The 288,358-nt window shown below is 37.9% G+C and overlaps 1 protein-coding gene and 2 long non-coding RNA genes across 6 annotated transcripts; 2 read left to right on the top strand and 1 right to left on the bottom strand.

The window, feature by feature from the left end:
• The first annotated feature begins 139,299 nt into the window (after positions 1-139,299).
• Positions 139,300-237,785, top strand: LOC140501630 (uncharacterized). 3 transcript variants are annotated; one of them, XR_011966274.1, is made up of 8 exons: positions 139,300-139,437; positions 196,455-196,616; positions 198,304-198,383; positions 201,690-201,788; positions 207,470-207,521; positions 210,445-210,583; positions 212,522-212,606; positions 237,637-237,785. It is a non-coding gene; the product is annotated as an uncharacterized lncRNA (long non-coding RNA). The 3 variants fall into 3 exon arrangements; XR_011966273.1 differs by lacking the exon at positions 237,637-237,785 and having other exon boundaries at positions 139,301-139,437; positions 212,522-214,985; XR_011966275.1 differs by lacking the exons at positions 207,470-207,521; positions 237,637-237,785 and having other exon boundaries at positions 139,303-139,437; positions 212,522-214,985.
• Positions 198,900-260,274, bottom strand: LOC140501631 (uncharacterized). Its single transcript, XR_011966276.1, has 3 exons — positions 254,415-260,274; positions 252,923-253,060; positions 198,900-199,382 (listed from the first exon to the last, which is right to left on the bottom strand). It is a non-coding gene; the product is annotated as an uncharacterized lncRNA (long non-coding RNA).
• A 3,439-nt stretch (positions 260,275-263,713) lies between these two features.
• LOC140501629 (uncharacterized) lies at positions 263,714-277,345 on the top strand. 2 transcript variants are annotated; one of them, XR_011966272.1, is made up of 3 exons: positions 263,714-263,785; positions 264,059-264,653; positions 274,763-277,345. XR_011966272.1 is itself a non-coding variant. In XM_072605452.1 (2 exons), exon 2 carries the CDS (start codon positions 265,026-265,028, stop codon positions 266,076-266,078), a length of 1,053 nt encoding a protein of 350 aa, XP_072461553.1. In that variant the 5' UTR covers positions 263,714-263,785; positions 264,059-265,025; the 3' UTR covers positions 266,079-267,222. The 2 variants fall into 2 exon arrangements, 1 of the variants encoding a protein (XP_072461553.1); XM_072605452.1 differs by lacking the exon at positions 274,763-277,345 and having other exon boundaries at positions 264,059-267,222.
• The last annotated feature ends 11,013 nt before the right edge of the window (positions 277,346-288,358 follow it).

Here is a 288,358-nt window from a genome sequence, read left to right as displayed (position 1 = left end):
CCTGGGATGCCGTGGTTGACCTCAGCATCTTGGACGTCTGACCAAGCTCTAAGCACTCTCTGTGGTGCCTGCTTCTTCCATCTTCATGGCCATTGGAACAAATTGTTTTCATTTGGTTGGGGAGAGTCTTCACATGCTTGGGGTAAACCTCCCCCTAAACTCATCAACAGGTTGGAGTTACCCTCAACCTGGTTTAGCCATCCTGCTGAAAAGGTTTTACTCAGCTATGGCCACCATGCATGCATTAAGATGGTCTTTGTCTTTACATGTCCACCCAGTGTCTTCTCTGAACCAAACATTACCAGTTCCTACAAACCACAGTGATGGAGGACTTAACAGGGCAGTGACTGGCACATTGACTGAAAAAGTATTTATTTTCTTTATAGGAGCAGTAACTTTGGAAGCAACTCCTTTTGTCTCCTTCCTCCATCAGTGTTTAAAAAATTAGACACAATTACCCCATCCCATCTTTTGAATTTTGAATCTGAAAGTGCTTCCAATACTGTATCTATATTTTTATAATTTTAATGAAACTGGATTTCTCTCAAGCTATAAAATTTCACACCTGGCCTCTTTTTCAGGTATAACTTTTTTTTCCTGTGGCTTATTCATAATGCTCAGAATATACTATTTGATAGAACCACAGAAGATAAATGATGAGAACTGGCTCAGATGAGTTCTCTGTTCTTATTAATACTTCCTGAAATGTCATTTCTCCTCTCAGTTTGTAAATATTATGGCATGGCATTTAGTTCTGTTACGGTACAATTTTATTTGAATTAATATAGCAAATAGTACAACCTAATTTTATTTAAATGCATGAGAGTATTTATGAAGCTCTCTGGGGTGAAAAGACAACATAACAAATGTAAGATTAATTTCACGCATTTTGAGATTTGAGACAAAACTTTCTCCCTCAAAAGTTCTATTTCTTTAAAAATTACACACAATTAAGTATTAAAATCCCAACCGCCCTTACACACTCCTAATGCAATTATGTGGAAAAGTATTTTGATCAAATTCCAGAGGCTGTCTAGACATACTGGGGGGATCTCCAATTCTGGAATTTAATTAAGAAGAGGGAATTTCTTTGGCTTTCAAAGGGGGAAAATGTTGTTTGTCTTTAATGTCTTGTTATTAAAGATGTGGTTTGGAAAGGGTGTGCATGTTGGACAGGGGGCAGGGAAAGCCTGTTATTGAAATTAGATACTGGGGAAAGGAGAAGGATGAAAAATATCTCTAGAGTAATGGAGCACTCATGCAACCACTTTTTAGGTATTATCATGTTACTCAAACCGGGAACTGGAGTCTGATTAAATTTCTTATTTTTGGTGATTAATTACATGGATATTTTGAAAAATAGATTTTGCTTTTCCTGTTCTCTTTATAATATTCCTCATTCCACTGTTGTCTCTTTTCCTACCCTTCTCAATAGGGCAATTGTGCTGTTCTGATCTTTATTTTTCCTTTTTCCTAAGAAAAATAAAGAGAGCTTAATAAAATGTATCTTTAAGAGAAATCTCCTGAATTCCCCTGTAGTCTGAAATACAGAAACAATAAAATTAAAAATTTCAACTTCAGAATTGAATCTGACCATTTCATTCCCTTGCTCTAAAACCTTCTATAACTCCATATACTGCCTTGAAATACAAACTGCTCAGAATGGCATTGAAGATTCATATCTACCTGTGTAAATCATTAACCAAGAAGCCTCCCTTTAATTCATAGACTTCAAAAGGTGTCACCCTCCTCAAATTTTAAGAATCCTATATCTGAACCTTTCCTTTATCCTTTGTTACATTCATTTTTTCTATATTGATGTCACATCTACCCATTATATTGTCATTTTCTTAAATGGTAGTGGCGAACTCAAATAGAAATGAGGCCACTAATCTGGGAGACAAGGATCCGTGCAAGCAACATATTGACTTAGTTTTGAAATGCAATCTTATCTATGTTTTACTGCTTTTATTTTTTGTTGTTGTTGTTAAACAATTGCATTTTTATCTGGATCATCTACACTTGAGGAGCGTTTTGCTGGCCATGTGTTTGACATCTGCAGAATGTTGAGTGCAGGAACTCATGATTCCCTCTTCCTATCCTGAGTGTCTGGCACAGGAGGAATTTAAATGTTTTGTGGAATCTGAATTTGAAGGCTGGGATCAAGACAGTAACCTTGAGGAGAAGCCAGAGTGAGAGCTTAAAGCAGTGATCATGTCAGAAGAAATAAATAGATTCCGGAGTAGAATGGATTATGATCAAATGATCCTGGCTCCCAGGACTCTTCCACTCAGGGATTTGTTTGTTTTAATATTCCCAAGTTTAACTTCTATTTTAGATCTGTAAAAAAAAAAAAAAAAAAAAAAAACCCATAAGTAACAGCTATTTGCAGATAAGACACAAAGGCAACTTTATCAATCAAGAGCTGGAAAGCATCTGAGAGGTCATTGAATACAACCCCCTCAATTTACACATGAGGAAATTTAGGCTGAGAAGACATGTTGTTTGTTTGTTGCATTCCCCATACCTTCCTTGAGGGCAAGGATTGTATTCCTCCTTTTTGTATCTCCAGCATTTAGCACAGTGCCTGGCATAGAGTAGGTGCTTAATAAATGCTAATTGATTGACTGATGTCCCAAAATCACACAGATAGTCAATAATATACCACAGAACAGTCGCCATGGTGTTTGCTGCCCAATAAGTCCAGGAGAAATGCCAGGAGCAGAACAGAAGTCTGTATACAGTGTTTTTTGACCTGACCAATGTCTTCAACACTGTCAGTTGTGAGGGCCTGTGGAAGATCATGGTGAAGGTGGGTTACCTGGAGAAGACTGTCAGCATTGTATGCCAGTTTCACGATGGCATACTACTCACTTGTGTTCTGGATGAAGGGCAATGCTCTTAGGTTTTCCTAGTCACCAACAGAGTGAAGCAGGGCTGTAGGCTTTGTCCCACAGGCTTCAGCATGATGTTTTCCCTGCTGTTGTCAGATACTTTCCATGAGGACAAAAATGGAATCAAGATTAGCTTCTGAACTGATGGTAATTGGTTGTTGTCCTTTGTCTTCAAAAAGGGCCAAAATGACATCACCATTGTAAAGTGAAATTTCAGTGTGTCCGACTGTGGCTGATCAAACCAATACAAGCTCAGAATGTTCTACCACAGGTTGGGCATAGATAGTCCATTTGAATATTTGGGGTGGATATCCCAAATTTGTGCATCCTGTGTTTACTTTGTGCTGTCTCAATTCTGCTTTGCTCAAAGAGCACAGGACATTTTCTTATGGACCACACCATGCCAAGTGGTCCTGTGCCAGCATCTCCAATGTTGTACAGTCAAATCCAAATTTCTTGAGAGAGACCTTAAGAGTGTCCTTGTATCTTTTCTTCTGGCCACCATGTGATCGCCTACCCCATGCAAGTTCTCCATAAAATAGACTTTTTGGCAAGCATACAATTTGCATTCGAACAATGTGGTCAGCCCATCAGAGCTGCACTCTCTGAAGAATAGTTTGAATACTTGGCAGTTCAGTTTGAGCAAGAACTTCAGTGTCTGATACCTTATCATGCCAGGTGATCCTCAGAATCTTCATAAGACACTTCAAGTGGAAGTGATTCCGTTTCCTGGCATGGCACTGGTGGACTATCAGTGTTTCACAAGCATGTAACAATGAAGTCAACACAACGGCTCTGCAGACCTTCAGTATGGTAGTCAGTCTAATATCTCTTCTCTCCCAAACTTTTCTTCAGAGCCTCCCAAACACTGAGCTAGCTCTGGCAATGTGTGCATTAACCTCATTGTCATTGTGTACATCCCTGAGAAGTACACTACCAAGATAAGTGAACTTATCCACAGCATTCAAAACTTCTCCATTTGTTGTAACCAATGGTTCCACATATGGATGGTGTGGTGGTAGCTGATGGAGTACTTGTGGGTTTTGTTGGTGTTAATTATTAGGCCAAAATGAGCACATGCAGTGCAGAATTGATCCATACTTTGTTGACTCTCATCTTCAGAGGCTACATTGAGTGCACAGTCATCTGCAAACAGAAGATCATACACCAACACTCCCTCTACTTTGGTCTTGGCTTGTAACCTTTTCAAATTGAAGAACTTACCATCAGTATGGTAGTTGACTTTGATACCATGTTCAACCTCATTGAAAGCTGCGGCAGTAATGTTCATTTTTGTAGCCCTTGGCCTAAACACCCTGAAGGAATTGAGCAGCTGATCTGGGTCTCCACCTTGAGTGGCAGTCCTGGGATGAGGAGGAACGCTGGTGTGCTGGAGCTGGAGGATGTTGTTGTGAAGAGGGAATCATACTTGCAGAACCTGGGGAGAAAAACTTGCCCTAGCTCCCACACCAGAGCACAGGCCAGGAGAGGAGTAAATTCCTCTCCCTTGATTGAGCCACCTTGGAGGAACTGAGAAATTACAGTATACCTTCCTCTTGAAAAAGGACTCAAAAGTCAAATAACTGACTGGGGAAATGCCCAAAGAAGGGGAAAAAATAAGACAATAGAATGGTTACTTTCTTGATAAACAAATATTTTCTTCCATCCTTTCAGATGGGGAAGAACAATGCTTACCACCAGAGGAAGACATAAAAGTCAAGGTTTCTGCATCCAAAACCTCCAAAATACATATGCAAAAGCTGTAGAAAAACTCAAAAAGAATTTTGAAAATCAGGTAAGACAGGTAGAGGAAAAATTGGGAAGAGAAATGAGAGCAATGCAAGAAAATCATGAAAAGCAAGTCAACAGCTTGCTGAAGAAATTAACACCTTTAAAACTAGACTAACTCAAATAGTAAAAGAGGCCCAAAAAGCCAGTGAGGAAAAGAATGCTTTAAAAAGCAGAATTAGCCAAATGGAAAAGGAGGTTCAAAAGCTCACTGAAGAAAATAGTTCTTTAAAAATTAGAATGCAGCAGATGGAAGCTAATGACTTTATGAGAAACCAAGAAATTACAAATCAAAACCAAAGGAATGAAAAAATAGAAGACAATGTGAAATATATCATAGAAAAAACAACTGATCTGGAAAATAGATCCAGGAGAGACAATGTAAAAATTTGGGGACTACCTGAAAGCCATGATCAAAAGAAGAGCCTAGACATCACCTTTCATGAAATTATCAAGGAACACTGCCCTGATATTCTAGAACCAGAAGGTAAAACAAATATTAAAAGAATCCACCAATCACCTCCTGAAAGAGATCCAAAGAGAAAAACTCCCAGGTATATTGTAGCCAAATTCCAGAGTTCCCAGGTCAAGGAGAAAATATTTCAAGTAGCCAGAAAGAAACAATTTGAGCATTGTGGAAATATATTCAGGATAGCACAGGATCTAGCAACTTCCACACTAAGGGATCAAAGGGCTTGGAATATGGTGTTCTAGAAGTCAAAGGAACAAGGATTAAAACCAAGAATCACCTACCCAGCAAAACTGAGTATAATACTTCAGGGGAAAAAATGGTCATGCAATGAAATAGAGGACTGTCAAGCATTGTTGATGAAAGACCAGAGCTGAATAGAAAATTTGACTTTAAAACAAGAATCAAGAGAAGCATGAAAAGGTAAACAGGAAATAGAAATCATAAGGAACTTATTACAGTTTAACTGTTTACATTCCTACATGGAAAGATAATGTTTGTAATTCTTGAAAATTTTCTCAGTATTTGGGTAGTTAGAGGGATTATATGCACATATATACGTATAGACAGAGGGCACAGGGTGAGTAGAATATGAAGGGATGATATCTAAGAAGATAAAATTAAGGGATGAGAGAGGAATATAGTGGGAGGAGAACTGGAGAAAAGAATGAGACAAATTATCTCTCGTACAGGAGGTAAGGAAAAGCTTTTTCAATGAAGGGGAAAAGAAGGCAGGTGACAAGGGAAAAGTAAAGCTTAGTCTCGTCACCTTTGGCTTAAGGAGGGAATAACAGGCACACTTGATTTGGTATGAAAATCTATCTTAGACTACAGGAAAGTAGGGGAGAAGGGGATAAGTGAGGTGGGGGGATGATAGAAGGAAGGGCAAATGAGAGGAGGGAGTAATTAGAAGTAAACACTGTTGGGGAGGGACAAGGTCTAAAGAGAGAATAGAATAAATGGGGGCAGGATAGAATGGAGGGAATTATAATTAGTCTTTCACAACATGGCTATTATGTAAGTCTTCAGCAAAACTACACATATATAGCCTATACTGAATTGCTTGCCTTCTCAGTAAGAATGGGTGGGGAGGCAGGGATGGAAAGAAGTTGGAACTCAAAGTTTAAGGAATGACTGTTGAGAATTGTTTTTGCATGCAACTGGGAAATAAGAAATACAGGTAATGGGGCATAGAAATCAATATTGCCCTACAAGAAAAGAGAGAAGATGGGGATAAAAGAAGGGAGGAGTGTGATAGAGGGGAGGGCAGATTGGGGGAAGGGGCAATCAGAATGCATAGAGTTTTGGGAAGGGGGAGGGAAGAGATGGGAAGAAAATTTGGAACTCAAAATCTTGTGAAAATGAATGTTGAAAACTGAAAATAAATAAATTTAATTTAAAAAAAAAGCAAAGAAAAGAGGGTCTTTGAAGTACTTTTTTTTATTCCTAGAAGGGAACTGAAGAAAGTCTAGAAAAAATCCCCAACAAGCAAGATAGCTTTAAAAATTAAACTGAATTTATTATACATTTAAAAACAAAAGCAAATTCGATATAACAGAGATTCACTATTGCATGTATGATCTACTTCTTCTGTTCTACTGTGCATATGGAAGTGCTCATTTTAGTTGCTTGTTACCAGAAAAAAAAATTTTAATAATTAATTTATTTTTAGTTTTCAACATTTCCTTCCATAAGATTTTGAGTTTTAAATTTTTTCCCCTTCCCTCTGCCCTCCCTTCCCCAAGACAGCATGCAATTTGATACAAGTTATACTTACACATTCATATTACATGTATTTTCACATTAGTCATGATGTAAAGGAGAATTAGAATTAATGGCAGAAACTAGGAAAAGAAGAAACAGAACAAAACAACAAAAGAAAAGGAGAGCAAATATTATGCTTCCATCTACATTCAGATTCCAAAGGTTTTTCTCTGGTTGTGGATAGCATTTTCCATTATGAGTATTTTGGAGTAATCGTATATCTTTGCATTGCTAAGAAGAGCTAAGTCTATCAAAGTTGGTCATTGCACAATGTGTCTGTTACTGTGTACAATGCTCTCCTGATTCTGCTCATTTCACTCAGCATCAATTCATATAAGTCTTTCCAGATTTTCCTGAAGTCCTGCAGCTCATCATTTCTTATAACAGTGCAACAGTATTCCATTACATTCATATACCACAACTTGTTCAACAATCCCCAGTTGATGGACATCCTCTCAATTTCCAATTCTTTGTCACCACAAAAAAGAAAATATAAATATTTTTGTACATGTGGGTCCTTTTCCTGCTTTTATGATCTCTTTGAGATACAGACCTAGAAGTATTGCTGAGTCAAAGGGCATACACATTTTTATAACCCTTTGACCTCCTTCCAAATTACTCTTTGGAATGGTTGGATCATTTCACAACTCCACCAACAATGCATTAGTGTTCGAATTTTCCCACATCTTCTCCAACATTTATCATTTTCCTGTTTTGTCATGTTAGCCAATCGTGTAGGTGTGATGTGGTATCTCAGACTTGTTTTGATTTGCATCTCTCTAATCAATAGTAATTTTTTTATGCTTAATAAATGTTTATTTGAATTTTATATTTTTACTGTTTATTTTTAGTTTTTAACATTCATTTCCTCAAAATTTTGAGTTCCAAATTTTCTCCCCATCTCTCCCCTTCCCCCACCCCATAATATCTTGCATTCTGATTACCTCCTTCCCTCAATATGCTCTCCCTTCTATCACATCCTTCCCTTCCCTTATCCTCATATTTTCTCTTTTCTTATAGGGTAAGATTGATTTCTATACCACATTACCTGTATTTCTTATTTCCCAGTTTTATTTGAAAACAATTCTCAACATACGTTCCTAAAACTTTGAGTTCCAACTTATCTCCCTTCCTCCCTCCCCACCCATCCCCATTGAGAAGGCAAGTAACTCAATATAGGCTATATATGTGTAGTTTTGCAAATGACTTCCATAATAGTCATGTTGTATAAGACTACTTATATTTCCCTCCATCTTATCCTGCCCCCCATTTATTCTATTCTCTCTTTTGATCTTGTCCCTCCCCAAAAGTGTTTACTTGCAATTACTCCCTCCTCTCATTTGCCCTCCCTTCTATCATGCACCCCACCCCACTCGTCCCCTTCTCTCCTACTTTCCTGTAGTGTAAGATAGATTTTCATACCAAATTGAGTGAGCATGTTATTCCCTCCTTAAGTCAAATGAGATAAGAGTAAGCTTCACTTTTTCCCTCTCACCTCCTCCCTTTTCTCCTCCATTGAAAAAGCTTTTTCTTGCCTCTTTTATGAGACACAATTTGCCCCATTCCATTTATCCCTTTCTCCTCCCACTATATTCCTCTCTCACCCCTTAATTTTATTTTTTTTCAGATAATACCCTTTCTTATTCAGTTCGCCCTATGCTCTCTGTCTCTGTGTGTGTGTGTGTGTGTGTGTGTGTATGTGTGTGTATAATCCCTCCAACTACCCAAATAATGAGAGAAGTCTCAAGAGTTACAAATATTATCTTTCTGTGTAGGAATGGAAGCAGTTCAACTTTAGAAAGTCCCTTATGATTTCTCTTTCGTTTACTTTTTCATGCTTCTCTTGATTTTTGTGTTTGAAAGTCAAATTTTCTATGCAGTTCTGGTCTTTTCATCAAGAATGCTTGAAAATCCTCTATTTCATTGAATGACCATTTTTTCCCCTGAAGTATTATACTCAGTTTTGCTGGGTACGTGTTCAATAGTGATTTAGAGCATTTTTTTCACATGACTATAGATAGCCTTAATTTCTTTCTGTGAAAATTGCCTGTCCATAGCCTTTTACCATTTATCCAATGGGGGAAAGTGTTTTAAAATATTGAATACAAAGCCAAAAAGTAAACTATCACCCAACAGGCTACCCACCTCCCTCTTCCCCATGTTTTTCTTTTGTCCTTTTCAGAGGTTTTTTGGGGGATCAAAAAAAATGAATTGCACTTATTACATCAAGTAAACTTCATGCATGTCCAGTCAAAAATAAAATAAAATAAGAAGGAGAGAGTATTGAATTTGGAACCAGAGCTTCTTTCAAATCCTTCTTTAGTTAATTACTACTGTATGTCTTTGAGTAAAACCTTCATTTCTCTAAACCTCAAATTTCTCATTACAAAATGCAAGAGATGGACTAAAGGTTCTCTGGGGTCCCTCAAATCTAAATCTACTCTCTTGTGATATAGATAACTGCTAGAATTTTCTCTTTATGAAAAAAGTGCAGCAGCTAACAATTTCTTAGTTTACCATAATAATTTTATTCTTCAAAAGGAAGATAATTGTGAGGAAAATTGGGGTTCATATTCTCAACAAAATGAAACTAGCTGCTGACAATAAAAAGAATGTGAACCTTAAATGGAGGAAATTATGAAGTAAAAAAATGGAAGAAAAGCTGGGAATTACCTGATATCAAGTCTAGATTTGGGAAGAATATAGTTTAAAAGCTTCAGAGAAGGGATTGGTAGGACCATAGATGTTAAAGTTCTGTAGAGAAAGTTAGACCAAAAAGGATGGAACACACAAGAAGGAAATTATGAAGATACAAAGAGAAAGAATTCCAACAAAGTAGAACAGAGGGAGCTGTCAGATGAGATCACTGTAAATACTCAGGGATTTACCAACCAATTTAGATTTTTAAAATCCACCATCAAAAGACAGAAAAAAAATGGAATTTAAAAAGAGTAAATATGATAGCATGGCACAGTCCTATAAGAAAAACATAGAAAGAGTTAAAGCTCAAAATAAGCTGAGGCTGCAAGGAAAGCAAAGAATAGAAAAGAATATTTTTTTTTATCATATTAGAGAAAAGAAAATTGAATTAGACCCTGCAGGTCCAATTCCATCTTGTAGTCCCTTGTGGATACCACTTATGCTCTGATAATTTTTATTATTTAGCAATCATAAACAACGCCCAACCGTGACTGCCAAAAAAAAAGAGAACATTTCAATCATACCTCAGTTGACACTTAAGGATCCATTTAACTGATTTTTAAAAACTAAATTAGCCAGATATTTTGGTATCATAGAGACAATTGTCTGCTAGGAAGAAGTATTTATTAAGTAACTATTATTAATCACAATGCTCTAGGCAGGGATTTTTTGGGGGAAGGGAAGGCACCTCCCTCTTCACAGTAAGGGACCTATTTAAGTTTGTAGATAAGGTCTTATGAAGGCAGCTGATGCATAGATTCTTGGACTTGGAATCAGGAAGACCTGTGTTCAAATGCCACCCTGTTCAAATGTTAGCTGCAAAGCTCCTGGAGAATTATTTAACTTTTCTTAGCCTTAGTTGCCTTAACTGTAAAATGAGAATAATAATAGCAAAGCTTTAAAATGCTGTAAAGAACCTTAAAATGCTATAAACAGTATCCCCAAAATTTGGTATAGACTTTTGCAAAACCCTGGATAAAAAAAAAGTAGCTAGCATTAGTAACAGTTCAACCATACTCAAAAATAGACAACTTAAGAAGGAGAGAGAGAGAGAGAGAGAGAGAGAGAGAGAGAGAGAGAGAGAGAGAGAGAGAGAATTTATTATGACTATCACTTTTGTGGAACTTTCTGGATCAATACAAACATGACAATGTCAAAAATGCACTTGTAAGGAATATTGCAGAGGCAATTCCTCCTGTTCAGATATCTTCTTTTACCTGGGATATTGTCGGATTCTGTGACACCTATAAATTGAGAATACAAAATTTTATCGGTGACCTTAAAGATACTGACACCCAGGCATTCCTGCAGGTAAGATAGAGTCATGTAGCACGGCAGCTCTGAGAACTATATAGACCCTGAAAGGCTTGGAGGGAGATTTCCTAGAGCCTGTAATGTGAATGCGATTGCCTCTAGCAAGTGACTATGGAACAGCAGAGTCCCCCTCCGACCTTCCTTTTTCTGAGCCCTGGGTATGTGTTCTTGGCAGGTTTTCCCATTTGCATAAGAGAAGAAGTAGGTATGAAAGAGAGAAAGATTGTTTGTAATGGTTGTCTCTACATAGGTGGAGGTGAGTTTCTCCTGTTTGGGATTCATTTTACTTCCATGTACAATAAAACTGTCAGGGTCACCTACTGAGTAAGTAAAACTAATGGCTCAGAGGATAAACTACATCAAGGAGTGGGGGCTAGGCCAAAATGGTCATTTTCTTTATGTAATATTTCATCCCCTGGATTGGGACCCCAATATAAGGGAACAGTGTCATGAGTGAGACCATTTGGCAGGGAAAGAGGCTTGTTCAGGCTGAGGGTTTATTAGGCTGTGAGACTGACTGAGGCTTTGAATGCTCTGTGGCAGACAGAGAAGAACCGCAGCTGATGAGTAACTGAGATGTTCTCTGAGTTCAGCCAGACTCTTTGGTTGCTTTTCGCTAATGTTTTTCCATATGAGTCGAGACCCCACAAAGCACTGAGACTTTGGGTACACCCCATGAGGCAGCTAGATGACACAATGAATAGAGTGGTGGATCTGGAGTCAGAAAGACCTCAGTTCCAATCTGGCCTTCAACACTAACTAGCTGTGTGACTCTGGGCAAATATCTTAACCTCTTTTTGCCTCAGTTTCTTCAATTGTAAAACTGGGTTAATGATAGCACTTACCTCACATCAAATGAGAAAACACTTATAAAGCACTTAGGACAGTGCTTTAACATATAGGAGGTACTTAATAAAAGTTCATTCCCTCCCTCACATGTGTTAAGTCATTGAATAGACAGAGGAATCTATAGCCTCATTCTCCCAGGCCTAGTCGCTGTTGCTCAGTGCTGGTCAGCTTGAGGTTTAACCACACTCAATTCTAGGTTACAACTGGCTGTTCAAACTATTCCACAAGTTTGTTGATATGTCTGTAATTCCAACTTCCTTATCCCCAGGACTTCTCTGTTCCTTTCTTCATGGCCCAGTTAGAATATGCTTCCTGGTTCCTTATTAGGTGATTTTCAGAGAACTCCTGTTCCTTGTCCCCAAGGCTCTTCCAGCAAAATGGAAGCCACTACATCAATCCTTTTTCTAAAACTGTGTATATGCTGGATTCCCAGGATACCTGAGATTTCACCAGAAGTGTATGCTCTGCTTCAGGTCTGGGGCACCACATTGGACCTTATCAAATGACAGACCCAGGAAGACACTTCTGTCTCCTACTACCATGGGCTGCTCATTACTCTTCCTAATCTTATTTTGGAAATATAAAGTATCTGGCTCTAGAAGTAAGGGGTGAAGACTTACATATATGTGGCCCTGACTAAAGCTCTTGTTAATTTCCAATACTATTATTGGCTGTGTTGAGGCTTAGGGGTACTGGGACCCCAAAATAGCAACACAGGTCTATAAACGCAAGGACCCTGATATACAGAGGAGGTCTTGCTGTACAGGTTCTTTGATCTGCTTTTCTAAAAGGAAAGCAAATTTTGAGGGGTCAATAATCACTTTAATCAAGCACGTGTATCATTCACTTAGTTCAGGGGAAAAACTTCAGAGAAAATACAGAGAAATAAAGATCAACAGACAGTGCTTCTAGATGCCTGACATAAGCAATATATGCACCACAGATCATCAGACAGATACAACTGTCTGACCATTGCATATATTCATAGTTACCAGAGAGAGAGAAGCAACAACACCTGGCTTTTCGAAGCTGGAGGATTGCTTAGCAGCTTCTCAGAGTCTCATCTTACACATAAACCTTCTTCTAAAAATTAAGGCCCAAAGTAAAAACTCACCTCAGAGTATTTATACATTTTTAGAGTCAGAGGGCATCACAACCCTTGAGAACCAGTGCCTCATTAACAAAAGATATGGGCCTTCCTACAAATCTTCCCTAATTAAATTCCTCTTAATGGACAGGCCTATTCATGGGTGGTGAAAATCTTTAATCTCATTAAGAAGCAAAATTGTATTAACAATAAGCAAAAATGCATCATCAATTCAAGGTCTTGCCTTGAATGAATTTGACCCAAGTTTTCTTTCAGCCAAAGACAAGGTTTATTAGAACACTGGTCGGGGGACATGATTCTAAAAATCCCCCATACAGGCCAGACTCTTAAGGAATCTGAGCATCTTATTGGAGACAAAACGGATCTTATATATAGAAAGACTGTGGGAAGGATCTAGGAGTGGCCAAATAGTCTAGGGTAACTGGGCTGAAACAGACAAGAGTCAGAATACCAGGGACCTAGACTACTTGACCAAGGGAGAATGGGGTCTACATAGGAAAAAGAGTGGGAAGTAGTGGAGGGGGGAAATCTGGAGGTAACAGATTATGAAGGGCTGGGTTAAGTTCAGAGTAACAGAGAATTGTGAGATTGGGGGAATGAATACTTTAATGAAAGGTCTGTTGACTGGAATGGGTTGATACCTCAGGCCAATGCCAGAGATTTGATCAAGTGGGAAAATTCAAGGCCAGTTCAGGGGAAAGTTCAAAGGAGGGTTTTCAGGACCAGTAAACAAATGAGACTCAAATTCTTTTGGGGTAAGGGGTGAAGTTCTTGGATTGGGTCCACACTCCATCAGTTGTATATCAATAAATACTCTTGAACCCATTCTAAGTGTCACTCACCTAGACTTCATTCCACTTATGTACAAAAGCTATAAATCTGATTATAGATTAATACTTAACCCAGGCACAGCTACGCATATTTTGATGTGAGGCCACTTAGCCAGACATAGGGAAAGAGGGAAGAATTGACATTTGCTTCCTCTTTTATAGCCATCAGAACACTCACCAGAACGAAGCACTGGCCTCTGACTTAGAGCCCCAGGGAGAGAAACAATATAGCCTGTCACTTGGATGAAAAAGTAAAAGAGCTAGACACCAGCAACTGCATGTTCTGCCTACTAGAGGAAGTGTTTCTTCTAAGACAATTCTTAACCCTTTTTTTTTCCTTTTTTTTATAGCAGCTGGGTGATACAGTAGATAGAGTACCCAGTCTGGAGTCAGGAAGACTCATCTTCCTGAGTTCAAATCTGGACTCAGACATTGCTAGCTGTATAACATTAGACAAGTCACTTAACCCTATTTAACTCAGTATCCACATCTGTAAAATGAACTGGAGAAGGCAATGGTAAATCACTCCATTATTTTTGACAAGAAAACTAAAATGGGGTCAGACACAGCTGAACAATAAAACCTTTTTGGCATCACTGATCCCTTTGTCAGTCTGCTTAAGCCAATGGACCCTTTTGAGAATAATAAATATCTTTTTTAATTCATAATATAAAATAGAGTTGATAACAAAGGAAACACATTGTATTGAGATAGCAAAATTTAAAAAAAAAATTGTGGACGGCTAGTTAAGATCCCCTGTAAAGTGACCACTAGAGAAGAAAGAGACAAGATAAGGTGAGAAGAGGCAGAGTGCTGACCTTGATTCCTCCCCCTCTTAAGAAAGAATGGTTGGTAGTTGTTGTCCTTTGTTCTCGAAGAGGACCAAAATGACATCACCATGATAAAGTGAAGTTTCAGTGTGTCTGACTGTGGCTGATCAGACCAATGCAAGATTGGAATGCTCTACCACAGGTTGAATACAGATGTTACATGTGAATATTTGGGATGAATAGTCCAAATTTGTACATCCTACTTCGTGCTGTCTCAATTCTGCTTTGCTCACAGAGCACAGTACCCTTTCTGATGTGGACATACCATGTTGAGCAGTCCTATGCCAGTGTCTCCCACATTACACAGTCAAATTCAAAGTTCTTGAGAGAGACCTTGAGAGTGTCCTTGTATCGCTTCTTCTGACCACCATGTGATTGCCTGTCCCATGTGAGTTCTCCATAAAGTAGTCCTTTTGGCAAGTGTACATTTTGCATTCGTACAACGTGGTCAGCCCATCAGAATTGTACGCTCTGAAGCATAGTTTGAATACTTGGCAGTTTGGGTCAAGCAAGGACTTCAGTGTCTGGTACCTTATCCTGTCAGGTAATCCTCAGAATCTTCCTAAGACAGTTCAAATGGAAGCAATTCAGTTTCCTGGCATGAAGTTGGTAAACTGTCCATGTTTCACAGGCATACAACAATGAGGTCAGCACAATGGCTCTGTAGACCTTCAGTTTGGTAGTCAGTCTAACACCTCTTCTGTCCCAAACCTTTCTTCAGAGCCTCCCAAACACTGAACTAGCTCTGGCAATGCGTACATCGTCAATGTGCACATCCCTGGAAATTACACTACCAAAGTAAGTGAACTTAACCACAACATTCAAAATTTCTCCGTTTGTTGTAACGATGGTTCCACATATGAATGATGTGGTGGTGACTGATGGAGCACCTGTGTTTTCTTGGTGTTTATTGCTGGGCCAAAATTAGCACAGGAAGCAGAGAAGTGATCCATACTTTGTTACATCTCAACTTCAAAGGCTGCATTGAGTGCACAACCATCTGCAAACAGAAAATCATGTACTAACACTCCTTCCACTTTGATCTTGGCTTGTAGCCTTTTCAAATTGAAGAATTTACCATCACTATGATAGTTGACCTTGATGCCGTGTTCATTCTCATTGAAAGCATTTGACAACATGGCTGAAAACATCATGTTAAAAAGCATGGGAGCAAGCACACAGCCCTGTTTCACTCCACCGGTGACTGGAAAGGTACAAAAGCATTGTCCACTATCCAGAATTTGGGCCAACATGCCATCATGAAATTGAGGTACAATATTGATGAATTTCTCTGGGCAACCAAATTTTGACACAATTTTCCATAAGCCCTCACAACTAACAGTGTCAAAGACCTTGGTCAGATCTACAAATGTTGTGTATAGACCTTTGTTCTGCTCCTGGCATTTCTCCTGGAATTGTCAGGCAGCAAACACCATATTGACTGTTCCTCAGCCCTTTCTGAAGCCACACTGGCTCTCAGGTATATGACTGTTTTCCAGGTGAAGGATCAACCTATTAAGGAGGACTCTAGCAAGAATTTTGCCAGAAATAGCTGAGAGATCCCCTTGCGATTATCACAGGACAATCTATTCCCTTTACCTTTATAGAGATGGACAATAGAGACATCCTTGAATTCCTGGGGATAACCTCCTCTTGCTATATGACCTGGAAAATTTCAGTCAGTTTTTGTGTGACCAATGGTCCCCCTACCTTGTGAATCTCAGGCGTAATAGAACCAGCACCAGGTGCTTTGCCATATGAAAGGAGCCTAATGGCCCTCAAAACCTCTTCTTCAGTTGCATGTTCAGCTAAGGCAGGATTGACTTCAACCCAAGGTAAATGGTCAATGGCCTCAGCATTGATTGATGATGGTCTGTTGAAAACACTATGGAGCTGTTCAGCTCATCTCTCTAGGATCATGTCCTTATCACTGATCAATGTGGCTCCATCAGCATTGAGTAGTTGTTGTGCACCATAGGTTTTTGGTCCTTAAATAGCTTTCAGGGAATCATAAAGGCATTTTGAATTGTTACTATCCACTTAAAACTGAATTTCATCTGCCTTCTTACTGAGCCAGGAATCCTATATCTCTTTAAGCTTTGCTTATACTTTGCTTTTGATGAAATTAAATACTGCCTTCTTAGTGGATGAACTATCCTGCTGATATATTCTGTGGAGTTCTCATCTTTCATTTAGCAGCTTCTGAATTTCTCCATCATTTTTATCAAACCAGTATTGGTGTTTGCTAGTGTTCTGCCCCAGACAAGCAAATGCAGTGCTGTGCACCAAATCTCTGAAAGCTGCCCACTCCTTTTCTGCTCCACTTTTGCCAACTATGTGTTGGCTCAATTTTCCCTCCAAGTTAGCAACAAACTGTTCAGGCTCAGAGAAGAGCTCTAATTTGTTGACATTAATTCTTCTGGTAGTCATTTTGCTTTGGGGGTGGCACTTTTGATGAATGACAATATTTAGCTTGGAAAGGATAAGTCTATGATCAGTCCAGCACTCTGCATCACACAGTACCTTCGTCACTTTCACATCTTGTCTGTCTCTTCTCCTTACAATCACATAGTCTATTAGATGCTAATGTTTGCTGTGAGGGTACATCCATGAGGTTGTATTGCATTTTCAGGACTCCTTTGGTGTCCATCTGTTCCACCTAACTTTCATCTGTGGTTCCAAGAAGCTGCAGCATGTGCAGCAGCCACACCCCAATAAACTGTTTCAGCAGACAGACCAAAGCAGCTTGAGGGTAACCAAAGTGTCTCAAACCCATCGGTGAATTACTCCAAGTGTGTCTACTCCAAGCATGTGAAGACTTCCTCCAGTGGAATGGGCAGATGAGAACAATTTGTTCCAATGGCCATAAAGGCAGCTGAAGCAGGCAATGAGGAGTGCTTAGAGCTTGGTTAGACACTGAAGATGCTAAGGTCATCCACTGCATCCTGAGCCATCGCCAGCCATCTTGACTCTGTCCTTTCACTGGGCTATGATGACTCTGGAGGAGAGAGTGAGGCTGATGATTTTGTGCAACTCTGCCTCACTTAAATCCAATTTATGCACAAATCAAAAGACATCACCCATATCATTTTACTATTATACCTCAAAGTCCTGTGGCAACAAGCAAGCAATGAAGCAACAGGTGTGGGTACACTGGGAAAAGTAATCACAAGCCTGCGTATAGGCCATAGCATTGGTCTTTTCTCACTGGGAGTAGCAGTGGGACTCAGCAACCCCCTGGGTGTCTGAGCAGCCTTTTAAGGATCTTACTGCTCACTCCTGGCATGAGTAAGGGGGAAGAAAAAGGTGCCTTAAACATTGTCTGCTTACTCCTCCTGGACTTATTACCTTGGCAGGCAGGGAATCCCACTATGTGGTTGGAATACAAAAAAAAAAAAATGTACAAAAACATCTGCAAAGATGATTCCATTCACCATCGGCACATGGAATGTGCACACACTAAAAATAACACAAAATCCAGTAGACCTGAGAGACAAACTGCTCTTGTTGAAAGAGAACTCAACAGGTATAGCATCCAAATAGCAGCCCTGAGTGAAACAAAATTGGCAAATGAAGGCCATCTTACTGAAGCTGGAGCTGGATACACTTTTTTTCTGGAGTGAGCACAGTGAAGGGGAGTGCAGGGAAGCTGATGTGGGTTTTGAAATCAAAACTAATCTAATCAGCAAGCTGGTATACCTGCCAAAAGAAGTGAATGACAGGTTCATGACAATGCAATTGCTAGTAGCAGCAAAACATCATGCAACCACCATCAGTACCTATGCTCCCACCATGACAAACCCTGATGAAGTCAACGAAAAATTTTATGAAGACCTAGAGACCCTTATCATCAGTGTGCCAAAAGAGGACAAGCTTATCATTCTGGGTAACTTTATGCTAGAGAAACCTCAGATTATCAGACTTGGCAGGGAGTGCTAGGGAAGAATGGAGTTGGAAACAGCAACAGCAAAGGCCATTTAAGAAAGGATAGCCACAGGATGGAAAACAGTAGAAGTCCTGAGCATCCTTCCACTTAAGAGTTTTCCTTCTACTTATATTTTAATTGAGGTACATTATTTGTAAAGAGGTAAATATAGACTTAGTGGAAGGGAAAATATTCGAACAATTAGAGTTCTTGCAAAGTGAAGTGGGCTCCAAGCTTATGGGTTCTCTTTCACAGGAGGTCATCATGTGAAGTCTGGATAAGTACTTATTGGAGATACTATAGAGGGATACTTTTGAAGATATGAGTTGAACTCAGTAGCCCCTAAAGTCCTTGCTAATTTTTATATTCTTGTTAGAGTCTCTTATCAGCTCTGAGAGTTGAAGACAAATTTTCAAATTTTTAAATAGAAATGGAAAAATCTGAGGGTCACATGAGTCTTTTCGACTCCTTTTCAGAGGTTTACTACTCTAAGGATGAGTTGATCAATTACATATGATTACCCCCTTCAGTTCATTAAAAGGTAACACATGGTGTACTAGAAGGGAGAGTGGTTCTGGAGCTAGAGAACCCAGCTTCAAATTCTGGCTTTGGTGTGAGGCCGGTCAAGCCACTTAAGCCTTTACTTTCTTATCTATAAAAGAACAGCCTTGTGCTAGGTAATCTCTCAGGTTCCTTCCAGTTCTAAACCTATGATTCTCTGATTTTTACATAGCATTCATGTCACTTTCTATGTCAGCTATTTGAATTGATATCTTCATATCTACCTAAGTTAGCCAAAGTTCCATAAATGCTGGTGAAAGAAAATATGGAAATTCTAACAATAACAATAGCTAAGAATTATACAGCACTTTCTGTGTGCCAGGCACTGTACTTTATAATTTCTTCATTTGATCCTCACAACCTTAGGAGGTAGGTGCTATTATTATCCCCATTTTACAGTTGAGGAAACTGAGATAAACAGATGTTAAATGACTTGATTAAGAATACATAGCTAGTAAACATCTGAGGCCAGTTTTGAAATCAGGTCTTCCTGACTCCAGACTCAATACTCTATGCCACTTAGCTATTTCTTGGCTAATTACTCAGTGACTCTCATAGTTATGCGACTCTGGATATACATTTGCAAATGCTATGAACACAAAAACATCCATGGCTACTTGGACACTACTTGTGCCCCACTTGTAACACATACAATAATGTCAAGCATATACTTCAAAATGTCTATCACATATATTTCCTATAGCACCAAAACAAATTCAAGTGATGTATTTATTGCATGGGTTGATCACATGATGAGATCAAGGGGTAATTGCTGATTTGCTCCCCTTGTAATTTCATAGTCTCAAGAAAAATTGAGAATGGTCCCTGGAATATCAAATGAATCCCTATGGTGAAATTCTGGGGAAAAAAATGACAAGAGAACCACAAGGTAATGAGGCATAATGGCTTGCAATGCTTGGAGAGAACATCCATATTTATAAAATCACAGATCCACTTGAGTATTTACTATTTATTGAATGCACTTAATTATTTGGCTGTCTGTTTGATGTATGGCTCTACCTGTGAGACTCAAGCTCTGTAAAGTTGTGTTCTCTGCCTGAAATGGACCTTTGAAAGTTTCCTTGTGTGAGCTGAAGAGAAAGATGATTATGTCATCTGATACTTTCAGTCTTTCAAAACTAAAGAAAAACAAAATTAAAAAAGAAACAAATCTATAAGAAGTCACATCTTAGAGTACAACGGATAGAGCCCTGAGCCTGGAGACAAGAAGACGAGTTAAACTTTTATTTACTAGCTGTGTGACCCTGGACAAGGCACTTAACTTCTTTCTGCCTCAGTTTCCTCAATTTTAAAACGGTGACAAAAGTGACATTACCTCCCAAGGTTGTTGGGAGTATCAGATGAGATAATATTTATAAAGCACTTAGCATAGTGCCTGACATACAAATGGAGCCTCCTAAATGCCTGCTTCTTTATTTACATACAATCCAGATAATGTAGAGATTTGGGGAATATGCTTTTATTGACTTCTAGATAATTCTACCACTGTAGTATGATAGTGCCAATTCACTAAACCAAATTAATTCCACAGAATCCATCAAATAATCTGCATGTCTGAGTCATAATCTACTTTCAGAAATCTCAGTGAGAATGGCTACACTTAGAAATGTATGCTGTTGTTCTCAAAGAGACTGAATCTAACGCTACCACTCTTGTTCTGGTCCTCAAAAACCTTACAGCGTGACTTTTCAGACAAAGGAGCAATGATCTAAGTATTGGGGTTTTATGAAAGCATTTTCTAGGCACTTGAAATGTAGTCACCTTTGCTGTAGTAAGTGTAATCTGGCAGCCATGGGCTATTCATTAACAATCTTTGTTCTTGCTCCAATCTTCATTGTTGATTTACTTGCATGTTGCCTAATACCACCCAGAAAAGCAAGAGGGAGGAATTCTCCTAAACTGGCAAAGATCAAACATAGATGAGTTACCAGGCCCATCCGTGAAAAATGGTTTAAAAGCACCCCAAATGAGCTAGTATATGCCCATTCAAAATCCAGTTTTCTCACGTTGCAAGATCAATCCCTGCAGAAAGTATCAAATTTTTCACACACACACACACAAAGCTGAACTTGCTGGTTCCTAGGTCATACTTGACATCACCACCACCACCACCATCATCATCATCATCATCACCTTTATATAAGGCTTTAAGATTTGCAAAGCACTTCACAAATATTATCTCACACAATCATTCAATGATGCATACCCTAAGGAAATATAGGGATCAGAACCCTGCCAATAATTCTTACTAATGAGATCCTGTGATATATCCATCCTCATCTGCTTCTGGTACTTGCTTTAGTGAAGCTACAGACACATCAGTTGTCAGTGATGCAATTTCTTTCTGTTTGTATGTGGAACCTTTTCAAGGTTTCGAGGATGATCATTTTAATTTCCTTTAAAATTGTTCATTTTTTTTCCTGAGAAGTCAAGTCTAATAATTCTTGTCACACTGACATCAACAGATGTAGCTGTGACAAGTAGCAGTTAAATTTAGTCTGCCACTGAAATCCAGATTTTCATTCACAGTGAAACTAAGAAACCCAGAAGAAAATATGCTGTCCTTGAATGTATTTCTGATATTTTCCGAGATATCTGATGTTCACGACACCATTAAATCAAAGAAGTATCATTTTCTTCACCTCATTTCCAAGTTTACTTTTTATTAAGAAATGAAGTTGGGCAGAGTTTTCTCTTCTAACATTCTCAAAATGAATTTGATTAATTTGATTTTATGTGTGTGATTTTGTGATATAAGTGACTTTTTGGCTTTTTACATGCATGAATAAATTGAAATGAATGAGTTACAAAGCATGTATTACACATGTACTATGGGCCAGACATTGTGTTATACAAATAAAAAAGCTCGACAGTCCTATTCTCAAGAAAATCCTGTGTTTAGAGTAGATAAGAAATTAAGGCAGATTCAGCCGCCATGCAAAGATTCAGGTGGTTTTCTCTCCTTTGTCTAGCTTGATTTCTCCTGTGTTTTATTAAATAGCTTCATGTTACTTTGTTGTATTTCATCTTGTATATTTTGCGTCTTCTTGTTCCCTAGACTCCATATTTCACAGTTGCCCATTTTTGTTCATCTTGCGCCTCAAAGTCAGTGTGATTCATGGGTCTCAATTTGCCCTTGATAAAATGGTCACGGACTGGCTCTGAAAAGTTCAGTGTCTAAAATTGCAGCTACCACAAGGACTGAATGGTTGCCTAGGCCAACATGTGACCTGTGGAAGAAGGAGAAGTCTAGGGACAGGAGTTCTATGGCATTTCCAAGAAGGATAGGCTGGTGAATTGGTCTTTAGCTATTTTTTCTGTAAAAATTACTTGTGACATATCCATTTACTTATTTTCTTCTTGTAATTGCTGAGCTTTGAAGCAATGCCTACCCATAGCATCTCTCTTACTCTAAGACCTTCCTAGGACTCTCTTTTTCCCTTCCTATTCATTCTCACTACCACCACCAGAATCCAAGGCAGCATGACATCAACTCTGGACTAACAGTTTCCTGATGCCCTATCTTCTTTGTAATTTCTCTCCTCTCTAATCTAATCTCTTAGGGGGCAGGTGGTGCAGTGGATAGAGCATCAGTGCAGGAGTCAGGAGGACCCGAGTTCAAATCTCACAAATCTCACCTCAGACACTTGATACTCACTAGCTGTGTGACCTTGGGCAAGTCACTTAACCCCAGTTGCCTCATCCTGGGTCATCTCCAGTCATCCTGATGAATATCTGGTCACTGGATTCAGATGGCTCTGGAGGAGAAGTGAGGCTGGTGACCGGCACAGCCCTCCTTCACTCAAAACAAAGTCAAGTGCAAGTCACATCATTATTTCTCTGATGTCTTCTTCGGCAACAAAGGACAAATGCAATCCACTATGCACATCAATTTCATAAATTTTTTGTGACTATCTAAACCCCAGAATGTTATTTGTCTCTTAGCATTTGTTTCCTCCTATCCTTGGTTGTCTTCTGTAATACATAAAAGGTTCAGGAGAAATAATTTTTGGGTAAATTAATCATTTTATTAATCATGCTAGCATATAATTAATAAAATGATCAGTAGCATTCTTGAATGACAAGTATGGAATCATATATTCCATATGGAATCAAGTCAATCCATCAATATGGAATCAAGTCAATACTTATCTGCCCTTGAAAGAGTAGGTGTTCCTGAGGGTAGCAATCAACTCTGATTGGTTAAAAATTAATTAGAAGAATGAATATTATCATGAGGGGGCTGAGGGATGTGACTCTGATAACTCAGTCTTGGATAAAGAGACTATCTCTAATCCAGACTACTCAGTCCCCACCTAGGGCAATCTAGACAAAAAAGCGTCCACCTCTGCTCAGAACTTGTTGAGTGGAACACAATGGGCTGGATTTCATCTAAGATCAAATTCTTCGTAAATTTCTCTAGTTGGGTAGGATAACAATTCCAAGATTTCATCTCTTCATCTGTCCTGCCCTTCAGAGAACTAAGCTTTGATCTAACCTCCAAATGAGGAAGAGAAAAAATCCTGGATTTCACCAATGTTTGATGATTTAATAATCATTTCTCTAACTTCCTAAGGACATGTAGTATTTCCTCAGCTAGACAAAAAGCTCCTTCCCCCCAAATCCTACCAGGAGGCATAATATAATTAGTTTTTATATAATGTGATGTTCTAATTAAAAAATTAGTGGACTCAAAGAGCCACCAATTGCTTACAAAAGAACCCAAGTATTGGGGGAGGAGCCAAGATGGCTGAGTAGAAAGATACACATATGCTAGCTCCAAACCCACAGCCTATAAAATACCAGTAAAGAAGAACTCCCAACAAATTCAGGAGCAGCAGAAGCCACAGAACAATGGAGCGGAAGAGATTTCTGTTCCAGAGAGCCCTGAAAAACCAATGCAAAAGGTCCACCACACACCGAACCCAGAGCAGAGCCCTGACCTGCCTTGGCTGCCCGGCACCAAGAGGAGCAGATCCAAGCAGGCTTCAGGGACAGAATCTCCAGCAGGCCACACAGGTCCCTCCACCCACAGGTGTGGAAGGTCAGTGAGAGGGTCTCTTTGGCTGGCCGAGAGGGGAGTGGGGTATCCCCATAACTCAGGCCCCCTCGGGAGGCAGCAGCAGAGGCAGCAGGGGACAAGGGCTCCCAAAGCAGGATCCATTGTTGAAGGTCTCAGCATAAACACCCTGAGGGAACTGAGCCCCATGTGGCAGCCCTGCCCCAACCTGAACACCTGAACTTACTCTCACACTGAATAGCAGCCCCGCCCCCACCAAAAGCCCTGAGGCTGGGAAGCAGCATTTGAATCTCAGCTTCCAACCCCTGCCTGGGCAAATCTGGAGGTGGGGTGGGTGTGGAGAGGACTCTCAGAAGTCAAGTCACTGGCTGGGAAAATGCCCAGAAAAGGGAAAAAAAAATAAGACCATAGAAGGCTACCTTCTTGGTGAACAGATATCTCCTCCTTTCCTTTCTGATGAGGAAGAACAATGCTTACCATCAGGGAAAGACACAGAAGTCAAGGCTTCTGTATCGCACACATCCAAAATAAATATTCAATGGAGTCAGGCCATGGAAGACCTCAAAAAGGAATTTGAAAATCAAGTTAGAGAGGTGAGAGGAAAACTGGGAAGAGAAATGAGAGAGATGCAAGAAGAGCATAAAAAGCAGGTCAACACTCTGCTAAAGGAGACCCAAAAAAATGCTGAAGAAAAACACCTTGAAAACTAGCCTAACTCAATTGGCAAAAGAGGTTCAAAAGGCCAATGAGGAGAAGAATGCTTTCAAAAGCAGAATTAGCCAAATGGAAAAGGAGGTTGAAAAGCTCACTGAAGAAAATAGTTCCTTCAAAATTAGAATGGAACAGATGGAGGCTAATGACTTTATGAGAAACCAAGAAATCACAAAACAAAACCAAAAGAATGAAAAAATGGAAGATAATGTGAAATATCTCATTGGAAAAACAACTGACCTGGAAAATAGATCCAGGAAAGACAATTTAAAAATTATTGGACTACCTGAAAGCTAGGATCAAAAAAGGAGCCTAGACATCATCTTTCATGAAATTATCAAGGAGATGCCCTGAGATTCTAGAACCAGAGGGCAAAATCAGTATTCAAGGAATCCACTGATCATCGCCTGAAAGAGATCCAAAAAGAGAAACTCCTAGGAACATTGTGGTCAATCCAGAGTTCCCTGGTCAAGGAGAAAATATTGCAAGCAGCTAGAAAGAAACAATTCAAGTATTGTGGAAATACAATCAGGATAACACAAGATCTAGCAGCTTCTACATTAAGGGATAGAAGGTCATAGAATATGATATTCCAGAAGTCAAAGGAGATAGGATTAAAACCAAGAATCACCTACCCAGCAAAACTGAGTATAATACTTCAGGGGAAAAATTGGTCTTTCAATGAAATCAAGGACTTTCAAGCATTCTTGATGAAAAGACCAGAGCTGAAAAGAAAATTTGACTTTCAAACACAAAAATGAAGAGAAGCATGAAAAGGTAAACAGCAAAGAGAGTTCATAAGGGACTTACTAAAGTTGAACTGTTTACAATCCTACATGGAAAGACAATATTTGTAACTCTTGAAACTTTTCAGTATCTGGGTAGTTGGTGGGATTACACACACACACACGCACACACACACACACACACACACAGCACAGAGTGAATTGAATAGGATGGGATCATATCCTAAAAAAATGTAATTAAGGGGTGAGAGAGAAATATATTGGGAGGAGAAAGGGAGAAATGGAATGGGGCAAATTATCTCTCATAAAAGAGGCAAGCAAAAGACTTGTTAGTGGAGGGAAAAAGAGGGGAGGTGAGAGAAAAACATGAAGTTTACTCTCATCACATTCGACTAAAGGAAGGAATAAAATGTACACTCATTTTGGTATGAAAACTTATCTTACAATACAGGAAAGTGGGGAAGAAGGGGATAAGCAGGGTGTGGGGGATGATGGAAGGGAGGGCAATGGGAGGAGGGAGCAATTTGAAGTCAGCACTCCTGGGGAGGGACAGGATCAAAAGAGAGAATAGAAGCAGTGGGGGGCAGGATAGGATGGAGGGAAATATAGTTAGTCTTACATAACACGGCTATTATGGAAGTCATTTGCAAAACTACACAGATATGGCCTGTATTGAATTGCCTGCCTTCCCAAAGGGAATGGGTGGGGAGGGAGGGATGAAGAGAAGTTGGAACTCAAAGTTATAGGAACAACTGTCGAGTACTGTTCTTGCTACTAGGAAATAAGAAATACAGGTAATGGGGTATAGAAAGTGATCTGGCCCTGCAGGACAAAGAAGAAGATGGGGACAAGGGAAGAGAGGGATGAGAAGAGAGAGCAGATTGGTGATAGGGGCAATCAGAATGCTCGGTGTTTTGGGGTGGGGGGAGGGGACAAATGGGGAGAAAATTTGGAACCCAAAATTTTGTGAAAATGAATGTTAAAAGTTAAATAAATAAATTTTTAAAAATTTAAAAAAAAAAAGAAAAAAAGAACCCAAGTATTAATGTCATTGGCAATAACAGAGGACAATAAATCATGCTTTAAAAATAACAAAATTTATCTTCTTGAAATGTACTGAAATCTCTGCTTAAAAAAAAAAAATCTGCATTCTAGTATTCAAGGTAAAGAAGACATTTGTGATGTGTAAATGTATAGAGGCCTCCAGGGCTAGAAAAGGGGGAGGAAATCAGCAGGTAACTTTTTCTTAAAGTTATCTGTCTTGAATTGAAAGGATGCAAGAACAAGGAGATTTCTTGGAGGTATTACATATTTCTACATATTATGGCAGGGTTCCATCTTTTCCCAGGGACCAGTACATCATTCCCATGAGTATATGCTCAAAGTAACAAAGCTGGATTTTTTTTAATTGTTCAATAATTTAGAATATTCTGCCAGTCAACAAGTACTTATTAAGTACCTACTATGTGCCAGGCAAAGCACCAGAGACACAAAGAAAGGAGAAAGACAGAACTTGCTCTCAAGGAGCTTATTGTCTAATCAAGGAAACAAGATGCAAACAAATATGTACAAACAAGGTGCATACAAGATAAATTGATGATGACCTACAGAGGGAAGATATTAGCATTAAGAATGATGGGAAAAACTTCTTACAAAAGGAGAGATCCTGTAACTTGAAGGAAGTAAGAGGAGATGAGAAGTAAAAGCATTCCAAGAATGAAAGATGGGAAATGGTGTGCCTTATTCTAGAAAACAGCAAAGAGGCCAGCGTCACTGAATCAGAGAGTATAGAGAGGAGGGAGACACAAGAAGATTGAAGTAGGGCTGTAGTTATAAAGGGCTTTAAAATCCAAAAAGAGTTTAAATTTAATTCTGAAGGTGATAGGGAGCCACTAGAGTTAATTGAGTAGGGGAGTGACATACAACTAGAATTATAAAATAAAGAATTCATTCTTGAAAGGGAGGTGAATCCTTCATTTCATAGATAAGGAAATTAAGACCCTAGAACTTAAATAACATGGGCCCAGGTCACTTAAGTAACCTCATTAAGTAATCACATATTTAAGCAAGTAAATATCTGAGACAGGATTTAAACCTAGGTTTTTCTGGCTTTACATTTGATGCCCATCCACACTGTTGAACAGAACAAGACAAAAGACAAAAAAAAAGTTGGGTCTTGAGACCTCCTTGAAGATTGACATGAACGTTAATGACTTCTTTATTTCAGGTTATTCATCCAGTTCCAAGTCTACTGGAAATCATCTAGTCCGCTCCTGTCCATCTTATCTCCTAGTATGTTATCAAAGATTTTGTCAAAATGCCTTGCTGAAGTCTATATACTATGTCTGTGATATTCCCTTTGTCTAGCAATAAAATGATCTTGTCAAAAAAGGGGGGGGGCAATTAGTTTAGTCTGGCACAATCTCCTTGAGATAATAATAATATAGTTGAATCTCCTCATTCTATAGTTGAGGAAACTGAGGGCAGAAAGGTTAACCAACTTGTCCAAAGTCACACAGATAGTAGTCATGGTAAAATTTGAACCCAGTTTCTCTGATTCCAAAGTAAGCATTCTTCCCACTGTATCAAGTTGTCTAAGAACTCTGGATTTCTAATTTAAGACCTTACTCTTCCAATAATGACTCAATTCATTATAAAAAAAAATCAAGATATAGAATACTCTTTTAAAAAATTTATCATGCATTATCTTGTTGATTTGCCAGCCTTCTAAGAACATAAATACTGTTTTATCCTCAAAGAGCTTATAGGCTAATGGGGGAAGAAAATGAATGAATGAAAAAGGATTTATTAAGCACTTACTTTATGCCAGCCATTAAGTACTAGGGACACAATTACAAAAACAAAACTAGTCCCTGCTCCCCAAAATAGCCCCTTGAATGATAACAGAAGAACAACATACAACCATGGAAAGGAAGCATCCTTTCTCCACCACCACGGGAAAAGCATGTTCTCTTCTTTCCAGAAGTCAGAATTTGAATCAAACCGCATTAGCCCCACCATAGTGCCTTCCCTGTTTTGAATCATATTATTTTGTTCTCAAGATGTCTAATACATTACAGTTTAACCCACATTTCTTAGTTGTTAGGAGTTTTTATCTATGTATACTCCAGTATTTTAAGCTCCTAATATAAAAGCTTGTTTAAATTTCTCCAAAAAGTACCCTAGGTTATTCAGATTCTACACTAAACAAATGTAGTATGATCTTTTCAATAACATCACTGTGAAGTTCTTAGAGTCCTAACTTCACCACAAACATGAGACTGCAGTCTAAGTGCATGACCATGATATCATGTCAGTAACCAACGTCAGACCAAAATCCACCTTCAGTACCATCACCACCATCTCCAAGAGAAATCAAACAGGGCTAACCTTAAGTTCAGAAGAATATGAAAATTTCCACACGTGGAAACAAAACTCTAAATCCCTCGATTGAAATAATATAACTGACTGCTATAAAATACTCCATTCTTTCACTTTCTAAGTCCATTAGAGTTTATCTACTGTGATATAACTTTCATAATGTGATTTATTGAGACAACACTGATAAAATGCTCTGCCTTCAGCTTTAGTTACATTTAAGTGCTGAATTCATCTCTATACTGAGCTATTTGATTGTTATTTTCTAAATGAGAAAGAAGGTAAACCTCCACTGGGTAACAATTGCCACTTAGAGACATAAATAGCTAGCTGAAGCTTAATAGCTCTATTTTGAAATAGGATTTCTTTGCATCATTTTCTTTTTGTCTCCTTTCTTATTCTTTCCTGTCTGTGAATTTCATGCTCCCTAATCTTTTAAAATTGCTCATGCAACTAGCATCTTCAAGCATCTCAAAGCACTTTACCAACTAATTTTCCACAGATTGTTTGAATATCATAACACATTTGAAATTTGCTTTGGTAGCTATGAAAAATGGAAATAAAAACCTGGCTTTCTGGATGAAAATTATAAAAAAAAAAAAGAAATGAATATTCTGTGCTGATGCCTAGGTAGTAGCTGGATTTCAAAGAGATCCCACTCTAGGAGAAGTCAGTTTTTGTAGAGAAAGATGAGCTATAAAGAGAGCCCAGGACAAACCTAGAAGTCAGGGAATACCTAGTCTGATACCTCATTAAAAAAAACTGACATCATTAAAAATAAGAGAAGGGAAAGGCCAAGACTTCATCTGTTAACAAAATATCTAGAGTAGCCAGGGAATGTTGTTGTCAGAATGACCAAAGTTACCACATAGCAGTCAAACACCCTGAAAGCAGGGTAGAGAGATTTGAGAATACAAGTTAATGAGAGAAATATGTGTGTGTGTGTGTGTGTGTGTATATGCACGTATATGTATATATCATGGGACTCTGAAACATCATCCTTATGAACAGATCTTTCCTCTAGAGAATCTGTGTAATGCTGGAAAAACCCTCAGGATAAGAAATTGTAAAAGGGAAGCTATAAGATTCCAAGTGGTTCTGGATATATAATATAGGAGTCATGCTGAACTGTATTATTTTTATTTTTTAAAAATGTCTTTCAGAAACAATGTGGCCAGTGCACCTACAAATGGTGATTTACATATAGAGTTGTCAGGAAAAAAAAGTGTGCAAATGTGGTGATGAAATCTGGAGCCAAAAGAAGTAAAACCTTACCCTACTCCTTCCTTGAAAGGTAACCTAGTATAGTCTCATGATAAAGCGTCTTTAGAAATCACTGATTTTGAAATCTTAAAGATAACATACCTTTTATGTCCTGAGATTATTCCTCATGCTTCTCTCCCCCTCTCCCTACAATTATTTCTTAGCCAGAGATTTCCATAATCTTCAAAGCAAGTTTCCCTCCTTGCCAAAGCATTTTCGGCATTCCATGCTTTGATTTTTGGAATCCTTCACCCCTCCCCCGTTACTGCCAGCTTTGATAAATTAACAGAAGTATCTTCAAATATCTCTTTTTATTATCCAAAATCTTGGTCCACAGAAAGAAAATATTTTTCAAACATTTGGTTCAAAAGTTGCCGCTCCCCACCTCCCACAGCCCCATCATTCCCCAGCATTTTATATACTTAGCCACCAGGTGGCCCAAATAGCTAGTACTGGAGAATCCTATAGGCACCCAGTGGGGGCTGATGTGCATCTAGATCTAGTTCAGCCTCTTTCTACACAGCCTTACCATTCGTTGTGTAGGAGTGTGTGCATTTCTGGATTTGCTGACCAGAGCTTAACTCTGAGTCCCCATCCACCAGCTTACTGCTCACTCTTTTTGAACACACTGCTTTGGGGGGTTTTTTTGTCTTTTTTTTTTTTAATTTTCATGACATGACTCAGTGTCTTATGAAAGTAAAGTGAAGAATATCTGAGTTGATCTTAGAAAATTTTACCTCTCATGAATAAGGGAAGAGTTTATAACCAAAAAAGAGGCAAAACGGATCATGGGAAGTAGAATGGATCATTTTGATTACATGCAATTAAAAAGGTTTTACACAAAACCAATGCAGTCAAAATTAGAAAGAAACAAGAAATTAGGTAAGAATTTTTTTACAGTAAGTTTCTCTGATAATATTTATCAGATATTTATCAAATATTTAGGGAACTGAGTCAAATTTATAAAAAAAATCATCTCTGAACTGATAAATGATCAAAGGATATGGCAGTATTCAAAAGAAGAAATCAAAGCTATCAATGATCACATTGATATATGATCATTATTTGGAGCATATAACTGCTCCAAATAACTACTGGTAGAGAAGTGCACATCAAAACATCTCTGAGACAGGACATAAAAGGTACGTTATCTACCTCACACACATCAGATTGGCTAACATGATAGAAAAGGAAAATGACAGATGCTGGAGGAGATGTGGAAAAGCAGGGAAACTAATATACTGTTGGGGAAGTTGTGAATTGGTACAACCATTCTGGAGAGCAATTTGGATATAGCCAAAAGACCTATAAAAACGTGCATGCCCTTTGACCCAACAATACTACTACTAGGTCTGTACACTAAAGAGATCAAAGAAAAGGGAAATAGACCTATGTGTACATAAATATTTATAGCAGCTCTCTTTGTGGTGATGAAGAATTAGACATTGAGGAGATGCTAATCAATTGCAGAATGGCTGGACAAGCTGTGGTATATGATTGCAATGGAATTATTGTGCTATGAGACACAATAAGCAAGATAAACCTGGGAAGACTTAACATGAAGTGATGCAGAGTGAGTTGATTGGAACCAGGAGAAAAGTATATGCAATAATAGCAATATTGCAATGATAATCAAGTGTGAATGATTTCTATCCACTTCCAGAGGAACACTGATGATCTCAGTATAGACAAAATATATTTTTTTCACTTCTTTTATTTTTCTTGCTGGTGTGTGTATGTATGTGTGTGTGTGTGTGTGTGTGTGTGTGTGTGTGTGTGCAAAACATGGCTAATGTGAAAATGTTTTACATAACTTCACGTGCATAATTGATATTATGTTGCTTGCCTTCTCAATGGAAAGGGATAGATAGAATGGAAGAAGAGAATCTGGAATTCAAATTTTCTAATAAAAAATGAATATTAAAAATAAACAATTTTTTAAAGGAATCAAGAATGCCAAGAGGTGAAAGTGAAGGAGAGCATTTGGAGCATAAGAAACCATTAATGGAAAAGTATAGAGATGGAGTGGTATGTGTAAGGAATAGCTAGAAGGCAACAAGAAAATATGGCAGCAATGTAGAATGTGTAAGAGTGTGATAATATATAATAAAACTTCAAATGTAGGTTGAGTTGAGGTTGCAAGGAGCTTTAACTAAAAAACAGAGTAGTTTATATTTTATCCTAGAGTTAATATGGAGCCACTAGGGTAGATTAAGGTGACATGGTCTGATTTTCACTTTAGGAAAATCTCATTGGTTGTTTGTAAAAGATCAGTTATAGATAGCTGGCATAGTGGTTTCTTAAACTGTGGGTCACGAGTAGAAAAAGTTTAAGAAACCCTGGGAGCACTAGGTCTATAATCGGAAAGATCTTAATTCAAATCCAGCCTTAGACATACTAACTGTGTGTTGCTGGGCAAGTCATTTTACTTCTGTCTGACTCCATTTTCCTTATCTATCAAGTTGGTTATAGCACCTACTTCTGAGGGTGATCATGATGGTCAAATGAGACAATATTTATTAAGTGCTTAGCACAGTGTTTGGTACATAGTAAAGTGCTTAATAATTAATTGTTCACCTTCTAAGTGGAGTAAGTCATGAGACAGGAAGGCCAATAGCAATAGTCCAAGAGAGAGGCAATAAGGGACTAAACTAGAGTGGTGGTTGTGTGAATAAAAAGAAGATAACACGCAAAAGATTCTATAGAGATAAAAATTACAAGATATGGTGTCTGTTTTGATATCTGGATTATGTGGGAGTGAGGAGTTAAAGAAAGATGATCCAGGTTTCAAATCTGAGTGATTGAAAAAATGGTGGTAGTTTCTATAGAAGTAGAGGAGTTTGGAAGTGGAGTGAGTTCAGGAGGAATAATAATTATTGACATAAGTCTAGTATATTTATATGTCATCAAATTCAAAATGTCTAAAGGCAATTGGTGATTCAACACTAGAACTTAAGTGACAGACTAGGGTTGGAATTACAGATTTGGAAGACATCTGCATCAAGATGATAACTGAACTCATGGGAACTGATGACATCACCAAGTGTAAGCATCTGGAGAGAAAAGAAATGAATGCCTCTGACACAGATAAGAGTTACATGCATAGTTAGGTCCTATGATATACATGATAATCTAACAAAGAAGATTGACAAGTAGGTTGAAGGAGAACAAAGAGAGCACAACTTCTGAAAACCCAGATAGGAGACTCTTGAGGAGGTGAAAGTGGTTAACAGCATCAAATGCTCTAAAGAGTTCAAAAGGGATGGGAATTGAGAAAAGGTCATTCATCATAGTTGACAATTAAGAGATCAGTGGTAACTTTGGAGTGAACAGATTCAGTTGAGCTAGGATACTGAAAGCCAGACTACTGAGTGTAGAACAGCAAAAGAGGAGAGGAAGCTAAAGAATGTGTATAAACAGTTTTATTAAGAAAAACAAAGGATTGAGGTAGAAGGTGATGCTTCATCAGATCTTGGTTTTTACTTTCCCCATTTCCATTTTATTTGCATAAAACACAAAATGATTTTTGTGAAGGCTGAAAAAAAAAGTGCTCGAGTCCCAGAACCGGAGAACCCTTGGCAGCATTTTGAAATGCATCTTCCTGTTTTTCTTCCCTTTCAAAGAGGATCAATGATGACACATGTGATTTCTTGACTTGCACATAAATTGGATTTAAATGTGGCAGAGTTGCATGAAGTCATTAGCCTCAGTCTCTCTTATAGAGTCATAAAAGACTAGTGGCAAGACAAATCAAGACACCTAGCAATGGCCCAGGTGAGAGGATGACTGCATTTTTGATGTCTGACCAAACTCTAAGTGCTCCACAGCATGTCTTTCAGCCACCTTCATGACCATTGGAACACATTGTTCTCATCCACTCATTCTACCAAAAGAAGTCTTCACATGAGTGGGGTAGACATTTCTCTAACTCACCAATAGATTTGGGGTCTGTCAATAGTGTAGCCATATGGTCATTATGCATGCTACAGCTTCTTGGAAGCATAGATGAGAACTAGTTGAAAGGTGGACACCAAAAGTGAATGAGCAGCCCTGAAAAGCAGACCCTCACATCAGAAGTGCTAGTCCTCCTGGAATATCCCACATAATAGCCTGATTGTGAAAGCATGTAGATTGGCAATGCAGAATTTATGAAAGCTAAAGAGAATTTTCCATCCTCGAATTGGTAGATGTTTGGGACACAGGCATTTCTATTGGTAAGCACGAGATAGTTAATACAAGGAAAAATTAAATGCCTTATAAGTTTTACTTATCTGGCTGACCAGTGTGTGCCAGAAAAGTTTGATCTCTAGATAGAAGACAAGATAAGTAACACACAACTAAGACTCTTGGAACTGATATATTCCTCTTCTCAATCTGATGACTTTACATGAAAAGGATTTCCTTTCTCACAGAAAGAGCTGACGTTTAAGCCTCTGGGCAAAGTGAAAGAGACATCAGAGAATTCCTTTTGTGGGAGAGTCAGCACCATTCTAATGGAGAAAGATAACAAAAAGGAGTTGAAAAGTAAGAGGAGGAAGGAAAACATAGGAGAAGAGTCAGAGAGAAGGCATTTACCAAGAGCATGATGGAGAAAGTCTATAGAGAAGCATGGAGAAGAAAAAAGATATGGCTGGCCAGGGCACCTTACTTAAAAAATGAAAGTTCTGGGAGAAAGTGATTAATCAGAAGAAAGTGCATAAATAAGGTATGAAAAGGCCAAAGACAGAGTGAACTTCCTGAGAGAGGAGGCTGCTGTGGCAAGGTGGAAAAAGTCTGGAGAATTGAATGGACCCTGAAGAGAAGCAAGAAAAGATCTACAAGAATGCTACAAAATGAAATAAGTAGAACTAGCAAAATGGCATCATGAATGATTTCAACAATGGAAATAGAGTAACATAAAATAAACACATGGAATACCATGTAATTACAATGACCAAGCTTGGTACCAAAGAAGAAATGAGATAATGTATCTTCCTTTCTTTGTAGAATATGGCATTAAGTGCCTACTATGTGCCAAACACTGCGCTAAACACTGAGGTTACAAAGAAAGGCAAAAGGTTTTCAAATCTAGCCTCAGACACTTACTATAACTGTGCAACCTTGGGCAAGTAAGTCACTTAACTTCTGTTTTCTTTGGTTTCCTCATCTATAAAAGAAGCAATAAAAGCACTTTTATAGCATTAGCTATATAATGGTTTCAATAATAGCTATTAACAATAACTATAAATAACAGCATTTATAGAAGAAATAATAATAGCACCTTCTTCCCAGGATTGTTGTGGGGATCAAAGGAGACATTTATAAAATACTTAGCATAAGCACATGGTAGAAACATGGTAGGAGCTATAGAAATGCTAGTCACGATGATGATGATGATGATGATGATGATGATGATGATGGTTGACAATATCTGCTTTTAAGGAACTCACAGTCTGAAGAGGGAGACAAAATGCAAGGAATTATATATAAAAGATAGATGATAGATAGATAGATATGTGATGGATGATTAATTGGACCCCTATTTTACTGAACTCCTATTTTATTCCAATCAGTATTATTCAGTTTGATACAATTCCATAAGGGTGGTGATTACAAATTCTGCATATTAGACCCTAGAACTGTGAATTACCTCTTGTAATTTCACTTGCTTAATCATAGGAAGGTAACTAGAGGACCTCCACCTTTATTTTTCTTTGTTATGGTGACCAAGCCCATCATGGCAGAGATGACTCAATTACATGAAAAGTCACCCAGCTATTTTTTTTTGCCCCTCTATTCCTTGTCATTCCTCTACTGCCCTGCATGGGGAAATGATCATGAGCACATCACCAATGAGTGACCCTGGTTGCCAGTCCGCATTCTGCCTAACAGTCCATAGGTATGTTCATTCCCTTGGTAGGACCTCCTAGAAGGTCAAGATAGGTCTGTTAAGGTCTGCTCACTAGCCTATTTGTCAACCAATGGGAATCTATATTTTGTGTAGGCCCTCCTGCTACCTGTATTATCCAGGTTTCAAGCACTGTAAAACTAAGGCTCTGGAGGAAGGGGGCATCTCACTTCATTAGCAGGGACTAGGAACCCTTTAATAAAGTGCCACTGACTCAGTGCCCTGCCTCAGTGGGTTTCTTACTGATTGGACAATTTGGAAAATCCCCACATTAGATAGATAGATAGATAGATAGATAGATAGATAGATAGATAGATAGATAGATAGATAGATAGACAGACAGACCAATAGACAGAGATATTTACAAGATAAATTTGAGGGGAGTAACTTTTAGGAAGACTAGAAAGTAAGGAAAGGGCCAGGTTGTGAATAAGTGGGTTTTAACCATTTTTGTGTGTCAAAGATACTTTTTGGCAATCCAATGAAGCCTGTAGGCCTCTCAAAATAACATTTTTTGATAAATGAAGAAAATCATAGTTTTCATCTAGAGCTTACTGAAAATAAACTTAGTGAAAAAAATTTCCCCTCACTCAAATTCACAGACCCTCTAAAATCTATCTGCAGATTCTTTGACCCATGGACTCCCCAATTAAGAGTCCCCACTGTAAATGAAGTCAGAAGTTGTTAGCAGGAAGAAGCCCCCAAACCATGAGACTAGTACAATAACACCTAGCAATGACCATTAAGACCACCAGGCTGCTTCCTGGCAGAATTGGTATGAGAACAGCAGGGAGTAGGCCCAGCAAGGGCACACTAATAAAGAAGACTTTGACAGTCCAGAAACCTTGGAGGTAGGAGTTGCTCCTCCATTGTTGGCCACATGCATTCACTACATATGGGCTCCTCCACATGTGTTTCTTGGGTGTGGCCACTCTTCCCTCCAACTGTATACATATTTTGTTATAGATTTGCTTGCATTTTATGAGGGAAAACGTTCTACTGTTACTTTTTATTTCTGTGCCATTTCATTAAATTCCTTTCCTTTGAACTAAGCATTGTCTTATAGCTAACTAATAAAAGAAAACATATAGCTGGAAGCTCATGAACTATGGGTATAGAGTAAATGTGCATGTGCAGAGTGCTTTGAAAATGGAAATTTTCTTTTCTGGAGACCCCACAAGAAAGAGGTTAATACTCTAGATACTACATTTGAAACATTAAAATGATTTTGAGGGGAAGCTTTGTATGGTAAAGAGTGCTGAATTTGTAAGATGAGTTCAAAGTCTGCCTTCACATGACTTTGCAACACAGACAATATAATTCCCAAAAAAAGCACCGACCCCATTCCCAGAGTCATCTTCATTAATTACTCAGGCAGTTGCAATCACAAGTGGAAATTTTGAGGCTGTAAGTGGTCTCACAGCAGCTGTTTCTAGAATGCTGGACCCAGTAGAAGTCAGTTGTGTATGTGTGTGACCCACGTCTTTATTCTTCTACTTCAGTGTTTCTGCGTATGTACTTTTCTTCTATACTGACAGTGACCCAATCCAAACACAAACACCCAAGCGGATGTGTGATGACATCATAGATCTTTTTCCCAATGATGCATGTCATGACTCAAGTGTACCTGCCTATCCCACATACCTCTTGTATGTATCCTCCTGTCAATCCACCACAAGGGACCACTCAACATGCAAAGGATCTTTCTTGTTTCTCTTGACATCATAAGGATACTAGGGAATGTCACAGGTCATCACTAGCTCTCATCACATAAACAGCCTTTCTTCTTTTTCAATCTCACGATTCTTTTATGTAGTAACTTTTTGTTATATATTGTAGATTGCTTACACTCACTGTGTACTTCTCTAGTGCCCTCTAAATGCTACTAAATGTAAATTCTTCAAAGACAAAAATGTTTCATGACTCATTTTCATGTAAAAAATAGTTAGGATATCTATATGAAAGAAACAAAAGACTGTTATTTCAAGATCAGGAAGGAAATTGCACAAGTATTTATTAAGGATTTGCTTTGTACAATGAACTATGCTATGCACTTAAAATTTAAAAAAATAGAACACAATATATAGTCCCTGCCTTCAGAGTGCTTACAGTCTTGTAAGGGACATATGACAAATATGCAAACAGTCATAATACAAATTAGAAATATGATGAGTACACTGCAAAGGTCCAAACAAAGAACTGAGTGGGTAGGAATTATTTATACCTCAGAAGATCAGGAAGGACTTCATGGGGACAGGAGTACAAGACCTAGACTTGAAAACGTAATTACTAAGATATGGTCAGTAACTTTGAGTGTGCATAGAGAATGAAGAGATTCCACAGAAATATGAGTCCAGTGACTGGTCATGACCATTTAGCTTCTGACATTAGCAGTTGGTTTTCTCAAAGACTTCACCATCACCAGGTTATCCCAACCTAATCTGATTTCCATTTTTGACAGTTGCTAAACTGAAGAATGTTTTAAATTTTGTTAACCTAAATTTTAGCAAATATTTGCTAAAGCTTCTCATGCTATTGTTGTAGAGAAGATACAAAGATGTGGGTCAGACAGTATGCTCAGTTCTAGGATCCATATTTTTGGAAGAACAGTGATAAAGCATAAGGTAACAAGAGTATGATTATGAGGATGGTGAATGACCTAGAAATCACAGGACCACATATTTGGATGTCCCTCATAAAGACTTTGAAGGGACCTTAGAGGACATTTAACCCACTACTCTTTATTATGAAGAAATCAGGTAGCTGATGAAATGATGTTCCCAATGTCACATGAGTAGAAGGATTTTAATCCAGGTCCTCTGAAAAGGAAAGCCAGCACTCCAATGGAAATCAGTTGAAAGAACTGGGGAAACTTTGCTTGAAAGAAGAAGTTAATGATAACTTTCCAAGTATTTGAAAGATTGCCAAGTGCAAAACTTATTCCAATTATTGCCAGAGGCCACAACTAGGAACAAAGGATAAAAAATTGCAAAGAGATAGATTTAGATTCAATGTAAAGATAAACTTACTAAAATTAGAGCTGCCCTAATGTGGAAGGGGAGCCTCTTTGTAACAGTAATAGCTAGTAGAATATAGTGTATACACACTAGAGTATATATTCCATATAAATAGTAATAGCTAGAATGTATATAGCATTTTAAGATTGAAAATTGCTTTATAAATATTATCTGATCCTCATAACAAATCCTAGAAGGTAGGTGCTATTATTAAACCCATTTTACATGTAAGGAAACTGAGAAAAAAATAGAGGTTAAGTAACTTGTTCAGGATCAAGCACATCAAATGTCTGAAAATGAATTAGAACTCAGGTTTTCTGATTCAAGGTTCAGTGCTCTATCCTCTGCATCACCTTGCAACGTTCCTTATCTTCCATGTTGTACAAAGGATTCTAGTTCAACCATGGGATAAACTGTCAGGCATCCTTCAATATGCATTCTGAATCCACCAGTTCTTTATCTGGATGTGGACAGCATTTTCCTTCATGAGTCCTTTGTACTTGTCTTGGATCATTGTGCTGCTGAGAAGAGCTGGATCATTTATAGTTCGTCATCATACAGTATTGCTGAAACTGTGTACAACTGGTTTTTTTTGGTTCTGCTCATTTCACTTTGCATCAGTTCTTACAAGTCTTTACAGATTTGTCTGAAATCTACTCATCATTTCTTGTGGTACATTGGTACTCCATTACATTCGTATATCACAGCTTGTTCAGTCATATCACAATTGATGGGCATCCCCTCAATTTCCAATATTTTCCTACCATTCAAAGGGCTGCTATAAATACTTTTGTTTTCTTCAATGAATTTTTGTATTTCCTTTTTCATTTATTTAATTTTACTTTTTAAGCAATTGGATTTTTTTTCCATAATGAATCTTTTTCATAATTCTCTTGTATCACTCTCATTTCTTTTCCCAATGTCTCTTCCATCTCTCTTATATGATTTTTAAGTTGCTATTTTTGTTGTTGTTACTGTTGTTGTTTTGAGCTGTTCTATGAGATTTTTCTGGACTTCAGACCACTTCTTATTTTTCATTGGGGCTTTGCCATTGCTCAGATTATTCTAATAGCCTCCTAATAGAGCTTCCTGCCTTGTGGTTCTCTCTACTCCAATCTATCTTTCAGCCACCAAAGTTATTGTCCCACCATGCAGATCTGATCATGCCATCCCATTTTTCAATAAACATTACTGGATCCCTATTACTTTTGGAGTCAAATATAAACTTGTTTTTCACATTTTAAGTTTTCATAAGGATTCACAGCAATAGAAAACATAAGGATCATAAACCTCAAAGAACATGTCAAAACAAAACTTGAATGCCATGCCAGAGGAAATAATAAGAAATTTCTATAGAATTCCTGCATACAAACAAGAAACAATTTGTCAAATATATAGATTACTGCTGTTGTTAAATCATTTCAGTCAAATTATTCTTCATGACCCCATTAGGGATTTTCATGGCAAAGATACTTGAATGGCTTGCCATTTCCTTTTCCAGTTCATTTTATACATAAGGAAGCCGAGCAAAACGGGGTTAAGGGATTTGCCCAGGGTGAGACAGCTATTAAGTATCTAAGGACAGATTCAAACTCAGGAAGATGACTCTCCTGATTCTAATCCCAATGCTTTATCCACTGTACCACTACCAGAACAGGTACCCCTATTTCAAATTCAAAGATATGTGGTGATTAAATTTCACAATTTCAATAATAATGAATTTTAAAAGCATTCAGGAGAAAGATCTCATAGTGTGATGGAATGGCAATTCAAGTACCATGGTATTATTTTCTATTTATAAGAAATCAAATAAAAGAATAAAATAGCATATTCCAAAAAGCAAAGGAGCTCAAGATAAAACCCAAAATAATATAAACTGAAAGTTTAATCTCATCATTAATAAAAATATGGATATTCAAGAAAATTATTATTTGTTTCTTAAAAAAGAAAAACAATAACAAAAGCTTAGCAGATTATCTTACTTGCAAACACTCTGAAAAACAGAAATACAAGAAAACAAATCAGTACAAATATAAAAGACCAAGTAATAAATCCTATTCTCTTGAATTTTTTGTTGCTTTTTAGAGGGATTGATCTGCGGTATAAAAGAAAGAAAAGATGATGAAGGAATAAAAAAGTAAATAAGCTGAAAGACGGACTTCCACAATACAGGAACGTTAAGGAATATGCCTATTTTTCAGCATTACATAGTATCTTTACAAAAATGGATCACTGCTAGTCCACTGAGAAATTGGAGATATATATATGCATGTATATATGCATGTATGTGTATGTGTATGCACATGTAAACACATACATGTACGTATGTTTGTATGAATGCGTGTAAGTGTATAAAAGTAGAAATTATCAGAGTTTTTAATTCAACAAAAATAATAATGAAAGGAAAGCAAGGAAAAATATTCAGACCTAAGTGGAAAATTAATTATGACATTTTAAAGAATTTGAAGGTCAAAGAAGGTCCCCTAATATTAGATGCTACATCAACAATTATTGTGTGAAACAATTACTATGCAAAAAAAGAATGATAATATTAAGATTACGTACCAAAATCTTTGAAACGTAACTAAAAACAGTTCTCAGACAAAAAACTAATTCTAAAAATGCTCAAAAAAGTTTTTTTGAAGAGTTGACTAATGAAATGACTATGAAATTTAAAAGAATAAGGAAGTTGATATATAAATGGTCTTAGGAGGACTTCTGGCAGTTGTCTAACCTAGGTATCAGAATGCTGTAAAATTCAGATGCACACAATCAAGTCATATAAAAGTTTAATTAACTTATAAGAATATAGTTTTCAAACACAGAGTAAGGATATACAATGCAAAATTGTAGCTGGTAACAACTGTAACCTCTAGTTAGTCCAGAGAGTCTAGACACCCTGTGACTCTCACTATCCTTCACAAGTAAGACTCGTCCCAGTTCCCAATGACAGCAGTCACAACAGTCAACCTGGGAGTCTCACAAGGTTAAAGGAGCAGAACCCTTGTCACTTTCATTTTGTTCTTAATATTGAAAGTTACATCAACTCCAAAGCTGTTTAGACAATTCCAAAACATATTACATGTGTACTGGGGCACATGTTACTCTTTCTTTCTGTTAATAAAATTTTGTTTCTGGACTTTTCTCCTTTTTGATTTCACTTCTCTCTTCCCATCTTATTAAATTCTCACCACATTCACTGCCTTAGGATGCCTTTTCATCCTAGATTCTATGTACAATTCAGTGACGGTTATGGCAGGAACTGAAAAAAGTCTGCTACATAAACAAAATTAAAATAATCACTAAAGGGAAAATTTGGAAAAAACATAAAATGCAAAGCAAAAGACTGAAGTTTGTTGATAAAAGTAAGTCTGGTCCTTTGGTTAAAAACATGATAAAATTTTAGTGAACTAGATGAAAAAGAGGTAAGAAAATTCCATTACCAAAACATCAACAAAAAAACATTACAATAGAGAATCAAAAGAAATATCAAAACATATTGTATATAATAATGGGCTATTAAAATTAAAAGTTTTAAAGAAATAGAGGGTTATATAAAAAATATAAAATAATCAAATTAACAGAACATGAGAGAACTTAAGTATTCAAATCTCAGAAAATTAAATTTTAAAAATTGTAAAGAAACTAAAAATGGGGGGACCCAGTACAAATGCTACCTAAAAGCTATTCAAAGTGTTCACACATACTAAGAAAAAATAACTCTGTCAAACCCCTTTTTCTGGGTCATATATTGTCATGATATCTAAACCATAAAAAGACAAAAAGAATCATCTTTTGAAAAATCATTAATAAATACTAATGCAAAAAAAAAATTAGTCCTAGAAAAAAATCTACAGCAATATATACAAAAATATGATTACTGTGACTAAGTTGAATTCATACCAGGGATGTGAGCATTTTTCAGCATAAATACCAAAATTAATTAAGCATATTAAAAAATAACATAAACTACATTGTTATATAAATAGATGAAGGAAAAGGAACTTTTTTAAGGACATTTATTTATACTGAGAAACTTGCAAATTATTGATATGGAAGAATAATTTTAAAATTAAAAGCTATCATTCTCTGTAATGAAAGAACACTAAACACCTTTCCAATAAATGTAGGAATAAATTAAGAATGCCTTTTTTTCCTACTCTTATTTGACATGGTTCTAGAAATGCCTAAGAATAAGACAACAAAGACAAGAGAATGAAATTTAAAAGTAACTGAAAAAAATGGGACAAAGTTATCACAATTTTCTGATGGTAAGAAATTTTTATTTAGAAAACCACAAAGAATCAGCAAAGAAACTACTTGATACAATTTACAGCTTCTATATATTAGGAGGATACAAAATATAAGCAGAAAACAATAACATTTCTGTATAGCAATAACAAAATTCAGGAAGAAATAGTAGAAAGAGGATAGATATCATTCAAAATAAATAGAAAAATGTGCAAAATATCTGGAAATCAACCTACCAACGCATATTCAAGACATATTTGTAGTTTTCACATATATTAGCTTTCTTTATTCTAATATTATCCTGAAAGATGAAGGAAAGTCAACTTTTTTTCTTCCTATTTCTCTCCAGATAGACAGATAGATAATATGTATGCATGTGTGTTTGTATACACATACACACATACACACATACAAACAGACTACAGGAAAACAAGTGTAAAAGAGATTAACTTACCTGATAGATACAAACACACACACAAACACACACACACATGCACACATTCCATGGCAACGTTAAAACCAAAACTTAGGTTGACAATGTTGTTAAAAACATAGTATCACAAATCACAGTCAAGAAATTCCTTCATATTAACATTAAAATGCAGATTTCCCATTATATGTATACATATATGTGTGCATAGTTATATAGATAAATATGAAGACTATCCCCTTCACCTATAGCCGCCCCCCCCACCTTACACTTACCACAGTGTAAATAGGAGATTTTTCATTTGTGATATCATTAATATATAAGTTTGAAAACAGACAAATGAGGAGATGGCCAAGGTATAGCATAGTGTTCAAAACTGGGAATCAAGAGTCCTAGGTTCTGGTCACATTTCTGCCACTAGCTAGCTGTATGGCCTTGGACAAATCTCTTAATCTCCTTGATCCTTAGTTTCCTCACCTAAGAAAGCCAGGAATTGGAGGACTTCCAACATTGCTTCTAGCTTTGACAACTTCTGAGACTTTGACTCAAGGTAATCTTTAAGGCGTTTTCTATCTCAATTTCATTGATTCTATATCTCATTTTGACACTATTTGCTATTGAGTAACCAGGTCATGTTTTATATTTTGATCTCAAAGGGTAGATATTATAGAGGAAAGTGGATCTTTGCAACTATGGGTGCTGAAGGTGAGAGACAAATCATGCTTGGTGTACTGAAAAATATTACAACACACAGACATGTAAGGCCTTGCTCCTTCCAGTAGCTCAGACTTCAAATTTGCCTCACTAATGTTCCTAATTGAAAAAAAAAAAAGAGACAAACAATATGAAGTATTTAGAAGTCTACCTGCCAAGACAAACCCAGGAACTAAATGAACACAATTCCAAAACACTTTTCACACAAATAAAGTAAAATCTTAATAATTAGAAAAATATCAATTGCTCATGGATAGGTCAAGCTAACATAATAAAAATGACAATTCTACCTAAATTAATTACTTATTCAGTGCCATACCAATCAAACTATCAAGCTATAAAGCTAGAAAAAATAATAACGAAAGTCATTTAGAAGAACAAAATGTCAAGAATATTAAGGGAATTAGTGGGGAAAAATGCAAAGGTTGGTGGCCTAGCTGTACCTGATCTAAAATTATATTATAAAGTGACAATCATTGGAACTATGTGGTACCGACTAAGAAACAGAGTGACAGATCAGTGAAACAGGCCAAGTTCATAAGACACAGTAGTAAATGACTATAGTATTCTACTGTTTGATAAACCCAAAGATTCCAATTTCTGGGATGAGAACTCAGTATTTGACAAAAACTGTGGGAAAAATGTAAAATAGTAAGGCAGAAAGTAGCCATAGACCAGGGGGTGGGGAACCTGTGGCTTCAAGGCTACATGTGGCCTTCTAGGTCCTTGAGTATAGCCTTTTGACTGAGTCCAGACTTTTTATTAAGGAGATTTTTTTCTGTGAAGTTTGGATTCAGTCAAAGGAACACACTTGAGGACTTAGAGGGCTACATGTGGTCTTGAGGTCACATGATCCCCACCTCTGGCATAGACCAACATCTTACACCCTATACCAAGATAAGCTCAAAATGTGTCCATGATTTAGACATAAGGGATGATACCAGCAGCAAATTAGGAGAGTAAGAAATAGAGAACATTATGAAATTCAGAATGGATAATTTTGATTAAATTAAAACAAACAAAACCAGCACAACCAAGATCAGAAGGAAAGCAGCAAGCTGGTATACATTTTTTTACAGCCAGTGTTTCTAATAAAGACCTCATTCCTAAAATATAGAGAAAACAGAGTCAAATTTAGAAGAGTACAAGACATCCCCTAATTCTCTAATGATAAATGGTCAAAGTATATGAACAGGCAGTTTTCAGAAGAAGAAATCAAAGCTATCTATAATCACATGAAAAAATGCTCTAAATCACTATTGATTAGAGCAACACAAATGAAAACAACTTTGAGGTACCACCTCACACCTATCAGATTAATTAATATGACAGAAAGGAAAATGATAAATGTTGAAGAAGATGTGGGAAAATTGGAAAACAAATTCATTGTTGGTGGTATTGTGAACTGCTCCAACCATTCTGGAAAGCAATATGGAACTATGTCCAAAGGCTATCCTTTGATCCAACAATACCACTACTAGGTCTGTATCCCAAAGTGATCACAAAACAGGGGAAAGGATTTACATGTACAAAAATATTTACAGCAGCTCTTTTTGTGGTGGCAAAGAATTGGAAATTGAGGGAATGCCCATCAATTGAAAAATGGCTGAACAAGTTGTGATAATATGAATTGGATGGAATGCTATTGTGCTATAAGAAATGATGAGCAGGTAGATTTCAGAAAAACCGGGAAAGACTTATATGAGCTGATGCTGAATGAAATAAACAGAATCAGCAGAACATTGTATACAGTAACAGCCACATTGTGCTGTGATCAACTTTGATGGACTTAGCTCTTCTTATCAAGGATAAGAAGGATATAAGATTACTCCAAAAGACTCATGATGGAAAATGCTATCCATATCCAGAGAAAAAACTTTGGAGTCTGAATGCAGATGAAAGCATACTATTTTCACTTTTATGTGTTTTGTTTTTTCTTCCTTGTAGTTTTTCCTCTTTTTTTCTGACTTTTCTTTCACATGACCAATGTGGAAATACGTTTAACATGCTTGCACATGTATAATCTATATCACATTGCTTGCTGTCTTGTGGGTTAGGGAGAAGAATGAGTGAGGGAGAAAAATTTGGAACTCAAAATTTTACAAAAAAGAATGTTGAAAACTATATTTACAAGTAGTTGATAAAATAAAATACTATAAAGGTGGGAAAAAGGTAAAAAGAAATAAAAAGACACAAAAAGTATTTTTAACTTAAATATGTAGTCAGATATTCAAATGAACTATTTAATATATTAGCCATAAGAAAGCCAGGAAAAAAATGTAACTCTATTTAATTCTTTGGCAATGACTGTCCAATGATATATATTTAATAAAAATATTTATTACCTACAGGCTGAAACCAAGAGGAACTTATTTTGGCACTATTTTACCTAGTAAAGTTTGCTAAGCTATGACTTCAGTTTAGAATACACCATGGATTTTGCTGTTAAACTGCTACAGATTTTCAATGGATAACCAAGGGATATTTTAGTCAAAGGATGAAAGGATTATAGATTTCGAACTGGAAAGGACCTGAGAAGTCTTATAGTCACACTCCCTCATTTTAAAGATGTAGAAAATGAGGTCCAGAGAGGTTGTGACTTTGCCATGGACGCACAGGTGATATATTATAGAGCTGAGATTTTCATTTAATTCCAGAAGTCTATTCCCTACACAAAAAGCATTATTGGAAGTTTCTCCAAGGCAACTATGGTAAAATCAACAAATATTTATTAACTGACTACTTTGTGTTAAGATTGAGATAGTGAAATTCAGTATTTGATGTAGTTTGGAGGCAGACAATTTGAGTTAAAATTCCAAATCCATAACCTATTGCCTGACTAACTTAAACCACTTAACCTTACTGTATCTCATATCTGCAAAATGAGGAAGTTAGGCTAGATAATTCTCTGTCTCTTTTTCTCACTGTCTTGTTATCTCTCTCTCTCTTTGTATCTGTCTCTGTCTGTCTCTCAATTTCTTACTCTGTCTCTCAATCTCTTTCTCTGTCAGTCTGTGTCTGTCTCTCTCTGTCTGTCAGTCTGTCTGGCCCCCACCTCTTTTTTCTCTCAAGTCTGACAGAATACTTGGAATAATGGTGAATTAGGACCTGGTGGTGATAATACCAATCCTTGTAATACATTCATTCAAGGAGTCAAATAAGTAGATAGAGTGGTGTAGAATTATGGATTGATTGATATCATCATGAGAGAAGAAAGGACAGGCAGGCCAGTGGAACACCATCATGTTCTTACAACATAAAAAGACATAAATGCCAGAATGTATCAGAAATACCAATACCTCAATGGCTGGAACTGACTTAATGTACCCACTAAGTAAATATTAAATTCCCTGAATATAGGAGTGCTGCCATTCTGCTGCTAGTCCTTTAACAACAATAATGGCCAGCATTTATGTAGTGATTATCGTGAGCCAGGTACTATGCTAAGTGCCTTGCAATTATTATATTCTTTGATCCTTACAATAACTCTTGGATGCAGCTGTCTTCTTATAGAAATTAAAGTCAACAGAGATTAAGCTACTTGCCAGGACTCATGCAGCCAGTGAGTATCAGGCCACATTTGAATTTAGATCCTCCTTACTCTTTCACTCTATCCACTGCATCGCCTAGATGCTGGGTAAGGACTAACTAGCTTCATACACACATTGTGTTGGAGATCAATGAAAGTCAATTATAAGAAAAAATTGTATCCCTAAACCCAAAGAAGATTAAATAAGACCTAAAGTAAAAGAACTAATAAATTTTAAAAAGAAAAAGTTGAAGAACCTTAAATCACTAAAAGTATTTACTTAAAGCAAAATCTAAACAGACTACCTAATGACAAGACAGATAGTAACATGATAATCATGCCTCAAATGATGTTGGAGAGGAGATGGGGATACTTGGATTGAAATTTTTATAAGTCTTTTCTGAGTTTGATAACACAAGTCCAAGCAGTAGACCAACTGTACCAAAAGAGAGTCATTTTTTAAAAGCTTGCAGTGGTTATAACCAATATGAATGGATATTTTTCCACAATGTTTGACAGAAAATATAAAAAAACACCAAAGAACTTGCACACAACAGTATATACAGCAGCTGGTGTTGATGGAATGAACCACAGAAAGAATCACAATCACAGAAAGAAGGTAGTTCTATCAAGAAATTCTCCTGGGGGTGGAGCCAAGATGGCGGAGTAGAAAGATGCACATACACATAGCTCCAAACCCACAACACATAGAACAACTACAAAGAAGTAACTCACGGCGAATTCTGCACCCAGAGGCCACAGAACATTGGAGCGAGGGAGATTTCTGTTCCAGAGAGACCTGCAAACCTCTCGCAAAAGGTCCATCGCGCTGCGGGCTGGGCGCTGGGACTGGGAGCTGAGTACAGTCCTGCCGCGGCCGCGGCACCGAGAGGAAAAGATCCGAGCGGGCTTCAGGGATGGGATCTCCAGCGGCCACGTGGGTTCCTCCACCCACAGAGGGACCTGCAAACCTCTCGCAAAAGGTCCATCACGCTGCGGGCTGGGCGCTGGGACTGGGAGCTGAGTACAGTCCTGCCGCGGCCGCGGCACCGAGAGGAAAAGATCCAGGCGGGCTTCAGGGACAGGATCTCCAGTGGCCGCACAAGTCCCTCCACCCACAGGTGACGGGGGTCAGTGAGAGAGTCTCTTTGGCGGGTCGAGGGGGGAGTGGGGTGCCCCCATGGCTTGGGACCCCTCGGGAGACAGAAGCTGAGGGGCGGCGGCAGACCAGGGCTCCCCAAGCAGGCAGGAGCCTGGATCCACTGTTGAAAGTCTGTGCATAAACTCCCTGAGGGAACTGAGCCTGAGAGGCGGCCCTGCCCCGACCTGAGCATCTGATCTTAATCTCACACTGAATAGCAGCCCTGCCCCTGCCCAAAGTCCTGAGGCTGGAAGCGGCATTTGAATCTCAGACCCCAAATGCTGGCTGGGAGGATCAGGAGGTGAGGTGGGTGTGAGGAAAATATTCAGAGGTCAAGTCACTGGCTGGGAAAATGCCCAGAAAAGGGAAAAGAAATAAGACTATAGAAGGTTACTTTCTTGGTGAACAGGCATTTCCTCCCTTCCTTTCTGATGAGGAAGAACAATGCTTACCATCAGGCAAAGACACAGAAATCAAGGCTTCTGTGTCCCAGCCCACCCAATGGGCTCAGGCCATGGAAGAGCTCAAAAAGAATTTTGAAAATCAAGTTAGAGAGGTGGAGGAAAAACTGGGAAGAGAAATGAGAGAGATGAAAGAAAAGCATGAAAAGCAGATCAGCTCCCTGCTAAAGGAGACCCAAAAAAATGTTGAAGAAAATAACACCTTGAAAACTAGCCTAACTCAATTGGCAAAAGAGGTTCAAAAAGCCAATGAGGAGAAGAATGCTTTCAAAAGCAAAATTAGCCAAATGGAAAAGGAGATTCAAAAGCTCACTGAAGAAAATAGTTCTTTCAAAATTAGAATGGCACAGATGCAGGCTAAGGACTTTATGAGAAAGCAAGAAATCACAGAACAAAGCAAGAAGAATGGAAAAATGGAAGATAATGTGAAATATCTCATTGGAAAAACAACTGACCTGGAAAATAGATCCAGGAGAGACAATTTAAAAATTATCGGACTACCTGAAAGCCATGATCAAAAGAAGAGCCTAGACATCATCTTTCATGAAATTATCAAGGAAAACTGCCCTGAGATTCTAGAACCAGATGGCAAAATAAATATTCAAGGAATCCACAGAACACAGCATGAAAGAGATCCAAAAAGAGAAACTCCTAGGAACATTGTGGCCAAATTTCAGAGTTCCCAGGTCAAGGAGAAAATATTGCAAGCAGCTAGAAAGAAACAATTCAAGTATTGTGGAAATACAATCAGGATAACACAAGATCTAGCAGCCTCTACATTAAGGGATCAAAGGGCATGGAATAGGATATTCCAGAAGTCAAAGGAACTAGGACTAAAACCAAGAATCACCTACCCAGCAAAACTGAGTATAATACTTCAGGGGAAAAATTGGTCTTTCAATGAAAAAGAGGATTTTCAAGTATTCTTGATGAAAAGGCCAGAGCTGAAAAGAAAATTTGACTTCCAAACACAAGAATGAAGAGAACCATGAAGAGGTAAACAGCAAGGAGAAGTCATAAGGGACTTACCAAAGTTGAACTGTTTACATTCCTACATGGAAAGACAATATTTGTAACTCTTGAAACATTTCAGTATCTGGGTACTGGGTGGGATTACACACACACACATGCACACATACACACATACATAGAGACAGAGTGCACAGAGTGAATTGAAGAGGATGGGATCATATCTTTAAAAAAAATGAAATCAAGCAGTGAGAGAGAAATATTGGGAGGAGAAAGGGAGAAATTGAATGGGGCAAATTATCTCTCATAAAAGAGGCAATCAAAAGACTCATTAGTGGAGGGATAAAGAGGGGAGGTGAGAGAAAAATATGAAGTCTACTCTCATCACATTCCACTAAAGGAAAGAATAAAATGCACACTCATTTTGGTATGAAAACCTATCTTACAATACAGGAAAGTGGGGGATAAGGGGATAAGCAGGGGTGGGGGGGATGATAGAAGGGAGGGCATGGGGAGGAGTGTGCAATTTGAGGTCAACACTCATGGGGAGGGGTAGGATCAAAAGAGAATAGAAGTAATGGGGGACAGGATAGGATGGAGGGAAATATAGTTAGTCCTATACAACACAACTATTGTGGAGGTCATTTGCAAAACTGCACAGATTTGGCCTATGTTGAGTTGCTTGCCTTCCAGGGGGAAGGGGTGGAGAGGGAGGGAGGGGGGGAGGTTGGAACTCAAAGTGTTAGGATCAACTGTCGAGTAATGTTCTTGCCACTAGGAAATAAGAAATACAGGTAAAGGGGTATAGAAAGCTATCTGGCCCTATAGGACAAAAGAGAAGACGGAGACAAGGGCAGAGAGGGATGATAGAAGAGAGAGCAGATTGGTCATAGGGGCAATTAGAATGCTTGGTGTTTGGGGGGGGAGGGGATAAAAGGGGAGAAAATTTGTAACCCAAAATTTTGTGAAAATGAATGTTAAAAGTTAAATTAAAAAAAAAAAAAAATTCTCCTAAGGTCAGAAGTCAAATACCACCATGATAAACAATTTGCAAAAGTCATCAAAAACCAGAGGAAAAGTATTGCAAAGTTATGCCAATATCTAGTTGGTATAAACAAAAGAAAACTTAAATGCTTTACCACCCAATTATAGACATCCGAAAAAAACCCATGCAATGGAATCTAGAAAACAAAAATATAGAATTCTCATAATCAGTAATTGAAAGCAAAAGTACAAAGGTTAAATCAATACAACAAATCAAATCAGTGCAAAGAATAAAATAATTCAACATCAAGGAAAAAACTACTATGTAAGCTTGAGAAGGAAAAAAAGTGAAAACAGTTAATAAAAGAAAATATTACAATTGTCTAGTTGTCTCTACCAGAATCCTGCAAATTTGGAGGTCATGCCCTTTACAGGGGCATGGCCCCAAGGGACGTATGCTCAATCAGAGGGTAAGAAGATGGTTTCATCCTTACAACAGCTAATTACAGAGCTTTTCTCCAATAGAATCTTTCACAGCTTTCAGTCATTCCCCATTCTATGAACTAATACAAGCTCAGTGAATGCAGTACAGTGGGAAGCAAGAACATTTTTGGGATAGCATGTCTGGAGGCCCTAACTGTGGCTTAGAGGAGGAGAGAGTACTTAGGGCTTAACCCCCCCAAGAGAATTTAGAAAATAACAGTAAGAAGGACCCGAAACCTAGGGTGACATTACCCACAACTCAGGATTAAAACTTGATTATGATAAATTGCTTGATTATGATAAGCTAAAACAAAAATGATTAAGCTAAGGTAAAAGAACCTGACCATCTGAGTTCATGTTCAAAGGAAGATAGGTTAAAAAAAAACACTCCGATCCCAAAGAGTAACATCAAATGATCAAAAGCCCAAAAAGAGTTTTTGAAAGAACTTTTTAAAAGTTCAAAAATCAAATAAAAGAGATCAAGTTAAAAATCAGAGGTGGAGGTGGGAATGAACCTAAAAAATTATGAAAAGATAATTAATCAATTGGAAAAAGAGGTCCAAAATCTTAAGGAAGAAAATGACTCCTTGAAAATTAGAATTGAGTAAGAGGAATCAAATGACGTTATAAGACACCAAGAAATAATAAAACTAGAAAAAATAGAAGAGAATATGAGCTAATGTGCAAAGTTTTTACCTCCCTCATTGCCTGGGTTTTGGCCCTTCAGAGAAGTTATAAACTAATCTCAGCAGTTACACAGGTGTCAATGGGAAAATTTTCCCCTCTTCCCAAGTGTCCAAAATCACACTTGGACTGCTGCAGGTGTCTCTAAGAGAGCAGTCTCTGAGGTCTGGGGAAGTAGTGATGTGTAAGAGCCCCTACCTTTCCTTTTTACTGGCACAACATGAGCAGCACAGAATAAGTAGGCATGGGTGGGTTTTCATCTGCATTGCATATCTCTTATATTATCTTTTCTCCAAAATCAACTCCCTTCTAAACTCCCTTATGGGTGTTAAGAGTACCACCATTCACAGTAAAACAGCATATTATATGAGAAGCCAAAAGAGGTTACCAAAGTGTTCCAGTAGTATAAATAGTAATTTATTATTAATCCTGTTGTTATTAAGAGGCAGTGAGGTGGTGCAGTGGATAGAGCACCAGTTCAAGAGTCAAGAGGACCTGAGTTCAAATCTCACTTCAGACACTTGACACTCACTAGCTGTGTGACCTTGGGCAAGTCACTTAACTCCAGTTGCCTCATCCTGGGTCATCTCCAGTCATACTGATGAATATCTGGTCACTGGATTCAGATGGCTCTGGAGGAGAAGTAGAAGTTGGTGACCTGCACAGCCCTCCCTCACTCAAAACAAAGTCAAGTGCAAGTCATGTCACCATTTCTCTGATGGCATGGTCTTCTTCGTCAATGAAGGACAAACACACACACACACACACACACACACGTTGTTATTAACCAAGCCACCTGAAAGCACAAGACTAAATATACTGCTACATACTCATAGCTTATTCAATAAATGCAAATATGTACAACAGACCTGAGTAGAGTGAGAATACTAGAATTTTTTACGTCTACATTGAAATCTGGTCTCTATTTTAAAACGTCACTCAATGCAGTAAAAATACACAATCTTTCAGAGAGACAATGGAAACCCACTATGATTCAGAGCAGTCTCAAATCTATTGTCATCTCTGCTAAGTAGTCCTAAGTATGGCTTTCAAGTTAAAGAAATTCTTGTAGCAAAATATCCTGTTAATCATTTAGTGCAGAGATGTCAAATATGCTGCCTGACCTTCCTAAGTGCTGCTGAACTAATAGAGTAATTGGAAAATATTTATCAAAATAAATAAAATACAATAATATACAGATAGTGTTAATATGTGGTTTTCTAAGTCAATATACACATACAAGAATACTTTAGTTGTTTAATGACAGTTTAGTGGTACCCATTTCTATTTGAGTTCGCCACCACTGACTTTATATATGTAGATGACTTCAAGTTTTATGGCTACACTGAGAAACACATTCAAAAGCTTTTCTACCTAATAGAAATTCTTTCCAATGTCATTCAAATTCAATAAATGTAAAATTCTCAATGTATATCAAAGAAAGATAAGTAGAGCCTTTGAATTTGAATTCAGAGGTCAAATTGAACCAAAGAACAAAGGTGACACTTAGAAATACCCAGGCTTCTGCCAGGAAAGATATATCAGGAATAAAGCGATCAAAGAGAAAGCTGTGACTATGAATGTCATGAGATTTATTGTCACCCTGAAATGAAATCTCAATGGGAAGAATAAGTTGAAAGCAATTAACAGCCATGCAGTACAAGTCTTAACACACACTGCTGGAACAATAAAATGGACCATAACATATCTAGAAAGTATCCTCATAAAAATCCATATAACAAACCCCATCACAAAGACAGCTAGAGAAAGATTAAGATGTCCTCATCAAATATGGAGGAATAGGGTGAATGGATATTCCCAGAGAGCGTCATTATGAGGTTAAAAACTTACAGAAATGCTTTTGAATTAGTATGCATCACTTCACCAAAGAAAAGGTATATGTTATTAAATTTGCCAAGTATATCTAAAAGTGATTTACTCTGAAGACCTGATAAATTCTGAGCACTACAATTCATTCAGTAACAGCTATTTTATGATTGATATGGCCTTTCTCATAACGTGCTATGCTTGCTATGTAAATTTTTGAAATTTCAAACGCTCTCCTTTTCCTATTGATACTGTCACTTGGTACACTTGTAAACACGTACGTAGATGTGGTCCTAGCAATACCAACCTCTGTTCTTTGCTGTCTTGGTGTTTGTTCTTTCATTTAAGTCAAGGAGGTGAATCTTAAAGCTTGTGAATTTAGGAAAGTCTGGGGCAAGGGTGGGGAACCTGCAGCCTGGAGGCCACATGTGGCCTTCTAGGTCTTTGGGTAAAGTCTTTGGACTGAGTCCAAGATCTACAGAACAAATCCTTTTATTAAGAGGATTTATTCTGTGAAGTTTGGATTCAGTCAAAGGGCTACACTTGAGGACCTTGAGGGTCACATGTGGCCTCGAGGCCACAGAATTCCCCACCTCTGGGAGAATAGGCCATCAGACTGTCCAGGTGGGTGGGGAGTCCAGGGAGTAGCCTAGTACATGCCTGATTTTACATCTGTCCTGCATTGATGCTTTGTTGAATGACCTGGGAACTCAGGTCAATGGTACCAGAATCACATCTAGATACAAAAATGATGGGAACAATGCTGTGTTAAAACTATGCTAAGTCTGATTCCACTCTCCCCAGAGGCTGTGGTGGTATAGACTCAGAAGTGCTTCCTAAACTGTGGGTCATAACTGCATAAGGGGCAATAGTAAAAGGTTTCTGAATGCACAAGGAACAAAAATTAATTCAAAATCAAGAACCCAAGGTTTTTCCGGCAATACTTGCCTGTGTGGAACTGCTCAACTTCACTGCAGCCTAGGTTCTGAATATAAGGCATGCACACTTTGCACTATGCATGCCCTCAAGCCAAAGAGTGCTGCCCAAACATGCAAAGGAGTCATGAGTGGAAAAAGTTTAATTGGCCTGGTATAGAGGAAAGTTTTAGGGAGAAAATATTTAAATTTCTGTTATTGATGTATCTTAGAAGTAAACATCCCTTTGTGAAAGCTTTAAAAACACAATTTCATAAGCTGACTGCATAAATAAAATCACAGGAGAAAGAGGAGGAGGAAGAGAAGGATTTGCATCCAAATATTTCACCTACAACAGTGGAGTTCTTAAACTGGCTATGAATGAGGTTACAACTAAAGCCAAAAGCTAAAATTAAAGCTACAACTAAAAGCCACAATCGGAGCCAATCCATGGCCCAAAGAATATGGTATGATGACATGATTTAATATTGACTCCAGAAAAGAGACCATTTAAATTCTATGGAATTTTCCTCATTAGAAAAATAAAAGGATAGCACTGGATGCTTAGAAAGTCCCATCTTCCTCCCAAAGAACAACGTGATTTTGCTTAATTAGAGGAACAAATGATCTATCAAGCTTGGTGAGTCTGGCCAATAACAAAACCATGAAAGCACAAAAAGGGTAGATAAGTAAAATTCAGAAGAGAAGGATGTTGAATTTAACCTTCTGTTCCTTTTGAGTCACTCTTGCTTTGTCATTTAACCCCAGAGCTCAGGGCAGGAATTTAGCAGGACTCCTTTGAGCTCTGAACAAGCTGTTTGGATGGATGTCTGCTCCTCAGATGAGGTTCATGTAAAGCCATGCATAATTACAGGATGTGTCTCTAGACAGTCAACAGAATAAAAAAAGGGAAATCTTCCATTGGCACAAGATGAAACATGAGCCAAAGCCTCACATGACTAATATATTTTGACTCTTGCTTCCATGGAATGGTGATTTACTGAAGCAGACTCCAGCAGCTGAGGGACACAGGCCAGCCCAGAGAGGCAAAGGCAAACACCACCAGATCCATCCTCATGTCTTGCTGGTGAATCACCCTTTGCAGAATTCTCTCTAATAATAAAAGTGAACATCAATCAAGCATTAGGGTCTGTGAACCAAAGCCAACGAGCCAGTCCTTGGCCCTCATTTTTCACTATGAATATCCCCCCTCTGCTACTTCCCCTCATCTAGAAGGAAAGGGCAGCAAAGGTGGCAGCTGTTTGCATTTCCTTCAGACATGGACCTCAGAGGCAGTGAGTCACACTCTTATAGAAGCAGTGTCTAGAAACCCTAGACAGCTGTGGGCCTGCATACAACTGATCTGGTGGACAGGGATTTGGAACAATGACTGTTCTTGATGTTTCACAGAAAATAAAATTGGAACTCAGTTCCATTCCTACTTAAGTCACTAGGAGGTTGAAATGTTTGGTTTTTCTTATTGATAATATCAGTGATTTATGATATCCTCTAAACCCTCTGTTCAAAAGAAAAGAGAGGAAGGTTTCTTTCCATTCAGGTCATCTTTCATATTTGTAGGTCATTGGAAAGGTTTTTCTCTCCCTCTCACCTTCTTCTCTACTCCAGTTGCTTTTTGGTTTTCTTTTCCCCTCTATCTCAGGCTCAGGTACTATTTATAAACCACAAGGATTACTACCTCTATGACTAACTGGTATTGAGTCTACAACAGTTAGGGTCATAGAAAGGGAGACAGTGAGATGAGTTTTGCTGGACACACAACTGGGGAAGCAGTCCCTATGTCAGAACATAAGGAAATTAAATCTACACAAGGGAAGTTTCCTATATAAATAATCCAAAGATATTGTGTCCCTGGATATATCACTTAACCCTCTAAGCTTTAATTTTCCCATCTGTAAAATGAACAAGTTGGACCGACTGGCCTGTGACGTCCCTTTCAGCTCTAAATCTATGATCTTATGAAATTATAAGAATAGTTGATACAACATTTAAGTGCAACAAGAGTATGAACTATTCTTATTCCATGTCTTAGAATTTGTTTAATGTCATTTGACCTACAGCTTAATAAGGATCACATTGTCCTCTTAACAGAAATTTCTATCATCCTTTCCATAACTGTTTCAAAAGAAATCTTTAATTGTCTTACAAATTCTGGGAATGCTAACCAGAACAAGACAAACAACAAAGAATTCCATATCAAGCAACTTTCATTTTTTCATTCACCTATTCAACTAAACACTTATTAACCATCTAATACATCCAAAGTATTGTTCTTACACCTTCAGGAGACACAAAGCAACATAAAAAAGTCTATTCTCAGGGAATGTAAAGCATATTAGGGATACAAAACAGGTAACACATAGGAACTTAAAAATTAAAAGGGATATTCTAATATAATCAGTATGGCATAGTGGGTAGGGAGCTGACCTTGAAGGAAGGATGGACTGATGCTCAAGTCTCTTCTTTGACATATATTGCTGTGTGCCCTTGGGCAAGCATGTGACTTTCACTCTCAATGCTCTATGATTATCAGTTAAGAGAAGGTTCCAACCTGCATCCGTAAAAGGAGTTTCTTCACCTGAGCAGTCCCTGTACCAATGAAATCATAGGTTCAGTTCCTATTTTTTCCCTTTGCAGTCAGTTGAGAAAGAGGTTATGTCTAATAGAGGGATCAAAGAAGGCATCAGAGAGGAAATAGAATTTGAATATGACCTTGAAGGATGAATAAAGGAAGGCATCCTGGCAGCAGAGAATAGTCATTACTAAAGGCACAGAGATAGAAAAAAACGCATTTATGAAATAGTGAAAGTTTTACATAGCATAGAATACAGGGGTTAAAAGGCAACTAGGTGGTGTAGTGGATAGAGCGCTAGACATGGAGTCAAGAAGATCTGAGTTAAAATCCATCCTCAGACACTTACTAGCTTTGCGACCTTGGACAAGCCACTTAACTCTGTTTGCCTCAGTCTCCTTATCTGAAAAAATGATCTGGAGAAGGAAACAGCAAACCATTCTGGTACCTTTGCCAACAAAACCCCAGATGGGTTCATGAAAAGTTGGATGTGATCACAATGATTGAACAACAGTCACATGGGTTGGAGTGGGGGTAAATCATGAAAGAAAACTAGAAAGCTAGTTTGAAGACAGATTAAGGAGGGTCTCAAATATCAGGCTTCTTAATGATGAATTGAATGATTATATCTACACACCAAGAAGATCCATCATCTAACACTGACGTGTTGGGATAGATTATTGTTCTTGATGTTTGTCCTTTGTTCTTGAAGAGGACCAGGTCATCAAGATGATGACATGATTTTCAGTAGAGTTAGATATAATAGTTTATCCTGTTAGGTAGTGAGTGCACCTCCCTCTAGTGGTATCTAAGTAAAGCCCAAATGACTACTTGTCTGGTATATATAAAGGAAATTCATTCTTCAATTAAAGGTCAGACCAGAAGACCCCCACGCTGCCTTCAGGCTTTATGAATTCTAAGATTCTTGCACTCCACAGGTTATTCTATACAATATACATAATACTATGAGGTATGTTTTGACTCCATTTTTAGAACAGGGGCAGCATAAAATTGTTCATGAGGAAAGAGGTATGTGAAAAAAAAGACTTGGTCATATTGTGAAACTACTGGTTTCTCTTGTTGGAAAGATGCCTTTTATTCCTTTGAAATGAGTCACCTCATTTGAGGGGTAGGGCTGCCAGAAATATATGGTGGTAGAAAAGGTCCCATATTAGCTCTGTGCTCAGCATTTCAAACAGCAGCTTAGGCTCCAGTCATTTCTGAGCATGCTACCATTTTCTTTTCATTTACACCATTGGCCAGAAGTGCTGACAAGGTTTCGTGTTATGGGCATTCATCTGAAATTCATCAAAAAAGCGAACAGGGTTGACTGACTAAAAGGATGCTAAACACCAGCCTGTGCACAGGGTGTTGACTTCATGTCATATGGAGCCAACGAAGTAATTTTATATTTTTATATTAATTCTGTTTCAACTGAATTTATTTTGTCTAAGATTAATCATGTCAAAAGAAAATTAAGGGGAAAAAAGTGTCCTCTGACTTCACCCTTCCCCATCTCCATTTGTGCACACAGCTGCCAAGAAACCAGATGATTACAAGATTCTGTACCTGAGCAGCCATGAGAATGTCCATACAAATGAATGGCATTACTAAGTTGCTTGATGATGTGTGAAACCAATGGTCTTTGACGTTGTTCACCTTGTCTTCAAGTCCTATTATTCTGGTTTCTATTTTTAGGTTTGATTTCAAGCCTGAAAAACCTATCCTGCCCACAGGGAAAGGGAGGAATCTATATTGGAGATGTCAGAGTGGGGAATGGGGCATAATTTATCCTAAGAGACACACCAAGGACGTTGCTTCAAAAGGTTTGGCTCTTGGGTCTCTCTTTGCTTCTCTCCAAGCTATTCTCACATGAAGTATTTCCCACCTAGAAAACTCCAACTATGATAAGAATGCTAACGAAAGCTTAATGCCTTAGAAAGCCAATGGTATGAGAGTGTATTGCAGAATGTAATTCTTTAGCAGTAGGTTTTGTTTTTCTTTTTAACATTGTATCCCTAATGACTAACACAAGTACCTTGCATATGGTGGGGCTTTAGAAATACTTTTTGGATTGCATTATTGAATTCTCAGATGATGGAAGGACTGTACAATAGGCGTTTTCACTTAATGAAGTAATACTTTACATGCACAAGACTTTTTATCTAAAAGGTGTATTCCTCAAGAATCTAGTGTGGTTGTTATTACATTAAATCTTTCTCCTAAATTTCTCCTGAACATCACTGCTATTCTTTCAAAACAAAATCTGTCTCTTCTTTACAAAGGTAAAAATTATGCCATAAAAGATCTCAGTCCATTGCAGATCTGATATTCAATTTCAGGTCTCTTAACACGGTTAGTCTTCCTTCCATTGAATTAGGAATGCCTCTTTGTCATTAAGATTTCAAAAATGCAATTTTTCATACCAGATCTACAATTTCATCATTACTGGCAACTCTCAGTGAGAAAGCTCCCTCTACCAAAGCAGATCTTCACCTTCTCTGCAACTTGTAATCAGGATATTTTATCCAGGGGACTGAGCAGTACAGAGTCCTTTGCCATCAAAAGCAAGATTTGAACCAATGTTTTCCAACTCTCAGGTCAGTGCTATAATATTAGGTCATGCTGCCTCTATTATACCACAATCTAGGGAGGGAAACTGTATAAAGCTGAAGGCAAAATAAAGGGAATGGATGTGGATTTAACAACTCTGAACTACATTTTGTACTGTCTAGTAATTGGACCAAACACATGTCCTTAGTTAAAGAGCATCATGTAATTTTGATTACATTACATTGAAAAGTTTTTGCACAAACAAACCCAATGCAACCAAGATTAGGAGAGAAGCAGAAAACTGGGAAAGAATTTTTGCAACTAGTGTCTGTGATAAAGGCCTAGTTTCTAAAATATATAGAGAACCGAGTCAAATTTACAAGAATACAAGTTACTCCCCAATTGATAAATGGTTAAAAGATATGAACAGGCATTTTTCAGAGGAAGAAATTAAAGATACCTATAGTCACATGAAAAGTGCTCTAAATCACTATTGATTAGAGAGATGCAAATCAAAACCACACTGAGGTACCACATCACACCTATCAGACTGGCTAACATGACAAAACAGGAAGATGATAAATGTTGAAGAAGATGTGGGAGAGTTGGAACACTAATTCATTGTTGGTGGAGCTGTGAACTGATCCAACCCTTCTGGAGGGCAATTTGGAACTATGCCCAAAAAGCTACAAAAATGTGCATACCTTTTGATCCAGCAATATTGCTTCTAGGGCTGTATCCCAAAAAGATCATAAAAATGAGAAAGGGTCCCAAATATACAAAAATATTTAAAGCAGCTCTCTTTGTGGTGGCCAAAAACTGGAAATCAAGAGGATGCCCATTAATTGGGGAATAACTGAACAAATTGTGGTATATGAATGTAATGGAATACTATTGCGCTATAAGAAATGATGAACAGGAAGACTTCAGAGAGGCCTGGAAAGACTTATATGAACTGATGCTGAGTGAAAGGAGCAGAATCAGGAGAACTTTGTACACAGCAACAACCGCAGTGTGCAAGGAATTTTTTTGGTAGACTTAGTCCTTCACAGCAATACAAGGAGCTAAACAATTCCCAGTGGACTCCATGCAAAATACCTTCCATATCCAGAGAAAGAACTATGGAACTGGATTGCAGAATGAAGCAGACCATTTTCTTTTGTATTGTGTTTTGCTTTGTTTTGTTTTATGGTTTCTCCCATTCATTTTAATTCTTCTATGCAACATGACTAAGGTGAAAACGTATTTAATAGGAATGTATGTGTAGAACCTATATAAGATTGCACACCATCTTGGCAAGGGAGTGGGGAGGAAGGGGGGAAGTAGGGAAAGAGAGGGGAAAAAAATCTAAGATATATGAAAGTGATTGTAGAACACTGAAAACAAATAAAATAATTTTTAAAAAGAAAAAAATTTTAAAAAATAAAGGGCATCATGGTACCATGAAAGGCACTTGAAGCTTAGCACAATGTTATCATTAAAGTGTTATAATTTCTATTTATTTAACAAAAAGCAGCATTAACTGCAAGATTAAGACTAGAGAAAATAAAGAGCAAAGATGATCCGAATTTACAGCACATCTGAAAGATCTGGTTTCCAGGGGGAAGTTTTGTGTTGCATTAGAAACAGCGTAGAGGCATGAATGTGTAGGTGCAATCAAGAGTGAAATATAGAGTGAATCACTAAGTAGAGCCTAAGGGGAAAATTTATCTCCAGCAGAATGTCAGCCATTGTGAGTAACTCTGAAAGCAGCCACTGAATAAAGAGAGATTTAATTTCATTCCTTTTAATCCATCCATGAGAAACAACACACAGATTGTTACAAACATATATTTTTCAACGGTTTTTATATTCATGTTTGTTTTTAACATTCTTTTCTTTTTAAAGTTTGAGTTCCAGATTTTTCCCTCCCTTACATCCCTCCCCCACTCACTGAGAAATAAACAATATGATATCAATTATACACATGAAATCACGCAAAACATATTCCATATTAGCCAAATCATACAACAATGCAAAAAAGAAAGAAAGAAAGAAAGAAAGAAAGAAAGAAAATTCTATCTCAATTTGCACTCAGGCTTCACTAGCTCTCTCTCTGGAGGTGGATAAAATTCATCTTGGATCATTGTATTGATTAGAGCAGCCAAGCCTTTCACAGTTGATCACCATTACAACACTGCAGTTACTATGCACAGTGATGTCCTGGTCCCTCTCACAGTCACTTTGCATCAGTTCATTTAGGTCTTGTAATGTTTTTCTTTTTTCTGAAACCACCCCCTCATCATTTCTTTTAGCACAATAGCTTTCCATCACAATCATATGTCACAACTTGTTCATCTATTCCCCAGTTGATGAGTTCTCAATTTCCAATTCTTTGCCACCACGAAAAGTTACTATAAAATCTTTGTACATATAGGTCCTTTTCCTTTTTCTTTGATTTCTTGGGGATATAGATCTCCATAAACCAAAGTAAATGACCTTGAAGACTGAGCTTGATGAGACATTGTGAGAATCATTCATTGGTTTCTGAGAAAAGCATGATGAAACAAAAATCCTGAATACCAAATTTCAGTAAATCATATAAGAACATTACCCAGAAATGGGGTGGGGATGGAGACAGCAGGGGAGAAAAAGTACAGAAAACTTTCTTTTGCATATTCCAATCCCCAGGGTCCTAAATTAAAAAGGATGGGGAGAGAAGATGATAATACAAACAGAGATGCAAATTCTTTTCAAAAAGCCAATTGAAACAAGGTCAAGGAGGAAGTTAGAGAAAATAAGACATTTCTGAAAACCTCAAGTTGCAACTTGGAAAATATAAACTGAGTGATTCAGCAACATGGTTTGGAAAAATGTATACAAATCCCTTTTGGAGACACAAGGGAGATTGCAAATAAAAGTGAAATGTCAAAACTGGAGATAGATTTATTTCATATCTCCTTTGCTTTATAAAATAAGCTAAGTCTCTGGGCACTAGAATGCAATACTACACATTTTAAATAATAATGGTGATTCCTCCTCCGCTTTCTCAGCCAAGTCCCACAATAGTTTTTTAATGGTATAGATGAATAAGTTGTCCCTTACCCTCAGTTTGAAGAATAAATCAAAGGTTCAAGGCCAAGGGACAAGTTCAAAAATGCATTTTGAGGGGGGAATATTCCCATTTTCCTCAGCAAAATAGGATTTGGAAAGCAAGCTGAAGAAGTTGAGAATATACAGAGAGAACACAGAGAAAATATGCAGAGTCCATGTCTGCTTTCTAATGATGATTGACCAACACTTAGAAAATCATTTTCAGATTCCACCTAGACACTGAGAAAAGATAAATTTATGATGAAAGTAAATGCATTCTGAGGAGAAAATGGGAAGCCTAGTGATAAAATGTGAAGTATAAGATGAATTTCTGGAAGATGGTATACTACATCTTGATAGATAAGGATTTTCTACATAATACTCAAATACAATCTTGCTAGTTGACTATGTATTTTAAAAGCTAATCTAAAATTCAGTGTTGGGTTGGGTTTTTTTTAAGGAATTTAAGGAATTATCAGAATTTTGAATTCATTGTCTTAAAATTTAGCTCATTCCATTGACTTATTGGAAAATTTCCACAATTGGTCATGTCTATTTACAGGACACTTCAATGAGGCCTTTTGAAAGCGATATAGCACTTAGTAATCCAGATCCCACTTTAATGTAAGTGCCACATTTTGTAGCATCAGTGTACAACATGGGATTGAAAGCTGAAGGATCAAGTACCAGCCCTATTACTTACTACTTGCATGACATTAGACAAGTTACTTTCACCTTCTTGGCCTCAGTTTCCTCATCTGTAAAATGAGGGAGTTAAATCAGATGATCTCTGAAGTATCTTCCAGAAAATATTTCTGACCTTGCCTGATTGGAGCTATATATTGCCTAAAGATGACCAAAACTGGTTGAAAGAATACTCTCAACACCACCCCTAGCCTTCTCTATGGATTTTCCTTTGTTAATCCAAAACAATTTATGTAACAGTATTTTGAGGCTTTACTTCCCATAAGAACCATTGAAATGGATTTAATCCTGCCCCTCACCCTATTCATCTTGGGCACGCAATACTTTGGTGCTAGGTGGTAACCCCAAATTGCAATTCCTTTGCCTCAGTTAAAGATCCTAGTTTTTGCTACTTTGGCAGTCTTTATTTCAGACTGACATTATAAATGCTATAAACCTATGTTTAAGGCACAAAATCTTTACTGTGAACCTTGACTACATATATCCTTTTGGTTTTATTGATTCAGTCACCTACTAAAAATGGCCAATGAGTGGGTAAAGGAAAATAGATGGTTAGTTGGTGTTTTTCACTCTTGAAAAGAGTCAAAATGACATCACTGTGTTGGGGCCAAAGTATAGGATGTCCAACTGTGACTGACCAGACTCAAAAATGAGCTCAAAAGGCTCTGCCACAGGTCAGGCGCAAATAGTCCATAAGAACATTTAGAGTGAAGATGTCTCTAAATGCGTGCATCTCACGTTTCTTTTGAGCTACTGCAATTCTGCTTTGCTTATAGAGTACAGAACCTTCTTTGATGCAGGTATACCATTATGGATGGTCCTGTGTTCCATGGTGTCCCATGTCACATAATCAATACCAAAGTTCTTAAGAGAGACGTTAAGAGTGTCCTTGTGTCTCTTCTTCTGACTATTACATAAGTACTTGCCTTGTGTGAGTTCTCCATAAAAATAGTCTTTTAAGCAAACATACTTTTAGTATTCTAACAACATGACCAGCCCATCAGAGTTGCATTCTCTACAATAGAGTTTGAATACTTGACAGTTCAGCTCGGGGAGGAAAAAAACCTCATTGTCCAGTAACTTATCTTGCCAAGTGATCTTCAGAACCTTCCTAATACAATTCAAATGGAAGCAATTCAGTTTCTTTGCATGGCACTGATAGACTGTCTAGGTTTCACAGGCAAGCAACAATGAGTTCAGCACAATGGATTTGTAGACCTTCAGTCTGGTAGTCAGTCTAATATCTCATCTCTTTCACACTTGTGCATCTACTTCATTATCAAAAGTATACTGCCAACAAAAGTCACATACCAGTTCTCCCTCCACTTTAGTCTTGGCTGTAGCCTTTTCAAGTTAAATAATTTACTGTCAGTGCCGTAGATGACCTTAATGTAGTTTTCATCTTCAAACAAGGTGTCCAACAACATCACAGAAAACATCATGTAAAATGTATGGGAGCAAACACACAGCCTTGCTTCACTTCACTGATGACTGGAAAAGCTCAAGAGCATTGTCCATTTTCCAGAACTTGGGCAAGCATGCCATCATGAATTGACATCAACACTGATGAACTTCTCTGAATAACCAGATTTTGCCATAATTTTCCACAAGCTCTCAAAGTTCACAGTACCAAAGGAGAATAAGAAAGAATAAGGTAGAGCTCAGAGAGGCTGCAACTGAAATGCAATTAGTTGTACCAGGATGAGTATAACTGGATTAGAAAAGGAAGTCCAGGAAAGAAAGAAGAAGACAGGCAGAGATCCTTGGGGGAAGAAGACATATAATAGATGTACAAAAAAAAAGTGGTTGAGGAGGGAAGACACATATCACTGAAATAATATTTAAAGAATTCAACAAGTATACATATATGGATAATATTGTCAAAATCTTGATTATTAACTTTCTGAGGATGACTCTGAAGACATTTTGGGAGTAATATAAGTTAATCAACTAAAATATACCAGGATATAAGGAGAAAGTTGTCAAAAGTTATATTTATATAATGCCAAAACAGCCAAGTCAAAATTTTTAAAGGTTGTTTAATCCAAACTAGTTCTGCTCTTACACAAGGGACCTCCATAATTTTTCAAAGAAGAATATAGTTCTAATTTCTCCAGAGTAGTAGAGGAAAAAGAGAAAAGAAAGTGAACTAATCATATATCAATAGAATAACAAAAAGGCAATGTTTGCAAACTGCCTGAGTACTATATTATACTAAGTTAGAGGAACAACAATGAATAAATGAATGAATAGCCTCTATTAAGCACTTCCTGTATGCCAAACACTGTACTGCTGGAGATACAAATACAAAAACAAAATAGTTTTTACCCTCAAAAAGCTTACATTCTAATGGGGGAGATAGCACATATAGGGAAATGGTAACTAGGGGAAAGAGTTATGGTCAGGGATGTCACAGAGATAAAAAGTGAAACAATATTCCTTGACACCCAAACCCACACCCACCCTGGTCCAGAGAAAGGTCAATAGTCACACAATTACAGTTCTCAGATCAAAAAGTTGGAAGAGGAAAGGACCGACTAAGTTCCCTTCCAACCATCACCAATTCCGTTACTCAGATTCTGTGATTTATGGGAGGACATGCACAAGACAAGATAATGTGTAGAAATTATAATCAATATCGGTAGAGGTTGCACCCACACTGGTGAAATCACTGGGGCATGGGATCATTGGGGAGAAAAGAGGAATGCTGACAATTCAAGTCTCTGAATGGGATAGAGGATGGGGGAAAGGGTGTGTGCTGGGAATAGTGGCTATTAGCAATGCTACATTTCATGCTACCAAGAGGGAGTGTGGCAAATGGCAACGATTTCAAGTTATTCCCCTCTACTTGCTGAAAATAGCAAAAAGCCCCAAGGAGATGTTGTCATAGCAACTGCTTGAGTGATTAGGGGCTTGGATATCAACTGGTCCATCATAATCCACCTATTGGAGATGTCTGCTTTGTGTAATACCCAATAATCACTAATGTATTTGTGTCCTACTAAATTGACTGAACTAGTAGTTTTGAACATTGTATCACCGTACAGCTAGTGTTTGGAGATTTTTATTTGTTTCCTTTTTTGCTTCAAACGCGGTACCATCAGTTTGGGAAACTCTACTCCTAGCCAGATTGCTAATTCATCTGTAATTTATAGCCTTAGCAAGTTTCCAGGGACATTGAGTAGCCCATAGCACATAAGTAGTATGTGTCAGGGGGAAGACTTGAACCTACACCACATTGTCTCTCCATCTGTAGTGTTGGGGAATGAAAAATGAGTAGCAAAAACCCTCTAAACTTGGATGCAGAAACGACATTAAGCAATGAATTGATTGGGTCCTGAGTTATTGAGGCAGTCATGTCTGACTTGGGCCCTTTCTCCAGAGGATAAAGAGACACATAAAATGAAATAGCTAGAGTGAATGATGAATTTATAGGTTCAACCACCAAGCAGAAAAGGAATTGTGCCATCCATCCCCTCTGTGCAGCCTTGTCTGCCTTACTCATGATTAGTGTATTCAAAGATTCCTGGAGAATTTTTTACTCAGTATTTATTCATTCATAAAGGGCTCTAGTTCCCTTTGTTTACTCTAGAATAAAAATCAATGCAAATCCTATTGCTTGGAGGTCACTCATGGTCAATCTGAAGTCAAGAAAAACCTGATTCTGTCTCCACCTTATAAACTATAGTATATTAGGAATCAAGGCAAAACAATCCCAGGTGGTTATTTCACAGGCTAATCTGTGTCCTTTTTTTTTTTCCAATCAGTACATTAAAACTAGATAAGTTCCCTGTTCAAAAAAATGTTTTTCCCTTTTCCTTAAATACAAAATAAAGTAGTAGAGATATTTAAAAGCAACAATAGCTGCTTGAGAGCCAGGGAACAAAATAAAGCTCATGGGAAAAGTTCTTCATAACAGATGGGCTCAGCTCTGAATTTTATAAATAATACTGCAACTACGTATAAGCCTTTGGCAGAGCTTTTAATGAAATTCAGCAGAAAAAAGAAAATGTCCAGGAAACATGACTTTGTTTAAGATAAGGGAGGAGGCAAGAGCTTTTTAGCAGGTGGTGAGACAGAGGGGAAAACCTTTACAGAACTTAGCTTGGAGACAAAAGTTAAATGGATGCTCTTGAGCCAAATAGACTCCAAAGTCAAAAGATATCCTCTTATCTTATGCTGTTGACTTTCCAATCATTGATTAGTAACCTCTAATTAGGAAGCCCCTGCCTCCTCATCATGGTGAGAAGGTGCCTTTGTGTTCTTGAAGGTTCCATCAGCATGGCACAATCTCTGGCATCTTCTCCCAAGCTAGAACAAGTCTGCCCATGGACCTGATGCATAAACCTAGCTAAGGATGGAGAAACATCTCACCAAAAGGTCAACCTCTAGCTGATGACATTTTTTTTTTTGCCACAACAGCTTATGAAGACAGCTTACTAAAAAAAGTAAAGAAAGATATAGAAAGGAAGAAAAAGAGTTATAATCTGTACTAGTAGAGGATAGTAATACAAAGGGTAATGGGAAAACACATGGTATGTAAAAGGAGGACACAGCAAGTTGACAGTCTATTAAGTACCTCAAGGGCAGAGATTCTCATTTTTGTATTTGTCATAGTGCCAAGCTCAGTACCTTTCATGTATTAGGCACTTAAGTCCTTATTGATTAACCATTTGAAGGTGAGAAGCTATGCCATATGCATTGAGGATATGCATGACTAAAATGGGTGGTGGATTGCTCATCCATCAAAAATGAGAGAAAACAGATGGATGACCACAATAGTACATTTGCACTACCAAGATATGAAAAAGAGCAAGCAGGTGATCTCTAAGCCAGTGAAATAGCATTCCTAGGGAGAATTTATGAGAAACCATGCACAAGAATCCTATGACTGGAGAGATCTGGAGGCACTGCAATCTAAACTAGGGGAGCGGGTACCCACCTTGATGAAGTCCTGGAGGCACTGAAATACCAAAGTCAAATTTGTTTCGTAGAGTTGCAGCTAAGTGCCTTTACATGCCACCCCAAAAGCATTCATCTGTTTTAATCCTGTAGAGGCCCTGGCAAACACATGGCTTCCACAGAGAACTAGAGGCAAGATTCAGCTTTAAGCCACAAGCAGCTAATCAGATTAGCCTAAGCTATCTCTCTCTTTTCTTTCTTGCATGCTAGCATACTTCCAATTTGGTTGCATTCATATTGATCCTAGTCTGCAAAGAAGAGGCATACAATATTTCTAAATGCATTTAACCTCTTCACAATTTCCCCAAGGACAACATTCAAGTGAATTATTCCAGAGGAAAGTTTATTTAATCACAATTTAAGGAAGACTAGAATAAAGGGGGGAAATACCCAGTCTTTAAAATGATTGAATTTCCATTGCTCTCCAGTAAGTGAAAATGTTTATTGAATATATATGCAAAACACAAAAGACATTTGTTTTGGCAGGGTTTTTTTTTAATAAAACCAAACTTTAAACTATATATTTTTGATAAAAGACAATTTCATTCACCACATTTCATTCTTAACTACTATGAGTACTTACTGTAGATTATTTTTAAAAGAATTTTAGGAAGAAAAAAGTCCTTGAAGGGTCCCTGCTTAGAGGGTTTGGCAAATGTCCAATCAAATCACTTCATGGCATGTGGACATTTGTCACATTCAGAATATCCTGAATGACTATTTTGAAAATGTTGTTAGGATTCACTAAAAGAGGAGACTATCATAGTATTTTGAAACACTTCATAACTTTCAGACTCAAGATTCATGATATTTGTTGAACAACGAACAACCCTAACAGTGGCTATTTTATTTACAGTCTTAAATGAAGGGGGGAAATCACTAATTTCTAAGTGCGATATGTTGACGAGAATAGAAGACTTAGTTAAAGTCAAAAGATTTGGGTACCCACTCAACCACTCACCAGCCATGTGACTGTATCCATGTCATCCCCTCTCTGTTTTCATCTGTAAAATGGTGACAGCATAACATTTGGTTAAGGGTATGCCTCAAAACCTGAGACATGAAGGTAACTCTATCTACATATTGAAAAAGCCAGAAATGCAGTTAGATCAAAGGAACAATGACCTTACTCTTTAGGCCTATTTTGTCTCTATGCCTTCTCCTCACCCCACTCATCCATTCAAGAGAAGGAAAAGTACTTTGGATTGAAAACTGTAGAACCAAGGGCAGAGCCAAGATGGCAGAGTAGAAAGACACTATATACTCTAGCGCTTCCCCCACAGCCCACAAAATACTTGTAAGAAAAAATGACCCTCAACAACTTCTACAGCAGCAGAAGCCACAGAGTGAAAGAGATTTCCAGCCAAAGGGATCCTGAAAGGCCAACAGGAAAGGTCTATCCCACAGGATGCTGAGCAGAGCAGGGCTCTGGGAAGGTCAGTGTAGGAGGGCTTTCCCAGCTGGGTGAGAGGGGAGTGGGATCCCTCCAGCACTGGTACCAGGCAGCAGCAGAGGCAGCGGCAGCAGCAGTGAGCAGCAGGTGGCTATGGTGGCTGTGGAAGTAGCCTGGGTCCATTGCTCCCTCAGCTCAGTTTAAAGCCACTTGGGGGAACTGAACAACTGACCTGAATCTCAGCCCTGAGAAGGGTCCTGGGGGAAGGAGGAATACTAGAACCCCCCTCTTAATAAAGGATTCAGAAGTCAAATAACTGGCTGGGAAAATGCCCCCCAAAAAGGAAAAAGACGGTAGAAGGTTACTTTCTTGGTGAACAGGTATCTCCTTCCATCCTTCCAGATGAGGAAGAACAAGGCATACTATCGGAGGAAATCAAGGCTTCTGCCTCCAGTACCTCCAAAATGAATATGAAATGGGCTCAGGCCATAGAAGAGCTTGAAAAGTGAGTCAGCAGCTTGCTAAAGGAGAACCAAAAAATGCTGAGTAAAATAACACCTTTAAAAACAGATTAACTCAATTGGGAAAAGAGGTCCAAAAAGCTAATGAGGAGAAGGCTTTAAAAAGCAGAATTAGCCAAATTGAAAAGGAAGTTCAAAAGCTCACTGAAGAAAATAGCTCTTTAAAAATGAGAGTGGAGTTCAGGGAAGCTAATGACTATGAGATAAACCAAGCAATTAGAAAACAAAACCAAAAGATTGAAAAAATAGAAGATAATGTGAAACATCTCATTGGAAAAACAACTGACCTGGAAAATAGATCCAGGAGAGACAATTTTAAAATTATGGGACTACTTAAAAGTCATGATCAAAAAAATTGCCTAGACATTACCTTTCATGAAATTATCAAGGAAAACTGCCCTGATATTCTAGAACCAGAGGGCAAAATAAATATTGAAAGAATGCACTGATTGATTACCTCTTGAAAAAGACCCAAAAAGAGAAACTCCTAGGAATATTGTGGTAAAATTTCAGAGTTCCCAGATCAAGGAGAAAATATTGCAAGCAGCTAGAAAGAAACAATTCCAGTATTGTGTAAATACAATCAGGATAGCACAGGGTCTGGCAGCTTCTACATTAAGGGATCGAAGGGCTTGGAATAGGATATTCCAGAAGTCAAAGGAACTGGAATTTAAAACCAAGAATCACCTACCCAGAAAAACTGTGTATAATACTTCAAGGGAAAAAAATTGTCATTCAATGATATAGAAGACTTTCAAGCATTCATGATGAAAAGAACAGAACTGAATACAAAATTTGACTTTCAAACACAAAAATCAAGAGAAGCATGAAAAGGTAAACAGGAAAGAGAAATCATAAAGGACTTTCTAAAGCTGAACTGTTTACATTCCTACATGGAAAGATAGTATTTATAACTCTTGAGACTGTTCTCAGTATTCGGGTAGGTGAAGGGATTATACATACACACACACACACACACACACACACACACACACACATGCATACACACATATAAAGACAGAGAGTACAGGTTGAGTTGAATCAGAAGAAATGATATCCATAAAAAAATCAAATTAAATGAAGGGATGAGACAGGAAAATATTGGGAGGAGAAAGGGAGAAAATGGGATGGGGCAGACTATCACCCATAAAAGATATAAGAAAAATCTTGATCAATGGAAGAGAAAAGGGAGGGATGAGAGGGGAAAAGTGAAGTTTACTCTCTTCACATATGACTTAAGGAGGGAATAACATGCTCACTCAATTTGATATGAAAATCTATCTTACACTACAGGAAAGTAGGGGAGAAGGGGACAAGTGGAGTGAGGGGGATGATAGAAGGTAGGGCAAATGGAAGAAGGGAGTAACTAGAAGTAAACATTTTTGAGAACGGACAAGGTCAAATGAGAGAAAAAAATTAAGGGGAGTAAGATAGAGGGAAATATACAACATGACTATTATGGAAGTCTTTTGCAAAATGACACATATATAGCCTGTATTGAATGGCTTGCCTTCTCAGTGGGAATGGAGGGAGGGAGAGAAGTTAGAATTCAAAGTATTAGAAATGAATGTTGAGACTTATTATTGCACATAACTGGAAAATAAGAAATACAGGTAACAGGGTATAGAAATTTATCTTTCCCTACAAGAAAAGAGAGAAGATGAGGATAAGGGAAGGGTGGGGTGTGATAGAAGGGAAGGCACATTGAGGGTAATCAGAATGCAAGGGGCAGGGAGAGATGGGGAGAAAAAATTGAAACTCAAAATTTTATGGAAATGAATGTTGAAATCTAAAAATAAATACATAAAACTATTTTAAAAAAAAGAAAAGAAAACTGTAGAACCCTCAATTACGGAGAGGTTTGAGAATTACCTTTATCTTTATGATAGTCTACCCTTCAGTGATTAAAATGGGAAAGCAGATGAAATGCTCACCATAAACTATGGTGAGATTCCTGACAGCTGAATCCAAGGTCCTTGACCAAGAAGAGGTACCCAAAGAAAAGACTAAACCTAGGAACATTAACTAACTTGCTGAATGAAGGACATTGCTTTTTGCTCTAAGGACTTGGTGTTTAAGACTGAGAGGTGAGAGACTTCAGTACCCAAGATTCTGTGAGGACAAGACAGGATAAACCAAAGAAAGGCTTTATGTTATGTTCCAGATAAAAGTTTCTGCTTTTTCTAGAACAGTGAAGTGCTTAATGAGCTTTAAAATCGAAACAAAACAAAATGGAAGAATGTGTTCTTTCCTTAGGAAGAGATAGTCAAGAACTTCATCTGATCTAGAAACTGGAATTGGCAGGACACTAGCTGTGCAGCATTCAACAAAGCTGTGTTAGGTAGGTCAGCGTCCAGAGGAGTCTTCAGTAAAGCATCATTTGACTGAACAATATCCAATAGAGTCTCTGAAATCCACGTAGTGGGTTTCATCAGATAAAATGACTGAAGTAACAAAGGTTTGGGCTTCTGAGCACATCAATTTATTAAGCAATACATGACAATTGCTCAACAAACCTGGACCATGCCTCCTCAGCTTTGGCACTGACTCCCAAATACAGATGGAGACAGATTTTTATGCATTAAAAGCAATTAGTCAAATGAATCCAATTAATTAAAAGAAAATAATTAACTAGGATACAAAATTGGGTAATCTGATTTCTAATTGGATGAAAGATTGGGGACTTTCTGAGTTAGAAGTAGGGGGGGAGAGCAAACAGGTGCAATTCCCCAAAATAAAAAAAGAAAAGCATCTCACTGCTCCCAAGTGTCTGTATACAAACAAGGAAACATGGTAAAAATAAGTGATTTACCAGTATGGGGTCAATTTTCATCTAAGGCATGTAGATTGCTTGAGATGTATAATTGTGAGAAAACTCCTTGGATTAATCTTAGTGGGTTACTGGTCAGCATAATCACTGGTGTGAGAAGTGAGGGAACCACACTGATTCTATCTGGTGACTCAATTCTGAATTTAACTCAGTTCTATGGATCTAGTCCAATTTCTGTCTTATGAAAAAACGTTATTCAGTTGTGGGAATTGTTTGAACCTAGCTGGGAAGCTAGGCCACTTCTACCTGCTGTTTAGAGATCCTTAACTAAGACTTACTAAAACATTCAATGAGAAATTTTTTGGTAATTTTTTTTAAATTTTAAACTTAAATATAAATTAGGAAAAGAAAAAAGAAACAAACAAATTCTAAAATGTAAATACAAAATAAGAAAAGAAAAAATTACCATGTATACAACAGAACATAAAAGGATTCAAAATATAAAGCAATAAATTTCCATTTCAAAAAGCCTATATAATAAATGCTCCACATTGTGTTCAGAGCTATCAATCTTTTCTTTACTTCCTTGTAGGTTTTATTTTGTCCTCTGCTATACACTTTTTACTTTGTTCCTTTTATCTCCCCTTCCTCCTTTCCCTCCCCCAATAAGGTTACAATTAAGCACAGATATATTTATACATATACATACATACATACACATACACACAAACATATATAGACATTACACATACATATGCATAGATATCTATAATCACACACATATGCATTTATATGAATCTATGTAAGAGACTGTACTATATTTGTTTGGGCTCTGTTTCTCTGAAGATGAATAGTATCTTCCTTCATAAGTCCAAATCTTTCCCTATTTTTCTAAGTCTACCAACTCATCATTTCCTATACCATAGCAATATTCCAACCTTATTTTGTCTAGTTATTTCAAATAGTCTAGAACAATATTGATTAATGTGGCTGACATATAATGTACTTTCCTGTTTTTCTCTTTTGATAAAATCTATTTTAGCTTTAACTTTGTCTGAGGTTATGATTACTACCCCTACTTTTTTTCCCTAATAAATTCTACTCCTGATCTTTGTTTTTTGTATGTGTGTATCTCTTATATCATTTCCCTCCTGACTCCTCTACTTTCCTTCTACGTGCTACTTTGTCCTCTTATTACTAAACCTACCTCCCCCATGCTGTCCATCCCCTGCCAAAGATCCCTCTCTTGTCTTCTCCCCTTCCACACCTTTTCCCCTTGACCCCTTGTTTCTGAAGTTAGACTTTAATAGCCTTTCAAATATATATATGTATATGCTGCTCCCTCTTTATCCCATTTCCATTAATCTAGACACCCTTCTATATACCCCTCATCCTATTCCCTCATCCTCTTATTTCTTTATAAATTCAAAAGACTTTTTATTCCCTTCTAAGTATATATATTGTTCTCTCTTTAACCCAGTTCTTACATAAGTTTCTCTCTAAAAATCCCTCCTCTCTCCTTATCCCCTTAGCCTTTTATTTCTTTTTGAATTTAGAAGATTTTTATACTCTTCTAGTCAATGAGAATTCCTTGTATTATGTGTAAGACATTATGAGCTACAGATGAATGAATCTTTTAACCTAGCTAGATTATAAAAGGGGTACACAGATAACTTTGAAACATCAGTTGTAAAATTTGATGGCTGCCTAGGGACAAAAGCTCTCACACTCTGAACCACCTTATCATTGAACTATTTCATCAAGTTCAGAATCAGCTTGTTTTCTTAAGTACAGTTATAGTTAAATGATGTATGCATATATATATATGTATATATATATACATATATAATATGTTCAGAATGGTGCTCTTGACCCACAAATTAACAACTACTATTGTTCCTTTCACAAATGACAGAAAAAAACAAGAAAATACAATTAAAAAATAGAAATGATTTTCACTTAATTGGGACGATATCTCATATCTATGACAGCATTTTTTAGAAATATGGGACTGGTAGCAATAGTTTCATGCATGTTTTAATATTTGCAATGTACACTTACATCTTTCATCTCAAAGGAAATCATAGTACATACAATGAACAAATCCTTCCAATACAGCATTTGTTTGTTTTTTTTAAAGGAACCATCAGCTTATTCCTAGATTGTACATTTTTAATAGCTTATATGACATTGTGAATTTACATATTTTAAGTTAAATATTACATAGTTTTTTGCCTAGATAGATAGATAGATAAATTGATACAGGTAGAAAGATAGATAGATACTAGATAATTCCTCAGTGGGAATTCTTTTCTTAAGCAACAAGAGTCATGTATGTGAGATTGAAATTGACAACCCACAGCAATGAGAAATACTAAGCAAGCCATCACTGGAGTCAGAGCTGGTTGCTGTATTTGAACTTGATTTTAAATCCAGATCTAAGACCTTCCTTTAACTATGGGAAGAGGTCCTATTTTACCCTTTTCTGCCAGCGAAAACACAGAATCTTCATTAACAGTTTCAAAGACAAACAGAAAATATGGGTCATGTTTTCTCTCTTATGGAAAAGGAAACCCCTCCAACATCAGATTCTCCTGTAGGCCAAGAGAAAGAAGATAAACGTGCCTTCCAACTTAGGACATGTCCTGCCTCTTCCCAGGCCTTCACAGAATGAAGCACAGGGAACGAAGTTCCAACACTAGAGGGCAACATTGCCACTCAAATGAGTGAGTGTTAAGAGACCCTGGGGATGTAAAAAATTCCTCAAGACTGTCTCTCTGTTAGGAAAAATGACACATGCTGTGGGGAAATATTAACATTTTCCGTCAGTTTTCCAATGCCTTGAGAAAACGGTCCAAGTACATGAAAATATAAACATCTATGACATTATGTCCTCATCTTGTGACCCATCCTTTGCTGCACTAAAAAAAAAAAAAAACAAAAAAAAACCTTAATAATAACAAAATTAAAAAAGGTATCATTTCAAAACTAGGTAAAATTTTAAGGCAATTGTAGTGAAAAACTGGAACTCACCATCTGAATTCTCAAACATTTTACTAGGATGAAGTATTGCTGTGATTTTTTGGCATGGTTGACAATTGGACTCATTTTCTAATTTTTTTTTTTTTTTTTTTGGCTGTGAAGTAGCAGGGGCATAGTTACCACCAGGACTTAGAAGCCTGGTAAATACTGTGATCTCTTCCAAGGAAATTTCCACCAGATAGCCCCAAAAAAAGAAGTCACCTAAGGTCGCATGTCACAGTGGAAAGAGCTCTAGATTGGGAGTTACAAAATTTTGGTCATATTCTTTCCTCTGCCTCTAGACAACTAGCTGTAAAACTTTGAGTGAGTTACAAATACTCTCCTCAGCTCTCGAGTCTGAAAAATAAGGGAAATTAAACCAGATGATCTTCTAACTCAAATTCTATGATTTTTCCAAATACTTATTTTTTTCTTGGAATTTGGAGGAACAAGCAGGGAAGTCCATGAAGTATATAAGGTGAAGAGTATTCAATGAATTTCTGTGGATTTTAAGTGAATAAATTTTCTTCATGTTCCAATTGTACAGGCTGATCTAAAAGCCATAGAGTAATTTTTAATTTACTAAAGTTTAAAAGCACACTAAAACTTTGGAAATACCAAGAGCTGGTACTGATTACTTTGTTTATTATAAGTGAGATTTAGATAGTTTTCCTAACCTGTGGATTCCCCAAAAAACTAAAAATTATCTTCAAGCAGAAATATATGGTGATTTTCTGGCCTCTTATTTTGTTTTAACCTTTCTAAGTATGTGTGTGTGTGTGTGTGTGTGTGTGTGTGTGTGTGTGTGTATGTGTGTGTGTATACTTGAGAAATAATAAATCCCCTTTACTAAGAGGTAATAATAAATTTTTCAAATGTTGCTTTTCCCCTTTCTTACATCCTTCAATTATAAATGAACCAAAATATGAATTTCAGGTGAAGATAAAGGCTTGTGAACCCTGCTATTTACTCATACACTCAACAAATATTTATTTAAAATCAATTTAAAATCCAGTTGACTTAGGATAACTACATGGAGGATGTTCCATTTGATCTGGGCCTTAATTGATGGAAAAGATTTCAGAAGTCAAAAATGGAAAGTATTCTAATGATAGAGTAATGTAAGCAAAGGAAGAGACAAGAAGGTTGAGTTGGGCATATGAATAAAAATAATGTGAAATAATATTGGAAAGGTAGATGGGGTGGATTGAGAAGTCGTATTGAATATATGGGGCTTTGTTCCATAGATAATGAATAGTCACTGGCATTAGAACTAGAAGGTGTGCATTAGAAAGATTAGTCTGGCAGTGTTGGGAAGGGTGAATTAGAAAATGAAGAGAAGAGATTTGAGGAACTCTGCTACAAATTTGTTGTAATAGCCTAGAAAAGAAGTAACAAGGATCTAGACTCATGGCAAGGAAAATGGAAAGAAAAGAACTGGTGGAAGAGACATCATGGAAAGCAAATAAACAGAATTTGGCAACTGATTGAATAAAGGGGATGAAGGACGCAAAAGATTCAAAGGTGGCAGATTTCAAGCCTAGATGAGCTGCGAATGGTAGTGCTGCTGATGGCAATGAAGGGAAATAAGGTAGTATGCAGCATGTTAGGTGACACAGTGAACAGAACACCAGCCTGGAGTCAGGAAGACCTGAGTTCAAGTCTGCTCTCAGACACTTATTTGCTGTGTGACCTTTGACAAGTCACTTGGCCTTGTTAGCCTCAGTTTCCTTTTCTGTAAAATGGGCTTGAGAAGGAAATGGCAGACCATTACAGTATCTTTGCCAAGAAAACCCCAAACAGAGACACAACTGAAGATCAACTAAACAAGTAGACAGTATAGCAGAGAAAGCTGGCCTTGGAATCAGAAAGATTTGTGTTCAGGTCCCCACTCTGACACACACTGGCTGTGTGACTTTGGGCCAGGCACTTAAACTCTCAGTGCAACTGTTCTAAACATAATTTGCAGAGGAGGTACCAATCTGCATTGACAAAGTTTCTTCATTGGGAGTTCTTTATACCAAGGAAATCACTTATAAAACCAAAAAGTTTCAAAAGAATGATGTACGATGAAGTGCAGGTGACAGGGAGGGGTAAAGATCATTCCATTTCAGACATGCTGAGTTTGAGTTATCTAGAGTCACCTCAAGCTCTCATTTTGATTTAAAACAAGTTTTGAGCATAAAGAATTAAGAGAAAAATTAAATTCATGGATCATAGAGTATTAAATAGGGAAAGGGTCTTAGATATCAACTAATCTATAGTAACCCTTTCATTTTGAAGAATGCTTTTGTCAAGAAATTTGGGATAATGGGGTCATAAATACCAGTGAAAATGGTGGGTGGGAATTTCAAATAGCACCATCTAGGCCACCCTTTGCTTTCACCAAAAAATAGGAAGTTTGACTACCAACAATGAGTGATTCAATAAAACTTACCATGATCATGGCTTATTTTTTAAATTTTTATTTTTTATTTTATTTTATTCTGACATTAAGAAATAAAACAAGCATTTCCATAGCATAGTAGAATAGAAAAAAAAAGATAATTGTACATGAAACAGCAAATCTATTATGTACAACTTGCTATTTCTTTTAAATATATAATAAAGTTAGTATGCATTTTTTTCCCTTTTTCTCTTCCCTCCACCCTACCCTGCCCTGGAGGTGGATACCATTAGACACAAATATGTATGTGTGCATGTATGTATATATACATACACACATACATACATATGTAAAACCATTCTATATATTCTATACCATGTTTTTTTATGGTCTCAAAATCAGTGGTAAACTAGAATAAAAGATAAAACTACATTTAACAAGCATTTATTGAGCACCTACTATGTGCTCAACAAGGTCAAAATGGGTACTGAAAGTATTATTAATCTAATTTTATAGATAAGGAAACAGAGTCTCAGAGAGGTCATGACTTGCCTAAGTTTTCACAGTGTCTGAGATTGGACTCAAATCAGTTCTTCTGACTCTCAGAGGTTTTTCTTCTATACCCTGCTGCTTCTGATGGAATTATCTGGAATAATCTGTAATTTCTTTGTTATAAAGAATACCCAGGATGAAACTCCCTTTACCAATGTAGATCATCATTTGTTCTGCAATATATACAGTAACCGTAGAGAGTTGCCTGGGTATTGAGCTGCTAAGTGAAGCTGTCCAGGATCACACAGCCAAATTGTCTCAAAGGCAATGTCTTCCACAGGCCAGTTCTCCATCCACTATCCAGTGGTATCCGACTCAGAGAGAAATGGTTACCTGATATCTATATAGTGACTTAGAAAACCACAAATTAACATTAATGCTTTATTGTATATTTATTTATTTTGTTAAACACTTCCCAACTACATCTTAATCTGGTTCCCACAGTACTAGGGAGTTGGCATGCTGGCCCAGCTGTCTTCATGGAGAATCCTTTGTCAAGAAAATGGAAAATGCAAGATACTAGATCTTTAGAGGTGTCCCTTGTTTGCATATCAGGAATACAAATCCTGGTGGACAGAAGTATATGACTTATTAGAACAAATCTTCTGCTCCCTAGGGAAGCATAGAAATAGCAGTAATAGTGAGTAGATGACTTAAACAAAGCAAAGATTCCTTTTCTTATATATTCATATATGTTAGCAAATCAATAGACCCAAATAACTGTATCTATCACACCCATACATCAAGCAACTCTTGGGAAAAATATTAACCAGGAAAAATTAATACCCAAAGAGACTTAAGGCCTACAAAGAGCATATTATCAGATCTTAGCATTTTTCTAGAGATCCTTCCAGCCAGGGGTTCTTATTAAGGGACCATATATTTCAGAGGGTCAGTGAACTTGAATGGGAAAATATTTACAGATTTAATATAATTGGTTTCTTTTGCAGTTCTAGGTTATTTTTAATGTTATATACTTAAAAACATTGTTCTGAGAAGATGTTCCTAGGTTTTATCTGGTTGCTAAAGGGATCCGTGATACAAAAAAAAGCAAATAAAACTGTTTTAGTTATCAAACGAGTATGAGTACTTGGTTACTGGCAACATCTCTACTGTCCTGCCATCAAACCATCAAGAATGGTTTATAGAAATGCCTAATGGGCATTTATAAAAGATCTTATTTGTTCTCCCTAGCTGATCTCCCTGGTCTTAAGAGAAATGTGGACCTATCTTCCAAAGGGTAATTATAAATCTGTCTTGGGGGGAATATTTCAGTTCATGAGAAGAATCCTGGGGCTGGTCAACAGAGGCTATAAACATTGCCATGCTACATAGCCTAAGGGCAGATAAGAAGACCAGTTATGGAAAGCAGGAACTACACCAAGATAACTGCTTACAAGAAATATTTAGCTTTCTTTCCTGGTTTTGTTTTGTTGTTACTGTTTTAAAGCAACTCTTAAAAGCTAAGTCAAGAGAAGAAACATTATGTAATGGATGAAGAACCAGCTTTGGAATCTGGAAAGTCTTCACTTAAGTCCTGATCTTGATATATGCAAATTGTGTGACTCTGGGCAACTCTTATAACTCTTCACTGCCTCCAGGACACTTTCTTTTTTTTCCTTTTTTTAAAATTTATTTTAGACTCAAACACCAGAACACAAATCCAGAATAAAGAAAAGAAACAAAAACATATTATTAACTTAAATATTGGAACTTAAATACAAAGAAGGGGGGAAGTATGTCGTGTGCTTAACAGGCATAAAAGAGGATTCAAAACTCATTAACAATAAATTTTCATTTCAAGAAAGCCTGTTGATAACTACTGTACATTGTGTTGAGAGCTGTCCATCTTTTCTTTGTTTCCTTGTCAGTTTTCTTTTGTTCTCTGCTGTGCTCTTACTACTTCATTCTTTTTTCCCTTCTCTTCTCCCCCCAGAAAGCTACAATTAAGTGTGAAGAGTTGCTGATTTGCATTAATAAAGGGAGTTTCCTCCCTGGGATTTCCCGAAACTGATGAAATCCCAGGTCTTGATTAAAAAAAAAAAAGTCCAATTACTTCATTATCTTATTGTGTGTATCACCAGAAACCAAGAACACACAGACATGGGCAAAGCTATTCAACTCATTTTTCCTGGGTTTTTTTTTCCTCTACCAAGAATAATGATCTGGTTTTTTTTTTTTCTAGGTTTTTTTTTCTCTACCAAGAATAATGATCTGGAAAGGACAGAACAAAAATCTACTAAGAAACTTGATGGCCAAGATAAGTAGAGAGATTATAAGAGGTCACTGAGCTGTCTTTGATGAGTGCAAGTGCCTGACCCAGAAAAACTACAGCCTATTGTGCCCAAAGGACTGACAGATATGATTGCTTAGCTACTTCTTGTCAGTTGTATACAGTGGTTCATGCTAGTCTTGGAATCAAGAAGATGATTTTAAATCTTGCCTCAGACAAGTAATGTGACCCTGGGCAAGTCACCTAATCTCTCTCAGTCTCGCTTTCCTCATCTATAAAATGAAGATGATTATAGTACTTAATTCATGGGAATTGTTATGAGGATCAAATGTAAAAAAAAATGTATGTAAAGTATTTTGCAAACCTTATATAAATACTAGCTATTATTATTATTATTATAGGGAAAAGGTAATACTGACAATTTCCATAAAAAGAAAGAGAATGAAGTCTGAAGCTAGTGTAAGTCAAACAGTATAGGTCAGTGAGATTGACTTTAATTCCTGGTAAAATTCTTGAATATATTACTTCCCTAAGGATGCACTCCTATGGGGTAGCTATGTGGTGAAGTAAATAGAACACTGGCCTGGAGTCAGGAAGATATGATTTCCAATTCAGCCTCGGATACTAGGTATGTGACCCTGGGCTTAATTTAACTCTGTTTGTCACAGTTTCCCATCTGTAAAATGACTTAGAGAATGGAATGGCAAACCATTCCAGTATGTTTGCTGAGAAAACCTCAAAGGGGGTCACAAAGAGTCAGACATGACTGAAACACCTGACAACAACAAAAGATACTCTTAGTAAGGAAGGCAACCAAAAAAGAAAGCAATGATCCCCAAAAGTCAGAATAGTTACATCAAAAACAGGTCATGACAGACTAACCGGGTTTTTTGACAGGGTGATCAGACTGGTGGATAAGCAGAGAACTATAAATATACATTTGTAGAATAGAAAAGAAGTTTAGGATTGCAGCAAGTTATTCAACAAATACTCTCTTTTAAAAAAAAAAAACATATGGAGTGATGGAGCTAGATGATGCTAATACAATAGCATATTCAGGTCTAAAGAACAGTTTGGAGGAGAATACCTCTGGAGTAGCCCAGGGGTCTGGACTTCACCCTTTGCTGCTTCTCATTATCAAACAGCTACTACAGACAACCAAAAGCTAGGAGGAATAGCTAACACACTGGAAGGCAGAGTTAGGATCAAAGCACATCTGAAAGTTTAATAGAGCTAATTATAAAGATTATATTGAGGTTAAGAAATAATCTACTTCAGAAGTACAAGATGAGTTATGGCCTAATTAGATAGTAGTTGATCTGATAAAAACAAAATCCAGAGATTTTCATGGACTAAAAGCTCAAGATGAGTCAACAATATGACACGGATTAAAAAAAGGCAATTTGATCTTGGGCTTCATTAAGAAACCATGTCTATGGAAGTGACACTTCTGGTACATTCTATTCTGATCACATCACATTTTAATTCAGTTGTAAGCATCATATATCAGGAAGGTCACTGGTAACCTGGAGAGCATTCAGAGGTGGGCAACCAAGATGGTAAAACACAGAAAAGAAAGAAGGAAAGAAGGAAGGAAGGAAGGAAGGAAGGAAGGAAGGAAGGAAGGAAGGAAGGAAGGAAGGAAGGAAGGAAGGAAGGAAGGAAGGAAGGAAAAAAGAAAAGAAGGAAGAAAGAAAGGAAGGAAAAATGGAACTTATTAAGCACCTATATGTTCCAGGCATTGTGCTACTAAACACTTTACAAATATTATCTTATTTGATCCTTACAACAACCCTAGAAGGTAAGTGCTATTGTTATCACCATTTTACAGTCGAGGAAACTGAGACAGACAGAGGTTAAGGGCTTCCCCAGGGTCACATTGATAATAAGTGTCTTAAGACAGTTTTTATCTCAAGTCCTCCTGACTCAAGGCCCACATCTCTATCCATTGTACTAGACTAGATATGACTGAAAAATAACTAAACCAATGGTGAAACCACTGAAGTAAGTATCAAAGAGGGATGCCATCCTATGTTGCATACAAACTGGTATTAGAATGAGAAGAAAGTAAAATGAGAAAGTGTAGTTACATTTTTATATCCACCAATAATACCATAGCATTTGCCTTTACCTATTAATGATATTCTACATGATATTATGCATATATATAGAACAATGATATTCTATATTATATTATCACTTTTATTCTATATTCCTTTATTACTGGTATTATTGCCTTACTTCATGATGTTATTTGAAACCATTCATTTTAATATTTTCTATTTAACTCTCCAATGGTATGAAGGAAATTAGACTCTGAAAAAAAGATGTACATTCAACACATTTTAAGTTTATTTTGTATTATTAACATTTTCTCCATCTTAAGTCTAGATCAATAAAATAATAACTCCAATGTTGATTTGTAGCAATTGTCAATTTCTGAGGTATAACCACTGACATTGAAAATTTAACAACCGGTTGTCAGGGCTGATTTGAGCTGGCTCCAGTACCTCCTCAGATTTACCTGTGCACATACTGTTTTCCCATGGTAAAAAGAAAGCTCCTTGTAGACACAGACTGTTTCATGTTTGGCTTTGTATCTGAGGAAGAGGTTAGGTGACTTGAGTCACAGTAATAAGGCTAGGTAGCATAGTGGATAGAGCACTGGGTTCAAGTCACTTAACCTTGTTTGCCTCAGTTTCCTCATCTATAAAATGAGCTGGAGAAGGAAATGGCAAACTGCTCCAGTATCTTTGCCAAGAAAACCCCAAGTGGGCTCACAAAGAGTCAGACAAGACTGAAAAATGAACTACAACTTCCTGACTCCAGATCCAGCTCTCTATTCATTAAGATATCAAACTGCCTTGCCTGAGGCAGAATATGAACCCAAATCTCCTAATTCCAATTCCAGTGTTCTCTTACTGCACCAGAAAATCCATGTAGACACTGACTTGAGTTCTATTTGTTCTATTAGAAATCAATCTTCCTGTCCCTCAGACTGATAGAGAGCCATAGCACTGGGAGGGAGAAGCAAGATCCCACCACATTATAAACCATTTTCTTCTCTCTAGGATTACACATTCCCATGCATGCCTGGTCTGAAATGGCCTCATCAGTCACACACATGCATACTACAAGCTTAGCAGTCCAAAGCATGGATGCAAGGACTTAAAAATCTTGAAGGGATTTGAGTGTTACATAAGGAGCATGTTATCGGATCTCAGTGTCTCCCTCTGGGAGATTATCCAGACTGTGAAATGCTGACCTGCAGGAACTGCAAACAGGGCTGCTACAGACACAGCCTCAGGGCAAACAGACAAACCTCTATTGGTGGCAAGGACCCAGGCAGGGCAACCGCTCAGAAACAATGAAAGTCTTCAGCAATCCAGCCCAGTTATCTCAATAACTGTGTGCATTCCTGGGAGCTGAAAAAAATGGAGTTGGCTGGTGTGCAGGAGTGTGCTGTCCCTCTCTTCTTCATTCTCCTTTTTTTCTCCTAATTTATGGTCATTTTTTCCTCTTTCTCCTACCTCTCTACCATTGGAAAAAGAAAAGAAAAATAAAACCCTTGTAATAAATAAGTATAGTCAAGGGAAACAAATTTCCACATTGGGCATATTTAAATTGTGTGTCTCATTCTGTGACCTGAGTCTGCCACCTCTCTGTTGGAAGTAGATCGAGTTCCTCATCATCAGTCCATGTTTGGTGTAAACAAAGCAAGAGACTTAATTATGTACTTTCCTACCTTAATATTATGTTTCTCAGTTACCAACTATGAGAGAGATACCACAAATCACAATCCTGTGCCAGGAAAGGAATAAAGTGCTCAAAAATATGTTCTGAAAGAAATCCAACCTTTCTTGTCATGCTACTTTTCCCATATTTATTATAGGTAAGTTTGTTTCCAAACTTTATTAAGTGTCAACTATCCACTGAGCAGTGTGCTTGGAAATGGGGAAGAAAACAGTGAAACATTCTCTGCCCTCATGAAGCTTATATTCTATCAAAAGAGACAACATGCACCTGTGTAGGTATTTACATAGAGACATCTGGTGATTTGCCGGGAGGGAGACTGTACTAGTAGGAGGGGGAGGGACCAGGAAGAGCTTTCCGTGGTACTTGAGCAGAGCCTTGAAGGAAAGTAGGAGTTGTATGAGGCAAAGATAAAGGAAGAGCACTCCAGGTATGTAGAAGCCATAAAGTGTGAAGACATAGAGATGGGAAATAAAGAGTATGAGGAAAAGCAATAAGGCAGATTGCAGACACTGTGAAGGCTGCAAAGTAACATTAGAACTAGGTTTTAGATGACAGAGGCATTTTTATTTACTCCAGAGATAATGAGGGGAGTGCCTTAAGTTTATTATAAGAGAGTGACATGACTCAAGGAAAATCAATTGCTCCATGAAGGCTAGATTAGAAAAATGCTACACTTGTGGCAAGGTGTCCAATTAAAAGGCTATGGCAATAACTAAGGGGGAAAAAAGATGAGCATTTGAGCCAGGTTAGTGACTGAGTCATAATTCCAGGATGGGTTTGGTCTTAAATATACCTGTTGCCCAATTTCTGCAATTGAAAGAGAGGTGTGTGCTCTAGTGTGGGTGAAAAGCTCCATTAGCTTTTATTTTCCTCAGCACTTGCCAAAATCAGTGACTCTAAGGATCAACCTTTCAATTCCCAAGATAAAATAGATTCAAGAGACGCAGAAAGATGATCACTGAAGGAGATCAAAACAGTCTCACTCCTTGCCAAGACCAGTGAGATTAGTCAAATTGATTATTAGCTTCATTCTATATTCAGTATTAATGGCTGTATTAGTTGAGACATAAACAGCATGGACCTCTTTGGTTGACCAGTCAGGGAATAATAGAAGTCAATGACCATGAATTCATGAATGCCAAACCAAAGCAATTTTAGTTAGCACACTCAGATTATAGATGAATGTGTATGTGTGTCCCAATATTAATATATCTTTTGGTGTGTTTTATCTACTATCTTTTGAAAGGTAGCAGAAATTCTATTCCTCTATTTTCAGATAATTATCTTAAATGGTGATAGGTAATTCTGGATAGTGATCAGGGCAAGGTGTCATTCCCATGGTTAATAATGGCCCTTTGTGAAGGGAGGAGGAGGTTATTGGGGTTATGTGGCTTGCCCAGGATCACACAAATAGTAAAGGTCTGAGGCTGGATTTAGACTCAGTTCCTCCTGATTCCAAAACCCATGTGCTATCTACTGTACCACCTACCTGCCCCTAATGATGTCTCTTTTGACAACTTAACCTAATCAGAGTCTTCTCAATATTCACAAATTATAATCTTCCCAGTGTTGTGTGGGGTATCTCATAATCTCTTTCCCCATATTTAGAAATTGGAGAGAACCACCATTGTTTATTAAGTGTTTTCCTTTCTGGCATGTTTGCTATTCAGGCAGTCTCTGGATACTGCCCCAGAATGGGGGGGTGCGGGGAGTGGCAGGTGCTTCTAACAGTTCTTTCCGTAGTTCAATGGAGAGTTCATAGTTTTATTTTCCTTGTTTATTTTCAGAGAGGGTTTCTAGTTCATTGCTTTGGTTCTATCCTCTCTTTGGGGAATGTTATCTGTCATGGGGAACAAGGTTTATCTGTTGGCCCTCTCTCCTTAGCTAAAGCTGTTCCTATGAATATAATGTTCCTCATAGGAGATAGACCAAAAGCCCCAAAGTACAAAATACTATAGCACGGACATCAGTACTAATCTTTTCCATTATTATCAAACCCCTTCCATCTCCCACTTTGTTCACTGGTATGTCTTTGCAAACTCTGTATTTCAGACAAACCGGGGTGCTCTCCATAACCCTATCTTATTCTATCTTCTCCAGTACTGGTGTCTTTGATTGTGCTGGCCCTTCCCGTACCTGCAATGACTTCTCTGCCTCATCCCATCTCAGTCTACTGAAGACCCTTTCTTCTTTCCAGGCCCAATTCAGGTGCTATTGCCTCTAGGGGGTCTTCCTAACATATCCCATCTACCCATCCACTCCAAGATAAAAGTCATAGCTCCCTATTCAAATTTCTCATAGAAGTGGTACTTTACATTCCATTTTTCCTGGGGTATGTGTGTTTGGGGAGGAGGATGTATGTGTATTTTCTCCTCTGACTAGAATGAAAGCTTTTTGAGTAAAAGACCTGTGGTCAAGTCACAGTGCAAAACAGAGGGTACAAAAAAAGGTTTAGTTACCATGATTATCTTTCTCAAATGAGGGAAAAACAAACAATTCTCATGATTTTTTGGCCCCCTTCTCTCTGGTATCTGAAGTATGCTTTTATATTATCTCGTAACTACTCTCACTAGCTCTGGGTTCATTTTTAACTTGCTCTTTAGAGGGACTATCTTTCTCTCTCCAACCTACATAATAGTTTGAACTAAAGACCTTCTGCTTGACCCTAGAGGACAGAGTTAGTAGAAATGGGTCAGAATTATACAAAGAAAGGAAAGAAGGAAGAACTTCTGAACACTCAGAACTGACCAAAAATGAAATTGGCTCTCTCAGGAGGTTGTGGATTCTCTTTCACTATAGGTCTGTAAGCAGGAGTGAGATTACCACTTGTCTGGGATATTGGAGTCACATTGAGTTATGGACTAGAATAGACGACCACTAGGTCCAGTCCAGCTGAGATTCTGTGATTAAGATCACCCGATTCAAGGTTATACTACCACATTCCCATACTTATGTTTTTCAAATTGGAAGAATATTTTCCCATCATTCTTCCCTCCTCCTTCTCACTGATGTTTGAAATTCATACCCATTATAGATAGTTTACATCAAATTCCTTTAGATTATCTTTTAATTACTTTCAGTGGCTATAAGTTCACACCCAGGAAAGACTATTTCTCATCCATCCGCATAAAATTTTGAAATGTTTTAAAAGAATAACTCTTTAAAAAAGTTCTACTACAGTTTCTTCACAACCCTAATGCTACCTTCCTCACTTTCAACCTGAGCGGATGACTAAACTCAGTAGAAAGAGCCCTACATAAGAGATGTTGTACCGGGTTTTAATTCTTGGCCTCACCACTTCCTAGTTATATAATACTAGTTAAGTTACCTAACCTCTCTGAGCCTCAATTTCCTCCTCTGTAAAAGTGCTAAAAGTAATAATGCTTTTGTCTCAATAATTTTTCTCATCTTGAGCACAATTGTAAGGAATTATACAAATTTCTCATAATACTTTGCAAACTGTTTACAAAAAAATTATAAACAAATGTTTACTATTATTGTCATTATATGTTATTGAATGAATGAACATTTTTAAGTACTGGGGATACAAAAACAAAGACAATCCCTGCCCTCAAGGAGCTTACATTCACTAGGGGAGACAACATAAGAAAAATGATGACCAAGAAAGATTATTTTGGTTTGGAAATGTATAGGGCTGATAAGTTAAGCCACTGAGGAGCAAAATGATAGGCCCTTTCTGATGGGATGCTATTGCTGGACCCCTAAAAGGCCCTGAACTTTCCCACAAATTTCAGGAACATAGCCCCCTGAACCCAGAACCCTGGTGTTGGCCTGCAGCACATGATCCATCCCAGTCAAAAATCCTTTTAACTGCCCTTTCACTGTGGCTCTCTGGCCACTTAACTCTTTCCATTGTCTGCACTTGACCCCACCCCAGGTTACTGGACACCCCTTTATCCCATAAAGATCTTCCCACATTCTTTCTGCATAAAATATTCATCTTTCCCCCCACTAAATTACTCATATTCTTAAAATCCGGCCCACTTTTATTAGCATTACAAATAGCACAGACTCAGCTGGAGTCTGGCCCACTTCTGTTGTGTAAACTCACTACTTGGACTTTAAGAAGGCTGGAATGGTTGAATTCTTTCGAGGCAGACCCATTCCTTGTACCCTTGCATTTCGGGATTCCCAGCACCCCTATACTGCAACATTTCCAGTAGTAAAAGGATTATTGATTTGATTAGGGTTCTAAAATTGGAAGTTGGGGGAAGGGAAAGAGTATGCACAGACAACTTGTGAGAAGATGAGAAAGGAGGGGGCAGGTTTCAAATGAAGTCAATCTAATTATAGTGGAACTTGTGAAATACTAATCAGAAAAAGAATGAAACCATGTCGCAGGAACTTCTTCATATATTCTCATCTTCAGCTGAATATATCTATGCATGTATAGCTAGTCTCTTTTATTTCCCCCAGTAATCTCAGAAGAAGAGTTATACTGTCCCTTTTCTAAAGGGCTCCATCCCTTTCTGACTTCAAAAGGACCCTGCTCTTACATAAATCCTGACTTTTCAGGATCTCAAATTTCTGTTTTCCAACCAGCTCATTGCATTTGACTTTCAAAAATGCTGTTTAGAGCTAATGCTATTAGATCATCTAGTAGTAGTAGTAGTAGTAGTAGTAGTAGTAGTAGTAGTAGTAGTAGTAGTAGTAGTAGTAGTAGTAGTAGTAGTAGTAGTAGTAGTATGAGAGAGATGTATTTAACTGGACTGCCTCTTCTAGCTACTATTCAATTGTAGATCTTTTATTTAATGAGTAATTATTTGCACAAACAAGTTACACCTAGTCAGCATTTCTCAATCATACACTCCCTTCTAAATTCTCTGGAATCTATCATCCTCAATGCTACAAAAAAAAAAAAAAAAACTTCCCTTGCTTAGGTTACAAATAACCCTCTTTACAAATCAGCAGGCCTCTTTTATATTCTCATTCTCGTATATTGATAACTGCTCCTACCTTTTGCAGTTCTCTTCTCTTACCTCTCCATCCAGCTTTAGGTTTATTAAAATAGCACTTAGTAGGTTATTAAAATGCTAGGCTGTCCAGCACAATAAGATTCAAATAAGGGAGAGACCATTGCTGACTGGGAAAATAATGAAACCCTTCTAGTAAGTAGGGCCTGGAAGTATAGATAAAATTAGAATAGATGTAGAAGAAGAGGGTTCATATTAATCCCTCTTAACATCTCATTCCTCCTTGGAATTCTTCTCTCCTTTGGCTTCCCTTACATTTCACTTTTCTGGTTTTTCTCCTTCTTTTTCCTATATGAATGAAAAATTAAATGAACGGTTATTAACACTTACTATCTGCAAAGTACTATGGATACACATTTAGAAAGTAAGAAAGTCTCTGCTCTCAAGGAACTCATGTCAGCATAGATTACACATGTGGAAGGTTTCAGGTACAAAAAAGGTGGAAAGGTTCCTTGTCCTTAGGGTACAATGTGAAAAAAGCAGGTATTAATGACTCTTCTTTAATGCCATTTCCACTGATAAAATCATTTCAGTATCTGATGTTAAACCATTTGACAGTGCCAAGGACTTTGGTGTAGAGAACTTTTCTGTCTGGGTGTTCAGTAGCTATGTCAGAAGCACCCACAGAAGCAGTGGCTTAGCTACATCTCTACAGAGGTTATTTCATCTGATAATAGCTGAGGGAGCTGTACTAGAAGTTCTAGCATTCATAGAGATCTTGGGTGCAGAGTTCTGAGCTATCCCCATCACAGTCTGAGAGCAGATGATAGTTGATGCAGTGGTGGTTTGAATTGTCTGGCACACGCTGCCTTCTACTGCTCCCTCAGGGTGCCTTGCTTCAGCCAGCCTGACTGTCCTGCCTCATAGGTAGCAGTTAGTGGGGCTGGCCCCTTCTCCACAGGAATTGCTTCCCTAGATGATGGCTGCAAGAGCTAAACTGGAAGGAACACTGGAAGTGCTGCCATTCCTGAGGCTTTCTTTTAGGACAGTGAAGACCCAACAATGAACTCAACATCACAGTTCCAGATGTGCTCATGGAGGGGATAAACCTAACACTAAAGAGAATAAACATGGGGTAAGTGTCTACTTTCCACTCCAATTCCCTGACTGGAGGTGTTCCTCCAGGCTCTTCTCTCTGTCCTTTGTTCCTGTCTTTTTCTTGTTCCTCTTCTCAATTACCTATATTATTAGTGGTGTGTGGAAAAATCACTTTATCTCTTTTAAAACAGATATCTGTGTTAAAGATACTTTTTTCTGTCTCAATGTGCTTTAAAATGTATTTTCTACTGAAGGAAGAGGTAAAACAAAGCAACAAAGAAAGAAGGAAGGAAGAGATGCCAAGGTAGAGTCAAGAAAAAGAGAAAAGGTAAGGAATGGAGACCAAGGACAAAAGCCAAATTCTGCAAAAAAGTCAAGGATAATGAGAATCAAACAAAAATGCCCTTGGATTAGACAACAAGGTTACTATTGATTTTGGAGAAGCAATGAGATCAGATTGCAAGAAACTGAAAAATGTGAATAAAAGCTATCCTTTCTAGAAGTGAAGCAATTGAGGAAAAGGGAGAAATGAGATAATAGCTTAATGAGATAATAGATTCTAAGGAAGGATTGTTTTCTACGATAAGGACATCTTGGCACGTTTGTAGGCAAAGAAGAGAGAGCCAATAGAGAGATCCAAGATTAAAAGGAGAGGAGATTGAAGGAGAAAGGCATATAACCTCTAACTGTCTTTCTCATGTATTATGTAATCTAGTCCCAAAGGAGGCTTCCTATACTATTGTATAAAGTGCTGGGATTTAAGTCAGATAAAATTTCTTCTGCATGGCAGAGCAGGTCACAGTTTCTCTAGGTCTCATATGCAGAGAAAGGGGTTAAAATCTCAGGTTCCTTTCAGTTCTCACATTCTGTGATTCTATCATGTCCTTCTGGACAAGAAATTACAATGGCTTAACATTTCTCAGTATTTTCCTATCCCTTTGGCACCCAAACTGGCATTCTTTTTGTAGTCTCCTCCCCCTTCTACCATTCCTTTCTTTGCTTATGCTCTCTCCTCTTATTCAGAATACCTTATCTGTCCACACCCTACCTATTCTTCAAGATCTAGCTCAAGTTCCAACTCATCTTTGAGAAGGTGAAGAGGGAAGGGTAGAGGTAAAAGATCTCTTCACATTCTGCCATAAGGGAGATTCTTTCAGGATTAACTAGCTTTTGTTTTTTTGGATACAAATACATGAGTGACTATTAAACCTATTAGTAGCTCATTTCTGCCTAACTCAGGCCTGCACAACATACAACCGGCATTATTGTGGGCTGCCAAAGTGGCACACAGGTGGTATGTTGTGCAGACCTTTTTTACATCCTCTACATTTTTGGCGGACCACCTGTGATCCTTTTGCAGGTTGCAAGCGGTGTACTGGCTGTAAGTGGCTCGCCAGCCAAATGGTGTGAAAGTCTCCACCAAACAATAGTTCAACAATTGGCGTTTTTAATTAGGAAAAGAGGAATCTGAAGACTCAGACAAATAGAAAAAGGTAGAAGAATAAAGGTTATTGCTTAAAATTGTCTCTAACTAGAATGCAAATTCTTTATGGAAAGGCAGTATATTTAATCTCAGAAAGAAATCCAACATGTTGCGTGAAGGAAGATAAAGATTTTATGTTGATTAATAATAGCTAGTATTTATGTAGCACTTCATGATTTGCAAAGATATTTACAAATATTATCTCCTTTGATCCTCAGAATAACTTGGTTTGCACTATTATTATCCTCGTTTTACAAATGAGGGTACTGAGGAAGGTGAAAATTAAATTGACTTGCCCAGGGTCACACAGCTAGTAAATATCTGAGGCTGCATTAGAACTCAAGTTTTCCTGACTCCAATTCCAGCACCTTATTCACTGTGCCACTTAAATGCCTAGACCAGAGGTGTGGAACCTGCAGCCTTGAGGGCCACCAACTTTAAGTGCTCAAGTGTGGCCCTCTGACTGAATCCAAATTCACATTTCTTTTGTGATGTTTGGATGCAATCAAAAGGCTGCCCTTGAGGATCTAGAGCGCCACATGTGACCTCAAGGCTGCACGTTCCTCATCTCTGGTGTAGGTGATAAATTCTGCAGGTCTGCGTGTTCTGTCATACTCTTCACTAGGAGTATTGGCAAAGGTGAAGTAAAAACAAAACATTTAGTTGCAATAAGGACAAAAAAGTCATTTTGTTTTTCACTGCAAGAAATAATAATTACACCTTATTTTTACAACATAAACATGTCTGTTGGGTTATTTTTACTTCACCTCCTTAGGTGGTTTGCTAATGTTACCTCTTATTTTGGCTCGATCCTCTCATTAAAAGTCACTATGTTTGGAATGCTAAAACAATCAGGAGAGCTGAGAGTCACAAATTGTTTCTCTAGTAGCCTGAGTGCTGATGGGAGCTAAATTAGTCAGATGGTGCCACAGGTGCAGATAGACTGCTAGGCCTCAGCTAGGCCAATGACTCTACAGGGATTTACACTTTCTTTCACTTCATTTACCTTCCTGTTATATAGTTCTTTTACTTCATCAATAAATAATTTCAAAAGAAAGGCAGCAAGCGTCCCTTCAAAATATTGTGTCTTAATTTGAAGTCATCTTTTTAAAAAGTCCCGTTATTTTATCCTACTGTATAGCCTAAATCAACCATGGTATTGAGCAAACTCACAAGGTGATCTCTGAGTTCTGTCCAGCTCAGAAATTCTGTGGTTTAGTCAATATATTCATTAAAGAAACTCTTCACCCATAGTACCCAATTTACCTTTAACCTTCACCTGTATCAGCCTCTTCCTTGGGCCCCCCACCTGACTTCTAATGATAAAGCTCCTCAATTCTGTCTCACATACAGCCACCCGGGACTATCTCATATTCATTTGTTCATTCATTCCATTCAGGAAACTTCTATCAAGCTAATACAATGTGTGATGCACTATGCTAGGTACCTTGGAGTTAGGGAGAGCACTAGGTGAGGAGATGAAAGACTCAGGTTTGATCTAATCTAAGCCCTGTCACTAATTGTGTGACCTTGGGCAAGTCATCCAATCTCCCTAAACCTCAGTTTCCTTATCTGTCAAATTAAGTTAAAAAAATATCTTGCAGATTTGTTTAAAGGAGAAAACATGTGCAAAATTATTTCTTAAAGTCTCTGAAGCCAAAATACAAGTATCAGGTATTATTATTACTGTAATACTTGTTATTGCCACCAGTCTATCACTGACCCACAACCCCTTCTCAGGCTCATTTACAACAAGCCCCTATTGATCCCATCATTCCACTCACTCACTCACACTCCTCTGCAGCTTCTCTTAAGCTGTGTCTGAGTAAGTCAGTAGCAACCCAGAGGCTGGATAATAGTAACCTTCCTTCTCTGAATCACACTATTGCCCATAGATTCTATTTTTAAAATATTAGTTAAAAAAATTCAAAGAAATATCAATTAAATCTACAAATAAAACCCTGAAACCCTATTTACATTGTCATAAAATGAATAATTATATACAAATTACAGCACTACCAGAACTAGGATATTCTTGCACAGATTTGTGTTTGTATGTGAATGTGTGTGTGTGTGTTTTCATTTTAGAATTAATTTAGGAAACTTTGAATGATGGCAGGTATGTGTTACAGGAAGTATAAAACCTCCTTCCCTCTCTGCCTGACCCAGGAGAGTAGGGGCAGGAGAATAGGTAGATGTCATCCATTAAACTTTTTCGCACTATTTTTTTTAATTTTACACTTAAATATAAAATGGAGGGAGGGGGGAACCATTGCCTAGTACACAGCAGATCATAAGAGTCAATATAAAACAACAAATTTCCATTTCCAGAAAACCAAATACTACATATTGTTTTCAAAGCTGCCTAGTTTTTCTTTGCTTCCTTGGTGATTTTCTTTTATTCTCTGCTGCGCACTTTTACTTTATTTTTTTCCCCTCCCCAACCTAGAGAAGACTACAATTAGGCATGGATATATACATACATACATATGCATATACACATACACACACATAGATATGTATAAACATAGGCATATATACTCTCATAATTTCCTCCTATCATCTGTTTCTCTGAAGGTGAATAATATCTTCCTTCACAAGTACAAGTCTTTCCATGTTTTTCTAAATCAACGACAGAAATATTCCTTTCTGGATTTAAGGATCTTTGAGGTTAATTTGGGTATTTAAAATAGAATGACTTGGTTCCTAAAAGTTGCTCTTAAAACAATACTGCTGTTACTGTATACAATGTTCTCTTGGTTTTGTTCATTTCACACTTCGTTATTTCATAGAAGTGCTCTCCAAACTTTTCTAAAATCATTGAGCTCATCATTTCTTATAGCAGAGTAATATTCCATCAAGAACATACCATAATTTGTTTAGCCATTTGACAATTGACAAGCAGTCCCCATAGTTTCCAATTCTTTGCCACCACAAAGAGAGCAGTTATAAATATTTTATACATGTAGGTTCTTTTCCATTTTTCCTAATCCTCTTGAGAAACAGATCTACTAGTGGCATGGCATGAGCAGTTTAATAATTCTTTGGGCATAATTCCAAATCTCTTCCAAAACAGTGAGATCAACCCACAGATCAATCAACAATGAGTTAAGGTCCCAATTTTTCCTACAGCATTTGTCACTTTCCCCTTCCATCATTTTAGCCAGTCTGGTAGGTGTAATATGATATCTCAAGGTTGTTTTAATCTGAATTTCTCTAATCAATAATGATTTAGAGGATTTTTTCCTATGACTTTAAATTGTTTAGATTTCTTCATTGCAGAATTGCTTGTCCATACCTTTTGAACATTTATCAGTTGGGGAATGACTCTCATTCTTACAGATTTGACAGTGTTCTTTATATATCTGAGATATGAGGAGCTTTCTCTAAAAATTTTTCCCCAGTTTTCTGTTTTCCTTCCCATCTTGGCTACATTTGTTTTATTTGTACAATTTTTAAAAATTTAATTTAATCAAAATTATCTATTTTTATCTCAACATTCTCTATCTCTTGTTTGTTCATAAATTGTTCACCTATCCATAATTCTAATAGGTAATATGTTCCATATTCTTCAAATTTTCTTCTAATATCTCCCTTTATATCTAGGTCATGTATCATCCTTCAAACTTTTAAAGAATTTTCATGACACAGCCTCTAGACAATTTGAAGCAATCAATCAAATAAGAGTTTAACTTAGCCCATGTTGGAGGGAGAAGAGTGTTAGAGAGAAAATAAGGGAGGAGTTGCCTCTATTCATCACTATCTGCAATACAACAAAGAGAAACAATGCGATATATTGGAAAGAGTATTAAACTTAGAGTCAGTAGATCTCAAGGCTCAAATTTTGCTTCTGATAATTGCTAGTTGTACAACTATGCTTGAATCACTCTGCCTCTTTAAATCTCAGTTCACCTATCTACAAAATGGAACTAATACTTCACAGAGTGGCTGTGAGAATAAAATTATATTGTGTGTAAAGTTCTCTGCAAATCTATGTGACTATCACTTATTGATATTATTCTATTCTCCTCCAGTACATGACATTCTTTCTCAGGGGACCAGCTCATTAACCAGGCCAACTGGAACCAGTCCAAGAAACAGCTTTTAATAATTAATAACTCTCTTAGGTTTACTCTTGAGTCTTATCTTGAATTTAAGCCCCACAGTCCCAATACATGTCATAGAAGACTTATTGTTGACCATGTTTCTAGCCTTGGGAACCCATGTGCTTGTAAGACAACCCAGTGCCTACCATGAAAGAATGATGAATACTGGCATTCCTAAATGTGTGCAATTATTCAGACTTGTGAGAAGACTTCTAAGCTGTACCTGGGCCATTCATATCAGAAAAGAGCCCCAGATACAAGGATTATATTTGGGGGCTTCATTTGCTATCTGCTAGAAACACTCTGATCTTCACAGCTTGAGTCCCCTAGAACAGATATTGTTCATTTTCTCTCCTGGGTACTAGCTCATTAACTTGGTCCAGGTAGATATATTCTCAAATGTTCTTTCTTATGACTCAAAAAATAAATCTCCTTTAACTTTACATCTTCTTTAAGTACATTTCCTTAAATATGCAAGCCTCTCACAGGTTTACTGTATTAAAGAGAGAGAAAGGGATATGGGAATTCTTCTTTGTTAAACTATTCAACAAGACTCAATCTTCAACCTCTTAAACAGTTATGGTAAACAGTAAGAATCACTGAGTATTAGAATCAGAAAGCATGGGCCTTAAAGATCACCTAGTCTAATCCCTTCATTTTACAAATGAAGAAACTGAAGTCTGAAGTGCCAGGCCTAGAGCCTGAGGGCTACCCGAGTCTTCTTACCTCTATCCCGAAGTCTTTGGTTGGCCAAACCGGATGCTCGTATGAGAGAAAGGACGTTCCAGAGTCGAACAAGGGTTGAGCTTTATTTCAGGGTCTAGTTACAAGTGCAGGGGAATTCTTCCTTAGGAGGGAGCGAAGAATCTCCCAAGGAGGCAAAGATCTTACAATAAGAGATTGGAAGTAGAAGTATAAGCGGGGAGAGAGGGGGAGGGGAGAGAAGAGAGAGGAAAAGCGGAGCCTTGTTGTCCTTACTGCTCCGCGCCCCTCCCGCCAAGAGAGCTTTCAGGCTTTCCTGATCCTACCTAAACTCTCCAGCAGCATAGTTTGCATCTGAATACCGTGCTGTTAGATAACAATAGTGTGCCCAGATCTGGGACTATCTCGAGGGCGGGGAGAGCTCTCTCCCATCACGTTTCTCACAGGAAGAGGCAGAAATACACGAGATAGCTCGGTTCACCTCGATTCCCAGTCGTTTCCTGGGGGGGTCTCGTGAGAACTCTAAGATTTAGAAGTTCCCACCTTTACCCGCCCGAGACTGTCCACCTGGAATTGAGCTTCCATCCCCAACACTGAAGAGGTCAAATTACTTGCACCAAATCACAGAGTGTTTACCTCCTCCCTCCCCTAACACCTAGATTCCTTGCTGCATAAATGATACTGTGCTTCCAGAGTATTCTCTCCATGATTCTTCTTTCTACTCATTTTCCTCAAGGTCAGATTAGCCAAACACTCAGGTGACACTTCAAAAAAATGTCTGAAAAAGATGGTGGGGATGGAGCCAAGATGGCTGAGTAGAAGGACAGACCTGCTCTAGCTCTCCCCCCACAGCCCATAAAATATCTGTTAAAATTACTCTAAACAAATTCTAGAGAAGCAGAAACCACAAATTGACAGAGTGAAACAGATTTCCAGCCCAAGACAGCCTGGAAGGCTGATAGGAAGAGTCTATCTCATTGGACTCTGAGCAGAGCACAGCCCAGCATGGGGTACATGGCATGGACAGGACTAGAGCAGACTTCAGGGTATGGAATTACAGGCAGTAGCTGCGGTTCCCAGATTTATCAACCCAAGAACTCCAAAGACAGCTTCAGAGATCAGTAATAAAGCTTTTTCACTTGGGTGAGAGGGGTGTTGTGTCAAGTCAGGGACTGGCTCCAGACCCAACGCAGGAGCCACTGCTGCAGCAGCTTCCACTTTTGGAGCCCTGGCCTAAAGACCTTCAGGGAATTGAGCAGCTGATCTGGGTCTCAGTCCAGAGTAGTAGTCCTGCAGTGAGGAAGAGCACTGGCATGATAAAGCTAGTGGTGGCTGTGGAAACGGAATCCTACTTGCAGACCCAGTGCAGAAAAGAGTGCTTATGATTGTTCACAAACCATAGTGCAGGCCAGGAGAGGAGGAAACTCCTCTCCCTTGATTGTGCCACCTTGGAGAAACTGAGAACCTACAGGTCCCTAGATTATAACCTCCACTTGACAAAGGACTCAAAAGTCAAATAACTTGTGGGGAAAACACCCAAAAAAGGGAAAAAATGAGACTATAGGAGATTACTTTCTTGGTGAAAAGGTATTTTCTTGCTTCCATTCAGATGAGGAAGAACAAAGCATACTATCAGAGGAAAACATCAAAGTCAAGGCTTATACATCCAAAACCTCCAAAAAAAATATGCAATAGTCTCAAGCCATGGAAGAGCTCAAAAAGGATTTTGAAAATCAAGCAAGAGAGGTAGAGGAAAAATTGGGAAGATGAATGAAAGTGACACAACAAAATCATGAAAAACAAGTCAGCAGCTTGCTAAAGGAGAGTCAAAAAATGCTGAAGAAAACAACACCTTTAAAAATTGACTAACCCAAATGGTAAAAGAGGTCCAAAAAGCCAATGAGGAGAAGAAGGCTTTAAAAAGCAGAACTGGTCAAATGGAAAAGGAGTTTCAAAAACTCACTGAAGAAAATAGTTCTTTAAAAATTAGAATGGGCCAGATAGAAGCTAATGACTTTATCAGAAACCAAGAAGTTATAAAACAAAACCAAAGGAATGAAAAAAATAGCAGACTATGTGAAATATATTGCTGGAAAAACAAATGACCTGGAAAATATATCCAGGAGAGATAATTTAAAAATTATTGGTCTACCTGAAAACCATTATCAAAAAAAAAGACCCCAGACATCTTATTCCAAGAAATTATCAAGGAAAACTGCCCTGAGATTCTAGAACAAGAGGGTAAAATAGAAATAGAAAGAATCCACCATTCACCCCCTGAAAGAGATCTCAAAAGTAAAACTCCGAGGAATATTGTAGCCAAATTCCAGAGTTCCCAGGTTAAGGAGAAAATATTACAAGCAGCCAGAAAGAACCAATTCAAGTATTGTGGAAATACAATCAGGATAACACAGGATATAGCAGAATCTACCCTAAAGACTGAAGAGCTTGGAATATGATATTCCAGAAGTCAAAGGAACTAGGATTAAAACCAAGAATCACCTACTCAGCAAAACTGAGTATAACACTTCAGGGGAAAAAATGGAATTTCAATGACATAGAGGACTTCCAAGCACTCTTATTGAAAAGACCAAAGCTGAATAGAATATTTGACTTTCAAATGCAAGAATCAAGAGAAACATGAAAAGGTAAACAGGAAAGAGAAACTTTAAGGAACTCATTAAACTTGAACTGTTTACATTCCTACATGGAAAGATGTTACTTGTAACTCATGAGACGTTTTTCAGTATTAGGGTAGTTAGAGGGAAAACTTATGTTTGTGTATGTAGGTATATATGTGTATAATGTATATGTGTAGGTATGTATATGTTCATGGGTGTATGTGTTTGTGTGTGCATCTATCTATACGTGTGTATATATATGTATGTGTGTACATACATACATATATGTAAACATACATAGACAGAGGGCACAGAGTGAGCTGATTATGAAGAGAGATTACCTAAAAAAATAAAATTTACTGTTGAATGGAATGTACTAGGAGTAAGAAAAAGGGAGAAGTAGAATGTAGCAAATCATCTCACATAAAAGAGGGAAGAAAGAACTTTTACAATGGAGGGGGAAAAGAGGGAGATGAAAGTAAGTAATTGAGCCTTACTCTCATGGGATTTGGCTTAAGGAGGGAATAACACACACTCCATTGGATATGGAAATCTATTTCACTCTGCAGGAAGGCAAGGGGAAAGGGGATAGGAGAGGGAAGATAAGAGAAAGGACAGCAAATCGGGGAAAGAGATAATCAGAAGCAAATACTATTGTAGGAGAACAGGTCAAGGGAGAGAATGGAATAAATGAAGGGCAGGATAGAACAGAAGCAAATGTGGTTAGTCTTTTACAACATAACTATTATGGAAGTGCTTTGCATTGTTATACGTGTATAACCTATATGGAATTGCTTGTTTTCTCAATGATGGTGGGTGGAGAGGGAGGGAGGGAAGGAGAGAATATGGAACTCAAAGCTTTAAGAATGAATGTGAAAAATTGTTTTTGCATGCAACTGGAAATTAAACTATACAGGCAATGGAGCATAGAAATCCATTTTGCCCTACAGGAAAGTAGAGGGGAAGGGGGATGGAAGAAGGGTGGGTAATAGAAGGGAGGACAGACTGGAGGAAGAGGTGGATGGCTTGCATACTGTCCTGGGGTGGAGGGTGGGGAGAGATGGGGAGAAAATTTGGAATTCAAATTCTTGTGGAAGTGAATGTTGAAAACTGAAAAATAAATAAATTATATATTTAAAAAAAAAGATGGATGATATCTGCTACTCCCCTTCACCACACATAGGTCACCTGCACTAGGGAGAGGAAGAATTGCGTCCCTACTAAACATGAAATAATTGTTTACACTGAGGCAGTTAGGTGGCTAATGGACAGAACACTGGACCTGGAGTCAGAAAGACATGAGTTCAAATCTGACCTCAGACATTTACTAGCTGTAAAACCCTGGACAAGTCACTTAACCTCTGCTTCCAATTGTCAATCTGTAACATGAAGATAATAATAGCATTTACATCACAAGGTTGTTCTGAGGATCAAATAAGATAATCTTTGCCAAGTGCAAACATAGCGCCTGGTACCTACTAGGTGCTTAATAATACAAATAGCTTGAATCTTATCCCCAACAAGTTAAAGCCAGTTGAGGACATGCATGGAATGAATCTATAGAAAGGGTGTCTTATCTCCTAAGTTCCAAGGATATCCCTCCCTTTTAGCTTTGGGCACACATGCATACCCTGTCTATATTACAGCATAGCTATCTATTTTCAGAATTAATTTTGTCTCCCCTTTGCTACCATTTCCTTTTCTAAGCATTAAGACACAGATCCCATTCACAAAAATAGATCCTCCCTTCCTTCCAGAACTTGAGTAAGGAAGAATCCATTTCCTGTTCAGATAAATTCATTTCTTTCTTGAAGTTTGGTTTCTGCCCTCCTGCCAAAGCCATTATACATGTGGGTTGTGGTGCCGGGGCATACTTTAAATAGAGGTCTTACTAATTAAAGGGTGTGTCCTGATGTGATCACTTCTGGGACAAGTCATTGTGCATGGCTTTTAGTCCAATACTGGAAGGCATACATGTTCAGAAGGCATTTTTCATGTCACAGAAATTACTTCCAAAAAGTCCATTGTGGGTTGCTCAGAAAATTCTTTGCACAAGCTAAATCAAGCTTATCTTTAAGTATGTCCATTGGCTCCACCTTCAAGAAGAATAAGGGCAAGCCAAGGATGGTGGTACATGCCTAAAATCCCTACTGCTCAGGATGGTTGTGCTTGATGGATTGCTGAAATTCAGGAGGTCTGAGCTCCAGTAGGATTAAAAGAAGAGATGGAGGAGAGGGAAGAGGTAGAGGTAATTATGGACAAATGATATTCAGGTGGTCCCTCTGTGGCAAATTTATGGGAGGGTATAGAAAAGAGCTGCACCTTCAATAGGAATCTGGGTATATCCTTGAAGGAAGTAGCCACATAAATCCGATCACAATAATAGTCTAGGTTTGTTGGTTGTTGTCTTGTGTTCTCAAAGAGGATGAAAATGACATTACTTTGTTAGAGTCAAGTTACAATGCACCCAATTGTGGCTGATCAGACCAATATGAGCTCAGAAGACCGTATCACACATCAGGCACAAATAGTGCATAAGAACATTGGAAGTGGAGATGTCTCTAAATTTGCACATCTCACATTTCTTTTGAACTACTTCAATTCTGCTTTGCTCATAGAGCATAGAATCTCCTCTATTGTGGGGCATGCACTGGATGATCCAGTGCTCCTGGGTCCATGGTCTCCCATGTCACACAATCAATTCCAGTCCTTGTATCTCTTCTTCTGACCATGTGAGCACTCGCCCTGTGTGAGTTCTCCACAAAACAGTCTTTTAGGCAAAGGTAAGTTTGGCATTCTAACAATATGGCTGGCCCATTTTTGTGCTCTCTGGAGTATCATTTGAATGCTTAGGAGTTTAGTTCCAGAAAGGACCTCAGCGTCTGGTACCTTATCCTACAAGGTGATCTTCAGAATCTTCCTAATACAATTCAAACGGAAGCGATTCAGTTTCCCGGCATGATGCTGGTAGATTGTCCATGTTTCATAGGCATGCAACAATGAGGTCAGCACAATGGCTCTGTACACCTTCCGTTTACTAGTCACTCTAATACCTCTTTTCTCCTACAGTTTCCTCCAGAGCTTCCCAAACTCTGGCAATGTATGCTTCAACCTCATTATATATACAAGTCTAGATATCAGTAAGCTGACTCCCTAAGATTAAATGAATTATCCAAAGTTATAGAAGTGGTTGGAAGGAGAACCTACAGTAAAGGTCAGTTTAGGTCTTTACAAATTAGGCCATATGAGACTCAAACAGTTAGAAGGGATTTAGTCTGGAGGACATCTTTTAGAAAAGAGGACTTGTAAAAGTTTCCCCTTAATGCCAGTAGAATCTCCATTTCAGTTCAACAGACATTTACTGAACAACTACTACATGAAACACAATGTACCCTCAGTTCTGAGGGGAACGCAAAGATGAATTAAACACTATTTCTGCCTTAAAGGTATTTATAATATAAAGGAAACAGAAAACACAAACATGAACAAGTATAACTGAAATAATAATCATGAGCCATATAAATGAGAACTCTGACGTACTATGTGAGTGACCTTGGCAAGGTCATTTACCTTCTGTGGGCCTCAGTTTCCTCATCAGCAAAATTAGGAAATTGGACTAATTGATCTCTAAGGCCCTTCCATCTCTAAGTCTATGATTCTCTGATTCTCAGTTTTCCATTGGAAGAATGAAGAGTAAGATTTAAATCCAATATGATAAGACTCCCTGTCTCCATAAACATCATGCTTCACCTAGGAAAAGCTCATCATCAAAGAGATTACCATCATGGAGATTGCTTCAGCTGTGTACTCCACACCTCCTCACACCTCCACACCTGCTTTTTAACTCTAACTGGAAGACTGAGCAAAAATATTTCTTTATGAAGAACTCAATTTTCAATTCTTCATTTCCTACAGTTTCTCTGCTTGGTCTGGACTCCACATACATCGTTTCCTCCGTACCCATTAGTGGTCCCACACGGTCACACGTCTCTTTCCATTTTCCTTTTGTATATTATCTTCCCCCATTAAATTGTAAACTCCTTGAGGTTAAGGATCCACTTTTCTTTTTCTTATTTGTATCCTGCTGCTTAACATAATGCCTGGCACATAGTAGATGCCTAATAAAGGTTTATTGACTATGATTATTGAGATAGGGTTGAGCATTATCTGTGTGGCCTGTCATCCATTGTGTTCCTACTGAAATTGGTACATTTTTCAAAGAAATCCTTCTCTCAGCTCTCCTTCTTTTTTCAGTCTCTGTATGTCTACAGTGGAAACTTGAGTCAAGAGATGTGGCTTTAAGTCCCAGTTTCAACACTTGATCACTTTGCAAACTTGGATAAGTTATTTCACCTTTGTGAATCAGTTTCTCCATCTGAAGATAATAGCATTTCCACCACTTACCAGTTCATAGGTAGAATCCATATGTATCCATTTCTACATATATATGATTATATGGGGGGGGGGGCTGTGTGTATGTGTGTGTACATATATATTGCCTGAATATTTAATAAATATGCATTTAATGAGCTGAAAGCTTCTATATTGTTATCTCCCCTTAGTCTGGCCTCAGAGAGCCCTGGTTCTTGAGAGCAGGGATTGTCTTGCTTTTTTTCTCTCTTCCCTTTTCTCTCCTGTTGGATCTGTGGCATTTGCACAGTGCTTCACACATGATATGTGCTTTTTAATTCATTTATTTATTCATCTGATCATACCTTCTGACTGGAGATAGGCCATTTTAGTAATCATTACTTTAACTTTTTGTTGTTGCTTACATTGCATCTATTAATTCTTTAAATCATTTTTACTCTATATAGGCTTGGGAAGTGAAGAATCTTGGAAACAATTGGTTCTCAAAAGGAGCATTGACAGGGAAATGTGAATTAGTAGATAATGGGCACACCTGTACAATAGCCAGAGCATTGCTAAGGTCTGCTCTGCAAGACAGGAAAAGTTCCCCTTGGGCAAAAGGTGCTTCCGGATCCCTTCCATAGGGATGCTCTGTACTCTGACATGGCAGCTGAGTGGTGAAGCAGGCCAAGTGCTGCACTTGGAATTAAAAGACTTGAGTTCAAATAGAACCTCAGACTCTTCTTACTAGCTTTGTGACCCTGGGCAAGTCACTTCGTTCTAACCTCAGTTTCCTCATCTGTAAAGTGGAGATAATAATAACACCTACCTCTCCCAGTGTTATGAGGGAAAATTGAGATAATATATGTAAAGCACTTTGCAGATCTTAAAGTGCTGCATAAGCATCATTATTTCACTGTCTCAAGTAACAGGCAAAATCTCTTACTCCAAATAAAAAGTTGAAAAAAAACCATGTTAAAAGGATAATTAGGTAGCAAAATTCTGCTAAGGTGCTACAGGAGATTAAAGTCTAGATACGATGTAATTCCTTACCCTATGGAAGTAATAGTATAAAGATGGGATATGGCACATGCATGAGTTAAATATAATAAAAATTATATATAAGGCATATAAGAAAGATGTGGAAAAAATGCTTTGTGAAGTCCAAAGTGAACAGGTGGGTGGTGAAGCCATCACTCCCTAGAGGAAGCAGTGAAGGCAGCATCAAAGATCCAGCTTTAGCTTAAAGGATATATGGGAATTTAAAAGAGTGAGGGAGTAAGGGGGATTCCAGGGACAGAAAAAAGTACAAACAAAATGACAATCAGACCATTGTAGGATGTATATGGGGGATGGTGAGTACTTCAAGGAACTTGGATCAGTAGGTAGCACAGTGCTTGATAAATACTTGGAGCTTAATAAATAAGTGATTTATTGGGAAAGGACAGGATAAAAGTGTGGTTAGGAGTTTAAGTGACTTACCAAAAACTATGCAGTGAGCTACTGGCCCAACCCAACTAGAACCCTACTCTCCTCATTTCCAACTTCAGCTAGTGAAGTACAACAAGTGGCAAGTGGTGGGGAACACCATTTTATACCTGTGGAGATAACATATTATTACTATAAAACCTGATCTTTTTTTAGCACTTTAAGGGTGCTTTATAAACAATATTTCCTGTATCATTCCCCCACATTTATACATAACAAACCTGTGAGATTAAATACTACAGATGTTTATTACTCACATTTTACAGATGATGAAAATGAGACTGAGAAAGCAGAAGGGCCTTGTGTGTAGGACACACAGATAGTTAGTATGCAAGGCAGGTTATAAAATGAGACTTCTCTCAACTTCAAATCCAGGCTTGCTTCTGCTCCATCAGGCTCTGTTTTTTATTACTACTCTTATTGTTACTAATATTATTACTGTTATTACATGAAGTAGATATCACCCTTCTTTGCCCATTTCAGTTTTAAATGAGTTGCTGATTTCTTTTGATTGATCATGGATGTCACTGAGAAATCTTGAGGGATTCTAGGGTGTATATTATCAGTGTGTCATCCATAAATAAGAGTGGCTGTAGGACCTCTGTATCTATGAGGAATCCTTCCATGTGTACTACACATAGGACATCTTCCATGATGCAAGTGATAAACACTTTTGGTTTAGCGTATCACTTTCTGTAGTATGCATCTCTTGATACTGATAATCAGAGAATCACAGGTGGACAGCGAATTAGACACAGAATTGAATTAGAGTAAGAAAGGAGGCTGGGTTGCGTTTGGGAAATTATGCAGTGATTTCCATAAGCCTGAAATTCCCATACACACATTTTTAAAATGTCTTTTCAAAGCCAATATTTTCCCAGTGATGGTGCTGTGATTCTGAATCATGGAACACTGGGATCTTTAAATTATCTAAATTATGGGTGACCCAAAGGGCACTAAAGAAATGCCTAGTGAACATAATTACACTGTGGCATACAACTAATCCAAGAGATGCCTGATTGGAAAAGGAAATAGGCTATTCATGTTGCAAGAGCAAAGAGTTAATAAACGGACAGCCCGGGTTTTATACTAATACCCATAGACCATTAAAAAACCTAGAGGAAAGACTCTGTAGAGGATCTATGTTGGAGGACATAGACTAGAATTAGCAGTATCATTGCAAGAGTACACATAAGCATTGAAGACAAAGATACTCTGCTAACTTGTCCCTAACCCAAAAAGACAACAAATTTTAAAATCACAAAGAAAGCAAGCCAGGGCCTGATGTTTCATATATATTCTCGTTACTACCTCACACAATCTCTACCCTAAAATCAGTTAATCTCTGTTCCCATAGTCCCTTGTACGAAAAGAAAAAAAAAAGATAAGCCAACAGGCAAAGTTCTTAAAGGAATTTCTGCTCTAATACCATTCTCACACAGAAATGGGTTCAAATACAATTGTGCCAACATCTCAGCAATTAACAAAACATACCTTTGCTCAGCAGGGTAAATGGGTATTTTATTGGCAGCAGCCTGTGGTTGTTTGACAACAAAAGAAATACTGGGTCAAAGAAGTTTGGTCCTATTTTTCCAAATTAAGTTAGAGTTCCTTAGTTGCCTCTCACCTGAATATTTTTGATTCTCCTTACATAGAAGGGTACAGTCACAATGGCCAGGCCACCACTCTTTCTTATCCACTGTTATGCAACATCTTACCATTCAAAGTGACCTGTTTGTAGACCAGGTTTTATGCTATGAGCTTTATTTCTCTGAGAAGACAGCTTTGTCCTTCACCACTAGGTGGTGCCAACATATTACAACCCACCCCCAAGGGTTGTTTATTAGTTGGAGGCGTTGAAGATGGTATTTCCAAAGTCTTGCAAGAGAAGGGGTATTGTTCCCTGGATGTTAAGTACTGCTTGCCTCTTGATAGAAGCACACTACAGTAGTAGTGAAATTGGTGATCCAAACACTATACTAAAAGAGGGAAAAGTCCTTTCCCATTTGCAATTTTTAAGACATAAAGGAAAAAAAGGGAGTCTCTTCTAAATAGTATCATATTTAGCATCTCAGAGCTCACAGTAAAGAATCTGAATGCATGCTATATGTGCTATACAGAATCAGAAATTATTATTTTGCGCAACAGCTTAATAAGTAAAGAAAAAATCAGCAAGAGCAGCCATTTCAAGTTTGACTATGATGTCAATTAACAGTCTCTAGGGATCTATTGCAGTAATTTTCAAAATTTCTAGGAAATATGATACGACATAAATCATTGTAATTATTTTCCCCCTCCCCCAGGCATATTTTATAAAGTTTCTCATACCAACAATACCAAATCAACCCACAAATGGAGGCCTGGGATATAATTTCAAACTTGTTTGCACAAGAAGGTCATTTAGGGATACTTTTGAAGTTGCCATATTAACTCAGCAGTGAAAATTTGTTCTCAGTTTCCACCTCCCTGCCATGAACTAAAGGGGGGGGCCACTATTTTTGCTTATTTTTGCATATGTAAGAAAAGGCCTCAGCATATCGAAAGTTTACTCCTTGAACTTTGAATTCAAAAAATTCCCTTCTGACCACAGCAAATTATTTTCTTTCTTTACTGTTAATTTTATTAGATTTCAGGTAAGATATTCACTGATTAAAACCGCTCCTTTTCACATATTTAAAAGATAGAGGAGTGGGGCTACTTGTAGCAGGGGAAAAAATAGAAGTTAGGCACTAGATCTGTAATTTCACTGGTACAGGGAATGTTCTGGTGAAGGAATTCCTTCTATAAAGGAAAGTCAATTCCTTCTCTTCAATAAATTGCTTCTTCTCTGAGTAGCCAATATCTAAATGTGAACTAAAAAATAGATGAAGCATGCCTATTATAATGTTATTTAGGCTTCCTTGATAGAAATTGCATATGGTGCAGTGGGAGAACTTGAGTACAAGAGAACAAGAAATGTCAGTGTCCCTACCCGCTTCTTGGAATTCCCCAGTCCATTGTGTTCATTGGAATTACTGATATAGCAAGGCTTAGCTCAAGTTTCATTGCTGTTCTTTATTCATTTCATTTGGGGTTTTCTTGGCAAAAATACTGGAGTGGTTTGTCATTTCCTTCCCTAGCTCATTTTTACAGATGAGGATACTAAGGCAAACAAGGTTAACTGACTTGACCAAGGTCACACAGCTAAGTGTCTGAGACTGGATTTGAACTCAGGAAGATTAGTCTTCTTGACCCCATGCCAGGCCCTCTCTTCATCACTGTACCACCTAGCTGCTTCTCAATCAAGCCTTCACTGATCTTTACAATAGACAACAGTTTCCCTTCTCTGAACTTAATAACTGCCTTATTATTTGAGCTAAATTATAAATTCCCTAAAAGAAGAAATACTTTTTTGAACCTCTTTATATCCACCCTGAAGCCTAGCTCTGCTATGTCCTGGGCAAGGCTTTATACCAGTGGTGGCAAACTCTAAGGGAAAAGGTGAACACTGAGTCATACATAAGGATCTCTGGAGGCTGCATATTGACTTAGTTTTAACGCAATATTATCTAAGTTTTATTCTATTTTTACTTATTTTGTTAATTTTGTTATTTCTCAATTACAATTTAATCTGGTTTGGCACTGGGTGTGATTTTGACACCTGTGTTCTACACACAGTAAGTACTCAATAAAGATACATATATATAAATCGTGTGATTGATCCTAAAAAATGAACTGAGTTTCTTGAGAAAGGAACCTACACGAGGCGCCTCCACTTCCATTTCTAAACATCCTGTAGCCTAGCTTCTGACCTCATCACTCCCCTTAAATAATCCTCCCCAAAGTTACCAAATAGCTCTCAATTATGGAACTAAATAGATAGCCTTTTCTCAGTCCTCATCCTTCTTGACCTCTGCAGCATTTGACAGGGTGTACTTCCCTTGGTTTTTGTAACATTGATCTTACGTATCTGTCTTCTTCTTACCTGTCTGACCACTTCTAACTTTCCTTTGTTTGATTTTCATTCATAACATGCTCAATAACCATGAGTATCCTCCAAGGGCCTCTTCTAGATCCTCTTCCCTATTTTTCTCTGTGATCTCTCACTTGATAATCTCATCAAATCCCTCAAATTCAGCAGTCTTTCTCAGATCTCTATAACCATGCAAAGTTTGTCTTCAGATACCCAATCTCACACTAAGAATTGTCTATTAAACATTTTAAGTTGACATCAGGAAGGTATCTCACACTTAACGTGTTCAGTACAGTACATCACATTCACTGCCATTTTCTCCCAGATCACCCCTCTTCCAAACTTTCTTCAGGCTATAAAGAAAACCACCAGCCTTTCCCAGTTCACAAGTCCAGGTCATCCCCTATACTTAATCCTCATTCACACCACATATCCAATCCATTATCAAATCTTCTTGTTCTTATCATATTTCCCGTATACCTGCCACTCCTCCACTCAATCACTACCATATTTTAGACCTTCATAGTAATAGTTATCTAAATGGTCTCCTTTCCTCAAGTCATTCTGCACTCCAACCTGAACATAGCCACCAAAGTGACCATTGTAAATGACCAATCTGACCATGTCACCCTACTGCTGAAATCAACTGCAGTGACTCATCATTTCTTCTATAATCAACTATTACGTCCCCTGTTTAGTACTCAAGAGTTCTTCATGATGTGAGCACTTCCTACATTTCTAGTATTTTTATTTTCCCTCCTGGTACTTAGAGTTCTAGACATGTTGACCTATTTGCAATTGTTAACAAACGAGGCTACCTCTTCTGTCTCATGCCTATGAGACTAGCTATCCGTCACGCCTGGAGCACTCTCCTTCCTTGCCTCTTCCTCTTGGAATTCACGGTTGTCTCCAAGACTTTGCTCCAGCACCACTTTCTGCAGGATATCATCTAGTAACCCAACTTCAACTGCTGGTACCTTTCCACTTCAGGTTACTTAGTAATTACTTTTACAGGTAGCTTAGTTATATCTCTATACGTACACAGTGTTTCCCCTATCAGAATATAAGCCCCTTGAGGGCAATAACTGTTTTCACTTCTATTTTTGTATTCTCAGAACTTAGCAGTAGTACCTGGCACATGGTAGGTATTTGATAAATGTTTGTCAGTTGATTATTATAGGATAGAGAGAAAGCAATATAGAGATTAAAATGCTTGTTTATTTATATATTTTGTCCTTCAAAGCTGAATACTATATGCCTAAAAGATTCTTAAAATCCTATTTTCCCCACTTTATACAAGCAAAACTACATCAGTCCTAACGAACTGACAAAATTCAATTCACTTCAAGTTCATTTTAACGAGAAAAATATGTTAACTCAGGACAGATCCACTTCCTATGACATTCATTGTGGATTTAGGTTAACAAACCATTTTTGATGATAGAAGAGAGGTTGGGGGTATTTGTCTGTTTTCTCTTTCTAAATGACATGATTTTGGTACAAGTAAAATTGTGTTTTTGTGGCTTAGCCTCCATATTTACTTTTGCCTGACTCCCTTTTTCCAGTTTTTCATAGTCTAGAGAGGAAGTGTGGTCTGGTGGTCAGAGCAACAGCCTAGGAAACAGAAGTCTTGGTTTCTATTCCTGTCTCTGTGACTGACTCAATGTGTGATCTTTGGAGAGTCATTTAGCCTCTTTCTTACCTCAGTTTATTCATTTTCCATTTTCCTCCTATAGATATTCTTACACTGATTAGGCCATTAGACAGGCTATTTACCAAAAATACACTTTTAATACTTCTAGAAAGATCACTATGTAAATGCAAGACATTTTGGAATTATGGACTCTTGGCACTCAAATGGACTAGGCGGGACACAGGGCATTTAATCCAATCCTTAGCAGAATAAGAATCTCTTCTATAATATGACTGACAAGGAATATTTATAGGAGCCTTTGCTTATAGGCCTCCAATAAGAAATACTCTTGTCCCTCCTCAGGAAGCTCATTCTACTTGGAAAAGCTCTAATTGTTAGGAAGAAATGATTTTCTTGCTTGTTTCTTTCTCTTTTCTCTTCCTGACATCAAGCCTAAATTTGCCTCATTGTCTAAAACAGAACTCATCATCTTTCTCCCACATCATTCCCCTCTTCCATACTTCCCTATTACCATTGAGGACACTACCATTTTCCTAAGTCACTCAGGCTCACAATTTTGTTGCCATCTTCACCTCATTCTCGCTCTTCCCATCTCCAATGTATTGCCAAATCTTGTTTCTGACTTCAGAAGATTTAGTGTATCGATTCTCCTCTTTACTCACACATCTGCCCTCATCAGGCCCTCATCAGCCCTTGCTTGCACTATGGCAACAATCCGATAATTGGTCTCAATTCCAGTCAGCTAAAAAATGATCTTCCCCAAGGAAAGGTCTCACCACATCTTTCCTCTACTCAGTAAAGTCCAGTGACTCCCTATCACTTCCAGGATCAAATAGAAAGTACTCTGCCATTTAAAACTCTTTAAAATCAGGTCTCTTCCTACCTTCATGGTTTTCTCATGTTTTCTTCCCCTCTAACAGCTTTCTAATTCTCACAGAGACTCCATCTCCCATCTGTCCCACCTGCTTGGAATATTCTGCCCCCTCACCTCTGCCTCTTAGTTTTCCTGGCTTCCTTCAAAACTCAGCTTAAATCTCACCTTTTCTAGGGGACCTTTTCCACCCCCTCCCAGCTGCTGGTACTTCACTGAGATTACCTTCTACCTACCCTGTATATCTCTTGATTGTATGTAACTATTTTCAGGTTTTTGTCCTTTATTAGAATGAGAACATCCCGAGTGCAGGATCTATTTTTGCCTGTCTTTGTATCCCCAATGCCTAGCACAGAGTTGGACACATAGTAATCATTTAAATACCTATTAACTGATTGACTCATTGCAACCACACATTATTGCCCCTAATTCTGCCATTTAAGGCCCAACAGAACAAGGTGTAATGGTAATTTAAATGGGAAGATCTTTCCCATTCATTAATAGGCCCATGTGACCTGCCCAGCTCACATGGAAGCCTGAGTCACATGAGTCTGAGGAAGGAGGAGCTTGCTAAAGGAGCAGAACAGGAAGGGTGGAACAGGAGGAGGCAGAGCTAGAGCAGCGCTGAGAGGAAGCTAGTCATGAGAGCAGTCAAAGCTGGCAAGGATGGAAGCAGCTGGCTAGCATGAGAGAGCACTTGTTTGTGATTTTGTTTAATGGAGCTGGTTTGTGGGAACCCTAACGGGGGAAGGCTTGGGGATGGTATTGCCCTCTGCATTGTTATTGTGCATAGATTTTTGTTACTCTGATGGATTTGGCTTTCAGGTGTCTGAATAAAGGTTTTGGTTCTGTCTTCCATGTGGAGAGTCTGTGGTATTTTGGGATTCAGAATTGTTCCAGGATATTCATGGCCACTGTAGGTGCTATGAATATCACATTGGTGCTATACATGAGGCTAATCCCTCATTCATGTGATAATACTATCTGCTTAAAGACACATATGTTCCCCCCATCTTCTCTTCTCCTGACTAAACATTCCCAGTTCCTCTAACAGATCTACAAATGACATGTGTATTTTACCATCCTAATTGTCCCCTCTAGATGTGCTCTGGTTAATCAATGTCCTTCCTAAAATATTGTACCCAGAACTGTGGAAAGGACTGTAAGTATGATCTGAACAGGACTATATGCAGCCAAGTTAGCACTTCCCTAGTGTGGGACAGTACACATTTCTTAATGCATTCAATTAGTTTCCCTGACTGTCATATCACAGAGTTAACTTGTATTGAGCTTCCAGTCTACTAAAAAAGGAGGAGGAGAAGGTATGCAAGAAAGAGGAGGAGAAAGAGGAAAAGAAGAAGACAATAATTTTGTTTTCATGTGGACTACTTACTAACTAGCCCAGGGGTGGGGAACCTGTGACCTCAAAGTCCCATGTAGCCCTCTAGATCTTCAAATGCAGCCCTTTGATTGAATCCAAACTTCACAGAACAAAGACAAAAGTCAAAAGGTTATACCCAAGGACCTAGAAGGCCATATGTAGTCTTGAGGTCACAGGTTCCCCCCCACTGAACTAGTCATTCACCACCTATTTACCTATCATGTACTTCAGAGGTTGATTTTTTGTTTACTCATGTAACCCTTGGCATTAATTGTAAAAAAATTCATCCTATTGATTTGAGTTCTGCATCCTACCTGTAATATCTAGGGTATTTGTCATTGATCTCAGCTTCATGTCATCTTCAGATCTGATAAGAATCTCCCTCCCTCCAACAGAATCCCTCCCCCAATGCCCCATGCCATCAGAACTCACCTCCCAAGTTGACAAAGCATGAAATAAGGAAGGAAGAGAGCCTAGGAAGGCATCAAGGTTGGAAAGCTATGGAAGAAGAAAGACAATGAAGACTCAGATTATGGACAGTATAAGGGAAATACATGGAACAGATGTTAGTGGTTATATGCAATTAGTATAACATCTGACAGTGGCAGCTTTGGGCTTTTGGTCAATCATTCCCATAAAATCAAAAGAAGTCATACCTCTTAGCTGGAAACTTGAACTTAAAGGCAGGAACAAGAGGATAACCTGATAGATAGCGTGTTCTCTTTGTCTGGCCCTGACCTTGAGTCCATTCTGTTTGCTCCATGAGTGATACATACACTGTACAAGATATAGTCAGAGATCTATGCCATCAATCAGACAACAAATGAAGAAGCACAGACTATAAGATTATTTGTCTGTTACAGGGTTCTCCTAAGTCCATACCTTATGCCCACATCTATAGTTACTGAGTTTTTCATCTAATTAACCAACCTGACTGGTGTTCATGAGGTAAACATCAGTTGGGAACAATAAAGCTCCTAATATTCATTTAACTGCTCACAAATAGAGCAGCTGTCAAAAGGGGTAAGAGTGGGGCAAAGTATGTCTTTCTTAGAACTCTTAGGTTCAGTGAAGGTCTATATACTGCCTGGGGACACCTGGGTCCAGGAGAAGCCTTTGGTACACAGCCCCATGTACTATTACATGTCCTATTGTGTGTTGTTTATTCCTTTTATTGATTATACCCAAAAAGAGTAAACACTACAAAAAAATTAATGTCCAAGTTAGTATCCAAGTTCACCTGCCTCTTCCTATGTGACTAACTACATTATGCCACATTCTCTTTACTAGGGAATCTATGAACTAAACTACATCAGAGGAAGAGTCAGGGTTTTCCAGGAGGTAAGGATTACTCACCACTCTGATTGGGTAAATCCATATTAACTATACTCCTGAGATTAACAAGATGAGCATGGCCACCAAGAAAGGTGCAAGTCAGGGATAGAAATTTATCCACTATCTGAGAATTATAAAGAACATAGTATTTCCAAAAGTGTCCCTCAGTGGAGTATAGTGAATAGCCACCAGGGTGAGTATGGGACTCCCCAAGGCCATGTCCTTTTCAGTAACTAAAATCAGGTTAGAGGTTAGCAATGGCACCTAGTAGGCAAGAGAAAAATTCATAATATTCCACTCAAGTCATCATGTATATCTATGAGTAAATGTGAAAAAGGTCAGGTTTTAAAGAAAACAAGCCAGAAAGCAATAGTATGTAATCATACCTATTTGGGGTTGCTATCTTGTCACCATGCAGAATGTTACTGTGGCTAATGAGATTATGAAAGCTTAAGACAAGGTTAGAGGTAGGCCCACACACCCACAGGAAGACAATGACCAAAGAATACACTGCAGCCATAAAAATTCCTTTTCTACATGCTATGCATTCCAGGGTTTTCTTCAAGTGGTGGAAAGGAGCAGGGATTTTTCAAGAAAAAACAAAATTTCTATCAGACATGGTAAGTATGTGAGAAAAAGAAGGAAAGAGGATTACCAGTATCACCAATGGTGCTACATTGGTAGCCTAAGTGACCTCATCCCTCTTCCTAAGAGCAAGCACTACAACCATTCACAGGGAGAGTAATAAGAAGAGACCACATAGCTTAATCTTCAACCCTCCCCATCCAAGAAATGTACCTTAGTTGTGAGTGATAAAGAGTTTTACAAGATTTGGAGAGTATTACTAAACAGACCCACAGGAGTCATTATTCCATCAATTGGTTCAATGGCAGATTTCAGTGAAAGAAAACTTCTCTTGTATTGTGAAGAGCATTGGATTTAGAATCATAGCATTTGGGTTTGAATGTCTTCTCCATTTCTTATATGACGTTGGGGAAGTCGTCACATTTCTGGTGCTCAGTTTTCTCATTTGTAAAATAAGACAGTTGACTTTAATGACATTTATGGTACCTTCTAGCTTTAAACCCTGTAAGAGGGGCAGCTAAGTGGTACAGTGGATGGAACCCTTTGTTAGAGTTCCTTGAGTTAAGAAGATGTGAGTGTGAATCCAACTTCAGATACTTACTAGTTGTGTGACACTAGATAAATCACTTAATCCCAACTATATCCCCACCCAAAAAAAAATCCCGTGGGAAAAGTATTTGACAAGTAAAACAAAAGGATTGGATTTCAGTCACTGGTGTGTGAGTAACTGACAATCAACTCTTAAAAAAAACAATCGGGACACACTTTTAAATTTAATCTGCATTATTGACCTTTTCTCTATCTTTCTTAAGTCCAGACAATCAGCAAAGCAATAAATTAAGCCCTGATTTGTAGCATTAGCCAATTTCTGAAGCATAAATGCTCACACTGAAAATTTAACAATCAGCTTTCATAAGTCAGTTCCAGCTGGCTCTAGCACACTCCTAACTTTCAATCCTTTCCCCAACATATCAGTTTACTCACTTAGGAAATGGGAATCAAAAGATGTACAATACCTAATTCAGGAGATTATTGTGAGGAGAGTGAATCACAAACCTTGAAGAATTTTCTAAATGTGAGTTATTTCCAAATTCTCTTCTATAACAAAAAGCAAATACTCTGAGGACAGAGACCACATTTTATTTCTCTTTAATTCTTCACCACATCTCACAATGCATTTCACGTAGGAGGCTTTAAATTTTTTACAACCAAATGAATGAACATTACTGGGACAGAATGATGAGAATTAGTTCAATTCTATAACCACTACAATAAATAATACAGACAAAAAGATAAAATCTTATGAAAATGAAATGCTTAGCCTTGTTTCTAAGCAACTGTAGGAAAACGTGATGGGGCCATTTTTAATCTTCAAGAGTTTTTGTTTTATTTTTTTAAGAGCCATGAAAGAAATACCCAATTTGATAAGGGGGAGATATTTTTTTAAAAATAATTTAATAAATTTTTAAAATTAGGATACCACTGATCTGCTGGTCAAATATGACAATTTGTAAAATATTTAATTCATATCTTCCTGCTTATATGAAGGCATCTTTATTATTGGCCTTGCCAAGTAAAAAGTGCTCCTTTCAGTTTTGTCATCTATAAGGTGAATGAAGGAGTCATAAAAACAACTATTCACATTTATAGAGAATCATAAAATGTACAAGACCTTTTCCCTGCAACAATCCTATGAGGTAAGTAAAGGAAATATCATTACCCGCATTTTATAGATACTGGAAAGTTAAGTAATTCACTCAAAGTAAGGACTCATTAACCTCTGATCCAGGACTTTAAATCAGCTGATTCCAGGCTGGGTGCTCTTTCCAATGAATCATGAAGAGGCACCTCTCTAGAGTGATAGGTTGTAAAAGAAGTTGAAACAGTTCAATGTGGGGAAAGCACAGCAAGAGAGAATATGGAGAAAGTATAAGTTAAATAGTATTACAAATAGAAAATGTTTGAGATGTTTAAGTGATTTTTCCCCTTTATATGTTAATTTCTTTCTTTGGTGGGTGTACCTGGAAACACATTGGTATGGGAAAATTTCTGTACTGAAACTTCCTATACCCACACAGACCTTAAGACCTTAAGAGTCTTAGAAATTTGCCTAGGAGTTCATAAAGGTAAAGTAAATTCCAAGGACAACAAAAATATTTGGATTTTATTCTAATGAGATTTTATCTGTGTCACTTCAAATGAATCACATTTCCCTGGGTTTATGACATTTTGGTCTACCTTTTCACCTTACCATTCCTCAGCCCTAGTTCTAAACACCAAGTCAACAATATTTATAAAATAGCCACTATCAACTGAGTACTGGACTTTTTTAGATAAATCATTGCATAGATCTAGGTACTGTGGATATCTCAAAAGATAGAGAAATTATCCCTGACTCACTTAAGAAGACTATTCTGTTGATTATTCAAGTTTTAATGGTATTTACCTATAGCCTACATAAATGAAATTATGAACAACTCTTACTCACAGAAACCTCATTTTTCTGTGGTCCAGATGAAGTAGACTAAGTGTCAAGTGACCTGAATTTCAGATTTTGACCAACTATTATCATTCTCATTTTAATCAGGCACTAGTTATTTGCCTTTGGAAAAATCTCTAGGCCTCAGTTTCCTCATATGTAAAATGAAGAGTTAAAATAGATATCTAAGGTAACCTATGAAAATATATATAGATTGTATAACATCTGTGGTATAGAGTTTAAAATATGAGTTCAACTTTATAAGTATGGTTAGAATTCATTCTTAAATGTTTGTTTAAAGCTCTAAAGAAAGGATCCATCAGGTAGTTTCCAAATTTATGAACCAACCATATCCCAAAAGTGCAGTTTTAAGTCAATTCAACTCAATTTAGTAGGTTTTTGGCAATTACAACACCTCCTACTCCCATCAAAATAATTTTATAAATGATGAATCAGGTTGCCAGGCTAACCCACAAAAGTCCATTCTAATTCATAATATTTATGAATTATAGCACTAGCCATGGCACTGGAAATAGAGGGTAATTACATACAAGAGAATGGAAAGAGAAATTTCCTTCCCTCTTCCCCTAACCAATAGGCTAACTTGAGACCTTAAAATTCACAGTTTGCCTTTAGTATCTTCCTCTTCTCTTTATGTGCCTTTCTTCCTGACTTCTTAATGCCCACATGTTGCCCCATCACTATGGCATTCTACTTACATCTATTGTGCTCCACAAAGTATTCCATGCTATAAGGCTCCTATTATCTCTGTGCAGCTGACCTTAGCCATGTTAAGAAGAAATATGATTGAACCAATTTACGTTAATATCAGGTTGATAGTAGTCCCTTACCATCCTAGGGGCAGCTCAGTGGCACAGTGGATAGAGCACCCAGTCTGTAGTCAGAAAAACCTGAGTTCAAATCTGGGCTCAAACACTTACTGGCTACGTGACCCTAGGAAAGTCACTTAACCTCTATTTGCCTCAGTTTCCTCACCTGTGAAATAGGGATAATAATAGCACCTATGTCCCAGGATTGGTGTGAGAATCAAATGAGATAATAATTGTAAAGTGCTTAGTAATTTATAGAAAGTGCTATATCAATGTTAGCTAAGATCCTGGAAATAGCTGCATTTTTAAAAGATGTTGTAAATCCAAATGAAACTAAGGTGAGTACATTAGCAGAATGATTTCAGGCAGCATGGGTGAAGAGGAGAGGGAGTTTATTTAGAGTAGGATGACCAGGATGATAAGAGACCTCAAAATCATGACATCTGAAGATAAATAGTAAGAACTGAGAATGTATTGCTTGGAAAAGAAGAGATTTAGGTAGGACACAATGGCTGCCTCTCAGCTCTCATATAGAGGAAGGTTTAGATTTCCTCTGCCAAGCCCTAGAAAGCAAAACAAGAAAAAAAGGGATAAGTGGCAGAGAGGCAACTTTCAACCCAAAATAAGGGGAAAAAACTTCCTAACAATTATGAATTCCCCAGAATAGAATGGGTTTCCTTGGAAAAGAATAAACTCTGGGTCATTACAGGTCTTCAAACAAAGGCTGGATAACCATTTCTTCAATGTGTTCTAGACTGGGTTCCTGATTCATGCACCTGTTGGAATAGATGATTTCTAAGATCTCTTCTAATTCTAATATTCTATGATTTAAAAGAAAAAAAAATCTCCCAGTACCAACATGTGAAACAGCACCAAGGAATGGAAAAAGACCTGAGTTCAGATCTCAGCTTTGACATTTATTACATGGACAAGTTATTTAACTTTCTGAAGTTATTTGCCAGTTTTTTGGCAGTTTTCTCATCTACAAAATTATGAGTCCACTATCTGCATCAAAAAGTTGTGACAAAAACTCTTTGTAAACCTTACGTACTATGTAAATGTAAGTGGTTATTTTGTAGCACCTCCTTCTGGTATACTGTCTGAACTCATACTCAAATTTGAGCTTCTCAGAAGTCATTCACTCAGATTCAAGTTCTCATTTGGTTCTTGTTCCTAAAGTTATAGCTCATGTAGCTGGACTGATGGATTTACTTTCAAGAATTGGCCAGTTGACAACTGGCAAAGGAAAAAGCACAACAAAGCAGGTCCATAGGTGCTAGGCATATTCTCCACAAGAGTCTGTGGGAAGAGCAGCTCTAAATACATAGAGTATACTGATTGTGAGCTACACACACAGAGGAAACATGGTACCTTTAGTAACAGAGGGTTGGAGGCTGCCCTGGAGATAATAGTATCAATCAATAAGCTTTCATTAAGCCCACTATGTACCAGGCCCTGTAATAAGTGCTAGGGATACAAAGAAAGTCAAAAGAGAGTCCTTACTCACAAGGAGCTCACATTGTAATGGGAGAGACAACAAGAAAATAACTGTGTACAAACTAGACACACACAGGACAAATTGGAGATAATCAGTAGAGGGAAGAGACTAGCATTAAGACGATCAGGAAAGACTTTGTAGAAGGTGGGAATTTAGTTGAGATTTTAAGGAATTCAGTGAAGACAGGAGGCAGAGAGAGTGAATTAGGTATTAGAGAAAGAGTCAGTGATACAGAATTAGGAGATGGAATATCTTATGGGAAGAATCATAAAAGGGCTAGTGTCACTGAATTATTATGTGGGGGTGAGTAAGGTATGAGAAGACAAGAAAGGTAGGAAGAGGTCATCATTAAAAAGGGTTTTGGATGTTGAAAAGAGGGTTTTATGTTTGATCCTGAAGGTGATAGGGAGTAACTGTAATTTATTGCATAAAAGAGTGAAATGATCAGAGCTGTGCTTTAGAAAGATCAGTTTTGAATGGCAGATGAAATGAAGTAGAGAGATGTAACAGCAGGCACCCTTACATACCCAGGATTACCTGCTGGGATAGGTTCCTAAATCTGCTTTTCTTTTTTTCCCCCCAATTGCCTCCCCCTTCTATCACACCCCTCCCTTCCCTTATCCCCATCTCCTCTATTTTCTTGTAGGGCAACCTAGATTTCTATACCCCATTACATGTATATCTTATTTCCCAGTTGCATGTAAAAACAATTTTTAACATTCATTTTTATAAAACTTTGAGTTCCAACTTCTCTCCCTTCCTCCCTCACCACCCATCCCCACTGAGAAGGCAAGCAATTCAATATAAGTTATGCATGTGAAGTTATGCAAAAGTCTTCCATAAAAGTCATGTTGTGAAAGACTAATTACCTACCATCCTATCCTGCCCCCCATTTACTCTATTCTCTCTTTTGACCTTGTCCCTGCACCAAAAGTGTTTACTTCTAATTACCCCCTCCTCCCATTTGCCCTTCCTTCTATCATTCCCCCCACACCCCACTTATCCCTTTCTCCCCTACTTTCCTGTAGTGTAAGATAGATTTTTTCATACCAAATTGAGTGTGCATGTTATTCCCTCCTTAACCAAATATGATGAGAGTAAGCTTCACTTTTTCCCTCTCACCTCCCCCCTTTTCCTTTCCATTGAAAAAGCTTTATTCTTGCCTCTTTTATGAGACCTAATATGCCCCATTCCATTTCTCCCTTTCTCCTCTCAATATATTCCTCTCTCACCCCTTAATTTTATTTTTTAGATATCATCCCTTCCTATTCAACTCACCCTGTGCCCTCTGTCTATATGTATATAATCCCTCCAACTACCCAAATACTGAGAAAAGTCTCAAGAGTTACAAATATTATCTTTCCATGTAGGAATGTAGGCAGTTCAACTTTAGTAAGTCCCTTATGATTTTTCTTTCTTGTTTACCTTTTCATGCTTCTCTTGATTCTTGTGTTTGAAAGTCAAATTTTATATTCTTTTTTGGTCTTTTCATCAGGAATGCTTGAAAGTCCTCTTTTTCATTGAATGACCATTTTCTCCCCTGAAGTATTATACTCAGTTATGCTGGGTAGGTGATTTATGGTTTTAATCCTAGCTCCTTTGACTTTTGGAATATCATATTCCAAGCCCTTCAATCCCTGCTAGATCTTGTGTTTTCCTGATAATATTTCCACAGCACTAAAATTGTTTCTGGTGCTTGCAATATTTTCTCCTTGACCTGGGAATTCTGGAATTTGACTGCAATATTCCTAGGAGTTTTTCTTTTGGAATCTCTTTCAAGAGGCGATTAATGGATTCTTTCAATATTTATTTTACTCTCTGGTTCTAGAATATCAACATAGTTTTCCTTGATTATTTCATGAAAGATGATGTTTAGACTGTTTTTTTATCATGGCTTTCAGGTAGTCCTATAATTTTTAAATTATTTCTCCTGGATCTATTTTCCAGGTCAGTTGTTTTTCCAATGAGATAGTTCACATTGTCTGCTATTTTTTCATTCCATCGGTTTTGTTTTATAATTTCTTGATTTTTCATTGTCATTAGCTTTCATCTACTCCATTCTAATCTTTAATGAATTATTTTCTTCAATGAGCTTTTGGATCTCCTTTTCCATCTGGCCAGTTCTGCTTTTTAGGTCATTGTTCTCCTAATTGACTTTTTGGATCTCTTTTGCCAGTTGTGTTAGTCTATTTCTTAAAGTGTCATTTTCTTCAGCATTTTTTGGGTGTCTTTTAGCAAACAATTGACTAACTTTTCAAGATTGTCTTGCATCATTCTCATTTCTCTTCCCAATTTTTGCTCTACTTCTCTTATTTGATTTTCAAAATCCTTTTTGAACTCTTCCATAGCCTGAGACCAATTCATATTTTTCTTGGAGGCTTTGGATGGAGGAGCTTTGACTTTGTTTTCTTCTATTTGAATCCTTTGGTCTTTCTTTTACCAAAGTAAGATTCTATAGTCCGATTCTTTTACTGGCTTTTGCTCATTTCCCTATCCTTGACTTCTGAGCTCTTTGTCAAGGTAGTTCTCTGCTTCCAGGGTGATGGTGATGTACTGTCAGCTGCTTGGTCCCCCCACAAACCATGGGCCTAGAGCTCCAGAAACAGTGGCTACAAGTGCTCCTGTTGCTGCTGTGGCTGCCATAGGTTCCTCCACTCCCTCCCTCCTCTGCTGCCCTGGGGCTGGGGTCAGACCATTCCACTCTCCTGCACTGGTCCCACAGGCTTTTTCCACTGACCTTCTAATTTATCCTCAGTGTTTTGGGGTCATGGAGTCTTTCATGAAGTCTGGAAGTCTGGAAACCACCACAGGTTTGAGAGATTCAGTCTACCCAAGGTCTCCTCAAGTGCCCCCTATGCACTTGTGGCCTACACTAGACTCTGCTCTGCTCTCAGTGTGGCATGAGGGACACTTCCTGGTGACCTTCCAGGCAAATCTTCCAGGAGATTTGCTTCACTCCATCATTATATGGGTTCTACAGATCCAGAATCTGTTTAGAGCTACTTTTCACAGGTATTTGACTGAGTTTGATGAGACCACTCTAGAAAGTCTGTGCTGTTACTCCACCATCATTGGCTCTGCCTCTGGATCTGCTTTTCTTAAAGGAAAGCAACTCTAAAAGAGTTGACCATCTTACTTTAATCAAACACATATATCATTCACTTAGTTCAGGGGAAAAAGTCAGCACCCTGAACTTCAGAGAAAATACAAACAGAAATTACAAGCAAAAATAACAAACAGTGCAAATAGCATAAAGACCAACAGACAGGGCTTCTAACTGTCTGACCATGAGCAATACATACATCACAGAACAATAGAGAGATCCAACTGTCTGATCATTACATGCATACATAGTTACCAGAGAGAGAAGCACCAACATCTGGGTTGTCAAAGGTAGAGGCAGGGGTAGGATGGGAGAAGCCCTTAATGGCTACTCAGAGTCTCCTCTTCCAATGAGTAAGTCCCAAAGCAAAACCTTGCCTCACAGAATATATAGAGCCAGAAAGTATCCCAACTCCAATGCTTCAATGCTTAATTATCAAAAGGTGTGAAAGCCTTCAATCAAGCAAGCTTCCCTTAATAGGCTCCATGTGAAACCTATTAAAAGGGTGGGCAAGATCTTAAGTCCCATTAACATTTCAGGAGAGACTTAAGATATAGAGACCAACCAGAACAGGGAGGCAGCAGTGTTGGATGAGAGAAAGTGTACACACACACACACACACACACACACACACACACACACACACATAAACACATACACATACATACAATGTCACTAAGATAGAAGCAATAGAATTTGGCAACATATTAAGTATGGGGGGAGCAGAATAGAGATAGTAAGGAGTTGAAGAGGATGGTGATACCCTCCAAAAGTGATGGGAATATTAGGAGGGTTTGGAAAAAACAGTAATGAGTTCAGTTTAGGATGTGTTAATTTTATGATATCTTTAAGACATCCAGTTCAAGAAGTCCACCAGGCAGAGATTTAGGGATTGATAAGTAGATTTGAGAATAATCAACATAAAAGTGGTAATTGAATCCATTGGACCTAACGAGATTCCCAAGTGGAATGGCATAGAGGAACAAAAGAAGAGGGTCCAGGACAGAGCACTGTGGGACATCCATGATTAGTGAGTGTATCCTGGATAAAGATCCAGGGAAGAAAACTAGGAAGGAATATTCAGACAGGGAAGAGAAGAACCAGGAGAGAGCAGTGTAACAAAAACCCTGGAGAGAAGGGTGGCAAAAAACTAGAGAGAAGAATATCAAGGAAAAAAGGGTGATTAACTGTGTCAAACGCTGCAGAGAGATCAAGAAAAATGAGGATCCTGAAAAGGCTATTAGACTTGTCAATTAAGAGATCATTGATAACTTTAGAGAAAGCAGTTTCACTTGAATGATCAAGTCAGAAACTAGAGTGCTAAAAGGAGTTAAAGAGAGCAAGAGTAAAGAAAGTGAAGTCATTGATGGCAGACAACTTTCTCAAGAAGTCTTTCTCCAAAAAATGGAGAATTACAGGACAATGATCTGTGGGAATGAATGGATCAAATGAGGGTTTTTTGAAGATGTAGGAAATATGAGCTTGTTTGTAGGCAATGGAGAAGCATTTAATAGAGAGACTGAAGTTTGGTAAAAGAATGAGGATGATTGAGGGGGTGATTTGCTGGAGAAGATAGAATGAAATGACATCATTTGTGCATGTAGAGCAGTTTTCCTTGGCAAGAAAGACCATGTCATCATGTGAAATGGGGTAAAGGAGAATATAGAATAAATAGAATATAGATACTCTTCTCTCTCTGCTCTCCCTGTCTGAACATTCCTTCCCAATCTTCTTTGTTGGAGTTTTATCCAAGATATACCTACTAACCATCGATGTCCCACAGGGCTATGTCCTGGATCCTATTCTTTTATTTCTCTATATTATTTCACTTGGGAATCTCATTGGCTTCTATGAATTCAATGATCATTTTTGTATTAATGATTTTCATATCTCCTTATGAAGGAGAATATAGTGGCAAAAGGTATTTGAATGATGAGGATGTGGAGAAAAGGGAGAATTTTCAGTAAATATTCTCAACTTTTTTAGTGAAATATGAGCAATGTTCTCAAGCTGAGAAGGCATAGAGAGTGGAGCCATGGGAGATTTGAGGACAGATAAAAAGCTACTGTGGTGAGTGGGGTAGTGAATTGATTAGAAAGGTACAAAAAGATTGCCTTGCCACGGTAAGAGCCCAGTTGAGATTATGTAACATAAATTTACAAATAACTTAAATAAAGTAGCTGGATAAGAAATAAAATCATCAGCATTTCTTAAGTCTTATATGTTCCAAATGGGTATTCAATCTGAAGATAAAAGGTCACATCATTTAAAAAATAGATGAGGTACAAATTCTCACAAATACAGCTTAAAAAATAATCTTGACCTTTAAAAAAAGATTAGGAGAGATGATATAAGATCAAATAATCACATTTAATTACACAAAAATATTTTCTGCATGAATAAAGTCAACAAAGAAGAGAAAATGTAGAGTGGGGAAAACATTTGTATCAATTATCATTGATAAAAATCTAATAGCCAATATACAGAGCAAATTGATATAGATGCACAATACTAAGCTCTGTTCTCTATTAGAAAATGGTCATTTGGGATATTTTTTTCAAAAGAAAAATTGCAAGCAGCAAATCACTATTTGAAAATATGTTCCAATCCAGTGAGAACAGAAATGACAATCAAAGCATCTCTAAGTTTTACCTCACACTCTAAAAAGTGGTAAAGATGACCACAAAAGGGAAGCTGTCCATTAAAGGAGCTCAGGCAGGTCAGACTCATTCAAAACCTGTTGGGAGTTGGAAGGGGGTGAATTGGATCAGCTGCTCTGAATATCAGTTTGGAATTATGCAAGTAAAGGGCTAAGTCCCTGATAACTTGGTCCAGTGATCCAGAGACTGCAAAGAAAGCAAAGATACAAATGGATGTATACAATATGTATAATAGGTCTCTGCATCAGTAGATAGCTAGCCACAAAGTTCCCCATCAATTACAGAAAGGCTGGAAAATCTATGTTTCTCTATATGAAAGTAGTGAAGTATTATTGTATAGTAAGAGATGAAGTGTGTAAGGAATTTAGAGAAATATGGGGAAAATCGTATGAACTAATAATGAAATAAAGAGAACCAAAAGAATGAAAGGAATCTAGACTCTACCTTACTAAAAAGCTAATAATGGTTCCAGAGAATCAATAATGAAACTTATAGCTCTCTCCTTTTAGCAGAAAATTAAGGTACTCCTAGGGCAGAAGGTTGCACACATTATCAGGTGTGGTCATGGATATATGTATGCATGTGTGTGTGATCATGGATGTATATGCATATATACACACATATACTATAAGTGTGTACGTGTTAATATAATATAAATATATATGTATATATTTTATTATTTTCCTTTGATATATGAGAGAGTTCAGTCTTCTGGTGGCAGGAGGAGATCTTTTTTGCCATAAATAACTGTTAAGAAAGACACGAGGCATCAGAGATTTAGTATAGTTATTTTAAACTTGATAATGAACTTCTAGGCAAAAGAACCTACTATTTTCCAGAAAGTAACACTACTGAGTGGCATTAAAATATAGTATATATAAAGCAAACTTCTGGGTTAGGAAAATCCACATTCAAGCCTTGAATATTAAATACACTGACTGTGTGATTCTAGGCAAATGACTTAACTTCTCAGTACCTCTGTCTCTGTCTGTGTGTGCGTGTGTGTGCGTGTGTGTGTGTCTCAGAGCAGCCTTGAAGCTGTCTTCCAGATTTACTATTACAAATCACATTTTTGAAGGGAGCTCAATGTAAAATTTTGCATTCCTCTTTTCTCCAAACAGAAATAAGCTCTAGGAAAGCCTAGAGGAATTGAGTGCTGAGTTAAAGGAAAAATAACAAATCAATCTCTTCGTATGTCCATTTAATCAAGTGACTATAACCAGTGCCTTGATGCAATCATTCAAGTTATAAACATCACAGACCTGATACAGGTCCTTCATGAAAGAGGAGAGAATTCTGAGGCTTATCTGACTTTCAAATGGCCATCACTGAGCTTCCCTGAATATCTGCTTCTCTGTACTATGGAGTCACTAAAAAATGAAAGGCATACTAATGGAAAAGGGGGAAATATCTTTCCACAGCTTCAATTTATCCCACACTGCAGTGATTTGACGGCCATTAGGGAGTAATAAATTGTTTCTAACAAATTGTTTCTATACAGAAGGATTTGAATTGGAAAATATAATTGTCTTGCTTCAAGAAACTGATCCCTCATGAAATCCCTCCACATTAAGAAGTAGAATTTTTCATAATAAATATTAGAGATTGTGCAGTTGTAGAAATGTTATCAGCTCTTATGCATTGTTTCTTTAGTTTCAATATTTTGCAACTGACAGCAGATTATTCCTTTGTTATTTCTTCTGAAGAATAGCAAGTTCTTGGTAGCCAGAATGACCTAATTATAGACTGCAAATCTGAGCCTTTTACTCCCAAGTTTGAAATAGTTTTCCTCCCTGCTATCTGCTCTGGTCCATGAAGCCAAGCAAGAGCTGACACATTAGGCAAGCACCCTAAGAATTGAAATTGATAATGCAATTTACGAGACCATCAATCTAGATCCAGAAGGAAACTTTAGGGTCCTTTAATCCATCCTCTTCATTTTAGAGAGTTTAGAAATCTTAACCAAAGAGGGTAAATAATTTACTCATTGTCACATAATTAAAATTACAGAATATATTTGGACCCAGGTCTTCTGTCTTCAGTGTCAATACCCCGTTGCATGATTCAACCCTGCATTCCTCAGTCAGAATAAGGAGGAGAAGAGACTAAAAAGCTCAGTGCATAGGACAATTACTAGATACTGTTGTTTCTGAATAGCTAAGATATGCAGTATAAAGGGAATGCAAGCAGAAAGAAGAGTGAATTATATATAAAATGTGAGTAGAACCTGGAATGTTAGAGTTATTTTTTAAAATGATAACAATAGATAAAGCAGATCTGTGGATATATTGAGAGGGAGAGAAACAGAGACAGACAGAGACAGAGAGAGATTAAGTGCTTACTATGTGCCAAGCACTGTGCTAATCATTAAGGGTATAAATACAACCAAGCAAGACAGTCTCCAACCTCAGGGAACTTTCACTCTGTTGAGAAAAGACAACACATCAGAGGGAGTCAGAAAAGGAGTCAAGGTGGAGCTAACTGGGAGATTTACATGGTGTCGAGATGGTAGGAAGTGGTGTGGAGGTCTGCTCTGATTTAAAGTGAAAACTCATCTCCCATAGCTGGATTTGCCAGGATCACAGTTCTTCCCATGGGAGAGGGATGAGGGTAATGGGCAGAACACCAGCAGCGTGGTGTGGTGATAGGAATTGGAGTAATGAATTGCTAAAGACTAATTGTTGGGGTCTTTGCTATTCAAGATTGTAACTGACCCTCTTATTACTAAAATACTAGCATTATTAATAAAATTATTCATTACCCCTTCAAAAAAAAGATTAATTGTTGTTGTTTAGTCATTTCAGTCAAGGTTCAACCATTCATGACTCCATTTGGGATTTTCCTGGCAGAGACACTTGAGTGGTTTGCCATTTCCTTCTCCAGCTCATTTTACAGATGAGGAAATTGAGGAAAACAAGGTTAAGTTACTTACCCAGAGTCATACAGCTAGTAAGTATCTCAGGCTGGATTTGAACTCCAGTCTTCCTGACTCCAAGCCTGGTGCTCTATCTATTGTGCTACCTCGCTGACTAATGCACTTCTATTAATTAAGTGATAATACAAAGTTTTGAATTCCTCGCACTGGGTATCATCGTATTTTGTACATAGTGAGTATTAATTAAATATTTAGTGAATGAACTATCTGTCAACATCTCAAAATAATTATCAAGGACCTGGTTGTGTCTGAAGCAGTGCAGGAAACTATGCAGATAATTTTGATCCCCTTTCTCTAGAAGCTCTAAGGATGAGTGGAAACAGAGAGTTGAGTCCCACAGCAGAACCTATAGCAAGTGAATAAGTTTTTATAAATCAATTTCCTTAGAGATATGGCAGCAACAAATCTTTCTATTTCCTTCCAAGAAAAATTAGTGAAGTTTTTTTTTAAATGAGTTAATGAAGAAATATGTTATATAAACACAAAATCTAATTAATTAGTCTCAAAATTGAGGCAACCTGTCATATTAGAGAATGAACTGCCCTGGGAAATGCAGAAAGCCTGGGTTCAAATCTTGTCTTTAACATATACTAGTTGAGTTACCTTGGGCAAATCACTCAACCTCTCAGTGTCTCCAGGTAACTGTGACTGTAAATGAGCAGTTGCCAATTGACATTCATAAAGGAAATTTCCTCACAAGGAATTCCCTCCATCAACGAATTCACAGGTATGGCTACAGAGAGAGAGAAAGAGAGAGAGAGAGAGAGAGAGAGAGAGAGAGAGAGAGAGAGATTATTATTGGGAAAACTTTCAGTTTTGGGGGGATTTTTTGTGGCTATTATTTTCACAAATGAAGTCTGCTACTATGTAGTATTCAATGCTATAGACACAGAGACTCAAAGAATGTTCCACCTGGAAAACATTATTGATACCTCCTGTAGAATCAAGATCAATCAAGAAATATTTTCTCAGTTTAATCTTATCATAGCATAACACAAGTTGAAAAATATGGCATGAGAAAAATAAGGCAAACCTAGCATTAAGAGTAAAAGGGTCTGAACCTGAAAGAAACTTAGAAGTCATTGAATCCAACCAACCCTTTCATTTTACATGAGAGAAAAATGAGGCCCAGGGCCATCTTAAGACCCAACCTTAGAATGAAATTAAGTAACTTGCCAAAAGCCACACAGGTAAGCAGAGTCAGAATTTGAACTCAGGTCATCTGGCACCAAACTCAGCGTTCCTTTCTCAAACAAATCATTTGGCCTCTCTGGGACTCAATTTCCTACTCTATAAAATGAAAGGTTTGGAATAAATGGCCTCTAAAGCCTCTGCCTCCTCTAGATCTATGACCCTGTGTTTAACTATGTGAGGATTGCTTCACAGTCTTCACTTACTTATTTCAATATTCTAATGTATCCTTCAGGAAGAAAATAAAAACTTTTTGCATTTTCATTTTTATAACTATTTATTCAAATCCATATAAGCATATGTCATTTGGAACTGACCCAAATCTATCATGTACTGCCAAATGATTTCACCTTGAGCTAAATAAGTAAATTTAACATTCAACCTTAATACTATATGTGTATATGCACATATATGAATATATGTGTGGATATATGGAATCACCTCTATTTTAATGCTATATCAAGGTTTATTTTCCAACCTTTTTTTACATACATATAGATACTCTATAACTCCAGAATGAAGTCAGTTCTCTAAACTTTCACCCAGTTCTAGTTCTGACCTCAATGTGTCATCATAAATAGGAATGCACACTGCTCTAAGAAAAACCTGTGTATGAAAATCCAAAGTTACAAAGCAGATAAATTATCCACATTACAAAAACACCTCTATGTCAAATACCAGGGCCTTTTAATACCTTTCAACATTTATAGATCATTAACTACTTGACAGATAAATTAGAAGCAAAGAAACATGAAACTGCAATCTAAGAAAGGAACCCCTTTTAAGTGAGCATCAGTCAGGAAGGATTATCAAACATCTCTGCAATTATATAAAGGCAAAATAGTCTTCGATTTACACAGATTTTTTAAGAAACATCTAAGTGCCTTAAAGTATCAGGCCATGACTATTAACTATAAAAATCTTTCTCCTTCTAATTCAGGTCTGCAATGAAGCAATGAAGTGGCTCTTTTTCAGAACCAATGACTTGGAATGGGCCTCCCTGGTCATTTAGTCCAACTCATAGGTAAGCAAGAATCTTCCCAACAGTATCACTGACCAGCAGTCATCCTGCCTTTGCTTAAAGTCTTCCAGTGAAGGGAAGTTCACTTCCCACCAAGGAATACAATTTCATCTTTGAAAAGCTCTCATTGTTGGGAAGATTTTCCTTTCACCAACTCGAACAGTGCCTATTTGCAGCTTCTACTCCCTCTCCTAAATCAGTCCTCTGAAACCAAACAATAAGTCTAATGATTCTTCCACATGACAGCCCTTCGAGTAACTGGAAGCTACTTGTCAGTCAGTCAATTCTTGTTTAGTTGTTTTTCAGTCATGTCCAACTCTTCGTGATCCCATTTGGGATTTTCTTGACAAAGATACTGGTGTGATTTGCTATTTCCTTCTCCAGCTCATTTTACAGATGAGGAACCAAACAGGGTTAAGTGACTTGCCAGGGTCACACAGCTAGTAAGTGTCTAAAGCCAGATTTGAGCTCAGGTGAGTCTTTCTGACTCCAGGTTCAGTACTCTATACACTGTGCCACCTAGCTGCCAGTCAGGCAATAAGCATTTCTAAAGTACCTACCATGTGCCAGGTTACCCTGAACCTTCTCTTCTCCAGGCTAATATACACAGTTACTTCAACAAAGGTGTCAATGATATAGTCTCTAGTCCTCTTACTGTCCTGGCCCCCCTCTTCTGAATATGCTCATGCGTGGCAATGATACATGAAAGCAACATCCATCACCAACAGTCTCAACAAGGGCCTACTTGGAGAGCTCCTGTTGACAGCAGAGAGAACCAGAGAGCCCCTCTCTCCAGGTGGGTGCTCCTTCTCTGGCTATTGAACCTACTATATTTATAGGAGGGAGATCAGAAAGCCATATGACACAAATCCATCCATTTCACAGTAATTAGGCTCTAGTTACTCTCATTCCCAAAGGGATTTGCCCCATATAACTGTATTTGGATTTGCTGGTATTGAGCAAACTATTTTCTTCCTGTATTTCTGAAACTGATTTCTAAAACCCAAGTAGAGAACTAGACATTTACTTCAACATTTGAATCAGCTTGTAATCTCATTGATATGGCTGCTCAATGATGCAGGTCACAACCTATTTATTCCTTCTCATCTTATTACTTATCCATGACTTCTAGTAAATTCTCCATTTCAATCAGTTTGACAGTCAACAAACATTTTCTAAATGCTTTATATGTGTTAGGCACTATGCTAAACCCTGAGAATACAGAGAAAGGTTGAAAAAAAAAAATCCCTGCCTTCAAGGAGCTCACAGATTCACCAAATATGCTAGAGGGCTTCCTTTAAAGCTTTCAATATGTCATGATTACCAGTGAATCATTCGGATAATCCAGCTATTATCTCTCATTTTTGCCATATAAACAGCCCATCTCAGCCAACAGAAGCAGTTACTCTAACACTGTTAACTCTTAAACATAAAACATCTCTTTAAAAATGAGGCAAAAGCAAGAATAATTATAGCATTATAGATATTCAAAGTAAAAAAATGCAGGAATAATCAATGCATCGCAGTCTACCCATGAATCTGAGACACTCTCTCCCATAAATACATTTAGTCTATCGCACAGAGTGGGCACAAACAGAGCTTGATCAGAGTCCTATGAATGCAGATAATCCTGGTACTCTAGGCAATTCATTAATTAACTTACTTTCACGCTTGCCACAGTGGTTCTTCCAAACCTTTCTATTTCTCATCAGATGTCGCATGGCTCTGCCTCCCTCCACCTTCTCTACAGACAACTTTGCCTCATATTTTACTGAGGAAGAAAAGAAGCCATTCACTAAAGGCTCCCTCTTCTCCCCTCCTCCTCTCTCATATCACCCAGGTGCTTACGGCCACTATCTCCTTATTCACCCCATTCACATGAGGACTACATGTACAAATGATCCCATTCCACCCAACTTCTCCAGCAAATCACACTATTACCCCCACTCTCTAACTGCCTGTATGACCATTCCTTATCAGTCTTCTTACAACTGCTAAACATGGATGTCCAACAGAATACTTTGTTTTTTTCCCTCCAAATTTATTTACCTATTTGTTTTCAATTTTCAACAATCACTTCCATAAATTTTAAATTTTCTCCCCTTGTCTCCCCCTTCCCTCCCCAAGATGGCATGCAATTTTATAAGGGCTCTGCACATACATTCTTATTAAACACATTTTCACATTAGTCATGTTGCATAGAAGAATTAAAACGAATAGGAGAAAGCACAAGTAAAACTAAACAAAACCAAACATAACAAAAGAGAAAATAGTATGCTTCATTCTGCATTCCAACTGCATAGTTCTTTCTCTGGCTGTGGATGGCATTTTGCATCACAAGTCCGTTGGAAATGTTTTAGATCCTTGCACTGCTGTGAAGGACTAAGTCTATCAAAAACAGTCCTTAAATTCTATTACTGTGTATAATGTTTTCCTGGTTCTGCTACTGCACTCAGCATCAGTTTATATAAGTCTATCCAGGTATTTCTGAAGTCTGCCTGTTTGTCATTTCTTATAGCACAATCATATTCCATTACATTCATATAACACAATTTGTTCAGCCCTTCCCCAGTTGATGGGCATTCCCTTGATTTCCAGATCTTGGCTACCACAAAAAGAACTACTATAAATATTTTTTTTTGCATGTGGGTACTTATCCCATTTTTATGATCTTTTTGGGATACAACCCTAGAAGTGGCATTGTTGGGTGTGAGGATTGGAAGCTCAATTCCGTGTGGACAGTCTCAGGCGGGTAAAGGTGGGAGCTTCTAAATCTTAGAGCTCTCACGAGACCCTCCCAGGAAACGGCAGGGAATAGAGGTGAACCGAGCTATCTCGAGTAATTCCGCCTCTTCCCGTGAGAAACGTGATGGGAGAGAGATCTCCCCGCCCTCGAGATGGTCCCGGATTGGAGCACACCTAGTTACCTAACAGCACGGTATTTAGATGCAAACTGTGCGGCTGAAGGTTAAGTAGGATTGAGGAAGCCTGAAAGCGCTCTTAGCACGTGAGGAGCCAAGAGGACAGTAGGCTCCGCTTCTCTTCTTTCCTCTCTCCCCTCCCCCTCTCTCCCCACTTGTACTTCTACTTCCAATCCCTTAAGATCTTAGCCTCCTTAGGAAATCTCCCCCTCTTCCTCCTAAGGAAGATCTCCCTGCACTTGTAACTAGACCCTGAAATAAAGCTCAACCCTTGTTCGGCTCTGGAACGTCCTTTCTCTCATATGTGCATCCGGCGTGGCCAGCCGAAGACCTCGGGAGGTGAGGTAAGGAAGACTCGGGTAGCCCACACAGGCCTCTAGGCCTGGCAGTTGGTGCCCCAACAGGGATTGGGAGCGCAGATAATCCTGGGTGCTTTTGGGGTACACCTGGAAGGGGCTGTGAAAGAAGCGAGTCCCGAATCCTAGATTCGGAAGGAGAGAAAGTGGAGAGAAGCTTCCCAAACCCCTGGGAAAAGGGAGGAGATGGGGAATCTATTGCCAGTAATAAAGCCAGAGGAACAGGAGGTCTGGGCTGAGAAACTTCACAGGGAATGCAGGAAGGCGGGGGTCACAATAGAGTTAGATGACCTCCGAGAATTTTGTAAAAGGATTTGGAAAGTTTCTCCTTGGCTCAAGCAGGCAGGAATATCAAGAGAAAAATGGGGAGCGGTCGGAGAGCAAATGACTGCTTATAAACAACAATACCCTGGGGAGCTGGAGGATTTAGATTTCCTGATATTCGGTGTAATTAAGAGCCTGCTGGAAGGGCCAGAGAGGCCAGGGCGGGATTGGAATGAGAGTGGAAGCGGAGAAAGGGGAGGGGAGAACACGGGAGGGACGGAGAGTCCAGGCAAGCAGAAAGTTAAGCGGAAAGTTAAGGAGCTTAAAGAAAAAATAGACTCGGAGCTCCATCTAGCGGATGGAAAAGGCAAGGCAGGGGAGAATACGCCGTGCCTTCCCTCCACGCCTCCTTATAACCTGCTCCATTGGTGAGACAGTTCAGGGCCACAGTCCAGTTTGGAAAAAGGAATAAGAAAGGCTATAGAGAATGGAGAAGATGTAGGGACATTTCCTGTGCTAGAAATAGCGGACCCCAGTGTCCCCGGTGGAGTTCGAAGGAGCCACATACCCATAGAGTGGAAGAGAGTGGCGACTCTTAAAGAGGCTTGTACCAAGCACGGCCCTAATTCACCCTTTGTTATAGCCATGCTTGAAACTCTCAGCGGTCAGTTCGTTCTGACTCCTAATGACTGGAAGAGCTTAGCCAGAGCCTGCCTTACCCCAGGGCAGAAAGAAATAAGTACAGGGAGGGGCCAGGATCAGCTTCCCATCGCTATTGCCCTTCCCTTAAAGCACTCAGTTCAAATCCAGTTACTAAAGGAAATAGGACAGAATAGACCCGAGTGTACAATCTGGCTCAATGGAATTCCCATGACTGGCCTCCTTGATACTGGAGCGGATAGGACCTGCCTTAGCGGTCGCTCAGTACCCCGGCACTGGAAGCTCAAAGAAAGCCAAAGACCAGTGTGGGGAATAGGAGGGTGCCAAAATACCTTAGAGACAATGCACCCAGTAAAGTGGGAGGCAGAGGATCGCCAAGGGACCGTATGGCCGTTGGTGATTCCAGGACTTAGTTTTAACATCTGGGGCAGAGACATTATGAGCCGCCTCGGGATGAGGTTATCAAATTTTTAGTAAGGGCCATTGCTGTTGCACTGGAGTCCCCACCCTTGAATTGGAAGTCAGACACCCCGATTTGGGTGGAGCAGTGGTCCCTGACTCCAGAAAAACTCCAGGCATTACAAATACTGGTTAAGGAGCAATCAGCACCCTGGAATGCTCCTGTGTTTGTTATAAAGAAAAAATCCGTAAAGTTCAGGTTCCTTACAGATGTTAATCAAGCATTTGTGAGTACCTGGCAGCAGCTATACCAAAACAAACAGCCACTATGCATTCTTATCAATTTGACCTTAAAGGCGATCCTCGCTAAACAAAGAAGGGGAAAAGGTCGCCTAATACAATCAGAGCTAAGATCAAGAGGCCTAATACAATCAGAGCTTGATACAGCTGTCTGAAAAAGCGCACATACTACTCCAGCTATGAGACATTTTAAGACACTAATAGGGGGTCGAGGGTATGTTTGTGTCTCCATAGGAAAAGGTCATGCGTGGATTCCCATTAGAAGGATCCGTAGGTGGGAACCGATGTCAGAGACGGCGGAGACGCAGGAGGCGGATAGCCCGGAGACCCCGGAGAAGGATCATACACCACCTGAGCCTGCTGCTGACAGCTTTAACCTTGCTGCCCAGAGAGGAGGCAGCACTCATCACAACCGCAGACACTGCTGCTGACAGCTTCCCATCTAGGCATCTCTTTCCACCGGCTGAAGGAGGACTTTGATATCACAAACCCAGGACACTTGGGTGGGGAGGAGGTGACCAATTTTCCACCTGTATAGATCCATTTGCAAGATTAAGGGGAGTGGTGATGTGTAAGGCGCCTACACCAGCTGCTCCTCTTAAAATATGCTTTGGGATTAGTTGATTGCACTTCCCCTGTTGTAACTCAGCCATTTAGTTTCATCTTTGTTTTATTTGATGCCTCCCTTTGTCAGTTGTGCTAGCTGCAGATTTCTGTGTGAATGAAGTCTTGTTGTAGGGTACTCATATGCTAAAGTCCTTCCTAATCCACTCAGCCTCCAGCCACTGTTTGCTCTAGAGCCAGGTGCGCTCCGTGCAAAACAAAGAAGGGGAATGTGAGGATTGGAAGCTCAATTCCGTGTGGACAGTCTCGGGCGGGTAAAGGTGGGAGCTTCTAAATCTTAGAGCTCTCACGAGACCCTCCCAGGAAACGGCAGGGAATAGAGGTGAACCGAGCTATCTCGAGTAATTCCGCCTCTTCCCGTGAGAAACGTGATGGGAGAGAGATCTCCCCGCCCTCGAGATGGTCCCGGATTGGAGCACACCTAGTTACCTAACAGCACGGTATTTAGATGCAAACTGTGCGGCTGAAGGTTAAGTAGGATTGAGGAAGCCTGAAAGCGCTCTTAGCACGTGAGGAGCCAAGAGGACAGTAGGCTCCGCTTCTTCTTTCCTCTCTCCCCTCCCCCTCTCTCCCCGCTTGTACTTCTACTTCCAATCCCTTAAGATCTTAGCCTCCTTAGGAAATCTCCCCCTCTTCCTCCTAAGGAAGATCTCCCTGCACTTGTAACTAGACCCTGAAATAAAGCTCAACCCTTGTTCGACTCTGGAACGTCCTTTCTCTCATATGTGCATCCGGCGTGGCCAGCCGAAGACCTCGGAGGTGAGGTAAGAAAGACTCGGGTAGCCCACACAGGCCTCTAGGCCTGGCACCTGGGTCAAAGTGTATGCACATTTTTAATTTTTTAATATAAATTTATTTTCAGTTTTAAAAATTCACTTCCACACAATTTTGAATTTCAAAATTTCTCCCCATCTATCCTCACCTCTAGACAGCATGTATTCTGATTGCCCTTTTGCCCTTTCCTCCAATCTGCCCTCCTTTCTATCACTCTGCCCCCCATCCCTTTCCCTTCTATTTTCCTGTAGGGTAAGATAGATTTCTATATCCCATTGCTTATATATCATATTTCCTAGTTGCATGTAAAAACAGCCTCTAACATTCATTTTTAAAGCTTTGAGTTCCACATTCTCTCCCTTCCCCCCTCCCCATTCACTCTCACTGAGAAGGCAAGCAATTAGATAAAGGTTATACATGTGTGATCAAGCAAAACACTTCCATAAGTGATGTTGTGAAAGACTAATTATATTTCCCCTCTATCCTGTCCTGCTCTCCATTTATTCTATTCTCTCCTTTGACCTGTTCCTCTACCAAAGTGTTTTCTTCTGATTGCCCCTTCCCCCAATCTGCTATCCCTTCTATTATAACCCCCTCTTATCCCCTTCCCCTCTGTTTTCCTGTAGGGTAAGATAAACTTCCATACCCAACTGAACATATAGTTTGTTCCCTCCTGAAGCCAAATCCAATGAAAGGAAGGTTCACTTATTCCCTCTCACCTTCCCCTTCTTACCTTCCATTGTTTGCTCATTTTCCCAGCCAATTACTTGACTTTGGAACTTTGTTAAGTGGAGAGCTCCAGAAGCAGCCTCTGCTTCAGCAGTGGTTGCAGCTGTCCTGAGGCTGAGCTGGGGCTGGGACTGGAACATACTCTGCTCTCAGCAAGGTAAGGGACCTTTCCCACTGACCTTTGAAACTGTCTTTAGCATTTGTGGGTTGAGAAGTAAAGAATCCACAGCAGCCACCAACGATTCAGTCCCCTAAGGCCTGCTTCCGCTCAGTCTGAGCTGGCGTGACCGAACTGCTCTCTGCTCCCAGCCTGGTGTGATAGACCTTTTCCATTGATCTTCCAGATTGTCTTGGGCTAAAAATTTGCTTCAATCTGTCGTTTTGTGGCTTCTGCTGCTCTAGGACATTATAATCATTTTTTACAGATTTATTGAGGGGTTGGGAGGGATAGCTGTAGCAGTTCTCTACTTTGACTCTGCCATCTTGACTCTGCCCCTGCCCTGGAATCCTTTCTTAGGTTCTTAGGGCCTCTTCTCTTCTCCCTCTACTATTCTGCTTTATGATCTCAAAATTCCAATGGATTTAATTATCTACATCTATACTCAAATTTAATTATCTCATCTATTCTCAAATCTACCTTACTCATCTTCAATCTTGCATCTCCAACTGACTGTTGGACATCTTGAATTGAATATCCTGTAGGCATCTTAAACTCAAGATGTCCAAAACTGAACTCATCATCTTTTCCCCAAAACCTTCCCTTCTTCCTAGGCACCCCATTACTGTCAAGATACCACCATCCTCACAGTCAGTCAGGGTCAAAGTCTGGGTGTCATCCTGAAGGGGAAATAACATAAGTCTGGAAGCATAGGTTGTATCCATATTTTGAAAGGCTTTGAGGACAAGTTGAATGGTTTACTTTTTTCTCCCTGGGGGTAATAAAAAGGCATATACCAGTCATTGAGTCAGTCTTGTTTTGGAATAATTTGGAGGGTATCAGTCAGTGGACATGGAGATGGAAGAGTCTGGAGAATGAGTTAGAGTTCAACAAGTTTCAGCAACAAAAATTGGAAAATGATAAAGAGCAATGGGAAGTGAGAATGCCTATCAGATTCCGAGGACCATTAGTAACTCCATTCCAGTAACTGAGATAGAAAGCACAGTGAAACTGGTTGAGGAAGGAGAAATGTGGAGGAGGGCATGAGTATTGACAGGTTTTTTTCCTAGAACTTTGACTATGAAAAGAGTGAGAGGAAGGAGATGATAGTTTGAGGGGCTGGATGACAGTATCAAGTGAAAATTGTTTGTTTGTTTATTTTATAAAGGATGAAGAAACCTGGGAAATTTTGTAGGCCCCAAGAAAGAATCTAATTATTAAGGAGAGACAAAGGTTGAGAGAATGAAGTGAGATAATCAAAGGTACAAACCCCCTTATTGGATGGGAAGGAATAGGGTCAAAGACTGAATCAGAGAGGATGGACATGACAAAGATAAGAGCCATCTCTTATCAGAAACTGGAACAGAGGAGGAGAGAATGGAAGATAATAACCCTTGCTTGGCACTGTCAGAACCCAACGGAATCAACTCTTGGTTTCAGGTTCTTGTAGTCTTTATAGATACAGAAGGTATGTAACCCTAATATAGCGCGATGTTAATTGTGTGTGGAGGGAAGAGTTAAAGATCTTCACCTCCCATTAATAGACCTCAGACACCTTTTGTTAATTTCTAATGAGGCACTGGATCATGAGGGTCATGCCCTCCATCCCTGAAAAGAGTACACATACTCTGAAGCGAGGTTTTGCTTTAGGGCTCATTTTTTGGAAGAAGGTTGGTGCGCCAGATGAGATTCTGGGTAGCTGCTAACTAACGCCCCTCCCCACCCCCATCCTACTTTGAAAATCCAGATGTTAGAGCCTCTCTCTCTGGTAATGATGTATGTATTGCCTATGGTCAGACAGTTTGGAAGCCCTGTCTGTTGGTGCTACTTGTATTTTCTCTGTTGGTATACATGATTAAAGAAGATTGTTGACCCCTCAAAAGTTGCTTTCCTTTTAAGAAATCAGATCTAAGAACATGTGTAGCAGGCCCTTCTGTGTATACTGGGATGCTTACTGCTACATATAGTCACAATACAAGATAAAGTTTTAAGTGCCTCAAAACTGGTCTAGACAATAAATGATATGAAATCAAATGACATAAGTTTTAGGTGGGCTGAAATAGAAAGGGAACATTTCAAAACAAGAGGAAAGACTTAAGCAGAGCCTTATAGAATAGTAGGATTTTTGAGAGGCATAAAATAGTTGGGAGGCCATTCCAGGCGGGAAGAAATAGCTTGAGCAAAGACTTGGAAGTACGAATATGCATGCTACATTCTAGGGACAGTGACTAGACATTAATCCATTGTCATTATAAGTCAATAGCTTATTTAGAGAATTCATGTATGAGAATAAGAAAGGATGTTTAAAAGTTGTTAAGGTCAGTCTATGGAGAGTTTGGGTTATGAAGCTAAGGAGTTTGGATTTTATTCTATAAGTAACAGGAAGTTGTCTAAGCTTTTTCGACAAAGGAATGACATAATGGAAAAGGTATTTCATGGAGATTAATGCCATAGTAGTATAAAGCATAGATTGTTTTGAATAGAGTGAAAACAGTGGGACCAATTAGGAGGCTACTGCAAAAAAGGTGTGTGTATGTATTTATATTTATAGATATATTTATTAGTATATAGATATAGATATATTTATTGGTATATATATATAAAGGATTTGTGAACATATGTATATAAATATACATATAAATATATATTTCAACAAATATACTATGGACCACATTTTATGTATTTATATATTTAACTCTTTTTTCTTTGGTATATATGGGGGGAGGATATGGTATAAATATATGTATATATTTCAACAAATTTATCATAGGACAAATTTTCCATGACAATTGAAATACAAAATCCTCTCCCAAATGCAAGAATTAATCCTCTAAAATAACCTGAACCCTTGAACTTAGCTTTCTAATCTTGAGTGTGTTTATAAGCCCTATAGGACCAATAGCCCTTCAGGAAGAGGCCATATTAGAACAGTGAATTTAACTGTAACCCAGCTGAAGATAATATATGGTAGCAGACTGGTGAGAGGAAAACCACGAGCAGGAAGCAGCCTCTGTCTTTATGCCCTTCTGGGATATTTATATACTCCACTGTGGCCAGTAAACATAACTAGTATGACTTGGATGAAATTTTAATTATACGTGATCTTAATTATTTAACTTGCTGTGGGAAGAGAGAGACGGGGCCATACTGAAGGAGGAAAGGTTCAACCAAGTACAGCTCTTTGTTTTTCTAAGGTCCCCAAAGAAAATTTAGCATTTCAAAACAAGGTCTTTAGGTTTACTGCTTAAGGTAGGAGACAACCATGTAATCTTAGCTACTGTATCTGGACACAGGCTTTGCAATTATTCAGATTTGTCACTGTGTCAGGCAATCAGCTTAAACACATGAAAATGGTGATCTTGCCTTATTACATCTACAGGTACTGGAAAGTACTCCTTTCCTCTCTGATCCTTAATTCTCTATTCTCCATTTTCCTCTAGATAACAGGCATTTATTATTCTATGAACCATGCTAGATGCTGAGGATTCAAAGATGTAGCAGTTTGTAACACATTCCATCTTCATGGAAGACTAAAGAGTCCTGAGGGCTCTTACCAGAGAAATTAAGTCTGTCAGACATCAAAAACAGTACTTTCCAACAGTTCAACATAGAGATGAAACCAAGAGAAATGTCAAGAGACAAGAAGATACTTTTCTTGTGGATCCTTTCTCTTTGGCTGTTGAGACTCACTCTGGAAAGAGATTTCTATTCTACCATTCCATGTTATTATTTCCATGTGGGACATGTAGCCAGCCCCATGGTCCTTAGTTCACCTCTTGCTGCTTGCTGTGGCTTTGCAGTATGAAGGCAGCCTGATTTGGGCACAATAATAGATTAGTAGAGATAGATTTTGAAGCATAGTGGTGACCACATGAAGAAATAGGATAGAAAACAGGTCATGCTGTGAGTGATGTGAGATAGACCAGAGACAAAAAGCAAATATGAATAAGACTGAACTGAACTGGCAGCTTCGAAAAATATCAGTGGAGAGTAAGATGGAAAGGATAATCATTCTTGTTCCTTCATTTTCCTTCAGGGCAGCCTTGCCCTCTCCTTTCCCCCAACAGGATCCAGAAGAGTTAACTCTATTTTTAACTCATTCATCACTTTCAAGTACTTAAAGAGTTTGAACTTCTTTCTAGCTCTCACACCCACTCTGGGAGTGGTAAGGATGGTCAAGATGATCAGTTGCACTCCATGAAGTAGCTATTAACAAGTATCATTCATTTCTTGGTATAATAAAATGTGTGTATGTATATGTATGCAGTGTCAATTGCCCATGTCATAATGAATGTAAAGGGCTGTGAATAAGAAGAGGAGATCCCAAAATCAGGAATGAGGACTTGAGTATGCATGATAGATTTCCAATATTATTAATTTTTAGCATATTTTATGTCACACCCCTAGCTCTATATCGATCCTAAGTCAGTACCATAGGATAAGCCCTGAAGCTTGGGGTAGCATGAGGGGAAGTAGACTAAGAAGTTTTAGGCTGAGTATCCTCTCACAAGCAGTGAACACACTGTGGGTTTAGGGAGAGCCAGCAAATACACACTGAATATCCTTTGACAAATAATTACCCAAAGGATCAGTATATGTGCATAAGAGAATGTCAGAATAATTGAGAGACTTGAGGAGGAAGATATCACTTATATGTCGGGGATAAAAGGAGTGGAGAAGGTAATAGGACAACTATGAAATCTTCATTCATAAAAAAGATGATAAAAGACAAAATAGACTCAGTTATGTAATATGTAACAATGTTTGCATGAACAATATCAATGCAACCAGAATAAGAAGAAAAAGGATGGATTAGAAAATTATTGGGGATAACAATTAGGGAATTCAAGAAAAATTGTGGTACACAAATGTCAGAATAGGGACTGGACCCTAAGATTTCCTTGGTATAGAGAAGTCATTCTATCAGTACAGGTTTGGATCTTCTCTACAACTTGGGGAGAACCAGCAGAGGACCATTCTTGAACACCCTTTGATAATCATTTGACTGGTGGCCCTGGGATTACTGCCATATGGTGCTCAAATTATACACTAAGGCTCTTGTTCCATTAATTAATTGATTAGCTGATAGCCAAGTGTTCTGCAGGTTCCAGGAAGCAAGGAAATAAACCCAATTGTCAAACACAATAGATAATGTTTGTTGCAAATTATTAAAATTAAAATACTCCTTTACACTACCTCACACCTGGACTATTACCATAGGCTACTAGATGTTCTGTCTGTCACAATTCTCTCCCTATTCCAGTCTATCCTCCATTCAACTATCAAAGCAATCTTCCTAAAGCACAGGTCTCACAACAGCAATGCCCTACTCAATAAATTCCAGTGGATCCTGATCACCTCCAGGATCAAATACAAAATGCTGTAGCATGCAAAGCCTTTCATAATCTGCCTCCTCTCCCTCTTACCTTTCCATCTTACACATCTCCATATACACCTTTCAATCCAGTCACAATAGCCACCTGGTTATTCCTCACATAGGACTTTCCATCTCCAAACTCTGGACATTTTCACTGGCTGTCCCCCATGCTTAGAATTTTCTCCCTCTTCATCTCTGCCTCCCAGTTCCCTGACTTTTTCCAAGTCCCAGCTAAAATTCTACTTTCTATGGCAAGCATGTCTTGATCCCACTTAATTCCAGTACCTCCCCTCTATTTATTATCTCTAATTTATCCTACATAATACTGCTTATTTGTGCATAGTTATTTGCATTATTTTATCCCCTATTACACTACAAGCTCCTTGAAAGCTGGTAGTCTTTTTCTTTTCTTCATATCTCCAATAATAAACATATTGCCAATAGTAGGCAATTAATAAATGTTTGTTGACTGACTCGTGTTCTTCCTTTCTGTCAATAGACAGCAAAATACAAAAAAAAATGGAAAGTGACATTTATCATCAGACACAATCACTACTGATTTTGCTTAACTTTTTATGGGGAAGTATAATAGGGGCTGTTTATTGGGGATATGTCAAAATAAAATATATCTTTCTTTCTTTTCTTTGTGTGAGGTTACTTGGTGGTCAGGGGTGGATGGGAGGGAAGAGGATAAAAGATTTAATGAAGGAGTTGGCATCTTGAAAGAAAAAGGAGATTTTAACAGGCACCCGTATAGATAAAGACCAACTCAGGCACCTGAGACATCAGGTATCAGAAAATGGTGGGATAAAGACAGGGAACAACAAGTCATTCATTGAAGATCCAATATAATACATGGTTAGGCTTGAAGCCGGATTATGAAGGGCTTTAATTATCATGCTGTCTCCTTTTTGTTCTCTTTCTCATCTATTCTTCTTTACCTGTCCACATTCACCTCCACTGTCAGAAAACTAGATGAGTCTGCATGAAGCAGGAGCTCAGTGTTGACTGACTGATTGACAGCAAGAACTCAGGTCAGGGACACAAGCCACTGCATTGAAAGGAACAGTATGTCTCAGTGATGCATCAGCTCAACATTCACATCCCTTTTATACACCAGGCTGAGATATCACTGATGTCAGCACTTGTTACAGCACTATTCGTTCAGTTATCACAATGCCCTTCGGTGGGCCCTTTCAGCTGTATAATTATACCCAGGAGACACATAATTTATATTAGTTTCAGTGGCCCTGCAGCATCATTGCTATAGCCACACAAAGTGTAGGACAGGGGCTCCTTAAGCTTTTTGGTGTCACGAATCTCTTTAGCAGACTGTTAGAGACTATGGTCCCTTTCTCAGAACAATGCTGTTTTTTATTATAATCGAAGGAAATGCTAACTTTCACTTAGAAGTTAATAAAAACTAACATGTAACTTTTCCATCTTAGTTCACAGCACCCCTGAAAACTTTCCACAAACACTTTAGTGGTCTGTAGATCCCAGGTTTAGACCCATTCATGTAGCATCTTCAATCAGTTGTTTGCCAAACACTCATAATCTTGCTAAGTTCCATGGAAGACAGAGAACAAAAAGACATAGCCCCTACTACTGAGGGGTGTACAGTCAAAAAGGGAAAAGATGTACACAAATAATTTTCAAACAGGTTAAAATGTGACCAAGTGCCACCTGAAAAGTACGAAATTTTACAGAAGTTAAAAGAAGAGAGAGATCATTTCGATCTGGGGTAATTAGAGAAATCTTAACTAGAGTCGATGGCATTTGAGCTGAGATTTAAAGGGTAGACTTTCTCATCTGTGAAATGAAGGAATGATGCTTGTACCATCGACTATAAAGGAAAGGACTATGTAAATCGTAAATTACCTTATAAATGAGAGTTATTAGAAAAATAAGCATGAATTACTTGAGTGGATCCATCCCTGCTGCCTACATATCTGCTCATATCTCTCACATCCTCAGAAATGTTCATTTGCCTCTTCTATCCCATCAAACTATTTTCCTTTATTTCTCCTCTCTTTGACAACTGTACTACTAGAAAAAAATCTGTCTACACTCTCCCCTCTCTTCACATCCCTTTATAACTTGATTTCTAACCCTATCATTCAACTACAACTTCTTCATCAATGCTAAATCCAATGGCCTTTTCATAGTGCTCATTCCTTCCATCTCTGAAGCATTTGGCACCATTGACAATCCTCTAGTTACTCTTCCTTTCTGGTTCTTCATACATTGTTTTGACATGGTTCTTTCCTAGTTGTCGGATCTCTCCTCCACACAATCTCTTTTGCTAAGTCATGTTCCAATCCTCTGTGTGACTGTATGCCAAAGCTCTGTCCTAGGTTCTCTTTTATTTTCTCTCTATAATATCTTTCTCTAACTCATTTCATCACCCTAATCTCTTTCCTGAGTTCTAGTTATATACATTACATATATTCAACTGCCTGCTAGACATTCAATAGAAATCTCTAATTCACCGTGCCTGAAAGAAAACTAATTATTTTTCCCCTAAATCCACATCTCTTCCAACCTTCCTTTTTCTTTCAAGGGTACCACTATTCTTCTATCCCCCCACCCCCCGTTCATTACCTAGGAGTCATCCTTGACTCTTTTCTCTTACTCACCCCCACTCTCCCCATGTGTGTGAAGTTTTGTCAATTTTACTTCTATAACATCTCCCCCATCTGGTCTGTAAATTCCATTTATACTACAACTACACTTATCAAACTTCTTACTGCTTCTAACCTTGACTTTTGCAAGAGCCTCCTAATTGAGCTTCCTGCATCCAGCCTCATTACTCCCCCAACCCACCTTTCTCACAACTGCCAAATTGAAATTTCAATTATTTTTCTATATTTTGTTGATAACTTTCTTTGTAACACTAATCTCCAAATATGTTCTTCTTCCTTTCTCTTAACCAGAGCGTCAGCCCTTGAAACAAATAATAAAAGAGGGAGGGAAATGGTTGATTAAAACATCTACTGAATATATACAAAGTGTGGTACCCATAGTACCAATCTCTACAAGGAAAGGAGGGAGGTGCATTTTCTCATCCCTTCGTTAGATCCAAGCCTGGTCATTATAATTACATAGCATTCAGTTTTGTTTTGTTTTTGTTATATATTTGTTCTTCAGATTTATACCGCTTTAGTCATGGTGCACGTGACTGCACTTTGTATCCATTCAAATAAGTCTTTTCTGCTTCCCAGTATTTTTCAAATACTTAATTTCTTGCAGTATAGTAATATTCCATTGCCATTTAGCCATTTCTTTAGCCATTTCCCAATCTCTAGACCTCTACTTTTTTTCTAGTTCTATATTACTATTAAAAAAAACTGCTGCTATAAGTATTTTGGTGTCTATGGGCCTTTTTCCTTCTGACCTTTGCCCTCTTGGGGTATATGCTTTACTCTAAGATCTCTGAATCAAAGGGTAGGGACATTTTAGGCATCTTCTTAGCATAAGTTCAAATTGCTTTCCAGAATGGCTGGACCAATTCACAGTTCCATCAACAGCGTAGCTATCAGACAGTCCGCCATTGACTATTCCCATCTTTTTTCATCTTTGCCAATTTGTTGAGTGTGACATAAAATATTAGGGTTGTTTTGATTTTCATTACTCTTATTATTAATGATTTGGAAAAGTCTTTCATATTATTAATAATTTCCAATTCTTTTAAAAGCTGACTGTTCATTCCCTTGAAAGAGCTTGGGAATTGGATAGCAAGTCAGACCTAGAATTCAAAATGGAGTTCTACTACAGACTGTTAGCTCCCTCAAGTCAAGGACATTTTTTCATTTTGTCTTGGTTTTCTGCTACTTAGCATAGTTCCTTGCAAAGCACAAATATTTACTAAATGGTTTGAGAATTTGAATGGATTGAGATGCTACGGTAGAGGAAGAGGGGAGGGGATCAACAAACTGTCTTCCCAGGCACTAGTATTTATTCTTCAAAGTATCTTATAGGTTTTAATTGAAAAGACTTGGAGGATTAGAAAAGAAGCAAACCAGTCTTTGTCTCTGAAAATTCAGTGGTTTACTTTGATAGAAAATAATGAGTAGAGAGGTGAGGGAAATCATATCTAGGAAGAAGGTGTAAACATGTCTCTACAAGATCAATCCAACAGAAAGAATTTCTAGGGGTGTTTCCTCCCAACCATAGGAAAATATAAGGAGAACAAATTCAACAGACCACCTCTCCTAATGCCTAATTGCTGTCTGAAATGTTCCAACCCGGAAGTGAGATATTGACCCATTTTCCAACTGATTTTGACCAACGTAAGAAGAAGAGACAACAAACTCTCTTCAAGTGGTTTCCACACTGAAGAAAGGAAGTGGGGACATCCAGGGTCCTTTGGAATGATCTCAAAAAGAAAATATCTCTTTATTGTATTGATGATCTTGATAAGTCAAAAAGATTCATAAAGGTGATTAAAAGAAGACAGGTTCAGAAAAAAAATAACATGGGTTTTTGTGAAAGGATGAGCCCAAAGCTTGAAAAGGGTTTGTTAGTTATCCATACATAATAAAAACTGGGATGTAAGTAGGTAGGAGGAAGATACCTGTGCTAAGGTGTGTTTCCAAGGTCTTTTCCCCTTCCCACTCATTTGAATGAGAACTTTGAAATTGAAAAACTGGGGGACCCTGAACCTCAGAACCCTCAGCAGTTTGCTGGAAGAACAGACTCTACTAGGTATAGTTTAGTGGATAGAAATTAAGCAAGGAGCTTCAAAGATTTGTTAGCCCTAAGCTAGAGAATTATTTCTTATGGAAACAAGCTGCAGTGACCAGGAAATACAGATCAAAATACAGAATTAAGCCAGAGGGTACTAGTTATTTGGTAGTGGCCCAGCTATGTATTCCAGAGAGTGTGACTCCTAGGATAGGGCCTTGCCTTCTGGACAGTAGGCCTTTTCTGATCAATGCCCTGAAACAAAAAGACAGACTATACCTAATGAGGGAAAATCCTGGAAGGACTGATTGGTTTGTTCTATTTTGTTCCTAATAATTTTGGTGGAGTATTTAGGGGGGGGGGCATGGGGGAGTGGGGGAGAAACACAGTTCCTTTTCCCCTCTTGGTCAAATGGCTAGTTTTTCTAAAGGCTTTGAAAAGGCATGGGGCTTCAAACTAAAAGATCATGGTAGAATCAATTCTTCCTATCACAGAGAAGTAGAACTCAAGCTCAGGACTGTAGCTGAAGCCGGAAGTTAGAAGTAGAAGTAAGCTCCACAAATTCATGTCCCTTGAAGCCATCTCTGGCACTGACCATAGGGTCAGCAGAGCAACACAGCTATATGAGATCAACAGGGAGTAGAGCCCCATAGAGACTATATATCCAGGTGAAATTGTATATTTAATAAGGACAGTATATCATGCAAAACCAGTGAGAGCAAGTTCAGTGGAAACCACATGATGATATCACCAGAAGATATCTGAAGCCCTATAGTATCAGAAGAATGAATTACCCATTCATAAATGTGTTTCAACTATGTGTGTGTGTGTGCGAGCGCTTACGCTAAATGTATCTAATCTTCCCACTGTGGATGTGGTTATTTTGGGGATAGTATGCCCCTGGTTAATCCATAATTTATTGCCACTTATCTTTTTGTGCCATTTCATTAAATTCTTTTGCATTAAACTAATTGAATCCTCTGGATGACTAGCAAAGGTAAAAATGTTGGTAGAGTTCATGAGCCAAGGTTTTTAAGTGATTGCAGATGCACTGGGAAACTTGGGGTAACCACATGGGAATGGTTTGAGGCTCACATGTGACTTAGGAGCAAAGTAGGTTAAGTTTTCAGTGTGAGAAGTTATACCTCCGAAATCCACAGACACTCCATATCAAGGCTTGATTTATTATTTAACTGATTGCCTAGACTTGAAAAAGTGATGGAGAAAATGTTAATAATTCTGATTAAACTTAAAAGTATATATCATATATAAATTTTTTTCTCCTAGAGAGCTGATTGCCAAATATTTACTAGCATACCTCTGGTTAGGGACCATATTCGTATAAATCATATTTTCTACATTCATGTCACAAATTCCAAGATAATATGAGAGAAGTTTTCCACTTATCATAATGATCTGAAGTGGTAGATAGAAGGAAAATGCTTTTTAGTTTCCTTTCTGTACAATAAATTCCCAATCAGAGTTGAGACACGGAGATTTTTCACCCTATTTCACACAAGGAATCTTAGGAAACATTACTTGAAATGGGAACCAAAGCCAAACTTTCTAATCCATTTCATCACCTGGTCACTCAGCCATGCTAGCCTTCAAAATCCCGAGAACTCTTTGACCTCAAATTCAGTGACTGATTCCTCTAATGTAAACTGTCTTGTTCAAATATGAAGGCTCTAAGCCAAGGATTTGATTTTCAATTTGAAGCAAAGACACTAAACCAACAACCTACACTTTGAGAAAGGCATAAAAACTCCATTCCAATCAATGGAAGCTGCTTATGCATCTCTGGGGACTGATTCACCCTTTGCTGATTTAAGATCTTATATACAATAACCCAGGAGAGAGGTATTACATGAAAGCTTATCATGGCAACAGCTGAATGTAAAATACAATACAATAAGGAAAACTGGCTACTAAGTTCTTGGGAGCAGCACTGCTCTATGACAAACAGCCAAAATTTAAGCCAGCCAAATTTCAATTCATTTATTTGAATCCATGCTTCAATCCATGAAGCAGACAACATGTAATACAAATCACACCACAACTCTTGCCCTGGAGAACTCCCTACTATACTGGAAGTCCTGAGTAGAGCAACAGGATGAGGGTTGGGGAAAGAGAGTGAGAAGTGGAGGTGGGAAATCAGCATCGGCAAAACTCCCTGCATATTTTTCAAATAGGGTGTTCAGTCATGTCTGACTTTTCATGATCCCATTTGGGATTTTCTTGACAAAGATACTGGAGTGGTTTGCCATTTCCTTTTCCAGTTCATGAGGAAACTGAGGCATATAGGGTTAAGTGACTTGCTCAGGGTCATACAACTAGTCTGAGGCTGAATTTAAACTCAAGTCTTACTGACTCCGGGCCTGGCACTCCATTCACTGAACCAGTTCAAGATATCACACACATTTTCAGCCTGCCAAATATTTCCATTAGCTTTCTCATCTTGTTGTGTTTACCTTTACAGAGAGGCAATATAAATAAAGATTGGTTAGGATTGTTTCATTTCATCGAGGGAATTAAGAGAGATATTCATTCAGGCAAATGATTCCTCTTCTGAATGAAAAGGATTCAGGCATTTCATTCTCCTTAAAGTGTTGACTTAAGGAATTTCAATGTTGAATTCAAGGAATCTGTGACTATGCATCAAGACCAGCCCTTCTGTGGTTCTCAAAATGTGGTCTTTGCACTCCTAGTGGGAAGGAGGGGTCCCAAGATCCTTTAAAGGGGTTTCTGGGGTCAAACTGTTTTCATAATAATAATGAAGCATTATTTTCCTATTAAAATGTTCCTCATTTTTCCAACTACATATATATGTGAAGTTGAATTTTTCCTCATATACTTCAACCAAAACAATATATTGCAACAGACTGAATGCAGAAGTAGATAATGAAAATCCAAATGTCTTCTATAAAAGCTGCTGTTAGAAAATTGCTCTGTGTGTGTGTGTGTGTGTGTGTGTGTACATAGACATATATGTTTTAAGACACTCAGCGCACTATTTTTTTGTTTTGGAAAAATTATTTTTCATTCAAATATATTAATGTATAACTGGTTTATTACTTTTGTAAATGAATTAATAAACATTTTAAATGTATCATTTAATTTCTAATATGGTAAATATTAAGAGAAGTAACCTATATAAGCAAAAGCTCCCTGGAATCCTCAATAATTTTTTAAGAGTTCAAAGGCTTTCTGACACCAAAAAATTTGAGATCCATTGTTTTATGGGATAGCTTGCAACTTATCCCTGCTTTTTTCATCCCATGAGCTTTTTTGCCTATAACCTACTAGAAAGCCTTCATAAAGAATATGTACTGGAGGTTTTCCCTTTGCCACTTGTCATTTCACAGGCACTAGTGTACCTTATAGACTGTCCATACATCATCTTTCATTCTTGCTGCAGGATTGGCCTATCTCCTTTCATAAATTTCTGATCTGCTTTTGATTTCTCTCACACAACTTTGTGCATGAAGCTAAGTAATATCCTTCAGCCTAAGTGTGACTACAACTTAGCTTTCCTTTGGATTTTTGCATCACCTGAAATCCTAATTCTTTAGAAATTTTGAATGAGATCTATAGCTACTAGAAGAATATTGGTGTTAAAAAGACCAGGGTTTGTTTCAGAACCACTCTGCGTCATTGAGAAAGCTTTCCAATTTACCAGATGCAAACTAACGCCTGTTCAATCCTAGGTCCAGTTTATTGTCCATCTTAACTGGCTATCCACAGCATATATGTACCAATGGCCCAATTGAATGGGTTGCCCATTTGAAAGCAAAGTCTGGCCAAAAAAAAAGTATTCTTCATTATTTGTTATTCCTGTTTATAATGTAAGACCAAAGTCTTTTTTAGTTGATGTGGAGTCTCCTGGGATTTGAAATCATCAGCACAATGTTATCTTCAAACGGAAACATTTGAGGAACCTCATAATCAGTAGACAATCCTTTTTTCCATATGGAATCTGTACTAGATATTCTACATGATAGTGCTAAAGGTACATTAGGACCTATAAAACTAGGGATATAAATTTTAAAAAAAGATCTGGAATAGGTATTAATAGCTTTTTCTGCCCCCTCTTTCAGGAAAAGGGTCATTTTTTTTTTCCTTTTTAGGGATATTTTCACTATTTTAGACTATTGAGTTAACCTTCTATACCCAATTTAATAGGTACTGGACCTATGATTTCATTGGTATAGGAAACTCCCAGGTAAGGAAATCCTTTCTACCCATTCAAGTCTAAACTCTATATTAGGCTCTACTACTTGATATCTACATGGCTGGGCCGAAAAAAAAATACTGGATTAGCAGTCAGAGGACCTAGTTCAAATCCCCACTTGGCCCCTTACCTGTGTAACTTTGACCACGTCTCTTTAACTCTCTGTGCTACAGTCATGTGTCTGATGAGAAGCTTATGCAGCCTATCAGACATTATTAAAATAGAGAACTTTTCACTGATAAATATTAGCAACAGCATATTGATAGTGTTGGTAATAGCATTTTTTGTGCGTGACAGAGGTTTCTAATAGAAAAGGTATGACCAGAGGCATGTGGGCCACAGAGATGCGTCTCCCAGTCTCTCCTCCCTGCCTATCACTTTTCATACCCTCTTCTCCTCTGAGGCCTATCTTTGGGCAGAATGACAGGAAGCAGGCTCCCTTCTTCTACAAGTGCATCCATTAGACCATCAGGGTGCCACCCGGACACCTCAGCTCTCTGACAAGTTTATTGCACTTGAGTAAATCTTCAACCTCTTGTGACCTCTCATCAGAGGTCGTAGCAGTGTCCTTTCTAGCTCACACATTGTGGCACCTACAAAATCCAGAGTGAAGTAGTATAGGGTCTCTACACAAGTATATAGAAAAATGAAACATAACCAAATAAAGGTAACTGTAGGCTTTAACATTCCCTGAGGATTCACTGTGCATAAAGTTAAATTGGCAATTTCATTGTTAAACTACTGTTAAAGGCTTAGTGGTTGCCCACTGAAAGGCGAAAAGGGAAGAAAAAAATCTTTCATAAATATAATTATTAGATTGGCTTAGTAGCACAGCATATAATTATATAGAAGAAAATTACCTAGGCCAGGAAGCAGAAAGTGATAATGACCAGCCTACCTTTTTCTGGTTACCCAGCAAAATTGAAATCCTCAGCTGCCAAACCAGGTTCTTTTCAGAAGTGCTACAGAATAACTCTAAAGTATGTATTGTCTGTGCCAGAAAAAATATAATCCTGGACTCCCTATGCAGTCAGTATGTATTGGCAGTATACTTATCTTGTCAAAATCCAGGCCAACTATATTACATTTTAGGTTTGCTCAGTCTCTCCTTCACTAAGAAAAACAATACACATGCAACTTTAAGAAGTTCTTGGAAAATCTTTTATCTCATAGCACACCTAAGGTCTAGGGCATTTAGGCAAAAGAGGATAATGGAAAAGATTAAAGACTTTGTCCTTTAGAGTGAAAAATATTTTTAATAACAAGAATATTTCTGTGCTATAAAATCCCATAATGTGTAACAGTTAAGGACAACAAACTGTCCTTTTTAGAAAAAAATCCACTTGAAAGACAGCTAAAGATTTAAGCACATAGTAGGTAGAGAGGATTTCTCAATAGCTAATCTCTATCTCACCAACCAGTTGTGAGATTTTTCAAAGCTGCTTAATTCTTCTTGGCCTCAGTTCCATATCTGTAAAATGGTATGCTACGGTTAAGACCATCCACCTTTCAAAATCGCATCACACTGTCCTACCAACTTTATGGAACATAAAATATATTCCTGAGGCCTCAATGATTTTCTGCTTTCTAACAAAGGAAGGACAGACAAATTCAACTAGTTTATTATCTCTATTTTTTTAATGTCAAATATAATAAGATTAAATTTTGTTCAGCAGCTTTGTCCTTGACCTCCTCTTCTTTCTCTATATTCTCTCTCATAACTTCAACACAGAAGACTTTCAATTGTGTATATGAAGCTCCAGCCTCTCCATCTTCCTCACTCTTATAAATCTCCTTCTCATTCTTCAGTAATAGTGGGAGAATAACAGAGAGAGAACTAGGAGGTGCTCAAAATCATACACACACACACACACACACACACACACACACACACACACATACACACATACACACACACACACACACACACACACAAAAACCATCCACAAGCATTAACTTAGCTATTGGTACTCTAAACGTGAGATCTAAGTCCATTGGCCATTAAGTGAATACATTATGATAGGAACTGAATCAGATTGATTTTTGACATATTTGCTATAAATAAAACAAAAAGACAAAAAGAAGTTGCAACCAAATGGGAAATTCACAAAGCAATAGACATCATCACTATAATCTACCTTCCATTTATCTTGTATGTGATTTGTATTAATATCTCTGGGTAATTTTTTTCCTCCGTTAGAATATTAGCTCCTTAAAGGCAAAGCTATTTCATTTTTGTCTTTGGGTTACTATCACCAGAATCCTAGCACTTAACACTTAGTAGGCACTTAATAAATTATTATTTAATTTAAATGGATTGACAAGTTGCCATTTCCTAAAAATTCAACGGAAGTAAACTGAATGCCACAACAAGCAGGCCCCCAGATTCTAGAAACTACTTAAGCCCGCGCACATATGATTTTCTTATCAATCTGAGAGAGTCACAAAGGCAAATACCAGTTTATTCATAAGGTGGTGTGACACTACCAATAGTATTGCATTATGAAATCAAAAAAGCACTGAAAAGAAAAACAAACCTAGCTAAGCAAAGTCACTCCAAGACACATAGGAATGAAACTCAAAAAGAGACAATGAAAATGAAAAACATTAGAAAATATCTGAAAAGACATTTATAACAAATCTATTAACCACCAATCATAAGGGAGTCACCACATTTATATTCTAATATCACAGTTCTTGATTTGCTGCACATTAAAAGTAGAAATAGTGCTAAAGCAAAGATGAGAACAGCTAGACTAGACTAAGCAGGCCTAGAGTGGGGTAATGCTGAAGATGACATTATTTTGAAGGTACTGAAGGATTGATTCTAAAGGTATCTTAAAGAAGGGAAGATTCTAAAGGTTTGGGGGAGGAAAATCTCAAGATTTATCATAACAACTAAAGATAGCTAAAAAAATTAAAAATTCCTAACCCATCTACCTACATTCCTAGCTCTCCAAAAGTTTTATGAAAATTTACACATGCATCCTTGAAAAACACATAAGAAAAAAAGTAAGCTTTTTCAACTGATATTCTACAATAGACCACTTCTTTATAGTGACACAATTGCTAGAAATATGTAGAGAACTCAAGATCTCACTGGTTTATTGCTTATTGAAAAACTGTTTTCTTTGATGGAGCAAAATGATACTTTAATGACTCTTCCAACAGGGGAAAGATTCCTTGGAAGACTCAACAACAGAGATAAATGTTTAATCCCTTTGATTATTAATATCAAGTGAAACATAAAACAAAAAGCTATATGCCTGCCAAAGATATTTGCCACTAACATGGAGAATGTTCGGTTCACAGCCTGAACAGAAGAGGGATTCTCTAAGATGCTTTTGTTTGTGGATGACGTTGTGTTGATTGCTTCAAGTCAGGAAGTGTTGCAGAATCTCCCAAATAATATCCATAATCTTACAAAAGAGCTCATCCTAATTCTCCACAAAGGAAAAAAACAGATAGGTGAAGAATACTCATTACCCAAACTATGATGTAACATTAGATGGGTAACCCATAGAGCTGACTCCCAGACACAGAGGATCATCTCTTTAACCAATATATTCTTCTAGGGCTGATTCATGGCTGCAAGTCATAGTACTATGTACTCCAAATAATCAGTTTGGAGTCATCTAAAGGACAAAGGAAATGTTGGGCATGAGTGGATTATAACACAATACCAACCAAGAGTTTTGTGAGAGAAACAACAGAAATTATGTCATCTAATCATCATGTGGTGAGACAAAGGGGTAACTTGCGGAGAGTGTGTGCTCCATTTTAATTCACCCAGCGTTAGGAGACCTAAGGAAAGGCCCTGACCACATTGGGTAGACCTTACTGGAGCTACCCAGGAATTAAAGGCTTGGATGAATTTCAATCTGCATGGTTGTAACTGGAAGACCCACATAGTAAAGATCATAGATCTCATCAAAATATCAAAGGAAGTTTTTAGTAGGGCACCACAAAACCCTCTATAATTTTTAAATGCAGTCAGAAGAGTGTCACATATTTTCATAACTCTTTATGTTGCTAAAAGATGTCCAGCAAATGGTATTTATGAATATCAACTTTTCCTTAAAAGTATTCTGTTAGTTGGGTCTCCCGGGGCCCTTTTTGCAGTTCATGACTTCCTAAACTAGAAGAGGGCTATTGCAATTTCTCAGTTGTAACTAACTATGTAATCTTGGGCAGGACACCTATACTCCAGGAGCTTCCATTTCCAAATCAGTTAAATAAAAGGGTTGGAGTAAAGAATCTTTACTTAATCTTGTCTCAAGCTCTTGGGTAATGTTTCTTGGATTCCAAAAGTATTTTAAAGTGTGAGGTCTTATCTATCTTCCTGGCATACTAAGGAAGACTAAAGGAAGAGATACAAACTATAATTTGTCTCACAGTAAAATTATATGGGAGTTAGGGAGAAATAATCGTATAATGGAATCCATTAATTGCCAGTTGCGTGCTAAATAAAAAAAAATTGTTTGTTCATGGGAGGAAAGAGGAACAAGGGGAGAGGAATAAGCCTTGTTTAATAAGGAAATCTGCTTCCTCATAATACTAAGGGATATGCTTAAAACTGAAAGAAAAATTCTATCCATGGGGTAGGGGAAAGCATCTCATCCACCTTGCTTTAATTGATGAAATATCATTTATTTTATGTGAGGTGAGGAGTTACCAATATCATTAAGATATACTCATGAATTAGCTCTTTAGTAATCACTTCCTTTATTCTTTTTTAAAATGTACCAATGGAAATTATATAATGAGTACTTTTTCCAAGGAGGTAGTTGTAGGTTGGGTTAGTCATTACCAATGACATGAGGTCATTGGTAGACTTTGGGTGTTTTGTTTTTGCATTTCCTTTTTTAAAAAGGAGTTAACCCTATAATTAAAGGTTCTCTGAGGACAGAGGCACATTATACATGCATGTTGCTCTAAATTTTCCCCTAAGATTGAATTTTGGCTTCCTTAAAGTTATATACCATTAACTTCAGCTTTGCTGCAGTATCCCACAACTTGCTTCTTTAATTTCTGGAAACTTCTCCAAAATGAAATCTGCTCAAAATAAAAAAAAAAAATTCCTGGAGATCATTCCAACAATTTTGTTGTTGAGTTGTTTTCATCATGTCCATGGATCTTTATGACCCCATTTGGGGGTTTTCTGGGCAAAGATACTGAAATGGTTTGCCACTTCCTTCTCCAACTCATTTTACAGTTGAGGAAACTGAGGTAAATAGGGTATCTGAAGCTAGATTTGAACTCATGAAAATGAGTCTTCCTGATCCCAAGCCTAGTTGCCCAATTCCAATTTTAACCAAATCTTAATTTTACAAAGTTTTCTATGTATGCTATTTTATTTAATCTTTATTAAAGCCTTGCAAGAGATATGCTATTATTATTCCCATTTTACAACTGAATAAAATGGAGATTCAAAGAAACTAAGTGATTTGCCCAATTACTACTTTGAGGTACAATTTTCTCCCTTCTAGTTTAGTTTTCAACACTATTTTCAGCTACTGATTGCTTTTTTCAATATCAGTTTAACATGTCTTAATCCAACTTCTGGTTAAAATTATTACTGGATGTGGTCTAGTCATATAATCTCAGATTTGAAAAGCATTTTAAGGGTAATCTACATCAACCCTAAAGTTGATGTGGGAATCTAAACCATCTCTAACAAGTAGCAATCCACTAATGGCTTGAAAAGTTTCTTTAATGGAAAACTCATGGCTTCATGACAAAAACAATTCTTTATTCAGATAATTTTAGTGATTAGAAAATTTTTCTCATTTTGAATCAAAATTTGAGCCCTGTAACTTCTACCCATTGACGCTAGTTCTATCTTAGAAAGAAATGCTGAATAAATTGAATCTCTTCCATATGATAGTCCTTCAAATGATGAAGATTGTTTTCATGTGTCCCCTTATATCTTTGTTTTATATATTTGTATCTTCTCACCTGATCTTGACTTATTGCTTAGATCTCTGATCTCACCAGTGTGATTACTCCTTCCATCGATCCTTATCATAGCCCATTCATGCCTTCACATTTTATGTGATTCCTGTTCACATCTTTCTGTAAACTTTTCACAGAAGATCCTCACAACATGTCTCTTGTTCTTCTATTATTTCCTGGATACCAGTGCAGCACATAAGATGCATGTCAAAAATTCTCTTACTCTTGAACATGGCCAATCAACATTCCTTTAATGGTCACATATTTTCATGACGATATCTTTTATTCCAGGGTTTTAATTCCATCTTAATATTGTCTGAGCTACCTTTTACAATTTGAATTATGTCTGTGCTGAACTAAAATATGAAATCAAAACATGACTTGAGCATAATACATCATCAACCCTGGATAACAGGCTATCCCCTTCTTGCTTTGTTTTTTGTTCCAAATATAGCTTTAATAAACTTTTTTGTTATCCTTAATATTTTCAGTAGACCTTAGTTTCTTCTGGGCATTAGCCTTCCTAACAATATTCTTATAGGTTGATTATACTTTTATATTAATAATAACAATTATCATTATTAATTCACAGTTATATCCCCCTTCTTTCCATATTTTCTAACTATTTTTCTAAAATGTGAGCACACTGGAGATCTCCCTGAAGAGCCATTTCAACCTCTAGAGAGAGCATCAGTGTCTGCCAATAGAATGCAAGCACAAGCTCCCTTAAGATCACAGACTGTTTTCATTCCTGTCTTTATATCCCCACAGCTAACAGTTCCAGGCATAATGTCGGTGCTTGGTAAAAGTTTATTTAATGGACAAATGACTGAATAACTCATTTTCTTACTCATTAGGTTCATTTGGTATTGTGTTGTCAGATTTTTATGGATGAACATCTCCCAACACACCTGAGTCATCTTCTCCTTTAGATTCTGAAGATACAGGAATATGTTTATTATTGAATACTTATCTTGGAGTAAAGAAGACTTGGCTTCAAAATCCTACTCAGATATTTATTAGCTATGCGACTCAAGAAAAATCACTCAAGATAGGCATGACAATAGCAACTAGCTCACAGGATTGTTTTAAAAGTCAAATGATAGAATAGATGCAAAGAACTCGACATAACTTCAAAGCACTATATAATTAGAAAATATGCATCATCCCTCTGATATTTTTGACAACCATTTTCTTGCTAATTCTAAGACTTTAGGCAAGATTTTGAAGCTTTCTGAGCCTCAGTTTCTTTATCTGTAAAATTGGGGAAATAACATTCACACTACCTACCTCACAGCGCTGTTTTGAGGAAAGTACTTTATAAATCTTAAAGCACTGGAAATGTTTGTCTTGGATAAGAGAAATAAGGCAGGTAATTAAGAGCAGACTATTAATGTACCTTGAAAAAATATACTCATGTAAGGAAATTCAGGAACCAGACAGAGGATAGAAATATGCCTCATATTTGTGAAAGATCAAGAGACCAAAAAAGAAGTGATATGATCATTAAAATACGTTCCAGACCACCTGAACAGATAGTGGAAATAGATCAGAAGTTAAAGAAACATAAACTTGACAAAGAGGCATAATATTATATTGATGGGGAATTTAGTTACCTGGACTTCTGGAACTCTCTGAATAAAAAGCAGAATAATTAATAATTTATTGATTTAATTTAACAACAATTTTATCCTCCAAAATGTGGAGGGACCAAGGAAGGGAAATCCTTTAATGAATCTTATTCTTACCAGCAAGGTGACACAGGTTGTTGTAGTAGAAATAATGGGAACATTGGAGGAAAGTAACAAGTTCATGTTAGAATTTGAAATAGGTGGTAAGGTGGTGTAGTGGATAGAGTACTGCCCCTGGTCTTACTTGACACTTTCTACCGGCATAGCCATGGGCAAGTCATTTAATCCCAACTGCCTCCCAAAAAAAATTTTTTGATAGAGAAAAAGAAGTTAGGAAAAGTCTGGCCTATACCCTATATTCTGGAAGGTATGATTCTAAAAGGTCCCAAAAAGGGATGGGTAATATCTCATAGAATAAAAATCTATAGCAGAAATCATCTCCATGAGGGCTATGAAACTGTGAAGATATCAAGAAATAACTGCACTGAACAAGAAAATGGAGAATTATGGGAATATCCCAATAAATTTAGGATGAAAAGGTGCATCTAAAGATAAAAGCAAGCTTGAATAATGGGAGAGGAATATAAAAGCATGATCTAGAACCACAAGCCCAGGATCAAGTCCTAAAACTCAAAATAAGCATGAGGAAATCTAAAGACCACAAAAGGTTTATGGTTTTGTTTTTTGTGCTAGCAATACTGGGGAAATGAGGAGGTTCAAAGAAGAAATATCACTACTGCTCAGCAGGAATAGGAAGATAATACTGGATGACAAAGCAAAGGCAGAGTAGTCCGTTCCTATTTTCTGTTTTTCGTTTCTCTGGTAAAGAGAATAATTTCTGGTCTGCAAAGATGGGAAGAAAACAATGCACAACAGGAAATTCCCCAGACTAATAGTGACTTGGTGCCCAAAAGTCCTAAGGAGAAATTACAAGAGTACACAGCAGCTTTGGTGAAATCAAGCAATAGATATGAGTTATGAGTCACTGTTAGTGATCTTTAAAAGACTGTGGAGAATGGGAGAGCTACCACAAGATTAGTCAATGACAAGCATTGTTTGATTTTCAATAAGGCAAGAGAATTTAGTCTACAGACCATTTGTTCAGTGAGTATATTTCAATTCCTGGTAAAAAAAAAAAAATTGAGCCAAATTCTTATGTTACAGAATCATTAATTAAGTTACACAGTCATAGAATTTTAGAAGTCATCTGAGCCAGTCTGTACATGAATAGGTCTCCCTCTCATAGCGTACCCCACAAATGAACTTACAGACTTGTTTGAATACTTTCTGTGAGGGAGAACCCAGTCATTCCCCCCAAATCATCTCTTCTTCAAACTGAAAATTCTGAGTTCTTCCAACCAATAATAGAGCATAGTCTCCTATGTCTTCACCTTCCTGGTTGACCTTCTCTTACTCAGCTTGTCAATATCCTTCCTAAATAAGTGACACAATGCTCAGATCAGGGCACAGCACAGCAAGATTATCACCTTCCCCATTTTGGACACTAGTCCTCTCAATGCAGTCGAACATTTTTTAACATTTAGCCTTCAGATTTTTTTATATTAATTATTGTCTGTCCATGTCTCTTCAATCCTTGAGGAACTAATGTTTTTTTACGTATTCATAGAATTTTACATCATCCCCAACCTCCTTCCCCAATAGTCTGTTCTGCTCCTTCATCATACTGTGGAAGAAATATTGTATTTTTGAAACCATGCTGGTAAATACAAGCTGTAATAGGTTGTACAAATAAGAAAGGCTTTGGGTATGGGGCTGTTGATACCCTGGGCATCTGTCTTACAAGACATTCATCTAGGCTTACCACCAACAGGAAAGTTACCTTACCGTCATTTTGATCTCAGCACAGAAGGGTTGAAATCTACATTTGCACAAGGAATATTAAAACTAGTGAAAATTCATGTTATTTGATAATCGTCATAGAGTCATGAAAAATAAATGTATGTTTCAAAATTGGGGATTCATTAGATGACCCGAAGAAGAGAAACAGTTCCATTTTTATCAGATATATGGCATGATAGATTTAGTTTTTTTACCATTACCAAATTTTCCTCCACTATCCCTCTGTCCTGCAGTACAAGTAATATTTTAAGGACAAAAATAAAATAGAAAGAAGGAAAAGCCAGCATAACATAACAAAAAAGTGCAAAAAATATGTGAAATGTATCACCCTCTTGGTAGGACGCAGAAGGGGTATAGATGGCACTATATTTTTAAATCTCTTCTTTGTAGGAATCCTTGTTCTTTGTAATTTTTCATCACTTACTTTTTATTTCTTATGATTGATCTTTCCATTTACATTGTTCTAGTCATTTTGTATAGTGGGATCCAAGCTCTGCTTATTTCACTTCCTAGGAATTCATGCAGATATTTCCAGATCTCTCTGTATTCATCATATTTGTAATTCTCTACACCATAGCAACATTCTATTACTTTTACGCAAAATAATATGTTTAGCCATTCCACAACATATGGTGATCTACCATCTACCAATTTGTTTTCAATTCTTTGTTATCACAAAAAGTGCTGCTAAATATTTTGGTGTATATGGAGACCTTCTTATCAATGGCTTCTTTAGGATATACATCTAATAGTGGAATCACTGGGTCAGAGGATATGGGAATTTTGGCCACTTTATATAATTCCAAATTTATTTCCAACACAGCTCCACCAACAATGTACCAGTGTACCTATCTTCCCACAAACTCTGCAATATTAACTATTCTCACATCTGTCATTCTTGCCAAGAAGATTATTTTTTCAAGAAGCTAAGCATATCTAAAGAAATATGATTCATATTGGTGATATTTAACTTAGTTTTACATATATCTTTTCTCCTTCAACTTTTTTCATATTAATGCAAAAGAAAATATGTCAAGAGAAATAATAAAAAAGAACAAAGTATGTAATACAAACTGCATATTCCTGGAGCTATTTAAGTATCCAAATGCACTCTCAAGTGAATAGAAAAAATAGTCTTATTTCTTGTTCACTCCCATGCTATTGACCACTAATATGTTTTGAGAAGTTAATATTATGCCTTTGTGCTAAAAGAACATAATCAATGCAGTTATAGTTACCTATCAATTACCTATAAAAAAGCAGCATAGCAGATGTTGTATGTCCCCCTCTTCAAAACTCCATACTAGGTTCTGGAATGCTTCATGGTAGTTGCATTTGACTCTGAGTATGCTTCACATTCTGGGAATTTACAGAACTTCAAACAAAATTATTAAGATACTTTGTGAAGATCCAACTCAGAATAAGCTGAAAAGCTAGTTAGATTCCCAGTTCTACTCTCTTGGTCATGTCCTCCCTCCCTGCTCCTCACTTCATGCTTTTGAATCCTCCCTTCTTGTATTCAACTGATACTCTCTCAGGACACTTAGCTGGTTGCTTGTTCCTTACCCTGGATGAGAGGAGGTGGCTAATATGTTGTCTTGTGTGGCCTTTCTGAATGCTATCTGGATTTTGGAAAGGGGACCTCAGGCACCCTCCCTTTTTCTTCCTTTCCATTTGCTGTTATACTTGGCACATAAGTCATCACCTAGTTGGGCAACAACAGAAAACAGAATATCATCAAAGATGTCAGAAACAAATCCATGCTGGTGAAAGATTAAAGATAAGTCCCAGATATGCAGCAAGGTGATAAAAGCTTAGAGAAGACAAGAGCTGGTCAACCATTTTACTGATAGATGTGTTTTCTTTATACTAAATGGATGACTGTTATGTGCATGTCAAAGTCAAGAATTCAAGGTATGTCTAGATATTTTATTATTTGAGTAATTAACTTTTTACATCATATTAAAATAGTATCTTGAATTCTCTCTTGGCTTTGGTAAATTGGAAGCTTATGGGATGTCCAGGTCTGATGAGTATGAAATGTTTTGGTCATTGTAGCTTTCCGTATGCACCTTTAACTCAATGTTACTGAAAAGAAAATTGAGGAAAATATTACTCAAGTAACAAAAATGTCTGGACAAACCTTGAACTCTGACTTGTTATGTACATGACAATCACATTTTTAGTGTAAAAAGACACCTCTACCAGCAAACTGGTTAGTCAACTCTTGACTACCCTAAGCTGTTATCACTTTGCTGTGTACCTGGGACATATCTTTAATCTTTCATCAGAACTGATTTGTTTCTGACGACTTAGATATGTTGTCTTCTCTGTTGTTGCTCAACTAGGAACAACTTGTGTACCAACCATAATAGTAACTGGAAGGGAAAGGAAAGGCACTTGAGGTCCCTTGCCCAAACCCAAACAGCATCCAGAATGCTTTCATAAGCCAATGTATTAACAATCTGTCCTCATCCGTTAGAAGATAAGAGGTGATCAATCAGTGATCTGGTAGTAGCACAGCATATAGAAATCTTTCCCTAGACATTTACTACCTTTGTGACCCTGAGTGAGTAACCTCCATCTGCCTCTTTTTCCTCTACTATAAAATTGTGATAATAATAACACCTATCTCCCAGAATTACTATGAAGAGCAAATGAGATAATATTTTCAAAGTACTTATCATAGCATTTGGCACATAGGAAGTGCTTAATAAAATCTTGTTTCCTTCCTTATTTCTTCAGAGACCATCAGCTGAATTCAAGAGGGGAAGACTGATATTTTTAGGATGGAGTAAGGAGCAGGGAGGGAGAAGATGAGTAAGAGGGGACAATCTGGAAGCTGGCTAGCTTTCTAGTTCATTCTGAGTTGGATCTTTATGGAACATTTTAATCATTTTGTTCGAAGTTCTGTAAATGCCCAGAGTGTGAGACATACTCATTGTCAAACAAAACTACCATGAAATATTTTGGGTTTGGAGATTTGGGGAGGGGGACATGTAGTGGTTCTCTGCCTTCTATTCTTACCATTCACTTCAGGACATATTCATTTGGTTAGCTAAATAACTGCTGGAATATGCATTTTCTTTGTATAATTTGTTCTTTACATTATTTCTGTTATCTTAATATGAAAAAAATGTTGAAAGAGAAAATGTATGTTTTAAACTAGGATACATATTACCAACCTGAATCAGATTTCTTTTTTTTTAGAATTCCTTAGGTTCTTCAAAAGTCTGCTTTGGTAGTGGGTAGTGCAGGATTGGGGTTCAGTGATTAGGGCTGATACATTGATCTGAGAGTCAAATGCATAGAGCTGATCACTGAGTCCATGGGAGATGATGATATTATCAAGAAAGGAAATGTGGAGAGAAGAAGACTTGAACTAGGTCAAACCAAGGACCTGGGAAGGGTGTGAAGTGGAAAGCATACCCATTTTGCATCCTTTTTGTATGAGCAAATATTTCACCCTTGATTTGCATACTATCAAGGAACCCTATAGTTAGATTCCCCAAAACCCATAATCCTGAAGTGGAATTAAGCATGTATGAAGACCAAGAATATTACTTTCCCTCTGTGTTTTCATTTACTCTCTTTGAGCTGTGGTACCTGTATACATTTGGAAAAACAGCTAGAGAGATCACATAACCTACATGAATCTTTACTGCTACCTCTTTGGAAAAGCTTAGTTCAAGTTTACACTTTAAATAAAGTTTACACTTTATTTCAAAAAAACACATTTGAGGATGCTGGAAAAGTGAATATTTCAGAAGATAATCTTCTAGGCACAGATTCTAAGAGATTTCTTAGCTCTTCTCTCCATTTTTTGAGATTATGTCATGGTTTTCCCTCTATTTTAGGTAAATTAGATACTTCATTATATGTTTTCAGACAGCTGTGTATGTCATTCTATCTTGTTTATCATAAAGATACAGTACCTCTTTGTTGTCATTTGTATTCAAGTTTAGAATTGTGTTGCGTGCAGAGAAAGAGTAATTTAGTTTCTACACTGAGCCATGCACTAAATGACAGAAACTATCCACTGCCACTTAGAGATAGCTTTTCTTGTGAAGAATAACATGAACAGTTGTGATAGGAGCTGCTGATTTAAAGGAAGATGGAAGGTAGGCTAGCTTTTTTCAGCTGGTTATAAATTTACCCACATGTCAGAAGAAAGCTAAATGACATAAGTTAGGGAAATTCATGATGTAATTTGGAATCTCATTTTTAACCCACATCTGAACCATGCATCTTGGATAATTTCTTTTCTTTTACCCCATTCAGTGTTTTTCATCCTGGTATCAATACCCTGTTTTCAATCACAACCCTGTGCACTTTCTGCTTTTAGCCCTTTAACTCACTACCTATATCACTAATAATAGACACTTTATCTCAACCCATCTGATGTTCCACTATCTTCCCTGAATGAGAGTCTCCTGGCTGAGTCCTCTTCTCAGTTTTCAGCTGGGGAGGTTTCACCTGGTGCCATGGAACACTCTGATCCTTGGTCTAACCCTGAAAGGAACAGTATAGAAGCAAGCCTTAGTCAAAGAGCTAAATTTTAGCCCTGCCTTCAGAAATTCATGGTCAGTCTGTAAGCATTTATTAAGCCAGGCACTGTACTTAGCACTAGAAATACAGAAAAGGGGCAAAAGACAGTCTCTGCCCTCAAGAACTTCACAATTTAATGGTGGAGACAGCAAACAAACAAATATGTACAGATCAGCTGTATACAGAATAAATAAGAAACAGTTAAAGGAGGGTAGTAGAATTAAGAATGGCTAAGAAAGGCTTCCTCTAGAAGGTGGGATTTTAAATGAAATTTAAAGGAAGCCAAGGAGGTCATTAGTCAGAGTAAAGGTGCAAGAGACTTCCAGGTGAGGGGACAGCCAGAGAAAATGAGTTGGAGCTGAAAGATGGTGTGTCTTGTTCATGAAATAGCCAGGTGTCCAATGTCACTGAATCCAAAGGTATGTGTTGGAGAGTAGTCTAGTCTAGAAGACTAGAAAGGGAGGAAGGGGTTAAGTCATGAAGGGTTTTGAATGCCAAATAGAGCATTTTCACATTTGATCCTGGAAGCAGTAAGGAGTCATTGGAGTTCATTGGGTGGGAGGGAGAAGAGACATAGTTGCACCTGAACTTCAGGAAAATCCCTTTGGTGGCTGAATGGAGGATAGATTGCAGTAAAAGCACTTGAGGCAGACAGACCCACCAGCACAAATTGCAATTGCAAAGGCTATTGCAATAGTCCAGGTGTGAGTGATGAAGGCCTCTTTTTGGGTGGTGGCGGTGTCAGAGGAGAGAAGGCAGTTTATTTGAGGTATGTTTCAAAGGTGAAATCAGTAGCCTGATAATAGACTGGATTTGGGTCTTGAGGGTTAGAGATAATGAGGAGTTGAGGATGACACCTAAGTTGTAACCCTGAGTAACTGGGAGGATAAAGTTGCCCTTGATAGGAATAGGGAAGTTAGGAGGTGGAGCATGCTCTAGGGGAAGATAATAAGTTCAATTTTGGACAAACTGAATTTAAGACGTCTATCAGACATCTAATTCTAATATCTGAAAGGCAGCTGGAGATGTGATATTAGAGATTACCAGAGACATTAGGGCAGGAAAGGTAGATTTTAGAATCATCGTAATAGGAGATGGTAATTAAATCCGTGGGAACTGATGAGATCACCACGTGAAGTAGTAGAGAGGGAAAGGAGATGAGATCCCAGGACAGAATCCTGGGACACAACCTATCATCAAAGAAATGAAGTTAATTTAACTTTCTTTTGAGTCTAGATTTCTCCAGGTATAAATAGAAATGGCATCAGACCTATAATTTCATCGGTAGAGTGCCTACTTGCTTATCCTACAGATCAACACACCTACTCTTATAACATTTAGTCTTAATAATTGCCTGGGGCATCAAAAGGCTAAGTGCCATGCCCACGGTCATACGTAACTAATATGTGTCAAGGGTGGACCTTGACCACAGTTCTTCCTGACTTCAAGGCCACCTCTCTGTCCACTGCACCATGCTAACTCTCTGCCACAAAATAAGGATAACAACACTTGTATTACTGACCGTTATAAGGTTGTTGTGAAGGTCAATGAAGATAAAAAATAGAAAAGGCTTGGGAATCTTTAAAGTACTATGAACAGGACAGAACTTTATAGCTAGTAACAGGTGAGCTATAAATAATGATACGGCAAAGAAGAGGTAGCAATTTCAATCCTTATACAGTATTTTGTGACTCGACTCCAGAGATGAGCACAGTAAGCATTGCTTCCACCCACCTCAAAGGACATCCCCCTCCTCTGGGAGTCTGTCACTTCCTGTTGCCTCCTCATAGCCATCCCCCTCAGGGGAGAAGACCTCAAACAAGTTAGGGCCTTAAGCCTTACATCTCCTGCTGGACTCCACATATCTCCTGAGGAAAGTCTGCAAGGCAACAGGTCAGGTGTCTTTCATCTTCCCCAAAGCAACCACCTCCTTTTGTGTCAGTACAAGACAACTTCCAACCCCTGCATCCAGCATGATGTTCCCACCTGGGATGTGGAGAACTTCTAGAGCAAAGATGAGCAACCTCCTCTTTGACTTCAAGCCTTCCATCTTCTGCTGTTCCCATCCTTTAAGGAAAAGGAACAGAAAAGTTGGTGGGTTATAGGATTTCTTTTACCTGCTGTGCAGGTACACTTTCCACCTCCAGATGTACCCATTTCCAGACTCATTTCCTGTATTAATAATGCATTTTTGGTTATTGTAAGTGTAATTTTGCTTCTCAATGAGAAGAGCTTTCCTATCTATTAATAGACCCATGTGACCTGCTTAAGTTGCATGGAAGCCTGAGTCCCATTAGTCAAGTCACATGGAACAGGAAGGGGTAGAGTAGGAAGAGTGGAATAGGAAGAGGTGGAGCTAGAACAGAGCTAAAAGGAAGTTAGTCTGAGAGCAATCAGAGCTGGGAAAGGCTGCAACTGGTGTGAATAGGAGAGCCTGTTTGTGAATTGTTTAAGAGAGCTGGTTTGTGGGAGGCCTAGCAGGCTTAGGGATGGCATTGTCCTTTGCATTGTTATTGTATGTAGGTTTCTTTCTTGCTATGATGTATTTGGTTTTCTAGTGTTGGGATTTGACTTTCTGGTGTTTGAATAAATGTTTTGGTTCTGTCTTCCATGTGGAGAGCCTGTTGTATTTTGCAATTCATAATTGTGCCACCATATTCATGACTGTTGTAGGTACTGTGAATATAGCATTGGTGCTACCAGCAGTGACAAGAATGGGATAACATAATATCAGACCTCTTTTTGGAGGCAGAAAGACTTTAGAGAGAGAAATGGATATCCCAGGATGGTAGGATTTACCTTCTTCTTCCCTGGGAAGGGAATGGTCTAAAAGCACAAGGCTCTATGAAAACTGAGTATCAGGACTACAGAAGGGAGAACCTAGAGATCTAGAAAGATGTTTGCAAGGAATGCCAATAGAACCAGGGAAGGAACTGGCAGGGGTATGTAGGAGAGACTGGGCCTTGCTAACAAGTTATCATCTTATGTGTAAAAGCAGAGACAAGCTACTGGAAGAGAAAACTCTGGTGGAAAGGGAGTTGGTTAGCTTGCATGAGAAGCTTTTAATGCTGCAACATTCAAACTCTCCTTAGAAAGAGCAAGCTAGAAAGTCTCAGGTGGAAGAAAAAGCTGTTGTTAGTTTAACTCACAAAAAAAAACAAAAAAAGTAACAAGAAGAAGGCAGTTCTTGCACAGCCTGGGCTTGATTGGGGCCCAAACACTTGCCAGCAAGATGCGTGGGAAGCTTCTCAGGCAGAAGCATGCCCATTACTAAGGTGAAAACAGGAGAATCAGGGGGACCACACAGTGTTTGGGGAGGTAATTGAGGATTTTCCTCAGCAGGAGGTCACAGATATTTTGAGTTGGTTCACCCAAAGAATGAGAGAATTGTTAGTATCTTGGATGGTGAGAATCAGTGAAAAAGATAAATTTCCTCAAGAGAGAACGATAAATAGCCAGCAGATTCAAAGTCAGAATAGATTGACAAGAAAAGAATCGTTTACTGATCTATTGAAAGCAGGGGTAGATTTTGAAGACTAGATGGCATTCCAACTAATGAACTGTACAAAATGTATCAAGAAAAGGGGCTTGTTATTAGGCTGAACAAGAAAATAAGAACTGCCCCTAGAGATCCTCCTGAAACATTGCATCCAAGTTCATCACACAAGCAGGGAGAATAGAAAATTGGCCAGGCCCCAGCTCAGATTAAAGAAAGTATACCTCGAGCCAGAATGATGACCCCAAAACTGCAAATTTGAAAACAGGAAACAACAGTAAATGGAGTCCATAGTTCATGAACTCCAGAGGCATGGTTGACCCTGTATCTACCCTGCTTCTGGTTATTGTCTTCTTGTTTCTTTTTGGCTTTTTGTCTATTCACCTTGTCAGATTTGTTTTCTACAGGGTTAGTACCGTCCACCTGTAGATGCCTGATCGCTTAAGCTGGATGTCATCCCCTGTCTGTGACTGTGATGTCACTTCTGGACCTGGAGTTGACCAAGCTCTGGATGCCAGCTAAAGAACTGACCCCTCAAATGGGACCTCTTGGAGTAGGGACAGCTCTACATCCAATCTGAGGAGAAAGTAGCTATGGAAGAAGAGACCTTTGCCCCTTATCCTAAGATTTTGGACCTCATTTGTTTGAGGATGGAATGATAGGGTGCTTTTGCTCAAACCCCACCCTAAGATACTGTTTTGTGTGCTGATTTTGTGTGATCCCTGTTATGTTGATGTAAAGTTCTATTGACACCAATTGCCTAAGATACTGTTTTATATGCTTATTTTCTGTTATCTCTGTTAAAGCTCTGTTGACACCAGTTATCCCATTGACCTATGTAATGGATAAGAAAGATCTTGGGGCCAAATGTATTGATAATGTATTCTTGTTTATTGTTAATATAATTTTGCTTCTTAATGGGAAGATCTCTCCCATCCATTAACAGGCCCATTTGACGTGCTAAGTCATGTGGATGCCTGAGTCACATGAGTCAAGTCACATGGAAGAGGAAGGGGTGGAGCAGGAAGAGGTGGAGTTAGAGGAGAGCTGAGAGGAAGTTAGAGAACAAACAGAGCTGGGAAAGGCAGCAACTAACATGAGTGGGAGAGCTTGTTTGTGATTTGTTTAAGGAAGCTGGTTTGTGGAAAGCCTAACAGAGGGAAGGCTTGGGGATGGTATTGCCCTCTGCATTGTTATTGTGTATAGATTTCTTTGTTGCTATAATGGATTTGGTTTTCTGTTACTGGGATTTGACTTTCTGGTATTTGAATAAATGTTTTGATTCTGTCTTCCATGTGGAGAGTCTGTTGTATTTTGTGATTCAAAATTGCACCAGGATGTTCATGGCTGCCATAGGTGCTGTAAATATTTCATTGGTGCTACATCTCCAGCCTTTGGAAGCATGCAGCCTCCCATCTAACCATCTGACTGTGTGAGCCTCCCATCTTGTATCATACTTGCCTCCAACTCAATCTCCAACCTCTGTTACTAAATAATGGACATTTTCACACCTAGTCATTCCCTTCACATCCCAGTGAATCCAAACTGCTATATATTATCATCCAAGCCCCGTTTTCCAGTCCACCACCACCTGAGTCCTCATTTCCATCCCCCTCAATGCTTCCATCCCAAAACTTCAATTGAACTCCATTTATTCCTTCTACTGTACCCTCTGGAATGCCTGTTTTATATGCAGCAAATTTCTCTTCATCTTAAATATATTCATCTCCCATTTCATCTACTTACTCTTACTGAAACCTAGCTCTCCTTTGATGACACATTCTCCCTTCTTATCCTTTCCAGTACTGGCTGCACCTTCACTCATTTGCTCCCCATTGCCATTTCCAGGTTCTTCTTTCTTCCATCATTCAATAACCTCTCTTCCTTTAGGGTTCATGCTAATCATCTCTATCACCTGTCAAAATCCTAGTAGTTATTATCTATAGAACCCCAAGTTACTCACATTCCTTCCTCAGTGAGGCTCACAATTATTTTGTCCTTCCTAATTCCTACCCTCACACAAGGGAACCTCAACATGCATATTGACTCTCCTTCAAATACCCTCTGAAACCTATTCAGTTTCTCAACTTATTCACTTCCTATGAGCTACTATTTCACCCCCACCTCAACTACACTCAAAGATGATCATACTCTTTACCTTGCCATCACCCACAAATACCCCTCCTCTATGTTCAAAAATTCTTAAATCCCCTTATCCAACCAAAATCTATTGGATTTTCCCCTCTTCCTCTGCTTTCCTTTACAAAACTCTACTCTTCATCCACATTGTAACCTCCAATAGTTTGACCCCTTGATTCTCTCCTAGTCCTTCTCCCTTGCACTAATCACTCTCTTGTCTTTTCTACATCTTGACCCTTTGGTGAACCAATTCAACTCTATGCTATCCTCTTCTCTTGAATCCCTAACCCTCTTATCACATCACCCATAATACCCAGCCATGCCTCAACTTTGGGTCACTCACTATTCATTGTCTTCACTTGTACACATGTACTATGGAATAAAGATGGAGAAAATCACAAACCATTCTGACAAGGTTCTCTATTTTTGTTACACATGCTCAACCGGGCCCTTACTGCTGCTAAGCTATGCTACTCCACCTCCCTTATCAGTTTACTATCCCACTCCCCACAGTGGTTCTTCTAAATCTTTTCGTCTATCCTTAAACCACTCATGGCTCCCCTTCCATTAATTCTGTCAGCTGAGAATCTTGCCTCAAATTTTATAGGAAAAACAATGAGGCCATTTGCTGTTAACTCCATCTTCTTCCCTCTTCCTCATCTCCTATCACACAGATACCTTCTACCACTATTTCCTCCTTTACCTCTAACATGATGAAATGACCTTACTCTTTACCAAGGCTAACTCTTCTTCTTGTTCATGTGATCCCATTTTATCCCATCTCCTTCAACATATCTCCCTCCTTCGTCATCCCAGTTCTTTCACTTATTTTCAACCTCTCCCTTCCAACTGGCTCATTCTTTACTTCATAAAAACATGTCCAAGGCTCCCCTGTCCTTGGAAAAAAACCTCACTTGGTCCTCCCAACCACATTAACTACATTTCTTCTGCCCTTCTGTAAGTTCCTCAAGAAGGCTATCTCCACTTTTTCTCCTCTCATTCATTTCTTAACCCCTTATAATCTTGTTTCAGACCTTAAAATTCCACCAAAATTGCTCTCTCCAAAGTTACTAATGATCTCTTAGTTGCCAAATCCAATGATCTCTGAATTCTCATTCTCCTTGACCTCTCTGTAATCTTTAACACCATCGATCATTCTCTCATTCTTGATATTCTCTTCTCCCTTGGATTTCGGGACACCACTCTCTCCTGGTTCTCCTCCTACCTAACTGACTACTTCTTCTTTGTCTCTGGCTAGATCCTCTTCCAGAGGATGTGCTGTAACCTTATATGTCCTCAGAGTTCTATCTTGGGCCCTTTTCTCTATAGTACTACTTCATTTAGTGATCTCATCAGTTCCTATGGATTTAATAATCTATGCTCATGATTCTCAAATCTACCTATCCTGACCCAAACTCTCTGTTGACTTTCAAAGTCACATCTCCAACTGCCTTTCAAACATCTTGAACTGGATGATTAACAGACACTTAAATTCAATGTTTACAAAATTGTCATTATCTTTCTCCCTAACAGATGGGCCCTGGATTCAGATGACTCTGGAGGAGAAGTGAGGCTGGTGACCTGCACAGCCCTCCCTCACTCAGAACAAAGCCAAGTGCAAGTCATGTCATCATTTCTCTGATGCCATGGTTTTCTTCAGCAAGGAAGGACAAATACAATACCTCGTCCCTCTTAACACAATTGTCTCAGTCCTTCAGGCTCACAACCTAGAGGTCATCCTCAGCTCCTCACTATCTCTCATACCCTCCATCCCATATCCCATCTGTTGCCAAGGCTAGTCAATTACACCTTCACAATATCTCTCAAATACTTTGCCTTCTCTGTTCTGACACTACCACCGCTCTAGTGCAGGCCCTCATCATCTTGTGCCTGGACTACTACAATGGCCTGCTGATGGGTTTGCCTGTCTCTAGTCTCTCCCTACTCTGATCCATCTTCCAATAAGCCACTATAGTGATGTTCTAAAGTGCAGGTCCAAGCATGTCACCCTCCTCACTCAATAAATTTCAGTGACTCCCTATTGCCTCCAGGATCAAATACAAAATGCTCCATTTGGCATTCAAAGCCCTTCATAACCTAGGTCCCTCCTGTCTTTTCAGTCTTCTTATACATTTTTCTCCAAAATACTCTTTGATCTAGTGACACTGACTTCCTGGCTATTTCACAAATAAGACATTCCATCTCTCAGGCCCCAGGCATTTTCTCTGGTTGTCCTCGGTGCCTGGAGCTCTCTCCCTCTTCTGCTCCAATTACTGATCTCCCTGGCTTCCTTAAAGTCCCATCTAAAATCTCACTTTATATAGGAAGCTTTCTCCATTCCTTTTTAATTCTAGTGTCATCCCTCTTTTCATTATTTCCTATACATTGAGTATTCACCTTGCTTTGTATATATTTGTTTGTACATTGTCTTTCCTATTATATTTAAAGACTTTCTTTTGCTTCTCTTTACATCCTCAGTGCCTAGAACATTGCCTACCACATAGCAGATGCTTAATCAATGTTTATTGATTAATAATTACTGCTACTTGAACCACTGACTCCACTAAGTAACTAATAATATCCCTTTGATTTATTCATGTGCTTTTCAGTAATATTTCACTTCATCCTTTAACATGTGGAAACTTTTTAACTTAAAAAGTCATCTAAAATAAGTCTCATTGGTTTTAAATTGTGTGTAGGGATTAACAGTTAAATTTGAATGAAGCAGCCAAGGCAAAAGCAGTCACTGTGATTTTTTTTCTTTTTCTTTTAAGGCCATGGACAATTGTATAGCACAGTCATGATATAAACAGGATAGACGAGTAGTATTTTCCCATGCTTGTGACCGATGAAAAATTGAATGTCTAGGGCTTTTTCCAGACGTGGTAGGTTGGAGACGCTTACTCAGTGGCACTGACGCAAACAATATTCCCATTGGTAGGGTGATTCAAGGCATTAAATACAGCAGATTTTTTTAAAAGGATGAAAAGTATGTCTAGTAGGAAAAAAGGGTGACAAGTAATTACAAGCCACAGTTGGTAATGTTTACTTAATTTTTCCTGTGGTAAAACTTGTGAAGACTTGGCTCATCTAGGGTAGAGGCAGTCAAAAAACAAGTAACTGAATTGAAGATTCACAAGATGACCTGAAGACCTTAACTTTCTTTCAAATCCTTCTACTTGACCTTTCTGTCTTTTGCTTTTATTCTTTCTTTCTCATTCTTTCTTTCCTTTGCTTTCTTTTTTCTTTCATTCACTGAATGCCTATAGCAAATGATTTGCCTTAAAAGCCTTATAGAAAGAAGTCCACCAACTGGGAAAATAAATAAAAAAGTGGCCTGGACCAGAGTGACATTTTCCTTGGATAGTCAGAAACCTATTCAATTAACATCTCTTCTGAAGGATCCACATGGCTAACTCTGGCAGATGGCATCTCTGGATATTGAGTTCGTTAATCCAATTGTCTTATTCCAATGAACACCCATATTTGATCAGTTTGAAAGACAAAAGTCTGCATATATCATTACCATTCCCCCTAGTAATGTCTTTTCCTTCAACTGAAGCATCTCTTCCTCTCAGACACTACTCAAAGGACAGTTGGGTTTGGGGAGCATTCCCAGATATCCCTCCACCTTTGTACTTTTAGCAGTGATGCTCCATATACTTTAAAGCTTAACATAAGTATAGGATAATAGATTTCAAGCCTAAAGACCATCAAATTTACCTCCTTCATTTTACACATGAGTAAATTGTGGCCCAGAGGGATTGACTTGACCAGAGTCAAGCATCTAGTAACTGTATGAGGGAGGATTCAAACTCAGATCTTCTTAACTCCAAGTCCAGCAGGTAAAAACCCACTGTACCACCTAGTTGCTTCTGGTTCAATTTACCTATTTTCCCCTTTTGTCCTTGGTTATTTGTAACTAGAAAAGAAGTGGCTTGTAGTTTTAATCCCATATCTGCAATACCTTTGGAGAATAGGCATCATTCCTCTGACTATTCAGTGCATAGAAATGGAGACACCCTGGATTCAAGTTCTGCCTTCAATGCAAATTGATTGTATGACCATGAGCAAATTTCTGAAGTGCCCACAGACAACAAAGCCTTTAAATTACAGAAAAATTTTTCTGAATGTGAAAGATATTCTGTTTAAAATATTTTTTAAAATATTCAACAAGTAAAAAAAAAGGAAAGAGTAAAGTTAGATTTCTTAATGGAGAATGTTGACCCTTGGGAGATCCCTATACCTAACAGGTCCTATGCCCATCCCCCCAAAAAGTTTCCATGAAAAAGAAACTCTTCCCAATAACAGAGCTCGCTGACTTTGCACTGCTATCCCCACATACCTTCTCCTGTGTGTGTAAGTGCCTGAGCAACTGGGAAATTTCATCCTCAAACTCTGTTACTGACAGTTTTCATCTAAAAATAATGGTTAGTCTATTTAGCATGTCAGGAAAGTGTTTTGTTTTGTTACTCTGCAGTGCCTGGAAGAAAGGGTAGGCTTGCTGCTGCTGGAGAGTGATCTCTCTAGCATCCCAAGGAACCATGCAGACAATCTCCAAAGTGTATTCTACCCCATTCTGCATTTGGTGTAATTCTTCTGGGGAGGAAGGAAGATGAAGCTAGGAAGCACCAGGCTTATTTTCAGGTCTTCATACAACCTAAGGACCACTGCTCTTCTTCTGGGGAAGAGCAAGGGAACCCAAGGGAAAAGAATGAGTCCCATTGTCATAAAGTTTGCTTTTCCATTTTCCAGTAATATTTTCAAATGAAACATTAAGGGTTACTTTCCAAGAAAAGGGTTGCAAGTGGCTTAAAAGCAAACACTCTTTTTTGGTTTTTACATGAAAAGAGCTGGTATAAAAATTTTCCTTTCCACACATAAAATTCCAAACCCTAAGATTTTACCACCAGAAGTTGAATGTGTGCCCTGGTCTTTCACAGCATGAGCATTAGCCTTCTAGTCTGCTTCCTCTGTGTGGGGTGAGATTTCCTTGTGGTCCTTGGACTCTGCAAGGTTACTGTATGAATACTGTAAACATCTGGATTCACTTACCAGTTAACAAAATAGGGAAGTCATTGCTCTCTCATTCATCCAACAATTTTGATTTTGTTCTTAGCCTCCTCAAGATCATTTCATCACAGAAGAGAAAATAAAAATCAAGAAATTTAACTTTACTTTTTCCTTTTTCTCTTTGTAGAATATTTTTTAAATACTTAAAACAAAATATCTTTTATGTTCAGCAAAATTTAAAGCATCTTTGAATACAGTTAAGCCTCTGAAGTGAAATTTTATTTTGAAGTTTTAATTTTACATTTGGAGAGGCATTGTACTGTAATGTCTAGAGAGCTGGCCTTGGAACAAGGAAGACCTCTGTTCAAGTCCTGCTCCTGTCATAGGCTGGTTTTGTGATCCTGGGCAATTATTTAATCTGTCAGTGATCTAGGCAATTATCTTAAGATTCTGAGTTGAAACAACAGTGGTAGAGAGAATTTCTTCATCTAGGAATTCCTTTTATCAATCAAATCATGGGTTCAGTTTCTATATCTAATTTCATATTTAGGTTAACTTTGCAACCAGAATAAAGTCGAGTGTTATGGTGATTGTCCAGATAGCCAAGGCAAATTGTTATACAGATAAGGGAAAATAAAGCAAAACCAAATGAAAAACAAGGTTTGAAGGAGGCATGGGAGTTCCGCCTAGAGCTATCCAACTTGGGTGTGTCTCTATTTTCCTGGTACAGATGTAATGTCAATAAACAAGAAAGATAAGCTGAATCAGGAGTGTTATTTTATGTTTTGGTTTGTATGCTTGCTTCTCTGTCTTGTCATGTACCTCTTTGGCAGTCTGATGATGCCTATGGAACCCTTTCAAAATAATCTTTCATTGCCTACATTCATAATTGAAGGAAATGCTAAATTTCAGGTAGAGGCTAGGGAGGCTATGGCTTTTTTTCTCATCTGAAGTTAAGGGCCCCCTAAATCTATCCACACAAACATAGAAACCCTGATTTATATCCACATTCAGATAAAATCTTTGGATTCCTGCTGGATCTTGTACCAGCCTTATCACATTCATTTTTTCAAGTTTCATCCAAATTCATATAGAGACATTCCTCTTTTGTTGTACTTTTTTTTTTTCTGTTGTGCCCTCTGGCAACCCATTTCATTGCTAACAAATTGCCTTTCATATTTGCCTTCCTCCTCTAAGACTTTTTCCATCTTTTCTTGGCCACAGAAAGTCTCTCCTACCAAACAAGACTGTATCCTTGGTCACCCTTTCCAGTGTCAGTTGTACCTTCTTCACTACCACTAACCCCCACTCCCCCAAAGAGAAATTGGGCCAGGAGAAGTAAACAGTGTCCTCCTTGCTCCTTATGGTCACTTATCAATTCCCTGTGTGTAGACCTTAACTCTGCAGCTTCTCCTTTGAGGTTCACTCCATCCATTCAGAGACTCTTGGTAGTTATTTATCAGTCCCTTAGTCATTCTCTTTACTTTCTCAAGGAGTTCATCACCTAACCGACAATTTTCTTCTCTACTCCAAATTCTGCCAGCAAGTATGGGGGACTTCAGCATAAATACTGATGTCGCTTCCAACAATTGACTTTTCCGTTCATCAACCTCAACTCACATGCTCCTTCAACACCTTCACTCCAATTCAGACGTGCACAGGAATAGCTATACCCTCTATCTCTCCATGACCCAAATGGTTCTTTAAGTCACATGAATGACTTTGATTTCTCTATCTAATCATAATTTCCTATCTGTTCATCTCTTCTGTTCCTCATCTTTGTAAAATATGTTATTTATCCTCACTGCCTATTCATTCCCAAAGGACTCTACCTTTAGCAGAGCATCACTTCAACTCTGGCTTCATTTTCCTCCATCCCTTATGTACTCTTACCTGGTTGACTATGACACTTGTCATGACAACTATTGTAGACCTATCTCTCAGCTAAAAGAACATTTGCGCAAGCTTCTCTTTGTCAATGGAAATTGATTACTCATTATTCTATAACTGCTTGGAAGTGAAGTTGGTGAGAACTTAAGAGAAGAGAGGTTCTAATTTTTTGGATTCCAGCTTTAAGAAAGAAGAAACTTGCTTCTAGATTTTCTTTAGGTCCCTAAAAGTTTCTGAGAAGAAAGAGAGGAACAGTAGTGGGAGAAGAATAAGGAGTAGGAAAAAGATACTCTCTCCTCTCTAGGTTTTCTTGACATTATTCTCTCCTCCTGTCTGACCAATATTTCATGGTTTCCTTTCCTGGATGATTATATATATGCTAACCCTACATAGGTACATACCAGGGTTCTATTCTGGGCACTCTTTTCTTCTCTCACTACTTCCCAGAGTCCTGCTCTAATAGAAACCTATTCCTCTAATAGAAAGACTGGGAAGAAGCCAACATGTAGAGAAACTAGCACTTGGATCATGTCCCTTTTTGTAGCATACTATACTAGAGACTCTGGGAAATTTCCCTTTGGGTAAGATCTGGGAATTCCTCTTGTTTGAGCTGTTACCTCACTCCCAAAGGGAGAACTCATTTACTTTGTATCAACTGGTATATTTTCTCCCATGCATACTTTCTATGATGATTGTTTTGCTATTAGTTTGGATAAATGAGTTTATTCATTATTTACTATATGTGTTCATTGTAGACCTGGCATTTGGTGGGAATCAAGTGAAGCCTTCTATAACTTAAGGCACTCCTTCCCCATTAAGGGTTAAAGATCAGGAGTTCAGTCTGAAATAAAAAACCATTTCTTCTAGACTAACAATATTTAAGGGAGTAGATAGATATAATTCTGGCCTAGTACCCCTTCTTTCTGAGGAGAGCAGAGTTGTCAGTCTCTAGTCCCAAACTCCTGCTTTCCTTGCTGGCAGAAATTAAAGTCTTTCTTGGAGAAGGGGGTGGTAAGGAGGAGACTAGAGATATTTATTCTTACTTTCCTGCAAGCCACATCTAAACAGACCCATGTAGACACATATAACCTACATGGGCAAAACAACATTGCACACCACAGTACCACACCCATATGCAAACATTTTCTTCTCTCCTCAAACCTTGTTGACCTCCTCCTTCACCTCCCCATTCCCCACAGTAGAAGACCTAGCATCTTTACCCAGAAAATTGAGACCAATCCTCATGAATTACTTCTTCTGCACAATTCTACAGATCAAATTCCCTCAATATTATCCCCCATTCTTTCCTCTAGACTTGAAGGAAGTGATAAATCATCTCTTTATTATTAAAGCCAACCCTCTACCTGTGCCCAAGGGAACCTTGAGCTCCCTTGGAAGCAAGTCTGTTCTATTAAGTCTTCTCTTTTTATCTAATCCAGGGGTGAGGACCTTGCAGCCTTGAGGTCACATGTAGTCTCCTAGGTCTTTGGGTGAAGCCTTTTGACTGAGTCGATGTTTTACGGAGCAAATCCTTTTATTAAGGGGATTTGTTCTGTGAAGTCTGGATTCAGTCAAAGGGCCACACTTGAGGACCTAGAAGGCCACATGTGGCTTCAAAGCCATAGGTTCCCCACCCCTGGTCTAATCTATCTCCCATTATCCACTGGATCCTTATCTAGACCTGCAAGCATGCCCAGATCTCTCCCATTGTTTAAAAAACAAACTTCACTGGACCCTGCCATCCTCTGAAGATAATATAATGCTGTATTTCTCCTCCCTTAGTCAACCTCCTAGAGAAAGCTATCTATTTTCATTGCTATTTCCTTATCACTCAACTCTTAATCAATTGCAATCTGTGCTCTAACTTCACAACTTAATTGAAACTGTGGTTTCCCAAGCAACTAGTAGTCTCTTAATTCCTAACCTTAAGGCCTATTTTCAGTCTTGTTCCTTCTTGATTTCTTCATAGTTTCCAACACTGTTGGTCCCCTCTTCCTTACAGGATACTCTCTCTTCTCTGGGTTTTAATGATATTAGTTTTTCCTCCTTCCTGACCAGTCTTTCTCAGTCTCCTTTCCTGGATGATCATGAATCTTCTGGTACCTAGAATGGGTGTACAGCAGGGATCTAGCCTGGGTTTTATTTTGTCTTCTTGCTACAGTCTCCCTTTGTGATTTCATCAGCTTTTATGTGTTTAATTGTCATCCTTTTGCTGAAGACTCATATCTTCAAATTCAGTCTTCATCTCTCTCCTGAGCTCTGGCCCCACATGACCTTTGAGGAGCATCTCCAGTTGCATGTCACAAACACAAATTCATTATTGTTCCCCTTGAAACACACTTTAAAAAAAATTCTGCACTTAATAAGCATGAGAAGGGGGGAAAATAGCATTTCCATAGACATGATAGAATAGAAAATGAGTATATGTTAATCCAATACTGTCTATTACATATTTTACTTCCTTTTTTTGCTTCTTTAGTTTTTTTTTTTCAGTTAGCAAGTATTTACTTTGTCTGCCTCTCACTGTAAATTCAGCATTGAAATGCTAATGTTCTATTTCTATCAAGGGCAAAATCGCCTTTCCAGCTACCCAGGTTCAAAACTTAGAAGTCATTCTCAACTCCTCATTCTACTTCACACCCTTTATCCAATAACTTTCTGAATCTTATTGAGTCTGTCTCTACAAAAATCTCTCATTTTTGTCCTCTTCTCTGTCCTGCTAGGACCACCTACCATGATCAGGTGCTTATAGCTTCTTGCCCAGACTAATACAATCATCTAATTGGTTCAAGCCTCTCTCCTGTCTAACTTGTCTTCCATACAGCTATCAAATAGATATTTCTAAGGTATCTGTCACTGTCACTCGCTCGCTCAATATACCTTAATAGCCCCTTGTGGCTTCTAGTATAAAATATAAACTTCCCTATTTAACTTTAAAAGCCTTCACAATCTGGATCCAAATTATTTTTTCCAGGCTGATTTCAAATTACTCTCCCTCACAAACTCTATATTCCAGCTATCCTAATCTACTTGCTCTATATATAACAATCCATTTCTGCCAACATGCTCTTGTACACATGTGCACATACACACACACACACACACACACACACACACACACACACACACACTCTAATGGAATGCTCTCCCTTCACACTTGTGCCTCTTGGATTCCAAAGCTAAATTTGAGGCCCAACTTCAGTGTCAGCTCCTACATAGGCATTTCCTGATCACTTCAATCATTCGTGTTCTTCCAACTTAGCTGAATACTTTGCAATATAAAGTATTTGTATTGATAACACCTTGTATGTATTTTGCATTTATGTGTTTGTGTATGTTATTCCTTTCTTTGAGTTTATTGAGAACAAGGAATGTTTTCTTTTCATGTTCGTACTGCTAGTACTTTGCATGTAGATAGGTGAGCAATAAAGGCCTGTTGATTTGAATGGAATCAGATTGCATGGTGGGAGAGAATGACAAATTAAATGATGGATCCTTCAAAGTAACCAAGTAAAATAGTTAAAATTTTAAGATTGTAAAATTACCAAATAATCTAAATAGAGAAACTACAGTTATACAAGTAAGTATACCCCACACTTCATTAAAATATGAACTGATAAAGTAGCAATAATAATTTTATTAAATCAATTCTTATTGGTCAGTGCAAGGGAAATGAATTTTATGGAATTGTGTGGATCTGTTTTCCAATATAACAAGCATTTATTAAGGACCTACGATGTGTTGGGCACTGAGGACATCCACCAAAAATTTAACAGTCCTTGCTCTCAAGGAACTTGGGTTCAACAAGGGGAATCAAATATATAAAAAATTAAATACAAAATATTGCAAAGTAATTCTGAGGGAAAAGGCATACGTCTAATAGGAAAGGGAGTTTATTAATAGTAGAACGGGTTTCAGATGGTTCAGTGAAAAGATGGGACCCAGGAGCAATGAATTGACATGGATTGGCTTGAGGAAGAAAGGAGGGGTAGTGAGAGAAGGGAGTTTTGACCTAGGTAGTCTACTGGGTGCAGAGCCAAAGGCAATAGACTGCCCAACCCTTCACAGAAGCAATGCTAGTATAGATTTCATTGACAATTCCTGCCCAAGAAATGGAAAGTGGGGAAGGAGTAGTCCTGCCCACAGGCAGGAAGCAAGATCAATTCTTGATCTTGTCTGGTAGTCAAGGGAGGCTATTTAAATTTCTTTATTTTTTCTACAAGAAACATCTTCACAAAGAATCTAAACTTTATTTCAAGAAAACTTACTATTGTTTATACAGTTGAGACACACATAAAAATAAGCACATACTATAAGCCCTTACTAAAGAGTTTCTTTCTATCCCACATCCCATAAGTAGATGCAATGTGGAAAGTTGTCTAAAAAGTGAAGCAGTAAGGAAGTGGTGATGAGATGGAGGTGGAGGAAACAGGAAATATGTGGGATATTGAATCTGTGCCACTTAAAAGAAAAATAATGACAAGGTTCCCATTTAAGAGTGCAGCCCCCAATGCACACATACTCTGATGTAATAGTGTAAGGTAAAATGTAGCAGAAGTAATAAACCCACTTTAGCAAATAAATATGAAATCTAATGTGAAGAAACTTCATGTAGAAGTGAAAGTCAGGGTGTAAGGGTTAGTCAATATTGTCTATTCAATTCATTACCTATCAGTGGAATTATAATTATCATTACAAACATATTTAATAAAACCCACAAATCATATCTTGCAAAGCAAAACACAATCATCATGAACAGTTCAGTCTACAGTGCTACTATTTTAGACTAGATTAGAAAGAAAAGAGTCCGTCTATCAAAAACTCTCAGCAGTTGTCAACTGAATATCAGATTTAGAGCTAGAAGTGATCTCAAAGGCTGCTTGGTAGAGTCTATTCATTTTATAGATTAGGATATAGTACTAGAAAGGTAAATGCCTTACCCAAGATCACATAGTTAATAAGTGACAGAAGTACAATTTGAAGCCAGGTGCTTTGTCTACAAATCCAGTGATTATTCCACCCTGCCATATCTGTTTGCAAGTTTTCAGGGGAAGGTAGATCTCTGTATCCTTACTGTTTATTACCAGAAACTTGAAGATGTCAAACTGAAGTTTTATGATAAAACCTACTGTCCTACACTAGACTGACTATGATACAATCTCAGAGCTTTGATTTCTAAAAATTTGAAAAGAAATCAGAAAATACTTCTTGCAATGGTTAAGGGTATTTGCATCATTATTTAAAGAATTGTCAGTTTTACACGGAAGACATGAACACATGTGGAATATGGCTTCTGAAACATAACCAAGATTGTTGCCCAAAAGAACCTAGCCACGATGGAAGTTAAACTGAAATAGATTGGTCTCAGTTTACTTGTTGGTTTTCAGATGCGTCCATTAATATCCCCTTGACCTGGAACCTGTTTCAGCAGCTTATCCTAATTCTTCACCAAAAGAATGAGTTTGTTTTCTAACTTCCCCATACAAACCATCACAGATGAGTCTCAGCTGCCCTGTGCCACCACTAAGACATGGGTTATTATTTTTTTTTTGGTCTTGCCTTAGCCTTAACCAAAATGGGCCCTTATGTCTGCATGGTTGGATTTTGTTTCATCAAAATTAAGCATAGTTTCAAATTGTCAACACAAGAAAATGCGGTGACAGTTGCATTTTTAAAAGGCACCAGTTAACCTTTTTATAGAGCACTAGATGTAAAAAAAAAATTTGCTCCGTAGACCTGAGTACACCTGTAACTGCTGCCACTGGAGAGGCTGAGGCTAGTGGTTTTCCTGGACTCAGGAATTCTAGGCTGCAATGGGACTGAAGTCAATCAGGTGCCTGCATAGACTCCAGCACAAAAATGGTAAGCTCTCAGAGCAGGGATCTGCCAAACTGCCTTAGAAGGGGTAAACAGGTCTAAGTAGAAAGTGGAGCAAGTCAAACTTTCATTACTTATTACAAGTAAGCTTGAACTTGTGAGAGGCAGCTACACTTTCAGCCTTGGCAAGATATACCCAGTTTAAATTTTAGGCAGCAGTGAAGAATTTATTGCAGAAAGCATATCATATCTTAAGCCATTATAATAAAAGAAACGGACACGGAACCAAAAGGCCTGAATTCAAATTCTTGTTTCGACACACACACTAGCTATGTGACCAAGAGTAAGTCACCTAATTTCTCTGAAACTCAATTTTATTCCTCTGTAAAATGAGGTTAATGACATTTGCATTGCTGCCCTCTCAAGGATATTGTGAAGAAAGTGCTTTTTAAATCTTAAAGTGCCACGGAGAAGTGAATCATTATTTTCTATCTTGAGGATTATTAACCAGTCGTCAAAAAAATTCTGCAGATCAAAGGACAGTGAAATAGAAGTGAAATGGAAAGTGGGATTTTTTTGTGTAATTTCCCCTGAGAGGAACAGGTACCCTAAAAAGAACAACTTAGTTGAGGTCCCCTGTTGAGTCATTATAATAGAAGAAATGGACTTGGAGTCAAAAGAACCTGAATTCAAATTCTTGTTCCAAAACATACTAGCTAGGTGACCAAGGATTAAATCACTTTGAAACACTGAAGGGCATGAGGTGTTGCATGCCCTCCCAGGCTACACTAGGAAGTATTAAAAATGATACAAAGTCCTTTCCCATGGCACATTTGAAAATGTGGCACCAGCTCCCTGCTTTTTGGCTCTGAGATGACCAACAAGTACCACGTCTGAAGATATAGAGATGTGTTTGTTGGGTTTTTCTATATAAATTAACTTAGATGAGATACATTCTAGGTTTGCAATGTGTCCCCTGGTGACAATACAACCTTGCAACAAATCTCCTTGAAGAATTTGTGGCTTTCAGTAACACAATCCAAGCTTATGCCCTAAATGATCAATTCTAAGCCAAAGGCTTTAAACTTCACTATAAAAGTTTCCACATGGTAGGGAAAATATGCACTATATGTCATAAGACCGGTGAATAAAGAAGTGATGTAGTAGCCTCAGGGAAGATGCATGATGTCCTGAGCCAGCAACTAGGAACCCTGGGTTCTATTTTGGGCTCAGGCATGAACTAGTTCTGTGACCTTCAGCAAATTCCTTCCACTCTCAGGGCTTCAGTTTCCTCATTTGTGAAATGAGGGATTCAAAAATAATCATCAAAATCATCTCTAAGATCTCCTCCTACTCTAATAATCTCTAGTTCTATAGGTGTAATTCTATCCAACAAGTTGTTTTTCAAGGGTTTTAAAAAGAGGAGGGTAACCACGGTACTTAGAAGACCAAAGGAAAGTCATTATTGTTTGATTGTTTTCAGTCCCATCCAACTCTTTGTGTCCCCATTTGGGGTTTTCTTGGTAAAAATGCTGGAGGGGGTTGCCATTTCCTTCTCCAACTCATTTTACAGATGAGGAAACTGAGGCAATCAAAGTTAAGTGACTTGCCCAGGATCACATAGATACAAAGTGTCTGAGGCTAAATTTGAACTCAGAAGACTAGTCAGAGCTCTACTTCTACCCACTATGCCTCCTAGGTGTCCCATGAGTGAAGCTAAGAAACATTAAATATTGAAAACAGCCTTGTATAAGCAGTTTCACAACTTAATGCCTCCTTTGTAAGATGATTTTTTTAAGGCTTAGCGCTCAGGCTTTTGCATTGCCCTGAAGAAAACTCTATTACACAATAAACCAATTACTCTGTTGCTTTGTTGCATGTCCATTGACACAACACCAAGAGCTGAACAGGAAAAATCAAAAAACCTAACACGAACCTCATTTCAACAGCATTAAGCCACACAAAGTACAACGATCCAGAAAGGAAAATGAGAGTCTTGGTCATTTCCCTGAAGAAGATTACAAGGACACATTGAAGACTCTCAGGAGGGCAAGCTTCTCAGTGTTAAAATCCCTCTCAAGACATGCTTGTGTCAACCCTCATCTGCCTCCTCATAGCTTCATTCACTTCTCCCCCAGGATCACATTTCTATTCAGCTACAATCCCCAAAAGTACTAGTCTGAAGAGAAGCCATTGAAAGGGCTGAAGTACAGAGGACAGTGACACAGTACATATTTCAGTATCAATAGCTAATGACTATTAAAGTCATTTAATCTCTCCAGGTCACAATTTTGTCATCTTTAAAACAAGAAAGGAAGGAGAGACTTGAAGACTTCTTAGGTTCCTTCCAATGCTAAAATTCTATGAAATCTTTTTAATAAAATTGGTTTAAAGTTGACTACAACATTAACAAAGCAGTGCTATGTACCATTGCCCTCTGCTGGCTGGCACATGCCAGTCACCATATTCCAGTATGTTGGACACACTGGAGTAATTTTCCTGGGTGTGTTTGCCAAACTGCCAGTCTTCATTTGTCCACAGCAAAGGGATATGTGTTTTGAGACCCAAGACTGGGTACTTTCCTCCTGGAGCCTGAATCTTTGGCAGATAGCGATGCTGTGTCAGCAGCAGTGTCTGCTTGGGGTTTTGTTTTTCCCGTATCACTGAATGACAAGGTACAGGATTAGTTGTAATTCTCAAAAGGAGCCAAACACAACACACCTCTTTCAATATAGCTGGTTAAATTGTTATAAACAGGAAAGAAATTTCAACTTTGCTTTTCCCAAGTGTCTGGGCACGATATGCATTCTAGCTACAGACATTCAAAATTAACTTGAGCAAAATATAAAATCTGCAGCCAATCAACAGGTCCCAACAACTCAGTACTCTTGCTTGTTTACCTATATTCGGCAATATTTAATAGTTTTGCACCTTGCTGCTTCTAAGGATTAAATCAATGTTTACCTGTTGTTTGCATGGTTCACATATTCTGAATCATCTCAGAGTCTGAGATATATATATATATATATGTGTGTGTGTGTGTGTGTGTGTGTGTGTATATTCAAACTTAAGGTTCAGAAAATGACAGGGTCAACCCAATTGTTGCCCACACCAAAATATTCAAAGATCGTAACAATTTACCAAGAATCTACTTGATCAAGTAAACCAGAAAAAAAAAATAGAGTCTCCAACTATATGTCTGGGAATTTTAAAAGAAGAAGGTTCACCCAAATACCTCTAATATTTCAGTTTACCCATTCAAAACCATGAGTACCCCCATCAGTTTAAGAAAATACTTTCCCTCCAATTGTATAGATGTCAACCTATTCACATATTTCCAATTCTTGTCAAGTCTCTACTATAAATCATTCATAAAAGGTCTACCCAAATGGGAAGGGCCATCCTCTATATCTCTTGTGGGTATCAATGGAGGATGCAAGTTGTTCATCGCTTATCCCTCACTCAGCTACATGACCAGCCCACTTTTGTATCTAAATATATATATATTTATATATATATATATATATTTATATATTATATTTGTGTGTGTGTGCATGTAAATCTTTCTAATGATATCTTTACAATGACTTCATTTGTCCTTGGTACTATAGAAGTAGCCTACTGACATGCACCAGTCACCTCTCCTTTGCCCTTTGGGTGGACTTCAACTTTAATTCTTCAGAAACTGTGGTATTCCATGATTAACAGTCACTTCAGTCAAGAATCAACTAGCATTTATTAAGTGTTAACTAAATACAAAGCAAAATACTAAATGTTAGGAGTACAAAGAAAGTCCAAAGAGACAAGATGGCAAGATGAAGGAGCATTTTTCCCTAGCTCTCCTAACATTTCCTATTAAACAACTTTTAAAAACATATCAAATCAAGTAGCATGACCAATAGAAGGTCAAAGTGAGTCATTTTTCCAGCCTAGGACAATTTAGAAGATCAGAGAGTTCTTCAGACACTGGGATGGGAGCTGGCCAGGAGCATAGCCTGAAGGAAATGACACCAGCTGTGGGCTTTTTTAAAATTTTAATAAATTAATTTTTAATTTTCAACATTCACTTCCACAAGATTTTGAGTTCCAATTTTCTCCCCATCTCTCCCCTCTGCCCACCCCAAGACAGCATGCACTCTGATTATCCCTTCCCCCAATCTGCCCTGCCTTCTATCACACCCCTCCCTTCTCTTATCCCCTTCCCCTCTATTTTCTTGTGGGGCAAAATAGATTTCTATACCCCATTGCTTGTGTGTCTTATTTCCCAGTTACATGCCAAAACAATTTTTAACATTTGTTTTAAGAACTTTGAGTTTTACCTTCTCTCCATCCCTCCCTCCCCACCCATCCTCACTAAGAAGGCAAGCAATTCCATATAGGTTATACATACGTAGCTATGCAAAACACTTCCATTGCAGTCATATTGTGACAGAGTAACTATATTTTCCCTCCATCCTATCCTGCCTCCCATTTATTCTGTTCTCTCTTTTGACCCTGTCCCTCCTCAAAAGTGTTTTAATTCTAATTACCCTCTCCTCCTATTTGCCCCCCTTTCATCATTCCCTTACCCACCCACCCCTACTTATCCCCTTTCCCCTACTTTCTTGTAGTGTTAGATAGATTTGCATATCAAATTGAATGTGCATGTTATTCCAATTTTCCTCAGCATTTTGGGATTGTAAAGTATGGAAACCACCAGAAGTGCTAGTGATTCAATCCCCCTGAGGCCTATTCAAGTCCTGTCTGTGCTGGCGTGGCTCATACTAGACTGTGCTCTGCTCCCAGCCTGTCCCAACAGATGCTTCCTGTTGATGTTTCAGGCTGTCTTGGGCTGGAGATTTGCTTCAATTCATCATTCTGTGGGTTCTGTAGCTCCAGAATTTGTTTAGAGTCATGTTTTAAAGGTATTTGGCTAGCTTAGGGGGGGGGGGGGACAGCTCTAGCAAGTCCTTGCTTTTACTCCACAACTGTGGGCTTTTAGACAGTAGAGATGTCAGTGCCCCAATATGGTAAGGGAAGTGAACACCTGGTCAGGAGAAAATTTACAAATACCCCCTGTGCTAGCACTGGGTGTAGTGCTAGGGGCCATTTGGCAATTCCATTACCTAGTTACAGATTGCAGTTTCAAGGCAAAAAGGAGTTGTCACAGTTGCAAGACAGCAGGTCTCTTCCTGGGTATGGGTAGCAGTTTCAGGTGAGAAAAGAGTTATGGTTGGGTGGGAGCAGAGGCCTTAACTAGGTAAGAAGAAGAAGAAGGCTCTTTGAAGGACAAGCCTAGGATCATTAAAAGCACTGTGTAATCCAGCCTGCTCACTTATATTCCTACTAATTGTCCAATTATCTACATTCAGTGTCTGTCCAAGATAAATGGATGAATGGATATATCTATGTTTGTATGTGTACATATACATATATATCCATGTATATATATGCATAGGTATATGCCAACTAATGGGACAATTCTATGGGCTATCTCTCTAATAATTTATCATTAACATGAACAATAAAAATTCTTCATCCACTTTTTTTCCCCATGAGGAAAATGAGTCCAAGTTCTTTTGAGGAATTAAGAATCTCATTTAGTAGGCACTACAATATTCCTAGGTTTATTTAAATCATTATAATTTCATCTACAAATATGACCATCTGGTATCCCTCTTCCATTTGAGTTCTATACTGGACTTACTCCATGACAATGACAAATACCTTTGGGGAGTATACATCTCCTTGTTTTTGTCTTACTTGACATTTGTAGTCACAGGGTCTCTCAAAAGAGTTATCTTTACTATTACATCTTTCAAGGTCCTGTATGATTTTGACATTCCTGGGAAATAGCTTCTGGTTTGTTGGAACAGGGACATCAAGTTGTATTCTCCTCTACCAAGTAAAAACTATTTTGTAATCTACAAACAAGAAGCACAGTAGGATCTTGGATATTCTCCATTCCTTTCAGTAATTGTGTGACTGTAAAGGTATAGTCTGTTTGAGAATTTCATTTACAAAAGCCTGCCAACTTTGTCTTCATTAAGGATGCCCTCTGCAAAAGTGTAAATCATTTTCATTAACGTTGTGCAGACATAGGTGCCTTTTGGGTGATAATTACTGGTATGTTCTCAATCATCTTTGGAGAGGAGAAATGAGATCTGCTATTTTTTTCCAGATCCTTCATATACCTCCAGGTGCATCACTTCCAGTATGGACTCACTCTGTGTGTGTTTGATGCGGTTCAGATCATCTGAGCAAAGTTAACCTGGCTGAGGACTGAAGGATGAGTACCTCCAATAGGCCTCACCTGTTTACAACTATGCAGTCCCTAACATTCTGTCAACCTGAGTGTTTGTGAATAGTCCTATTCTGCCTGGGAACTGAATTACTGAATAATTTGGATTCTATGTAGTGATGTTTATCCAGACATAACATGAGTTCCAGGCCACCATAGCTTACTGAGGTTGGTGGAATTGTGAAGCTTGGAGTTTTTTCAAGAAACTGAACCCAAGTGAGAGATAAAAATGGACTGAATAATGCCAGGATTGGTGGGAGGAAGGTGGGCACAGAGAAGCCTCTCTTAGATCATTGCTTAGGGCTCTTTTCCAGGAAAGAGAAACATATTCTTAGAATTCAAGGAAATGCTATGGGCAGAATTCTGGTCTGTTGCTGAGTCAGGGATCCAGGTAGTTGAAAGGAAAGTAACGTCATCCTGGAACTACAGTGGGAGCTGACCCAGACTGAGTGGAGTTCCCTTCTTCAGTGATCCTGTGGGTGGCAAGAAAAAGATCCTCGGGGCTGCAGTTGGAAGAGTAAAATAGGATGAAGCATTGGACTGGGATTCTGGACATGTGGCACTGAAATCTGATTCGGCCAGTTGGGTCTAGAGTGGTGGGTCATTTCCCTTCTCTGGGTCTCACAACTTCAACTGTAGGATTTGAGGTTTGGCCCAGAGAACATCTAAAATGCCTTCAGATCTTAAATTCTATGAAAAACTACCATCTCTCCTCCATCATGAAAGTAGAAACCTAGTTCATAAACTTATACCAAACTCAATGGCTTAATGAAATTGCATTGTAATTTTTGGTATGCAGATTTGCTCCTGAGATAGCCAACCACTGTAATGATATTCCAAAACAGTGAACCATGCAAGTTGTTTTACAAGGGTGTGTGTGTGTGTGTGTGTGTGTGTGTGTGTGTGTGTGTGTGTGTGTGTGTGCACATGTTCACACACGTGTGCCTTCTAATTAATGGAGTGTGGGGGTTGGTGGGCAAAAGGGGATAGTGATAGGATAATCAAACAAAAAGGAAGTCATGGAGGCATTTCTTTCTAAATACAGAGACTACAGAAGAAAGGCCCGATAGAAGCACAGAGAAGCAGGTCAGCATTGAAAGCTACCGGCTTCATTTACTGTATATTTAAAAAGGAAGGTAAGCTGTCCACAGCTAAGTGGTGAAATGCATAGACTTCCAGACTTTGAATCAGGAATATCTGAGTTCAAATCCAGCTTCAGACACTTATTAGCTGTATGACCCTAGGCAAGTCACTAAGTTTCTGGGGGGATAACATTAGCACCTACCTCCCAGGGGTTTTGTAAGGTTCAAATGAGATAATATTTGTAAAGCATTTAGCATAATACCTGTCACATCGTAAAGCTGTATAACTTTAGCTATTATTATTTAATTACAACACAATAGAGATCTGCAGTTTCACATACAATCTTCTTTTTCTGTTCTACTTTGTTCATGGATATGCCCATTTTATTTGGTGTTTGTTTAGCTCAGAATAAAAATATATTCATTGTGAGAGTGATGCGTAGCACCTTGGAGGACTTTGGTAGGGTACTTTAGTAGGAGAAGTAAATGGGTCAACCATGATTTCAGGAGCACAGTCTATGGAGGAGAAACTCCCATTTGGTATATGGGGGCTAGACAAGGTGGCAACAGAAAGGTACCCAATCATAAAAAATAAGTCTTGAAGTCTTCACTAAACCTCCCCTCAAATATCTCCTCCACACAGAAGCTTCTGATACCTCATGTCCACAAAAGTCTTTACATGTAAATGTTATACTTAAAAGAGCAAAGGGGGTCTTATTTCTATTGTTATAAGTTCTGACTCACAGGAAGAGCAGGGGGGCCTTGAGGCATGAAAGAACTAGGCATACAAAAAAGGTTCCCTAAAGGAGAATAAGAATGATAACATCAATTAATCAATCAATAAACATTTATTAAGCATCTACAATATGACGGATACTGTACTAAGTGCTTTATACCCATTGGAGATGGGTATAAACTTCATCTGTTGAGGCTTTCGTTCTAGAACACTAATACTTATCCATCTGGAGAATAAAGTTTGCTTTGAATTAGACATTATTTTAAACAAATTAGTATTGGATTAATTCTTGGGGACTTCATATTCTTCAGGTGACTGCTTCACTGGTCCTTTGATATACCACAATCACGTATTTCTTTTAATCTTAATTAATGATTCCTCTCTTCCACAGAAAAATTATGGAGATTGATAGATCATCATCCCTCACTTCCTCTAATATCCCTTTCATCTATTGTACTAATTTCAAAAAGAAGGCAAGCAATTATCACTGAACTTGCCATGTAGCAAAATTTTATAATTATAAAACGACATGTGGACTCCGAAGATTTTATGAAAGACACATTGTAATCATGCTTGATGAAGCAAAAGCTTAATTTCTTCCTGCATATTAAAAAGTTGTTTTCCTGTTGCTGAAACAAAACATAATTTGTGTTTATTTTTAATGTCAGCAAACAACTACACCTTCAAGGGCTCAACATATAGATATAGATATAGATATAGATATAGATATAGATATAGATATACACATACATATATATACATACATATATATACATATATACACAATACTAGTAGAAACAAAGCTGAGATTACATCCTAAAACTCCTGACTCCCATTATAGGACTATTTTTTAAACTGATTCATAAGACCCCGTTAGTGAGGCCACTACTCAATTCTTGTTAAATATGACTCACATGAATACATCTATCTCCTCCAATAATTCAGTAATCAGATGGATCCAAGATATCATCCATGTCAAAACTCTTTCCATCAATAAACATTCTAAATAATACCTGCATGCACATTCTTGATAACTCCTCCACGTACTCTTGTTACTTTTCCATAAAGTATCTGTCCAATGTGCTAGGAGCCTTCCTCTGTATCTTTCGACATTGACTGGATACCAATGTAGTTTAGAGGTTTGTCCATAGGTCATCTCTCACTCTAGATGACTGGCCCCATCATCATCATCATCAATTTTTTGAGAGGCAAAAGATATAAATTTGAATTGCATTACTTGAAGAGTCAAATTCTCCAAAGGAAGAAAGATGAGAAGGCTTACATGGCAAGCCTTTTAGAATGTGTCTTTGTTGTCTGTGGTGTCAGGAAATCCTAAGTTCAAAACCTGCCCCTGACACTAATTGGCATTATAACCATGGTAAGTCATTCCTCTTCCTCAGTCTGCTTCCTCATTTGTAAAGTGGGAATGATAATAGTATACACTTCACAGGGTTGTTGTGAGAATCAAATGAGATAACATGTTTTGTAAAATTTAAAGTACTATAAAATATTATTTTGCTTATTTTATTATCATTCTATTGTTATTTTATTATTATGTCTATATGCCTACATTGATGCAATATGTATATGTAACAGGGCTTTACTTTGCACATGTCCAGATCACTTAATGTAGAGGCACCCTTGTAGGAGACACCTGGAATCTTGCCCATAAGGTTATGTTGGCTCAAGTTCTCCAGCACCAAGAACTGAAAAAGACAAACAAAATCCCAAAAGTGATTCTCGGGGACATGGGGCCTCAAAGGGAGCAAGGGAGGCCTTCCCTAAATCTTGCTCAGCTCATGGTACCAACATTGAGGTAAACAAAACCTTCACACTTTCTGGACTCAACCAGAAAGAAAAGAAGCATCATTCTAGTTTGCAGGTTTTCAAAATGCAGCTTGTTCCACAGATGCAACAAATAGAAAAGAGACTGTTCCCATTCACATGGTGGGGGAATGCAGGCTTTTTTCTCTAAGAAGCAGGTCCTCAGTGTCTCCTATATGGGTACCTGGAGGCCTGGGCATGCACAAAGCAAAGCCCTATTAAGTGTCTACTTTCCACTATGATCCCCATTCTGACATTTCATTGTGGTGTGGAGCCAGATTCTCAAACACCATATCAATGGAATACAAGCTTTGACAAGACTACCAAGCTGGATGGATATACTGGGGGAGGGGGGGCAGTCACTGACTGTCCATTGCAAAATCCCAAGGCTATCTCAGTGCAGAGATGATTATCACCAGAAGGTTAGCCACCAAATAATTATTTCTTTTTAGCCACAGCAACTCATGAAAAATAACTGTTATGGGTCATAGAGATTGTCATGTGTATCGGCAGAGGAAGAACCCACATCAATGAAATCACGGAAACCTTGAAGTACTGCGTGTACTGTACCAAAGAGAACACAGTGAAAAAGAGGCACCCCTTTAGGTCTGGGGGTAGGTACTTATTGTCAAATTAACTGAAAATTTTAGGTCTTTAATAACTACTGATTATTTTCCATGAAGTCTTGAATCTTAAATGATTAAACATGTATACGTAGAAGGTTCATGGCCTCATTCCTAAGGCCCGAGTGTTGAATAATTATTATAAAATATGGTGATGAATTTGATATGTAGGTTATTTTTTATCTATATTATCTAACCTGCCACATCTAACTTTCATTAATATTCATAAATGAAAAGAAAGTCTAAAATGAAAAGTCCCTGTGACTAGATTGGGGAGATGATCGAGAAAATAAACTCCGTTATTCTAGGGTTAGTCAATCAACACTTATTAAGTAACAGTTATACATGTCAGACTCTGTGCTTATTGGTAAGGAAACAAGGGGGGAAAATAGTCTCTATAGCCAATGTGCTTGTGTTCTAAGGGAGCAAGTATGTAAACAACTAGGGACATACAAGACAAATGAAGTGTAGTTGGAAGGTAATCTCAGAAAGGAAACCATTAAAGGGGAGAGGGCAGGGAAAGTCTCCTGCAGAAGATGGACTTGAGCTGAGTCTTGAAGCTCACCATTAAAAGTAAGACTGGGCAGAACATTCCAGGCCTGGTGGACAGCCAGCCAATAGAAAGGCATGGGTATGGGTATACAGGTGGTACAGTTCATGAGCCAGTCACCTGAAATGTTTCACCCTTTCTAAAGCAGGAATGAGCCTCATTTTCTTAAGTGTGCTGAGGTTACTGAAATGAAGACAAACCCTTGGGATATACAGCACAGAATGTTATATAAATTACCTTACTCCTTAATTCATCTCAAGCAAATAGAGATCGCTCTTCAGGAACAAGTCTACCACCAAAAGCCAAAGATAATATGGTTGCCATTGTTTCAGGATTTTATTCTTCAAACTATAGTGCAGGTTGGGACAAATGTCAAACCCAATGCCATATTTTATCATTTGCATTTCCAAAGCACAGTGGGAGAACATGAAGCTGTGTTCTCGGAAAACTTTCCAAAAAAGCTTGATGTAGCTGTTCTTGGCAATGCAGGTTAAAGATAGCAACTTAAATTTTAGATCCTTTTTTTATATTCTAACTAGAAAACCTAAACAGGGATTTCCCCCTCAACTCCTCTATCCTTCTACACCTTCAACTCCTCTTGTTACTTGAAAGACTTACATTACTTGAGGATGACTGAGCACAGTGGAACATCCTTAGAGATCATTTAGTCTATTCCCTGAATCATAAAATGAAGAAAGATGTCACACTAAAGTTAAGTGATTTGGCCAAGGTCAATGTAGTAACTAGTAGAGCTAAATTCTGACTCCAAATCTAAGAACTCTTTCCACTACGTCACATAGTAAGACAATGAATTCTTATTTTTTCTGTCGTAAAGGAGCTAAGTCATACAGTATATAGAGTGCTGGGCCTGGCCTTCGTGAGTCCTAAGTTCAAATCCTGCCTCAGACATTTACTAGCTATAAGACCCTGGGCAATTTATTCAACCTCAGTTTGCCTAGTTTATTCAACTGTAAAATGGGGACAGTAAGAGCACCTATTTTACAGGGGGTTTTCCATGAGAATCAAATGAGATACTATCTGTAAAAAGCACATAGCAGAGTGCCTAGGATATAGCTGATGCAAGACAAATGTTTAATCCATTCCTTTCCTCCTTCTTAATATTCTTAGGGACAGAACTATTGACTTTCTTCATAGGACATATGAAAGGATTCATATTTAAGGAACTGCACAAGATCTTTAGATGGAAGGTACTACAAAGAAAAGGGGGGGAAATATTTTATTGTTGCTTCTTGTAAATGTTGATTTTTTTTATAAGTTTTCTCTGTCTTGGAAACATTACTCTTTCATCCACTTAGGTGCCTATTAGTCATGGCTCAGTGCTAAATGACCAGTAGGCATTTTCCTGGATACTGACTGACTGCTTGATCATAAGCATGAGGAGTCGTATTTGCCTTAATATAGTTATTCATTAATGCAGATGAAAACAAGCAGGGATCAGTGAAGGTGAGGTTCAAATGCTAAGTTCTAATGCATAGGCTCAAACCTGAGCTAAAGATCATTTCTGAACAGCCCTTAACCATCAAAGGAAGCATTTTAGGGACAGACTTGAGTAGGCTGTATAGAGCAAGAACTTAGAGGTAAAATATTTCAATAGGTATCGGAAGCTTTGTTTTCTCAAATTTTCCCTCAGGGAATTGAATAATGGAAGTGATCCTTCACATTGGCTTAATCTTAATTATAAGTATAACGAACAGAAGAATGACTGACGATAACAAAAAAAGAAAAAGAAGGCTTTATTTTATTCTCACAACATTCATCAGAATTGTCCCTTTCTCTCTGTCTCTCTCTGCCACCTTTACCCCCATTGCTGTACCTAATACAAACTTTTGTCAGACGTGACATGTTTTGCTTATCAGAATCTCCTAAAAGAACTGGCAGTGCTGCCCCTTCTGAGTGTCCTTCCACTTCTCTGGATGGCAGTGTTCTAGTGTGCTTTGGCCAGAGGCTAATGGTCTAGTGGCATGTTTAAATAGAGATGACAATCTGCCCAGGAAATGGATGAAGCAATTCACAAGGTGCGGTTCTCCCATGGCTTGCACACTGAAGTAACTCATTTTTCCTGGAAAAGTCATCATGGAACAAAACTAGGAATATGTGAGTTAGAAGTGCTTTTTTTTTTCCAGATGCAAGTTCAAATTGTTTAGAATATGTCTTTCATCTCCATGTCTCCTCTTGAGATTTCAAATCTAGTATAGAATCAAAAGAAAGGCAGGATACAAATAGTTTAAAATGTATTATTATAACCTTTATCCATTCCAAATCAACAAAACAAGAATCCTTTTTTCATTATCTTGATTTTATCTCCCCGAAGTAAAAGCCACAAATTACCAAGATCATGATTCCCACCAAAAAACAAAACAAAAAAATTACCAAAGGACATTTTGCTCATAAGATCTAGAGAGCTCTAAAGGTCATTTCATCTAGCATCTTTATTTTACAGATAAGGGAAGTCAGGCCTAGAACGTTTAAAGGGCATGCCCAAAGTCACACAATACTTGATCCCAGGTCTTCTGACTCTCATCAGCAGTCTTTTCACTTTAGTTTAGCACATAACTAACAGACTTAATTTCAGTTATAAAGAGAAAACAAATAACAAACCTCTTCAAGGTTACTCCCAAGACTTCCCTTGCTATACATACTCACGAAAACATAATCACAATAGACTTTGAAATTGTTAGGATATCAGCATCAGTGAAATCAAGGCTTCTGCCGAGCTTTAAGACATAGAATACTTATATGTTTTTTCTGGAAATCATTAATATATTCTTCACAAAGTCTCCATTGAAAGCTACAGGTCAAATTATGATGAGGGAGATCATATTTGAATTGGGTTAGATGGAAAACAGAAACCTGGGGAAACAAATTTGTAATATCTAATCCACCATGAGTATCAATTACTCTGAGCAACCTGATACTCCACTAGCAGCATGAGCACAATGGCATGCACCACTTAACTTCTGCCAAGTTTACTGCCAGATGGAAAGAGTTCAGTTTTGACTGGTCGTTACGACTGGTCATTGACTCAGAAGACCAGCAGAATTTCAGGAATATTAAGGGACAGAAAAAAAAAACATTTGGAATTATACCGATCTCCAAAATCATTAGCAAATATAAACAACTAAATGAATAACTGCCAGTAAGGGTGGTCTCCCTAGAAACTCTAACTAGGAGTGGGGGTTATGTCTTGGTTCAGAAAGAAAAAGAGAGAGAGGCAGGCTGATGGAGAGAAAAATAGAAACAGTCAGAGAGAGATAGAGGGAGAAAAGGAGAGGCAGAGGGAAAAGAAAGACAGGAAGAAACCAAGGCTGAGAGAGAGAGTTACTTAAGACTTAATTCTCCTAGGCTACTTTCCAATATAATGTTTCCTATGAAAACTTCCTTACAACACAAAAGGACAGATCCAGAAAATATAAATCACATTTAGAATATCTCCCTGGTGCACATTCAAAAAAGAGGAAAGTATCAAACAAGGAAGAGGGAAGCTTCAGTTGCCAGTTATGTGAAATGAGCATGGTTGTGGCGAAACCATACTAATAACACTTCATATAGTTCTATACACCTTTCAAAGTAGTTTCACATACAACATCTCCAATTCTCAACAACAATCCAATACAATAGGCAGTACAGGTATAAATAATGATATTTTACAATTGAAGTAACTACAACTCAGGCTGGATAAGTTAATTTTCCAAAGGCTATAGAGTTAAGTAGCTTGAGACTAGAACTGTGCTCTCTTGCTTCCTTGTCTAATATTGCTTCTTACAACCAGTCTGTTCGTGTATTTTTCAATCTATCTACCTTTCTATGAAAAAAGTGTGGATGTCACACATACATTTTTGAGAGGAAAAAAACAAGCAAAGGTGTATTACTGATTCAGGGCTCAGGTAAATAATTTTTACAAAGTTTTCCTGAGCTAAATCTTTTGAGGTTTTCAGTCATCACCACCTTTAGTCCTTGGAATCAAAGAGTATTAATATGGTTAATTGCACTGGAATAATTGCTTTATTATTTTACCCACTTGAGCTAATTTCCTTGGCCTCAGATTTCCTTTTCTGGTAAGGAGTGGAAGTACTATAAAGTGACCTGGTGATTTTCCTGTCCACATGTCTGCTCCATGCTCAAACCTAGACCAGTAATAACCAGGTCTTTAGTGTTTGCTGAAGACCATAGTGATACTGTAGCTCTTGGATGGCCTGAGAATAGCCCCAAAAGTCCAAGCATAGTGTTGCTGGATTAAGAAACCCAGGTGAATATCTGCTCTCTTCTACACACTCCCTACCACATGCAAGCATGAGCAAGTTTTCTGAACATCAGCTTCTTCAGCTGTAAAATGGAAATAAAGACATTTTTACTATCTGCCTCATAGTATTGCCATAAGGAAAGTGCTCAGCAAATCTTAAAATATTATGAATAAATGTTTTTATCTATCCTCTCTTGAATCTGAACTTTCAACTCTCTAATGATTCCTTTTCCTTGTGTCCTCTGGAGTGAAGATGATCTGAGGACCATCCACACACATCCACTGAAGATCAGAATGAACCAACCTGCTGGACTGACCACAGCCCCAGTAGGACCAGCTTTGCCTGAAATAGGTAAGAACTCAACAACCCTCCAGAAGAGAGGCCAGGCAAATGGTCATTTGCTTCAACTAGTTCTTTTCTTTGTTTCCCAAGGTAATCTCTTTCACTAGTTTAATGAATATGATATTGTTTGCTGCTACTGTCTGTACTGATAAATCAGTGGTGGATATAGAAACATAAACTGATAGACTTAGCAATATTCTTGGTAATATAGGAATAAACATGTCATCAATAGTTTTTCAAGGTTTTTTGGTCTTAACTCTAGGCAGGACCATGCCTGAATTAACCAATAAAGATAGATGTTTAAGCTTTTTTTTTAAAGACAGGACAAATACAATCCAACTCCAGTACCTAAACATCATTTTAAAAAAAGGCAGAGGACTCAGTTTTAGACATCCATTTGCATTTATCTTCAATTGCCTCATCTATTCAGTATAATCAGAAATTAAGGAATTCTGTATCAGTAAATATTTCTAGATTAGAAAAGCTTTTCCCTTTAAGTACAGAAAATTTATGTTAATTTATTTTCATGAAAATATTGCTAAAATGTATTAAAAATCCTAACTTATTAAGTAAATTATGCTTGTAGCAGTAGTGCAATAGGATGTTAAGTAGGATCATTCAGTTATTTCTGCTTCTGGAAAGGGATCTGTGATCTTTTTAGCTCTTTATTTCAAGTCAGGGATATCACTCTAGCAAAAATCTCAGTATTAATCTTTTTTTCTGCCTTGGTCTCTGTCAGTCTCTCTCTTTCCCTCACTCACATTGTTTATAAAGAAATAGTAAATTTCTAAAACAAAAAAAAAATATGAATAGACTCTCCTTGTGCCCAGAAGGAAAGGTTCCAAACTCCCTTGAGGGAACCCAAGAGAATCAAGGAAGTACAGAATCACCTAGACTCTGTAGTGGGATGGGGTGGGGAAAGTCATCAGTATCACAGCATCCATCCCAATGCTCTTCATGCCCAATCAAGTCAAACAACCCAGCATAGGGAATCCTGGCTGCTTTCTTCATGGTAGCTGCCCTCAGTTCCATACTCCCAATTTTGCACAACCTGTCATAGTCTTTCCAGCTCCATCTCCATTAATATTCCATAGATCTCTTCAGGGTTCTCCTTCAAGTCTGACTTGGACCCAAGTAACAGATTTCTAAAGGTCACCCAGAGGGCTTATCCAATGGAGTATCTAAATATCATTTGTGCTCTGTCATTGTTCTCTTTTTCATTCATCCAAGAGATTTGCTCATACCTCACAAAGTAATAATGACCAGATTTTTATAGTTAATTCAATACCTCATTATCAACCCCTTTTCGGTGATTCCTGGGCTTTCAAAGGACAATTTGAAAAAAGTATTCTGCTGAATATAAATTTAACTTTTCTTGGTGATTCAAGATGATTAACATGTGCACCAATTCCTACACCTTGTTCCAAAATCATAGCTCCTGGGGAATGTAGTGCTGAACTCCACCTGAGGATTTTTTTTGCTTCTTCCTTCACTTCCCAGTGTTGGTTTCAACTCAATTAATTCAATTCATTAAACATTTATTAAGTACCTACTTTGTGTCAGGCATTGGCTCCAGAAGCTCTCCTTCCTTCTGCTTATAATTAGTTGGTTGTTAAAATCTCTATATATTAAAAGCTGTAAGTGTTGATAACAATCTCCACTGGAACCATTTCCTATTGATAAACATTGAAATTCAATGGATATTGAAGCCAATTTCATAATACCTTTAGTCATGATGGAATGCATTAATGGATCAATACGCAGATAAGCCCATTAATGGCTCCTCTATACTATATTCTATCTATCATTTAGCCCTCATTTGTCCATCTTCTTCAGAATATAGTGTAAAAGATCATGTCAAATGTTCAATCAAAATCTAAGTATGCACTGTGTACAGCAGCACCCTAGTGTTATCATTCTACTAACTGTCTAAAAAGGAGAATGAAGTTAACCAGGAACATTCTACTCCTGATGAAGACTTGGTGGTACTTATATTTCCATGCCAATGTCTGCATATGTCAAGGAATTTCATTTTGTTTATCACTCAGATCTGAGCATCATAGATTCAGAATTAACAAGGACCTTAGAATTTATAAAATCCAACATTGCCAAATGAAGAAACTAAGAAAGGCCAAGAACGTTTAAGTGACTTGCCCGTGGTCATAGAGCTAGTAAATTGTCCTAGGTGGGATTTAAAGCTAAGTCTTCCGGACTTCAAGTCAATCTCTCTATCCTTCCATTACCCCATACTGCCTAAGTACTTAAAACTTGAATATAATGTGGTCTAGAATTTTGCCAAAACTCAATGTTTAACTAGTCTAAAGTCTATAGTCTATAGTCTATATTTTACTTTCTTCCTTCTCTTAGAAAAAATTGGGACATTTTTCCACATCTAGTCCTGAATCATCCTCTGTATTCTCCAGGCTGTCCAGAATTAACAATTGCCAATTCTTTCAATGACCTGGGATGCAGGTTATCAAAGCCTGGTGACTTAAACTCAGTGAGAGCAGCTCAGTATCCTCCAGGTCTCCTCACTTGCCACTGGTCACTACTCCTTCCTAATCATTTTGTTCCATTCTCCACCCAAAAAGACCTTTTGTCTTGACAGAGAAAAGAGAAGTAAATTGAGAACTGAGTAATGTCCTATTTCCATAATTCATCATAATCATCACATCCATCATGCCCCCAACAGAACTACAAAAAGCCCTTTATCTTGTTCTTGGAATTCATTGCCTCTTCCTAACACTACTGTCACAGGACCTTGCTATTCTATTGTACTCATCATATTGTACTCCACATTTCCTTTTCCCATCATTTATTTATATAAACATATATATGTATACATGTACATACATATTTATACACACATGCATACATGAGTGTTGTTCATCCTTTGTTTTCAAAGAGGACCAATGACATGATGGGGCAACATCGTGACTTGCCCTGAACTGGATTTAAGTGAAGCAGAGTTGCACAGTCATCAGCCTCACTCTCTTGCAATGATCAGTCTAGCAGCAAGACAAAAGTCAGGATGACCAGTGATGGCCCAGAATGCAGTGGATAACCTTGGCATCTTTGATATTTCACCAAGCTCTAAGCACTCCATAGCTACTACAAGAAATTGTTCTCATTTACCCATTCTTCCAGGAAAAGTCTTTATATGCTTGGGGTAGGCATCCCCCAACTCAACAATGAATTTAAAGCCCATTAACCTCAATCTGATTTAATCCTTCTGCCAAAATGGTTTTACGGGGATGTGGCCATTGTGCATGCTACAGTGTCATGGAATCACAGGTGAGATGTGGGTGATAGGTGAACACCAAAGAAGGATGAGTAGCCCTGACAAGGTTCCATAAATCCTCACACCAGAGGTGCTGGTCCTCCCTAAACACTCTATATACCCCATATATATGTGTGTATGTGTATATCTACATATGTGTGGATATATAATAGAATTTGTTAAAGTTTCTGGGGATCTACACTGGTCTCTCTAGACAGTTCTGAGGATTTTTCTTCTTTATCAAAACTATTTCTTCTTGTAGCTTCAGAATTTTATTATTAATGGCTCTTTATCACACTTAGACTGATTTAGGTCATGGGAGGCAAATTATCCTTCCCATGAACTATTTCATACATAGGATCATAGTTAAAGGTCATTAAATCCAACCCACTTGTTTCACAAATGAAGAAACTGAGATACAACCTGAGCCTTCTTCCAAGCTGTGCCCATTACATTCTGATATCTGGCTTACCAGATAGTTGAGCAGTTTTCTTCCTTCCTTTCTTAGCTTAGTTTAAAAGCCTTTTGTTGAGATTCACAACTCCAGTCAACTCTTTACAATCAGTCCTTGCTACGTGCATTACATCCCTGGGGAAGAGCCTCCCATTCCAATATTTTAATCCGTGGTCCAGAAATCCAAATCCTATTCTCAGACACAATTTTTATAACTCATTGCTCATTTTGTAAACATCCCTTTTTCTTCTGAAAATTCTACAATCTGCAGCAATTAGTCAAATAGCAATTTAGTAAGTACTTATTATGTGCCTACTACACTGTGCCTATTACACTGCTGTGTTAAGTTCTGGCTACACAAAGAAAGGCAAAAAATAGTTCCTGCTCTCAATGAGCTCACTCTCTAATGGGAGAGACAACATGCAAATAACTTCATTCACAAAAGAGATATACAAGATAAATTGAAGTAGTGATTAAAACACCAGCTATTTCCCTAGAATATTCTGCTCCTTGATCAAGACTTTATAACCCCAAGCAATGCTTCTTAAATTCCTACTACATATAATTTTGTGCCTGCATGAACCATGCAGAATGTGGACTAGTTATCAACTTTAACAAGAGGACCTGATTCATGTCCATGGTACCTACCCTAGGAACTTGGCAGATCTCTCTATTGATAATGTTATAAATAGCCGGAGGCCTCAGTACCTTTCAGTGGGAAGTCATCAGCCCACTATTCCCTATCTCTTCTTTCTCTAGCCATTACTGGATTATGTCTCTCCTAAAGGCACCTGTGGATACACATGATCATTCCTTTGAGCAAATAAAGTTCCTTTGTATCCTAAGTAGGTCCAGGTATCATCCTACAGGAAGACTTCACATGTGAAATTTTCATTCCAAATATTTAGTAAAATTTCTTTTCTTCCTTCTCTTTCAGATTACTTCACCCTCTAAACAAATATTGGGATTCCTCTATACTTCTTCAGATACTTTTTTCTTGTTTTCTTTTTTAAAAACTTATTAATAGTGGTCTCCCTAAAAACATGGAGATACATGATCCCAACCCTTTGATCTTACATATATGTAAGTATAATTTCCTACTAACAAAAACACAAAGCACACTCTCCATAGTCACTGCAAAATCCCTCTTGCCTCCATATGTTTTGAAGTCTTGGTGGCTGTCATGGCTAATTCTCATGGTGAATTCATGTAGCAAAACTGCCTTTTTGCCTCTTCTCTTTGCCATACCTATTTTCAGTGGCTGCAGCTCTTGAAAGAAGCTTTATTTATATATGACAGACTTCCTGCTATTTCTCACTATATGATGCTAGCTCACTCAGTTTCTGTTGATAAGCAATTAGCAGATTCCTACTAAATGCTAATGCAAACACCAGCTGTCCTCAGCTATCCTTTCTTTTAAATACAATTACCATTGGGGTCCTATTTAATTGATATAATCAACTTATTTTCTTGTCTTCTGAATTTTGGATTTTAGATAATTATAGAAATAGGTGTAATAATAACTTCCATTTGCATAGAGTTTTAAGGTTTGTAAAGGCTTAACATATATTAATTGATCCTTACAATGACTCTTGGAAATAGGTACTACTGGTAGTATTATCTTCATTTTCCAAATGAGCCTGCTCATAAGTGTTAAGTAACTTGCTCATGCTTACAGCAAGTGAATGTCATAGATGGGATGAAAACCAAGGTCCTCTCCAAACTCCAAGTCTGACCTTCTTTTCTACCATACCATGTTATTTCTCAGATTTCATCCTAGTCACAACATTCTTTACCCCTGCTGAGGACAAGACATGATGATGATGATGATGATGGGGGTGGGGGGGGTGGTCTTGGCGCCAATGATCACTAATGACACTAATTCATATTTGCATAGTGCTTTAAGTACCTTCCTCAAACTTTGATGTAACAAGTATATTATTATCTTCTTTCACAGATTAGGAAATGGAAGTTTTAAGAATCTAAGTGACTTCTCAATTATGACACAGGTAGTATATATCTCATTCAGAATTCAGTCATAGGTCTCTGGCCTCTAAGTTCAACAATGCATTTAGTATGCTATTTTGCCTTCCTATTTGGCTCAGGCTTTTTACTTTTTATAGTGCAAGACAAAGTTTAATGAGATTAACCAGACTTAAACCAATGGGTCTAATTTAGAAAGCCAAAATCACTGTCAGACACAGATAATTTATCAGAATAATGATAAATGCACCTTTACTTAAGAATATTTTGCTGACAAAAGTATGGGATGGTTAAAAATTAACTAAAGGGAGCCTTTTATGTATTGTATCACAACTAATGAAAGCAGTTTTCAATAGCTGGGTTGTATTGAATTTCTCCTCAAGACAATTCAAACGCCATCTTCTACTTGAAGACTTTTCTGATCCCCTCCAATTTCTAGTGGCCTCCTCCCTCAAATATCTTATATTTAATTGTGTTCTATATATTTGTATTTATTCACTTTGTATTTGTAACATGTATCTTTAATTTGTACTTAGTCTCTCCCCCATTCAAATGTGTGTCTTGTTAGTAGAAATTACTTTTTCCTTTGTATTTGAATCCCTACCACCTAGCAAAAAACCTGGTACATAGTAGGTGTTAAGCAAACACTTGATTGATTGAGGTCTCTGCACCTTGTTAACATTCCTGCTTGTTTTTCTCAACAACTGTCTTTCCCCCTCAGGCCTTACAGATTGTACTTTATTTGGGGTCTACAGTTTAATCAGAAGATATGATATTACATGACATTTGTATTTTCTCTCCTTACTAATTCTGAAGCCCTATGTAGTCATTTCCTATCTGGCATAGTACTTTACCTACAGTAAGTGCTTAATAAATAGATGGTGAATGACAGAGAGGAAAAACAAGGAAAAAAAGAAAAACTACATAAGAAAATAGAAAGAATATTTCTCAAAACTAACACTCCTTAGTAGCACTTCATCCATGATATGAGTAACTTCTAGACAAAAAGCCCATTGGTTATTGGGAACTATGCCCAAAGAGCTATAAAACCATGCAAACTCTTTAATCCAGCAATACCGCTGCAAGGTCTATATCCCAAAGATATCCTAAAAAGATGAAGAAAAGGATCAATTTGTACAAAAATGTTTACAGTAGCTGTTTCTGTGGTGGCTAAGAACTGGAAATTGAAAGGATATTCTTCAGTTGGGGAAAGGCTAAACAAGCTGTGGTATGGGATTGTGATGGAATATTATTTTGCCATTAGAAATGATAAGCAGGATGATTTTAGAAAAACCTGGAAAGGTTTACATGAACTGATGCAAAGTAAAGTAAGCAGCAACAAGAGAACATTGTACACAGTAACAGCAATATTGCACAATGAAGAACTGTGAATAACTTAGCTATTCTCAACAATACAATGCTCCAAGACAAGCCCAAAAAAACTAATGAAGAAGTATACTGTCTTCCTCCAGAGAGAGAACTGACAATATTTGAATACAGACATTTTTCATTCATTCTTTTTCTTTTGAGTCTTCTTCTACAAAATGACTAATATGGAAATGTTTTACATTATTGCAAAAAAAAAATTTCCAGTGGTTTCACTGATTGCAAAGGATTATTGAAGAATTTGATATTCCTATCCCTAGGAGGGAAAAGTACCCTAAAGCTTTAATTGCAGCTTACTCAAGTGCAAGTAGCATATTGAGCCATTGTAATGCATTTTAGTATAGAAATGGACAAAAAATATATTATGGATCCACAAGAGAGTTTTTGTTTATTTTCCCAGAAAGTCAAAACTAAGAAAGAGGGTTATTCTGAAGCATTTTAAAATGAAGTTTTCAAGTCAAGAAAAAGATGCTATTCTCAGTCACAAAGTTTTCAACCTATGTCAATTCAGAATCATGTTCCCCTCATTGGTGTTGGAACTATAAAAATACTAGAATCCTTGTCGCAGAATCCAGATTATCTTCAGTATTACACAAATATAGCACTCTGCAGCTTAAACTCAGTGGTTCATAAAGAGCATAATGAACCAAAAATGTTGGACATTACATATTTTCTTTAAGACTGCTGAGGCCAAATGCTAAAGCACATAGCTTCTCAGAGAGGAGTCAATTCCATCCAATGAATGTGCTTAGGAGTGTATTAGGTAGCATCAATCCATTGGTGAGCAGTTATTAAGCACTTATTAAATGCCAGGCACTGGACATGCAAGACAAAGCAAAAGCAGTCCCTGCCCTCAAGGAGCTTACATTCTTCAATAAGTAGAAATGACAATTGGTAATTCGTATTTTTGATTACAAAAACTAAAAGACCCTTGGAGATGAAGAAACTGAAGTCCAAGAGATTTCTAATAATGTGTTCAAGGTCACACAGCTAGTAAAAATTAATATTGAGCTAGATTGCTCCCCCTCCACCTCACACCTTCCCAGTGCAGTGATCTTTCCTTTACATCACACTAAAAAGTAAGTTTGATCCAGTGCTTCCAGAATATTCCTGGAGCTATTTCTGCTGTCAACAGAAATGGGCTCTTTTGGCTTTTTTTTTTTAATTTATAGTCTACCTGTGGGAAAATGATCCCTAGTACCTAACACAGTGACTGCCACATAGTATGCTCTTAGTGCTTACTGACAATGATACTTTAAGGACTTATGATTACATCAGTGTGGGTACTCTCTCAACAGTGAAAAGAACTGCTTTGCAATTTATTAGATGATCTATTAGTTGTTATTTTATCACTCAATTAGTCCAGCAACAAACCTACAAAACCTTTCCAAATTGATAGAACCTTTTCTGGTATGATCACAAATAACCCAAGACCTCCATGCCAAGTGAGAGTTCTCCTCTCTCCTCTAAGAAGAATTGTAGTGAAGAGTGATAAAATTAGGGAAAAGAAGTTGAGTTCAAAAGTGCTTATCCACAGAAGTTTCCATAATTTTCTTCCCCCAGACCTAGTAATTTGCAGAATTGCCAGAGGCATTAAGAAGCTTGCACAAGATCATGTGTGTCAGAAACAGGGCTTAAAGCCAGATCTTCCTGTCTCCAAGGTCAGACTACCATCTTGATAACCCTGATGATCGTTTTTCAGGTTAGCTATCTAGTTCCTTTAATACTACAAGAACTACTTATAACACTTAGTTGTTCATTTGATATTCCTGGTTTCTGCAAAATAAAAAAATGAAAATGAATGATTTCTTTTTAAGGCTCCAAGGCAAGAGAGTAAAGATGGGTTTGGGGTTCTGTTAGTAGTGGTGGTTGACTTTTTAAAGTAAAGAAACAGAAAAAGGAAGTCCTTTAGGTCAACTCTGATAACCTCATTCAATAAGGAAATCACTCTGCCAATGTCCTAATAGAGCTAAGCACTTTGACAACAGTCCACAAGTGACTCAGTATTAGAAGTCAATTTTCTCTTTTAATAATGAAAATATTAGAGGACAGAGGAGGCTAAAAGAAACTCAGCAGCTAATACAGCTGGGAGCTATCAACAGTTCAAGAATATCAAGATATAACAATAATATTTTGTTTTCCTGAATGAGTTTTCGGCCAAAGAGCTCAAAGCTCTTTAGGACTGTGGATGTCTTCGTTCTAATAATAATCCCTTTGAAGTAAAGACGTATTCTTAGCAACAATGTCTGACTCTACAAATAGAGAGACTGACTCTCCTGAGGCAAAGTCCTTGGGCTTGATTGGGAAATAATTTAAAAATAATGCTTTTCCTCAATTTAGAAGCTACATGTATTCTGAAGATATGCTAGCATTTTATATTTTCTAAATCATGTTTGCATTTCTTGCCTCACTTTACCCTCACAACAGCCCTGCAAAGTTGGCAAAATGCTTTGCACCATTTTGTGTCTGGGGCTAATAGGCAATAAATGTTTGATTGATTGAACTAGTTGAACCCTATTTTACTAATGAGCAAGATTAAAGTCTGAAAGATTTAGTAACTGATCTAAGGTCACATAATTAGAGAGGGCAAAATCTTGGCCTTTGGACATCACTGTGCCAGCTGACACTAAAAGGTAGTAGACTCCCTCAGATGTTTTCTGTATTATTCTAATGCTTCTTTTGGAAGGATCTGTATAAACTACAGTACATATAAAGAAGGCTGATCAGGATGATGAAGGACCCAGAGTATATGTGATATCAATCAATCAACAAACATTTTTAAGACAATTACTACATATCAAGTACTGTGCTAGGTATTGAGGGTATAAAGTCAAAAATAAAATATTCCCTGCCCACAAGGAGCTTGGGTTCCATTAAGAGCACAATATATCTTCATATATACAGAAAACATGATTGTCAGTTGAAGGAATTCAGTATGCTTAGTTTGGAAAACAGAAGAATTAAGGGAGACATGATGCCTATTCAAGTATGTGACGGTCTATTACATGAAAGAGATGTTAGAGTTCTGCAATGGACCCAGAGAACACATGCGGAAACAATGAGTGAAATTTACAAAATGGTAGATTTAACTTTGATATGGAGATGGGGGGAGGGGGAAAATCCTAACAATTAGATCGCTCCAAAAGTAGAGTGAATGGGCTGCCTTGGGAGGTAGAGGCTTCTCCCTCATTAGAGGGCTTCAGGCAAAGAATAAATGACCATTTCTCAGGTAGATTGCAGAAGAGATTTTTTTAGGCACAAGTGGAACTAGATGATTCTAGACTTTCTTTAAAATTCTGAAATTCTAAGATTCTCTGACCTTTGTCACCAATCGATAGTTATTAAGCATTCTGATGTTATCTGCTGTAATACTTTCCATTCACCCACCCAGCTCCAACATTCCTTGGACTCCACAATCATTCTGTTCCCTACTCTCATAAAGAGTGGGGCTAGCATAGGAGAAAACTAGTGATGAATTTTCACTTTAAGGAATTGTAACTTCACGTATTACTTCTCCTGGTGGCATTCTCATTTTAAAATAAAACATTTAAACTGAGTATCAGACAGTGAAGTAAATGGGATTCATTCCACCATACTTAGTGAAGTGAACTTTTGACTCTCCTTTGTTCATATCACATAGATGACCCGCCTACTATAAGAACAGCCTTGCTCACGGGGAAAGGAACAGGAACTGACAGAAGATGTGACTTGCCTCAAGTCACATGGTGAGTCAGCAGCAGAGCATGGAATACATCAGTCATCAGGATGGTATTCCATGCTGTGTGAGAAAGAGATTTCTGTGGTTACTTTATAAACTAGACAAAATAATAACAAAATTCATCTGAAGAAACAAAATTCAAGGTTCTCCAGGGATAAAACGGAAAAAAATCTCCAAAGGAAGGGGTACTTAACAGTACCAAATCTCAAAGCACACAATAAAGTTATAATCATCAAAGCTATTTGGTACTGATTAAAAATATTTTTAGTTAATCACTAGAACAAATTAAATAATAAAACCTAAAAGCATTTCAATTAGTTTAATGACACCAATTATTTGAATAAAACTATTTATTTGACAAAAATTACTGAGGAAATTGAAAAGTAGTTTGGTAGAAATAAGGTGTAGACCAATTTTTGAAACATATACTACAATAAACCCTCCAAATAGAAACATGACTTAAGTATCATAATTTTTTTAAAAATTTTAAATATCATAACTTTTTTTAAAGGAAAAGGGAAAAATACCATGCAAACTATGGTTAGAGGGTAAATTTTTAACAAAACAAAAGATGAAGGTGATCATAGGAGCTAAGTAATGTCCATTTATATAAAATTAAAAAGGTTTTATTTAAGCAAACTGAATATAATCAGAATTAGAAGAAAGCAGTAACATGAGGGAAAAAATCTTCATAATGAATACTTCTAATATCTCTTTCATATACAACTAGATAGACAGATAGATAGATAGATAGATAGATAGATAGATAGATAGATAGATAGATAGATAGACACAAATATGAACGAAAGTCATTCTCATAGATAAGCAATATAAGGAGATGAACAGGAAACTTTCAAATGAAAAAATGCAAGCTATCAAAAGCTACATGAAACATGTTCCAAAACACTAATGATAAGAAAAATGTACATTAAAATAATTCTGAGGAAACTGGTGAAAAATGAAAACATCAACTACTAAGGGAATATAGGAGGACAAACACATTAGTAGACTATTGGTGGTAAACTATTTTGGAAAACAATTTGCAAATAAACAGGAAAAGTCACTAAATTATAAATACCCTTTGATCCTACAATACCAGTACTAGAACTTATAACCTTGAATACATCAAAGACATAGGAAACTCACCCACATTCATGAAAGTGTGTATAGCAGCACTTTTGGTCATAAAAAGAACAGAAACAAATGGTTGCCCATCAGTTGAGAGATGGATGATTAAACTGGGCAATATGAAGGCAATGGAATATGATTTACCATAAGAAATGACAAATATGAAGAATTTAGAAAAAATATGTAAGACTAATATAAACTGATATAGAGCGACGTAAGCTGAACAAGAATAACAACGTACATAAAATAAAGGAAAATAATTTTTAAAGGCTCCAGAAATCTGATCAACATAATAAGCAATCATGACTTCAGAAGATTAATTTAGAATTAATTAATTTAGAAGATTAACGATAAACACTGCCTCCTGCTCTTGGGAGAAAGGTAATAATAATATTACTGATCACAATGCCTGGTTGAGAGTAAACACTTAGCAAATGTTTGTTGAATGAGTGACTGATAATAGTGAGGGTTATTTATTTTAAGGCTTGAAAAGCACTTTATAAATATTATCTCATTTGAACTTCACAACAGCAACCCTTCCTAGATTAAGGGACTTGACTCATACTTAAAAAGGTTTGAGGCAGAATTCAAAGGTAGGTCTTCCTGGGACATAAATCAAAATAATGAAAAAGTGAGAGATCACAACTTTACGTCAGCAGTCCCCAAATTTCAACCACAACATGCATTAAGTTAATTTTGAGCAGCACAGCAAAGAGTTACTCATTTTTTGAGGCCAAAGTAGATTAGTATATAAACAGTAAGGTCTAGGGACACTGAGGTAAGGGATGTCAGGCAGTGCACAAGAGTGGGAAATAGCAGAAGCACCTTGTGTTGTGGTTACAATAGAAGAAGCACCCAGGGACAATAAGGACCTAAACATCTGGGCAGAAAACAATCCCAGAGGACTCCTACAGGAGCACTAGATCCAGCTCACAGGTCCTGGGTGGAAAGGAGCAAATGATTGTAAGGTAACAGGGGTCCTACTTGTTTAAGGACCAGAGATCAGGGGGGCTTTGAAGAGAACTCTCCCAAGATCACACTACTCTGGAAGAATCAAAAACTTACAGAGTTGTGAAAGCAGCAGGAAGGCATAAAAGATAAAAATTCAGGCCAGACATACTCCTAGAGGTGAGCAGAACCCAGCTCTAACATGAAATCCAAAGTCAAGAAGAAGGCTTAAAAATAAGGAGGCAACAAGAACAAAAAGAACCTGACCATAAAAATTATAATAGTGACAAAGAAACATAAGACACTCAGAAGAGAATGATTTTTGAAAATATCTATGAGCAAGAGCTCAAAAAAAAATGTAGTTTTGACATAAGTCCAACAAGAAAACTTAGAAGAGTAAAGAAAAAGATTTTTAAAAAAGGAAAAAATTATTTTAAAAATCAAATAAAAACAGTAGAGGGAAAATGGGGGGGGATGAGAGCTATACAAGAAAATCATAAAAAGAGAATTAAGAACATAATAAAAGAGGCACAAAAATTACTGAAGAAAATAACTCTTTAAAAATTAGAATTGGTCAAGTGGAAACTAATTACTCCATGAAATGTTAAGAAATATTAAAATAACATCCAAAATGAAAAAAAATACCAGAAGATAATATAAAATATCTCATAGGAAAAGCAATTGATCTGGAAAACAGATCAAGGGGAGATAATTTAAGAATTGGTGGGCTATCTGAAAGCTCCTAGAAATCATATTTCAAGAAATTATAAAGAAAAACTGCCCAGATATCTTAGAACCAGAGGCCAAAGTAGTATTAGAAAGAATACACTGATCACATCCTGAAAGAAATTCCAAAGTGAAAACTGTCAGGAATATTATAGACAAATTCCATAGCTTCCATGGTCAAAGAGAAAATTCTTCAAAATAATTGAAATACCATGGAGCCACAGTCAAGATCACATGAGATTTAGCAGCTATCACTATAAAGGAGTAGAAGACTTAGAATATGATATTCTGGAAGGCAAAGGAACTGGGACTAAAACAAAAAATAATCTACCCAGGAAAACTGAATATAATCCCATGGGGAGGGAGGAGAGGGATATTTAATGAAATAGAGGATTCCATGCATTCCTGATGAAAAGACAAAGCTGAATAAAAAATTTGACAAAATGCTCGAGTAAAACATAAAAAAGTAAAACATGAATGAGAAATCATAAGGGACTAAACAAGGTTAAACTGCACATCTATATGGTAAAATGATATGTGTAACCTCTAAGAACTTTATGTATACTTTACTAGCACAAGTAGAGGGAGTCGACTTACACAGAGATTATGGTTATGAGTCTATTATATTGTAACGGTCTCAAAAGATAAATAGAATCATGAGAAAAAGAGATTTACTTGGTGAAGGAGAAAGGGAGAGGAATAATTGCCAGATTATTTCACATAAATAGTCATGTGAGGAAGAGCTCATACAAAGAAGGGGGGAATGGAAAGAGGTGAGCAGGCACCTTTAATTGCATTCTCACCTGAACTGGTTCAAGGATGGAAGAATAAGGATTGAAGTACAGAAGTATATCTTATACAACAGGGAAATAGGAGGGAAAGGAACTAAGGAAAAGGGAGGGGGCAAGAGGCAACATAGATTAAGAGAGGAAGTGCTCAGGAGCAAAACAGACTCTTGAGGAGGAGACAGAGGGAAGAAGAGAAGGCAAAATACAAGAGTAGAAGATGAAGGGAAATACACAGTTTACAATCACAACTATAAATGTAAATGGCACAAAGTCACCCACAAAATGGAAGAGGATAGAAAAATGAATTAGAAATCAAAATCCAACAGTACAGTGATTACAAGAAACACTCTTGAAATAGAAAGATATACACAGTTAAAATAAAAAACTTGAACAAAATCTATTATGCTCCCACTGAAGTAAAAAAAGCAGAAGTAGCAATCATGAACTCAAAATACAGACAATGAAAGAACTAATTAAAAGTGATACATAAACTACATATTGCTAACCGTTATGGTAGAGATAATTATTAATATTGGGAATATATGATTTAAATAGTATAGCATCTAAATGCTTGAAGGAAAAGTTAAGTGAATTAAAATAAAAAATAATAAAAGCATAAGACTCTGAGGAGGGCACCTCAATTTATCCCCTCTCTGATCTAGATAAAAGTAACAATAAACTAAAGAAAGAACTTAAGGAGATGAACAGAATCTTAGAAAAGTTAAATATGATAGACCTCTGGAGAGTATTTAATGGAATTAGAAAGGAGTATATCTACTTTTCAGCTGTGCATGAAACTATCATATTGACTGTGTATTAGGATATTTAAAATCTCTTAAGCACATGCAGAAAGCAAAAATGTTCCAGGTACTTTCTTGGACCATAAGGGGAAAAAATTACATTCAACAAAAAGCCTTTAAAGCATAGTAAATAATTAATTTGAAACTAAATAATCTAATTCTAAAGAGTGTCAAAGAAAAAAATCATAGAAACAATCAATAATTCATTAAAGATAATGACAATAATACAACACACCAAAATTTTTTCGATGCAGCAAAAGTAGCATATAGGGAGAAACATATCTCTAAATGCTTACATCAATAAAAGAGAGAAAGAGTAGATCAATGAATTGGGTGTGCAACTAAAAAAACTAGAAGAAACAGCAAATTTAAAAACTTCAATTAAACATTAACATATAAATCCTAAAAACCTAAGAAGAGGTTAAAAAGCTGAACTAACAAAGATAATTAGGAGCTAGTTTTATGAAAAAATCAATAAAATAGATAGACCATTGGCTAGGTTTATCTATTTTTTGTATATATTTTTAGATTATGACATTCATTTCCAAAAAATTTTGAGTTCCAACTTTTCTCCCTATCTCTACCCTCCCCCCACCTCATAACACCTTGCATTCTGATTACCCCTTCCCTCAATGTGCCCTCCCTTCTATCACACCCTACCCTTCCCTTATGCCCATCTTCTCTCTTTTCTTGTAGGGCAGGATAAATTTCTATGCCTCATTACCTGTATTACTTATTTCCCAGTTATACACAATAACATTCATTTCTAATACTTTGAATTCCAACTTCTCTTCCTTACTCCCTCTCCACCCCTCCCCACTGAGAAGGCAAGGATTCAATACAGGCTATTTATGTGTCATTTTGCAAAAAACATCCATAAGGGTCATGTTGTGCAAAACTAACTACATTTTCCCCCATCCTACCCTGTCCCCCCTTTATTCTATTCTCTTATTTGATCATATCCCTTCCCAAAAATGTTTACTTCTAGTTACTCCCTTCTCCCATTTGCCCTCCCTTCTATCATCCCCTTCACCCCACTTGTCCCCTTCTCCCCTACTTTCCTGTAGTGTAAGATAGATCTTCATACCAAATTTAGTGAGCATGTTATTCCCTCCTTCAGCCACATGTGAAGAGAGTAAGCTTCACTTTTCCCCTCTTACCTTCTCTCTTTTCTCTTTCATTGAAAAAGATTTTTCTTATCTCTTTTATGACTGATAATTTGCCCCATTTCATTTCTCCCTTTCTCCTCCCAATATATTCCTCTCTCACCCCTTAATTTTATTTTTCTATAGATATCATCTCTTATGATTCAACTCAATCCATGCTCTCTTTCTATGTGTGTGTGTGTGTGTGTGTGTGTGTGTATAAAATCCATCCACCTACCTAAATACTGAGAAAAGTCTCAAGAGTTACAAATACTATCTTTCCATGTAGTGATGTAAACAGTTCAGCTTTAGAAAGTCCTTTATGATTTCTCTTTCCTGTTTACCTTTTCATGTTTCTCTTGATTCTTGTGTTTGAAAGTCAAATTTTCTTTTCAGTTCTGGTCTTTTCATCAAGAATGCTTGAAAGTCCTCTATATAATTGAATGACCATTTTTTACCTTGAAGTATTATACTCAGTTTTGCTTGGTAGGTGATTCTTGGTTTTAATCCCAGTTCCTTTGACTTCTAGAATATCCTATTCCAAGCCCTTTGATCCCTTAATGTAGACGCTCCCAAGTCCTGTGTTATCCTGATTGTATTTCCACAATACTTGAATTGTTTCTTTCTAGCTGCTTGCAATATTTTCTCCTTGACCTGGAAAACTCTGAAATTTGGCCACAATATTCCTAGGAGTTTCTCTTTTTGAGTCTCTTTCAGGAGGTGATCAGTGGATTCTTTCAATATTCATTTTGCCCTCTGGTCCTAGAATATCAGGGCAGTTTTCCTTGATAGTTTCATAAAAGATGATGTCTAGGCTCTTTTTTTAATCATGGCTTTCAGGTAGCTCCACAATTTTTAAATTGTCTCTCCTGGATCTATTTTCCAGATCAGTTGTTTTTCCAATGAGATGTTTCACATTATCTTCTATTTTTTCATTCTTTTGGTTTTGTTTTGTAATTTCTTGGTTTATCATATAATCATTAGCTTCCTTCAGCTCCACTCTCATTTTTAAAGAACTATTCTGTTCAGTAAGCTTTTGAACCTCCTTTTCCATTTGGCTAATTCTGTTTCATAAAGCCTTCTTCTCCTCATTGGTTATTTGGACCTCTTTTTCCAATGGAGTTAGCCTGTTTTTAAAGGTGTTATTTTCTTCAACATTTTTGGGGTCTCCTTTAGCAAGCTGGTGACTCACTTTTCAAGCTCTTCCATGGTGTGAGCTCATTGCATATTCATTTTGGAGGCACTGGAGGCAGAAGCCTTGACTTCCTCTGATGGTATGCTTTGTTCTTTCTCATCTGAAAGGATGGAAGGAAACTCCTGTTCACCAAGAAAGTAACCTTCTATGGTCTTATTTTTTTCCCTTTTTTGGCCATTTTCTCAGTCATTTATTTGACTTCTGAATCCTTTGTCAAGAGGAGGGTCCTAGTGCTCCTCCTCATACCAGAACCGTGCTCAGGGCTGAGATTCAGATCAGCTGCTCAATTTCCCCAGGGGCTTTAGGCAAAGTGCTTCACAAATGGATACTGCAGCTGCCACCACCATTGCCGCTTCTACTACCACCTCTGCTACTGCTGCTGCCTGGGGCCAGTGCTGGGGGGGACCCTATTCCCCTCTCACCCAGCTAGGAAAGCCCTCTCACTGACCTTTGAAGCATTCTTTGGCACTTGGGAGTTGAGGGATCTGAGACCCTCCCTGCTAGGGATTCTGCCCCAGAGGCCTGTTCCATTTCTGTTCCTCCCAGTGCCACACAGCCAGGGCTGGGCTCCACTCTGCTAAGTGTCCCATGGGATAGACCTTTCCTGTCAAGCTTCCAAGTTACCTTTGGTTGGAAGTCTCTTTCATTCTGTCATTCTGTGGCTTCTGCTGCTCTACAATTTGTTGAGAGTCATTTTTTACAGGTATTTTATGGGCTGTCAGGGGAGAGCTAGAGTACATGTGTCTTTCTACTCCACCATCTTGGCTCTGCTCCCAGGTTTATTTTTTTAAATAAAAAAGTCAAATTGCCAGTATCAAAAAATGAAAAAAAAAATGAATATATAACCAATAAAGAAAAACTAATTATTAGGAGTTATTTTGCCCAAATATATGTAAATGAAACTGACAATCTAAATTAAATGGACACATATTTATAAAAGTACAAGTTGCCAAGATTAATAGAACTGGAAATAGAATACTTAAATAACCCTAATCAAAGGGAGAAAAGGTGTTGAACTGTATTGTGAATATATTTTTAATGGAATTAATGTATTTTAATGGTAATTTAAATGGGAAGATCCTTCCCATTTATTAATAGGTCCATGTGACCTGTTTAAGTCACATGGAAGCCTGAGTCACATGAGTTTCAGTCACTTACAGCCTGTGGTGGGAAGAGCTTGCTGAATGGGAGGAACAGGAAGGAGTATAACACAAAGGGTTGAAAAGGAAGGAGAGCTGAGAGGAAGTTGGTCTGACTAGTCAAAACTGGGAGGGACAGAGGAAGCAGGCAGCTAGGATTGTAAGTGTTTGTTTGTGGGAGGGTCTGATAATGTGTATAGACTTCTTGGTTCCTATTATGGATTTCTTTGTTACTATGATGGATTTGGTTTTCTGGTGTCTGAATAAATGTTTTGGTTCTGTCTTCCATGTGAAAGGTTGTTGTATTTCACAATTCAGAATTATACTGGCATATTCATAGTTGCCATAAATACTGTGAATATAGAGTTGGGGATACAAATGGTGATGAGGGTAGGATTGAGAAATATCAGACCCCTATTTGGATGCAGAAAGGCTTTAGAGAAAGAAATGGATACCCCAAGATGGGAGGATTTACCTTATTCCTCCCTAGCAAGAGAATAAGCTTTTACAGGGCTCTGTGAATACTAGGAATCAGGGCTATAGAAGGGAAAGTCTAAAGATTTATAAAGATGTTTGTAAGGAACACCAATAGTGCTGGGGAAAGAACTGGCAGGGATATGTAAGAGAAAGTGGGCTTTGCTAACTAGTTATCACCTTATGTGTAAAAGCAGAAACAAGGTGCTGAAAGAGAAAGCTCAGATAAAAAGGGAGTTGGCTAGTTTGCACAAGAAGTTTTTTATGCTATAGTATTCAAGCTCTCCTTTAGAAGGGCAAGCTAGAAAGTCTCAGATGGTAGAAGAAAAAGTTGTTGTGAGCTTAGTTCACAAAAAGAAGCAAAAAGTAACAAGAGGAAAATCAATACAGTCCTTGCATAGGCTGGGCCTGATTGGGGCCCAGACACCTGGTAAGAAGATCTGTGGGAGGAAAGTGAAATAAATGTGGATGAAGAGGCTTCTAGGAATGTGGTCACATGTCCAATACTACGAAGGAAGCAGGAGAATCAGAGGGGCCACACAGTGTATGGGGAAGTAAAAGAGGATTTTACTCAGCAAGAAGTCACAGGTATTTTGAGTTGGTTTACCCAAAGGATAGAATTGTTATCTTGGATGATGAGAATCAGTGAAAAAGATAAATTTTCTTGAGAGAGAAGAGTAAATAGCCAGCAGATTCAAAGTCAGAATAGATTGACAAGAAAATAATTGTTTACTGCTCTGTTGAGATTTTGGAAGCATAGATGGTATTCCAACTAAAGAACTACATAAAATGTACTGAGGAAAAGGACTTGATACTAGATGGAACAGAGAAGAACTGCCCCTACAGATCCTCCTGAATACTTGTATCCAAGTTTGTCACACCTTCAGAGAGAATAGGAAATTGGGTGAGCTCCAGATCAGATTACAGAAAGTACACCTCTAGCCCCAATAATGACCCAAAATTTGCAAATTAGAAAATAGTAAACAACAATGAATAAGACTATGGGTTCATGTGCTCCAGAGGCATGTCTTACCCTATATCTGCCTTGCTTCTGGTTATTGTCTCCTTGTTTATTTTTGGCTTTTTGTCTGTTCACCTTGTTTGTCAGATTTGTTTTCTGCAGACTTAATACTCCCCACCTGTAGATGACTGATTACTTAAGCCAGATGTCACCCCCTGTTCACTACTATGATGTATCACCCCTGGACCTTGCGTTGACCAAACTCTGGATACCAGCTAAAGAACTGACTTCTCAGATGGGACCTCTTGAGGCAAGGACAGCTTGACGTCCAATTTCAGCAGGAAGTAACTATGGAAGAAGAGACCTCTGCCCCTTTTGGGGCTCCACTCATTTTAGGGGGGAGTAATGGAGTTCTTATACTCAAGCCTCACCCTACAATTTTGTTTTATGTGCTTATGTTTTGTGATCCCTATTATATTGTTGTAAAGTTCTGTTGATAGCAGTTGCCCCCTTGAACTATATAATGGATACTAGACATCTTGAGGCTGAATGTATTGTGAATGTATTTTTAATGGAATTAATGTATTTAAATAGAAAGCTCTTTTTCATCCATTAATAGGTCCATGTGGCCTGCTTAAGTCACATGGAAGTCTGAGTTACATAAGTTTCAGTCACATGAAGACTGTGATGGGAGGAGCTTACTGGGGAGAATGGGTAGAACAGGAAGGGGTGGAGCAGGAAGGGGGCAAAAGGAGGAGGCAGAACTGGAGCAGAGCTGAGAGGAAGTTGGTCAGACTAGTCAGAGCTGGGAAGGACAGAGAAATCAGGCAGCTAGGACTGTGACACAGCTAGTTTGTTGTGAGAAGGCCTAATAATATGTATAGACCTCTTGGTTACTATGTTGGATTTCTTTGTTGTTATGATGGATTTGGCTTTCGTGTTGGGATTTAGCTTTCTGTTATCTGAATAAATGTTTTGGTTCTGTCTTCCATGTAGAGGATCTCTTGTATTTCGTGATTCAGAATTACACCAGCATATTCATAGCTGCCATAGGCACTGTGAATATCATGTTGGAGATACATGAACAAGTCGTAATTTATTTCCCTAAGAAAAAAATCTCCTGGACCAAAAGGATTTATAAGCAAATTCTACCAAATATTCAAAGAACAATTAATTCTAATACTATTAAAAACTATTTGAAAAATTGGTAAAGGAGTTCTACCAAATACTTTCTATGATGCAAATATGACTTGGATACCTAAATCAGGGAGAAAAGAAACAGAGAAGTAAAACTATAGACCAAAATTTCTCTAATGAATATTGATGCAAAAGTGTCAAATAAAATATGAGCAGGAAGATTACAACAATATATCACAAAGGTCATATACTTTGACTAGGCTAGATTTAAACCAGAAATACAGAATTTAAGAAAACCTGAGCATACTTGACCACACTAATAACAAAAACAACAAAAATCATGTCATTATTCCAAAAGATGTAGAAAAACTTGTGACAAAAGTTAATTTTTATTTTTAAAAATCCATTTGAATGCATTGGAATAAATGGACTTTTATTAAAATGATAAGTATTATCCATCTATGATTCTATAATCATTTTCTTTTCTTTGAGTTCCCCACTCAGGTTAAAAATTAACAGATGACCCAGAAGCTTCATGCCTCTACACTGTGAATGCTTTCTTTGAGAGAAGAATTAGTAGCTGCTAGATATGGCAATCTCAGAAAATGAAAGTGATTATATTTTAATAGCCCCAAAAAAGGACTCATTATGGATGAATCATTTCTGAATCAGATGTCTATTTACACATAGGCTTCTGAAGCAAAGATCATAATTGGAATAAATCTAGAAGAAAAAAATTAAAAAAGATATAAAACTTAATTCAGTCCTGATTTATTTAAATAAATTATTAACGACAAATGGATAATGAACAGCATAAGTGACATTAACATTTATTATAATAATTTTATACAGGTGTATAACTTATGCAAATCAATTATCAATTACAAAAAAACCAAAAGAATCTAAAAAGCAATAGTTTTTTTTTTAATTTTAACTTCAATTTCTTTCCCTCAGCAATGCCTGTTCATATCCTATGACCACATATCAACTGAGGATTGGCTTTTACCCTTATAAATTTGAATAAATTCTCTACATATTTTAGAAAAGAGACCTTTGTCAGAGAAACCTGCTGTAAAGATTTTTTCCTATTTACCTGCCATGATTTTCATTTTATTTGCATTGATTTTGTTTGTGCAAATCCTTTTTAACTTTATTGAATCAAAATTCTCCATTTTACCTCTTGTGATCTTCTCAATCTCTCATTTTGTCACAGATTCTTCAATTATGCATAGACCTAAAAGATAATTTCTTCCTGGCTCCTCTATTTGGTTTATGATGTCACCCTTTATGTACTCATTTGGAACTTATCTCAGTATATGTTGTGAGATGTTGATCTATGCCAATTTTCTTCCAGACAGCCTTCCTATTTTAAAAGCATTGCTGCTGGCAACACTTGACTTACTTGCCAAGTGGAGAGTAATGGAAGCCAAAGATAATAATCTAGAATGTAAGCACTTGTGAGCAGAATCATTTTACAAAGCAAAGAGAAGAAATTAGGCATAAAACCAGTTTAAAAAAAAGTTGTCTGGGAGACCCAACTAAAGCAAAGTCATTACCAGGGGATTTAAGAATGAAAATTGGCAGGGGGGGGGGGGGAATCCAAAAGAAGGAGGAATTGGGGGAAAGATGATAAGCTCTGTTTTAGATATATCAAATTTATGATATCTATAGGACATAAAGTTAGAGATGTCGAAAAGACAGTCAGTTGAACAGGGAAATAGCTTGAACATTGTATTGGCTTTGCTTCAATGTCAAAGGAAATTGAAGGAGACTTCCAGAACATTGGGTAGAACTCCAACTGGCAAACTTATAAAAGGATATGAATAGTCACATAGAAAGGGCATGCCTGGACAACCTATGATCTACAGTGTTGAAGGGAATATCCAAATTGATGATATCATGGATACTTTGAGTATTTAGGTTGAGTCATTTAATACTCATTGAGTCTATTTGAGAAAATTCACTAAACTACTGCATACAAACCATTAACCTGACTCCAAGTTGACTCTCCCTTTTATGTTCATCCCTTGATTACATGTTAGCTTTTATTTCTGACTCTGCTAATTGTATGACCTTAGAAAAGTCATTTTCCCTCTCTAGTCCTCTAGATATGTCAAATAAGCATTTTACATACTTCTTAGGTTTCCTCTAGCTCTATTTTCAATTCTATTTTTTTAATTGTTAAGTACCTACAATGCGTAAGGTACTACAATAAATATTAGAGATTAAAAGATTTTTATTAATAAAAATATACCTGGCCTTCAAGTTGTTTAATTCAGCTTTTGTTGCCTTGAGATCATATTACCTGAACCCAAATTCAGAAAACTAAATTTCAGGGAAAACTCAGCCCTCTCCCTCAAACCGGGGACCTTAGCTTTAGTGAAATTGCTCGCTAGATTGAACTGCAAAGGTTGAAAGCCTGCCAGGTAATCAACATGGTTTCTCATCTTGTTATATGGTGAAAATAACAGATATAGATACATTAATTACAGATTCATAAAATATCAGAGATAGAAGGACTTCAGAGATGAGATAGTTAATGCATCACTTTTTTAGATCATAGGATCATAACTTTTGAGCTTGAAGGAGACTGCTAGTCCAATGCCTTCATTTTACAGATAAGGAAACTGAGGCTGAGGGAGGTTAAATGACTTGCCTAAGGTCACAGAGGTAGTAAGTGGTAGAGACAGATTCAAACCCAGGGTGGATATCAGAACTGGGGATGCATGATTATACAAAGAGTGAACAGAAGGCTCCCATCTGACAAGCTCCCTACAAAATTTTTTCTATTGGTTTCTTGAAAGACAAAGTTGCTTTTCCCCAGATCAGAAGTATCCAAATGGTTGGTAACAAGTAACCAATCTATCTTGAAAATCAACATGATCAAGTACATCAAAGCAACTGCTACCTTGATGTTTCCCATCCCCTACAGCTATTTCCACCAATTTGGAGAAAGTAGGCAGGTCCAAAAGTCACAGCCATAGACTTCTTTCTGCAACTTATAGATATTTCTTACAGAGGAAGAAGAATGCTTAGAAGCTCTTAGAATTTCACCCCACACACTGAGTCATAAGTAGGACAGAGGGACTGGGGCTTTTCCTCAGACAGACAAATTTAGAGTCTTTAGAGACAGACAAATTGCAGTCTTTCAGTAACATAGAAACAACAGAGCTTCACACTTAGTTGGCAAAAATAGTGAAAATAGAAAGTTACCATGTGATAAGTTACAGTGAGCTCCTTCCCTGCCCCACTCTGCTTTCTCTCACCATACCTGCATTTTCCTGTTGTCCCAGCATCCCTGTTTCCACTCCCCAATCCCTCAATGGGGCCGTGCCCTGCCACTAACCCTCAACTGAGAGTGTACTTTATGAGTTTGCTCTGGTTTTGGTTTGTGTTAACTGTCACAGGTGCAAGAATTACTAGTTAATAGCACTGTGTTAGGATCAAATAATCTCTTCCATCTAGCTGTCAAGCATCCTCCTCTTTCATCTCAATGATCACAAATCTTCAGGGAAGTAAAAGGCACCTCCATGGCATGGTTGTCGTATACACACACACACACACACACACACACACACACACCAAATAATGGGGGTTTTTTGTCATTGCCCTGAAATAAAAGTAATAACTGATGAAATAATAAGCACAATTCCCATCGGCTTACAGAATTTTAAAGAAGAGGTTTATTTAGGTTATTTGGGTTATTTAGTTAAACAATTTATAAGAGAGTAATTTAGGTTATTCAACTCCCATTTTATATGTGAGATACTTGGTACCCAGAGAGATTAAGTGACTTTCCCAAAGTCACATAACTAGCTAGTATAAATCTGGGACTATAATTGAGATCTCCAGACTCCTAGGTCAGTCTTTCCACTATAGCCCAAATTTATTTAAATTTACAAGATAAGAGTATAAGGTTAAAGAGAGCATCCATTAACACCATTACTATGTGATGTAGTGCTAGAAATGCTAACTATAACAATAAGAAAAAAAAGAAATTTTGGGAGTAAGCATAGGCAAAAAAGAAGTCATGCCACTCTTACTCTATATTTCAGCCACAAAAGTCACAGCTATTACCTCTGGCACCTTAATGACCATATGCAATAACAGTAGACTTCTTCACATTTTTACATACACACCTGGTTATAAAATGTTTGCCAGGAGTGGGAAAAAAGAGTGACCTATTATTTTATTATTATCACTAAATAGTCATTCATTCTGGACATCTAGTATAAAAGATTTGTGATTCACATTCAAGGCAGATGAGAATGAAGGCAAGAAAAATCCTTGTCGAAATAAGCACACAAAGGGTTGACCACAGGACTGAGGTCAGAATTAATTCAGCAGATTATCATTATCTTTTGACATTTCACTCAATCTGAGTCTATTGGCAAAAACAAGCTAAAGATGTCTATGAACAAAATATAAGGTCCAATTTCTTCATTTCTTGTTAAACAATGAAATTCATTACCACAAGAGGGTCACACAAAATTAGGCTTCATTGCAATAATCACATGGGGAAGAGATAAATGCCACAAGCCTCAAATACTTCAAAGCACAAGTTAATTGTCACAAAGACAAAAAAAAGCATTTTACATCCATTAATATAATTAGGCAAAAGTCAGTGTTATTTTATTTATAACTGGGGAACAGATACAGACCATAATTGAAGGAAATATGCTAGATAAAGTAGTTTAATTCTTCTTGAATACTTCAAAAATGTCTGATTTTTTTCAGCATGAGTCCTGCATCCACTAAAGCAGAGTGCAACTTTTCTGTGATCTAGTAGTCAGCGTTCAAAAGTGGTTCTTGTAAAAAAAACAATTAGCCAAATTACTGATGATCTCCAAACTTAACTTGACTAATCTTCAGACGAAAGGCATTGAGTGCAATTTTATTAAAATATTGATACTTGTATGAGTTTGTGAAAAACAACTGAAGATCTGATTTTTATTAAAAATTACTCCATGCAAGGCATTGTGCCAGATCCTAGGGATAAGTAACAAAACATTAAACATTTCACAACTTAATCAAGTTTACATCCACTTAGGGGATACAACTTGGACCTCAGATGGGACACAAATTCAAAATCTCTGGCTTAGGATACATGGGTATATGGGATGATCAAGGGCTAGCACTTCTAGTGTGAGGGCTTTTGAGACCTACTCAGGGACTGTCATCCACCTTTCGTGTCTACCTTCACCTTTCTCTCATTTATGTCTCCAAGAGGCTGTAGCATGCACAGTGGCCACACCCCAGGAGAGTCTCAGTAGATGGGCTAAACCAGATTGAGGATAACTGACAGGTCTCAAACCCATTGTGAATCAAAGAGATGTCTACTCCAATCATGTGAAGACTTCCCTTGGTGGAATGGGAGGATGAGAACAATTTTTTTTTCCCAACAACCATGAAGGTAGCTGAAGCAGATGCTAAGGAGAACCTAGAGCTTGGTTAAACATAGAAGATGCCAAGGTCAACCACTGCATTCTGAGCCACTGCCAGTCATCTTGACTTTGGACTTGCCACTGGACTTTGATGACTTCAAGAGATAGTGAAGCTGATGACTTTGTGAAATTCTGCATCACTTAAATCAAATTCAAATCAAGGTATCACCTTGTGATGTCATTGGCTCTCTTCAAAAATTAGGGATGAATAACAACAATAACTTGGATACAGGATAAGTAAATATTGGATTTTTGAGAAAAGAGAAAGCACCACAACTGGTAAGGTATTACAAAGAAGATGGTTCCTAGAGCTTCATTTTTCATGAACGATAAGTATTTTGAAATATATAGATGAAAAGGGAGTACTCTTCTGGCACAGGGGATGTCTTATGTGAATTCTCAGAAGGCAGAACACAGAAAGTTGAGTTCTAGACTGAAGGGATGATTAGTCACCCAGGTTGAGTGAAATATATTGTTCTTAGAAAGGACATAATGCTGGAAAATATGGCTGGAAAAATAGGTTGAAAAAAGCTATTGGAGGTTTTAAGTGTCAGAATTAGAAATCCCTTTTATTCTTGGGGCAGTAGGGAGTAACAGAAATTTTTAGAACAGAAGATTGGCATGATCAGAACGGTGTCTTAGGAAGATTATTTTACACCTGTATGAAAGATAGAGTGGAGAGGAGAGGGATTGGAAGAAGGAAGACCAAGTAGTCAGCCCAATAGTCCAGATGAGAGGTGATATGGGTGCTACAAGTTACAGAAAAAGGAGATGGGCTCAGATTTTATTGTCAGGAAATTAAGAAATAAGTTAACTGGCAATGAGAGGAAGGTTGGGGGGAAAGAGCAGTAGAAGATTTGGGGGAAGAGGATAAGATTAAGAAGATTAATACAAGGAGTAAGTAGGAAGAGGAGAAGGAAGGGGGAAAAGCATTTATATAGCGACTACTATGTGCCAGGCACTGGGTTAAGTGCTTCATATATTGCCTCATTTGAGCCTCATAAAAACCCTGTGAAGTGGGTGGTATTATTATCCTCATTTTCCATTTGAGGAAACTGAGGCAGAGTTTAAGTGATTTGCCCCATGTCACACAGGTAGCAAATATGAGACCAGATCAGAACTCTGGTCTTCCTGATTTCAGGCCCAGCACTCTATCAATTTCCCTAGCAACTATATATAACAGTCCAGCTTAGACTGTTATCTGTGGGACAATAACCCATATTAGTTTCTTCTCAATTATTTTCAAAAATCTACTTAGAACTGAAATATAGCAATTTTTTAAATTTTATTTTAACCCTGGCAAAGGTAATTAAAGCAAACTACAATAGTAAGTTGAGGTGTATGTCTTGAGCATAATAAGAATTCAACTATATGTTCGTTGATCTATGAACTTGCTAAACCCATTCTTCTATAACCCCTGTAAGTCATATATTGGCTATAACCTCTTCAATTACCACCTAACTTTTGAGAAGCAATGAGAAAATATAAAAATTGATAAGTTAATAGAAACTGAGATATAATGGAATCATCAGGTTTTATGAAAAACATAAATTCAATTGTACTTCTGATATAAAATACAGAGTAGCTTATTAGAAGGTGGATAGCAGCTAGGGGTCCTCTACTGAGGTCAGAACAAATGAAAGTCATTCTAAAATGACCGAAGAAGGGATTTCCATTAGCCATAAAGACAATTTCCTGAATGTACTATCAAACTGTAATTGATGAGGAGGGAAGTTGTGGATTCTTCTTTCTCAGAGGTTTTAAAGAATAGGAAAAACCCATTTGCTAGTACAGTTATAGGTAGTTCTGCTGGGAGAAAAGGTAATGACCTCTTCAGTTCCCTCTGAAAATATGCCTTTTAGCAAGATTGGTGAGAATCTATATTTGTGGAGGAAAGGTCATTGAAATAGAAAATATTGCTGTGTTCATATATCCTTAATGAAACTAAAACTGAGCCACATTAGCTGTCAAATGATTTAGTAAAAGTAGTGATACTGATCATATTTGTTTTTCAGCTATGGGTCTAAAATTCTAAATGATGCCCCACTGTCTCCAAATGATTTGTAAACAAAGAAATGCAATAAGAAACATTTGTCATCTTCACTGGTTACTTTGATTGGTCCTATAAAAATGGGTTAAAAAGAACAGGGTTCCTGCCCAATAAAATCTCATGATTAAAAATTTTTTAAAGTATGCATGTAGGGGAGCAGAGCCAGGATGGCAGAGTAAAAGCAGGGCTTTTCTACAGCTCTCCCCCCCAAACTCAGCAAAACACCTGTAAAAATGACTCTAAACAAATTCTGGAGCTGCAGAATCCACGAAATGATGCAGTGAAACAAATCTTCAGCTTCAGACATCCTGGAAGGTCAACAATAAGCATCTATTGTGCCAGGCTTGGAGCAGAGCACAGTCCAGTGTGGGCTACACTGGCAAAGACAGAACCTAAGCAGGTCTTGAGGGAACTGAATCTCTGGCACCTGTGGCACTTTCCAGATTTCATGACCCCAAAACACTGAGGACAAATTGGAAGGTCAATGAAAAAAAACTGTCTGATCTGTGTGAGTGAGTAGAGTGGTCTGGCCCCAGCCCCAGGGCAGCATGGAGGGTGGAGGAGCCCATGGCAGTAACAGCAAGGGCAGCAGTAGTTACTATTTCTGGAGCTCTAGACCCACAGATTGTGGGAGAATCAAGTAGCTGACAGTACACCCCCATCCCCATTGGAAGCATAGAACTACCTTGACAAAGAGCTCAAAATTCAAGTAAATGGCTGGGATAATGAGCAAAAACCAGAAAAAGAATCAGACTACAGAATATTACTTTGCTGACAAGGAAGACCAAAATATACAAATAGAAGATGACAACAAAGTCAAAGCTCCTACATCCAAAGCCTCCAAGAAAAATATGAATTGGTCTCAGGCCATTGAAGAGCTCAAAAAGGATTTTGAAAAAAACAAATAAGAGAAGTAGAGAAAAATTAGAAAGAGAAATGAGAGTGATACAATAAAAATCATGAAAAATGAGTCAACTGCTTACTAAAGGGGACCCCAAAAAAAATGCTGAAGAAAATGACACTTTAAAAAATAGACTAACTCAAATGGCAAAAGAGATCCAAAAAGCCAATGAGGAGAAGAATGCCTTAAAAACAAAATTGGCCAGATGGAAAAGGAGATTCAAAAGCTCACTGAGGAAAAAAATTCCTTAAAGATTAGAATGGAGCAGATGAAAGCTAATAACTTAATGAAAAATCAAGAAATTATAAAGCAAAATGAAAGGAAGGAAAAAGCAGCAGACAATGTGAAATATTTCACTGGAAAAACAACTGACTTGGAAAATAGATTCAGGAGAGACAATTTAAAAATTATAGGATTACCTGAAAACCATGATCAAAAAAGAGCCCAGGCATCATCTTTCAAGAAATTATCAAGGAAAACTGCCCTCATATTCTAAAAACAGAGGGTAAAATAGATATTGAAAGAATCAACTGATTGTCTCCTGGAAGAGATCCCAAAAGGAAAACTCCTAGCAATATTGTAGTCAAATTCCAGAGTTCCCAGGTCAATGAGAAAATATTGCAAGCAGCCAGAAACAATTTGGGTACTGTTGAAACACAATCAGAATAACACAAGATCTAGCAGCTTCTCTATTAAGGGATCAAAGAGCTTGGAATGCGATATTCCAGAGGTCAAAGGAGCTAGGATTAAAACCAAGAATCACCTACCCAGCAAAACTGAGTATAATCCTTCATTGAATGCATTGCATTCAATGCAATAGAGAACTTTCAAGCATTCTTGATGAAAAGACCAGAGTGGAATAGAAAATTTGACTTTCAAATACAAGAATCAAGAGAAACATGAAAAGGTAAGCAGAAAAGAGAAGTCATAAGGGACTTACTAAGGGAGTGTTTATATCCCTACAGAGAAAGGTAATATTGGTAACTTTTGAGACTTTTCTCAGTATTAGGGTAATTGGAGAGATTATATACATATAAGCAAAGGGCACAGAGTAAGTTGAATATGAAGGGATGACATCTAAAAAATAAAATTAAGTGGTAAGAGAGGAATATATTGGGAGAGGAATAAAGGGAGAAATAGAATAAGGGTAAATTATCTCTCACGTAAAAGAGGCAATAAAAACTTTTTCAATGGAGGGAAGAGATGGGAGGTGAGAGAGAATGAACCTTACTCTCATTGGATTTGACTTAAGGAGGGAATAACACGCACACTCAATTTGGCATGAAAATCTATCTTACACTACAGGAAAGTAGAGGGGAAGGGGATAAGTGGGAGGTGTGGGGAATGGTAGAAGGGAGGGCAAATGGAAGGAGGGGGTAATTAGAAGTAAACACTTTTGAGAGAGATAGGGTTAAAAAAGAGAATAGAATAAAAGGAGCAGGATAGGTTGGATGGAAATATAGTTACTCTTTCACAATATGACTGTTATGGGAGTGTTTTGCATGACTACACAAATACAACCTATATCAAATTGCTTGTCTTCATGGTAGGGATGGGAAGGGAAGGAGGGAGGGAAAGAAATTGGAACCCAAAGTTTTATAATTTATTTATTTAACTTTTAACATTCATTTTCACAAAATTTTGGGTTACAAATTTTCTCCCCTTTTATCCCCTCCCCCCCCAAACACCAAGCATTCTAATTGCCCCTATGACCAATCTACTCTCTCTTCTATCAGCCCTCTCTGCCCTTGTCTCCATCTTCTCTTTTGTCCTGAAGGGCCAGATAGCTTTCTATACCCCTTTACCTGTATTTCTTATTTCCTAGTGGCAAGAACATTACTCGACAGTTGATCCTAACACTTTGGGAACTCAAAGTTTTAAAAACAAACATTAAAAATTGTTTTTACATGCAACTGAGAAATAACACATACAGGCAATGGAGTATAGAAATCTGTCTTGCCCTACAGGAAAACAGAGGGGAAGTAGATGAGAGAATGGAGAGATGTGATAGAAGGGAGGGTAGATTGGGGGAAGGGGTAATCAGAATGCAAGATGTCTTGGGGTGGGCGGAGAGGAGAGATAAGGAGAAAATTTGAAATTCAAAATCTTGTGAAAGTGAATATTGAAAACTAAAAATACATTAATTTTTTAAAATGTATGCATAGAGACAAGTATCCCATGAGTCCTAACAACTCTGGACCCTCTCAAATTTGGGTTCAAGCTGTAGGAATTTTTAGTGATATTTTATCCATCCGGCTCATTTGTGCCCATACAGTTCAAAAACTGGAACATGTGAAATTAATTCCAGTCCAAGTATTCAGCTGTTCACCTTGCCAACAGACTCAGGGAAAGAATATCACTGAATAAGTAAAACACATAATTGGGATAGAAATGAAGTGCAATGCAAATGAAAATAATGTAAGCCATGTTCCTAGATGGCTTCAGTTTTGTTCCAGAGTAGTTTGTGAAATGAACTTCTTTGAGACTTTACAGCAAATTCTAAACCAAACAGGGGATTGAAGAGATTATAAAAGATAAAATAAATTTAGAAGTTTCTGGTGCATATAAAATTAACCGAGGCTTATAAAAGAAAATGTAGAATAGAAAACATATTTGCATCAAATATCATCGTTAAAATATGTCAAAATGTACATGTCATACAAAAATGTATAAAACCAAGAGCCACTTTGGATATTAAATTTTCAAAAAAAAGATTTAACTATATATGATGACCTAAAAATATGCTCCAAATTCCTTGTAGTGAAAAAAGCAAATTAAAATAACTCTAAGTTCTTACTTCATTTCATGAAAATTAGCTAAATGGCAAAAGATGGAAAAAAAAAATGCTAGAAATGATGTGGGAAGACAGGCATAGGGATGGTTGGTGGAGCGGCAAAGCACTCCAACTCCTTTGGATTTCAAGTGGGAATTGTGCAGGAAAAGTGACTAAAGGCCCCATATCCTTTGACTCAGCAATCCGACTACTGGGCACATACCCAAGGAAGTCAAAGCTAGAAACAAAGGTCCAGTATATACCAAAATATTCATAGCAGCACTCTTTCTGGTAGCAAAGAAATGGAAACCAAGTAGGGGCCCTATGAAAGGGGAATAATTGAAAAAACTGTGATAGATAAAGGTGATGGAATATTATTATACAGTAAGAAATGACAAATATCAGAGATTCAAAGAAAATGGGATTTCTAAACGCTGAGTAAGATGAAATAAGTAGAACCAAGAGAATAAACACAATGATTCCAACAATGTTAATGAAAATATCACCAACAGAAAACTGAACTCTAAGTAACAGAAAAACTGAGCTGAGATAATGAAATCGAACCTCCTTCCTCACAACAGAGAGGTGGGGGGTTACTAGGGCAGAATTGTGCATATCATGTCAGACCACATTTCTATATTAGATGTTTTTACTTAATAGTTTTTATCACCACAGAGAGTTCATTCTGGAGGGAGGGGAAGGGGAGAATGGAAACAGCTGTGATGAAAAGACAAAAGGCATCAGGAAAATGCATTTTTGAAAGGAAATAAAATACTCAAAATTCTGGTGCCGCAAAATATATGCAAGGGTCCTATGCAACTAGAAAGAGAAGTGGGAAACTTGGGTGTGGACAGCCTCAGCCTCTCTACTTGCATGATACTTTGTCTAATGTCTGCTCGGTCTGCTTCTCCTCATTTGCCCAGCCACTGTCAGGATCCTCCTACTCTGTGGGAGCCCAAGCAGCTTTTTGCTTGGCTCAGCTTAGGCACAACTTACTGTGCCAGTCCGTGGTTCCCATCTGTCTGCTCTTCAGCAGCTGGGATGTCTCATCTTGCCCTACTCCCCATGATCACAAGATCAGGAGTGACGTTTATGGTTCCTCTTTCTTCCTCAGTAAGAACAACCAAAAACTCCTTTCCCCAGCTATTTCACTGAAAGAAAAGACAACCAGTTTTCAACTGCCTTCTCCATCCCCTTATGTGTCAGCAAACCTTTCTCCGTAGCAGGCAAGGATGGGAAGAGATTTGCACATGGGTCTCCTCCTAATAAGGTGCAGTGTACAAATATATAAATAATAATATAGAAAGAGAATAAATTCTGGATAAGTAGGTAGATTGCTACAGGGAAAAGCAGAGCAGCTAGATGGCACAGTGGATAGAGTGCTGGGTCTGATGTCAGGAAGATGCATCTTCCTGAGTTCAAATCTGGCCTCAGACACTAGTTATGTAACCCTGGGCAAGTCATTTAACCCTGTTTGCCCCATTTGCTCATCTGTAAAATGAACTGGAAAAGACAATGGCCAACTACTCCAAGTATCCATCAAAGAAAACCCCAAATGGAATCACAAAGAGTTGTACAAAACAACAACAGTGAAAAGTATGCTGGGTTTGCAGATAGAGAACCTGGCTTTGAAATCCAACTTCATGATTTTGTGGTTGGGCATAGTATCTGAAGCAGGTTGGTAGGTCCAAACAGTAGCATAACCAAGATATAAGTGCTGGTTCCAACACAGGACTTGTATTTATTTTTTTAGTCACCTTGGATAAGGGTTATGGATAAGGGCTAGTGAAATGTGAGATGTTCTATCTAGAAGGTCCATTCGTAAGTGGTTATGAAAGCAGTAGAGGGGCAGGTCTTCTGAGGGAGCCTCTCGCATCCAATATACGCCCTCCATCTTTGAAGAACACAAGGGACATTGGGCAGAAACAGTGAAATTAAGACTAAGTAGGAAAGGTTAAACTAGCCCAGTAGGAACAACCCCAAGTATTCCCTTTCCTTCTACTTCTGTCTTACACACACACACATGCACGCACATGCAGATGCACACACACACACACAATACACACACATACATACCTAGAAATTGCAGTGAAAAGTCAATTCTGGCCCATCTCCTTAGGACCAACCCTACCCTCCTATTATTTCTTGGGCTAAGTTTGGAGATCACCAGCAACTCACGGCCAGAGGGAAGCCACACTTACCTCAAGGCTTCAAACTTCTTACTTTGGGGAAACCAAAGGAAAAAAAGGACAACAAATGTTTGCAGATTCTAATCTGCATTATGTTTGTCTATGTTTAAGTCTTATTATCTCTCTTGCTAGGCTCTTTGAGGCCAGAAACTGAGTCTTATTTGTCTCTTACCTCCTCCAAAGTCTAACTCAATTATTTCTCATAATAGATATTAAATCATAGGATCATGCATTTAGAAGGGACCTTAGAGACCATCTATTTCAAATTATGAGGAAAACTTAGGCCCTGGAAGGTTGCGATTTATCCAGTGACACCTTTAATGAACTGCAGAGGAGGGGTGTAAACCTACCTCTGTGATCCTCTCCATTTCCATGCTGGTAAATGTTTGCTTAAATGAACAGATGGGTGAGTTAATTAGTACTTTGGCATATGACTAGAAGAAAATCAATAGTTAAGTCATAAGCCTTTATTTTACATAATTAAACAAAGGCTTGTTGCCTTGTTTACAGAATGTTAAAAATATAGAGATGGTCTTCCTGCCTGCAGAGAATAACTGCTATTTTGACCCTGATTTTTAAAAATTTTTTTTAAAATGCCACAGAACAAATCGCCTTACCCTCTAGCTCTAAAATTCTCTGATTCAATGCTTAGTGCTTAACTAAGGGCAAAGTTTCTTCCTAATTTCTCTAGGGAAAAGTCCGCACCTAGGATCCCTCAGCCTGGGATCCTGAAGTCATCACTGTGAAGGATTGCCTTGAATGCTAACATTGGCACATTATACCATTACAGTGAGTAAGGAAACACAGCAACATGATTTGCCTAAATCTTATTAGAAAGAGAAAACAATAAATGACTGACAGTGTCCCACGGTCCATTTTTATGAATTCAAAATGCCAAAGAAACTTTCTGGAAAGAACTGAAGCTTCCTTAATGCCTGAATCCACATTTCGTAGTTCCATTCCCGAACTAGTTGTTATGACATTGAGAATAAAGGAAGAAAAGAGATTTCAATCATATCCATCGACTTGATTTTGATTACTACCTTCAGCCAGCTTGCTAAGTTTTCTTGTAAAAATAGAGGTTAATAATCCTGGGGCATTATTCTGTAATCTGACACTGTGAAGAATTTTTGGATTCCTGTAGCAAAATCATAATCGATACTTATAATGGCTCTCCAAATCTTTGTTCTTCCCCACAAGTTCACCATTTCATCATTTCCTTCTCTTCACTTTCAGCAGATGACCTTTGTCTCCTACTTTCCTAAAAAGATGAAAGGCTATCTGATGTGAGCTTCCTGGACTCCTCTCCTGTGCAGCCATCCAGAGGAGAGCAGTGTGTCAGAAAGGGTGACAGTGGGAGGAAAAATAAAGGACTTCTGCACTTTGAAAGAGAATACCTGAGTTCAAGTCTAAGCTTTACCTCTTAGCTACCTGTGTGACCTGGCATTGGCAAATCCTTATAACTCTTAGGGTCTCTACAAAATGAGAGGATTGAATTAGATGACTGATAAATTAATCAACAAGCATTCACTTATTAAACAATTATTATGTTCCAAACACTAGAGATATAAATACAAAATATAATACTATGATTCTTGCATCTTTTCTGCCAGTTTAAGAGGATATAGTAGCCTTCATCTTGAGCCATGGTCATGTAAATGTGGTTGAATAAGGCATTAGAATGGTAGCATCCTCTCTCTCTCTCTCTCTCTCTCTCTCTCTCTCTCTCTCTCACAGACATACATACACACACACACACACACACACACACACACACACCACTCTCCTACGCTGACACTTTGAATGAGACAAATTTTTAGTCACTGCACCTTTTGTTTTTCCATGCTGTTTACTAAACATAGTTCAGCTACAACTATTCTGGGCCTCTCAAATTCATTTTACTCTTTGCCTATATCTAGTGGTCTCTTGGTATACAAGCATAGTACATTATGGTAAGCTTTAAACTGCCAAGTAAAAATTATCATTTCAGCTTGGGCTATATTCCCTCACCAATAAGTTTCTCCCCCTCTGGGCCTTTTAATTACTGCCAGTAATTAAATAATTAAATAAATTAATTAAGTAATTACTGCACTATCAATCTTACTCTTTTACTAGCTATCCATTTTCGAGACGATACTCAATATTCTTGTGTCATGACCCAAAACAAAACCAGCTCCCTGACCTTAGATGCCAGCTCTGACAACAGTCTAGCCACCTGTTCCCCTTAAGTCCCTCCCACTAGAGGCTCAGAAGTCTTAGAGGAAAAACTATGCTCCAATAACTCCCAGGTTAACCCTGGAAAACTGGCTGTGTTCTGAGAAGCTTTAGAGGCCTTACAGAAAAAAAACAAGAGCAGCTGTCTGCCTCTAAATGCAAGAGGCTGTTGGAACAATTCACAGGCTGAGGGGAGGACCTCCCATTGGTCCACTCTACCTGTCCCCTATTGGACAATGCTGATAGGTTCCTTTGGAACTCAAGGAGACTTGAATATAAGTGCCAGGCACTAGATTCACTGCACAAGGCAGAAGTGAAGACCCATGGTAGATTATGCCAGTTCCTATAGGATTCTAAACAAGATTCGTTTCAGACTAGACTTGCTCTTGTTGATTAATTTTTAAGAAGCTTGCCTATGCCTTTTTTACTTTTTGGTGGATAAGCCTCAGTAGGGGTAGCTACCAACACCCGCGTTTACTAGCTGTGTGTCTGCAGAGACTTTTAATTTTGCCTAAATCTACTGTGTTCCCTCCAGCATTTGTATTTCCTACCCACCCACAATATAACACTTGGAATCCTTGAAATCCAAGCACCAAATAGAAGTCGAAGAAGAGATTTGTTCACAGACCAGACTATCTAGTCATTCAACAAAATCTCAAGAAACCATTCCTTATCTGTCTTCACAATGACTGATTTCCAAGGTCCTCCATGAGGCCCACACGATCTTGAGTTTGATTCTAAACAAGAGACTGAACTTTCTAACCACCGACTGCTGCAAACCACAGTTTTGCAGCCTCTGGGGTCTCTTTACGCCTTACAGATCTGAGTCTTATTTAGCCACAGCAAGTTCTCCTCAACCCAACACTTCTCCACTGGTCCCAAGATAACAAAAGTTGCCTGTTTCTGTTTAGACTTGTGATTTAGGAGACCAAGCACTTGAAAGACCAGGTAGAAATACATTAGAAATTGTTCACCCTGAATATCATCCACTCCCTTCTCTTTCTTCTCTCCTTGGGATCCATTTGTCAGTGTTGCATAATCTAAACATTGTGTGAGATTGAAGGAAAGTCATTTTCTACTCACCACACTACTAGAACCATTGCCTAGAGCAGATATGCTTTTACATCCAGCAATGGTCTCCTTCTCAGAACCAGCAATGCAGGGAGGGATACGTTTCAAGCAATAAAGGCAGGGCTATCACTACTTCATTGATATTTAGAATGAATTAATAAATGAATGAATGAATGAATGAATGAATGAAAAAAGCAGTTATTAGTCATTATGTTTCAAGAACTGGGCTAAATGCTAAGGATACAAATACGAAAGGGAAGAAAATCCCTGATCTCAAACCATCCACTATATTACATTTCCCATCCTCACATGGGTGTGTGTACACCTACAATCACACAGTTATTAGTAACTTCTCTGATTCTCTGCTTCCAAAATGTTTCTCTGTTTAGCTAGACTTATACCTTAACAGCAAATGCAGCATTTATCACTTTCAGCTATAGTTGATGAAGTTCTGAGATTAGTCCTTCCCACCTTTCTTTTTTTCTTATCTAAGTGCATACTCTAGATCCTCTCAACAAATCATTCTACTTTATCTTTTGTTTAGTAATCAAATGCCACTTTCTTGTCTATAGTCATAAATTATATTTCTCCCCTAATCATGCAACTGTTCTGGTGTCCACATCTCCCCAGTTTTCTGAAGCTTGTCACTTCCAAAACTGATCAACTGCTTCTTTAAAAATTCCCAGCCTGATTCAACCCTCAGCAGTTGCACTTCAAGGTAGGGGACCTCTTAGAACTCCAAGTATCCTTAACTCAACAACAAACCTTAAAGTAACAGAACATTACCCAATAAAGAACCAATGTGCTTGTCAAACAAAGAGATATGGCAGACAAATGTAACCCAGTTTAGAAAATAAACTCATTTGTAAAACACTGTAGTGATGAATGGTAAAAGATTATGAGCAGCACCACCTAATAAAACCATGAAATATACTGGAAGTAGAAAAACAAGAATATACAAAGCTTAGTGTGAGACATATTTGATACATATCATCTATTATCTTCTATTTCATAGATGAACTTGGGAAGACAACAAATAAAAATTGAAATAATTTACTGGAGTTTCTAGGATGGTCTTTTTTGATAACTGAGTATAATAAAACCACAAGTTACATATCTTCATGATTCAGTTCTCTAAATGGTATATGAGGAAGCTGAAATGACTTGAAAAGAAAATAACATGAGTAACAGAGGCTGAGGCTGACCAAATATCCATTGAGAAAACCAGGACTAGAGATGACAAAATATTCACTGGAAAATATTTCCAGTGAAAGTAATAAGGACTCATTTTATAAACTCTACCAAATAAGAAAGATAGGAAATGTTTTGAGGAAAATCAGATACAATATTACATTTAAGTAAAGCAATGAAGAGAACATCAATAATTACTGACCTCTCTACCATCTATATAAAATCTTTATAATAATGATCTATACATGTAGCAAGAGTATCTTTGATGAAAATATAAAGGAATGAGCAGACTTTTGTCACTGATTTTCTAAATCAGACATCTTTACCATCACATAATTGACAGAAAGATATAAATAATCCCAAATCCTACTATTTTTTATTGATTACCAACAACAACAAAATATGACTCAGGAAAGCAAAATATCAAACAATGGAGAATGTTCTACACAAAGAGGAATTCCCCAAAGATAATGAGGTCCTCAGATGATGCTGTTTGGGGAGCAATATTATTCTGATTACATTAAGCCCCAGAGCATGACTGGCACTCCAATAAAATCCATGATTACTCAAAAGAAATGATTTTAGAAAAAACTAAATAAGTAGAAAAGTCCATTACCCAAACAATAGCATACCACTACATGGCCAATTTACCTATACCTCAATACATATATCTTGCACAAACACACTAAGCGTGTAATGAGTTGGGGCCAAAATTAAATAGAGGAAGAGTGGGTTAGATCCTAAGTTGCCTTAAAACACAGATACACACATATTTCATATACTTGGCAAAAGCAAACTGCTGGAATTTGAACCCAAGTCTCCTGATTTCTGAGGGGAAGATGGCCTTTCATACGTGCTAATAAACTTATACAATATTTCCATAGTCTTCAATTGGTTTACACACTCCAGTCTCAAAGCATACTGAATCTTGGAATAATGTTTTATCTCGATGACATCATCACCTACTCCTGGGACCCCACCTAGCATACTATATCGATCCAGTCCATTGGGACTTATGCCAGTACCAGCTATTTACCAAGATGGAGAAGTGCCACTTTCAGGAGAAGATAAAATCTTTAGGATACACAAGGGGCTTGGAAAGGGGTTGGGGTTGGTTGATGAATTCTCTAAACTAACTAAAACTGAACTACAATGGGTGACCCTCACATTGTCCTTAGGCCTGAAGGTGTTCCTTAGTTCTGTGGAACATGATTACTATAGCCTCAGATCTTCCACTCTCAAAGATGTGTTGAAACATTCCAAGCATTCCATTGGTCACCAGAGGCAAGCTCAAGCAATGCCTTATCTTGGCCTCCATCTTTTTCTACCCAGACTCTCATAAACAATTCATACTACAGTCCAATGCATCTAGTGTTATAATGGGTATGTCCAGATACCAACACTCTTACCCATACCGTGGCCCCAGGATGCAAGCTGCTAACTGTCAATGGCCTAAGGAGTTAATATCAAGAATATCAAGGAGGAAGGTTCAGTGAAGTGGGACTCAAAGGAAGTTAGAAGGGCAATCCAACCTAAAAATTCACACATGTACATTGTATGGCCAATACACTATTTTGGAATTAAGCTAATTTACCTCAACACTGTCACATATTCTTATGATCTCAGTAATCAACTCCAGAGTCTGAATCCTAAATCTCATTCTGGCCATCTTCTCTGGACGTGACTATGCAAATTGTCTTAGCCCAGCCCTCTCTACTTGTTCTGACCCATCTGGCTTTACTGACATTGGCTTCTGCTTCTAGTCTTTATTACCACCTGGTCTTTCCCATGCCAAGACCTGAATCCCTGATCGTTAGCTATTCATACTGTGATTTTGCTCCCTCTCTTGTCCCACTGCTTTTGCCAAAACATCTCGGCTGAAATGTTACCTTTACTCAGCTCAGATCTGACCATGTTTTTACCCCATTCAATAAACTCAAGGGACTCCCTATCATCTGCAAGATTATACATTAAATCTTCTTTTTAGAAGTCAAAACCTTCACAACTTGGCCCCCTCCTACTTTTTCAGTCTTTTGATATCTTACTCCTCAAACCATTCTGCCATGTACTTTGCCTTCCAGTGACACTGATCTCCTTAGTTCTCTTTGATTAATACACTTCATATCCAGATTTCAAGAATTTTCATTGGCTGACATTGATGGCTGAAATACTGCCTCTTCTCCTCTCTGCTTTCTGGCTTCTTCGAGTCTTAGCTAAAATCTCATCTTCTATGAGAAGCCTTTGTTGATCCTTGCCAGGATCTTCCCTCCAGTGATTATTTCCAGTTTATCCTGTATAGATTGATTGCACATCATTGTTTCCATGTTGTCTCCACCATTACTCTATGAGCTCCTTGAGAGCAGGTGCTGTCTTTACCTTTCTTTGTTTCCCCAAGGCTTAGCACATTACCTAGTGCTTAGCACAGTATCTGCAACATGCTTGTTGACTAACTGACCTTACTACCTAAACTCCAGAATTCTTCAGTGAAGGAGACTCTGCTGCTGCCACTCTGCTGCTGCTGGGTCAGTTCCCTAGCTCTATCCCTCTTTCTAGCGTCTTCTCTTTGTTCCTGACCATTCTACTTGAGTGTGGCTGCTAAGCTGTTACCAGTGAGATTAAAGAGCTCTTATACAGAAGAGGAGAAAAGCAATAACATTTAAGACAAGAAAATGTCTCCTGAATTTTCAAGATGGTAAAGGAAGTGAATTCTTCAAACGACAGGCCAGTAAGTTTAACATAAGTTCCTAACAATTCTAACATATTGTTAAAGGGATGTATGATGATCACATGTAGCATGAATTTATTAAGAACAAGAATCTGTCAAGCTAACTCAGAAGACCTGAGTTCAAATATGACTTCAAACACTAGCTATCTCATCCTGGGCAACTTGCTTCAATTATCTCAGTCTCAGTTTCTTTTTCCATAAAATTGGGGTAAATAAAAGCACCTGCCTGCCAGAATGATGATCAAATGTGATAAGTGAAATGTTTTGTAAACACTAATCTAAATCTAAATCTTCTCCATGCTAAATATCCCTAGTTTCTTCCCTCAGTCCTCATATGACATGGTCTACAGTCCTCTGATCATTCTGGTTACCCCTCATCTGAACATATTCCACCTCATCAGTGTTTCTTCTAAAATGTAGAACTCAAAACTAACTATAATGTTCAAGATATAGCCTAACTAGGATGAAGTATAGCCAGCCTTTATTCCTCCATATGTATGTGTGTATGTATATGTACATGCATATACACACATAATCAATATGCCTTATTGAATGCAGCCTAGCATTAGTTTTTTTGGCTGTCACATCACCCTATTGACATATTGAGTTTGCAACGGAAGAAAAGGGAAAAATTCTCATAATGGATATGTTTACTCAAGCAAAACAAAGCCCCATATTAGCTATGTCCAAAAATGTAGGTATGCCTCATTCTGCATCTTGAATTCACCACCTCACTGTCACAAGAGGTGGGTATTATAGTTCATCATAGGTCCTCCAGAATTCTGGGTGGTCAAACTTGTTTGTCTTTACAATGCTATTATGATTGAATAGGCAGTTCAGTAAATAAGAACAAAATCACCAATAGGGGACTTCCTAATAAGTTCTGTACTGTCTCTGTAATTTGGAACCTTAATGCATTGGGCACAGTAGATAGCATTCTGGGCCTAGAGTCAGGAAGACCTGAGTTCAAATCTGGCCTCAGACACTTACTAGCTGTGGGACTCTGGGCAAATCACTTAATTATGTTTACCTCAGCTTCCTCATCTGTAAAATGAGCTGGAAAAGAAAATGACAAACCACTCCAGTGTCTTTGCCAAGAAAATCCCAAATGAGGTCACGAAGAGTGGGACATGACTAAAATGACAACAACGATATTGTTGAATAAACTCTTCTCCAGGTTCTATTCACTCCACTCTGTGTCAGTTTGTACAACTCTTCCCTGATTTTTTATGAACTTTATATTTCAACCTATTCAATATGATCTCATTAGATTTAGTTCACTTTACCCCATTAAGATATTTTCAGATCCTGAGTTTGTCATCCAACATATTCGCTTTATCTCCCAGCATTTGTCATCTGCAAATTGGAAGTACAAACCCTCTGGGCCTCCAATTCAAGTCACTCATAAAAATATTGAACAATATAGGTTCAGGATGGATTCATAGTGTACTCCACTGAAGACATCCCTCTCCAAAATGATATTGACAGATTAATTCCTACTCTTTAGTTCCAATCGTTCAACCAATTGAGAATAGATCTATAGGCATTATCATCCATGACATACCTTTACCATCCTGTCTCCAAGGATATGATGAGAGGAGATAAAAGTGTTTACTCAGATCTAGATGTGCATTGTCTTTATCATTCTCCTAATCCAACAGTCTTCTTCAATATTGCAATAGATGTGAGATATCATTGGCATGGACCCTCTCTCCAGAAGAATATATAATAACCAGTCTAGTTTCTTGGTCAAAAAAGGAAATGAGATTCATTTGGCATGACTTGTTCTTGAGAAAGCTATATTAAGCAACTTTTAACTATAAAATTTTAAATATTAAATACCCAAATTCACTGTAAATACCCAAATTAACTATGAAAGACATATGAAGGAAGACACCATCTGCATCCAGAAAAGGAACTGATAAATAGAAGTATGTATAGAATGATTTTACATATACATATATATATACATGTATATGTATTTGTGTCTAATTCCAGCCATCTTTAAGGTGGGGGAGGGGGATTAAGAGGGGAAAAGGAAAAAATAAATTTACATGATATTTTTTAAAAGAATAGCAAATTATACACAATAGATTTGCAGTTTTTTGTGCAATCTTTTTTATTATCCTGTGTTATGGAAATGTTTGTTTTATCCCATAAATTAAAACTAAAGTAAATAAAAACTTTATTTAAAAAAGCTATTCTAGGTTTTAGTGATCACTGTTTTCATTTTTAAATATTTATAAATCATCCCTTTAATAGTATGTTAACAGAATAGGAATCAGACTCACCAGACTCTACCCTCTTCTCTTTTTAAGAAAGTAATTCACCCTTTTCTAGTCTCTAGTGCCTCTCCAGTTCTCCATTATCCTTAACACAGACACAGGCACGCATACACACACACCTGAACACACATGTACACACATAAACACAGATACTGACACCAGCTTAGTAATCATATTTGCTAGTTTTTTCAGTGCCCTTGAATGTAGTTTGTCTGGGCCTGCTAGAATGAATTTAGATCACTCTTTAAATTCATTAGAGAATTGTACAGATACGCTCTCTGCATTTCTTGGTCTTCAACCACCTGCTAGCCATTTCTGTTCTATCCACCCCAGTATCAGATTATTATTCTTGGCAGAGAAAATATAGGTAAAGTCAGAGCTAGAGGGGGTAATACTATTCATTGGGTTATTCCATCTATCCCAAACAGGAGTTCAATGATTTCTTTCATCTTCCCAACCCATAATAACTAATATCAAAACAAAATATTCCTTTCTATTGCTCTGAACAGGCAGCAGCAGCCTCAGCTCCTGCTGCGTGTTTTAGTTCTCAGAATAAGACACTTGGCAGGACAACAGCTCACGCATAACAACCTCTGGAGTTCTAGTGGACTGCAAGACCAATGTGAATCAAGGGAATGACTTGGCAGCCAAAAGAGCTAGTATGAACTTAGGCTATTTAAGTAAAAGTTAAATGCTAATAAAAGAGAAGTGATAGTCCTGCAAATACTCCTCCCTGGTCAGATTATTTCTGGCTGTCTGGTTCTTATTGTAGTATTTCAGAAAGGCAATGACAAGGTAGAGAATGGCCAGAAAGCATTTGGGATAGTGATGGGATTCTAAACAATACCGTAGACAGATAGACTGAAGGAACTAGGCATGTTTAGCCTGAACAAGAAAGCCATTATGAAGAACATGATTGCAGTGTTCAAATATTGAAAAGTTGTCATGGGGAAGCGGTTTGGGCTCAAAGTCAGGAAAAGCTTTGTAACAATTAGAGGCAGCTAGGTGGCTCAGTGGATAGAGCTCTGGGCCTGGAATCAGGAAATCCCAAGCTCAAATCTGACCTCGGACACTTAGTAGTTGGGTGACCTCTGGCTCAGACAGTTTCCTCATCTGTAAAATAAGGACAACAATAGCACCTATCTCCCAGGGTTGTTGTGAGAATCAAATGAGATGATAGTGGTAAAAAGTGCATAGCACAGTGTCCTAGCATATAGTAAACATAAAATGTTTCTTCCCTTCTCCCAGTCACAGTTGTCCATACATGGAATGAGTTACATTATGGGCTAATGATTTATCTGTCCTGAAGGCTTTCAAGTGCAGTCTGAACTGTTGAGAACTAGCGATGTTACAGAAGTAAGATGTGCTCCAGGAATGGGTATCCCCAGAGGAGCACAAATCGTCTTGCTTGAGGAGACCTTAGTAATCAGTTCCCTCATTTTTTAGACAAGGAAATAGGCTCACAGGGGTTAAGTGACTTACTTAACACCACACGGCTAGTGTCCTGGCAGAGTCAGAACTCAAACCTAAATCTTCAGGTTCCAAGTCCAATGTTCCTTCTCTGGCATATGAAGGTACTTCATAAATAAATAGCTGTTAAATCAAATTAATGATGGCATGGCATGTTGTTAAAGTTGTTCTTTTTCATGAAAGGTTCAATTAGTTTCATGTTAACTTCATGTTAAATGCATTTAAATGTATTTTAATTTTTTTTGAACTAGGAGTCCACTTTTAAGCATCACTACCTTGGGGTGAAAAGTGCAAACTCAGTGGCCAGTTCCTTTGAAAGTTGAATTTGGCTCAGATCAGTACAAACTACGTCAACAACTTGTCAAGTTCTAAACTCCAAAGGGTCAAGATGACAAGTGTGAAAGAGCAAGCTATTGTAAACAATATACTTATATTAAAATGTACCATGTAGGCCAGACAAGATGCAGAAGGACAGGAACAGAAGACTCAGGAGAAAACTCAGTAGTCAGGAAATCAAGATCTCAGTCAGGAGTGAATGGTCAGAAGGGGCAAAAATAATTGCTGCATGATAGCTATATGAAACCTCTATTTCCTTTCTCCCCCACAACTGAACTGGGATGTAGAACTAGAATGGACATCTGAGATCATTTAGAGCAGAAGTTCTTTTCCTTTTGGGTTGTCTCATAGACCACTTTAGCAGTCTTGTGAAGCCTCATGACCACTCTTCAGAATAATGCTTTTAAATATGTAAAACAGAATACTTAAAATGAAAAGGAAACCAATCATATCAAAATACAGTTATCTATTTTTTGAAAATCAAAGACTACACTTTACAGAAAAGGCTAATCTAGAGAGAACCTCTAATTAGACAGATTTTAAAACGGAGACCCCAGAGAAAGACCAGTGGCTGGGCACTTCTGTGTTCATCCTATTAACCACAATATTCTGTTCCCCAAACATGTTAGATTTCAGAATTTGCTCAGTTGTGATTGATGAAAATGGAGAAAGTGTAGATCCTTAAACATACCACATTATAATTTGTGAAGTATGAGAAAAGATTATTCCCTGTTCTCCTTAGTACAAAGATGAAATGTGGTTTTTTTCCTACCTTATGTATTTCTAATTAAGTTTGAACAAAAACAGCAGCACTAAATGAGGTTAGCCCACTCATCCATCTGCTGAAAAGCAATCCGTAAGAAAAAAATGTCAAATATATCCCTTGGGCAGGCCCACACAAAAATCTAGAAGATGTCTACCCCTTCATCCTGTGCCGTAGCTTGCCACAAAATGAGATTTTTTAAAATTAGCTGCATTTTAAAGGCTTTAAAGTCACTGACTCTGGCACAAGCATAAGGTACCAGTATAATTAGAATATTACAGGAATGCCCCATTATCTAAACACATAGGATAAATAGGCAATAAATCAACAATTTTTGTAAGTAAACACTAAAATAAGAACTAACAAAAGTGAATTTAATATATATTTTAAAAGTAGTAAATTCAGATATAATTCCTTGGTAGAATACTACAGATTAGCAAAAATATAAAAAAGGTTTTTCTTCTGTATCCTTTCACAGATCCATCTGAAGTTACTCACACTTAAACAAGCACCAATGACTAGGGATAACAATCCTAGTAGCTGACACATATATCACCTTAAGATAGGCAAAGCACTTTGAATATCTTTCCTCATTTGAGCCTCACAACATTGCAGTTAAATACTACAGGTATTCTTATCCCCATTTTAGTGATGAGGAAACTGAGGGATAACTAGCTTGTCCAGGGTCACATAAGTGGGTACATAGAATTACAAAGTGGAAAGGGACTCAAAGACCATCTACTCTGGACTCTCCTTGAAAGCACATATCCCTTCTGTAAGATGTCTAACAAGTGGTCATACACCTTCTGTTGGAAGATTGCCAGTGACAAGGAATTCACTAAGACCTGAGGCTTCTCATCCCCTTTGTGGACAGCTTGGAATATTAGGAAGTAATTCTTCATGTGGAGCCAACATTTGTCTGCCATTGGTTCTATATAGTTATGCCCTCTTGGGGAGAGTGAAATAATTCTAGTCCTGCAAAAATTATTTTAAAAGTGACTTATTATTAGATTAGTTCCCCCAAACTATTTTGTACACACCTACAAGTACATATCATCTCCCCCAAAGAATATAAGCCTCTTGAGGTCAGGGATTTTTTCACTTTTGTCATTGTATCCACTGCACCTAGCACAGCACCTAGCAAATAAGTGGATAAACGTTTTTTGAGTGACTGACTCTTCCTCAGGTTGAACATCTTTCAACTAATTCTCATTCAGAATGATTTAGAGTTCATCCTGCTTATCCCTCTCTGGACATGGTTTTGATGCACCATGAGCCCCTTAAATGAACTATACGGAAATGGACAGAGCCCAACAATTTGCCCAGTGCTTGTAAGTGTTTAATAAAGTGCCTCGCATGTGTTTAATAAATACTTTTTTTTTTCTTTCTTTTCTCTAAGCCACTATGCCTCTCAGGCTGGGGATAATACAAAGACAAAAATGAAATAATCTCTGCCCTTAAGGAACCTATCAGGGGAAACATATAATGCCTATATAACATACACAAAATACATACATCCAAGGTAATGTTTGGAAAGAATCACTAACAGCTCGGAAGGAAAGAAGAGAAAAGGCCTTCTATAGAAGGTAACCCTTGAGGTGTCTCTTACATTCAGGCTTCTGAAACCCCAAACTCTCTTGGACAGAGAGATTTTATACATGGTAGCTTGATTCTTGCCCTTGGCAAGAGACTCCTGCCTGTGTTTCTGACAATTCCAACAGGAAAGGATGAGAAAGGGCAGGAGTGAGAAGGTAAGAAGCAACATCTCTCCTGTAAGTAGCTACTCCCAGGAATACATAGCCCCTTAAGCCTAAAACATCAGCACTGACTCCCCTGATGTTCCTCCTGAACATTCAGTATCTTCCCCGATAATTTCATCTCTGACTGCATCTAGGGTGTCCTTTACTTTCTGATTTGTCCTTGAAACAAACTTATCTCAAGTATTTTGTCCTTACCAGAAGAAACTTCACAAGCCTACACTTGGATTACTTTTGATTACTCTGATTTCCTGCCTTTAGTGATCTGCTCATTCATGACTCTTAATGACCAGCTTTGGAATTTAGCTTGCCCCGATTTCCTGTTCACACACTTAGCAATCTGCCTGTGGCGGATTACTCCAGAAACCCCTTTTAATTCAAATGCTCCCTCTCAGCTACCTGTTGTCTGATAGGACCTAGTGAGTAGACCCTGAGTAGTCCTACTTTCACACTGAAGGGGAGATGGTCAAATTTTTTCTATTCTAAGGCATAGAAGTGGGAGTCCTCACTACCCTCTCCTCAACATACTCCTCCTTCCTCTCGATCAGATATCTCTGATGTTGGCAAGAAAGGACAATAAAACTGTCTGGGTAAGGAAAGGGATAAAAGACAAAACAGCTTTCCAGGTAGCATTTATACTCTCCACTTGAAAATTACTGTTAAATTGATTCTGCTGTCTTGCTCTCTTTATTTATATTAAAATGTTCATGGAACTACAATTCCCCTACTAATTATCTCATATACCTGCATATGGACTTGAGGAAAATTGTGGTGCAAAGCACAGACATCAGAAACATGTGTGCCAGACCGCCATAGGTCTGTATGCTCAAATAGTCCTCAAGCATTCCATTCTCTGCGTAGGACTGGAGTGAGTGCATCATTCCCTTAGGCTGAAAACACACACACACACACACATGCACACACACACATCTAAGAATATCCCAACATAGAATAAAAGTGTCTATATGTTGTTTACAAATAATTCCCTTTCTTATGTTTTTATATGCTTAGTTTGCAATAACCCAAGTGATAGTCATAATAGATCATCTTTTGATAGATATCAAAGCCTCTTCTTAGAATCTCCCAATCAGAGGCCTTCAATATCCCCTGCCTTGATGATTTATTATGATTCCCACCCATGTATGGCACTAAGGTATTATCTCTTCTCCACTTGAAGACCCCTAGTATAGGGAATACACATGGAGAGTTCACTCCACTTTTATTAGCTATATTTGTGAGAAAATTTTTCCTTGTATCAGACTATAGCTACCTCTTTACAATTTCTAAGCCTTGTTCTGAGTTCTGTCTTCTAGGATAATAGTCTCCAAAAAAAGGAAAGGAAGGACCGGTGAAGGGGCTATCACCCAACCTGATACAAAGGTGTGATGATCAACCAATCAGAAATTAGGAAGATGGGTTACACCCAGTAGTGTGCTGGTAAATTTAATAACTGGTTGGGGCAAGGGGAAGGGAAATGCACATATAACACAGTTTTAAGTTTAATCTACATTATCCTAGAAATCAACCAAACAATAAATCAAGTTCTTATCTGTAGTATTTGCCAATTTTTGAGGTATAAATGCTCACACTGAAAATTTATTAATCAGTTCTCTCAAGCCAGTTTGAACTGGTTCCAGCACACCACTGGTTACATTCTAAGTCACCAAAAATGAGGTTTATTTCCTACACAATCATGTCTACATACACTCCCCCACCATTTTCCCCTTTTACCTTTTCGCTCAGCTGTACAAATTTGAAACTTCTTCCTTTTGCCTTCTGAGACTAAAGGTCCCCAGGGCAGTTATAACCTGCTATTGAAGTACATACAATGCTACCTGGACAGGTGCCAATGAGAAAATTCAGCCACACAGGCACGCACATGCACATACACATACACATGTGCACATAAACACACACCAGCATATGCAACCCCCTGCACCCCAGGTCACCAAGCAACTTGTGGTCAGTACCCCTCAGAGATTAGGATACGCACCTTGGGACAGTAACTGATGAGTAAGACCCCCACCTCCCATCTTTTCATTTGGATTGGGACAAATAAGAAAGGCAGGCATGGAGTAGTAGTCTTCATGGCAGATCCCATCACATTCTCTTTACCCACCCCTTTTCCAAATTTTTCTATTCCTGTCCAGAGCACCATCATTCTTCCAGTCACCCAGATTCACAATTTCAGTGTCATCTTTACCTCCTCCCTCTCATTCACCCCACATCTACAATTACTTGCTAACTCTTGTCACTTCTACTTCTGCACCATCTCTTGCATGAGTCTCCTCAGTACTCACTAGATCACCACCCTATTTCAAGTACCTGTCACCTGAACTATCCTAATAGCCTACTGTTTGATCTTTCTGCCTCAAGTATCACCCCCCTTGCAATTCATCCTCCACCAAGCAGCCAAAGTGATCGTCCTCAAGCATGGGATCTGAGCATATCACTTGCCAGTCCAATAAACTCCACTGGCTGCCTACTGTCTCCAAGATCAAATGTTATTTTAATCTTTGTCTCATTTTTAAAGTATCTATTTTTACATATTATATATAATATACATGCTTATTGACACAGTAGTATATTATATAATGCATAAATAAGTGAACATATGTGTGTATATATTCTATATAAATGGATATAGGGAACATGCTCAAAATTTTTACCAATAGGGGTGTTTAACAAGAAGACATGATAACCCTTCAAATACCTGAAACATCCACTCCATTAGCTTCTTCAATTCATGGCATGATTTCCAATCCTTTTAACACCCTGAACACCCTCTTCAAAATAACAGTCAATGTCTTTCCAAAAATGTTATTCCAAAACACGATACTCCAAATATGGTCTGCCCAGGAAAAAAAAAAAGAGTAGTACATCTCATCATTCTGGATACTCGTTCTACAAACGTTTGTTAAGGGGCTACAGCAAACAGAATATCATGCGAGTCCTCTGAGGAGAGATAAATTTCATTTAATTTGTGGCTCTTGCCCTTGTGGAATTTGTAGTCTGGTATGGAGATGCAATAACTATGTAGATGGTTATATCGTGTAATATTACATAAGCACTTGAGAGAATTACAAAGCAAAGTTTGATGTGAGGTACAAGGGAGATAGTCATTAAGGATTTGAGGAGGAGAGGATCAAGGAATTTGATTTAGAGCAGAAAATCATTTTATCCATCCTCAGGTATGACTCCCTTATTTTTACAGATAAGTACAAAAGGATCTTAAAAGTTAATGACTTAACCAAGTTAAGTAGAAGAACCAAAGCTAAGAACCAAATCCAGGTCTTCTGACTCTAAATCTAGTGCTCTTTCCCCTATATTGCTTCATGGAAGAGTTAATATTTGAATTGGGTTTTAAAAGGCAAGCAGGAATATACCAGGCAAACCAACTAGTGGGAAGGAGGACATTCCAGGCAGAGGGAACAACTGAGCAATGGTCCACAGGTGGGAAGACACTGGGGGTGTTGTGTAAGGTGAAAGACAGGGGAGGTAAGCAGAGAAAAATGTGACTTGGTTGAAGGGTAGAAGGCATGGAGAACAATCATTTGATCTTAATCTAGAAAGATAACAGAGTGGCATCAGAGCTTGGAGTCCTTGAATACCAAGCATAGGAATTTAAACTTTACTCTGTAGGCAATGGGGAACTAATAACAAATGCTGAGCAGAGGAGTGCCATGTCCAATTCTATGCATACGAAAAAGGACAGCCTTGTGAAAGATGAGGGAGAGAAGGAAGAGAACAGAGAACAGAGAAAACAGAGATAAGACACCCATTTGGGAGACTACTGCAATAATCTAGGTGGGGGTGGGGGGGTGAGCTTCCCATTTAAATGTAAGTGCTTTGAGGGTAGGGGTTGTTTCATTCTTTGTACTTGTACCCCCAATTCCTAGTGTAGTGTCTGGCACATAGTAGGCACATTATAAATACTTGTTAATTGCAAATTATTGGATAATGTGGAGGAATTTCTACAGAAGTAAAAGAAGATTATTTGCTTAACTTATCAGAGCCAACCTTGCCCGACTAGCAGATGTTGTGGCTCACACAGAGATAAGGAGGAGAGATAAGTTCTCCAAAGGGTTGTTTTATGTTAAGGAAGAATCAAGATTTGGCATTGAATAATAACCTTACTGGAAAAACAAATATCTGATACTTGGCAGCTATACAGGATGAATTTATCTAGATGGATGTGGACTTACCTGCATTTTTATAGCAATGCATCAACATCCAGTCCTTTCTCCAGAAGTGGACAGACCTGTGATGCACCATTCAACATTCTCTCAACCCACCCACTCGATCCCATTTCCATGATGAGTCAGAATCATTAATTACACCTCAAAGAGTTGAATATGGGACACTGTGTCTCCCTGAACTTCCATTCAGGCAGAAAGTTACCCATAGATTCAATAGTTTTTTACCATAGGTAAGACTCCTTCACCATCCCCAGCCTCCAGCTCTGGATTTATCATATTACACCTTTCAACTAGAGCTAATATTCCAACCCTAAAGATTAAATTACCAGTGATCAGGGGATTATAGGTCTCAGCTATGACAGACTTGGGAACTTCTGTTCCCTATGATTCACAATAGTTCTGGAAATCCATTGTATAAAGTAGTAGAACAAAACCCAGTTCTTCCTCTCCTGGAGCATACACATTACTTATCATGCCCACCTAAATGCTAGACCAGAACTCCCTCCTCAACATTAGCATTATTAGAGTATAATTAATGTAGTTGAAGGAAAGAAGGCACCCCTCAAACAGTCTATTCATTGAGCAAGCTAATATAAAGAGTGGCAGATTTCTAATCAAGGAACTTGGATTTGAACATGGCCTTTAATATTTAGTAACTCTATGACCATAGGTTATTCACTTAACCTCTCTGGGCCACAGTATTCTCATCCATAAAATGAAGAAGCTGGACTTGTTGATCAATAACATCCCTTCCAATTCTAAGATGCTAATCTTGTGTCCTTGTGATCTAATGGTTTGAAGAGCACTGATCCCAAGTAGTCAGATCTACTCACTGACCAGGATAGAGATGCTAATGTGAATTGTTATTTGTCACTTATTAATATCATTTGTACCTAGCTTTATATGGCTAGAAACTTGTCTAACCAAAAAAGCTTATAGGTCAGGCTGACCTCAGAGAGGTTCCAGGGAAGGTATGCTTATATCCCATCCAGTGCTTATTTTGAGTCCACCAAAAGTTTGTTTTGGGTTTCCCAAAAAAGATTGACTTATTTGCTGATATACATCTCAAACTGTCCTTTCTCAGAGACTACCTACTGCCTATATGAGTCAAATGTCCTTACACCTTTGTCTGAACTCTATATAATGTAACCACAAAGACTTTAAAGTGGAGCCTCCCCTTCTTTCTGGCTCTAATAAACTTCTTTCTAAAACCATTTCAGATTTGTGCTTTTGTTCTCATAAAGAACAATAAACAGGAAGAACTTCTTGGAAAAGAAATGGAAGAAAGGTTACCTATCCACTTCTTCTCTGCCAGGGTCCCTGCACTATATGTTTAAAAACAAAATAGAAATCTAAGATTGTGCCGTGACCACAGAGCCCCAGGTACCATCACCAGAATCACAAAATCATAGAATCTGAGAGTTCTATCTAGTCCAACCCATACCAAAAGGAAGTCCTACTTTAACATTCCCAACAAGTGGTCATCCACTTCAAGCCTCAGCTTGAAGTATTTTAAGGCAGGGGAACCCACCTCTTCAAAAGGCATTGTGTTCCAATTTTAGATAGCTTGAGTGGTTAGGAAGTTTGGGCTTTTTTCCTGAAATCAAGTCTAAATTTGCCACTTTTCAACTTCTTGCCTCCTATGGTCAAATAAATGCCATGACAAGATCTGTCTCTTCCAAGTACCCGTACCTTTGACGCTTGTTCTTTGATGCTACTTTGTCAATGGCAGGAATATTTATCAAATTAGATCTCTAGAGATTAAAAAGGTCATCTTGCTATGAAGAGGCAATAAATGGAAAACTGCTTTCCAGATCCAATGCAGCCTACATGAATATCTGCTTATGCAACAACCCTTATTGGCTGTACAACACCCTTATTGCTTTTCATAGATTCATAAATTCAGTGTTCCAAAACCTGTTGGACCAGTGGGTAATGGGGTGTGGTTTATCTGAGGAATCTCTGCTCAAAGGATCCCTGTCAAGCATACTGAATTCATCCAAGCCATTCTCAAGCACCTCTAACAACACCATCTATTCAGTGATTGGAGAGGAGTTCGAATGAATACATCCTGTTGTGCCTTAGTGGGAGACTAGTCACCTCCATGAAAATTATGGAGAGGCTCCTCAGTTTCACAGGCTAGTATTATTTTCTTCTCAGGTTCTGTACGTTGATGACACCCCACACTGATCTACCAAAGCATTCCTAGGTTTTTCAAGAAGCAGAAAGATCATCTGATCTGACAAACCTCAGCCCTTATTGCAGTACTTCTGGATCCACAGAAGTAGCTGATGGTTGAAATCAATGGATCCAACATTACCAATGGAGGTCATTTTTTTCGCAAATCACCTTCCACATCCTACTCCTTTTTGTACTTCTCCTGAAAGATAACTTATGCAGAAAGAACCATACAGTCAAGGAGAAGTTACTACTTGTGATCAAAATTACATTCAAAGCATAGAAAGTGCCAACTTAAGGGTGTGTTGCTCTATTATTGTCCACAATGACCTTAAGAACTTAGAATGCTTTCAGGCTGCCCAGTGGCAGTACTGGACTCCACTTGATTATCATCTACGCTCCCAGACAGAACAATCTACAGTCTTATGCACTATCACTAATATGCAAATTTGAATAACCAGCCACCCCAACAAACCTAAGACTACAAAGTTGAAGGTCAGTAATACTCAGAATTACTAGAGTTAGTTTATCGGCAACAGATACATGACACCAATAATGTGATCCAGTTAACTGCCCTCAAAGAGAAAACAACATCCACACCTATTATGGGAAGGCTAGTTTTAGATGGGATACTGTACATTCCTACAGGGAGGTCTAACTGGGAACTGTTCCATCTCAGCCACAACAGTCTAACATAGGTGGTCAAAAGGTTTAAGACCCCATGGGTTCAATCAAGTTTACCCATGCAACTGGGGTTGCAATTATGCTACTATGTTTGTGAAATATTTGCTCAGGACTGTAAGTCAGTGATTCAGCCAGCAGGCTTCCTACAAGCCTTGGCAACTCCTCCCTATCCCACAATGGTGAAAGCGTTAGATCTCGTCACAGATCTGTCTATCACAGGTGTATGAGGCCATCTTGGTGGTGGTAGGCAGCCTGAAAAAGGTGGCTCATTTTTTAATCTGGTTCTGGAACTTCTGCTATAACTAATGTTGCCTATCTGTTCCTGAAGAGAATTTTCTGGCTCCATGGCCTTCTGTCTCAATAATTAATGCTGAAAATTCCAAGGGAAGACCAACAGTCAGACAGTTGTTTGGGAAAGATGTAGCATTTATACAGTTGTCTGTGGTCATTAATTATCCCTCAGTTTCAGCTAAAGAGCTTCAATACGCTCTCTTATCAGTGTTTGTGACAAAGTATATAGTGACTATTAAGGACTGAAGTGAAACGAAGGGGGAGAAAACAATGTAAGTGAGGAAAGAATACAAGATTCCTCTAGTCCTTTCAAGAAACTTGGAGAGAGGGGAATAAGTCCTTTCCTCACCTCTCAGAGACTTCAGTGGCCTTTGAAATGGAACTGTGTCTCACTCTGTATTTACCCCACATTCTTAATGTCTGTTAGTTGTAGACAAGAAGAAAAAATACCTTTTTCAGAATATCTTTAATTCACTGCATTGGTAGGGCTACTTACAGGACGTAGCAGATTAGCTGGGGTATGGGCTTAAGGAGAGGCTAGTCAAGGCACAGTGTGTTCCATCAGAGTGTGAGCTCCTTAAGGGAAGTCATTGTCTTTATATCTACAGTGCCTAGCACATAGTTAACTGCTTAATAAATGCATGTTGACATGTTATTGACTTGCTTAATGGAATAAAAGGCTGTACATCAATCTAACAAACCACAGTCTTGAAGTTTGGGAAAACAGTCTAGGGGAAAGAATAGATGGTATATGAACTGTAACTAGACAGATAGAGTCAAATTAGGGAGTGACTGACTGGACTCATCTTGTGGCCACGGTGGCATTCTAGTACCAGGAGATATTAGAGAATGCAAGCAACATCAGATAAAAAGATTAGAGTTTAGGAAACTCAAGTTGGTTCAGAAAATTGACCAGTTCCTGGGCAGACATTTTGGTTTCCTAATCTTATTTGGATGTCCCTACCACCAGCTCCACCAACACCAACACCCACTCAGCTCTGAATCCACTCTCGGACCACTGGTCTATCAGTCTTTTAGGACTGGGTCTTTTAGATCTTTTACAATCCTTACCCTTTCAACCCCAACCCCAACCATTGCTCTTTCTCCTCAGCAAGAGTGAGGCCTAGGTTTGGAATTCATGAGATTCAGATATGAAGTTGCCCTCTTCTTATCTTAGACTCTGTCCCCTCAGTCCCTGGAAGCAATTGCCCTTCTCTCTGCTTGAGAGGTCTGCCTAATCACTGGCACATTTCAGCTCAGCCTTAGGATGGACTATTCTAATCTGCAGTCCTACCTGATCCACAGGTCACTCTATCTGTTCCTGATTACTCATTTCAATTCAATTCCGCAAACTTGAAGTGAATTAAGTGGTTACTATAAGCAAGGCTCTGTGGTAGGCCTGGTGATATAAAGACAAATTGTCAAACAGTCCCTGCACTCACATAGGGAATGGAGGGTACGAGGATACAATACAGATAATAGTATTAACTAATATGGTATTGGAACCTAGATTTTTCCTGGCTCCAAATCTAGTACTCTTTCCCACAGTATGATTCTGCCTTTCTTACAAAGTTGAAGAGGGAGAGAGCATTAATAACCAGGGATAAAGTCTGGGAATAAGGCTTCCTGAAGGAAGTAATACCTGAACTGAGTCTTGACTTTGACATCCATTCACTTTGGCCATTTCTCAATATCCCCTTACAAGAATGTCCTCGGTTAGTGGCTTGCCATCTTGCCCTCCTCCCCAGACCTTACCACCATCTCTGGATCAACTGAGAATTAACACAGCACTCTAGCAAGCCTCTTTATGTCACAGGGCTTCTCCCAGATTGTAACCCTTGGTTTTTACTATCAATGGAAACCATGTTCCAATAAACCAAATTAATTTGCCATAGTATTGTTATGATAAATCAAACCTATCAGGATTCATTTAGGTCAGTTAATTCAGGAAGAAAGCACTTTGACCTAAGGAAACCAATGTCCTATAAAGTCCATTTAGTTTTCACAAAATCCCTATTCCTTAGACTTTAATGCCCTCTGGCAGAGCCAGTCATCTTACAAATGCATGCTACTGGGAATAAGGAAACCATAGAGGATCTAAGGTTACCCATTACTACTGCTACCAAAACAAACAAACAAATAATGCGCATGTTCTTTGTGCTTTAGAATCTCAGTCCTTAAGAAAGAAATCTAGCCTGTAAACCCCAATATAGCTTTCAAGGTTTCAGTGATCAACATATATTCCTTTGGGCAGAGCACCTCAAAGGGAGAGCAGTGAGAGGAGGGAAGGAGGGAAGAGGAAATGAAGGAAAGAAAGAAGGGAAGAAGAGAAGAAGTGAGGAAAGGAACTTTGAACCATACAAAGATAAATTCTCATTTGGCATTATCAGCATTTCTATGTATTTGTTTCCAGCCCTAAGGTGACCCAACTGGCTGATTGTTTCCCCTTGATCAGGCAATGCAATGAGGAGAGTATATAGAAGGCACTGGATCCAGAGCAGTAGGTCTGAGTCTGAATGGCTCTGCCACTTACTACCTGTGTGACCTTGGGCAAATCACTTTTCTGAGTTTTTGTTTCCACATCTATAAAAAGAGGGCATTGGAGTAAATGATATCCAATGTCTTTTCCAACTCTTTTTCAAAAATATCTTATGAAAGACCTAAAAATTACTTCCACAAAATAATCATAAACATTTCAAATGAAAAGTATGGAGATTTACGTAGTAATATTTTGATTGATTTATCCAAACTGTATTTGATTTGTGAAACATAAATCTACATCAGTCTTCTGATTACAATATAGGTCAACAGTTCCTACAGATCACAAAGAAGGAAACCTTCAAAGACTGTCAAACCTTTTGAGGGGAAGAGATTTGTCATTTAGTACTCTGGCAGTGATCATGGGAGGCCTGGCATCTTTCATATTAAATGTAAAAAAAGGACATAGGAAAAATGCACTCTTAGATATCCTGGCAGAAGGGATAAAGTACTTATACATGTACCCCATTATCTCCATCATTAAAGCCCAGGGAGTTAGGACTAGATTCTATCTAGGGGTTGGTGACTTTTTTCAGATAAGATTAAACCTGAGGTCTTAACCTCTCAAGATCATTAAAATCACATGATGGTCTTCTAAGAGTAGAATATTGCCTTGGTTGGCCCAGGCTCCAAACTGTCTAGTAATTCTGCATTTCCAAAAGAAATGAAATTTCTAGGATACAAAATTCCTTATCTACCTCTTCTGGGTCCTATTAGCTTGTCGGCAAATTCTGAGCTGTTGCTATACATCACCCAAATCCGAATTTCAATAGTGGTTGAAGTGGTCCTTGATTATCAATTTAAAATATTTGCCAAGTGCTGTGGGGTCTCCCACAAAGAAAATTATTAATGTCCAATTTATTCATTCAAATACAAGTATTTTACCTTACAGCAATGAGCTTAGGCAATCTTTGGGTTAAAAAAAAACAAACATTCCAATGAAAATCAAAATTCAGAAAGAGCTTCAGACTAAATGGTTAGGTTTGGGGCCCTGGCAGTGCAGGGACAGGTTGAAGATTTAATCTTTTTTTCTGGAAGAGGCAGACTTAATAAGAAGACCTGAACCTGTCAGTGCCAGTTGGCCCCTATGTTCAATGATTCCAGAAAATATTAGACCCTTGAGTATATTGCCCTGAGGTAGTCTTATCACTTACCATCACACAGAGGGTCATTAGTAGAAGGGGAAAAGAAAGAATAAATTCCAAAACAGTACAAGTAAGGAATATATCACCTGCTATAAGGCAAAGGGGAGAGCAGAAAGAGGTGCCTGTTGTGGTGTGCCTCAGAATGAATACCTGCTTAGAGGACGAGGGTGTAAAGCAATTTGTATAGTTCCTGAGAGAATTGCTTGGTATTTTTTAAGAGAGTATTTTATACATCATTTCATGTTCCTTAACAATATATTTCAGGACTAGGTAGGAGCAAGAAACATTATCCCTATGTTGTAGCCAGAGAAATAATGATTCAGAGAGGTGGTGACTAGCTTGACCTTAGAGTAAATCAATCGCAGATGAAAGATTAGAACCCAAATCTTCTGGCTCCTTTTTTTTCCATTAGACCAAAGCCTTTCAAGTTTTTTGATCTTGTAGAGTCTTATCAAAGGATTTAGAGTTAGATAGGCCATTAAGGAACATGTGAGACGGCTTCTTTTGATAGATAAGGAAGCAGAGATGTAAAGTGGCTAAATGACTATGCAAGGTCAAAAAGGCAATGAGTGCAGACCCAAGATTCAGACCCAAGTCCTCCGGCTCTAAGTCCAAGACTCTACCAGGACATGTTGCCAACCTTCATGGGCGGGTTGGGAGTGGGGTAAAGAGAGAGGGTGCAGGGACAAGGAGCCTTAATCATCCAGTAAAGTTGGACTGCTCTCTTTCTGGAGAAGTCCTTCGTTACATGTGGGAATAAGCTAATATATTCTATTGGGTGAAGATGAGGATTCAACTTGGAAGTAAAAGGGAGAAGGGAAGGATTTAGATTAGGAAGGACCATCTTGGAAGATAATTAAACCATGAACAAATCCTATAATTTCCCAAAACTAAACTTATGAAAGGCCCTAGGTTTCCAGAGAACACTTTTTTTAAAACCAGTATGAAGACACCGTAAGTAAAGAATTACTTTTATTAGAGTATCCCCTCAGCTAACCCCAAAGAGCCATTTTCATTCATTTTTATAAATTCCTCTTTAAAATAATCCTCTACCCATTCATTGGCTTGAAATTTGGAGCAGTGTTAGGGCTAGTTCTTAAGGCTTAGGGTTTTACTCACTTCACATGCCCCCAAAAGCAGGCCCTCTATCAGGTTGTCCTAACCCTGTCCCAAATCCAAGGGGCTTAGCAAGACATAAACTTTCTGAAGAATGAGTATGTCATCCATCTCTGGTATCTGGCTCCAGGAGATGCTTCCAGGTCTCCCTATCATAAGCATTTAAGCTAAAGATGAGTTGTGCCCCTACCCTCCATGGACTGCAATGCAGACACCCACTTAAAAATTCATGGTAATTGCATTTGAAAGTAAGGGCTATATGCAGCAGCTGGACAAACAGCTGGAAAAACCAGGATTAGAAAAAAAACACATTCACTATTTAGAATCATCTTTCTTCAATGTCTCTTGGTAAAATAAGGCAAAATAGCAATAAATAAAAGAGGGGAAAAAAGATAAAAGGTGACTTAATGGTCTCTTCACTTTGTTCCTCGTTCCTTCCCAGTATTAATTTAATGTAGGCTGAATGATGACTTTCCTAAATCAGATCTTATCATGTCTACCACCTCCCCTAACTCAATAAACTTCACTGGTTCCCATTTGCTTCTAGGAGCAAATATAAACTCCTCTGCTTGGTGTTTAAAACTCTTCACAACCTGTTCCCTTCCTACTTTGTCATTCCTCTTACATAGTAGTCCCCATTTGCTGTGTGGCTTACAGGTCTAATTATACTGACCTACTTGCTATTCCACACACAACACTCCATCTTCCACCCCTGTGCATTTGCACCTTTTCCTGGAATGGATTCCCTACTCCCCACCCTTCTTGGAATTCCTGGTTCCCTATAAGCTCCAGGCTGCTCTGCTTGGTGCCAGCTCACGTGGATTCTCAGACAGCCTGCTTCTAGGAATGGATGATGGTGTCCAATGGGAGGGGGGGGGACCCTGATCCTGATTCAGAGTGTGCAGTTATTCTGTGACCATTTCCTGTCCAGTGACTGTATGGGGAGTGGGGGGAGAAGGGACGAAGCCTTCTAGAAGGCTGATGAAAAAGACCTCAGTGAGAACACAAAGGTTTCTAACAGAAGAATTCAACCTCTCTTTCTTCCTTGCAGTATCTCTCTAGACCTCTTTCTCTGCCATAAAGTGGCAGCCTTCTCTCACTGGAACTTCAATCTACCCCTGTAGTCCCTTCTTTTGATTAGTCACTCCTCCTAGAATCTTCATTTTCAGTAAAGTGTCCAGGATGTAAGTAAAGTGCCATGTTCACTCCTTCATTCCCCTACAAGTTCTGCTCCTGACTTTTCAGACTTCTTTCACCACCATGACCCCTCCTCCACCTTCAGCTTCCCTTTATGTGTCTTCTCCTGGATGAATATAAGTGCCTTCAGGGCACACACTGTCTTTCTTTTTATTTCTGTACTCCCAGCACTTAGCACAGTTCCTGGCATATAGTAAGAACTTTATAAATGCTTCTTGATTTGACTTGGTGAGTGAGAAAGAACTTTTGTAAGTTTCTGGTTTGGGGGAGAGACAGTTATAAATATCTTATCTTCCCAAGCTGGATGCCTGTGGGACTATTAACATACAACCCTGATGATTCTTCTGTCCCCATTATGTTTATTCTTTCCTAGTCTTAGATGAAGGAGTTCTTGTTCCTCCTTCATTTTTGAATAACGTCACAGTGTGATGACTTTTGAAGTGAATTGAATTCAAGTGAGGCAGAGTTGCGTGAAGTTGTCATTCTCACTCTCTTTTCTAGAGTCATCAAAGTCCAGTGACAAGACAAAATGCAGTAGATGATATCTTCAATGTCTCACCAAACTCTACGCACTCCATGGCATCTGCTTCTGTTGCCTTCACGGCCATTGGAACAAATTGTTCCATCTGGGGACATCTTCACATACTTAGAGTAAACATTCCCTTAACTCACCAATGGATTTGAGACCTGTCAGTTACTTTCAATTGGAAATAGAACAACCTTATGAGCTTATAAAGGTCAGAAAGAAAGGTAGGAAGGGTAGAAAAAAAGCCTTCGGGGGGAGGGGCGGAGCCAAGATGGCAGAGTAGAAAGACGCACATACACATAGCTCTGAACCCACAACACATAGAACGGCTACAAGGAAGTAACTCACGGCGAATTCTGCACCCAGAGGCCACAGAACATTGGAGCGAGGGAGATTTCTGTTCCAGAGAGACCTGCAAACCTCTCGCGGGGGGTCCTTCACGCTGCGGACTGGGCGCCAGGACTGGGAGCTGAGTACAGCCCTGCCACGGCCGCGGCACCGAGAGGAAAAGATCCGAGCAGGCTTCAGGGACGGGATCACCAGCGGCCGCACAAGTCCCTCCACCCACAGGTGACGGGGGTCGGTGAGAGAGCCTCTTTGGCGGGTCGAGAGGGGAGTGGGGTGCCCCCATAATTCAGGCCCCCCCGGGAGGTAGAAGCTGAGAGGCGGCTGCAGACAGGAGCTCCCCAAGCAGGCGGGAGCCTGAATCCATTGTGGAAGGTCTGTGCATAAAGCCCCTGAGGGAACTGAGCCTGAGAGGCAGCCCTGCCCTGACCTGACCACCTGAACTTAATCTCACACTGAATAGCAGCCCTGCCCCCGCCAAAAGCCCTAAGGCTGGAAGCAGCATTTGAATCTCAGACCCCAAATGCTGGCTGGGAGGATCAGGAGGTGAGGTGGGTGTGAGGAGAATATTCAGAGGTCAAGTCACTGGCTGGGAAAATGCCCAGAAAAGGGAAAAGAAATAAGACAATAGAAGGTTACTTTCTTGGAGAACAGACATTTCCTCCCTTCCTTTCTGATGAGGAAGAACAATGCTTACCATCAGGCAAAGACACAGAAATCAAGGATTCTGTGTCCCAGCCCACCCAATGGGCTCAGGCCATGGAAGAGCTCAAAAAGAATTTTGAAAATCAAGTTAGAGAGGTGGAGGGAAAACTGGGAAGAGAAATGAGAGAGATGAAAGAAAAGCATGAAAAGCAGATCAGCTCCCTGCTAAAGGAGACCCAAAAAAATGTTGAAGAAATTAACACCTTGAAAACTAGCCTAATTCAATTGGCAAAAGAGGTTCAAAAAGCCAATGAGGAGAAGAATGCTTTCAAAAGCAGAATTAGCCAAATGGAAAAGGAGATTCAAAAGCTCACTGAAGAAAATAATTCTTTCAAAATTAAAATGGCACAGATGGAGGCTAATGACTTTATGAGAAAGCAAGATATCACAGAACAAAGAGAGAAGAATGGAAAAATGGAAGATAATGTGAAATATCTCATGGGAAAAACAACAGACCTGGAAAATAGATCCAGGAGAGACAATTTAAAAATTCTGGGACTACCTGAAAGCCATGATCAAAAGAAGAGCCTAGACATCATCTTCCATGAAATTATCAAGGAAAACTGCCCTGAGATTCTAGAACCAGAGGGCAAAATATATATTCAAGGAATCCACAGAACACCACCTGAAAGAGATCCAAAAAGAGAAACTCCTAGGACCATTGTGGCCAAATTCCAGAGTTCCCAGGTCAAGGAGAAAATATTGCAAGCAGCTAGAAAGAAACAATTCAAGAAAAAAAGCCTTCAGAGGTCTAAAGATGGAAATCTGTCACTTATCTACTTTGCCAAAACCTTTGGTTTCTTCAGTAGATCTCTTCTCACTTTTAGATATTACTTAAAGTACTTAGTTGTAAGCTGTTTTTCACTCAGTGCAAAGTCATGTTCATTAAACCTGGCAATAGTAAGGAGTCCCTTTCCTTTTACAAGAAAGTTATTAAAGAGGTAAATCAGACCAACACCATTGACATCATGCAACTAAATTTCAATTACAAAATGGAAAAAAAGTTTCTTATTATAATCTTGCAGACAAGATAGAAGGTTGTAGACTTGGTGACATTTTGTTAAGTAGATGTGACTGACTGAATTATCTGAATCAATGAATAGTGCTGTCGATGAGAGAAGACTCAAGGACACCATGATAGCTGTCTTTAAGTTTTGAAGGGATTATAAGTGGAAAAGGAGTTAGCTTCATTCTTCTTGACCTCAGGAATAGTAGGTGCATTTTAGAGAAAGACAAATTTCAGCTTGATATATAGGAAAAGCTTCCTACCAATTAGAATTATTCAAGAATGTATTTAGTTGCCTCAGGAGATGTCATGTTCCAACTCACTGGAGGCCATGCCTTCTGACAGAGCCTAAATTGCAAGTCATCATCTATTTTGCAGAAGAAATTCCTCTTCAGGTAGGCTTTGGACAAGCTGACTCCTGAGATCCCTTCCAACTATGACTTCTTTGGTTATTAAAGTAGTAGCATTAACACCCCCCCAAAAAAATTATGTGATGGCAAATAGTTAAATGAAAACTAAAGATTTTTTTTAATGTAATGACAACAGGAGAGAGTTCTTTGCAAAAGACCAACATTAATCCATATTTCAGTTAGTATTGTAATTACATCATTGTCCTCATTAAAAAGTCTTTAACCTGTTGGGACCATTTTGTCCAACTCTCCAAGCCTGTTCGATCTCTGAGATCCCTTTAAACTCCAATATCCTGTGATTCTAATCCATTCCCTTACCCTTCCTTCTTTGAAAAGCATTGGCTTTTATCTCCATCTGAAAACTTAATTTAGATATGCATAGTTATCCGTACTTAGGCAAATATCTAAAGAAAATAAGTTAAAAATGTGAGCAGCATATTCATGTATTGGCAGATTAAGTGGATAATTTGAATAATTACTCTCTCTGCTGGTTTAACACGGTATTATCTTCCTTTGCTACCTGGCCCAGAGTTCTCGATTGGAGTGACCCATTAGGTTATACAACATAGGCAATGGCATAGAACAATAATGATGACAATGATAGCAATAATTAATTAATTACATAATTATATAATACATTATATTAATTTTATAAATTCTAAAACTTATGTTATAAATGTATGTTTATAAATTATGTTGTATAATATAATGTTAGTATATTACATTATTTACTAATATGTAATCATAATAATAACATGTATATAGTACTTCAAAGTTTACAAAGTGCTTTAAATGTGTTATCTCTTTCAATCTTCTAAACAACCTTATGAGATGGTAATTATTTTCCCCCTTTCACAGATGAGGAAACTGAGGCCAAAGAGGTTAAATGACTTGCCTAAGGTCACACAGCTAGTAAATGTCAGAGGCAGGATCTGAATTCAGGTCTTCCTGTCTTCTAGTCCATCACTGTATGGACCACCTTGATGCCTATGTCTATATAATACAAGTATTCAAGTTACATTTTAGCTGTAGGATGAGGGTGGAGAGAAGGGAAGGAGAACAGTGTGATATGGTAGCATGGGATGCTGACCAGAAATGGAAAACTCTAGTGAGTAAGTAACTACCACTTGGGTAATGTGAAGGAATCAGACTAGAGAAAGCAATCCAAACAATGGAGAAGACAGGGCAATAATAAGGAAGATGTGACAGTACAGAGAGGATTCAAAAGATAAAATTTTGTCTGCTTCACAATTCCATGTAGGACCTGCCCGGGTGATCCATTTTGAAGTAAAAGTAAGTGCCTCACTGTCCTTAGAAACAGCACCAACTCGAGCAAGAACCTATGCCAGAGTGAAAGACTCCCTGTTCATTGAATTGCTTAAAATGTCCATTAATTCAGGAATAACACAAACACACAGGTTCTGCTTCTCATCTTGTCCGATACTGGTATCTCATGATAGCAATGACTAAAACCATAGAATTAGCTCACATCAGTCCTTCCCTTAACCACCTTCCAAGCACATATACTCTCTCTCCCCCACACAAAAGAAATCTCCTACTATTCATTGCTCAAAATAGAATGCCCCTATTTGAAGTAGTGGGTCACAAGATGAAACAATTACTGTGAGCAGTGTGGCTTGAGAAAGGGTTCAGTTAAAAATTGACCTCGACTTTATTGCACCCAACTGTGTTCCACAGTGACTCGTGAAGAAATGCACCTGACATACTCTCTACTCATTTTCCAGAAGTCCACTGGTCTCTATCTTGCATTCATAATACCGATAATAAAGTGACAGATATGGCTAATTAGATCAAAAGCAAAACCTGAACTCATTTTTCTACCAACAATAGCAAAACGTAATCAAAAAAGACTGTGATTTTAATAAGGAATATTTTGCCTCTGAATATGATTTCTTGCAATCTGTGGTATAACTACTTTTTTTTCACCAGTATCTAATTCCTAAATTAGCAGTGGCCCAGGTTCCAACATTTGTATTTTTTTCCCAGAGTAGTTAGAAGGAGATAGAACTGAGAATGAATATATAACTAGTAAAGAATCCAGGAATAGCAAATGAGAAGCAAAGGAACTATAAATATTTTCAGAGAATTTTAAAACTAGAAGGAATAAACTGAACTTAAAACTGAAGAGATAATTGAATCCAAGTCCCTCAATTTACAAGGCCAAGAAAGGTGAGGTGACTTGCCAATTAAGAGCTATCCCAAAATGGCAGGAGCTGCCTTCCGAGGTAGTTTGCTTCCTCTTACTAGAGGTCTTTAAGAAAGGCTAAATGACCTCTTAATAGATATATTAGAGCAGGAATTCTTATTCAGGTACAGTTGGGACCCCATGGCCTCTGAGGTCCCCTCTATCTCTGAAATTCTGTGATCCTTCCTACAAAGGAATGACCTCTGCTCAACATACGGAACAAATGTTATCTGTGATCCCTGGCTACTGGAGGAAAGAACTGACAGAAGGTAGATTCTAGCAGCAGGGCTTCTGAGGATTAGTGATGTTTTACTATATGGCTTTAGAGAAAGAAAAAAATGTGAACTACTCTGTGGCAAATCATGCATGTCCTCTGAATATTATCCAATCTTCATTTTAATTTGCTACTATCTATACCACAGTATAATTCCAGCATCAGATAAAGACTGAGGTACTTAAAATAACCTGTCCTTGGTTCCATGATTAAAAACAAACAGGATAAACCTGAGGAAAATAATAATTAAATCTATTGACTCATCCCATATAGGTATGACATGGAAGTCGAAAAATTATAATAAAATGAATGCATCTTAAACTACCATAATAGAAACATAGTACCCCAAACAGGGGAATATAGATTCCCTCCATTCTCTGTTCTGGTAAACCACAACTCATTTGAAGTTTATGTTCCATTCAGGGCACCACATTTTAGAATCATGTCCAGAGAAGAGGAACCAGGAAGGTGAGAGAATTCAACACTACACATCAATTAAGAATAATTTGAAGATGACAGTGATGTTTTTCCTGGAGAAAAATAGATTTAGTTGGAAGAGGGTGGGAGAGAGAGAGAGAGAAGGGGATTGATGTTTTGTTTTGGTTTGTTCAGACATTTCAGTCCTGTCCAACTCTCTGTGATTCCATTTGGGGTTTTCTTGGTCAAGATGCTGGTGTGGTTTGCCATTTCCTTCTCCAGCTCATTTTATAAATGAGGAACTGAGGGAAACCGGTTAAATGACTTGCCCAGAATCACAGGGCTACTAAGTGTCTGAGGCCAGATTTAAACTCAAGTTGATTTGCCTCCCTGGTACCCAGGCCAATGCTCTATTCACTGTGCCACCTACCTGCCCAGTGGATTGATAACTGGTTTCAAGTATTTGAAGAATTCTCACTTGGATGTAGAATTAAGCTCATTTATCTTGGCTCCAGAGAGCAGAACTAGAGAAAGGGGAAGGAGGGAGGAAAGGGGTGAAAAATGAAGAAAGGTAGATTTCATTCATTATTAGGATAACCTCAATAATTAGAACTGTCTCAGAATGGAGTGTGCTTTTTTATGAGTTAATTCCTCATAACCTCTAGTGAAGATCAGATGAACAGTTGTCAGGGACATCACAGAGCTCTGCCAGGAGTAGAATCTGATGACCTCTGAGTCACCCACCAAGTTTAAGAAGCTAAATGATAGTTTCATTATAATGTTGTCAGAACATATTACAGACCACCTTGGTCAGGTAGAGTAAATACGACAGATATCACAAAGCAGGCACAGAGACAGGATGCTTTGTGCTCTGGGACTTCAACTATGCAGATAGCAGCTGGAGAACTCTGTGATGCAAGCAGGGGCATTAATCAATTATTGACTTGCCTTTCCAACAATTTCATCATTCTGAAGGCATGAGAAGCAATAAAAGAAACTACTATCTTGAAACTGATAGGAAGAAGAAAAATTGGAATAAAATGGCAGGAACCTTGAGAGAAAGTTAATCACATCATCTTAAGAGTCTGAAAACAGGAGGGGTCTGACCTTTGCTCTAGTCTTTAGGGGAGTGGATTTCAAAGTTCAGAGAAAGGATAAATATGAACTCATAGCTTGAAAGGGGAAGTCAGCACAGTGGAATAGAAGGCAAAAGCCTTCATTTAAAGGTTTTTAAATTTCATTAAATTAATTTCGTTAAATAAAAAATTAAAATTTAATTTAAATCATTTTTTAAAATTCCAATGTACAATTAAAAATTATTCTGAGAAAGAGAATGGGGAAGACATAAAGAAACCCATGAAGTTACAAAATGATCTCTATGATGAGGTCAGATTTTAAAAGGATATATATATATATATGAAACCAAATGCATGTGATGAGTAAATAGAGAGAAGGAGAGGGTCAAAAAGTTGTTTGTTTGTTTTTAATTATGTAGGGTCAAAAAGAAGAACAAGATAGGGATATACTCACTGCTTTGGGTGGAGAGAGAAAATGGAAATACCTTGACTACTATCTTTTATTTTCTATAAAAAGGAGAATACTTTACTAAGCAAAAGGCTAACAGGGATTTGAGTCCAAGGTTAAGTAAAGGGAACTCCTAGAGTGCCTTACTGAGTTCAAGTCAGATGGCCCACACAAATCATGTCCCAAATCAGTGAAGAGGGGGTGGGGGGAAATTGACACGATTACTGACCACTGCTAGAGTGATCTTTGAAGAACCTGGAAAACAAGAAAGGTACCACAGGACTAAGGATAGGTAAAGATTGCCCCAGTTTTCGAAAGGGGAAGATGAGCAATCCCACAAAATGGCAGAACTGTCAAAATAACCTGAGGTATTATTAAAGGGATGGTTTATGAGCACTTAGAAAGAGAAGCCGTGATCTCTATGAACTACTTCACTAAAATGCAGAGGAGTAAGTCATACTGGACTAATTTCTTTTCCTTTTTTTGACAAGATTACTAGATCAGGGACATATCACAGACATGGTATACCAGGATTTCAGCAACACATTTTACAAAGCTCCTAGTGAGACTTTGAGAGGTAAGTGAAAAAAGTAAGACTGTGATAAGGAAGCAGGGGGAAAGTATGAAAAGGAATTTCAAGGGCAAAGTAATAAGGAAAGTGAATAGAAATGGGAGATTGGCTACAGTACCGTTAAATGCTCCCAATGTCATCAAGCCAAAGGTATTTCTTCATGACACAAACCAGAAAGAGCACTAGGGGAAACCAAGATAAACAATCAGGAATGAGAGTTTGGGTAAAGTGAGAGTGGAGGGGAGGGGGAGAATCTCCTTAATAGACTTGAAATTCTGCCTCCATTGTCTTTTTTCTTCTTTGGTCAGGATTGGAATTCTGGAATTCTGTAAATGGACTAAGAGAACAGAATATTAGTTCTACTGGATAAAATAATCTTATCGAACCCAATCTCCCAACCCTACCTTGATTTTTGTTTCCAGTCTACCATTCCTGTTCTCTCTGGCTACCTGTCAGAAAAATGGAATGGAAATAGACCTCTGGCTGGAAAAGAAATTCAGTAGCCAATTTCCACATTACCACTCCTGTGAGAGCTCATATCCATTCAGATTTACTTTCATACATTTTATTAACTACCATTCTTAGTCATCTTTACCCCCCTGCTGTCCTCCTCCAGTTCCTCTCTGATCCTCTGCATGTACCTGCCCTAAAATACACACACAGGTCAGATCTTATTTCATAAGAAAAGAGGAAAAAGAACTCCCTATTATGTTGCTGTCTCAGCGGCACGGAAGCCCTTTGATAATACTAACAAAAGCAGACAATAACTAGACTAATGCTGACTTTTTTGAAAATGGGAAATTAACCACTGATGTTTACACACCTTTCCACGAAAGCAAGTTAGGAACTGATTGTAAAAGCAAGAGGAAAAACATAATCTGATATAGTCTGAAGGAGAATAATTATTAAATTCTGATCTATTGGTTTATTTACTATATGGTGTATCCTGCATAATCACTTCTAAAGTATTTATAAGCATAACCATGCTTCAGAAATTTTTAAAAAGACAGTCTCCATTATTATAATACTACTTCCAAAAAAAAATCATAGATAAAATAGGATATACATGCACACCTCTGTCTCACCACAAAATACACAGAAACCCAATATTATTAAAGTGTAGAAGTAGCTCTCCTACCCCACAGCAAAGACAAAGGAGTCAGAAATGGAGTCTTGCAGGTAGTAAAAGGCTCTGATGGATAGCTTAGTGTTGTGGCCTAATGTGTATTGTCATTTTTGCATAGTACAGAGGAAAGAGCACTGGACTTAGAATCAGGAGAGCTTGGCTCCTACTCTGACCCTAATACTTACTAACAAACAGTGTCACCCTGAGCATGTCACTTTTCTCAGTTGGAAAATGGAGAAAAAAATAAACTACTCACCTTTTTTCTAAGATTCAAATGAGTATAATGTGAGCAATCTATTATTCACCCTCTGGGAAATGCACATGTTTAGATTTATTGGACTTTACAATAATTATTATCCTTGCTTGCAGACCTTTTAAGCACTATAGAGATGTGGAAAGCTCCAATCTTGGTCACTCCGGTGTCCCTTCTTCAATTAATCACTTTGAAGGAAAGCTCTCTATTGCAGATGGCAACATTTGCTATTGCTGTGGGAAATCAGGTTATTTCCTTCTGCATATTTATGCTAACCTTATGCTAAATTACTATTTTGCATAAATAAATAATTAGAGTTCTGTGTTAAGAATTGAAAGATGATGGTTAAAAAGAAGATCTTCAATGGTTAGGGTCCCATCTGAAGAATAATGAAAAGCATCCCCCAGGCCTCCAGATAGGAGGTAAAGGACAGTTTACTTTGGGGATGAGGAAAGAAAGGAACGAATGGCAAGAGTTCTGCAGGAGATGAGTGAACACAAGACACCAGGCTGGGTGAACTATGTAGCTCACCCCAAGACAAAGGTGACTTCAGGGAAAACAAAGAATGACTACTTATTTAGGGTATCCTGGAAGCATCAGTAAATAGAAGTTGAGTAGAACTTAAACATACATATATACATACACACATATACATACATATACACATACACAAATTCTTTAGGTAGTTACAGAGAGACAAAAATCAATGACTCTAGGGACTGGATGGATCCATATAGCTGATGATCCACAATAGAAGTCACTAAGGAAGACATCTCTTAAACTGGGCTGTGTATACATCTCTGTACAGACTTATCTGCATATAGTCTGCACCCACCCACAACCTTGCCCCTGTAGGAAATTAGTTCATGATATCCTCAGGATGACAGGTCTAGGGAGTGTGTTGTTGTTAATAGCCACATAGAGGGGTTGAGAATGCAAGGAGAGGGTCATTGCTGACGCTGTAATCACAGAGAGAGCTCCAAGTTCCTTGAAGGTAGATGTGAAGGTACAGAGTCTTTTACTTTGTAATAAATAGTTAAATGGATCTGCACTCTCATCAAAAAGAGATAGGGGCAGAAAGAAAGTATGTGACCAGACATCTGCAGCTAGGTTGTGCAGTGAACAGAGTGTGGGACCAGAAGTCAGTCAGACGTGAGTTCAAATTTGGCCTGAGACACTTACTAGCTACGTGACTCTGGTCAAGTCGTAAACTCTCTGTGCCTCAGTTTCTTTATTTTTAAAATGAGGATAATAATAGCACTTACTTCTTGGGATTGTTGTAAGGCTCAAATATGAATATTTGTAAAGTGCTTAGCACAGTGCCTGGCACACCACTGGTCATTAATAAAAGTTTTTTCCCTCCTTTTTTGACGTACAATTCTTTGATGATGCTTACTCCTCTTCTTCAGAGATCCCAAACTGATGAAAGCCCTAACCACCCCTGCCCATACTGCCCCCATCACAAAACAGGCAACAAAATTCAATGTTTATTTCCTACTAATTGTATATGTTGTGGTCTGCTCACATCTATTGTTCACCTTTCTATTAAACTCAGTGTGTTGCTCATCACTGATTCTCCAGAGGCAGTGGTGGTCTAGATCTCACTGCCATACAGCAACAGTGGTAAAATGTTTGTATTGAAAAGATAAGCCTTTGTGATGTGATTGTGGGAAATTTGGAGCTGGTAAAAATGCCTCTGGGCCTCATTCATTGTCCATCTGCATTGTCTCTTCCAAATTTAGATACTGTTGGAAAGCTATGTAGGGTATTCATTCAGATGCATGCTGAAATCTGAGCAACAAACAATCTTTATCCAGTTAGTCTTTTCTTTTGGTTGAACAGGTCAAACTCCTAACAACTTTGCTCAGCTCTGCCTCACTTAAATTCACTGCCAAGTCAAGATATGGCCCTCATCATGTCATCCGTCCCCTTTGAGAATGAAGAATGAACAACCACAATCAAACTCTTTCGAATCGCCACTGATGGCTTTTAGGAGACAATGCAATGTCCTAAGGATCAACACAAGCAACATAATGCCATCTACAAACAGAAGCATCTGGAACAGCCACAGATATGTATATCCAGATCTGACCTCTGTCCTAGACCTCCTCCATCATCTTAGTGAGTCTATATCTCCACTTTTCATACCTTCTGCACCAATAAACTCCAGTTGCTTCTTAATCCCTCCAGGAGAAAATACAAAATATTCTGTTTGACCTTCAAAGTCCTGCCTTTCCAGTCCTTTAAACCTCACCCCCCAACAAGTGACCCTGGTCTCCTGACTGTTCTATGAACAAGACACTCTATCTCTCAGTTTTAGGTATTTTCTCTGGCTTTTCTCCATCCCTGGAACATTCTTCTTCCTCATGCCTGGTTTTTCTGGCTTCCATTAAGTTCCAACCAAGGGCAGGTAGGTGGCCCAGTGGATAGAGCACCAGGCCTGGAGTCAGAAAGACTTGAGTTCGAATTCAGCCTCAGACACTTAAAAGTTGTGTGATCCTGGGCAAGTCACTTAACCCTGTTTGCCTCGGTTCCTCCTTTGTAAAATGAGCTGGAGGAGGAAATGGCAAACCATTCCAGTATCTTTGCCAGGAAAACCCCAAATGGGGTCATGAACAGAAATGAATGAACAACAACAAAATCCTACCTTTTACAGAAAGCATTTTACAACCCCACCTAATTCCAGCATGTTCTTTTAACAATTTCAGAATCCTATATATACACCTTCCTTTCTATATACAGGCACACCTTGGAGATATTATGGCTTCAGCTCCAGACCATCTCAATAAAGCAAGTCATAAAATTTTTGGTTTTCCAGTGAATATAAAAATTATATTTACACTGTGCTATAATCTCTTAAGTGTTCAATAGCATTGTATCTTTAAAAATTAATGTACATATCTTAATTTTAAAATACTTTATTGCAAAGAAATGTTAACTATCACCTGAGCCTTCAGCTGTCGTAATCTTTTGCTGGTGGAGGCTCTTAACTTCATGTGGACCTTTTTGCTGGTGTAGGGTCTTGATGCTGATGGCTGCTGACTGACTGATCAGGGTGGTGGTTGCTGAAGGTTGGGGAGGCTTAAAACAAGATAACACATCAATTTATCACATAAACTGACTCTTCCTTTCACTTGAACACTTAGCGGCCATTATAGGATTATGAATTGGCCTAATTTCAATTTTGTTGTGTTTCACGGAGGCCATCAGAGAAGGAGAATGACAGGGAAAAGCAGGTCGGTGGAGCAGTTAGAACACACACAATAGAGATTTAAGTTCACAGTCTTATATGGTACGGTTTGTGGCAACCCAAAATAATTACAAAAGTAACATAATAAAGAAAAAGCTTGAAATATGACAAGAATTACCAAAATGTGACACAGAGACAATATGTAAGCGCATGCCATTAGAAACATGGCAAGTGATAGATTTGCTCGATGCATAGTTGCTACAAATCATCAATCTGTAAAACAAAATTTAAAAACCACAGTATTTACAAAACGTAATAAGAAGAAGCTAAATAAAGGGAGTAAAGCCTGTACTTGTTTTTATGTTGCTCCTCCATTAGACTTTTAGCTCGTTGATGGCAGGGACTGCCCTTCGCCTCTTTTTGTATTCCTAGCAATTAGCATGGTAATTAGCACGTAGTAGGTGTCTGATAGCTGATTATTGTTTGATTGGTTGAGAAACCTATATTTTGTATAGAAGGGAGAGTGGACATATGGGTCATGATTAGTTGATGTTTTCTTAGTGATCTTTTTTAGAATCAATAAAGTCTGGGACTTTTCCCCCAAGTCTTTGGTATCATCCCTTCTTTTAGCTACCTTGTGAACTGATCTGCTTGTACTGCTTCCAGCATTAATCTCACCTATGCATCCTTGATTCAATCTGGCTGCTTTTCCAGGGTTTATTTTCTTTAGTGTGATTACTACTTCCTCTGTAAATACTTCAGGCATATGATGTTAGCATCCAGTTGTGTTGGTTCCATTATCCTTGAGGGTTAAAATGGTTTGCGGTAATAATTTTTGCAAACCTTTACCATTTTTCTGCTATTTCTAGGCTTTGAATGCCCTTGGTATGGATTTGCTTAGTTAAATATCTTGCCAAGCTTTGTCTCTGCTATATGAGAAGATACTGCTCAAAAATGTCTATCATCCTTTTTTCTAAGAGTTTACAGATGAGTTAATATTCTAACCTGGCATTGCCTTTTACAATTGCCTCTCTCCACTTGTCAAGGAAGTGAACTATTTATTAGACCAGGGCATATGGCTGGCTCTTTTGATCTCCTTGTTTTAGCAATTAATTTACATTAGTTTTACTTCTGGATGAACTTTATTAGAGGCAGTGCTGATGTCATCTATATTGTCCATTTCCCTTTTTAAAAAATTCAAGTTTTCCAACTAATTCATGTTGAAATCTTTTCAGTTATATACCATATATTTTCTCATTATCATTGTCTCTTCCTATTTATTATAAATTCTAATCTTAGCTCTTGTGACTCCACAGTCTAACTGCAGAGACAGCTGTCTCAGAAAAAAGGAGCAAAGGGAAAGAAATAAGCAATTATTGAGCACCTACAATGTGCCAGGGCACTTTGCTAAATGCTTTGCAAATATTATCCCATTTGATTCTCACAACAACCCTTGGAGGCTGGTGGTATTATTATTTCCATTTTACAGTACAAGAAATTGAGGCAAATAGAGATTAAGTGACTTGCTCAGGGTCATGCAGCTAATAAATGTCTGAGGTTGGATTTAAACTCAGGTCTTCCTAACTCCAGACCCAGCACTCTACTCACTGCACCACCTAACTGCTATCCAGGGATAGCTCCCATGCTATAATAAGTCTTTTCAAGTCTGTTAAAATACAGTGGATTTTATTCTTTGTAATTCTTATTTGGCACTCATCACCGTAAGCATCTAATAATTCTTTTTTTGAGAAAAGTATTCATGCTATGGAGATGTGAGGATTCTGTATAATCTATGCATCTTTGGCCTTTCTCATTTCTTTCTTTGAACTATACTTTCCCACATGTTTTTCCCCATCCTCACCTTTTCCCACCTGTAAACTGATGTCACCAAGTGTCAGCATTTATGCTGATTTGATCTGCAAAGTCTCATCAAGCTTTTCATAGGATTTCTCCAGCACTTTGTCCTCAATAATTGATTTTGGTGTGTAAGCTGCAATTATTTTCAAGGTCGTCGTTTGGCAGACTGATCATCAATACTGCAATAAGTGATAACCAAATTTCCAATAAAATAATATTTCTAGCAGCTTTGGGAAATATGATAAAACCCAATCCATAACACTGTGTTTCTTTCCTTCTCTGAGCAGTACCTGTGAACTATTCTTCCATTTAGGTGCAACTTGCTACTTTCTTTTCATTTTGCTTGTACAAGAATGTCAGGATTGATGTGTTTCAGCTCCTCCAATGATATATCCACTCATTGGTCACTGGACAAGGATTTCACATTTTGAGTTCCTAAGCTGTGATTCTTAGCACCCTCAGCTCCCTTTCCTAATGTTCTGTGAAGCAGGAAGGGGCCATATCAGACTGAAGGCCATGTTTTCTTTATCGTTCCATGCATTGCCCTGGCCAAAAAGCTTTCATCACCTAGAAAGGTTTTAGGTCTGAGAGCCCATGAAATCATGCCAATGTTAAGTCCACTGGTGTTGGCAGCTTGGGAACCTGGATGAGACTTGGGTCTTTAGAGCACTATGAAAATCAATAGTGCAAAATGAAAAAATTCTCCTTAGAATGAAAAATAAAGGGGAAGGGAGAACCATTCTATATCTCCTTTTTTCCATTTGGAAAAATGCCTTTGTTAATGCAAAATATTTTGCAATGAAGCAGATAAGATCATTAAGAAATAGAAGATTACTTGTGCTCTTCCTAGGATCTTAATTAGATGAAAGCTATATATGAGTCAAAAAGAAAAGGAAATATACCAAGACAAAGTTTTGTTTTCACCTACATACCTGTTTTGTTGCTTATAATCTGACAGAAAATCTACAAGCCTCCTACTGCTGTTTTTTTTTAACATTAATTTTAGTTTGAGCCTTTCTGTCATGCTAACAAGACTTTCCAGAGCTATCCTGTGCTAAAAACAGAAGCAGCCTCAGAAGAGAGACTTCTTTTAAGAACTCTATTTCCCTACCTATCTACTTTTTGAATTATCTTCCCCAAAGATTTTGCAACAACCGTTTTTCACCCTCCCTACAGCTGCATCATAGTTTATGTGGAAAACAAGTCCACAACCTCTGCAGTGAACAAAATTAAGACTGCTTTCTAGCTAAAGAGTAGATCTACTCTGGGAGCAAAGGGTATTCCTAAGTGAATTTTAGATGTTGATGTTGGCATCTCTGACCAATTTGTCTCTCTAATTTCTGTCTATCCCCCTCTACTCCTACAAGAAACAGCAAACAACTCATATTTCCAGAACCTTTAAAGATTAAAAAAGCATTTTACATTCATAATGTTAGCACTCTGTTTTCTTGCTATCTATAGCTTCCCACTGCCACACTCCACCTGAGCAGGCCTTCAACAGGCAGGACTCTGAGTGTTCCTGACCTCTTCTCTGCTTCACCCCCAGCTCAATAATCCTCACTGGACATCTTGCCAAAACAGCAGCCAATGGGGCATCTGGCATTAAAAAGTGATTTAGAACTTCCTCCTGAGAAGGCATTGAGATGTGCCATTGGATCCCAATGTACTAGATGGGGCTCCCTTAATATAACACTGAGGCTAGATTCACTAAAGTCAACTCTCCTTTATCTACAAGTCACTCACTGAGTCAATAAGTATTTATTGAACCTCTATATGTTCCAGGAGTAATAAGAAAGGAAAATAGTCCCTGTTCACAAAGAACTCATACTCTAATCTTGGAAGTAAATATGATGATTGTACAAATAATATAATCAACAGAGGTAAAGGGATAGTATCTAGGGGAATTGGGAAAAACACCTCAAAGGTGGGATTCATTATCCAGCTCTGAATGTCTACAAATGGAAAAAATTATAGCAAACAAAATAATCATTTACCATCCTAGGTAATTACAAGAAGAGGCAGCTGGCCCAGTGGGTAGAACACTGGGCCTGGAGTCTGGTAGACCTGAGTTCAAATCCAGCCTCAGACACTTACTAGATGTGTGACTCTGGGCAAATAACTTCTGTTTGCTTTAATCCACTGGAAAAGGAAATGACAAACCACTCCAGTATTTTCCCAAGAAAACCCCAAGGATAGCACTGGCATGCTACAATACATGGGGTCATGAAGAGTTGGACACAACTGAACAACGACAATAGTAATTATAATTAGTAGTTATTATTTTAAAGAAACCTCATTTATTCTTGTGATATAATTCCAAAGTGTAATAATTATGGTAATAGGAAGCAAGGCTTAGTGGATAGAAAGACAGCCTAGAAGTCAAGCAGACTTGTATCCAAGCCCTGCCTCCAGCATACTGACTATATGATCCTGGGCAGATTATTTAACCTCTGAGCACTTCTAGATAACTCTACTAAGCATAAAAGTTGTTCAACAACTTGAGATGTTAGAGTTTGCACAACATGCAATGAAATCAGAGGTCCATCCCCCACCCCACGCTCAAAGAATTATACAGCAAGAAGGTGTGTGCTTTTCTAATGAAAATGAAAGAGCTTTGTATTGTACTATATACAATAAAGCCATTATTATTTTTAAGTACAGCATTACAGACCTACTCTAAAGCCCTTCGGCAGGGCCCTTGGTAGAAGCAAGAGGGTATTCACTACAACTGTAGTAAATAATGGGGTCACTCTCCGGAGGTCTGGTAGACAGCCAACCCTCACTAAGATAAGATCAGTCAGTCAACAACTTTTATTGAATACCTATTAATTTGTAGAGCAACTTTATGGGTCATCTGTAACATGATGTGCCTCCAAACCCAGATCCATCCTTGACTCTAGAATCCTCTGCTGGGGGACAGGGGTTCTAAGCCCAGGGGAGACATCCCTACTGACTCTTCAATCAAAGCAATCTTGAAAATGTTTAAAAATATCCAAGTTGTGCTCTTAATTCTAGCTCACTCATGAGGTATCGTTCATCCTTTGTTCCCTAAGAGGACCAATGACATCAGGAGGGTGATGTCTGAATTTGTAAGTGAATTGGATTTAAGTGAGGCAGAGCTGGGCATAGTCATCAGCCCCACTCTCTCCTCCAAAGTCTTCAAAGTCCAGTGGCAAGACATAGGAAGGCAGGACCAGGAAGACTGGTGATGGCCCCAGAGGCAGGGGTAGACATTGACCTGTTGCAGCTATCTTTCCCAGGTCTTGGTTTGTCTGAAGCAACACCCATTCAGTAGTTTAAGGCCAGGTAAGAACTGAGCTAAAAGTTGGTCTACTTTGCTTTCACAAAAGAATCAGTTGGGGAGGGGAAGACCTCAGAGTTTCTGTCCACAACAAAGACAATTGTTATTTACACTCATTCTAAACCATCAAAACTCTTAATTCCAGCTCACTCGTTACACAATGATGCAAGTACTAAATGGCATCAAATACAGGTTCAGGGTTTCACAAAACCAAAGAAACAACAGTAATAATTTACTCATATACCTGAGTAATACTACCAATATAAGAACTCTCCCTACCAACATAGATAACACCTCATCTATGATTTAGTGGACCTACAGAGTCCCTGGAGATACACAGAAGTTAAATAACTTGCCCCAGGGTCACACAGCTGGTGCCAAAGATAGAATCTGAATCCAATTCTTCTAGACTCAAGCATTTTATCCATCATACTAGACTGCTTCTAATAGAAATTTACATTCATAAAATTCTTCCAAATTTTAAAAACATTTTCACATCTTGTATATAATTTGATCCTAAGAATAATCCTGAGATGTAGGCAGGTAACCCCATTTCCTACAACAGGAAAATGAGCCAGAGAATCTATTACTTGACTAAGGCAATAGAATTAGCAGAGGAAATGTGAATAAAACCCAGAACTCCTGGCTCCAAACCCAGGACTATATTTCTCTCTTCCTCCCTTATAGAACAAAACTTATGAGTTGAGAATAGTTATTGTAGGAGACAACTGAACTCACTGTTGGGTGTCTAGTGCAGTCACTAGCCCCTGCCTACCTCAATAACTTTGCTATCATATCACAATAGGGCCATGCTAAGTTCACCTCAACGAAGCTATGTCACCTTCTATAGTCCAATAAGAATGCCACCAGTGCCACACAGTAACAGAATTTCCTTCCTCCCTTGTATGCATGAAGAAGTATTGACATAGTGCCTACTACATGCCAAGCACCATGCTAAGTGCATGAAGCCCAGGTACAGTGATCCTGTGCCAAGTCTTGGCCAGTTCCTACTCTAGGGCACCTCCAAGGAAATAAAGTAGTCCTGGGGTCAGTCTGGGTTACAATTAGCTCTATAGGTTTGGTTCAGAATCCTCAAAAATTTTCCTAAAATATAATGAAATTCACACCAAGGGCTATGGGGTAGAACTATTCTAACCCTAACCACACCCCTAAATTCCAAACAACCACCAGTGATAAAGATAAGCTATGACTCCTCATACCAGATTCCTTTTTCTTCCTCTGTTGGATGACTTCCAGGTCTGTCTTGACTCTTACCACTTAGAGATGATTTGCTGCTTATAAAGCTTTCCCAGTAGGACATAGTCTTTCCCATCATACAATACATTCTGACTCCTACATGGCATTCCTCTTCCTTGAGGACTTATTCAGTGAAATCTGGTACGAATATACACAAAATCCACATCATCGAAGAACATTATTGGTACAGTTTGATGATTTTGAGGTCCATGATAGCACTATTGCTAAAAGCTGAAGAACTCAGTCATTAAAGTACTATATTTTTCCACTCTTGACCCCTATGCCCTTAAGGCAGTGTTTGTTGGCTTTGTGTGGCCTGAGGGCATGCACAGTGCAAAGTGCTTGTGTTTTGTGTTCAGAACATCTGCAAGCCTTGCCAGAAACACCTCAGATTCATTATGGGTGCGATTTTTAATTTATTTTTGGTCATTTTGCATTTAGAAACCTTTCACTGTTCCCAGATTTTTCAAAACCCCATCTGGAGTCTCGACCCACAGTTTAAGAAATGCTGAGCTAGACCAATTTCTCTTATACTATTGAACATTCTTTCCTCTTTGGGACTTAAATCTATCCTTTTGACTCTTGGTGAAAATCACAATATTATAAGCACCTCTATTCTAGGTTCAGCTAGTATCTATGGCTCTGCTCCCAGGAAATCCCTCTCTACCCACTTTTTCTTCTCTCTAGCCTGAGGCATCAGTCCTACTTCCCAGCTAGTTCCAATTTCTTTAGACTGGAGTTACCATCTTGGAACCACCATGTCACCATCCATGCTCTTCTCCTACCACCCTTCTTCCTTAAGCTTTCTATTGCACTCTAAATATGCTGTAAGCTCTTTGGGGGAAGGAACTATTTTTCCCTTTCCTTGTATCTCCAACACTTAGCACAGTAACTGAAATATAGCAAGCCCTTAATAAATCCTTTTTTCTTGCTTTCTTCCCTTTTGTCCCCTCTGCTCTTATTTTTGTCACCTTCCTACTTTAACTATTGGTTCCTGACTTTCCCAAGCCTGAATTTAAACATATTTCTTTATGATATCCTTCCAATGCTAATGTAATATAAATCTGCATTTTCAAAACCATTACCCACAATAAATTTTCCCCATTTTAAAATTAAATTAACTGTAAAATTAAATTAATTAAAATTAAACCCCAGTAATACTTGAAAACAGCTCTAACTTTCTTTCTAAAAGTGGTTTTTTTTTAACCTACGGTCATCCTTTTAAGGATTATGTTTCCTTCCCTACAAATATGGGAGGATCCAGTAAAAAAAAAAAGGGGGGCCACCTCCTTATGGAGAAAAGGGTAGAGAAAAGGGCTGTAGCTGTTAATACACAAAATCCCAAACTATAAACAGATGTAGGAGTATTGACTGTAGTATTTCATTACTAATCTGTGACCATTACTATATGTGTTGTTTAAGGAAGCCCTCTTTAAAAACAAAATTCTCCTTAGACTTTATTTTTAAGTCTTACCTGTTTGCCCACTTTTTAGATTTACTTTTTAAAATGAATTTTTTCTAAATTAACAAAAAACCACCTTTCCTACTTCCCATCCCACTTTCTGGCCCATTAGAAAGAAAGAAAAAGAAAATCCTTGCAGCAAATATGCATAGTCATAGCATTGGTCATATCCTATAAATATAGGCCAAATATGAATATATATATACTAATAGTGTTATTATTATTAAAACTAGCATTTATATAGTATGTGCTAGTCAGTATGCTAAGTGCTTTACAAATATTATCTCATCTGATCCTTACAACAACCCTGGAAGATAGGTGCTATTATTATCCCTATTTTACAGTTGAAGAAGCTGAGGCAAACAGGTGAAATGACTTGTCCAAGGTCATCCATCTAGTCTGAGGATGTATTTAAACTAAAGTTTTCCTGACTCCAGGTCTAGAGTTCTATCCACTGATCCATCTATTTGCCTGTATATGTACATACATACATGCACATGTGTATATGCATGCATATGTTTATATACATGTGTTTAATGTAAATTATTACCCCAAGTTCATCATCAGTATTCTGGATCCAAGTTGGTCCTTGTGATTTAATCAGGGTTAAGTCTCTCAAAAGTTTCCTGTCTTTACAATTTTTGCTGTAAATAATTCTCCTTAATCTGTTCCTTTTACTCTTCATTAGGACATATAAATCTTCCCAGATTTCTCTGAAACTATCAAGGAATCATTTCTTACAGAATAGTAGTATTCCATCACATTCATATAGCAAAACTGATTTAGTCATTCCCCAATTGTTTGATACACTCCCCCTGTTTTCAATTCCTATTACTAAATTAATTACAATTACAAAAATAGAACTACTATAAATATTTTTGTAAAAATGGGTCCTTTTTCTCTTTCTTTGATTTCTTTGGGGTATAAACTAGTAATGGCATCAGTGGATCAAAGGGTATGTACACTTTAGTATTATTTTGGGATGAGACTAGTCAAATTCCTTTTCAGATCATAACACTCCATAAAAAATTCTTTACTATCCTTATTTTTTCACAGCCCCTCCGGCACTTGTCACTTTCTTTTCTGGTCATTTTTGCCAATCTGATGTTTGTGATATGGAAGCTTAATTTACATTTCTCCAATTATTAGTGATTTGGAATATTTTTTGTAATATGACTGATAGTTTGGATTTTGTTCCCTGAAAACTATTTATCTAAATCCTTTGACCATTTATCAATTGAAGAATAGTTCTAATTCTTACAAATACAAATGAGTCCTCCTACATATCTTAGAAATTAGCCATTTATACAGAAATTTACTGCATAGTTGTTTCCCCATATACTTATTTTTTATCATTTTAGTTACATTGGTTTTGTTTGTGTAAAAATATTTTAATTTTATGCAATCAAAATTGTCCATTTTACCTTCTATGATCCTTTCAAGCCTTTGTCTGGTCATAAACTCTTCCCCTACTCATAGATCTAAAAGATAATTTCTACATTGTCTCTCAAATTTTTTTTTTATGATACCATGTTTAAGGTATTTGTCCAAGTCATGTTTCCATATAATATCATTTTGACATGTCCTATGTGATGTTGCTCTATACCTCATTTCCTCTAGAATGCTTTCTAATTTTCACAACTATTTTGTGCTATATTGAGATATCCTCACTATCCGAGATCTTTGGGTTTACCAAACCCTAAGCTATTGTGCTCATTTGTTGCTGTATGGTGTTAATAATCTCTTCTACTGATCAGCCTACTTCTTATCCACTACTAAATTGTCCTGATAATTGTTGCGTTGTAGTTTAGTTTAAGATCTGAGGCTACTAGTACCCCTTCCTTCACATTTTATTTCATTGTTTTCCCTTGAGATTTTTGTCCTTTTGTTTCTACAGATGAATTTTATTATTGTTTCTAGCTATAAGCTATTTAACTAGGGTATAGCTACATATTGTTATATATAAGGTATATAACTATACTATCATTATATAGTATAACTATAAACTGTTAATCTATAAGCTATATAAGTTGTTACTGACTATAACTGAGTAAGTAAATTAAACAGTTTTGTCAGTTTTATTATGTTGACTTGGGCTGACCACAATCAATTAACATTTTTCAAATTATTTAAATTTGTCTTTATGTAAAAGGTATGTTGCAGTTTTATTCATATGACTTCAAATGTGTGTCTTGACACCTAGATTCCCCAAAATTTTATATATTTTTTTATATTTTATATAAATATAAATAAGCATATTTATATAAACATAAATATAAAATATTTTCTATAATCTTTATATATTATATCAGTTATTTTTAATGGAATTTATCATTCTAAAAGGCTGATGATTTATGTAGGTTAATTTTACATCTAGCACCTTTACTCAGAGAGCTCTTTTAGCCTGCTATTCCCCAATCAAGTTCTGGTAGGCTGGAAAATTTCAGAGCCATTTGGAGACATGAAGGCATCATATGAAGGCAACATATGAAGCTAATACTCAGACCTAAAGATGCAAAATGTTCAACTTTCAGCTACAAGCAAAAGTCTTGGGAAATATTCCTTTGGTTCATGCAAGTAAAAAGTGAAGAGCCTTCCTCATCCCTATGCTGTTCCACATATAACTCTAGAGTAGGAGCTACTTAGGAAATAGTTACATCCATGAAGATAGATGTTACCTTTCTAGGGAAAGGACCCTTTCCCTTTGATGGGTGTTTTCCATTGCTTTCTCCAATTCTTACTCTATAACGTTTTATCATTGCTTATCAAGCAAGTTAAATAATTAAACTGAACAAATATAAAAGGCAGCTAAATTCCCTATGTAAATAAAGTATTATACAACCTTGGAGACCTTTGATATTAGTCCTATAACAAACATTTGCTGAATTAAATGGAATTGTAAGTGGGAGAGCTATCATTCCAGGATTCTTACTGCTAAAATTCCTAGGGCAGTCTTATATGATCATTTCAACTAATGAGGTAAAATTAGATCAGGCTTTCCTAACATTTTTGTGTTCTCTACAACAACAAAGTATCTTGTGAACCCCCAGAGTGCTTACAGTGACTATATTGACATTGTCCCACACAAGTTCCAAATTAAAATTTACATTATATAATATTATAAAGTATGAAATTTTATTCTACCTATAACTATGGAAACTAAATATAAAGTCATTAGACTATAAAATACATGCGATGATCTTGGGACATTCCATAAGAATTAGTTTCTTATTTAGTCACAGAAATAAAAGAATCAATGTTGTGTGGGACCTTCACAAAAAAGATATAAAGATAAAATCAATAAGATTTGGCAACTGATTATATAGGTAGAATGAGTATGAATGAGGAGTTGAGAATGACATTGAAGTTATTAACCTGGGCTGGAAAGATGGTGGTGAGAAGGGTAAGAGAAAAGTAAGAGAAAAAGTAAGAGAAAAGTTCAACAAAAGAATGAGTTGAGAAATGGGAGGGAGATGATCAGTTGTTTTGAACAAGCTGAGATTGAGTATGGTCTAGAGATGGCAGAAATAGGAACTTACAAGAGGTTTGACTTCAGATGGTGTTTGTAGAATGGATAGCAATTGGATAGATTTAAATTTTTTTTATTAAAAAAGAGAGACCTTAGGTTACAGGGGTGGGGAACCTGCAGCCTCAAGGCTGGTCACATGTGGCCTTCCAAGTCCCTGGGTACAGCCTTTTGACTGAGCCCAAGTTTTACAGAATAAATCTTTTTATTAAGGGGATTTGTTCTGTGAAGTTTGGATTCAGTCAAAGAGTCGCACTTGAGGACCTAGAGAACCGTATGTTGCCTTGAGGTGGCAGGTTCCCTACCCATGCCTTTAAATTTAATTATTCCTCCTACCTATTGTTCTTATTAAGTTCATCCTTCATTTCTGAAGAGGAACAATGACATCATGAGGTGATGTCTTAACTTGTGTGTGAACTGGATTAAGTGATGCACAGTTGTGCAAAATCTCAGCCTCACTCTCTCTTCCAGATTCATTGGAAGTCCAGTGACAAGACAAAGTTAGGATGACCAGAGACTGCCCAGGATGTAGTGGATGACCTTGGCATCTCTGATGTCTGATGGAGCTCTAAGTGCTTGTTCTTCTCTGCCCATTCTGCCAGAGGAAATCTTCAAATACTTGGAGTAGACCTTCCCCTAACTCACCAGCTATCTATGACTCTAATCAGCTTGGTGTAGTGGGAAAGAATGCTAATTTGTCATCTAGAAGACCTTGGCTGACTACTATCTCTGCCCCTTACTCTCTGTGTAACTTTAAACAAGTCACTGAATCTCTGGGGGCCTCAGTTTTCTCATCTGCAAAAAAGGGGGTTGGACTAAATAATTATCTAATGGTATTAAGCAGC

Source organism: Notamacropus eugenii, chromosome 4 (assembly GCF_028372415.1).
Source record: "Notamacropus eugenii isolate mMacEug1 chromosome 4, mMacEug1.pri_v2, whole genome shotgun sequence".
Taxonomy (NCBI): domain Eukaryota; kingdom Metazoa; phylum Chordata; class Mammalia; order Diprotodontia; family Macropodidae; genus Notamacropus; species Notamacropus eugenii.
Note: the sequence above shows the minus strand (reverse complement) of the source record. Positions and strands in the feature narration are given on the sequence as shown.

Bases quoted from the DNA above. Each gene is read 5' to 3' on its own strand.
- LOC140501629 (XM_072605452.1), top strand. From the start codon at position 265,026: ATGCCCAGAAAAGGGAAAAGAAATAAGACAATAGAAGGTTACTTTCTT.